Source organism: Hippoglossus stenolepis, chromosome 21 (genome assembly GCF_022539355.2).
Source record: "Hippoglossus stenolepis isolate QCI-W04-F060 chromosome 21, HSTE1.2, whole genome shotgun sequence".
In the NCBI taxonomy this organism is placed as follows: Eukaryota; Metazoa; Chordata; class Actinopteri; order Pleuronectiformes; family Pleuronectidae; genus Hippoglossus; species Hippoglossus stenolepis.
Window position 1 is genome coordinate 18,191,878 of NC_061503.1, and position 202,256 is coordinate 18,394,133.

General features: G+C 45.3%; 9 protein-coding genes across 13 annotated transcripts; 3 read left to right on the top strand and 6 right to left on the bottom strand.

Annotated features, from left to right (window-relative positions):
- Window positions 1–7,987: 7,987 nt before the first annotated feature.
- twnk (twinkle mtDNA helicase) lies at window positions 7,988–12,004 on the bottom strand. Its single transcript, XM_035146459.2, has 7 exons — window positions 11,896–12,004; window positions 11,022–11,670; window positions 9,689–10,391; window positions 9,315–9,555; window positions 9,123–9,230; window positions 8,874–9,015; window positions 7,988–8,679 (listed from the first exon to the last, which is right to left on the bottom strand). Exons 2-7 carry the CDS (start codon window positions 11,643–11,645, stop codon window positions 8,362–8,364), a joined length of 2,136 nt encoding a protein of 711 aa, XP_035002350.1. The 5' UTR covers window positions 11,646–11,670; window positions 11,896–12,004; the 3' UTR covers window positions 7,988–8,361.
- Window positions 12,005–12,166: 162 nt separating this feature from the next.
- mrpl43 (mitochondrial ribosomal protein L43) lies at window positions 12,167–14,095 on the top strand. The gene is made up of 3 exons (XM_035146479.2): window positions 12,167–12,457; window positions 12,553–12,659; window positions 13,534–14,095. Exons 1-3 carry the CDS (start codon window positions 12,327–12,329, stop codon window positions 13,749–13,751), a joined length of 456 nt encoding a protein of 151 aa, XP_035002370.1. The 5' UTR covers window positions 12,167–12,326; the 3' UTR covers window positions 13,752–14,095.
- A 2,758-nt stretch (window positions 14,096–16,853) lies between these two features.
- Window positions 16,854–43,258, bottom strand: sema4gb (sema domain, immunoglobulin domain (Ig), transmembrane domain (TM) and short cytoplasmic domain, (semaphorin) 4Gb). Its single transcript, XM_035146453.2, has 15 exons — window positions 43,135–43,258; window positions 38,399–38,651; window positions 30,746–30,894; window positions 30,434–30,496; window positions 30,026–30,124; window positions 29,839–29,932; window positions 29,527–29,640; window positions 29,033–29,187; window positions 25,871–26,046; window positions 24,157–24,295; window positions 23,848–24,070; window positions 23,641–23,756; window positions 23,111–23,265; window positions 21,225–21,286; window positions 16,854–20,603 (listed from the first exon to the last, which is right to left on the bottom strand). The coding sequence occupies exons 2-15, from the start codon at window positions 38,541–38,543 to the stop codon at window positions 19,636–19,638; spliced, it is 2,658 nt and encodes an 885-aa protein (XP_035002344.2). The 5' UTR covers window positions 38,544–38,651; window positions 43,135–43,258; the 3' UTR covers window positions 16,854–19,635.
- A 2,302-nt stretch (window positions 43,259–45,560) lies between these two features.
- On the bottom strand, window positions 45,561–50,900 carry psmd11b (proteasome 26S subunit, non-ATPase 11b). Its single transcript, XM_035146461.2, has 13 exons — window positions 50,749–50,900; window positions 49,443–49,544; window positions 49,137–49,333; window positions 48,369–48,426; window positions 47,913–48,107; window positions 47,286–47,430; window positions 47,112–47,172; window positions 46,900–46,962; window positions 46,605–46,730; window positions 46,219–46,254; window positions 46,086–46,137; window positions 45,855–45,997; window positions 45,561–45,703 (listed from the first exon to the last, which is right to left on the bottom strand). Exons 1-12 carry the CDS (start codon window positions 50,837–50,839, stop codon window positions 45,855–45,857), a joined length of 1,269 nt encoding a protein of 422 aa, XP_035002352.1. The 5' UTR covers window positions 50,840–50,900; the 3' UTR covers window positions 45,561–45,703.
- Window positions 50,901–51,854: 954 nt separating this feature from the next.
- cdk5r1b (cyclin-dependent kinase 5, regulatory subunit 1b (p35)) lies at window positions 51,855–57,708 on the top strand. 4 transcript variants are annotated; one of them, XM_035146468.2, is made up of 3 exons: window positions 51,855–52,287; window positions 53,504–54,653; window positions 55,236–57,708. In XM_035146468.2, the coding sequence occupies exons 2-3, from the start codon at window positions 53,749–53,751 to the stop codon at window positions 55,255–55,257; spliced, it is 927 nt and encodes a 308-aa protein (XP_035002359.1). In that variant the 5' UTR covers window positions 51,855–52,287; window positions 53,504–53,748; the 3' UTR covers window positions 55,258–57,708. The 4 variants fall into 4 exon arrangements, with proteins under 4 accessions (XP_035002359.1, XP_035002361.1, XP_035002366.1 ...); XM_035146470.2 differs by having other exon boundaries at window positions 53,507–54,653; XM_035146471.2 differs by lacking the exon at window positions 51,855–52,287 and adding an exon at window positions 52,323–52,831.
- A 1,269-nt stretch (window positions 57,709–58,977) lies between these two features.
- Window positions 58,978–126,320, bottom strand: myo1d (myosin 1D). The gene is made up of 22 exons (XM_035146452.2): window positions 125,728–126,320; window positions 109,346–109,554; window positions 108,651–108,744; window positions 107,520–107,685; window positions 107,247–107,300; window positions 106,867–106,962; window positions 106,600–106,716; window positions 105,417–105,620; window positions 104,926–105,071; window positions 104,434–104,548; window positions 104,123–104,293; window positions 95,812–95,882; window positions 94,274–94,348; window positions 93,852–93,984; window positions 93,596–93,762; window positions 92,291–92,498; window positions 85,640–85,863; window positions 84,952–85,090; window positions 84,076–84,180; window positions 83,803–83,916; window positions 77,917–78,071; window positions 58,978–63,603 (listed from the first exon to the last, which is right to left on the bottom strand). The coding sequence occupies exons 1-22, from the start codon at window positions 125,820–125,822 to the stop codon at window positions 63,447–63,449; spliced, it is 3,015 nt and encodes a 1,004-aa protein (XP_035002343.1). The 5' UTR covers window positions 125,823–126,320; the 3' UTR covers window positions 58,978–63,446.
- An 893-nt stretch (window positions 126,321–127,213) lies between these two features.
- LOC118100922 lies at window positions 127,214–132,473 on the bottom strand. Of its 2 annotated transcripts, none has more exons than XM_035146464.2 (10): window positions 131,721–132,473; window positions 131,570–131,633; window positions 130,953–131,027; window positions 130,704–130,748; window positions 130,087–130,140; window positions 129,914–129,956; window positions 129,638–129,817; window positions 129,289–129,558; window positions 128,573–128,662; window positions 127,214–127,855 (listed from the first exon to the last, which is right to left on the bottom strand). In XM_035146464.2, the coding sequence occupies exons 3-10, from the start codon at window positions 131,025–131,027 to the stop codon at window positions 127,449–127,451; spliced, it is 1,164 nt and encodes a 387-aa protein (XP_035002355.1). In that variant the 5' UTR covers window positions 131,570–131,633; window positions 131,721–132,473; the 3' UTR covers window positions 127,214–127,448. The 2 variants fall into 2 exon arrangements, with proteins under 2 accessions (XP_035002355.1, XP_035002354.1); XM_035146463.2 differs by having other exon boundaries at window positions 130,087–130,143.
- Window positions 132,474–132,588: 115 nt separating this feature from the next.
- pdk2a (pyruvate dehydrogenase kinase 2a) lies at window positions 132,589–141,118 on the bottom strand. Its single transcript, XM_035146462.2, has 11 exons — window positions 140,897–141,118; window positions 139,183–139,324; window positions 138,535–138,606; window positions 138,093–138,277; window positions 137,122–137,211; window positions 136,782–136,859; window positions 136,350–136,426; window positions 136,160–136,258; window positions 134,881–134,991; window positions 134,650–134,763; window positions 132,589–134,270 (listed from the first exon to the last, which is right to left on the bottom strand). The coding sequence occupies exons 1-11, from the start codon at window positions 141,012–141,014 to the stop codon at window positions 134,127–134,129; spliced, it is 1,230 nt and encodes a 409-aa protein (XP_035002353.1). The 5' UTR covers window positions 141,015–141,118; the 3' UTR covers window positions 132,589–134,126.
- Window positions 141,119–146,434: 5,316 nt separating this feature from the next.
- On the top strand, window positions 146,435–190,493 carry tbkbp1 (TBK1 binding protein 1). The gene is given in 11 exon segments (XM_035146826.2): window positions 146,435–146,982; window positions 167,351–167,609; window positions 171,165–171,290; window positions 172,593–172,697; window positions 174,380–174,527; window positions 175,793–175,995; window positions 177,179–177,240; window positions 181,624–181,739; window positions 183,710–184,494; window positions 186,268–186,294; window positions 186,296–190,493. Coding segments are annotated over 11 exon segments (2,253 nt in total). The 5' UTR covers window positions 146,435–146,662; the 3' UTR covers window positions 186,398–190,493.
- The last annotated feature ends 11,763 nt before the right edge of the window (window positions 190,494–202,256 follow it).

Sequence of the window (202,256 nt, forward strand, 5' to 3'; positions counted from 1 at the left end):
TTTCTCCAAATTTTGACTCTATAATCATAATTTTGACATTATAAGTAAACATATTGACTTTATATCTCTAATTGTAACTAGTTAGTCAAAAGTTTTACTTTCCATCAATTTAACTATAATCATTTCGGTATTGTGGTTAAATTGTATTAATAAAAGCATGCAAATTGTATTTCATTACACAAACAGATGTTTCTACCATTTGTTCGGACCTTCTGCGCACTGAAGTGACTGTGCAAAATTGCATGCTTTTATTCTGAAATGACAATTTACAGGTTTCCGCTGTTGCACTGAGTGTGAGGTGCTTGACGCTCCTGGACTGCTGTCAATGTGACACACACACGCACACGCACACACACGACACGCACGCACACACGCACGCACGCACACGCACGCACACACACACACACACACACACACACACACACACACACACTTAAGCCAGGACACAACTGGGTCTAAAATAAGCAGATGTTCACTATTAAAAAGGATAAAAACAGTAATGTCAGTATTAGAGCCTGTCAGACACGTTATAGTATTTGAGCAGAGTCTACTAATGACTGGATAAACAGCTTGAACCCGGGTGGTGTCTGCACAGAGGACGACAGATAAAGACAAAGTAGCCTAGATCCACATCCTCCTCCAGCACAACCGGTTCCCTGCTCCGTATTCTAAATATGTAGAACGAGGTCATACCTGACTAACCTCCACCCTCCCAGACAAGCCTCGCTGCTCCAGTGCAGCGACACAAGGCTAAACATAGTCCCACGGTTTGATGTCACCATGTGTGCGTCTTCTCCACAGAGGCCAGAGCGCGAGATTAGAGGACGCACATGATCAAATCTCCATTTCTACAACATGAACTCTGACTCACTCACTGGTTCCATCGGCACATGACCACATGCATGAGCAGTGCAGATACAACAGTCTCTGTTATGGAGAGGCTGTGTGGTTGTTTGGCCACTTTCGTCCAAAACAGACTAACTCAACAAACATGGCTTGGCTTGCATTCAAATCTGGTGCCGACTTTCATGATCTCCTGAGGATACACCCTACTGCTAACCCTAACTTTAGCACCAACAGAAGGTCAAACATTGATTCTTGGACTATTATGTTCAGTGCATAGTCTATAAAGATGGACGACAAGGCAGCTCCCCCAAAAGGTTAAGTCATCTTGATCGCTCCCCCTGGTGGCTGGTAGCAGTGTAGGTCATAAATCTCCCGCCTCCACCATGTTAGTGGATGGGACATGGTCCAAACTACACAGCCGGGGAGAACGCATTGGAAGTCTGGATGTTTTTTTTACAAGAACTAAGACTCCGGCTGCCCCGACTGTGCCTCTGGTTTTTTTTAACCTTCCTTTACGTAATTGTTATCATTAACTTACTTATTCATTTATTCTTCTCATGGTGGAATTACAAACCGATCAATTATGGACTTTAAAATGTTTTAAAGTCCCTGCATGCCCCGCGCTCCTCATAGCACTCACTCAGAGTGCTGCGTTTTAACCCCAGCACTTCCCTTAACTTAAAAATAACCTTAAAATACGTCTTTACCTTAAAATGTAATGATATATATTATGGGGACTTGCTTTTTGTCTCTATAAGGAAGACAAGTCTCTATTGTGTGAGATTTAGGTCCCTACATGAGTAACACACACACACACACACACACAGGTTGGTTCATTTACTTTGTGTGAACGTGGCACACTCGTTAAGTTTTGCTTAATTTTCAAAGAGCTTAGCTCCATTTCTGAGGAAATTGGATTTAGTGAGCAGGCTTTGTGACGCTGGTGCGGCTCCAACAATCAGGGCCCCGGTGGGACTGAAGGAAAATTGTCTTGCACTTATGTGGCAAGTAGAGAATCTGAGAAGAGTTGTTAGAGTAATTGGTAATTGTGTGTGGGTCGAATGCAGCGTGTCTGTTGATAATGACTCCTCACATCCAGCCTCAGAGTCTGCTCTTCGCTCATGCACTCCAGCAGCGGGACACTGTGTTCCCACCGCCCTCTGCTCCGGGCTGGGCCGCGCCGTCCATGCCCAAGATGCCTATCGCTGCCCAAAGCAGCCGGGCCCATACGCAATTATGTTGTGTTGACGGATAATGGCCGCCCCTCTGCATCCACTGAGCACAATTTATTCAGAAACATGCCGGATAGAGATAACTGGAGAAAAGTAATTGGTCAGTGACGCTGCAACTCATTTCACTCAGAAATGGCCCCTGGATCCCTGCGATGTGAGAGGCCATTTCCTGAACGTGAAAGCACGGTCGTTTCCATCATGATACATCAGGCGTGTGCGCGGAGGAAGCCAGGAAAATACATTTTCAGGTTCATGAACTATGAGGGTTTTCATGTACAGACCAGATCTTCCGTTTCACACACTTTGCATTTGATTTACAGTAAATTCAGCTCCTGTCTCCCTGTGTTTGCTGCTTTTCGTGCATCAATCTCACGTTTCTTTCCTTGTGTTATCGAAATACTTTTAAGTGACGTGTCTGCAGGTAGAAAACCCATAAAACTGGTTAAAAAATGACAGCAAGATTATGGGCCAATAAAATACTGCAATACCTGCAAAGATACATGACTGACGAGGGGGACGACCTTCTGACACTCGAACTCTCCGTCGGTTTAACCTGCTGGAAGCTCAGATAACAATCTGCTTCCAAGCCCTGTAAATCAACCTGTAGATCACAAACTGAAGAATAACATTTTTATGATACAGTCTGAAACAACAGCCTGGACTGTATTCCACGATGATTCTGGTTAATTACCTCCGCCGCATGAACGAGGTTATTTTTTCATCTGCTATTTTGCAGGATTTTGTGCAAGGAAGTGGATCAGGAAGGAACTAATTAAATTTAGGTTCCGGATCAGAGGCCAGATCCAGGAATTGTTTCACTTTCTTTAAATACGCCGCGTTTTACACAACAAAAACAAAGCTAGCACGAATCCCCCTGAATTCAATCAAGCTGCACCAAATTGCACAAACTCATCAGTATAAGTTCTGTCAATATGCATGACTGCAATTCCAAACTTATCGATACCAGCCCCGTAAACCATATCTTCATAAAAATCTAACAGGTTCTACACTAACCATCCGTCCACCAAAGACCCCCTTCAGACCAAACTTCTGCTGATGCTGCAGCGGCGGGCGAACCACTGGCTGGACGGTCAGTGTGTGCACGCGGTCTGAGACAATTAGGCGGAGAGGGGCCTCCTCTGAAGGCGCCCATGCAGACGGCTAATTTGACAGTGAATGGGCATTTTCTTTGGCCGGGGCTGTGCAGTATGTCTGGTTGGCTGCGTGGCCAAAGCCGTCTCCATCTCCCATTCTTTGTGTCTCTCCTCGCCGTGCTGGAGCCCAGCCAGGCGCCTCACTTATCCCAGTGCAGGACGCTAATTCTGACCACTTGCTTGAGAGGAATGAGGCCCTCCGCTCATTAAAAGCAGAGATGGCGGCCTCTCAAAGTCCCATTAACCAGCTTCATCGTCTATTCCCTTCCCCTCAGAATCCACTTTCCCTCAGAATCCACTTTCCCGACCACAACCCGACACTCTCGTCTCTTACCGCTGCAATTATGCCGTTATTGTCACACCACCTCCAAGCTCTTTTCACCTTTACAAGTTTTCCGGGATGCAGAAATGCTAGAAATGCTTAACAGGGTGGTGCACCCTCTTCAGTCCTTTTCAAGGCTGTTGAATAGCTGTCGAACCCACGGTGCCAGGGAGGATAATCGCCCGTCAGCGTTCTCTTTGGCCACATCTCGCTGTTACATAAGCCCCGGGCACGGTGGTGTCTCTGAAATTCTTTCCCCATCACGTTGAAAAGGCAGAATGTGGCCAGTTGAGCACACAGACTCGGCAGGTGTTTGCAGTGCAGCTCTGTTATCAGGGCTGGACGGACGACTGACGGTCTGTTGCTGATGCCACATGACAGTTCAGCATTAGAGACACGAGCAGACGCTGTCGTCACGGTGACTGAGGAGAACCACGAGGGCCACGTTAGCCGGCTGCTGCCAAAACACACACAACAGATCAATACCCGAGCAACTAAAAATACTAGTTGACTTTTGAATGTTTGCAGGTGAACCAATTCCCAAAGAGACAGAAAGCCCTGCAGGTCAGGTCGTGAGTCATTCAGTACATGTATCGGCAGATGATGTCATTGGTGCAAGACGGCAGCGATCACACCAGGAATATTTTGTCTGGCGGCTCACTGATGTGTTTTTAATGCATTTTAGAAAAATATGGACCTAAATGATGCAGAAGAATCCTCTGAACACACAGACAACACTTTGTAGTGAGATCAATTCATTTGTTGGCTGAAACAAAAATACTGAACATCCTCAGTCTCCCAGTTTCACCTATTGAGCTAAAACATCAGCCTTCTCCTGGTCTGGGAGCTCAGAGGATGTGCACATGGTTATTAATATACACAGCGGCAGGCATACTGTTGGGTAATGTGGGTCAGACGTGCAAAGTGCATGTGAGTAAGTGAGGCAGAGTAAAAAGCCACCCACCCCCCCAACTCCCTCGGGGAAACACTGAGGGGATGCTGGGGCATCTCGAATCAGCCTCCGCTCTGAAACCGCCTCTGGTCCGTCTGCAGGCGCTGGGAGTCCTCAGCGTGTAGAATAAGGAATGCACTTTGAGTTTCTGTGATGGGAACAGGCCCGGTGTTATTTACGAACATTTCTGACTGATTATTAACTGACTCCTTGTAGCCACTGAACGGTCTCTGTACAAATACTGGGCTTCAGTTTCCCACGTCGAAGGAAGAGAAATGTTTCGGAAACAGTAACAGACTGAGTGTACTGATGAACTTGTTCCACATACTCAGTGTGTCCCTGAGAGAACTCGACGTTTCCCCAGCATGTCGTGTCACACTTTCTATTTTAACGTCCAATAACATTCTCCCTGTGTCTTTAAGACGTTAAAATTCAGGGTTCATTGACCCGGACAAAAAGAAGTGAGCCAGAATATTTACATTAAAATGCTTTGAGAGCTCAGTGATTCAATTCTGAGCACTTTCATGACTTCCACCACGTCCTGTCCATGTCGGCCTGAAAGTTGAACTTGACAGTTTCCTGTTACATCAGCTAAGGAGGCCATGTTGTTTTCATTGGCGTGACACACACCACTGGATGGATTACCACAAAGCTCAAGTCAGGGAAGTTACAAACAAACAAACACAGACGAAAATATAACTGAGGTAATAATAAAGACACGTGATCTGATCTACACAATATCCACGATCAGCAGAAAGTGAATAATACGATCCCGTGTTGAGTGAAGTCACCGAGCAGCGTCAAAGTTCCCGACTGATTAACTCTGATTGAGGGTCTTGAAATTACCTCCAGACCCAAATATTTGGCTAAACGACGGGCAGCTAATGGGGCGGAGAGCTGTGCACGCATGTCATCATCAGCGGCAGCAGCTGGAACCTCGAGCTCAGGTTCCTCGGATCATTATAATGCCCGGATTCTTCTTCTTCCTGTTTGTTAAATCAGTTCGTGGAGTGGATCCATTCGAATACTCTTCATTGTGACATCGGATCGTACATCAGGGTTCGTCTGCGGCTGAAACATCTTTCGATTCCCGTCCTCTCGTGTCCTTTAGCGTTTTAATGAAGGGGAATTTGTTTGGTCTACGCACAATTTGTTTCCTTCGTGATTAAAAGCTGCGTAACTCAAGTCGTTTCATCTCCAGATGGCAACTATTTGAAGAAGCATGCAACGCTCTGATCTGAACGAGCTTTTAAAAACAAAGCAGAACAATCAGCATCCAGCTTTTATCCATTTAACCTAGTAACATTTTTTAGTTTTGCATTCTCACCAACTGTTTACTCCGATAAGAAACAGAGAACTGGAGCTGTTATCGGTAAAGCGCCCTTGGATGAAGCTCAGTAATGCTATTAAAAGTCTGACTAATGGCTCCAGAGTGTAAATATTTGAGAGTTCAAAGTACAACTGCGCGTTCACGTGCATCCTCACACAATTCTGTGTATTTTTACGTCTTCTGAGGAGCTGGCAGGCGACAGTGGAACCATCATCTGAGCGCAGCAATGCCTGCAAACACAAAGAGCCCCATTCAGAGGCCTCTGCCGCCTCACGGTCCAGAGGACACCCAGAGCCATCCAGCACACAGCCTGGAGTCATTACCAACAGCACAGTGTACTCACACGGCAGTAAAACATTCACAGAAAAACACATTTAAAGACAGGAGACAAGATTAAGTTTGGAACAAAACCCTGACATCATCGTTCAGTGATTTATGTTCGTCAACTACACCAGGAATCGTTCCCACGGTTTACAACAATATTAATATGTCCGCTCTCCGAGGAGCTCGGGGCTCCACATACCATGTGTAAAGTGGGTCTGGTGCCAGGAGCTTCCCTGGACCGGTCCGTCAGGGCAGGAGCCAGGAAAGAGCTGGAGAGGCCCCAGTTTTCTCAGTTAAAAGATATAATAGAAGTGTTTCTAAGAGTCAGGTTTGGAGCCTCTTGTTTAGAGCTTGTGTCTTAATGTGCAAATATCATAAATCTTTAGTTAATCAGAGTGACTCTTACTGTGAGGCCCTGATATAAAACACACTATTCCCACAACGAAGCGTTTCCTCTGTATCGTAAATCTGAGCTTTATTCGGCTTCGCGGTGATGAAACATGACACGTCGAGCGCGGACGTATCCCAGCAGCCGCGGTGCAGCACAACGCAGACGTTCAGACGTTCTCACCTCTGAATGTTGCCGGTTCTACGTGTAACCGTGCACCAGCGCAGGCCAGGCAGGTCCATTGATCGCACCCATGAAATATTCATGCGAGAGATGATTTGAAACGCACTTTGCATTTACTAAAAGTCACTCAGTGTAAATAATGGATTGAGTAACGTGACGCTGGAGTAAAGAGCAGGTATCAGGCAGGTGGATGGAACCTCGTCACGTGTGAAACCTGACCCCGCTTCATTATCTGCAGCAGCGATTATACTTCTACCTGAACAGTGTAGGATCAACTTTATCTCATGCAGATTGTGCAGTGGCACGCGTGTTTAGAAATCACACAGACATCTGGAGCTAATAACCTTCAGCAGGGAGGTTGTGTTTTCATCCGCCTGTTTGTTTGTCTGTTTGTTAGCAGCATTACACAGAAAAATACTGCGAGGATTAGCATGAAACTTGGCAGGAGGATGAAGTATGAGTCAGGAATGATTCCATTGCATTTTGGTGCAGATCCAGGATCCTTTCTTTAACATTTCCCGAAAGTTCTTGATGAAAAAAGTCAGGTGTGTTTAGGGGACTGATAGAAACCTGTAACTCTGAGTCTTGATTGTTGGGTCTTGGCGGAAGGTGTGAGCTCTACTTAGTGCTACTCCAGTTTCAACTATAAGGAGCCACGCTGTTATTTAACTAACAAGATCTTGACCTTTGGAAGGGCACTCAGAGAGCACGTACCTCCACCGAGGCAGATTGTTCACCTTATCACCGCACTGTATACACACACACGTGTATTTATACACACACTTAGAGGTATGAGATCTACTGAGTGAATTTCTATTCTCTCCTGACGCCTCGAGACAAACGTGAATCAGATGCACATGTTTGCAGTTAGTAAATAAGCAGCCATGATGTTTATTGTGGTTTAGTCACATCAGCTCCTGTCTGGAGTCGAATGTGTCACACTGCCCTCTGCTGCCTGCAAACTGAAATACAGCTGCAAATTAAACACACTCTTAAACATGTCTGATTTCTTTCATCAAGATCCATGAATTATTCTCTGAGAAATCAATGAAATTGTCGAAAAAACACCTCAATCTCAAAATGTTACAGAAAGTGAAAAACAATATTAGTTCTCCAAAAGATTTCATGGAAATCATTTCTGTAGTTTTTCCTGCTCCCGGACAAACAAACCCAGACGAGAACACAACCTCCTCAGCAGAGAAAGTAAAAACAAGTGCTTGAAGTATAGACTGATTATAAAAGTGGACCTTGCCCTGTTTGATTTCATTTTTTTAATAAAGCAGCTGGTTCAATAAATCATAATTCAGAACAGTGGTTCTCTGTAGGAGCTTATATCATCATGATATACGACAGTGTTTAAACATGAAAACAGTAGCTTTGTGTCACAGTATATTTTGAAACAGAAGAACTTTAACACTTTTAGAAAAGGGTTCAACTCGTCTTATTGTCCAGAACTAAAAACTTTCCAGACTGAACATGTTCAACGCTTTACCAGCGTTACTTCAATCCATGCTTATGACGGACATAAAACTGTCTGACATCTTTTATGTAAAATACATGGCAACTTTTTGGCTTTCATAAAATATGAATGTTTAGAGTTATATATATATATGAATGAGTTCTGGTTGGTTTACTTTCCAGCTGCAGGTCTTGGAGTCTTTGTTGTTTTGTTTGCTTTCTCTGCCTTCTCCTTTTTAACCTGGGTCTTCTTCACCGCCGCCTCGTCCTCCTCCGACTCCTCGTTCTCCGGCTTGGAGGCGACCTTCCTCAGTTTGTGTTTGCCTTTGACGGGAGCCGAGAAGGTGAGCGAGGACTTGAGGAAGTCCAGGGGGAAGATGCCGACATCCCCGTCGAAGCGGTTCTTGGTCACCTGCAGGGACCTGCGGCCAGGACACGTCACCAGCTTCTTCTCCTGCAGAATGAGGACGTTGTCGGCTTCCTGGCTGGCCTGGAGGAGGGGGAGTTACAGATCAAGATGTCTTTGTTATGACTTTCAAATAGTATGGCTAGACCCTCAAAACATCCTCCTCCTGTCTTGTGATAACACTCCCTTGCTCTGGGATATGATTCTAACCCTGGTTGCACTAACCACAGTTACAACCCTCAGTACGGTAGATAAGATTAAACGTTTCTCCGTCTCACCTTAGCAGAACCGAAGATCGACGCCGTCTGCAGTTCCCGATCATCCTCCTCCTTCCTGGGGTGGATGATCAGAGTGACGTGGCAGCTGCTGTTGGTGGCGAACTTCCTAAACGCCCCGACAATGTGGTCCTGAACCGCGAACCTGCATCACACGCACCAACATTTAGAAGAACTGTTCCTGAAGGAGCATGTGGACGATTCACTTTTTTAAAAAATCTTGATATTTGTCCAAAATTAAGTCTCACTCACTTGTCTACTGAGAGGTTTTCCTGTCCCATCATGAACTGCAGGTTGTCAATGACGACGTGGTTTATGTCATAGAGGTAAACGGCATGTTGCATCGTGTCCAGCACCGCCCTGTGGAGAAGGGGAAAGGTTTAGAGACGGGTCAGATCAGGTTTTACGAGCTTTCTGGATTCCCGTGGCGTTGCTGAGTCTCACTTGATGTTCTGCTGCCCGTGAAACGTCATGAAGTAGAGCGGCAGGTCTTCAAACTTGTCCGCCCAGAAGTCGTACTGCTCCAGGTTCTCCTCCAGCCTCTGCATGGAGAACTGTGTGAGCATGATCTTCGCCAGACGCACGTTGTTGATCTCAAAGCTTCCCCATAACGTGTTGACGCCCTGCATGCAGAGGTCCAGAGCCAACTCGCTGATAAAGGTGGTCTTCCCACTGCCAGTAGGACCTGGTGAGTAAAGACACATATCAAGATAAACTACAAGTGATTACAACGTACACTCAAACTTTCCCGTCCCAAATGAATTATTTTCAGAACAGATTACAAATAAACGTTGGCCTGCTGTCTGTGTTTCTTATACCTGTGAAAACAGTCAGCTCCCCCTTGCGATGACCCTTCAGGATCCGGTTGAGCTCCAGAAACCTCGTCCACTTCACTCCGGCCACCTGCTCCGTGTTCAGCAGCTCCCCGTACACGTCCTCTCTGAGCTGCTTGAAGGACACGATGGACTTGTGGGCTGCTGGGATGGAGGCGTTGACGATGTGGTTTAAGTTCTTCCCTTGAGCCAGCGCCTCCACGGGACACGGCCGGTACTCCCCCGGGCGCACCAGAGAGCAGCGCCTCAGACCCAGCTTCCGAGAAAAGATCTTCGACGCCTCCCAGGAGCGGATGTCGCCTCCCAGCCACAGCGTCACCCGCTTGAACTGTTCCAGGTAAGGCAGCAGGATCGGAGGAAGGCAGCTGACTCCGCGTGGAAGAGCAACGCTGGGGAGTCCCGTGGCCTGACTCACAGCCAGGGTGTCCAGCTCGTGACCCGTCAGCACCACCTCAGAGTCCATACGGCTCACCAGGGGGAGGCCAAACAGGTTGTAGTAAGAACTACACTTTGGGACGGTAGCTTCATTGTACGTGACTTTGTCGGTGTCTGTGCTTTGGGCGGAGAGGAGCTTCACTCCCTTCAAGGAGCAGTCGGGTCCGCCGAACCAGGGGAAGACCAGACTCTTGGTGGGTTTGAAGAGCCTCACACCGAACTTCTTCAGGGTTGCATTAGAAACCTTTGTGATCTGAAACAAAACATTAACAATAATCAAAAAATAACCCTGACATGTTATGTAAGTATTTTCTTTTTTCCTTTGCTGATGCATTTTGTGATTCAGCCTTTCACAGCTCAACTAATCTCCAGGACCATCTACATGTGTAACAAACCTGTCGTCATTAACTCTGTTCTGAATTTAATATGAATGATGGAGGATTTATTTTTATGTGTGAATTGTATTCGATAATCTCTAAAAAGAGGAAATATTTCACTACTAGTGTAAAATTAAAATGCTTCATCTTAAAAGAATTTGAAAAACTCTTTATGTTAAGTTAACTTGTGTTTGTTACTCTAAATTTTAACAACATATATTTTCAACAGTTACAAAAGCAAAGTCATAACTAAGATTGTGTTAAAAATTTACACAATAAATCGTGGACAGAATTGAAGATACGTTAACTCAGTGTAGATCAGGGCTAGTTTGCCTTTTCAACCTTTACCTTCATTACTTATTTCTCTCCATTGATAATGTAAAATCTGTTGAGTCATGTTCATCCCACATTTATCTTTATTACTTTCGCCAAACCACGATACCGAATGGAGAGGTGGTGGTACGGGTCATTAACCTCTTCTTTCACTGATTCACACTCGACAGTACCTGGAACATGGTTTTAATCAGCAGAGCCTCGTCCTCTGGGACGTCAGTGAGGGGCACGGCGCTGGACCAGATCCTCTGCACCTCCCTCAGCTCCCTGTCCCTCTCCTCCTGCTCCTCCACGCTGTCTGGATATCCCAGCAGCACGTGGGGGCTGAGGACGTCCTGCTCCTCCTTCTGCATCACCTCCAGACAGTCCTGGAGATCCTCCCAGCTCCCCTCCACCAGCGTGTCCTTGCACAGGAACTGCCCGGTGGTTTTGTCGACGAACAGGGAGAACGTGTCCCTCCTCGCCGACGGCTCCACGAAGATGCTCGGGATGTGGAGGCAGCTGTAGCCGTCGTGGAAGGGGATGTCTTTGGAGCGTATGTACTGTTTGATTTCAGTGACTGTGATGGGGGTCACTGGGAGCTCCACAGCGGACTTGGCATCCTTCTTGTAGGCCCTGGTGCCCCCATGGGCCAGGAAGTAGCCTGCACCCACATATGGAGCCTGAGGGGGCCTGTGGAGGAGCCTGAGGGGGGGGAGCCTCAGACACAGGGATGAGAGAGGTCTGTGGTGCAGGACCTTGGGGTCTGCCGCCTGCAGGAGGCAGGAGGTGCCCTTGAGCAGGAGCCTCCTCCACATCAGTCACCTGGACGGGACAGAGAACCTGCAGCAGACACGACGACATCAACAAACATCAGCCTCCAGGAGAACATGGAAGGTTTGAGTTCACCTGGCTGATCCCAGGAAGGACACAGGCCAGGGAACCGTTATTTTTAAATCAGACGCACACGCACGATGCATGAGGGTGAGCGTGCGTGCGTGCGTGAGAGCTTCAGCTACAAACACAGCAAGATAAATCAAGAGGAAAAACCCATAATACTCCACTTACGAGCTCGTGTCATCAGCCTCCAGTCTCCTCCATGCTCCTCGAACCCGGGCTTTTCGGTGCGTTACCAAAACAAGTCCGTGTGAAACACAGGACGGAAGCTGAGGAGGATCACCCGCGAAGTAAAGTCACGTTAAAAAATGTCAACGCTTTATTAAATAAAAATATTACCGAATGTTTTCCTTGAATTTTAATCGTATTCATTTTTCATCTAGTTTTATTATTTAGTTTTTCTAAAAAGGGGATGTCAGGTACATGTTTCCCCCCGGGCCTTTTTAGGGGACGGACACCTCTGCACACACTGCCCGTGAACTCGTCCTCTGAGACGGAAGCTGCTCCTTCTCCTCCTCCTTCTCCTCCTTCTCCTCCTCCGGGGGACACGCTTCTAACAGTGACTCCTTCTTAATGACCGTCAGTTAGCCGCCTGTGTCCAGATGTCCTCCAGGGGGACGCCCAGCCGCTTCCTGGCCAGCGTCCTGCGGAACGGGCTCGGCCGCTACGTGCCGCAGCTCAAGCGGATCTCCATCATCTTCTCCAAGAACGCACAGAGCTCGTTGGGAGTCAGGTAATAACACATAGAATGAAGGTCACGGGTTCGATTCAGCAACTCAGCACCTCCTCCTCCTCATCACCTCTTTCTTCTTCTCCTTCTCCTCTCAGGGACTTTATCGAGGAGGGGGTGGTGGACTACGCCAAGAACAACCCGGGCACCGTCGTGTACGTGTCCCCTCAGACCTGCAGGATCCCCAAAGTGGTGGCCGAGTATCGTAAGTGCTCGTTCGTCTGTGTTCAACTTCTGTAAAGCATCTAAACAAACCACCGGGGTCGTTTATCTCACAGGTTCTGTAGTTTCCTGTTTGTTTCACAGGAAGCAAGTGAACAAATTACAGAGGAAATCCATTCAAACCAATGTAAACAAGCTGTGTCCTTCATGTGTGTTGATCTGTCAGAGGCCTCAGGACAAATATAATATTTTTACTACATGTTCAGTTTTACCAATTAATCAGCATCATATTAATTTGCTAACTACACAGGAATGTCAGTTCATTTAACTGTAGATTAAAGTGCTAATACCTTTCTTATTCAGTACATTCATTTCCAAGATGATTAAATACTTGTTTTTTTAAACTATTTATAAGCAAATAGTTTTATTTACAATATACTTTGGTCACGTTAAATCATCCAAAAACAAAAACACGGTTTCCAGTAGAAAAGGCTCAGGGCTAAAATCAGTCAGTTCACACACATGTTGAAGTTCTGTGGCTTTTGAATGAAGACATAAGAAAAGCGAATGTGCTTGTTGGCGGCTGTGGCTGAGGGGTAGAGCGGTCGGCAGTTCGATCCCCAGTCTTCTCCATCTGCATGCCCATCATACAGTGCTGCTAATAGATTGTATGTAAGACTAGAAAAGCGCTATATAAATACAAAACCATTTACCATTTGTTACCACTGTGAGATACTGTAGGGGGCAGTATAACACTGGCTGTTCTGAGACCTTCATCGATTCGAGCAGAGGTGAACACACCACCGGAGGTTTCACCGGACTTGGTGAACTCGTCTCCCTCAAAAACCTAAACTTCTTGTGTCAGCGACAAAAGTATGATTCATGGTTTCCTCTTTTTTCATTGTACCTTCCTGCAGTAAACGGCAACGTGAGGGAAGAACTCGTCATCAGCAAATCGTCCCTGCAGATTTCAGAGCTTCTGACCAAACTGGCGAATCAGTCCGGCCTGGAGATCATGCGCATCCGCAAACCCTTCCACACGGACAACCCCAGCATCCAGGGCCAGTGGCACCCGTTCACCAACCGGCCCCCGGCCATCGGCCCCATCAGACCCCAGCAGCAGGACTCTGTCTAAGGACTGAACTCTTTCCATCTGTTATCAGCTCATCCTGAGAGCTGCGGTTCGTCTGCACAGGTCACGTAGTCCTCGTGTTTGCAGCAGTTTCCAGTGAATTACTCGGATGTTCTTGCAGAAGACGTCACTGCCGGCTCGGTGTGTTTTTGCCGTGTCCTTCAGCCGGCGGCAGCAGAGCCACTCGAGCCGTGCAGGAGAACACACTCTGAATGCCACGTTTTGAATAGACTCCACAGGAATCCACCGGACACATATTCAATAGCAGATAACAGTTTTATTTTGAAGAGCAGCACAGGGGGGGAGCAGATGCAACCTTGTATGAAATAAAAAAAGAATTGTGTAAATCTTGGTACTGGTGTTTTTAAATTTAGATTTCCTGTCGGCTTGTGTTTGAACAGCTTGTCAGAATAACATCAACACAGCACAAGTGTCTCCAGTGTTCACTTTTTAAATAGATCATTGAACAGCTTTGTATTTGGGTGACGTCCATGTTTTTACAGTTTTTAGCTGATAAGGGCTCAAGGATTTCTCGCCGCACAACCGTTTAAATGGTCCAGAGGTTAAATGAACACGACAGATGTTTGTGTGGTAACTTGAGGGACGACTCTTAACCTCGAGCACGGAGTCGTCCTCTGCTCAGACTGAAGCAGGAACAGAAGAGCTGACACTCCTCCAGTGGGAGATCAGTTCAGATGTCGGCAAAACTCGCTGCGTTCTTCTCACGTCACGTCCTAAATTTATCATTTTTGACTTTAAACGCTTGCCCCACTTTCCCTCAGATGGCGGTGACACCATTTAGACCTATTACTCAAGTAAAAGTATTAGTACCACATTAAAAGTATTGATGTATTAGCTCCAAAATGTTCTTTTAAGTATCAAAAGTAAAAGTACTAATTGTTGAGTACAGTAGTTAAATGTTGAGGTTCATTTTAACAACTCTATACTGTTATTACTGTTATACCATATATAACTTAAATAAGTACATATGAATAAAAAACACCTATATAAATTATTAAAATGTGTAATACTGTATATATTATATATAACTATATACAGTATTTTAATCTATGAAGTATAATTCATATATCAAATTTGAATCTCATCTGAATGTCAGATAAATGTAGTGGAGTGAAAAGTACAATATCTGCCTCTGAAAGTACCTAAAAATGTACTTAATTACAGTACTGCAATTGAGTAAATGTAATTAGTTACTTCATACCATTGCATAAACCTACAGTATAGACAGCAGTTAGTGTTTAGACAATAAAAGAGGCTTAACTTTAATCATCTGTAAATCCTAAATGAAACTCTGCACTCAGGTGCTAATAAAAGCCTGGAATTCAATTTTTAACGTTCTAATGATGTGAAAATGTGTTTGTGTTTTCATTCTCACCTCTCGTTTAATTTTTTCATTCATCTCCGACACCAGTTAAATTCCTCAGAGGCACCGTGCTCCGTCATCACACCCCCACTCCCCAATGGGAACTCGCACAGCTTGACCCGAGTGGGGACTTTAAAAGGCTCTAAATAAAGAGGCTGTTGCTAAGTTACTAGCTGTGGACGCTGCTCTGAACATTGTCCCCATCCTAAGCTTATGTTATACCTCCGCTCTGTTACACATGTATGTAAGCGGCTGAGATCCCCCGTGGCCTCGCCGCTCGCCACGAGCTGACAACCACCGGGAATCGTCTGGAGAACACGATCCAGTGTGGACATGTTCTGCATCTTCATTTCCTGACTTCCCCTGTTGACAATGGACATATTGCAAAACACCTTTTTTGTTCCAGTCTGCACATGAGCAAGTTTAATGAACACAAATAAATAAGATGTGATGATAAGATCCAACATAAAAAAAAACAACAGCTCAGGTGGTTGAACCAACGGACAAGAAGCAACAAAGTAATTTCACGTGGTCGTTATTCTTCATTGTCAACATCAGAGAATCGTACAGAACCAAGTTGAAGGAAAGTGCCACAGATTACAGGGGAATACTACAAATGATTTTTAGTAACAACTGTGCAAATTGCAAACTCTACACCAGTTTCTTTGGCCACCACTTAAAGAAATAATCTACACCTACATTAAACACAGCGTAGCTTGCATATTGAATCAGCAGGATGTCGTCACCGTCACAGAATCTGATAAAACAAGTGCTTCGCTGAGAGGTTTGTGTCCAGAAACGAGATGAATGTAAAACCGGTGACACGTTAGCGACTTCACCTAAAAGTCCAGAGTACAGTTTACAGTGCAGAGCCACTGGCTGTTGTAAACACATTGTCCTTGAGAGAGAGAGAGAGAGCGAAGCAGCAGAATCAGATGAAGCTTCCCACCTGTTCAGCTGTTATATCAGACAAGGGGCGAGAAGAGCAAGTTGAAACTGCAATAAAATTTAACCCAACAGAAGCATTTCCAGCGAGTCGCACCATTAAATTCACACGGAGCAGTTCCATGTTTAATCTGTGTGACACTTACGGGAAGCACGAGAAGTAAATGTCACTCAACAGTTTTTTCGACATTGCACTGAACTCCAGAGAACCTCCTGACATTGTCCCCGGGGTAGAAGCTCCGGGTAATGTCCGAATGAGCGCCTGTACAACAGGAGATTCTCTGGAGGCTTCACCAGGAGTGACCTGGCGTGTTGATGTTTCCTGTCTGAGCAGAGACTCTCCTGCTGCGTTTCATATGTTCATATGTTTGGACATTCTCTAGAGTTCATGTCTCTCTAGAAACACGAGAACAAGATTAATTGTATGTTGAACTAATGCAGAAAATCTCTCTCTGCCCTTCGCCAACACAAACTCAAGTGCTCTCTGAAAGCTGGCTCGAATTGATTTGGGGGCATCACGGCCATTTGTAAACTCAGCAGGGTCCTTGAGAGAGAGAGAGAGAGAGAGAGAGAGAGAGAGAGAGAGAGAGAGAGAGAGAGTACATGTGAGCAGCAGATGATGCTGTGGTGCAGGGGTGATGAGACGGGGGAGAGAAAGGAGGCAGGGGACAGGGGGAGAGAGGAGGAATGAAGAGGAGGATGAAGAGGAGGACGAGAAGAAAGCTGAAAACATGCGACCATGCATGAATAACCAGGACGCGTAGAGCAGCTGAAAGTGTCGGGCAAGAAAGCAAAGCTAATTTATTTTTTAAAGAATATCTATTTGTACTAAAATCCTCTCTTACATGTTCAAATAATGCACGGACAAAACAAATACTCAGTAAAATGCATATTTGCTTATGGAATTCACTGGATCCAGATTCTTATCAGGATCTCATTCACTCATAAATATCAGTCCCCATAAATTTGTCAGATTTTTTTCATCAATTAACATGAATTATTCATTTAGAAATCTATGAAAAATGTGGAAAAACAAATCCTCAATCAGAACTTTGATCAATTTGTTCAAAGGAGAGACTGATGTTGCTGTAACATCACAGGGAGACGGCAGGACCCAAAAGAACGTGGGTAAAGTTTGAGTTCGCCTCAAAGCAACTGGGCAACGGTGTCGTCTGCACACGTCGAAATGCAAAGAGCTTCCTGTATAAACAGAGGAGCAAACTTTTGAATAATCATAAAGTGTATCTGTGTTAAAGAAAAGCTGAATCTAGGGCTGATGGACACTTTGAGACGTTTCACCTCTCATCCAACCGGCTGCCTCAGTTAATTAAAAACACCAGAACCCAAGGTGAGGACTGTGAAGCCGACTCCAGGTTTCTCAATCCACACCAGCACATTTACCGCCCGAGTGCATCTCCTCCATTATGATTCCGTCCAGGTTCATAACAAAGTGGCTTTCAAGGGAAAAAACGAGAGGATCACAGAAATCTGCCTCGTTTCATCATCATCCCGATTCCCCCACGTCTCCACCGGGACATGAAAGGTCAAGTGTTTCCCGTCCGCCTCTCTACCTGCACGGACGACATTGCTCCATGCAAACAGACAGACGCCCCCTGTCCTCTCCTGGTGGAGGTGAGCCAAACGCTGCCGTTACTGTCACCCTGACAGATGCACGCTGTGAGTCACCGGAGAGGGCCGCCGCCGCTGCTGCAAGAGCTGATTCAAGGCTTTCCTGCAAAGACGGATCTTTATTTGGCCGTGACACGTTTACAAATTACACCCGAGATTCATTTCAGCCACTTCTCTCCACGTTCTACCTGTATTTAATCATAGCGCTGTTTATCTTGCCAGAGGAATACTGTCCGCTCGGCAGTTTGTGTTGTTTTAACATTGCTCTGATGTCAGGTAAACACTGAGGAGGCTTTTGTGAAGGTCCTCGCTTTGCTGGTTTGGGAAACTTGCCACCGGCAGAGGACAAAGAAATCTGTCATTTACCGTTTCTGTATATTTTCCTCGTGACATAATGTTCTGAAATATAACTTTCATCTTTCTGTCTCAGGAGGAAGGCAGAATCTCTACAACACGGTTAAATTCAAGAAGAAGCAGTGGAAGTTGGTGTTGTTCACAATGGTTTATGGGAAGCGTAGTTCCTTCACTCTTTAAATAGTTAAGTTCACAGTCTTGTACCTTTGCCTTTTTTTCCATTTGCTCTAAAATCAAATGTTTTATGGTCACGATTCATCTTGTAGCCGGTCGTCCTGGTTCCAGATGTAAAACTCTTTCTCAGGATTTTCTGAAATGTCAATGGAGAAAATTCTAAAAGTAAAAGTCTACCCTCTATTGGAACTGACACAACACATTTGTAGTTACTGCTGCAACTGTGATGTGAATATTGATATTTACATGAGAATAAAAGACGAGAAAAGAGTGGTTTAAAAAATAAGCTCAAACGTGTGATGTGTCGTGCACGGTAACAGAACCGTCTTCTTAAAGTGATGCTCCATATAAAAGCTGTATTTCACTGTGGGATCGAACCAACTGGGGATTTTGCCGCTTTCACAGAGAAACGAGGATCGTTATCTGACAATTAGTCCACCGATCGCAGAGTACACATCACAAAACACAGTATTAACTTCTGTGTACCTGTTATTGATAAGGATTGATGCTGATTGGACGATTTGCAGTAGGGATTTACCGTTTTGTCGTGTGAGTTTGATTTGTCATATTTTGTGTATGTTAATTTGCTGTTGTCTTTTCCATGTGCACCTCAGACCGCCGTGAGCCTTTCAGTTGTCCAGTAGTCTTGAGAGATTAGTGCATTTCTAAGAAGTCAGCACTGTTGTCGGATGTGGCGAGTTGGGGCTGGTTCTCCTTGTTAGCCGTTAATGTTGTGTTTCTTGTTTTGGACTGTGTAACAGTTCGTACACGTGGCCATTCGTCATTCTTTCGCATTAAAAAAACCCTGGACGTCCGACATCGAGGGGAAAGAATCCAGCTCAATCAAGTTACTACGACCATCGGACGAGAAGGACTCGGAGAATCTGAGTCCAGTCCTGATGAGTCAAACCTTTCTTCCTCCAGACAGAGGAACCACAACGAAGTCATGGACAAAAAACAGGAACGTCCTCATTGTGACACACGGGGCCGGGCACGCTACGAGGAAGTGTTACCTCACGCTCCATACAGGGTTAACGTTACACGGCACTAAGAACTTCCTCAGCACTTCCCCAGGCTCAAAAAGACATAATCGCCTCCTGACCTTCTTTATTTTTTGACCTATGCCCCATTTAGCAGCTTCGCCTTTTGTGTGGTCCGACTGAGGAGCATTTCGTTTCCTCCTCGTGGTTATTTCTTGTGCTGTCGTCTTTGGCCGAATCGAATATCAATCTCTGGTTAATGTTGTCCATTGTTGAAGCGAAATCATGGGCCATGTGTCGCAGGAGGCTGAACATTTCAGATCAGGGGCTCCGACAGCAGCGTTTCAGTTCTCCCCACGACTACGGGTCACAGTTGGGGTAAAAATAAATAACTTGTGGGACAAAGACTGAGAGGGACGTCCTAGATGGAGCTCTCGTCCGGCTGCAGGTCCAGCTGTGTGTGTTTCCTCTGCTCCAGGATCCTGTTGAGCTCCTCTGTGAAGGAGTGGTAGAGCGGCGACGTGCCCTCGTGGTCGGCCTGCCGCAGCAGCATGTAGCTGTTCCCGTTCATCTTCCTCAGCACGCTGGGCAGGGTGGCCGACAGCCCGTTGGCGTAGTCCATGTTGGGAAGGGGAGGCGGCATCGGAAGAGGAGGGGCTGGCGGAGGCGTTTTTGACGGTGACATGTTGCCCTGACCTGGAACGATCTGGAGGAAACCGTCGCCCATGTCCGCGAAGTTTGGCATCGAGATGGAGAGACGCGCCTGGCGGCCGTTGCAGTGGCTGGAGATGGTTGTAAGTTCAAAATGGGAGCTCCTCTTTCTCTCGGAGTCGCCCAGGACCCGCAGCCCTTGCTGGGAGAACTTTCGGTCCCGAGAGGCCCGTCTGGTGCAGAAGCTCACGTAGAGCAGCACCACGCTCAGCACCAGGCAAAGCCCTCCGAGCACGGCCACCAGAGAGATGTACACGGCCTCCATGTGCCTGTAGGTCTGGAACTCGGGCCCTGGAGGCAGCGGGGCGGGAGGCGAGGGCAGAGGCTGCTCGGTGGGGCCGCTGGTGGAGAGAACAGTTGGGCTGGAAACTGTGGTGGGGTTGGTGGTGGCTGGGGACTCCACGGGGTAGAACGGGTCTGTGTGCACCCGGACTGTGTAAAGATAAACCAGCACAGAGACCGAGTTCTCCACGGCAAAGCAGCGGTAGGACCCGCTCTGCTGGGCCCGAGCGCCGATTATGAGGAGGCCGTCTGTGCCGATGCGGTAGCCCGAGGTCAGGTCGTACCCCTGGAGATCTTTGCCATTCAGAGTCCAGCGTGGCGTCGCCAGGTTGGAGCGTAGTTCACACTGTAGCAGCACGTCGTCGCCCGTCATCACAGAACGCCGCCGATGGACGACTGAGCGACAGAAACAAGAGCACAAGAGACAAAAAAACAGAGATGAGATGCGGAGCAGAGACGGCAGGATGACAGAAATGCAGCGGGACAGAGAGATGGATGGGGCGAGGGCGTCAGGTCGCCAAGGTTACGATTTCAAAGTGCAGGTGAGCAACCTGCGCGGCTCAACCCACCACCATCGCTTTCTATTACATTTGATAAGCCTCTTTAAACGTGGCGAGCCCTGCAATGCAGCCAGCACGACCGCCTGACCTCCACCGGCAGAGGAACTGATTAAAATGTGAGCGCTGGGACCTGGGGGATGGGGAGGGAACGCACACCCAGTGGAATCTCTTAATAGCTGCTAAGTGCTGGAGTTTTCCGGCAGAGAAAAGAGGGGTGTGTGTGTGTGTGTGTGTGTGTGTGTGTGTGTGTGTGTGTGTGTGTTGGACTTCTTTCACCCCATAATCTGTGTGGAGTGTGTGTGGGAGAGAGAGAGAGAGACAAAGAGAGAGGGAGGCAGGCAAACTCACCAAGGACACTGAGCGGCAGGTGAGAATAAAGAATTAAAAGCAAATTGGATGTAGAGCAGTGTGTGTGTGTGTGTGTGTGTGTGTGTGTGTGTGTGTGTGTGTAACATACCGTTTCCTAAGTTCTCCTTGCAGCCTCTGATCCCTCTCAGAATATCCTGAGTTAAGTTTGACCTGAAATAAGATGATTTAAAATTCAGTCACTGAGTATTTAAACACGATTCAAGCAGAAGCACCGACGCGACGCACAGGAGATCGTACACAGGGTGAGGAGTGGGAACCAGAGAGGAAACATTCTCCATCAAACTTACTTTAATCAAGCTGCGGATTTAAAGGTTACAAAGTTACATTGTGTGGGTTTCCTGGTGAAAACCACCTTTGCGGCACCTTCACACAACCCCAGAGCTGTCAAACACCACGAGACCGAGTGAAAACAACGACTTAATGAGGCCGACACAGCGAGATTACACAACACTCCAACACATCTACAGTCAGAGGAGGGAAACACAAAGTTTCTGCAGCAGCAATCATTTACTTTTACAGTTTGGGCTCCACTGAGCCTGCAGGAGGTTCCAGGCAGAGCGACAGTATATTGAAAAGTCGTTTTTCTTTTTTTTTAACCCAGCGCAGCTCAGAATAATCCTGTTTTACTCTCGAGCCGTATTTCTCCAAGACTGATAACAGAAATAATGTCATTGCTTCAGAATGAAGTGGCCATTGTATATACGCCGTAAACCAGGATAACGTAAGGTTTCCCATTAACGTCCCCCCGACTGTGCTGCTGCCTCAGACGCTCCAAAACAAATCCACAGGAGAGGCCGATGTGTCCAGAGCAGTAATGGAGATTAAGATGTCTGCTACTCATTCATGCAGAGTGAATGAAGAGGGGCACAAACAGGCCCCAGTGCAAGATGGAGCCAAAGTGTGTGTCTGGGTATGTGTGTGTGAGAGAGAGAGAGAGTATGTTTGGTGGGATGAATGAATCCCAACACTCCCAGTATCCTCAGGTCAAACAGTACACGACTAAAAACACTTTACAAGATGCAAGACTAAGAATTGACGATTTAAGTTTTAATAAAAAATGTCTTCCAGTGGATTTGATTTGACAGGATTCAGGTTCTTTCCAGAGGAGGAACTCAAACATTTTATTCAAGTAAATCTACAAATAAATTGACAATTTTTTCTACTTACAACAAGTAATCGTCAGTAACTCCTCTTATGAACAGATAATGACAGTAAAATGTTGATTGTTGACAAAAACTGTAAATTAGGAAACAGTTTAAAGCCTGAATACTTAATTTTAAGCGTTTCTCTGTTTTAAATGCAGATTTAAGATATGAAAAAGTGTTTTTAAAAAAGGAAATGAGTTTTTCTAATTCCTTTTTGTGGGTTTTTAGAGGGTTACTCATTTGTAATTCAAACCTTCCCACTCCAGATGAAGCTCCCGCTGAGCTGCAACGAGCCGATGAGACAAATTGAGGTCGACCACATTGTCTCAGACCTGCTTTCATAAAGAGTCGGAAGGGAAAGTAAAGCGTATAAATAATTAATAAGACTCCAGGATTTGTTTTGGGCCCCGAAGGGAAGAAGTAAACATCGACTGAAAAGGTCGAGTTATGCAAAAGTGAACACTGTCAAAATGAATCATCTCTGTTTGGAGGTTTATTATTTTGAAAGAGGCTGATTAAAATAATAATAATAATAATAATAATAATAATAATAATAACTGCTAAACATTATCAACAGTTCACCATTTTATCTGGGCTGTAAAACCAGAGCTCTGTGGTCGTACGCCTCCGTCAACCAGAATCACAAGGTCACTGTGACCTTTGACCTCTAACAGCTGTCACTATAGACTCAGGATCTATGACTGAGTTAACGTCCCCGCCTTTCTGTCCAATCTCTGTAACTCCAGTATGATTTCATTTATAACCCAGTGAGCCTGTTTGTGTGTTTGCTTCATTACTGGAGAAATGTGCAGGTTAGAGTCCACCTCACCTCTGTGCACTGGAGGATATTTCTACGCACGCCCCCCCGTCCCAGCCGCAGAACGGGTCTCTGGCGAACACGCAGTCGTAACAGGAAGTGTATCTCCGACAGGCCGACATCGGTACCTGCACGACTCCAGAGTGTGAGCCGGCGTAGATGCTCCGCTGCGAAACAAAGAATGTTGTAATGAATTTCAATATAAGCAGCATATTTGGACCGTTTCGCACCAAATTCGAATCAGTTCATCCTCAAGTCCGACTGAACATTTGTACCAATTTTGCAGAAATTCCCTCAACGTCTTCTTGAGATATGGTGTTCAGAATGGGATGGACCAACAAACCCCAAATATAATGGTGTTGCTGGTGGCCGGAGACATAGAAAATGATCTAATTTACTGATTCGGATTAATAAGTGAAAATCAAATATCAACATCATGTTTATACCGCATTTCTACGCAGCTAATTTATCAGCCACAGCTTGATCGATTATGTCATCGGCCATTTAAACCCCGGTTAATTTGGGCGTGCATGAAAACATACCAGAGCCGAGGATATGACCAGACTCTCTACGGGCTGAGGTTTGTCAAACAGTTGCAGCTCCTCTATGATGTGCATTTCTCCTTCGATGTCCACAGCTCTGTGCAGCCAGCCGTCATCTGCAGGAGGAGACACAACCTCGTCAAACAGGACACTGGGATACACAGACGTAAATAGAGTAGGTCTTTCCACAGGAGTTGCTGGACTCACCAGTTCCCAGAAACAGGACGGTATAAATGTTTCCATCCAGCGCCGGCTCCCTGTGCACGACTATCTTGACATAGTTGACGCTCCTCTTGAACAACAGGGGGCGCACTCCCACTGGGTGCACCTGGCCGGCCATGAGTGGATGCCTTCGGGCGAACGTGAGGACATTGTCTGGGAGGTCACGAGACGAGTTGATGCCCTGGGACCGGTGCCGATCTGTCATACACTGAGAAAGAAGTTTGTTTGAACAGGGGGGGGAAAGAGCCGGATAATAAAATGATCGTATGAAGAGGGGTTTTATTTTAAACTTACAGATCCAGGTCTCGGCTCTGGCACCTTCCCTGTGTACTCCCTCCACTTCGAGTCCTGCACCTCCATGTACGGCCCCTCGAAAACCTTCTGCACGTCTGAGAAGGCGTACTGGCATATCGCAGAGGCCTTGATGTTCTTCCTGAAAGACGATACCCCACCCCGTCCAGAGGACACGCTCAGGATTAATGATTCAACGCTGAACAAACACTGGGAGGTTATTGTCTGAGGAGCGACTGCCACCGGGATCAGATTTCAAACACGGCGCAGATCGTCCGTGACCACGGACACTGACAGGCCTCTGAAAACTCTGCGGGTGTTGACGTTTTGTTTTTCATCACATCTTCCTCCTGGATTTGATCATTTATTTGTCTTGTATGGACACGTGGGAGTGGAGGTGTGTGATTCTCCCTCCTTATCTCCATCATCCTCCAGAAGGACATTTGTTTGGCAGATTATTCTCAGAGAGCTCAAATACCCCCTCCACTCCCTGTGAGTCAGAAATAAAACCCATTTGTGGTTTTCGTGAAGCAACTGTGAAAGAAAAGATTCGCTCGACAACATAACAGCAGCGTGAGTCTCGAGTCGGCAGCCAGGTGACCCTTAATCTCAGGCCTTGAAGGTAAGATTAGTAACGAGGGGGAAATGTGTGCGTCACATTCTTCTGTCCGTTGTGAGCCCACCTCAGCCTTCAAACGCATTCAAGTCAGGAAAGGGAGGTTGATGTGAAACCAGAATCTGTCTTTAAAGCTGGGGAGAGGTGTCGCCCGGGGGTTTACTCATTCATGCACACTTGTGACTAATGCAGGGCGATGACGAGCACTCACACAGGTGTGTGTTTTTAAAAGGAATCCAACATATAGAAAGACAAGATGAGGCAGAGAGAGAGAGAGAGAGAGAGAGAGAGAGAGAGAGAGAGAGAGAGGAATAAAGAAACATGAGCTTGGAGACGACGGCTGCTGCAGTGAACGGGAGCATCGAGCTCGAATGTCAAATAAATAAGAAAAGAAACAAAGAAGAAACAGAGCATTATGGTCCATTTACTGCCGAGTCCTCTACATCAGAATCTAACCCCCGGGACAGTTTTATGCAGCATGACTCTGCACATCAGCATAAACACACACACACTCATCGCAGCCGTCGTCCATCAGCTTCGACAGCAGCTCAATAACAACTCACCTGGAATTTGAAATAACAATTTGAATGATCTTAAATACCACTGACTAAATAAAGATGGACGACGCCTCTCCAACTGTGAATGAAGCCAAAGTATCCTGGACACCGGTGCTGCCATCTTGCACTGCATGGTGATGTCATTACGAGTCTGCACAGTACAGAGCGTTATAGAGCGCAGCATAGAGCGCAGCATAGAGTTCAATATAGAGTTCAATATATAGCGCAAAGTAGAGGGTGATATGGAGAGAGAGCAGCATAGAGTAGAAGGCGGTATGAGGACATATAGAGGGCAGTATAGAGCACACACAGAGGGCAGTATAGAGCACATATAGAGGTAATTATAGAGCATTTATAGAGTGCAATTTAGAGTCTATATTGATATTCAGGCAAAACTATTGAAAGAATTCCATGCTCGGTCATGTTGGAAGAGCGCACCACCTAATTTGTGACACTGCACCTGCCTGGAATCAGAGAAAACGTTGTGCTACTGACGTCTCGACTGCATCGCTCTATAAAAGCAGAATTTAATGTCGTCTCTTACCACTCAAGGCCAAAGATGCCGTAGAAGATGCTGCTCTGAGCGTCCCGACCCTGCAGCACAAACACACTGCGCAGGATGTTGAGGTGCAGCTCGTATTCTGGGACCGAACAAACCATTCTGGCCTTGAGGAAGGAGGTCCACTTCCTCTGCAGGGTCCGCTGGCCCCCCCAGTCGGTCTGCACACAGAGGAGACAGCAGAGGAGCAAGAAAATCAATGGATGCCAAGATCCAGTCACTTGAGATGATGTATTCTGGCATTTACACTTTCCAATCCCACAAATCCACCCACTCATTTATCACGTGTGCGTCGATGGCAACTAATCTGATTGTAATAAAAAGTGACAAACATATGTCCACAAAACGATAGGAATCAAATCCTGATTTACACCTAGTTATACTCATAGAGGAGGCGGGGAGAGAGAGGTAGAGTCTTATGTAAGTGGAGCTGAAACGTTAGACTTCTAACTCCGAGCACAACGACTTTAGCACATTTGCTCTAATTGCATTTCTGTAGCCATGGGAGGTGAGGCTGCAGGAGCTCTCTCTCTAAAAGAGTAATTTAGCACACCTCATTTAAAGTGAGGGACAAAGAGATGGAGTCGACTCAATTTTTTAAAACTTGTCTTTGTTTACGTCTTCTGCAGAGATCTGTCGTTCATCAGCTCGCTCTGCCTGCCTCGGCCTCACACACAAAAAGACAAAGCAGCTTAAAATCCACATGACACCGAAGTATCTAAAAACAAAACTGTCGGCATCAGGAGAACTTCCATCGAAAAAACACCAACTCAATTTGTAGTGTCAGAGAAAAGCAAAGAGAGGGAAGGGGACGGCAGATGAATGCGTCCACTTTCACAGAATCTCAAGAGAGCTGGCCTTGGCAGAGAGGGGAAGATGGATGCTACGGAGAAAACATCATAAAATAGTCCTATGGAGTTGGATGCCAGGTTATTATTGTGGGAAGAGCTGAAGGGATCCGATGAATCACGATCTGCGTCAATCACAGTTGGGTCAGCGGGTCGTCACGACGTAAATCCAAGGGAATCCGAGAGTCAAGAATCCAAGGATGGCATCGTAAAGATATACGCCTGTAGATAAATTATCCCTGGAGATGGTGCTGTTGTGTAACGTGATGCTGGTTTCTGAAGTTATAATATAGAAAAATGACAAATTGTACAGCTCATTTTCTTTGTTTATTGATAAATGGAACTAAATATAAAACGTCTAAAATGGCACAGATCTGCCGGTGTCACTGAAAAACACCGTTCTCTGTGAAACTAGGTTGTGATGGCCGAGGAAGTCGGAGACGAGCAGAGAAGAGGAGGAGGACGACTTGTTAGGCAGCTCAGAAAAATGGCACGATGTCAGCGGTTTCCAGAGGCGACTGCCAGGGGGCGTCACCGCCGGCAGATCTGCCTCCAACCGGCCTCCAACCGGCCCGGTGTCTGGCTGCCACGAGGGCCGAGCCAGGGAGCAGCGCGACATCTGCATGCGACGCTGTGGCCTACTTCAGAGTTATTAGACTCTCCAGTGCCCCGACAACTCCACAGAGCTGACGAGGAGAGGAGGCCAGACCTGATTTCCAGAAATGACTTATTTTAGATACAGGGAGGATTAATGGAACATGAAGCGTTTAAAAGTTGTGAAGACAAATTCCTTAATTATTTCAAGGCCTGCAGTTGTTTGTTTACCTTTTGAGGGGGAAAAGTGCCTTATTGTAAATGAATGTGCGACCCGAAGAAAATGTTTATTTAAAGATGACGGATTTTCATCAATTTCGGTGGGAATGTTACTGCAGATGATTCCTCCTCGAAGCTGATTGGTCGCTCTTACAGAGAAGGGTGTGTCTACCTGCTGTTTGACTATATGCTTGTAGCGAGAGCGTGTATAGTGTAAGTGGTACTGCCTGCCCGCTGAGGCTGGTAAAACGTTTATGGATGTTTTAATTTGCTCAATTTGATGCACAACAAAAACAAACCACTCACGGCTGTGAAAGACAGAAATAAGCCCCTCTCAGTTACGCACCTTGTTACATAAATGCGATGTCATGTTGTCACTTTCACGAGTCAAGGTCGGACCATGTAAAATTTATATTTCAATTTAATCAAGTCTGCACTGACTGGAGTCGGATCGAGGTGAAGGCTGCAGCTGCACAAGGAGAAACAGGAAGAGCCTGAACTCAAAGAATCCAAACACCGAGAATGAACTGATTAGAGTTCTTGTAGGAAAATCACAGTATATTTCAAAGTGGCATTGATGAGTAGATCAATATCCAGCAGAACGCGTCAGTTGCAATAAACATGAATATATAATATCGATAGATGAAGCCAGAAATGTGATGTATTCCAATGTCGTAAAAGGGGCTATAAACTGAAGTGGAGCAGCTCCAGGAGAAGCTGGGACACGAGAAATGAAATCATAAATCTGTGGAATTATCATCTCCAGCTGGTCCTGAAACAGAAAAATGCAGCCAGTCCCTTTGTTACCTGCCAGAATCACTGTGCACTCACTGGTCCTGGCAGTTTAACTCACTCTGATTGGCTGTTAACACCGACAGCCAATCAAATCTCTTCTGCTGCGAGTTCTTTTCACCATCTCCCCCAAAAGGTGTAAAATGTGAAATTCTTGTTTCTGTCATAAAAACAGTCGATTCAGCACAGCAGCAAATCTGTGATGTGACGGTAATTACACCAGCATGTGCAAGATAAAAGAAACGGCAGGGAGGAAGAACGAGAGGAAGAGGGACCTCGAGGAAACGGGCGCTGTCTGGACCGGAGATGCTGATCGCAAGTGAAATGAGGTGAGAGGGAAAAAGAGGAGGAGGAGGAGGAGGGACGAGGAGGAGGGAAGAGGCGAGATGGCAATAAAGGCAAGGGGGGGGGGGCTGCCATTAGAGGTGGAGGTTGGTGGGCTTGTAGTTTGCCTGGCAACAGTGAGAAAGAGAAGAAACCAACAGAGACGACAAACTGCTGCTTCATACAGTGAAATGACCGGAGGAGCAGAACGGCAGCCGAGAGCAGAAAACCTCCATCTACACTTTTCTGCGTTGGAGACGTAAAAAACATTAAACAATCCTCCCATCTTCATTTTTAAACTTCCTGAACCCGGTGAGGCCGTCAGCGTGAGTACGGTTAACGCGGTTTGGGTCGGCTTCCGCCCTCTGACCTTGCAGACTCGGGCGACCCTGGACACCTTGGTCTGGCTCGGGTAGGCAGCCTGCTCCTGGCTCCTCTCCGTGAAGAAGAAGTAAATCTTGTCGTCGTCCCCGATGGAGCTGTTGACGCTCTCCTTCAGCAGCACCGAGCCCACGAAGTCCGCCTCTGCACACACACACACAGACACACACACAGGCACACACACACACACACACCAGACCTATGAGCAGCCTGCAAAGTGTCTCCTTGGAAACTAAAGACAGTGATTTGCTTGAATTGCCACAACTGAACGAGTTAGAGCTGCAATGCGGTGCAAACTTTTTTTTTACATGATATTCATTCAGTTTCTGTTGTAAAAGCTAAACGTCGAAGTAAAAAATGTATAAAATGTCAATGAAGTTTGGTGCATTTAGTGATTTACTGCAAGTGACAGTAGATAAACAAGTGTGTGAAGTTACTTGTTGTTTATTTATCAAAAAATGTGCTTTCCTGAGTTGTACTTACCCAGAAGCCACCGGGTCGGGGCCTCCTCGGTCCGGAGCGTGGGGAAGGGGAAGTTTCTGCGCACGTCTGGCGAGCTGCGAAACTCGTACTGAGAGGCCGTGAACATCTCCCCGTCTGATAGGCAGATTAAAAAAAAGGTTTGTTAGTGGAGCGACATCTGAATCCATCCTGCAGCCCCCCCAGTACAGGTCTCTAGGTAGACCTCCTCCATGTTAGTGGACGGGACGTGGACCAAGCCAAAAGGTCAAATAAAGGTTTCTGTGAGATGGTTTGTGTTTTTTGAGGCGTTTAGAGGTAAATTAGGGAGCGTACCCAGGAGGAGGCCGGTGTATCCCTTTGCTGGGTCGTAGGGACACCGGTCTCGGCCCTCGTCAAAGCCCGAGGAGAAGCCGAACCGCTCCGCGTCCTAGCGAAGAGAGCAGGGACAGCGGGGAAATGCATTATTTCATTTGAAATCCCGCTCGTGAGCGCGCTGAAATCAAATCACAAGAGCTCTTACTATGTAAGCGCAGAGAGGTCTGAAGGCGTTTGTTCCGCAGGTGTAGAGGTGAGTCTCGTTGAATCGCTGCAGGAAGCGGATGTGATTGAAACACTCCGTCTGCAGAGGACGGAGAAAAACAAGTTATTTCTGGCTCAATAAAAAAAACAAAAACCCAGAGAACAGTTACCTGCAAATCCACTTCATGTTGAATTGAATTGAATTAAATGTGCAACGCTCAGGCTCCAGTTTAGTTGCTCAGAGTAGCAGCAGCAGTGGATTAGTAAGGAACTGAAAGGATTACACGTTTTCTGTCTTTCAAAGCAGGAGTGTTTCATTTATGTCGTCTGATAAGAAGAAGTGGCAGCAGAATAATATTGATAATAATAATAGTAATAATAATAGGAGCGTTGAGCTGCAGCCTCGTACCTGATTGTCTCTTCCTTTGTTCAGACACATCTTCTTCTGTTCAGGGGATGCATCCCAATCAATCTGCACACAACAGGGGGTAATGAATGGGGGGAGTCAGGTAGCTCAATAAATAGAAATAAATAGATCTCTGGATAGAATGTGTGCGGAAAAACAGAAACGCCTGCTGCATTTAATCCAATATCCATAAAACTGGAGGTCGCACAACGGGATCTGCTCAATCTGCTCACAGCTATTATTAGTCTGTCCTCTTTTACCACTGGTGTAAATGGGGTTTGCTGGTTTCTTTTTGTGTGGCGTCCGTGCACTCACTGTGAGGTTTCCAGGTGTGCCGATGTCGGAGGTGTTGAGTGCGTACAGAGCTCCTCTGCCGCCCACGTACAGCCGCCCGGCCTCCTCCTCCAGCAGGAGGGTGCTGTAGTTCTGGGAAGAGCCATTGAAGCGAACGCTGCCCAACAGACCTGCAGAAATATGACACGCGTTACGGCAACGGTTTCATCTTTGCATCGACCGAACCTGCGTGAACAACCCTGCATTTACAAAGTCTAATCTTAAACTAAATAAATTAGCAACCCCCTTTAATAAATAAGCCCCCTTTGATGTCTGTGTGTGCACAAGCAGACGTTTCTCTTGATTCTACACATCCAGCGTCTACACACCTCAAAGGCTGAGCGTGACGAGATGGGGGTGTAACTCGACCCCAGATGGGGGTGGTGTGTGTGTGTGTGGGGGTGTGTGTGTGTGTGTGTGTTGGGGTGGGGGGTCTCAGGGTGATTGCTGAGAGGAGTGCTGAGACAGAAAGTGGGGAAGGGGATGGGGGCGGGGAGGCAAAAATTCAGGGCATTCAGCAGGAATTGTGCCCCAGTACTGCCAGAACACATCAGTGGTGCTGCCACATCATCATCATCATCATCATCACTGCTGTGTGTGTGTGAGATGGAGGGTGAAGGGGGTGTCACACAGTAAATGGGCCACATTAAGGTTAAATCCGTGTCTGAATATGTGACAGTGCAGCATATTCATCTACACACATCCCACATCCCTCCTCTCCCTCCTCTCCCTCCTCTTCCTCCTCTCCCTCCTCTCCTCCTCTCCCTCCTCTCTCCTCTCCCTCCATCTCTTACTGATGACAGTATGTTCCAGCTGCCAGTAATAAGACAACCTATATTTGTCGCCTGGCAGATTGATTTGCTGTGGTGTGACGGCCCCGCAGGCCTGTCGCTGGGAATCTGTTCTCCTGTTCATTGTTGTTCTGACGGAGCGAGGAGGCTCCACTGCAGCGAGGGGGCGGGGGGGGGGGGTTTGCTGAGTAATAAATATATAGATGATTGGCCTGCATGTTATTTTCCATTTTATACTCCGTGGTTTATTAATTACAGCAAAATATATAGAAATAAATCTGGGTCAAAGGGAATAAAAGTTCCACCTCCTCGTTAAATGACAACAATAGATGTATTTACAGATTTAAAGTCTTCTCATGACTGGTAAACTGATTCTGTGTGACTGGTTGAGTTCCCCTTTATAATTCAGGAACTACTTCAACAAAGAGCAGAGCCAGACAATGACCTGAATATTAAAAGGTTTTGTTTACTGGGTTTCGCATGACAAGGTTTAGTTGGTACCAAAAAATAAAAACAGGGGAACGTGTCCAGGGTCCCACAGACCGAAGAAACTTTACGTTTTCTTGTGGGAAATTTAATGAACGAGACATAAGGAGACAGAAACAAAAGACATACAAACAATTTGACAGGTCTGGTGATGCTGTCAAAGCAACAACAGTGACCGACAGACTGAAACGCCACTTCCTGTTTATTCAAAACAAAGACACACACGTTCATCGAGGCTTTGATCTCCATCTACTCATTAATCCATTGCTCTGATTCACACACACACACCGTGATGATAATGAGGGTGACAGCGAGTTTCATCGTGACACCAGACGCTGAAAACAGTTTAGAGTCGTCCCCCCCGACATCACATACAGGACGTTGTCTTCCCCACATGGCGAGCTGCCCGTCTGTCACATGGAGGCTCTGGGTGATGACAGCAGGAGCTCCTCGTCTCTCAGAGGACAAGAGACTGAGTCACCTTCCTTCCTCACCGACCACAGGGAAGCTCTCGCCGGGCAATGATTAGGTTATTATCATACAAGACTGACACCGCGCATATATATTTATAACTCCTAGTCGAGGAAACGCTCCAGTAGAGTTTAAAATAAAAACCAACTCTGCACTTTTTAAGTCAATCAGTTGCAGATTTAGAGAACGTTTCAGATTTTCCAACAACATGCAGATTGTGTTCATAGGTTTGAATGGAGACTCTAGATTCCCTGTGTGAATGGTTGTCTCCTGCTTTCAGAGACGTGTGGGCGTGTTGATGAAGTGTCTGACACGCGACTGATGTGACACTGAAGAAGAATTAAAACAACTCAGTGATGAAGAAGCCGTACACGTAGAAGACGAAGACGTGAACTTGGAAAGACGCAGAGATTCCAGATGAAATCAGTTCTATATACTAATTTGAATCAAAGCGACAGATGTGTGGAAACTGTGTGTTTGTTCAGGACAGTCGGCCTCGGTCCGATCTGAGTGAGCAATGAGCTTCTCCTCTGACACACAGAGGCCGTGCTGGGGGTTCATGCCGCAGAGCACCCTCTCCACACATGCACACAAGAACACAGCAGACAGAGCATTTATCAAAACACTGCAATAACCTTCATATCCGTCATAAATACACTGAAATGTTATTTATCTGACTTTTCTACTTCAGTCACTTTACTACAACTGCTTATGCAACCTCGTTCCCTCGGCTTGTGTTTACTTTTATTATATTACTTTATTATACAGTTGCATTTTATTTTATATCTGTACATTTTCCTTATAACAGGCGATTTGAAGACACTTCGTGATTTGCGCTGTGCTCTCACAATGACAATAAAGGCCTTGAATGCACAACAACACAAACAGAGGGTGACAGAACAAAAATGCTAAAACACGCAACACAACACAACCACACGTAAACACACACGTGAAACCCCATCCCTGCGAGAACACTTCATGAAACGAACGAGATGCAAACACAACGCCGGCCCAAGGCCGCGACGAGCCGCGCTGCTCCTGACTCATCCCACAGTGGCCAAAACGCCTCGGTGTCCTATCTTATAAAAATAGTGGTTGCATGATATAACCAGCCCGGCGCTGATGAGAAGGACGAGGGTGACGAACACAATGTCCCCGGCCCCGCGGCGGCAGGGCGACCTCGCTGTCACACCCGGCACAATGTGACGGTGTGTGTTGCTTCGAGCCTCCCTCCATCTTTGGTGACAACACACTCAGACGTGCGAGAGAGAAAAACCAACGATGAGTTAAAGCTGAATAACAGAAGGATGTTCAGATGTGTTCTAAAAGCATGTGGAAAGAGAAAGTACACACGACAGTATTAGAATGACCTTCGCCAGAGCTGAACAATCCTGAACCATCGTCAGGTTCGGGTGGAAATGTAAAATGTAAGAAAAAGGCAAATGTTCTGATGAAGTAAAAGGTTTATTTGTCATAGAACGTAGTTAAAGAAAGCAAAAAACACAACAACACAATAAACAGCTTTCAGGGCGGAGAGAACACATAACCTCCACAAAAGGCCCAAGTCCTGTTTCACCATGTTAAAGAAAGTGAAAACAAAATCCCTGCATCCGCCCATTTATCCAGATCTTCTCCAAAATTGTACAACTTCTGCCTCGGCTCATTTCCCACCCTCCACAAAAATTTCACGGAAATCAGTCATCCTGCAAAAACGCCCCAAAAACGACTACATCTGGATTTTTATCTGGATCTGCACCAAAGTCACTTATAAGTTTAACTCTGGTGACTCTGGTGAAACTAGTGAAGGACGCTCATCAGCAGAGGGAAACCAGGAAGTTAAGTAAGCAAGTTGCAAAATAAAAACAGGAAATGATATAAAAAAAACACGACAAGGTCAAAGTCCACAAACACAACGAGTCCGACAAAAGATCCACAAAGAAAAATCCACATCAACACACAGACGGCAGCAGAGTCACGACACCTGAAGGTGAACGTTTGGTTTAGGGCCAAAAAATGAATTGAGTGGTTTTCAGTCAAATTCATGAACAATGAGTTTTGGCAACATTAGTAAAACTGATTTCCAGAGAAACACACACACACACACAGACTCACACACACACACACACACAGACACACAAACACTGTACCTTGTGCTTTGAAACAAAATCAATGAGGAAAGTCAACAGAGCGCTGAAGTGTGTCAGAGGCTGATTTCTGTTGTCCTCCTGTGTGTGTGTGTGTGTGAGAAACATCTGCCATTTTTTCCAGTGTGCACGCACACACACACACACACACCTTATCTTAACCATAGTTACTACTTACATAACTTTAAACTTAACCTGAATCTTAACATGAACCTTAAACTAATCTGAAAACATAAAATGCGCACACACACACACACACACACACACACACACACTCTTCACACTTCATTTCAGAGTGAAGAACTTTCTATCAGTTACTCAGAAGAGTGTGTATGTGTGTGTGTGTTGTGTGTGTGTGTGTGTGTGTGTGTGTGTGTGTGTGTGTGTGTGTGTGTGTGTGTTGTGTGTTTTCACCACAGTGACTGTGTCTCAACGCTGAGCCGTCACAGGTGGTGCATCCAGAATGTGCCCAAACATATTTGTAATCCTCAATGTGGGGTCCAAGTTAGAGAGTAAATCCACTGTGTGTTTGAGCATGTGACACACACGCACACAGACACACACACAGACACACACGCACACAGACACACACACACACACACACACACAGAGATTTGGGAACAAATGCTGGAAGGAAAGCCTGACTTAACTTCTTTGAACAGTGTAAGAACTGTCAGCTGTTGTCAACTCTGTCCACATTATATAAGCATCTCTTGGTTTCTGTACCAGGCCCGAGAGCCAGTGAAGTGACTCTGTGTTACGTAAGAACGAACGCACAACTGGGTGTCCTGCTGAACCACAACACAAGACAACGTGCGTCTCCTCAGTTAGTCCGTCCTATTAGTCAAACCGCTCAATCCTTCAAGGGTCGCAGGGGGAGCGGGTGTCGATCCGAGCTGATAACGGACACCCTGTCAATCACAGGGTTCGACATATGAGACAAGAACTTTGGAAAATGTCGCGAAAATTGGGTTCTGGCATCGTTTGGGCACCAGAGACGTTTTAAAAAGGTATCGATTTAGCACCAGAGGCACAGAAAAACAAAGTCTCAGACCCCAAAAGGCCGACACCGCTAAGATTCTGTCGGCGCCGCACATCCGCGCTGTCACAGGGGAACGGGATCTAATCGTCATGGACGTCTTTGCCGATTTAAGGGTCCGAAGCGTGAAATGTCGCCACAGAGGAAAAACAAACAACGGCGTCACGCGGCCGAGTCAGAGATTAAACAGCTTCCGTCAAAGCGGCCGAAGCCGAGTTGATAATGTGGGTAAATAATCAATGTTGTCTGTGTTCAACACGCTGGAGACGCAGCTGCTCGGGCGTTCGCCTCAGACAACAATGGACTTGGCCGAACAGTGAGTTGTTGAACCGTCGCTGGCCCCTCGGATTCTGTGATCACCAGACGAGATGAGAAAACACTCCCCGTGCACAGGAAGGCAAAGTATCAACATGGAGCCTCACGAGCGAGACCTCGACGCAGCAGCAAGTTACAGGGCATCAATATTTCACAACTGCATTACTTCAGGTCTGGTGGCGGAAGAAAAAAGCAGGCAAACATCAGAGTTCAGAACTCGGTCAAACATTGACAACACAATCCAGTGAAATCGGCTGAAGCTGCAGATGTACGACTGGACTCTGGGCTGGATTACAACTTTCTCTATTAACTGATAAATGGTCGATGTCTTGTCAACCAATCAACAGTCTCCACACGAGGACGTTTCCAATACGCAGACGGTTTGTGTTTCATATCTGAAGAAGCAGCAGGAGATCGGTCCTCATCACCAAAAGCTCTGGAATGTCCTCGTCTTGTTGACGTCTTCGTCTTCTACGTCTGTGTCTTCTCGTCTTTTATATCATTTCAAAATAACAATTTTTTATCCTGGTCCTCACTAAAACGCCTCAAAACGCAAATCACGTGACGTGGAAGGGAAATGAGACTAAAACAGGAAATGAGGCTGATTTGTCTTCCTGCTACTTTCACTTCAAACTGCATCATCTGATTTTATTATCGAGGCGACATGTTAGCAAACAGCATTGATTCATTCTGTCCTGATAAATATGAAGCCAGGACGAGGATTCACTCCACCGCTTTCCTCTCTCTCATCGACCTGAGCTCCCTCTGATGCAGCGCGTCCTTGCCCCCCCGTCTGTAAAGCATACGGTAAATTAACGAGCCCCCTCACCCCGGCTGAGAGACACGACATCAATCCTCCCACAAAGTCTCCCATAGGTGGCGACACCCACGTACAACATCTACGTTATTTCCATATAGAGCATCGCACACACGCAGGCGGACGTATGAACCCCACTGGGTGACATGTGTTTCTACAGGGAAAGTGACGTCCAAATACACCCCCCCACCACCCTTTTACTCAGACACACATGGAGACAGATGAGATGTATGCTGACACACGTGCACATCCTGCACGCTCACATGCACTGACACGCTTCCCCTGGTGGGTAGAAAGTAGGTCAAGGACAAGTTTGTACGAGGGCAAAGAGAGAAAGCCAAGATGTGCGACGAGGCTGCAGCACAGAAAGTGGAAAGCAGAGGATGTATGATTTATAATCCGAGGCCGGGTCAGAGACGAGTAAATAAATAGCCAGGGACGATTCAGAGCTTTCAGAATAGACAATGGATGCTCTTACAAACTTACTGTGATGCTTCACGACTGAGGATCCTTTTCATTCGGCTGATAAGTAACGGTGGATATCAGCAAAGTGCTGGTCGCCTGTTTATTCAGAGTTTATTACTCCTGAATGCATCAATGGCACCAAATCTATCACTGCACTTCTTAAGAGGAGCCGTTCTTCAGATGAGGTTTGTGGAAAAACATCATTCTGACTGATTCTCCCGTCGTCTCACTCTCTACAGCTCTTGTGAGGCGGCCCTGTTCCTCCACCCGTCCTCTAATAATACTCGTCCTCTGAGGACCGGAGAGGGGGGTGGAGACAGATGGAGTGGAGGTGCAGGAGCTGGGGCCGGAGTTCCCTCCTCGCTGCAGCTGCAGTGGTCGCCTCTGCCGCAGTGATGTGGAGCGGGGGGGAGGAGCGGGGTCGGGCGAAGGTGAGCTGGTGTGGTGAGGCAGGTACAGGGGGAACGCAGAGGTGCTGATTGTATGTTTGTGTGAAAACCCAGTGTCCGAAAAACACGTGTGTTCAGCAGTATTTTGTGCACGGACACTAATCAGGTGCACCGAGCTCAGGTCCTACGAAGGCCTCCTGTCTGTTGTTTCATTAGAAGTGTTTGCTGAGCCGTGTGATCTAGGACAGGGCTTGAGAGAGACGATTAATAACTCGGAGCATAAAGGAGCCGTCTTCGGGGCCAACTTCAAAATCTGTGCCACTTCTTTAGGGGGGGGGGGGGAGGAAGCTGCAGCAGCATCAAATAAGGACAGCGAGGTGAGGGCTTAGGCACGTGTTTGCATGGATGCAACTAAAATTGCTTAAGTTAAGTTTGTTTATTTGTTTACAAACTGGCAAATTGTATTTCCAGATCCTGTTTGCTGAATAAAACCTGAAAACATTCTCAGGCAAATCCTTGACTTATAAAGAACATCATTTATCAACGATGTCTGATAAATAATTACATCCTTGGACCGACAATAGATCTGAAACTAAGCCGCTGCTGCAGGTCCAGATCCTGACGAGGCAAAATGAGACTAAACCACAATAACATACTTCACTTAACACAGTATCCTTGTCTCCTGAGTGAAAGGAAATGTCTCTGTACCCCCCCTCACCTTTGGAGAAGACAGTTGTCCTGGGAGTGACGTCCAGGTCCAGAGACGGGCTAAAGGGGAAGGCCCACAGCTGCGACAGCCTGGCGAGGAGCAGCGGGAGCAGCAGCAGGAGCAGGACGGGTTGGACTGATCTCTGCTCTCCCATGTTTACCGCACACAACCAGGTCCAATCAGCCGCTTGTACACAACGTGTGAGGAAGAGTGTGTTTGTCCTGAGGTCGAGCTGAGAGATGTTCCTCCAGCTGAGACGAGTCTGGGCAGCAAAACAGAAAACAGAGTGTAAATGCAACATGATGAAGGAAACATAAGAGCTGATTTATATATTTAGTTGGAGATAATTTTAACTACACTGTCAGGGGGTCACTATAGAAATCTGAGGGGTCATATGAAGATTAATGAGAGAAGACAGAAGAAAAGACGATGTTCTGCTCAAGAAATCTGCATTCAGACTTTTCTGTAACATTTACCTCTTCAAACCTGCACAGTTATTTAAATGAAACTATCTGATAAGTTAGTTTTCATTTTGTTCCTTTTAATAAATCTGCAAGTTCATTTATTACCTAACATCTAACTCTAAAATAATTACAGCAACTACTGTACAGCCGTCAGATTAACGTGGAGTAGAAAGTACAAAAGAAAATGCAATTCATATTCTGCTCATGTTCAGGTTCCTCAGACTGTCCATTGCTGCAGCTCCTCTTTTCAGCCTCTGACTCAAACACTTGGTTTTAGCTCCTCGCAGGTGTTTCAGGAGCTTCAGTGGTTTGTCCCTTAACCACAGACTTTGGGCTTTTTAACTTTGCAGAACTATCATTTACAAAAACCTTCATAAGACACGAGAGGAAAGAAACAGAGAAAACGTTGTACGTCTCCTTTAATTGATGAAACACCTTTAACAGGTCATCAGCACAAAGCTCTCAGAAATATTACACTTACTCATCTACCCTGATGTCTGATTAACGATGTCTTCATGATATTTCATAAACACGTCCAATGGGAACAAGGAACTTTCCTCAGGTGAACTCTCCTGCCGACTTGAAAACAGGAGCAGAAAACCACTTGCTCATATGCATGATCACTCTCCGACGACAACAAGCAATCAGCCGAGGTGAAGGAGCAAGTTGCCGTTACATAAAAGGCCACTTAAAAAGTTCTGGGAGTTAAAAAGCCCCAGTGATGTGATACTACAACACACGACTTCATCTCTTAATTAACAGTGTGCACGGCGGAGCAGCATGATGGGTAATCTGGAGATTAGGCCCGGTGCCATCCGTACGCTCTCCACCTGGCTGCTCGCTCCCCGGCTCCGTCACTGATCAAAGGGTCAACACTGGGATTCCCGCTGCACGACGCGGTGACACCGGAGAATAACCAGTTTAATCTCCACAGCTGCTGCTGCTAATCACTCATCGGCGTGAGGCACGGCGAGGCTCGTGACCCTCGGTGAGCGGGTCGGCTGCCGAGCGTTCAAACCGGCCTATAGGAGGAGATTCAAGTATCTTACGTTCATTCAGGATTATTTCTAAAAGTTTCCATCGTCTGCCAACACCCACACAACTAGGTTTTCATTCAAGAAACGGTTTTCAAACTAAAACAAACTGGTCCACATGAGGGTTTTGGCTCCGTACCAGTTTGAATCCCAGTCCATGGTGAGGAGGAAATTAATACGAATTCTCAGATCGAACATATTGAAGCAGGAAATACAACAGAGACAATAACTAAAAATAACAAAAGAATATAATCGAGAATCCATCAGAATATATCAGAGTTCTCGACAGCACGATGTGATGCAGAAGTCTGACGAAGACGAGTTCACTCCTTCAGAGATTCATGTTATTCTATCATCAGATGTTCAAACATTGACCTGAAAAGTCCGTCCAGACTAAAACCCACAGTTTTCAAACTCAAACTGGGACCAGCAGCGTTTCCAAACTGGTTCAGTGGCTCTAAGGCTCCGGAGTCGTGTGGACCCCAGACGTCTCCTGGAGGAGTTCATGCGTTTCAAACTGAAATGTAGGAGTAAGGACGTAGCTTCACCTTCAAGCTGGCGAGATCCCGTCAGCTGCTGCCCTCACAGCAAACACACAATCGTCTCAACACATCTGCGTTTGCGTTTGTGTGCGCTGTTGTACGAGAGCTGGCGCTGACGGCTCGGTGTTGCCTCGTTGATGAAAGCATGGAAACTCCAGGAGGGAAAAGTAAACACATCTGCCTTGACACTGGCACGACGACGAGTCACGCATGATGGGAGACGAGAGGAATCGAACAAAGCAGCGGGCGGCCACTGAAACACCTTTCACTTTGCAAAGAGTATTTGTTTATTCCTGTTTATTGATCCGCAGCGTTGGGCCGGAGACAAGTGTACTGGGACATGTTAACCTAGTTCCAGTGATGGTCTCCGCTCGCTGCTGCTCATCAAGCAGAAGGAAATAAGGTCGCTGTTCACCCACAGACGAGGTTATATGAATATGATGAAGCTGTTTTCCATCTGTCAGGGAACGATATACTAAATAAACCAGCCTGACCTTTCTGCAGAAAGACCAATAAATTAGTTTTCGGTGCTCAGAGCCTGAATTTGAACACATTCTAATAAAATGATGTGAAATTAACTTCACGCTTGTACAGAGGTCCTTCACTTAATATCAACTTCTTTACTTTTAAAGCCAAGAGGACTTGTAGGAGACGTTTATGTTGTTTATCTCAAGAATCAGTGTTTCTTCTCTGTGGTGAGGTGTCTGACGTCAGATGGTAGTGATGACGCTACTCGCACGTGTTTTTTCCATGCGAGCGCGTGTCAGGATGATGTGTTAATACTGAGCCTGACATTTCTGCAGAAAGATCAATAAAAACAGGTTGAAATTAGAAATTGTCTCTTTTACACTAATACATAACCTGTTTTTAATATTATGTGTTTAAGCGAATCTGCCTCTTAATAAAAAACACTCACGTTATGGAAGAAGTTCTGAGTCTGGACTTCTTTGGACAAACACTTAATTTCCACGACTCTTCTTCTGCCCAGTTCCTGTGTTATTATTGAAATCATCCAGCGTCTGATCTGTATTATCCGTTTTTTCCTGAAAGTATCATGGGATGGAGGCGTGAGCACGGAACTGTCAACCAGCTGATCTCAGAACAAACAACCGTTCACACCTACAGGGCAATTAACCTGCTTGTCTCTGGACTGTGGGAGGGAGTCCCCGGAGGAAACCCACGCAGGCAAACTCAGCTTCCACAGGCTTGTTGCTGTGAGGCCACAAGGTCGACCGCTGCGCCACTGTGCCGCCCAAGTTATGATGCACAGGGAAATTGGCTTTGTTTTTAAAGTCAGAAGGTTTTTCCTCCATTAAATGAAGGCCTGGAACAAATAGCTATTTTCAGCCAAAACCAAAGGGAAATAAGCGTCGTTGATATTTAATCTAAACTCGTGTGGTTGAATCTGAAACCACAAACAATCCGAGACCCGGTTGTGATGCTTTGTATAATTCTTCAGAACGATTCTCTACATTGTTTGTTTAAAATATCAAAAGATAAAAATTTGACCAGACAAAGTGTCTTGGATCCTCCAGAAGTGGGACGTGCCGAAGGGTCCTAAGGGTCAGAGCTGACCAGGACATTGCCTGATTTACTCAGGATTCTAGGACAATCTGACGAAGTTGGGGGACACAAACTTGAACGTCTGATGTCAGATGGTAGTGATGACGCTACTCGCACATGTTTTTCCAGGTCATTCGTGAGCAAACTGAATCTTTGCCATTTTGAAAAGAACTGCTCACAGAAGTAGTTCGTCCCAAACAGAGACTCAAACTTCAGAGCACGAGAAAATCCTCCAGACGTACGAACAGGTCCCGGAGGTTTGTTGTGTCGACTGTAGCTCCGAGCTCATCGTTGCTTTACAGCTCAATGACTTCACGATCTTGGTTCTCAGCCCGATCAGCTGCTTCCACATTAAACGCAGAAGCAAACATGTTCAGATCCTTCTGTTTACTTTTCACGTCCTGAAACCTCTCGTCAAACGCCCGGAGGAGTTTCACAAATCCAACAAGTGACAGTTTATGAGGACATCTTGTTTGAGGACGACGCACTAATGACAAGGAACAATTCTGAAGAAGCATCAACACGAGACGAGAAGAGAACAGGACATTACAAACAGGCAGGTTGAGAACGTGCACTGACCAAGTCTGAATCGATAAGGAATAAAGAAAAGAGAAGATAAACTAATTGTTTTTATTCTCAAATGAGCTAAATAACAGAGAACCGACATTTAAAGGAAACTTCTTCCGATCAGAAGAAACATGAAACCTTGTTCCCCAACTTCCTCTGACACAAAGGAGACAACAGAAATGATCAGATCACAGATTCTCAGTGAAGAAGTTAATGCATTGGAGAATAATTTGAAACCAATGAGACGTCACAGATGTGGAGCGACCGACCAAGTCCAGATCCGCAGAGACTCCAGGATATGAATGGATGAAGAATGTGTCTTTAAGTCATTAGACACAGTTTGTTAAGAGTCCGCACGCGTGCGCTGTGGATGCGTAAAACCAGCGCACCTGTGCGACCTGGTCCGGACTGCAGCACCGAGAGAGAGAGAGAGAGAGAGGGGGCTCAGCGCTGCACAGTGTGTGTGTCCGTGTGTGTGTCCGTGTGTGTGTGTGTTCACCTTCAGTCAGAACACACACATGTGCGCAGGAGAAAAGTGGCAGAACGTTGCGCGTGAAAAGACGACAAACACTCACCTGCGTGTTTTTCTGGAGTCCGCGAAATAAATCCTCGTCCTCGTGTCCGCGCAACACTGAAGCTGCTGTAACACTGCTGCTGCTGCTGCGGTTACCCAATGCGCGCACACACACACACACATACACATACTCTCTCTCTCTCTCTCTCCACACCACCCCATCCCCTCTCTCCACCACCCCATCCCTCTCCCCTCTCTCTCCACACCCCCACCCTCTCTCTCTCTCTCTCTCTCTCACCACCCCATCCCTCACCCCTCTCTCTCTCTCTCCCCTCTCTCTCTCTCCACCACCCCATCCCTCACCCCCTCTCTCTCCTCCCCCCCCCTCTCTCTCTCTCTCTCTCACTCAACATAATTGTGCCGAATACATACTAATATGTATTTCAATTAGACTTCATGTAGCTTTATTACATAACTTCACGTTTAATTAAGTATATTTCTCTCATGTAGAGTGAATCAAGTGATTTGATTAAATAAATTAAACTTATACATATAAATTAACATTGAATTTATGTAGTAAAGTTACATGGAAAATTCCATATGAAAGTGAAATCCATAAAGTCAGTGTTTATGGAGCAAAGGTGCACGTTCCTGGTTTACTGTTTAAATTTGAAAATACAAAACCAACTTCTCAAATGTGTTGATTTTTTTTCTGCCCTTCTTTTGAAATATTGTAAAACATAAAACATTTTACCCCCAAAAAAATATATCTTGCAAAAACATTCTTGTGAAGGTCTGTCGCAGTTGTAGATATCTAACTTGACTGCCATCTGCTGGTGGCTCGTGGTAACACATGTCTCCCCTCTGGTTTCTCTGATTCTTTAAAATAGACCAAAGGGTTGATTTCTGAAGGAAGATTCATCAGTATTTGATAATTTTGATAAAATGTGATTATAATACTTATACTGGTCAAGCTCCTCAGAATGTTCCTCTACCAGAAAGCCTTTTATCCCGTCGGTCCTTTTATTGATGATTGCCATCTGGGTTATTATGAAGCACTTTCTAACTGTTTTTGAAAACATAATAAATCATATTTTGCTGTATCCAGTATTATAAGCTACACAAGGTTAACATCCGTTTACAATGATTAGAATCGTGAAGCTGTTGGTAAGTGGATGTGAATCTGAAGCACACATCCTGAGTGTCAGTGTTTTAAATGGAGAAATATAATACAAGAACTCATAATCACAATTATAAACAGGAAATAAAGACGGACGACGCATCTCCACTTCGTCCCAATGAGCAGAAATAATGGATACAATTGAGGTGGAGTTCTGAAGCAGTTCTCCGGCTGCTCAAGCCTGAATAAAAAAAAACATCCAAAGCCGTCAGTTAAATCGATTTAATGCCCTTTCACGTGATGTTGCTTTTTCAAAACTAGTCACAAATAACAAGGGGAACTGATATTAAATATTGTTTCATATTGTTTCATTCCCCTTTTTATTTCCCCTCGGAAAACAGCTCCACCCGACTGTTGTGTACATTTCCTGTTGGTTTTTTTTTTGCAAGACACAAGACAAAAAATCCTTAAAATACAAAATATTTATTTTTGAAAATGTCTTTATAAGAGAAAAACAAAACAAAAAACAAAATAAATCAAAACCATACAAATTGTTTGGTTACTAGCATACCACACTAGTGCTAATAACTAACAATGGAGAATTACTCACTCAGGGAAAACTCACAGACACTCAGAGGCAAACTCCACCTCTGCCCTCCCGTCTCACCCTGCACCAAACACTGAGGCAAACAGAAGCGCCAGGGGGGGGGGGGGAAGTGGCACGATTGGTGTAGTGGCATCTCGTCTGTTTTTAAAGAAACGTACACAAGCAGGAGGGGCAGACATGTGGCAACCGTCTGATTCTTTTTTTGTTTTGTTTTTAAAAACCAAAAAAAAAAAAACACAAAACCAAAAAAACAAACAAATAGTGAGTTTAATACATATCTGAAATACATCGGGGCGGGGCGGGGCATAACTGTTGGCATTGATATGATGAGGGGAAGAAAAAAATACACAAGCTGGAGGGCGCTCTCGGACAAGAGCTCCACATCCAGAGGGAGAATCCCCAACCTTCCAAAAACTGAACAGTGCTTCTGAAGGGTCGGGAGGAGAACGCCTCGGGTTCTGCTGACACTGGTCGGCAGCAGAGAGCGAGGCCACAGAGGTCGAGGTTGCAGTGGAGTCAGCTGAGGGGCCGTGATGAGCCCGACCTTATAGCAGATATAAACATATATGTATTCTTAAACCTTTTAAATCTTTTTTTATTGTGGTTGTACAATATTCCCTGATGGCCTTGACGTGGCCGCTGAGTGTTTTACAGAATCCTGAAGAGATATCAAAATCAAAGAGGAGCAGGAGGAAGAGGAGGAAGAGGAGGAGGGGAAAAAGAAAAAACAACAAACGAAGAAGAGAAGTGATTAATTGTCCGTGGGGGAGAGGAGGAGTTTGATGGGGGAAATCCTGTTCGTTGCAGGTTGTGGAACTTTTTGCTGCTCTCCCGTGTCCCCTTCTTAAAACGTCACACACGCTGGTCAAACACACACAGTTCCTCCATCGCACGGGTGATTCTCTGAGGACGCACCAGGAAACAAAAATCACATTTATTACCACAATAAAATCTACATCTACGGGTTGAACATGAACTTAAACGATGCTTAACGAGGACTCAACCATTTGGGACGTCTCTACGTTGACATGTATTTATAAAGAGTCCGATTTACCTATGTCAGCTTCTTGGCTTTGTTGTAAAGTGAATCCACGACTTTGCTCATGTTCTGAATTGTTTCCAAAGCGGCTCCGTACGTCTTGTCCACCGGGGGCTCGTCGAATATGATCAAGACGCCTTCGCCTTGGTCCAGAATTCCTGCATCGGGGTCATAAAGTTCATATTTAACAGGATTCACGTGCTGCCTGTTTAGTGCATCTATCTGATATTTGACTTTTACAATTACCGTGAAACTTTGTGTCCAGAATCATCTGTGATAATTTCCTCTCAACGTCCCCCTGTCAAGAGAAGATTCACGATTAAACTCACATCTAAAAGACACAGGACACTTTTATTCCTCAAGACGCAAAGATACTCACGTTTGACAGTTTGATTAGACCTGATATGTGTCCTATCTGCAAACAGAAGGAGAAGCGAATCAGATAAAGGTTTTAAATCTGGGAGATTTTCTGGTGACATTAAAACAAATGTCTGAATGTTAAGATTTAGGATCCAATGATGCATGAAGCAACACTTCACTCTAACATGTGTTAGTGGAAAAATCCAGTTTAAACTAATTTTACTTTAGTGATGGGTCCTGCAATAGGTCAAGCTGATAGAGAGCGCTCCCTGCTGGATCATGAGGGAAACTACAGGCCGTCTGATTTGAATTCACATTAGACTTTGAATGTGATCTTTTCTCCTAACGACATATTTCATTATTTTTTTTAATAAACAGAGACAACTCTACAGGATGATTGCTCACCTGTACTCTGGAAAAGGGCTCAATGACTCGGATGAGGTTCTGCTCCAGCAGGTTGTCGTACAGTGTGGCCATGTGAGTGTTGATGATTGGGTCGTCGCTCAGTTCTGCTTTATACTCTGTTAGGGCCTGAGAGACACAAAACTTTGACTTTAAATACTGTTACAGTATCAGAATCAGTTATACTTCTGATTGGACAAAACCTTGCTTTCCAATATGCAATAACGATAGTAAAGTGTACGTCAGTAAGCGGTAAAAAGCCTAAAGAGAAAACCAAAAGGACGGAGAAGATTCTTACCGTTTCAAAGTCTGCTAATGATCTGTTCTTACTGGCCTGGGCGACACTTTTCATTGCATCTGTCTGAACAGATAAAGAGGAGAAAGAAAATGTAAGTTTCAATCTACAGGAATAAAAGATGAATGCAACTGTTGAAACCCTCTGAGGGCAACGGTCTGATGTCTCTGAAAACCCCAGAATACACGTTACACAGCGTCCAGTCTGTCACTTGCCTGTCGGCCGGAGTGTCGCAGGCCCAGTTTACCACTGATCAGGGACGGTACCTCCTCTGGTCTGGAAGAAAGAAAGAGAAACGAACAATCAAATATATGTATCACCAGTTAGGATTCAAAGGCCCCATTTGAATATAATTGTGGTTTGAAAATGAAACTTTAAGAGCGACTCACAGGTTCAGAACAATTTTGCACAGCAGCATGTATTTGAGAGCTGTGACGGCTCTGGGGTGGTCGACGGAGTCGTAGCCCTCGAAGGCCTCAAAGAAGTAGGAGTAGGCCGTCTTCCAGTCCTTCTCCTCGGCCGCGTGGATGATTCCTGAGACCGAGAGAACACAGAGCGATCGTTATCATCGACAGCCACAACAAGTCAGACAGAAACTTCAAGTCAACAGAAACTACACAACTGTGTGAGATTCTCATTTATATTAAAACCTTTGTTGACTTTACACTTAACATTTTACAAACTACTGTTAAGAATGAGTTGCTTCGTGGATGTTTTGTTGTCGTTATGAAATCAATATTTAAAAAATTCTTTAGAGTGAAACAAACATTTACTCTAAACCAACGTGACATCGGTTTAAAAACGTTTCTTCACACTTCTTGAAATAAAAGACAGGTAGAAGTGAAAAGCATCTAATGTGTAATAACCGTAAGATGATAGAAACGTAATTCTGCACACTGAGTCCAGGTTCATGTAGCGCCATCCAGTGGACGTATCAAGCAACTGACGACAAGGATTGTTTTTCTACAAAATGTGCTATGTAAACTTTGCAGGTGAGAACAGCAAACACGTCTGACCTGACTGCATGTCCAGCGCTGCCTGGAGCTTTGGAGGACAGTAAATGGCGTTGGCGGTGGTCCTGGCGGAGGTGAGGGCGGCACGGGCCTTCGGGAGGTTACTGAGTGCGTGGTACGTCTTACTTTCCAGCAGCTGAACCTCAACCAGGAGAGCTTTGTCATCCATCTTTTTCAGCTCCCCGAGCAACTGGGTACCTGAGGCAGAGAAAGAAGACACTTTATAAACAGCTGGGGGGGCATAAATGTGCAATTATATTACAATTTTATCTACCAGAGTGAAATGTGTTGAATTTTGGGAACAATAAAAGACACATTTTGAAAGTATTTGTGTTTCTTGACGGACCAGAAAACGCCTGCGTGGCGTCCATGCTTGTTAAATACCGTGCGTCAGAGCCAATAACAACATCTGCCTTCAAATGTTGATGTTTACTACAAGTCCTGTTTCTAAGAACTCACCGAGTGCCAAGGCCTCCTGGTATCGTTTGGTGTCGAAATACAGTGAGATGAGCCGAGTCTAAAAGAAGAGAGGAAGCCGTGAGACAAGCAGAGTCTGACTCTTCACAGAGAAGCGACCAGGACAGTTTGTTTATTGATCCGTGCAGACACATGTTGTGCTCGTTTTTCCTATTTATTTATCTTTTAAACACATTTTACATCTAAATACAGAGATGGAAAAAACAAAAATCCAAATTGACATTAGCGTCTCTTGTGGTCACTTTCCTCAGACAAACATCTAATTGATGTATTTAAGTTTACTCATTTGGCCTCACCCACACCAGCGGTGATTCACATCTATTGACTGTGCAACAATGTGACTGAAACCACAGCGTCTCCCACTCCGTGAGTCAGATGTTGAATCTGATCCTTCACACAGCAGCTATATTTGGAGAGATTGCTTTTGTTTTCACTATCATTACAACATAATTGTTGCTGCATGTCAGCGCTAACTGAGGTGAGGGGAGGAGGAGGCATCCATCAGATGTGGGGGATTCCATCTATGGCAACTGGACAATTTATAGTAAGTGCTTTCCAGCACATGGGCTGTTTCTGGTTGAAGGATGACGGCAGCTAGTGGGAGAATTAGCTCTGGCAGCGAGGCGTGCTGACAGTGCAGCATTTTCAGAAAACACTCAACGGTGCAGTATGTATTCTGAGGATTATATGACATTTAGATGGTTTGTGCATTTAACACCATTGTGAAAGCACAAAGAAACATCTCCTCACCTCCAGACCCTGTCGTAGGAAGGTCCTCTTCTCGGCCTTGGCCCAGTCAATGCATTCAAGACACAGCTCCACCTCCTGCCCCGTCGCTGCCTCCATGTCGAGGAAGAGGTCCAGCAGGGAGCGGACCAGCCGGGCCGCTTTGGCCTTGCTGATAGAAATCAGGAAGGGCCTCACGAATTTCAGCAGACCCCCCAGCTCTGGAGAAATAGAAATTAAACAACACACCACAGAGTTGGAATAAATTCTGTTATATTATCTCTGGACTTGGCACAAACACGTGAGTGAACCGGTGAGTTTGATCTTTACCTGCAGCCTGTCCCGTCTTGGCCAGGAGCGTCCCCAGCTCCAGGATGCTCTGTTCTTTAACCTTGACAGCTTCCTCATCGTTCTCTTGAATATCTCTCCTCACTGTAAGAGAGAGGAAACGACTTCCCATGAGAATCAGCTGGTTCTTTTAAATCCAAACATGATGCAACATATAAACTTTCAAGAGTTAAAGTGGGTTCTCTATCCTCTATACGCCTCTTTTCTTTTAACCTCCGCCAAGGAAGTTATGTTTTCACCGCTGCCTGATTACCAGGAAACCAGGTGGAAGGATGTGGAATAGTTCAGGGAACAACTCCCCCCACTTTCTTTAACATTGTGAAATAATGTGTTTAACAATTTCCCAGATTTCTCAGCGAACAATTCATGGATCATAAACTGAACTGGGAGCTGACATCTACCAGCGTGTGCCACTTGGTGCGGCCTGATGGTATTTCAGGAAACTATTGGCTCTTCTTATTGTTCCCTGTAAACACACAACATGTCAATAAACGTCCTTGAAATGTTCCCAAACACTGAAGTGGTCGCCATTTTTTTTTTATCTAAACGAGTCCGAAACCAAAACACAGGACTTGCAGGTAGAACAGCAGCTTGAAGCCTGAGAGGTCAGAACCTGGAGGAAGTTTGACTTTAAGTTTGTTTAAATGACAACACTGTGGAGAAGTTGTTGAAGTAACGAAGTAACGGACAGTGTGATAAACACACGGTTCCTCCTGTGAGACATCATCCAAACTGTTGACAGCTGACGAGCTAATGTGACAAGGCAGTTTGAGGACCGATGGTTCAGAGTTAACACAACCACACTTTGACTAGTTAACAATCACAGTGATTTACACACAACAACAACACACGACCTGTGTGGTTGTTCCCTAACAATCCTCCCAGTCACTGTGATGATAACACAGGGTTGGGGGGGTTCTGACAACAAGCTAATGACGTTAGCCGCAGCGGGTATCATGCTAGCGTGACGGGTTCTGAATTGAAGCTAACTGGCGTGAGCGTGAAAAGCCCGAGCGACGCGACACAACAACACTTTAACAAACTACAACAACACAACACCACGGGGCGGCCGCTTCACGTCTCACGACCCCGGGCCTGGAGCTAGCACAGCCGGCTAACCAGCTAGCACAGCCGGCTAACCTCCACTAGCGCTCAGCAGTGAGTCAGCACCGGCTCCGGCTACACACCGCCGCCGCTAGCTAGCAGGCTAACACCCGGGGACCTGGAGGAAGACGAGCCGGCGGAGAGGGGCCCGGTGTCCGCCTCCAGCCGGCCGCCGAGCACCCACCTATGGAGTGGAGGATGTCGATGGAGGCGTCGCGGTCCGTGCTAACGAGGGACTGGGCTCTCTGGAACTCGACCACTGCTGCAGCCGCCATCTTCCTTATTCAAATGCTGCCTGAGTGAAAAGCACCGGCGTGCACTACGTTACTTGGCGTCTGTGACGTCAGCGCACCACCGCGTCTCTGAGGGATTGTGGGGGTTGTAGTTTTTAACAGGAAGTGGTTAAAAACACGTATCGTTTTTCTTCTTTGTGGATTTATGTTGTAGATGCTTTTGTGTATTGAGCTGATAAACAACAACAACAACAACAACAACAACAACAACAACAACATCTTCATCAGCAACAAAAACAACAGCAATAATAATAACTCTTATTATAATAACAATACTAATAATAATTATACATTTTATTTGTATAGCACAGGATTACAAAAAATGGATTTACAGTTGAAAAATAAATCAGCCCCAAGCATCAATCAAAAGCTATTAACACGATGTGGAAATGTGTGATTGTGATGTGTATTTTATACAGTGTCGTTAACTGGCCTAAAAAAAATCTCATTTAATATCCAATATATCTTAAATACATATCATTAAACTGAAGCATGTAGCTTACAGGAACAAAAACACATTGTAGAACTCACTTGGAATCATTGTTTGTTTCTAGAGAACAAATCAGTAATTGGCATCTTATTAGGCAACTCAAGGCAAATAGATCAATCCGGAAATTTTGTATGAAATGAATAACAACTATAATATTATTAAATAATATTACACATGTATGTTGTTAAACTGAGGCATATAGCTTATATGAGAAACCCTGGGTCAGGTCCTGAAGAACAAATTATGTGTTTGTAGCTTTGTATTTTTGATCAACAGGAGAATTTCCATACATCATATTTGCATAAAACAAGAATAGCTATTGCACAAATGGTAAAATTATGTTTTAACCACAAGTCATATTTGAGTTTATACTATGTGGATATTATAAAGAGGTTGAGATTATTGTAAAAGCCTAAATGGTGATTTAAATATAGGTCAGTGATGTAATGCAAAGGTGCAATATGGGTCTATAGGGTTGTCTATAGAAATCCATGGCTACCAACTCACTGAGAGAAGACGCAGTGGATTATGTGAGGTTGGTGCCACGAAGGAAATCATGCAGTGGGTTCACTGGGTTCACTTCACATGATCTGCTGCTGGTTAAGTGTCTATAGGCGGAGTAGTTTCCCAGCAGAGAGCGCACAGCGGCGCCCCACCACCGCCTTTGCGTCAGTCTGTGGCTCCATCCACAACATCAGCCTTCGCAGCATCCGCATCTCACGGCCAGGAGGACCAGGAGCACATCCTCATCCCAGCATCCATTCCACAACTGCCTCCATCGTCTGCGCACCGCCTGCACCGGGCGTGCTCCTCCACCTCTGGCTTCTCCTTCTTGATTTCTGCCTCGACTCGGATTACCCCCTTTGTTGCTTTTAATTTCTCCGACATGGTTTTTCTGTTTTAACCATAAGGAGACACCTCGCACCAGGCTGGAGATCTGGTAAGTTTGCTTTAATTCTGGGACACGTTCGTGGATTAATTCGTTCAATTTCGAAAACAGGAGAGGGAATCTGGCTTTAGATCGAAATGACCTGAGGTGTGGGGCTCACACAACGAGCTCCCCTGTTGTATTCTGATGGTTTTACCGGATACCAGGGAGAGGTGAGGGGTTTCTTCATCTCTAAGCCACCGCCTATGACCGTCAACATTTTTCATTTCGACGCATGACGCTCAGGTTCAGCACCACGGAGAGCACCCGATGTTCTCAGCTCCTCTTCCCCGCGAAGAAAAACCCGAACGAGCCCGAAACCCTGAGATGTTCCTCAGGTGAGGTCACGTTCAAACAAACCTCCAGGACGGTCCTCCTCAATCTGAGCAGTAAATCACCAGATTGATAGCGTGCTGATGGAATGAAGGACGGAGCAGATTGGATGCTGCGCAAAGTCGATGCATCCGCTGCGTTTTCACTGCAGCGAGGGAGAAAAACAGGTCGTGCAAAGACGAATAAAAACACGTATCTGGCTGTTTTTCTGGTTTTCACGGAGGTAAATGAAACGACCTTGGCTCTGTGCTTTAAAATGTCCGAGTCTTGAATACACCCAGCGCGACCTTCACCTGATTCGGATGCTGTTTACGTTTCGGTCTTCCATTTTAGTGCGAAGCTGTGGCGCATGGCTCAGTGCGACTCGTCGGCCATTGCCCATGAAATATGAATCTCTCCTTATGAAATGTGCATGGATTCATCATATAGGATCCAGCTGCGATCGAATGTGCAGCAGAAATCCTCCGAATATGATGCACGACGCAGCAGAACACAGATTAGGATGTTTCTCCATGTGCTCTTCACTGCAGAGGAATAAAACCTCCAATCGGACATGTTTTCACAGTGAGGATGATTAGTGCCTTATAACATTTGCTGCAAATAGGGGGGGGGGGATCTTTACTGTTTGGATTAGTAGCCCATGAGCCAGGCAGTAGGCTGATTCATTCCACCACTTACTGAGTCAAATCAATAGTGCTAATAAGCCTGAGGTGCTGTCAGATAAACCACTCAGACCCACGTTCAGGAGAACATTACAGACCTGATACTATCTGATGTAAGCTGAATAATTACAGACCTTCTATCAGATCAGTATTTTTTGGGCAGACGTGGATAATTTAAAGCAAATCGACCCTCAACCAATTATTTTCTGATTATTGATCTTTTCTGTTTCCAGCAGTGTCCATCTGGAGTCGCAGACAAAGAGCTGAGACGCAGCAGAGCCTGTTTCTGTGGAGCTGATCGTTATCCCCTCGGAGAGAAGTTTATAGGACATCTCCCTCAAGACTTTAGATGCCCAGCGGCAGCCTGTAGCCCGGGACCCTCGACTCCCAGAAGCTCTGAGACCCTCAGCATCTCCCCTGGCAGACGCTCATCTGACCCAGAGCGGCTACAGCCCCTGGACGCCCCCCCGCAGTCACCATGGGAACCGTGCTGTCTTTGTCACCCAGCTACCGAAAGGCGGCTCTCTTCGAGGATGGGTCGGCCACCGTGGGTCACTACACGGCGGTCCAGAACAGCAAGAATGCCAAAGACAAGAACATGAAGCGCCACTCGCTCATCAACGTGCTCCCCTGGAAGCGGATTGTAGCAGTGTCGGCCAAGAAGAAAGGCTCCAAGAAGGTGCAGCCCAACGGCCCCTACCAGAACAATGTCACCCAACTGAACAATGAGAACCTGAAGAAGTCGCAGTCCTGTGCAAACCTGTCCACCTTCACCCAGGATCAGACCACTCCGGCAGTCACCAAGAACTCCAACAACATAGTATCGTCCGTGAAGAAGGCCCCTCTGACCAATTCCAATGTGGTCCCCGGGACCCCGAAGAGGGTGATCGTCCAGGCCTCCACCAGCGAGCTGCTGCGCTGCCTTGGGGAGTTTCTGTGCCGGCGTTGTTACCGGCTGAAGCACCTGTCCCCCACCGACCCGGTGCTGTGGCTGCGCAGCGTGGACCGCTCCCTGCTGCTCCAGGGCTGGCAGGACCAGGGATTCATCACCCCTGCCAACGTGGTCTTCGTCTACATGCTGTGCCGCGACGTGGTCTCCTCCGAGGTGGCCACGGAGCACGAGCTGCAGGCCGTGCTGCTCACCTGCCTCTACCTGTCGTACTCCTACATGGGCAACGAGATCTCCTACCCGCTCAAGCCCTTCCTGGTGGAGAGCTCCAAGGAAACCTTCTGGGACCGCTGCCTCTCCATCATCAACCTGATGAGCGCCAAGATGCTCCAGATCAACTCTGACCCGCACTACTTCACTCAGGTGTTCGCTGACCTGAAGAACGAGAGCCAGAAAGAGGAGGAGAGGAGCCGCCTGCTCATCGGCCTGGACCGGTGAGGGGATGCCGGGGGGGTCGGGGGAGGTGGGGCCTATTCCAGTCTGGCATTTTGACGAGTTTAAAAGATTATTTGTGATTCTATTTATTTATTATTGTCAAAAAACTGCAGCAGAACGAAACGAATCTGGAAAATATTTGATATTTGTAACAACTTTGTATCGAATAAGACTTTGACTTGTTTATTTAACACCTTTGTGTTTGAGGGATAAAAGTTGCAATGGTCATTCAAGGTTTAAAAAGTAAAGGGTGCGCCGTTTGTCTGTGATTATCGAGGACAAATTCTATTTTCAAATGAGCTAAGGATGGATTTTCTGTAAACCCCGAGAGTGAAAGCTTTTTTGGCAATGATATATAAAGAAAAGAAAAATGCCAGACTTGAGTAAATCCTTTGCTAATGTACAGATATATATCTATATGAAATACTGAAAACCTTAAAAAACAATTCAGACAAAAAGACAAAAAAACTGAACATTAGAAAGGGAAGCGAACATCTACAGCGTTGAATGTGGACAGGACTGATGCTGCAGCAGCCTGCCAGTGACCTTCTGACTGTTGTGATGTGCACTGCCTACTGCAGGAGGGTGAGGGCCATCGCCTGACTGACGCTCTTCACGCATCACGGATGAACCGGCATCCCCTGGCTGCCAAACCCTGGCTCTTTTTGGAACGCCAACACCCACGTCCCCGACACTCACACGGATACGATGGACACTTTGTGCTGCAACGCATATCAGGCCACCGAGGGAGAGAACAGCAGGGACCGTCGATGCTGGATCCATATTCTTGTTTGTGGCTCTGCAGCAGGATGTTTCACAGGATGGACAATAATCAAGCGTTGCATTGTGGGACTTTTGATAAAAAAAAAGACAACAACCCGAGGACGTATGGACGATGACGTGTGGTCATACTGTGTGTGTTCAGAAGGACTTACTTTATTTTCATCTAGAAAAAAATTAAAACAAGTTACTGGATGTTTTACTCCCCAGAGGCTCGAACCCCTGGAGGCTTATTTATTGCTTTTTCTGGAAGTTTTATTTCATTTTTGGTTTCTTTTTTTACTTAGAATTGTAATGTTTTGCACGTGTGCCATGCAATTTTACAGAGTTTCTGGGAGAGCAGGAGCAAATTGTTACTTTCCTTGTTTTTACTTGATTCATAAACCAACTGCATCTGCATTAGAGAATGCTGTGAACAAAGTGACACTAGTTTATTTAGCTCTGCTTGCTAAAATAGGTAACTCGTTTACCAGGGAAATTCTTTTTGTACTTTTGTCGATAGGTTGTGTTGCAACCACTTTGGAATGATGTTTGATTTTGTGCTTATGATTCAGCATAGAAAATGTTAAAACAGTGCCATATCTTTGATGAGAATCCCGCAGGCCCGAGAGCGCTCTGAGACACTGTGGACATCGAGCAGTTGAATGATGGGATGGATTTTCATGTGCGAGTAACGACTTACTGACACCTAATTTATTGCCATTCACGTATTTATTATTTAGGCACATTAAATGTAAAAGAGAGATCGTGACGAGGGACTTTGGGAAGGACGGGGGAGTCGCTGGTGCAGACAGTGTGCTTATCTTTGGTGGGAATGAAGATTGATCTGGTTTATGCAAATGAATGTCACAGGGGGTTTATCAGTGAATATCTAATTTGTAAAAGCTCTTAGATCAAAACCAATGTCAAATCTGACCATCACCAAAGTGACGTCATCAAGGACACCTTGACGGTACGACACATCGCCGACCTTCTGCTCAACAAATGCCCTGGAAACATGTTTTTTTATGCGGAGCCGACACATATCGGAGGTGTGAGCGCACACAGGGGAATCAGCTCCTCCACTGACAGCTGTTCACTGCAGAGGAGCACAGCTCGTCCTGGGGAGAACATCCGTCTGCAGGCTGCAGGAGACGAGGCGACCGAACATCTGCCAATTTTTAATCAGAGAATCGACGAGACTTAAAAAACAAACGCTGCTGTGGGGGATAGCGACGCCATGGCAACCCAAACAGAGAGCATGCAGAACAACTGAGACACTTTATTGGAATAGGAGCGAAGACGCTGCACCGCTGCTCCTCGCTGTCTCTGCAATCACTGGAGCAGCGACGGTATTTACCCCCAGAAACACGAGAGAAACAACCTCTACAGCTTCCCACATCTTATCTTAACATATATATATATATATATATATATATAGAATTACTCAATTCCTTTGGCAGTGTTTGGAAAATCCAAATCTTAAAATGCAAAAATGATTGGTGGTGCCAACAGAGGGCACATTGTGAAAGTGCTCCTGGAGAATGAAAGGTCCCTGCTGCTGCTGCTGTGCTGTGAATCAGCTGTGATGGTCACTGTGGTCGCCCTGCTGTGGAACCCAGTGGAACCCGGTGGAACCCGGTGGAACCCAGTGGAACCCAGTGGAACCCTGTGGAACCCGGTGGAACCCTGTGGAACCCTGTGGAGTGTTTGCACCGGCACAAGAGAGGGACACGCACTTTGGACGGGGTTTCCCTCTGGCAGAGAAGAAGCAGGGCATCGGGGTGAAGGGTCTCGAACCCGAGACCCTGAATCCTTCCCCCTCTGTCCACACTCTGCCCCCCCCCCGACTCACTGGAAACGTGCCATTCTGTCCCGCATCATCGAGAAGTGGTTTGAGAAAATACTTTCGAAAAAGCTGATAAAACGTGGAAAAAAAGACTCAAGTGATAGTTTAAGATTTCTGTCAAATTCTTTTCTGTATCTTGTTGCGTACTTTGTAGATAAAAAATGAAACCGTGGTTAAAAACTTCAAAACGAGACATTCAAGGACTGCATGTGAGTGAGACTGAGTGAGTGTGTGTGTGTGTGTGTGTGAGAGAGAGAGAGAGGCATCGTTTTATTTGTACAGAGGAATGTGTGACATGTTTTCTTATGGACGAGGAGCATTCACCAGCCACACTGGCACGAGGACTTTGATTTTGCGTGGGTGGGGTTGAGGGGGCGGGGGCGTCGAGGCTCTTCAATAAAAAAATATTTTCTTTTTGAAAAAGACAAAAAAGCCGTTGCTGTAATTGAAACATTTTTTTCAGTTGGTTTCTGCTTATTTTAATTTATTTTTGTACTGTGATGGAAAAATAAAATGCACCGATCGTTCAAGGTCGTCACTCCTCGTCTTTTTGTTTTGTACACAGAAAGTGTGACAGTCTACAGATGTAGGTCACAGACGTACTTCTCCAGTAACTGGGATGAATTCATCACATTGTGAATACAGAACTTCCTGTGACCCGATAGTTCAAAGGACTTCAGAGTCCCTGCTTTGGTTCTGCCTTTGATTGTCGAGTTGTTCTCAAACATTACTTCTGCTGTTTTAAGCTTATTTTAAGGATCCAGGACTTCCTTTTTCATAAATTTTCTGATTCATGGATCTTGATGAAAGAAGTCAAACATATTTAGAAGAGTCAGTGTGATCCACTTTGTGCAGATTGGATCTAAGGCGACTGTTGGTGCAGTTATGATCTCCACTGAGGGACTCTAGTTTATTTCATGTTATAAAAACGGGGTGAAAGGACTTATAGCAGATTTAGCGGGTCACAAGTTCACCACAGTTGAACTTCAGACAAAGCCACACTGCACATCTGCTGTGCCAGTGTTATCTCATCATATTTTATCTTATTGCATCTTATCATATATAATCAAAACTTATTGTATCGTGATTTGCTTCCCCTTATCTCATATTGTGTTATCATTCTTTATCTTATCCCACTTTGTCGTACCTCATCTCATCAGATCTTATCTCCTCTTATCTTCATCCACACCCCCCCGTCCTGAACCCTGTGGCCTCAGAGTTTCCTCCTGGGTGTAGATGTTCCTGCGGTTGGGAACCAGTGCCGTTACTCCCAATAAACCGAGATCCTCCCACGTGGACTCGTTTGGGTCACTTCACTCGCTGCCCATTAATTCCCATTTATTTAACCGCCAGGTCAGTGGGTCCAGTCTTAGTCACTGCGGCAGAGACGACTCATCCGTCAGCCGGTGGATTATCCGGCCCCGCTGACGGAGCTGCTGAGGGCTGACACAGTGGCGCTGGGAAGCGACGTTGTCATGCCGACTGCAGAGGTTTTAAACGTCTGGACGTCACCCGGGGAAACAGCTGTTCAGTGGTTGGATTAACGTTGAGCTTCTACCCAGATATCAGCACATCTCACGTTAGAGTACGACTGTCCTCTGGGGACACTGGAGTCAACACACTTCAGTCCCTGCACGACAAAGTCCAGATGCTTCATGTGGATTTTCTCTCTCACACTCTCACTCTCACACACACACACACACACAAAGACAAGATTTCAACATGTGAGGCAAATAAATTTATTGATAAAGTGATTAATGAAATATTTTTCTTGACGGATCATCGTGGAATGCATGATCTGCATTTATACAAAATAATATTACAACTGTTCCCTTTAGACTTGGTCTGGATATTACAGTATAGTTATGGGACGTAGTAGTGAAATATTACACAAATATTCAAAATATAAACTTAACATAAAATTAGGCACATACTGGATGAACGGTGCACATACATATACAGATTTTTGCCAAAAGCCACAGAATAAATTATAGAAATGAAAATGGGATTTGAGTTTTTCACCCTTTGGCCGACATGGACACTGGAAACTGACAGAATGTGCTCGACACGCTGTCACTGCAGAGATCAGCGAAGGGAAGAGCACAGTGGCACCGAGTTAATACTCACATCTGAAATCCATAAATGCCCTTTTTGATTAGATCCACGTTGATTTTCACACTTAAAGCTGATGATCAATATGAGGAAAACAACAAAAACAAATCACAGCACAGGAAAAAAACCAGTCTGGACATTTTCTATATTTTTCTTACTGTCAACGAAACTCACGAAAAGACCAAACTCACAATAAATTGATCCAAATATTACGTTTTGTCAGACTTGTTCATTCCCTTATGATGAACATGGTAATATAGTTTATTTTAACAACACATACACCATCTGGTTTCGGTGAATACCCCACAAATTGCACCGAATATGTATAAATACGCTGAAGAAAATAGTCCCTTCCTCCTGTTCTAGTTACTGTAATAGTTCCAGGTACTTTAGGAAACAGCTTTGATTTATTAAACTGGAGGCCAGTGCAGTTCCAGGCTGCTGAAACACGCGAGGCCGCCGTGACCTCGACCGTTGATCTGTGACCAACTCAAATCTAATCAGTTAATCCAGAGTCTTTAGTGAACGTTCGTGAACTTGACCTTTGACCGCTGGTTTTCAGGTCGTCCTTTGGTTCATGTGGATGTTTGTGCCGGATGTAATGAAATCCACGTTGGGTGTCACTGATATGTCATCTTCACAAGAACCGTGACCTTCACCCTTTGACCTTCAACCAGTTCATCTTTGACTTTAACTGAGCTTTTGTACCAAACTAGAAGAAATTCCCTTGAGGTGTTCTGGACATATCATGTTCACAGGAGGGGGACGGACTGATTGACGGAACACCTCCGGTCACTGGCTGCATGGAGGAATAAAAAATGATTCAATATTATATATAAATTAAACCTGATTCTACATATTTCAGAGGAGAGCACACAGACTAGAACATTGTAAGTTTTGGTCGTTTCGTGATTTGTTAACAATAAGAAAATGTATTTTAACAGGGTTTAGATCCACATTTCTGCTTAATCCGTCTTAGTCTTATTCTTTCCTCCCTGGTTTTTGTTTCTGCCTGATCCTCCTATTGTTTGACTCGTCTGGTTGCTGGTGCTTTTTCCTTTTCCCATTTGCACGCCTCCTGGGCACAGGACGGCTGAAGTATAAAATAACAACAGCAGAAAAACAAAGAAAACAGGAAAACCTTCACTGCCCTGCAGGACGGTGGAGTCGGCCGAGCCGGGCGAGGAGCCAGGCGATCTGACAGGGGAAGGGAAGTGGAAAAGGAGGGAGGGAGTGGGAGGAAAGAGAAAGCAGAGGGAGTGGAGAAGGAGAGAAGGCCAAGCGAGGCTTTGTTCACCAACCCCCTCGTTTTAAGTACGCGAGAGAAGAGAGAGAGAAGCGCTGGAGTGAGGAGTGACACGGACTCCATCCTAATGATGAGCGGTGAATAGTGGAGCCCTGTGGGAGATTACCATGCAGAGGGATATGGAGAGCGGCAGCGTTATCGTCCACACACACGCCGAGCGCAGGCAGCCACCGCACCAAAGCCGCAGTGAAAACCGTCTATTAACGCTCCCGATGTCACTTCCCTTAATCCGATGCACCAATTACCCCAAACAGCCATGTTCTGCGTCAGCGAGCCTTCATCCAACAACAGCACGAGGTCATCTCGCCACAGAGCCGCGAGGTAGAGCGGAGATTTGCTTCTTCAAAGGGACGCGGCCACTCGCAAACTAATTAAGATAAACGACTCGCTCTGACTCGACTCGGGCGCCATCGGAGCGCTAACAACTTTCCCTCCCATCGAAGTGAAGTGGGCCTCTGAGTCCTGGACGAGGCCGGACGCCGAGTCGTCTCTCGTGGAAAGAGTCGCTGAAGAAAACGATCCGTCAAGTGTCAATAAGGAAGTTCTAAAAAGAGGAAATAACTAAAGTGCCGTTCTGGAGCTTTCGACCATGTTGCATGAGCTTCATTAGTAGATGGAGTTTGCCCAGTTGGTTCGAAACTGTAGTTTCCAGTAGAATCCCGTTTGACCTTTGAGGGAACGTGGAGTCCAGACGGGAGGAAGCTACGGAGGCTGCATGTGGATGAATGTTGCTGAGCCACTTTCAGGTGTAAACATCTTTCTACTAATTCCACAAATCTGTCTGTCGGTGTCTCACACGTCTAGAAATCAAACACATACACACTTCAGCTACACACTTGGCGTGTGTGTGTTGTAAAGGACCCAAAGAAGTGAAGTGTTGAATTTGGCCACTTTGAGTAAAGTTTGAAAGAGCAGGCGACCGGCGCTCTGTAGCAGCAGCGACTGGGACGAATCGACGTTCAGCTTCTGCCAAGTGAGCCGAGCTCCACTGGACTTTGAACAAACCGGTGAACGGCTCCGGTGGCTTCAGGGTTCTGTGTGGACTCGGTCTTTATTTGCCGCGGCTCAATCACTGCAGGTCACTTTCACAGTTTCAGAAAGAAAACTGCAACACGCGTCAGCACAGGTGAAACAAACAGCTCGGTCCAAACAGGCAGATTCAGAGGGGACACTTCTCTTGTGTTCTTCAAAAGCTTGAACAGACGTCAGCTCCACAACAGTAATTTGGTTTGTGATAGAGCAGCAGAAATATGATTACCTCTAGTCTGTGGATATTAATCTCACACAGTTTGAAGTCAGATGTCTTCATCTCGTCAGCATCTGTGCTAGCGTATATATTTCTGCGATGATTGGAAAAAGATCATATTGTTTAAGCGCAGACACGTCAGCAACCAGAGGACAAGAGGACAACGTCTCAGCATTCACACAGAAAGTCCTCCCCGTTGTTAGAGTAAAGTAGGACTGAAGTCTGATTTGCTTCCGTCCTCACTGTTGCGGACGTCGGCCAGAGTCTCAAGTCTCCGAGCTGAAGGAGCTAATTGACCCACATACAGTGAGCGCACTCCCACGGTCACACTCACACTCACTGTTCTCACTGATGAAGGGGAGGTTTATCAAGAGCTTTTCACTGAACACGGAGACAGCAAACCAGACAAAGGGTGCAGCTACTGGACTCTGCAGCAGCACTCAGAGTCCAGTACTGAAGCCCAGTTCACACTACACGACTTCCTGCCTTGTGATCCGGAGTCTTGTTCCCGTTGCGTTGGGTTCACACTGCGACAGGAGGTCAAGAACCAGGAGAAACCCCCCAAACTACTCACGAAAACAACAAGAGACACGAATCTGACTGATCCTGAAACCGTGTCGTGTGAACAAGGCTCTAGAGATCATGAAGCCTCCTGTAGAAAGTAATGCTTTGGTTATAATCTTCATATTGTCCTTCTACAGTATTACTCAGTATTAGTTGTGCACTCTATGCAGTACAGGTGCCGTGCAGGAATATTATAAAAGACATTGCAGGAAAGATTATAAGACGCAGGATTTAAATTAACAGATTTTAGCACTTTGTACGTCGCAGGTTTGCGATGTCGCGGATATGCTCAACACACCCTGCGGAACATCCTGTCACTAACGAACTATTTGATTCTCACTCGTTATCCCCACATGTGATTGTAAACATTTAACAAACTAAGAGTGGATGTTACAGTTCCATTCATTAAGTCTTCAGTTACGTTCATTAACATTATTATTCCTTAGAATAAAATCCACAACTCAATTAAAGCAGGTATTTAAGAATCGTTCATGTATTCGGATTTAATTTTCTGGGGTTTCACTTCTGATCCGGAGCCGCAGGGATTTTTCATTCCTGCTCAACCTTTGATGCAAGTTGCAGCTTAATCTCCTCTCACCTCAACTCACGATAATCAATCCACAATAAACTCTATATTGCACAAAGCAAATCATTTTAAATTTGGATTTTAAAAGAGACAGAGCAACACGTTGTAGTGCATATTATACCTAACATAAGATTTAGCATGTAGCATAATGCTAACGCTTCCTTTTCATCGCGGCATTGCATAGAAATCTAGAAAACGGGTCCAATTTGACACGACTCTGCTGATTGAGGTTCAATTACCTCAAAGCTCCTAAAGAGCTGCTGCCACACAATGTCAGCAAAAAACATGAGGAGTGAATAAGATGTGAATCATCATCATCATCATCATCATCATCTTGGCCTGCTTTGAAATCGGCCGTCACTGTTTGATCTCAGTTGCCGGGAACAGCCAGGATGTAACCTGAGCGGCTCTTGGTGAAGTCCGGCTGTGACTGGTTGATCTTGGGTTCCACGATGATGGTGCACTTCCTGCCGTTCATGCTGCACTGGATGGGACTGGAGACGTTCACCTGCAGCTTCCTCTTCTCGCTGCGAGGGGGGACAGGGAGGACGGAGGACGTGAGACATTTGGCAACGAACATTTAGAGAATAATCGATTACAATTTAACATTATATTTAGTCGGTTTAGTTCAAAAGCTTGAAATACACAATGCGGATCCATTAGTGACATTTGTGTGTGTGTGTGTGTGTGTGTGTGAGGCTGTTTACACCATAAATCATACTTGTTCATCATAATCTCACAAAACCCTCATTCTTTCACAGTAACACACACACACACACACACACACACACACACACACACACACACACACACACACACACACACACACACACACACACACACACACACACACACACACACACACACAGGGTCATAAATCACACTTGTCCAACTCAGTCGCACACATACAATTTCCCCCCTGTGCAGTAGTATTATTATGATAAGGAAAACTATTGTGCATGGAAATTGTCGAGGAGAATAATACGTTGATGAATGACTGTGGAAGGGTATGAATATGTGTCAGAGAGAAATTATACTGTGTAGGATAGAGAATAGTATGATTAGTGTCACTTAAATGGAAAAAATATCTAGAGACGAGGGAATAAAAGGTGTAAATTTACATTAAAATTGTAATATAAGGATAAAAAAGCTTGTGTCAGAGACTGAGTCTGAAGGAAGAACCCCACTGGAGGAAATGGTCTGTTCAGTGGAGGAGGAAATCAGTTGAGGTCTGAAGAGGCCGACAGAGAATCGAAGAGACGATCTGCGTTGAAGCCAGATTAACGTTCATTTTGTAAGAAAGCCTGACGATGAAGATGATGAAGAGCACGTGCAGGATCATGATGCAGCACGAGAAGTGAAAAGAGAGTCAGAAAATTGAGATGAACAACAGACGGACTGAGGCGGACGTGCCGTTGAAGGAATGATCCATATGGCGTCGCCAGGCCGGGGCGCAGCAGCCGATTGGCTTTTAGCGCCTGTCACATCTAGTTAGAGCGTCTGTGGGCGAACGGCTGCTCGGCTTCATTCGCTCTTAAACAGGATCGATGACGGGAATGAGAGGGCGAGAAGAAACAGGCTCAAACTGAGAGAGGGAGAGAGGAAAGTGTAACGTAATCTAAACGAGAGGAGGAGGAGCGAGAGGACGACTGTTGTCTGACTGAGGGGAGGGCAACACACACACAGACACACACACAGACACACACACCTCTTTGTCATTGTGACACACTTTCTCTCTGACACAGTTACTGATCACTGCGTCATTTGTAAACAAATTCATTATCTGCAAATCACTGCTGAATTCACAGAAGCTGCCACTTTGAGTCTCTCTCATCTGAACCTGGGACAAAAGGTCATGAAACACTGTGACACTGACTCCGAGGCCTCAGCGCTCGATTCAGATTTCATTCTAGATCCGATGTCTTCACGTAGCTTGTTCACGTCATCTAAGAACAACAAGACGTGAGTGTCTGGATGTAAACAAGGAGAAGAAGTCAGTGATAAACATGGAGGCCACAGATGTGAGCGTTTACGGTTTCTTTTTTCTCTTGATGCTCTCAAACGGAGACCGGTTGCGAAACAAGACAGACGTTCTAAAACCTCCCTGAAAACCTCCATCGCAGCTGTCTTCCATGTTTGTTTTGGCCATGTTTCCTCCCCCCCGCCGCTTCTCCTGCACAAAATTATGAGGAATGTCGATCTGGAGTGACGTAAAGTCGCATTGAATCACGACACGGGTCACATGGCTGCTCAGACTGAGGTCGCATCTCAAAAAATATATGAAGCATATGTAAGATCAGATTCCATGTGATTTGTTCAGATTCGGTCGATGGTGCTGCCCACACTGCACACCTCTGCAGTGTGTGTGTGTGTGTCTGTGTGTGTGTGTGTGTGTGTGTGTGTCGCGGCTTATGAAGAGCGGAGAAGCTCAGGGTAGCGCTGATGATGGTTTCCATGGCAACCCCTGTGCACTAAACTCCCCCATCTGTCATGGCTGCCGGCCAGCCAATGTTACAGTTTGTGTGTGTGTGTGTGTGTGTGTGTTATGTCTATTCCACCGTCCGTATATTGTCGTGTTACATCTCTCAGTCTCAGGGAAAATAGCAGAGGCTGCACCGCGCACATGCACAGAAATATACTCATATATGTATAAATAATCTCTCTCACACACACACACACACACACACACACACACACACACACACACACACACACACACACACACACACACACACACACACACACACACACACACACACACACACACACACACACACACACGTTTTGTAACAGGTCACAATCATGTAGACATTCGCTCTCCGGGGACGTGGCATTTGTCCCCATTTGGACAAGCTGTCCTCCATTAACTGGTGGTTAGTCTGACATCCTGTCTCACACACACAGACACTTGTCTCTCTGTAGTTGTGAGGACACTAATTGGCATAATTCATTCCCTAACCCGAACCTTAACCATCACAAGTAAATGCATAAACCTAAACCTAATTCTAACCCTAAAACCAAACCCTCATACAGTCCTTTGAATTTGGCCTTCATAACTATCGATAGACACACATATCATAAACGATGCAGAAAAACTCATATCAGGATTCTTTTACTCTCTCAGTTTCACCATCGGCCCCTAAAAAAATCCATATCCGTCAGATTCCTCCCTGATCCATCAAATCCTCCAGCGTTCCACTAAAATCCTGTAGAACCCGTAGAACCCGTCATCTCTGAATAGAAAATCGAGTCTTAATGTGACTGACTGGCGTTTCCCATCAGCAGCCGGCCGGAGCCCCGAGGGCAGACTTAGTCCTTCACTGGTTTGGCCTCTCTCCGACTGGAAAATCAATTCTCTCCTCTTCCCTTCCCCCAGTTCCCTTTGTGAGTCTGTGCCCTTCATGCCATGTGAGTCCAAGGTCACTCGCTCCCCAAAGTACATCCTCGGTCTTTGGAGGAGCGGAGGATAGGAGGAGACGGGAGAGAGGGGGGCGGGGGTGAGGCTAAGTGGGAGTTTAAGTTAAATTTAGAAGTGGAGATAAAAGTTGAGGACAAACTCTCTGGGGCTCGAGAAAGAGTTTAAGAAAGCGGTAGAGGAGTCACACAGAGACGATTCAGGGAGCACAGTGCTTAGAGACATCAGCGTGAAGAAAAGTGTGTCGAAACCAGAATGAGGGGGGGGGGAAGAAGCTGGGGAGGACGGTCCGGGCTATTTTTGGGGCCGGAGGAGCCAGGATTACCTCCAGCACCAGGTCTGAGTCATCCCTCTCTCAGAGAACCTGGCTCTCCCCCCGAGGTCTGTGCTGCTGAAAGATATATGAGCGCTGCAGGTGGCGAGCAGAGGAAGGAACCTCTGCAGAGCTGACCCGGGATCTGAGGACGTGATCAAAGTTTCCTTCGCTCACTTCTAATGATGACGCGGTCACTTTATAATGAAAGAAATAAAACTCCTTCCTGCTGCTCTTAGAATATCAGTGAGTAAAGAAAGCGAAACAGCAACATGTAACGTCAGCGCGAACGGATTCTGCTTCGAGAATAAACAGCTCGTCGGGGGCTCATAATTCGTCATCGCTATTCTTAGCACGCTCCCATTTAATCAAGGAGACAGATGTAGGAGGCAAATATTTGCATCTGTGAGGAGACGGTTACTGAGCAAGAAAAATGGAACCAGTCAAGTTCAGGTTCTGTGGAGACAAAACGCAGCTGAACGTGAGGCGGGCGGATGAAAGAGAAGCCGAACAATGCATGTGCACAAAGAAATATGTCTGAGACCAGCAGGAGATGAACCCATGTGGATCTCCTCCTCTCACGCGGCTCCAACCAAGCGACGCCACTTTATTTTTATTTATTTTAAAACACCTCACATCGATATTTCAGCGTGTGACACCACACTGAGATCCACATGTAGGAGAAAGCACAGGTACGCACATGTATGTGAGCACCTGCCTGTGGGTGTGAAGGTCGGGCTGCAGACTGCAGACAGAACCATGCTGTTCTAATAACTGACTGATATGAGGCTTTTCTCCTCGTGCACGTTACACCAACATCTCCACCTTGTGGGGCTGCTGCGGCTCAGGAGGTGGAGCGGATCGTCCACGTTTGAGCAGCTTCAATCGCCGGCAGGTCATGATTGACCATCTCCAGGAGGTTTTAGCTTGATGTTTGCACAATGGAAGGAAGTGGAGACGCGTCGTCCATCTTTATTTACAGTCTATGCGTTAGGTTTGTGGTTGGAGATGGTTTTAAGTTCAGGTTGGTGTTTTCAGTTCTATTTCCTGGGGTTCTTTAGAGTCCTTGTTCTCATAAAGTGAGTCATTGATTTACTAATTGTTGTGTGTAGCCGTTTCCTTTTAGGCCGAATCAGGTGCAGCACTGAAAACCTTCTGGTGCTTCCGTCTCAGCATCAAACCTGTTTTCTTAAAAGGACCATGACTCAGTAACTCAGCAGCGTCACACACATATGAAATCGTACCATAAAGCAGCTTTTGCCCGACAGTGCAGCTCAGTCCGGGTACGGACATCTACTTTTAAATAATTTCTTTTTTGCTCCGCTCTTATTTCCCTTCTTCTTTCTCAGCCGGTATCTTCTCTCTGAGCTACAGACAAAAGACCCGAGCTCACAACCGGAGAGATAACCAAGTAGGTCATTTAAAAAAAAAAACAGAGAGAGAGAGAGAGAGAGAGAGAGAAAGTTTAAAATGCACCGGCAGCTAAAAAGGTATTGATTCAAAAATGTGTTTCGAGGTGAAAAGACAGAAACAGAAGAAGGGAGGTGAGTAAACACGGAGAAGAAGAGTTCAGAGGTGAAGCTGCAAAGCCGACGCTCACATCTGAGCCTCAGTTCTGCTCCAGGCCTCTGCACGAAGGAGAAGACAGAGCGGATAAGCCGAGGAAAAGTGGCCAACGGATTCAAATCCATCTGAGCCGACGTCCTATACTTATGAGGACGAGTCGCCAAATCTCCCATGATGCTCCGTTTGAAGTCTGATCACATATGAAGAGTAAAAACAAGCTACAATCAAACCACTGTGTGATATAAGCCAGGCTGGTATTTCTCTTTCTCTACGCACAGCAAGCGAGATGAAGGACGCTGCAGAGGGAGAATGGAGGCGCTGACCATATATATATTTTACAATATCAATATTTTATACTGTTATTTTCAAATCCTCTGGTTCTGATTAAAAACTCCTGAACTGAAAACAACTCCTGCTGTAGCTGGACAAAGTTTGGAGTGCTGAATCTTTTTTTAACACGTCATTCTGATGATCTCTTTTTGTATTTGCACTTCCATAAAATTCAGGTTCTTTCCAAGAGACAGATTAAATAAAAAGAGAATAAGAAGAGAATTGGTTCAGCAGAAACCTGATTTCACTAATAACGGAGTATTTATTATTAAACATTACATGACTGATTGAGCTCATTTGGCTAAAATCAGCTCACAGCCCAGCGCTGTGACTAAAGGTTTAGTGACGTCTCACATCCGCTTCCTATTGAGCCCTCGAGGAGAAGCACATATAATTATAAAATATACATTATGGCTTCTTAAAGTGAAACCGAAGTCTATGAGGGGAACAGACGACGGAGTAATGCGGGCGGACCACTGGTGGGTTCGTCCACGCGGCATCTGGACTCTCCCTATTCCCTCAGGGCAGCAGGTGATTGACAGTTATCAATAACCGCTCTCAGGAGTTCAGAGGTCACAGATGCTTTGGTTAAACAAAAGGGGACAAAGTCCTCACCTGCACGTGTCTCTGTTTAAAGATCAGTGGGACATGAAACTGAACCGGGAAACGCACAAAGCACCGGCTCGTGTCTCTGGGGAAAGTGCAGCGGCTCCACAGATGGTCGCACACTGCGGAGCCACAATAGACTCACAGCAGGAGGGCTAAGTGTGTGTCTGTGTGTGTGCAGGAGGTCGACCCTGCGCTGGATAATTGTTCTTCTCTCCGAGCTGAGCCTTACTCACCGATCAGGAGGCCGCGGCACCATCTCAGGCCTGAATGGCTCAAACACACATCGGGTGAATCAATACGCTGGCACACAGTGAGTCACAACACCACACAAAGACACAGCCTCAATTAGCCGCTCGTTACTGGAGGACGAGCGCTCACTCCTCCAGTGTCGACGCCTCCAATTCGGTTCATTAAAGCCGATCAATGCATCAATCAAGGGCTCATCTATTCTCATCTACTGACACGTCGCCATCTTCTGTTCGGGGGTGGGAAGGTTTGAACGTGCAGCTTGAATCCCCATCAGGGGCTTGGACACCGACCTCGTTTGGTCCGCACGTTTCACTTTAGGCTTCATCCAAACTTCTACGTTTTCAAACTAGAACCATGTCGGTCCATATCCATACTGAGATGCAGATCCCGGTTTAAAGGCATGTGCTCGGGTCAGTAAAGTCGATTCACTCGAGGGCCGGACGTTACGTGAACAACAGAAGTGAATGGATGAAATGGATTTGAGCTGCGTGAGGTGGAACAACAAAGAGACCGAGGAAAAAACGAGTGAGTGATGTGTGGGGGAGTAAAGAGGAGAGGCGAGGGGACGGGGAGGCAAAGACGGAAAGCCAGGACGCAGAGACTGAAGCGGGATGGAAAGACGGTAGGTGAAGAGATTAATGGCAGGTGGGAGATGAGGAGAGGAGGCAAGGGCAGGAGCTGCATGAGGGAAAGGGAGGATGGAGGAGGGGGAAGGGGGGGGAGGAGAAGCAGGAGGTGAAGCAGGAGGGAGGGAGAGAGAGAAAGCGGTGCGAGGCCAATCATAATTGGCCTCATGGTGGGAGATGGCGGAGCTGTTGCTGGGTGGAACATGTGTGTTTGGGGGGTGGGGGGTGGGTGGGGGGGTGAGGATTATGGGGCAAATGTGGAGGTCAATGAAGCGGCGGTGAAGTAGCAGAGCTCCGACTGTATCATCTGAACTGTACAGCACTTAACTAATGCTTCTATCTGAAGATGCTGAGTGCATAAGATATATATATATATACACGTACACTACAGTATGAGAGTGAGGCTCCTGTGGGAATACAGAGGCAGCTACTCTGCTGGTGCAGCAGCGGCCAAGTAGCAGATCAAATATAGTTCACACCCACATGTGCGTGCATGTGCCTATATATACACATGTATATATCCTTTCCCAGTTTGACCATTAAATATGAATATATATAGACTCTGTATAGAGGTTGATTTGGAATTAAAGGTGACAGATTCCCACAGCAGCATTTAGGGTGTTTTCAATCTGAGAGAATTAATGATTCATATGTAATAGGAAGTAATTTATTCCATCCACCGAGGAGGTTATGAGTCATTTAGCAGGATTACAGAAACACTGCTGGATGGATTTCTACAGAACTTGGTGGAAGGATGTGGAATCAGGAGTCCGGGAAGAACCAATTCAATGTGCTGCCGATCTGGTTCAGGGGGCAGATCCAGGAGTTTTTAACATTGTACATTTTTTAACATTTGCATTGATTTTCACCCACTGTTAGACGTTGACGGAGGTTTGTTGTACTGAGAGTATTTCTAGTATTATATATTTATTATACGGAAAAGAAAAAAATATATATACACAGGTGTATTATGAGTATTCATGCAGCGGTGTTCAGATTCAAATAGACCAGATCTTGCTCCTCATGCAGCAGCAGCTTCACTTCCTCTGCAGGTTGAGTTGTGTGACATAATGACACGATTAGTCCCTGCCCTCATTAAAAAGTGGAAAAGAGTCTGTCAGCGATTTCCTGCACTAATTGAATAATTGAAAAGTGGAGGGAATCCATCACAGGAGCGAATCCCGAGATCTTTGGTTTAGTGTCGCATCAGATGGAGAAAAGCAAATGTTCACATGTGAGGAGCTGATGTTTGACATGAAGAATCATTTATCAAAATAATGTCAGATTCATTTAGCTTCAGCTTTAATTGTCTTTGTCTGAGAATATTTTTCTAATCACAAATAAGAGGAGACGAAATTACTGCCTCAAATATGCAGCATATATATGTTTAATTATGTATTTATGAAAATCCTCCCAAAATAAATCATTAAAAGTAAAACGAGGGCCAAGTTTATGACACAAAAAGCTAATTTGCAGCGAGACTTTCATTCAATTTGCAATTTGTTTGTAATTAGCGTCTGATTTAATAAGACAGAAACTAATTGTGCAATCAGTGACAGGGCCTGTGTTTAAATGAATGTTGTATTAAAGTGGGAGTTTAATAGGCAAAGTTCAAGGGGGGGGGGACTCGTTCAGAAAATCAAAAAGATGAGAAGTCAAAAGGCTCAATGAAGTAACGGCCCCGCCGAATAATTTACAATTAAACTTGAGAGGAAAAGAATCTTTCATGTTCAAACTCTGTGAACTTTGGATAAAAGCGTCACTTTCTTATCTCGGCCCGTTGGAAGGCTTTTTGAAATGAGGCGGAGAGTCAAAGGGTCAAAGGGTCAAAGCTAATTACAAGAGTTCAATCTTGTTTGCGTCATGAGACTTCATGTGTTACTGCATCGTCGAAACTATGAGAAGTTTCCTGGTGACACACAAGGACTGAAAGGAAAGATTTTTATCCTGCATGATGATATAACTGTGCAAGCAGCTTATTATAGCATAGATACATATATGTTTATATAAATAAAGTATTAGAGAAACGGAACAAATGTTGTGCTTTTACTTTGAAGACAAATGCCTGTTTACATCCCAAACTCGACACTGCACTTCCATGGACCCTGAACAATACACATGCCAAGTATGAAGCTGATCAGATGAACAGTTCATGAGATATTAACATATATAAATAAATATATATTTGAGACATTTGTGGAATTAGTAGGTTGAAGAAAATAGAGAAAAAAGTGATATTTTTTAAATAGTTTGTTTTATCTCTTGAAGAATTTCCAAAACAAAATCAACGATCAAATTAAATAAATTGAAACAATCTACAGTAATTTTGTCGACGATTCTTTTCCAGGACCGAGTCTCGACACAGCTTGTTTTTTTTTTAAATACTTGACCCCGACACTTGTTCCTTGAGAGAATGAAACGCGTCTTGGCAGCATCAGTGAGGTCGACACCTGAGTATCGGCTCGGAGTGTTTGTCCTCACACGAACACGCCGACAGAGGAAGGTTGAAACGCATTAATTCAGGCGCTGCAGCGGAAAAGTAGGTCACACCGACTCACATATTCACACACACATATTCCCTCTCATTCATACACAACCTCTGACACATACTGCACAGTTTCACTTACAGTCAGCAGCACACACACACACACAGACACACACCCACATGCACCGGCCTGCACTCGGCATCCATCCCTCCGCCCCCAGGCTGCAGCCCAGTGCCGACACAGAGACGAGCAGGACTCCACACATAACGATGACTGTGTCCAAGTCTGGATTCTGTGCGTTGGAGAGTTTGTGAGATCGCGTGCAATTTTGAAATTCGAGGTTATATAACCACGATGCAGATAGTTTATCCTTAAAGAGCCTTTTTGGTGGAGGCACAAGTTTTGCACGAAGAAAAAAACAACTCGGAAACTATACTGCAAACACCAAACCGTACTTTAACTGATAAAAGAAGCACAAGTTCTTACATGTGAAATACAGTTTTAGACATTTGAGTCAATAGAAAAGTAATAATTTAAGCTTGGGGGGGTTCTTTGAGCCCTTGATTGACGCACATGGAAATATTTTGGATTGTGCACGTGCCTCCATGATGCAAAGAAAATGAAAAGAAAAGTAATTCTCTGATATGTGACGTTAAAGACACAGCACAGTTTGATCAGCAGCTCCTGTCGACAGAATGAAAATAAAAGCATGTGCTCTTCTCCTCAGACACACACATTTCATCTTTCTCCTCCTTCTGTCCTTCTTTCACATCTTCCACCCCCCACACTCGCCGCTGTGCCTCCACTCCTCTGTGTCTGTGGTCTGGGACGAGATTGTGCCGCTATTATCTCCAGCCAGCAGGGTTATTAACGGACGGCGTTTGTATCAGACAAAAACATGGATCCAGTGGTTGCCATGGGAACTGCATCCGCAGCACCCCAGAAAGGAGGGAGAAGGGGGGAGGGGGTGAGGAATGTGAAGTGAAAAACAAGTGGGGGAGGGGGAGGAGCAGCACCAGCGAGGTGGGTGATGGATGGAGATAGAGGAAATAGAGAAGGAGGGATGAGGGAAAGAGGAGAAGAAAGAAGCCCACTTCTATCTGGCTGAAATATTTGATTCAGCAGAAAGAGTGACCTTGGTGAGGAAGACAAAGGCGCGCGCGCTCTCTCTCTCTCTCTCTCTCTCTCTCTCTCTCTCTCTCTCTCTCTCTCTCTCTCATCACTTCACCCTCCTCTCTTTTTATCTCACTCTAATAAATGATGTTAGCTCCGTCTCCGGATGTGACAGGAAAACCCACGTTGACACGTTTATTGAGCTGAACTGTTTTCATTCAGAAATATTCAGTAGCCTCTACAACCGCAGCACAAAGCAACAGATCCAAGTGGATTGGATTTGTTTTTAATGAACGGACTGTACCACTGTTTTACACCATTTACTCCGGATCGGACCATTTACAAACCCTTCCACTGTACATTTGGTGACATCATTGAAACTGACCAGTATCTTTGTATACATCAGGGCCCAATACATAAAAACGCTCCAGTCATCAGTGCTCAAGTCTCAGTCAAGAGTTTTTTGGTTTGTTTTACTCTTGCTGAGGGTTAAGATGATTGTGATTTGTGAATATAGGCTGTACAAATAGAATATGATTGATTGAAATGCTACAACATTGGACAGAGAGAGAATCCAGGAAGAAATCAGATTTGAGAAATGTCAAAGGATGAGGACATTGTCAGAATAATAATTTGCAACCTATCATGCTTATTCACTTCATCCCTAATTTGTATGACGTCGATTTTAAGTTGCTGGACGAGACGTGTTGACGTGAAAACCACTGGTTTGATCCTTAAAATCATTTCAGTTTTAAGGTTAAACCTCCACCGAGGCTAAAAGAAAAGTCTGGATCTGCTCCAGAATGTGACGCGCTCTTCCCCGGCTCACGTCCCACCCCCGCCACAAAATGACGTGGAAAATTGATGGAGTAGTTTTTGAGTAATCCTGCTGACGGAGAAATGAACGACAATGAAAACACGAGCTCGGCAGCGGACGTAATAAATTCACTGCAGAAGCAAGAAAGACGATAAAGTCTTTCAGAGATTTAAAACTCCTCGTCTCGCTCAATCACCTGCTGACGCCGACATGTCGGCAGCGAGTCGTGACTCCTGAAACAACACCACGAGTAAATCTGCACCTTCTTCTTATGTCTCCCAGTTTTAACACCTCTAACTTTGCACTTCGCTCCCTCTCTCTGCTCTGGATTCCAGATTCACTCTTTAACGTCCTCTCGCTTCCATCTGTTCCAAGCAGAGGGAGACGGGTCGAGGCTGAACATCAGGTCCTCAGAGAGGAGGACAGGAGCAAGGACATAAACAGAGCAGGACAGATCAATGAAGGCCTGTGTACCGCACACTAATGCTGACTCATGGTGAAGGGAGATGGGAGAGGAGGGGGCGGAGGGGAAGAATGAGTGGGAGGAAAGACGGAGAAGGACAAAGGGGGCGGCGGTGGAGGTTAGAGGAGAGTTAGTATGAATGGACGTCACTGAAGACAGATGTGAGGGCAGTGAATCCGTGAACATCTGTCACGGAGGTGGAGCTGATGATCCTCCCGCTCGCTGAAGACCTTCACCTCCGCAATAAACCATCAACGGCTGCTGGGACAAGTGGTTTCTCCATCGATTATCCCAGTGGCGCCCAAACACGGCGTTGGGACCTCTTGAATCTTGAAGAGGAATAAACTGGACGTTTCCTCCAGCGCTGACATGAGGTTGGTATTTGTGGCAAATATTTGGAGTTGTTAACTTAAGGGATTATGTATTTATCAAAATGATGCCTGGGAAGTAAAAGCTGACATCAAATGTCTGGTCAGATTTGTAAAATATAAAAGTAAGGTTATAAAAATACAGTTGTTGTATCTGTACCAGAAGTCGGGTACTGTATTATACTGTCACTCAGAATGAAAGATGCAAACTCAGATTTCAGTCCATCGACGAATCGCTTCATAACCATCAATCTACCCGATGCACCAAAACGCACAGAGGACGGCAGCCGAGGGTTAATAACTTCCTGTCGATGGCTCGTTACACACTCACTCACAAACGCATCCACACACTCACCCACAGACACACACAATCAATCTCGTGCTCAGGGTCTTTTCATCCGTCACCATGGACAGTGGTAACAGTTGGTGGAGACACAACCAGGCTGTTGCCACAGAGACAATCCACAGGGCTTTTCTGAGAAACTGATTCCAGCCGCTGACGCGACGCAGAAACTACAACGACCAGACGACAGCGGAGATTATGTGACGGGAGGATTAACAACTGTCCTATGATATTAACACAATCTGAACATATTATGAAACGATATATACACGATGATAAAACCTTCCACTTGTCTTTCGCAGATGTAACAAGAATGTTTTAGCTTAAGAATGAGGCCGTGCTGCATTTGATGGAGTAAAAAATGTTAACACTGAAGTTTTTCCACCTCTGAGAATCGAGCAGGTGGATGAATAATTCAAGATGAAGCTATTTTTAACGTAGAGATCCCGGTGGGGAAGGTGTGAATCAGAGTGAGTCTGTGTGATGCTGCACATTTAACACAAGCAAAAACTGAATGAGAAGAAATAAAAACAAGGTGGAAAATGCTCAGATTCGAAAGTTTTCAAGACACAGAGGCCGAAAGTCACGTATTCATTCTGCTGTGGAGATCACGTGATCATGTTTACATCTCACGGACGTTACACTTGGGGGCCAGGTGGTGGAGAAAGTCCTGGGGACTTTCTCCACCACCTCTGGAGAAGCTGCAGAGGATCTCCAGAGTTCAGTGCACGTCTGGAAGCAGCTGAACTGAAGTGGATTGCCCGAATCTTCCAGTGATTGTGCAGAGAGTTTGTGTGAGACAGATGCAGAGTGTCTGCAGTCGTATTAACGCACACGCACGCACGCGCACGCACGCACACGCACACACACACACACACACCTAAATATAGGCTATAGGCCTCAGCAGAAGCACAGCCTTAAATATTTCATTGCCTCCTCTCCAGAAATGAATGAGAGCAGAGCCAGGGGAGGAAAATGCAAAAAAAAAAGACAGAGAGAGATGGAGAGAGAGAGAGAGAGAGAGAGAGAGAGAGAGAGAGAGAGAGAGAGAGAGAGAGATCGTTACAAAGGGGATGATGTCAAAAATAAGATGCAGGGAAAAGGAAGACGTGAAACGAGAGAGGGAATCTAATCCGCTCTGACTTTCATGCTAAATAACAATGAAGTATTTCTGAATTTCTGTAGACAAGTGGTGCATCATGGCTGAGAAGAGGGTTATGTTGTTATGAATGTGTTTGTTTTCTGAATCTGTTTAATTTTAGAGGCAACTCGATGTGGTATTGAGAAGTTTCTGCTTGACGCTACTTCACAATTTAAACTATTTCTGTCCAAGGCAAAAGTAAAAAAAATCACCGTAACATGAAAAATAACCAGATTAATACCGAGCAGATTTGGAAAATGTCAAAAACAACTCCCACTTCAAATATCCAGACACGGACGTGACACGACGAGGGTTTTATTCGCAGCGGCAGCGGCGCTCTGCTTTGGCCTCGCCGTCACTTCGAGGAGGATCAAGTGCTGCGTTGTTGCTGCCGTAAGCTGCTCCTCTCCCTTCCTGCCACTGTGCACATTGTGCACCGAGCAGCACGTTGAAGGAGAGATAAAGGTTAAAGCCACATCTACAGGGAGCTGTGGCGGTGGCACACCACACGCCAAAGATCAGACGGTGCAGATACACCGGCACGCTCACAAGCTCTCAGGGATTCCTCCGCATGCAGACACACAAAATACAGGCAAACAAACAGGCCTTTGTCCTGTCGCTGTTTCTACAGTGATGGATGAGTCGGCGTGCGCGGCACACGCAGGGTCGTCACGGGAGGCCGCGCTCTGCCCGACACCTTCGGAGAAACGGGCTCCACAATGAAGCAAGATACCATCAGAGAGTGGCAGTGATGGAGCACCACACACACACACACATATATGTGCATGCCCTCCTTATTAGGACTTTGCATTGACTTCCATTCATAAAACCTGACCACAGTTCACATCTTAACCGTCACCAGGAGCTCAGGAAGAGAGATTTGCTTCATTAGGAGCGAGAGTCGGTCCCCAGGAGGTCTACTGGTCCTGATAAGGTCAGTGTTTGTGTTGAAGAGGGAACAAAAACGAGTATATACACACGCAAGATCTAAAACCGCTCACCTCTTGAAGTGGCTGAGCAAGGTGCCCACCAGCTCCCCGATGCGGCTCTCGCTGGCGGGGACCATTCCCTGCAGGCACACCACCAGGTCCCTGCTGTCCTTAGTGTGGAAGACGACCAGCTGGTCCTTCCCCGGGGACACGCTCATCCCCGTCACCTGGGACACAGCGAGAGAGAGAGAGGGGGAACATAACACACGATAAACATGGATGAAGAACCAACGGAGAAACACAAACATGTGCAAAGGCAGGAGAGCGTGTGTTGAGAAACCTGTCAGGTAAACATCTGTACTGTGGATAAACATGAACACAGCTGCACAAGCACGTCAGGGAGGTTGAGTTGGTGCAGACAGAAGGACGTGAACACAACGACACAACTCTCACATCTGAGGGAAGCAAAACCAAGAGGTTCGCTGTTTATAGGGTTTGATTTCATATTTTTTTTCTCACTCGAGGGTTTAGAGCAGAGGATGTCGCACCTTTTTTTAGCCCTATGAGGCAAATTGAGATGTGTGAATATGGGCAATATAAATAAAATAAGAATGACTGCATTTTTTTTTAATCAAATCATCTAAATGGATGAATAAATGATGTAGAAAGGTACTTTTACACTTTATCACCATATTGCATGTACATGTTCAGATCAGATATATAAACCAAGTAAAGAGAAATGTTCTGTAAAGAAAGTTTAAAATAATTCTTAGCTCCGCCTCCTGATCCGGATCCTCAACAAACAAAAAAACGAACAAACAGACGGGTGAAAACACAAGCTCATGGCGGAGGGGATGAATAAACAGCAGCCAGTATCAGATGTCTACTGGTGCGATGGGTTTCTCAGGAACTGGAGCTCGGAGTTAGATTTATTGATCAGTTTCCCCAAAGGACCAATCAAACTTTTCCGATCAGAGCCCTTTAAAACCACACACCAATGTAAACCCACACGGCCGAGGGGGGGGGGAGATCCCAGTCGTCAATGCAGACCCAACAGGCAGAAACCAGTATCTTCACAGGTGAAGGAAACACAGGCTCATTAACCCCCTTCTTTCTCGTTCACCTGAGCTTTTTCTCCGTCTCCCTTTATTCCTTCATGTTTCCCAGCTGAACTCTGATGTGATGTGGAAACAGCCAAAGGGCATCTGGTGAGTCTGGTGCATTAATATCCACTCACCACACTGTGATACCCAGACTAATTCTCCCCCAGAGGAGGAGGAGGAGGAGGAGGAGGACTGGTCCAACCCAGCGGCTTCGCACCCAGCTCGCTCATGTGGCTCCAACACGACGCCCGTGACTTCACAAACAAACACTTCACGTAATCACCACGAATCAAAGCCCCGAGCGAAGCGTCTCCGTCGAGCAATCCGGACGCAGTTAATTGCACGGAAGCGGTTACATTTACATTTTTATTAAAGGCTTAACTGATTGGAACGAGAGTCTGTGTTCTAATGAGTCGGGTAATGAGACTTTCTGATTTGTTGCCTTGTGTCATTTTTTTGGTCTCAATCCCCCCCGATCAGTTTTAACTTGAGAATGAAATTCATTAGGAGGCATTTATCCTCCCAGACATCTGCTCAGCTGTTCGTCTGTCTCTCACACACACAGAGAGACACATGTGGAGACATTAGGACGATGGTACAGTACGAGGGGTCTTTTAATCACGATCGCAATCTGTGAGTCATCAATTCTGTGGCATTTTGTATTACTGATTAATCACAATTATTTGTTGATCATTCAAGAAAAATAAGCCAAATGTTTTCTTCCTCCAGTTTCCTAATAAAGAAGATTTCCTACTTGTATTTTTCTTATATGACAGTAAACTGTGGACACAGGTTCTGGACAGTTTTTCAGACAGTTTGAATATCTCCCCTCGAACATAAGGAAAGTGTTATCGACATGTTTTTGATATTTATTAGGCGGCTCAGAGAACACGTAGCTCCACCCGGGCCAACGCTCAATGTCTCAATGTTAAAGACAAGTGGAAAAACATTCTTTTACATCCAATCTGCTCCAGGACTCTATGAGTTTTTCCTCCATCCTTCCTCCAAGTTTCGACGGAATCGGTTTAAGTAGTTTTTTGCCAACAGCATAAACATCTCAAATCTTTGAGAGGAAACAGAGTTTTGCTTCTCTCATGTGTTTTTCACACCTCTCGCCTCCAGCGTGATCTCGAAGCTTTTTCTAGAGTCGAGACAGTTGTTGCTGCGTAAACAGGGACGATTGCAGCATGTGAGAGGAAACAACTCTTTGCCTGATGTCTTGTCTGTATTTTTATTTAAAAAAAAGCCGTCTTCCCAGACTGTAAATGTGCTGCAGTGACAGGACGACACAGAGGAAACTCCTGCACGATGTCAACCTGCAGTCACAGTGCTGCAGCTGTCATGAGGACATCAGCAGGTTCTCTTCTCATGGGAGCAACCTATTGGTTATATAACACATCCCTACACTCCTGTAGTGATGGAGTGCGGGACAAAGGCAGCGAGAGGGCCCACTGGAGGCTCTGGGATCAGATGAACGTCCTGTAATCAGCCACTCGTGTGATGAGGAGATGTTAACGGGACAGAAAATGGGAAAATAGTCCCCCCCCCCATCCTGCAAGTTGCTTCTAAAATGATAATTTATGCTTCAACACATTTTCATCCTGATCCCATGTATTAATAGATTTGCATAATTTCAGAAAGCAGCATTTTTTATCCGTCGCTCGGAGTTCTGCACACGTGTTTTTTTTTCCCTGTGAGTGCACATAATAAACTTAAAGATGAGTGAATAAGAATACGGCAGCGAGAAAGTATGTGAGGAGAGCGAGAGCCGGGGGATCACAAATAATCCTCGGCGGGAAGAAAAGAGAGCGATCTGTGCACAGGCCCGAACGACACCAGACATCAGCTGATCTGCCCTGCCGCTCGGTATCCATGACAACACTGTCTCCTGGGAAGTTGGCATGACAACAACGGGAGGAGAGAAGCGGCGGCAGCGTGGGGGTGTGGGGGGTGTGGGGGACAACACTGAGATCGGAGAGAGGGAGAGAGGGGGAGATGGGTGAGACGGGGATGGGTGCACGACAGAAATAGAATGAAGAGATGAAGGTGAGAGAAAAGATGGTGAGAAGCAGCGAGATGAGTCAGTGGAGCACAATCAATATATTTCACCGTCTCCTCAACAGTATTTGTTTTATTTAACGAGAAATACGGTGTAATGATCTTGCTTCTGCAGCGCAGGCATTAACCGGCGTATAAATCCCCTGGCAGACGGTTGTTGGCTCCACACTAAAGCACCGGCCATTTATCAGCCGGGCCCCGGCAGGAGCAGCAGTAAGTATGGTACAGCTTGGGGGTGGGGGGGTCATGTGGTGTTAGCCCCTCGGTGCTAATCAACAACGAGCTAACTGCTCTCCCCTCTGTTTGACCTTCTCCGATCGATAGTTCCGCGTCACGCTGCTCTCGGCCGGCATCGGGCTCCAGGTCATGCCGCCCCCCCCACTCCCTCTGCACTTCCTCTCACCCGCTTTTACATTTACTGCATTAACAGTCCTGATATCATGGATGTGAAAGAGCAGCAGTGATGATTAATGCTTCTCTTCTCAGTAACAACTAGGATGGCTGTTTGTGTCAAGATGTATAAATAATTTCCAGAAAAATTTATGACAATGTTGAAAAACACCCTCAAAGATCCTGGACTTGCCGCCTGATCCACAACTAAAGTTGAACGGTTCCTCACCCGAGCAAAACCTCAACCTTGCACCATGTTTTGTGGCGATCATGATAACAGACGGAGGTAACTAGAAGTACTAAGTTAAGTGATCCCCTCCGCCGAGGCCCAACAGTCTCTTTAAATTCAAATCAAGACGCACCTAATAGGCGTCTCCATTTTGTTTCGCAGCCCACAAAGGTTGCGTCCTCTGTGGGCTGCGTAGACGGCGTCCTGCCCCTGAACTGGAACACAGCTATAATGTGTACTACGCTCCTCCTGTGGTGACGCTGTGTGAAAGCTGCAAACCAACAAACTGTGCCTCCTCCTCCTCCAGCTCCACATACGACTGAGCTCTATCCATCAACTCATGAGTGTGTGTGACTCAATGGCCAATAACTAAGAATCTCCTTAACTCCCGCTGATCTCTCTCTCGCTCTCTCTCTCTGCCGCCATCTGTCTAATCTGCCGTCTCCCAGTTTCCCTTCCAGATGCAGCCATGCAGGCTGCTGGTGTCCGTCTGCGGACTCTGTGACTCCCTCCTGTCACTCTGTCAGATTGAACACTGGGACGTCTTGTCACCGCCGTCAACCGCACGTCAGCCTCACATCTCACTCGCTTAACCAGACGTCGGGGGGGCGTATCTGCCCCGGAGATTAATGTGCGACGCCTTCACTTCCTGTTTCATTGCCGCCTCACCTCCAAGGTCAGTGTCACGGCAGAGCAAAATGGAGGAATCAGAAATAGTCCTTTAAACGCTGCTTTCTGCTCTCGTTTGTTTTCTTAACTTCACCTGCATAGTTTTCAGTTGCTCTTTGTAGTTTCAGTTCTAGACCTTCAGGGGGAAATTGTCTGGTTGTCTCCTCTTCAAAGGGCCGTTTGAAACGTAGGAAGCATTTTGTGAAGGTTAAATTTAGGCTTGAAGCTGCGACGATTAAACAGTTCAACATTTTGGGTGAATATTTAAATTCTCACACAACAGCTACGACATTTATTTTGCTCAATAAACGAGGAAAGCGACCGCTGTCCCGCTGTCCGTCTGTTTGTTCTTCAGCAGGATTACGCAAAAACCACATAAACAGACTTCAAAAAATCATATTTAATGAAGGTGTAAATTGAGTATTTCTGAAATCTGGCAACCTCACAGTTTCAGGTAAGAGTTAGATGCTGGTGAATGTGATATGTCAGTGACGGTGTTTTCTGACCAGGTCACGAAAACATTTAAAAAAACGAAACAACAGCCTCTAGATATGGATCCAATTTCAGCGAGAAGACAAAATAAATAAAAACAGAAAACATGAACCTGCCGAGGAACAGAGTCACCTGAGCCACAACTGCCACTCACGTCTGATGTTTATGGTTTAATTCTCACATCACGAAATCCAGACGTGAGGTAGAAACTATCACAAGCTCATTTTATTGACTCGCTGAATATTCATCTTTCCAATTTACACAAAACTATGAAACTCCAGCTGCACGTTGAATGAATCAGCAGCAAAGACACAAGTCTCCTCTCCGCAGCATATTACCGAGCAGTAATTTGATCTATGGATTTTCATTTTCAGGCTGCTCAAGTGTGTAACCTGCAATCCAATACACATCACAAACAATTCTGCATAAGTCATTCTCCCATGTGACACACACACACACTGGTTTACAGCACATGAAACAGGGTTTTATGGATCTGCATCAAGAAGATCTCTGCTTCTATTAACTCGATATATACAGTCTGTATATTTAGAATTATGCTCTGTGCGTGTTTCTCTGTCTCTGGTGGAAGAAACTGGATGTTATACATCACGCTCCTGGTGCAACCGCCCACACACATCACTGTGAACGATATGAAACGGTCCAATGCGTCTTAGCAGAAAAACCTATATCCTAAAGCTTTACTCGGCATGTTACCACAAGACTTCTCCAGTTTATTGATTCATCGTAAGAGGGAAATGATCCAACTTCCTGAGCAGAGCTGCGTAAATCTGCTTTTCTCAGACTCGAACTCAGGAGGCCGGACATGACGTTTGAATTCTGCTGTGGAAAGATCTCAATGGGACCTTCCTGAATCAATACAGGATAAATACAGTAGATAAATAAAAGTAAATCTGTAGTAAAGTGCAGTTTGACCCTGTGTGTAGTAAGTCCCTGTGTGTTAACCACCCTGTGTGTGTGTGTGATGAAGAAGGCTGTGAGGAAGAGGAAGAGTCCTACGTTGTAGAGGGGGATGCTCTTCATGGGCTTGTACTGCTTCAGGGGATCCATCTTGTACAGGTGGCGGTCAGTGATGAGCACAGTCCTGTCCTCCGACTTGTGGAAACGGTTGATCTGGGAAAACACAAAGCACCTCATTAGTCCCCCCCCACAGGAAACAGGAAGAGCTCACACACACCAACAACTTAACCCCCTGCAGGTTGGGGGTGGAAACCAGGAGCATTTCTTTCCTGTACAGACACACGTGGCTGAGACAGTGGATGAATCCTCTACCTTGCGAACATTGCAGGAGAACAGCACCCTCATGAATTTGTCTTTCCGCTGCAGCTCGCTGGAGACGAGCGTGAACGACGCGGCGCTGTCGGGGCTGTCTCGCTTCTGTCGAACACAAAAGAAACACACACACAGAGAAACTGTCAGAGACACAGACAGAACAAACAGCACCGACACTCGTCGAGTTCAGAGGAGGACGGAGAGGAAGAGCTTCCATCGAATACACACACTGATATATCAAGGCTATAAAACCTTTTTATTAAATTACTGGAATTACGAATAGCTTCTGAGAAAAGATACAATCTGCTTTAAATGACTCTGCAGTGTGTTTTTAATCGGCTACGATTGGCACAGATGTAGATGTGACACCTCGGTGAACACGTTGCTTTGGCAAGACAGCGAGGTGAGGGAGCTTCTCAGTTTTCAGTTTGGGTTTTTCGTTCCAGACGTCGAACACGACTCAATGGGAGAAAAGACAGAAGGTGAACTCCTCTGTTTGTTGTAGGAAATGAGGTAACTGATTTATTTTAGCGTGTGCGACCATCTAGTTCTTCCTGTTGGCGTCACCTTCCTCACAGTTGCATTGTTAGCTACTCTGAGCGGCTGCACTTATCGTAGCTCAGCCGTGCACTTGGCGTTCGTTTCGTCACCTGGCTTGAACATCTGTCTTCTTCATATCTCAGCGATATTATTTGTCTGAGCATTTTGGCCAAGACGCTAAAAAGATATCGAGGTTCCAATCGCAGCATTAATATGGATTTTAGTGACAGTAACAGCAGCTGATAGAACCAGTTTACAGCAGTAACACTTACATGTATTCAAACATATACAAGCCAGACATATTACTGCACCCACACCTCCATCCCTCCTGCTCACCAGATAGTTTCCTTCCCAGGCTCTTTGCAGGCCCAAGTCGCTCCTGTGGCCCTTCAGGGCCTCCAGACAGGCGACCTTGGCCCTCACCTGCAGGGCCTCCTCTGGAGAAAGGCCTTTGATCAGGGTCCATGCCCACCACCTGCAGGTAGACACAAACAAACACACAGAGAAAACTAAGAGTGGAGAACAAACAACTTTGTCCACAGAGGATCCTGCACCGTGCCTTGATGGTTGGGCTGTGGCGGGGGGGGGGAGCCCAGCTGTAGTGTACTTATTGGCTTTTCACTCCCAGTTCCCGACAGCCAACATCATTTTCTGGGAAGGCTATTTTCCAACTGTGCCCGGCTACAATAAAAAAAACACCAAACAGACGTGGGGAGGAAAAAGTGGTGAGTCTTTGATGGAGGAAGAAAAATCAATGCTCAGCGTGAGCCCGAGGCCGAAGGAAATGTGTGTGAGAGGCTTCAAATAGACTCATCTGGATGTAAAACAACCGTGTGCCGTGTCCTGCGGTGACGCTCTGATCCAAGGAGAGAAAACGATTTACTTCAAACCCTTCAAAGACTCATCCTCTGTTTGAAACGACTCAATTGGAAGCAAATGGTAAAGTGTTTAAATGTAATTTCACATTTCACAGCTCTGGAATTAGACCCTTGAACCTTCATGTGCTGCTCTGTCGTCTCCGTACCTGTTGTAGATGCTCCTGAGCGCCTCCTCGAACTTGCGCAGGACTTTCGGCGGCGTCGGCCACTTGACGTGTCGGCCGTAGTCCTTCATGGATCGGACGTTCTTGAAGCGACGGTTGACCTCGCGGATGTAGGACCTGACCTTGTAGCGGCGGTAAGCCTGAAGGATGACGAGGGCCGCTCGCATCCGCCGGTAACGCATCCGGGCTATGGTGCCCCTCCACACCTGGAGACCACACAATGAAATACATATACTGTGATTAGAGAAGCTGGTAATACACGGGGTGTGTTTGCAACCTTCGTTTTCATGTTTTGAAGAATTTAGCTCAAATCTAAATGATACGACAACATGGGTGAAGTCAGGGAGAGTAAAAGTCCTCAACAGAAACATATCACTGTGTGTTTGTGAGGCTTCTTTCTTTTCAGAAAGCCGTGCATCTTCCGCTCCTGTAAATATTTCACAATAGAAACCTCAGATCTGTAGAAGACTCATGCAGACGAGCTCTTTGTATAATGTGTAGAATCTATGGACTGGTCCTTTAAGCACAGGAGGAGCTGCACTAATGCAGAGGGGATTATGGGACATTTAGAACGACTGTATCTAGATCTGATTTATTTAGTAGAGCAGCCATCGCTCCCCGGGCTATTTTAGTCTTTATGCACTGATGGTAAAAAGCATGAAGAGGTTCCACCCCCCCGCATTAAGATCTAAATCACGATGACGACTGTAGCTATAAATAAAGCACAATACTGTCGCTGTAGCTAATGTATAATTCTGTGTTTCGGCCTTCACGATTATAAAAATAAATTGTTTTCTCATTGCTCTTCATTAGAATTCATTAGACATTTATTTGTTACTCATCAGTCCGGGTAGCGATAGGGACTAAAACAAGGACCCCCGTCCCAAGCCTGTAACCAAACACAGGTTGAATGGCTATCAGACCCTCAGAAACATGAATAATAGATGCAAGTGGGACCCCAGGGAACCATAACTCCTGATCCCCCCCCCTCAATAAAATCACCACCATATGCTCCCCTTGTACTGTACCCTCCCTCAGACACTCCCTCACACACCCCCTCTCCATTATTTACACATATATTTGACTACAGTGCAGCTACACAATGCTAAATAATCAGCAGTGGAGTGCGCTCAGTAAAGGCGCTGCGGCGAAGGGCGGCTCCTGGATTCCATCTGACTCTAATGCACAGCAATCATGAATATTTAAGTGTGGGGGAGGCCGGCGGCGAAGAGACGGATTTCCTGCATTTGCATATTAAAACGGTGGAGGAGGTGGTTCTCACCTGAAGGGATTGGTGAGTGATAATTGGCAGAGGAGAGGATAAGTCGAGCTCCACTGGATTATGGACGCACAAGGTTAAATCGCGGCGTTACCTCCACTGAGGAGGTCGTGTTTTCATCCGTGTTGGGTTGTTTGTGAGGAGAAACTACTTTAAGGATTCACAGATCAGCATGAAACTTGGTGGAAGGATGTGGTGTGAGTTTAGGGAGAAGCCATGACATTTTTGGGGTGGATCTGGTTGAGAGGGCGGATCCAGGAATTTTCTTCAGATGGGATGTTTTTCAACTTTTCATTGATTTGTCAGAGAATATATCATGGACATATTTAGGCTTTAAAAATAGCTGTTGCTCGGTGCTGATCTTGTTGTGGATTTTTTCTTCAACAAAGATCTTATCTGCAATAAAATCTCATAACGTGTCAAACACAAAGCAATAAGTGGTGAAGTCAGCTTTTCAGTGCCTGATATCCACAGGGTGCACGAGCCTGTGCCAGATCAACAACTGGGTTTATTCAAAGCTGCAAATCACCAGTTATGTTGTAAAAGAGCGAGGTGGGAGGCGAGCAGCAAACAGGAAAACAGATAAAGCAGAAATAAACCGTCTCCCCTGTCTGTGGAGCCTCATTAAGGTGTGTGACAGGTGGAAAGAGGCAAGAGCCGGAGCAATCCAGCCGCCCTCACGGGCACAAACACGCCATAAACGCATTTTCTGCCTCTCAAACAGCGATGGTCGGTGGCGAGCTGATGAAGATGACTCCCGGGGGAACGGCGGATAAATCAGGCCAATAACAAGGCCCCCGACGGTCTGCCCCCTCACTCTTCTGGCCAATAAAGCCATCTGATCATCCTTTTAGAGACTCTGCCATCATGGAGCCCGCCCTCACCTCGCTCCGGGGCCCCGGGATTTACGAGATCATCAAAGCCAGATTGGGGATCTTTGTCGTCGCAACAAAGCGAGACAGATTGCTGGGGTTTTTGTTCAGCAGGGGGAGTTGGCTGGTTTGAAATGCGCACTGGGTAAGTGCATTCACAAATCACACGTGCCAGGGCAACTGGTGCGAGCAGGTTGAGATGTTGAGCCCACAGGACACATGACCTGCTGCTGGATCCCTTTAATCTAACAGCATTGGGGCTGAAGCTCCAATAAAACGCTATTAGCTGAATATTAACAGCACGACTAAAATCTGACAGGTGAAGACAGATGGGCCCGTCCGCACCGTCGACACACTTCACTGGGATCCACTGCTGAACGCCCGAGTTTCCACGTCCTCTGGGGATATCGAGCTGGTTTTCCAGTGACATGCTCGATATACGCAGTGGGCGGAGGGGGGGGGGGCGGAATCAAGAGCCTGTGACACAATCTGGCAAAGCTGCTCTGACCACCAGGCCGTCACAGGGAGACACCGGGCCGGAGCTCAGCATTATCATAAATCAATAGAGCCACCGGTGACATCACTGCACTGAGGCTGGTTCCTCATTCCTTCGATCACGACTCCTGCTATTATGTGGTTTAGTAATTTTTTAAGCTCTGGATTAATGTTCCTTAATGACGTAAAAAGCAAACGTGTTCAAACTGTTCTTCATCAACTCGGCCTCCTTCAAAGTATTGAAGATCCGATTGAACGGCTCCGGACAGAACATCCATCAATTAGACGAGAGTGGAAGCAAATAGATCGGAGGGACATTGTCGATGGTCGGCAGCTTGAAATAACACACATTAGTCCAACATGCAAGGACACACAATAAAATCTCCTTATTGGAGAAGAGAGTCATTAAAATAATAATGTAAAGTAAAAACAAACGCAGTAGTATTGTTTACAGTGCATGTACTTGTATGTTCTTTAAATATCTGCACTGTGTACTTCAATGTGTGTGTCACCTATTATTTAATTAAAAATCTGAAGAACTACGGGCAGGACAAGCTGGTGACGCAAATCACGGAAATCCTCTGTAGACCACAAATTAATAAAACATGGACCCACTTTTAAAACATTGCTCCATAGCGCCCCTAGTGGTCAGAAACCTCAACAGGGTACCTTTAATCTTTAAATGTAGGTTTTGATATCGATGAATCATAATCATTCATCTCGTACATTTTTTACAAAATAACAAATATTGTAAAAATAAGAAATGTTTTCGTGAGGAATCTAGAGAAGCAAAATGTGAAAACAAAAATCTGTTCCCTTATGGCTGTGAGACAAATGCAAGTTGCCATGGTTACAGCCTTTTTAGAGTTTTTATCATAACCAAAGGATTTATGCTACTGTAAGTTATTTCAAGGCTGCAGCTCTGAAAGAAACCTCGGACAGTCGATGATGAAGCCTTGGAAAAAAAATTGAAAAGCAACTGAATAAAAAAAAAATATGGTATCGTTTTTTTTTTTTATCATATCAAGTTTTATTCAATTCAGATGTATTATTTAGTATTTGATTATCGTCTCAAGGTACTTTACAAGTGGAGAGAGAGAGAAACACTTAAACAGGACGAGACCTTCAGCAGAAGCAGACTCGTATCCACTCAGAGCACTTAAGTGACGCCATATATATATATATATAAAAAAAAAGAGATAATATTAAAAAGATAGAGAGAAAGACCAGAGCCCACATCACAACCTGCTCTCACAGAGGAGGCACTTTTTCCCCCTTCCTTCAAAAATCCAGCAAAAAAAGACAAATCCTCCTCGTTTGATCTGCTACGACGATCGAGTTTCTGCGGAGGTGATGAAAACTAAACGACTCTGCGGGTTCCAGAGCGGATCAGGAGATTAGAGGTGGACTTTCTGCTGAGGTCTGGCAGGAGACGGATCAGCCGTGGACAGTCGAGCCGAGCGGGGGGGCAGAGCTATTCACTGATCCACTCAAGTCAGTTTCTCCCCCCCTCCCCGAAAACAAGATTCAAGTTATTACAGAACAATTCACTGCCTGAGGACACGAGTTACCCCTCAGCTCTTTATTCTTTGTAGACGTTTTCATTTAGCTACTGCCTAGACAACCCCCGCCCCCCCCATCCTGTAAAAAGCTCCCCAACACTCGTCACGTCTTGATAAACCCACTGCTACACAGAGACCATGTACAGCTTTGGAAAGCAATTAAAGCAGCGGCTCAGAATACACAAGGGGAGATGTGTGTGTGTGGGGGTGGGGGTTCTCTTCCCGTCATTGTTGCGACGCTGACGGTTACTGTGATGTGGATGGCTGAGCTTGAATTTATGAAATATTCATTTTTTTTAACCACAGAGCGAAGGGAGGTGTGGGGGGGCCCCAATGTTTAATTTATAACTTCTGTATTTATGTGGGATTTTTCAGGCCCACGTTTATTTAAGAGGCCATTTCTCTCACAGGGCTGGTGACCGAGCTGCTCCGTCCTGTGAAGAGATCCCTGTGTTGTTGTTGTTGTTGTTGTTGTTGTTTGTAGCACAACAGGAAGATGTGGAGCACCCAGGCCTGACTGTAATACGTGTGACGCTGGAGTGGATGTAGCTCCACCACACTGAGGACGAGGGGAGAGGGAGCACAAGAGGAAACTCAAGCTGCAAACAGGAAACAAAACCCAACATCAAAACGCTTGTTTCGACAGAGATCGTCAGAAACATACCAGTACGGTTGAGCCCTGAGTAGAGCTCCTCTAAAAACGCCCTGTCACACAATGTGGGGTTCTTCCCTGGGTCATGTCCGACCCGTCCGCATGGAAATCGCTTGAGTAGTTTTTTAAACAAAACAAAACCTCGGTGGAGGAAATGAGTAAAGGACGGAGGGAAGAGCAGGATTAAATAGAGCTGTGAACAAGCCCCGCCTCCTGCTACCCCCTCCTCAGTGAAAGCGCGGTTATGGTGATTTAAAGAGGTAAAATAAAAACACAGCTACAGAAAAAACAACAACGGTCTCACAGGCTGGTTTGGCAGCGGCACGGTGGCACGGGGACCGATTTGCAGATTGTGGTTTTTTTCAGTTGTTTTATGGGGCAAATTAAGCAGCATCATTATGGATCCATGAGGAGAACGGAGGGATGAGAAGTGTGTCTGAGCCGGTGACGGCCCTGGCACCGTGGGACCGGCTGGCATAAGGCGATGTGGTGTGCCAGGGGCTGATAAGGGGATTGCTCTGCCCGGCAGATCAGACTCGGCCGGGGATGTTTGTCTGAGGAACAGCATGATAGACACCGGAGTCAATTCTGCTGTCACGCCACTATTTGATTTTGTGTGTTGGTGAGTGCATGAGCCAGCATGCATGTGTGATGCACATACACACATGCATGCCTGGCCCCAACATTGACAGAGGGCAAGATTATTAAAAAAAAACGCCTGCTGCTGCGCCTCCTCCGCCGCCAGGCTGTAATGTTTGTTTTGCTGGAGGAGCTGCTCCTCCTCCTCTGGGCTTTGGCTTCCTCATTGAAGTCCGCTTATTGAGGGAGATACAAGATAAGGTTCTCCTGAGGGAGCGGGGGAAGAAACGCCCGTCTGCTGCGTCTGTGGGAAGAGCTCGCAAAGGGTCGCGCAGATCAATACAGAGGTCAAGCAATCAATCGGCTACAGAAGTCAAAACCCTTTCAAGCCCGAGAGCTCGGAGAAACTCCCCGAGACACACCAACGCAACATGGTGTGGAGGAATCTGCCCACAGGAGTCTAATGTAAAAACAGTTAGGGGGAAATGTGTCCATGCTGCAGGAACGAGTCCTTAAAGTGGCCTGATGATGGATGCGGAGTCTTTGTTATACACCAACACAGAGCTGACAGACTCAGACGTGACGTTTTGAAGCATCCAGGCGATTCTCTTAGCGTGTCCTTAATTTGAGAGCCAGCGAGAGCAGCGCTCCACGTTTTACAGTCGCTCCGTCTATCACGGTTACAAAGTCCTGCTCTGCACGCCGGTCAGCGAACGCAACACGAGCACAGCGTGTTGACCCCGGGGACCTGAAGGTGTCGTGCAGCCAGTGACGCGTGACGAGCTTAGCAAACACTGAATACAGACACACACACAGTGATCAATACTCAGAGAAGTTAAAACAGCTGAAGGAGAAAGTAATAAACTGGTCACAGAGTATTCAGGGGATTCGTGGTACGACGTCCAGTTTGAGAAAAAATAAATAATGTTATATCTCGTACAGTAGCTTTAAAATTTGAGTAGAGTCTGGTTTTTATTTCGTCTCTGATTATTCATCTGCAGAACAAGAGCTTGTGAATTCCAGCGTGAACACGACTCAAGGCCCAGATCAGATAATAGTCGTTGATGACTTCATTAACAGAGACAAATGTTTGTGAACTCTAAATACTTGCTAATGCAGCTCATTGGTTTGAAGTCAAGGGACAATCAGGGGAAATAAAGAAATGTACTGAAACCCTGAGTTAGTCCCGCTCACCTTCTGGAGGAAGAGGACGATTCTTTGGAGCATCTCGGCTCGCTGCTCCTCGAGGCTGAAGAGGGTGCGCGGCGTGCGGATGAAGACCTTGGTTTTGCCGTAGGCGACGTCGTGGTCAAACCCGCAGCCCTGCATGAGCCTCTTCACGGCCTCTTTGTCCGATGGCAAGTCGTGGTTCGGCCACGTGAACTCCGAGATCATCTTGTATCTGGAGGACGGACAAAGTGCTCGATGTGAGAAAGTAATGTTATACTAAATAAATGTTAATTTCCAAGCCAAGCCAAAACATGTGAATCGCCCCCTAGAGGCTGGCAGCAGTAAAGGTCGTAAAGCCTGTCTCCTCCATGTTATCAGAAGGACCAAACCAAAAAGTACGAATAAATATTTTATTTTAGGTAGGATAACAATATTTTCAGTATATTTAAAGTATGCCTGCAAGTATTTATTACATAATTGGTAAATCGGTCAATTATTGTCTCAGTCTGTAAAGTTGTTCAGTGAAAAATGCTCAGCATAACATCCTTGATTACAACGTGACACATTAAATGTGCATTAAACTGTTGAAATCCCCCAAAACTTCTATTTATTATAATGTGAAACTATGAAAAACTAAAATCTCAAATTTGAGAACATCAAACTGTTTGACATTCGGCATTTTAGCCTAAAAATATGATCAAAACTTGGATCAATGGAGATTATGACACGATTCTGAGAAAGCAGTGAAACTCCACCATCCAAAGATCCCAGCGTTTGTTCACAGACTGAATCCCGTGTGGTTTCACAGACAAACGACTGACAATGCTGTGATGTAACCACGTCCTGGTGCGTCAGTGAGGGGGACCGGAGTCACCGAGACGACCTGAGAGCACGTTATGTAAAGACTCATGAACTAATCCTGGTTTCCACGAGGGCAGTGGGCGAGTGTGAACAGCTGGGGAGTAAGGACGAGTGCTACAACAAGTGTTTGTGTACGATTAGTGTAACGTAAGTGTGTTTGTGATGTTTTGTGTTAATGTTCTAATTCTAAAAGTCTTTGGCTCAGATCTGAAGTCATCTGGTGACAGAGGGTTGTAAACAAAAGCTGAATTAATTAGAAACCAGATCTCATCTATGACACAGTCAGCAAAGAGCCACATGAGGACGAAGCTCTCAGGGTTTTCTATTTGAGATTCAAGAGACTGGAAGCTGAGGTCATGAATATTATTTTTTGTAATGTCAAGTGTGTTAATTATCAGCCCAACACGTGATATATAGAAACACCAGGAGACGACTGTGCGTAGAGGGGTTGTTGCGTCGGCGTCGTACCTCTGCAGGAAGCGAGGGTACGTCTGTCTGTAGGCGAAGCCGGCGCGCCGCACCCTGACGTTCTCCAGCAGGCCGAGGTACTCCACCTGGTGGCGGCAGCGCTCCTGCTCGAACAGCAGCGGGGACTTAACGTCGTTGGGCTTGATGCAGCGGACGTAGTAGGGCTCCTGCAGAGGGGCACCAGGGGGCGACAGTGAGTCAACTGGACATGTATTTAATCCACATTCCCAGTTAACGCCTGGTGGGAGCTCCTCACCTTGCACGTCAGGTTCTCCACCAGCGCGATCATGGAGTTTTTGAAGAGCGTGGCGGCGGTGAGCGGCCGTTTGGTGACCTCGGTGATGCTCAGTTTGCCCTCGGGCCACATCCCCTTCAGCACCGGGTTAGAACTAAACAAGGGCAACATTGAGTAGAGAGTGTGGTAAAATACAAATCACACAGAAACGACTGAACCTCACATTTATTATCAGCAGAGAGAAAACACCAGAGGACTGAAGAGAGAGGAGGAAGAACCGAGAGGAGATTAAAGGTACTAATCCTGCGCTGCTCCTTCTAGATTCTTCATGTAATCGAAGTGCTGAGGTGAGAGGTGATTGAAGTGGTGTGTGTTCCTCAGTGTGTGTGTGTGTGTGTGTGTGTGTGTGTGTGTGTGTGTGTGTGTGTGTGTGTGTGTGTTACCTGTTGTAGAGCAGTCTCTTGAAATCCTGGAACAGTGTGTCTTTGTTCTTGTCAATGAAACCCACCACAGAGTACCTGTGAACAGAGGGAGGCAGGTAAATACATCTGAGTGTGCACTCACTGTTGTTGTGTTACTCTGGACTCACTGTTGTTGTGTTACTCTGGACTCACTGTTGTTGTGTTACTCTGGACTCACTGTTGTTGTGTTACTCTGGACTCACTGTTGTTGTGTTACTCTGGACTCACTGTTGTTGTGTTACTCTGTGCAAACTGTGCTGCTTTAACCAGGAACGTCATAAACACATTATTCCGAGTGATTCCCTTCAGCCACAGAGCTGCGTTGTGCCCATGCTGTGAGTATGTGAGACACGCTCTACATCTTTGTGTAAATGGCTCCGGGATCAGCCAGTCAGGCCTGACACTCCTCACCCCCCCGAGTCGTCCCTAAGGTGGGACACACTTAGTCCTCACAAATGGGCTCAGCTCGTTTTTTGGGGGCTCAGCACATGTGATTTAGTCATTAAACGACGTCCAAGTACTTCAGGGACTGGGACATGCATGGTGCTGTCACTTTAGGGGGCATTAAAATGTCAATTAATGTTCCAAGTGTGTGTGTGTGTGTGTGTGTGTGTGTGTGTGTGTGTGTGTGTGTGTGTGTGTGTGTGTGTGTGTGTGTGGCTTGAGAGGCCTTAATCCTGCAATTAGCGATTTCTACGGCCACTTAGGGGCAAAGGAAACAAGCTGAGATTTCTGGTCTCCTTCGTTGTCGGAGGAAAACATCAGATTCTTTGGCCACGAAATGTTCCACATGTTCTGGACATTTTCCTGCTGTGTTCTCATATGGACATTTTCCAGAAATGTTACTTGGGAGCCAGCAAAGTTCTGCTACATGTATGGAGCAACTGAGTCTAGACCCTTCTATAAAAAATTACACACTTTAAAAAAGCACTCGGGCTGAGTACAACTTGTGTAATGTCCTTTTGTCCAATTCCTCAGAGATTTTCATCAGAAGGTTATTTAACAACTTGGCTCCTTTGTGCAGGAAATGGATTAATACATTAAATAGTCAGATGGAGCCTTTCAGGCCCGTGAGTCTTTTGTTTAGTTGTTTTTTTCATTTCAATGTGTAAAACTTTAAACATCAGACAAGGTGCAAAGTCTAAAGAACGACACTGAGACGTCATTAAGTTTTCAGAGGGATTGGAGGTTACATGTCGAAGCTGCTGTTTCACGTGTTGCTCAAGTTAACAGTAAAGTTTGTGTCTTACTTTTTCTTAACGTGCACATAAATAACACTTTGGAAAACAAATACACAAAAAACAACAGAGCACAAAGTGAATCCCTGAAGCAATTCTGTTTTCAAAGGGTCAAAAATAAGAAGCATCACTTTCTTTAAGCTCAGACTTGATCGTCCTGCTTCTATCGACGTTTCCCACATTGTGAGACTGAGGTTCGAGTCGGGACCTCTGAGGCATGAATATGTAAAAAAGTACTAATGTGGGAGAAGGAGGATGAATCACCGGTTTTGCGATACTTACATCACGTCTCCTGCGTAGTGTCTGATACGAAAGTCCCGGTCGAACTCCAGACTCTTGTCGGTGGGTGAGAGCTGCAGAGCGACAGAGAGCGACGGGTGATTAAGGTTTCACAGAATCATAAGAGCAAAGAAAAATACTCAAATCAGAATCTGAAAAATGTATTTACAACGTCATTACTACTCTGGTGTTTAAATCTAAAATACTAAAAGGTCGTTGCACATTCAGACTGATGACCACCGACCACCAGAATCTACTTAGATCAACTTCGAGTCAACACAACATTTATAACAAATTTAAAAGGGTTCCCATGAGGCGTTCTTTAGAGAACACGTACAAGAGTCCTGTAAGGGCCACAGTGACCTTTGACCTCCAAAATCTAAGCGGTTCATCCTTGAGGTCAGAGGAATAAAGAGGATATTGGTTGTTTCAACCTCCCTGGACTCGGAGGTGTGTGGTTTTTCAACATCTGGACATCTTCTGTAAACTGTCCATCCTTGTAAATACTAGATTTGGACATTAAAAACTGTCCAGACTCTGTTACAACTCTAAACACATGTCAAACTGTGCATGTTTATGATCCATTTGCAGAAGTTGTCAAAGCTCCTGTGACGACGGATGAAGTGGGGCGGGAAAAAACACTGAACGCTGTCAGGAGACGAGAGGAAGAGATAGAAGAAGAGCGAGAGATCGTGAGAACGTGCAAGACTGAGATGAAGAGCATTCCAGAATGTGGTGCAACAGAGACGAGGATGAGGAATGAACGTGATGTGATGGGAAGAGACAGAGCGAGTGAAAGAAAACGAGTGTGAGAGCGCATGTGGGAGAGCGATGCCTGTATTTAGGCCAGAGAGCAGAGGAGCATGAATGGGAAGAGAATTCTGAAAGAGCTCGATGAGTCTTCTTGCAAAGCAGCGCGTGACAAGTGTGAGATGTAGGAGTGAGGTTGAATGTGTGTGTTCGTGTGTGACATCAGAGATTAAGGGGGAGCAGGAGCAGGAAGCAGAGAGATTAAAGTTACAGCTGCAAATGGGAGAATAAAAGATACAGATGTTTAAAAGAAAACACGTGTTGTTATCTACATTTCATCTTCAGTTTATTATTAGTTTATGAATTATGACTTTTCCTGCATTTAGAAGTACATAAAGTTACAGTTTTAGGCATAATTACTTTTGTGAGAGTTAAAGAATTGTTCCAGCTTCAAAATCCAGTGAAAATGTTCTTAACCTTCTTATATATTTAACATTATATCTCATAACATGGGCACTGGAAACTGTGATGGGTCAGAAAAGTTTATTTTTCACTTTCTTTAACATCGTGGTGATTTCTGATATTTTTCAACATTTTCACCAATTTCTCTGGGAATAATATATAATTAATTAATTTGGTAATTAATTAGTGGACTGATGTCTGCGAGTGTGAGAAATATATGAGCTCTACTGAGTTTTTATGATCTTTCAACCAAACACAAATACACATACACAGAACTATACAAACACACACAACTCAACAATCCCTGATACATGATGCAGGAAACCCATGTCCCTGTTGAAATAAGGAATTGCCGTCTTGTTAGCGTGATTACGAAAACGCTCATCGGTTCAGTAGCTTCTGAGCGACGCTGCAGACAGACTGACAGACGGCAGCGAAAACTCTGCAGAGGCAAACAAATAAAACTTTTACAGCCGCCACAATTTACCGAGCTGCTATTTGTGTGTGCCGAGCCAAAGCTGTTTGTTCCGTTACCGCGAGGATGACTCACCGAAACGCAAACTCTCTGACAATCACAGGCTCAAGTGAGGAAATATTACAAACAGAAGCAGGAATGTTTGCATCAGGGAGCTGAAGGAAAACCAGTTCAGGCCCAGAATCAAACCCACAAAGAGCCTCTCGCTAAATCATCACATCCAAGTGAAAGTCCTCAAGTGAAATCATCAAACTATTTACCTCCCTGGCACTTAGGAATCTACTGAAGCCTTGAAGTGCCTCCAACAATCCTCTCTCAGGCTTTTTATCGCCAACAGCTCCGCGAACAAAGGAAGGAGAACGTTATGAAGACAGATGATTTTGTTTGCAACACTCTCTGGAAGTACCACACTGCATAATTTAACGGTTCCACTGGCGTTTGAATAAGCTCTTAATGCCCCGGATCTTGATTTTTAAACCGTCTGGACCGTCCCTGTGGGCAACAAACCCAAACCCTTCCAACTGTCCGACGTCTCGCAGATAATCTGTGGAAACTCAAAACACACACACACTTGTCAGAGGGAGAGCATGAGTGACGTCTGCAGGAAACACACACACACACACAGAGAGACAGACAGACACACACACCAAGAGCAGACAGACACACACACAGAGCAGACAGACACACACACAGATGCACTGACAGACAGACAGCCTGCATCTACTGGAAGCCACAGTGCCCCTCATCCATCTCAATCAGTCACACTTCATCACACACACACACACATGCACGCTGAGAACACACACTCACTCACACACACACACACACACACTCACACAGACATGCATGCACGCTTGCACATCTTGGCAGCTTCATTATTAGCACCTCCTCCACGTTTGGGATTCAGCCGAGTGTTAAGATCGAGGGTGTGTCACTGGTGGAGGCGGAGGAGGTGTGTGTGGTGTGTGTGTGTGTGTGTGTGTGTGTGTGTGTGTGTGTGTGTGTGTGTGTGTGTGTGTGTGTGTGTGTGTGTGTGTGTGTGTGTGTGTGTGTGTGTGTGTGTGTGTGTCTGTGTGAGAGGGAGGGCAAACCAATAGAGCAACAAGGTCAGAATAACGATGTGAAGACAGGAGCGTAAACCTGAATCAAAAAGGAGAGTTTGTCGTTGCCCTCTGAATTTAATCAGTGTAAATTAAATCTTGATTTTTGAATTTTTCAGTATAATATATCACAACACAAAGAACTGACTCCTGTTAATTGCATTAACATTGCAGAATGATAATTGATAATTATGAGTTATATGGTTTATAATTATTTGTTTACAATTATTATAAGTTTTAGTGTTTAAGTAACTTTTACTTGTGGCTTAAGAAGAGCAGGTTAAAACTAGATCATTCTTTATTTTGATTTGATTTCCTGTACAAATGATTTTTATTGGTTATAGAAGAAATTAAAAAACACATAAAATTGGTTAATAATAAGTTTGACCAGTTCGAGAGCAGCACCAAAAACCGGTGGAGGAAGAAACTCGTGTGAATTCTTTCCCCTTCAGGAAACAGAACCGGAGCAATGCACTTAACCCGCGGTCGCTCCAGTGGAAATGCGAGTGAAGCTAATTCAGGCAGTAAAACACAGTGATTATGTCGAGCAGCTTCAGGCGTTTCGCTCCATGAATGTAAAACAGGGACGGAGCTGAAAAAAATTATAAAAAACGAGCAAAGTCAGCAAACTTCTCCACCAGCTTCAAAATAAAACACCAGTAGCTCCAGTAAAGTGCTGAGGTTGCATCTAATGTGCTTTTTATTTTTTCCAGTTCATCGTTTGGTCTGAGGAGGAACACATGATCTTTATATATATATTCACCGGGATTGACCCAGAGAATATTTCACGTAACTTAGAAGATTAATCATTTATCAGAACAGATTATAATAAAACTAAATACTAAAAGATTTATGGACAAATGGTTTCAGCTCTACTTTTTTAAGGATTCCAGATTTTAAAGTGGTTCCAGAGTGAGTTACTGAAACCAGACAGAGGAGAAGAAGAAAGACATCTATCAGGAAACGTTCCAATTCTAATAACTCAAATAAAGGGCAGGGCAGAGCAGGTGGGGGGTGCAGGCGGAGCAGGAGACAGCAGGAGAGGAAACTGTGAACAGGAAGGGAAGTGAGGTGAGAAGCTGAGAGACGGAACCAGAGGAAATAGCAGGAACATGTTGAACTGTCTGTGTCGGGAACAGCAGCATCTGGGGCTGAAGTGATGATGAGATGCTTCTCACCTTCAGCTCTCATCACCGTGACGCGAGAGAAGAAAGATCACAATCAGCTGTTTTAATCACATCGGGCAAATCGCAGTGTGACTCTCCCTGACTCCGACACCTCTCCCCCTCCCCCTCCAGCACCTCCTGCCAGCACTGCTCTGTTTGCCACCTGTGTCCTCCTGCTCTGCAGCCTCTGGACAGACACCAGACCTCCTGAGGAGCAGCGTCTCCAAACCTGCCAACAAGTCACAGCGGGCACCGAGGCAGCCGATCCAGGCGGCAGATGACGGGGTGGAGCTTTGCGTTTGATGCCCGGCACACTGAGAGGCAGCTGTCAGGGCGTTAACCCGTTGAACAGACACTCACACAACCAAACAGCCCTGATGCCGAACCGCTGGCGACTGTTTCCACTGCTTAAAGCTCTCGGAAAAAAAACACTAATTACAGTCGTCCTCGCTGCTGCTGACCTTGAGCCTCCCTGGAGCTAATGACCAGAGTGTCTCCGATTAGCGTCACCACCACACGGCCCCACCACTTAGCAGCACATGACCCCGACAGGTATTCATACACGTGTCGGCAGGTGGAGAACACACACACGTGTGCGTGCAGACATCACACCCTCTTAGTATGCAGCACCTGTACCCGCACTAGATAAAAGAGAGGTGTTGAGGGAGGGACTGTGGAAGAGGAGAGAGCAGCGACAGACTGGACTCGTGTCAGTGATCGATGAAGCAGCCCAGGGAGAGGAGAAGGAGCAGAGGAGGAAGAGGAGGATGAACGACCACAGGGAGGAGTGAAACATCCTCCAGCGTCATGGCGGCGGTTGTGGGTGTGATTTTGTTTCCTTGCTGTTCCACAACTACCGATTATGGTGTCTCATCTTTTTCCGGCTCAAAGAGCAAAAAGCCACATTTACTGTGGATGTGGTGCAGTGACGTAAAAAAAACGATTCTAAAGCTGAACGCAGGTTGCTGGTCGTAGGTCAACAGGAGTGAATCTAGTTGCGTTTCAGTGCGAGTGTAAAGTTCACCAAACACAACAAGATGGAAAACAACTGGAGACAGATTTTACTGCATGAATGCACAAGCAAAATGGAATAAATCACATTGCGGCTTCATATTCCAGCGTTTAGCTCCGAGACTGTAAACAAGCCTGTGGCCCCGTGCATCCAAAACCCGCTGATTAATTCATAACCGGGCAGAGAAGCCTGGAAGCCAATAAATAGATATTTCTCATCAGCAGACGGCAAAGCAACAGGACACAGTGAGACGTGAAAACCACAAGAGCATCGGCATCTGTTACTCATTTCAACTTTCTCTCTTTTTACTTCCTTCTGCTGCCACGTCCTCTCAGGTCTGTGGCCAACATGTTCGTATTATCACTTTATAGTGTCACTGCATGTGTGTCTCTGTGCGTCAGAGCGCTGCAGACAGGTAGACGGCAGAGAGAAGACGGAGTGCGGCCTCGTTCGGGAGCCGGAGGGACGGTGAGAACATAACTGAAGACGATCGTGTTACAGAACGTCTCCTGGAATAGACAAGACTCTTCCTGAGCATCGCTCTCTTTTCTGTCTCCTCACTTCCGAACAGCATCGATCATTAAAACACTGAAACAGGAGTTAGAGACGTTCGATCCAAACAGTATTAGGTTTGTCGGCAGAGGAGAGGCGGGGGCTCGTTATTAACCTTGGAAGAAGCTGCTGTATTTTTGCTTTCTGAAGTATTGGAGTTGCCTGACGCTTGTCTGAAACAATTTCCTACACAAATCAATTTAGTCGGGGCGAGTAAACGTTTTTCAACATTTTCGTTGCCTCAATTCACGTTTTGAGTGTTTAATTTGGTGCAGATCTTGGTTTTCCATAGTTTTTCCATATTCTTGCAACAAACAGATGAAAACATAAGCTCCTCAGGTTATTATTCTGAAAACTAGGTGACGTTGTTGGATGGATCAATTGATAACTTGTAATATAAATAAAACTGTTAATATGAAAGATACTCCACAACTGTGCCGTCTCTCTCGTCCCCGATTTCATTTTCTTCTGAACTCAACCAGTTCTCTCCTGTGAGCTCGTCTCACTTCCTCTCACATGTATAGTGACTCCCTCTCTCTCCTCTCTCTCTCCCTCTCTCTCCCTTTCTCTCCCTCTCTCTCTCCCTCTCTCCCTCATGTTTCATTCCAACCTTCACAGCTCCGTGCCGACAGACGCACTTGAAGTGACGAGCGCTACGAGGCTGCAGAGACTCTGTGGAGTCTGTACAGACCCGAGCAGGCTTCGTTCCCCTCAGAGCCTCGACATGTTTTCACACCTTTCAAGTGCGGGTTGAGATTTTTTGCTTCTATTTCAGTTGCCACGAACACACACAGGGAGAATATCTCTTCTTTAGAAAGTGTCTCACAAGTGTCAAGGCTCTACTCTGCTCCTACGATTAGAAAATAAAGACTGAAAATAAACGTTTTATTTGAAATACAAGATCAACACCTGACAGGAATCAAATGGATCTAAATTCTACACGAGTACGAGAAATAAGCAAGAATTAAAACGACAATAATTAATATTATCGATGAGTTAATCATCCAATGAACACCAGGTGATAACAGGTAGTCGGTCTCTTGGGTAAAACAGCTTCAACCATTACTCCGACCACCAGGTGGCGCCGAGAACAACTCCTTCAAAGATTCAGAGGCATCATCATCATCATCATCATACACAGAAAGTCATCTATGCAATGAAATAATTTTTTACCTGCGTTTCCACCACGTGCATATCTACATATATAAATATACAAATAGAAGAAAGTTTATTTTCTATTCACTCATCAAACACGTTCCCTTTACACTGAAGAATGTCTCTTTCCTCCTCTTCATCACGTCTCACCATGAGTTCTCTGTTTCCTGTTTTGTTTTGAAATGTCCCTCGTGTGTCTCTCCTGCGTTACTTCCTCTTCCTCGTGCTTCAGCTCTGTTTTTCATTCATGGATTCTCCCGTTTATTTGCCACCACTTGACAGTTCAGTTTCTTCGACACCTTGTGCTTTACGGCCACATCGTGAACTATGATCACAACTAGATCGCTATAAATAAAACTTAAGATATGATAAGATATAAAACTTATAGAGATAAGAAGAATAGAGCGAACTTTGATTCTCCTCCTCATTCACGTTAGATACACTCTTTTCTATATCATTATTATGAATATTGCTGTTTTTCCTCACTCTAGCCAATGGGATTTGTGAATATGGACAAATGAAGTTAAATTTGAATGACTGACATTTGATTTAACCGTGTTTTTACATTTTTTACCCCTTCACTCAAGTTTCTGTTTCTCAGTATTTAATGAACAGGCGGAATAGACACACATTCACCCCGGAGAGATCTGCTGAGCCCCCGACAGTTCACACCACTTCCCCGACAAAAAGTCCAGACATTTCATTAATGTTGCCTGGCAACAGCACGGAAAGAACAGGTCTCTGGCAAATGTTGATTCATGCCAATGCAGCCGGGTCACTGTACGCGTCACCCCCTTCATTTCACCCGTCGTTTAAAGGTCAGAGGGCGGCGGGAGGGCGACAGCAGGGGGCGTATCGACTCCTGGATGATGGGAGGAAGTGAAGCTTCACCGAGATCGATACGCTCTCTTTGCTTTATTCAGTTTCCTGCTCATCGGGCTCAATATTCCTTCCTTGCACCGGCTTCCTGACACAGGTCCTCACTTTGTAGTGGTTTATCTCCACCCTCAGATGTTTCCTCACCGCATGTCATCGTTCATTTTCACTGCATCACCATCATCCCCCCCCCCAGTTCTGCTCATACATTTCTGCACACATCCCCTCCACCTCCCGTCCTAACGCAGCACCGGCTCCCCACGCTCCCATTGGCTGGCAGTGACATCACTCGTGCAAAGTGTTGAGTCAGACTCCTGCTCGCCTCTTTACTTTACAGCTGACGCCCCCGTGTGTCCGCAGGTAAAACTGCATCTAGATGAGTCCATTCATCAGCTTGTAAATACGAGTGGAACACGAGCAGAGAGAAGCTGAAATACTCTGAACCCAGATCAGTGAAGACGAGTGACCTTCGCTCCATCTGAGCCACGGGAGCCGCAGCTCAAAACCTGGACGTTTGGTGAAATTGGATTATTTTTTCACAAACCATCAGAGTGAATGAGGTTGTAAATCTTCCTGATTATTAAACGGGATCAGTCTCTTCCTCTGGAGCTAATGGTGTCATCTGCCCCCTGGTGTTCACCGGTTAACACAACCAGCAACATCAGCACCTCATATATACCAGGGAACGTTGACTGGCTTTTAATTAACAGATAAATAAATAATTTCGACCGTTTGCTGCAGACCTACTGAGTCGTGTGTGTCCTACCTTGCGACTGGTGTAGTGGGCGTGTTTGCCGAGTTTGCCGTTGAGGCCTTGGAGGAAAACCTCGTCGGTGACTTTGCCCACGTTCATACAAGCCTCGTCCAGGACGGAGAAGATGCCTTTGTGCTGCTGCTCCACCAAGTCCACGATGATCTGGTTATTGAAGTAATCGATCTGAGGAAGGACACAGAACAAAAATATACAAGGAGGTTATAAATTTGTACTTCTACAACAGATTAAAAAGCTAAAACACTGGCAGCTGCCGGCACGATCTCACCACCTATAAATAAATACGTTAAATATAAAATCCGTACATGTTTCCAGGGGATTCCTTCTCTTTGATACTCTTCCTGTTCCTGCTTCAGCACCAGCTGGATGAACAGCTGCTGCAGCTTCTCGTTGCAGTAGTTGATGCAGAACTGTTCAAAGCTGCAGAAACAGAAGAGATTCAATGTGAATTCAGGTTAATAATGAGTTATGAATGAAAATCACATTTATAAATATCTGTACAAAAACTACATTCTGAGAATAATGTTGTAATTCAATAACAAGATGCTCCACATTCCTCATGTTACGACTTAATAAATTTACAACTTTATTCTTGTAATATGGCAATTTTATTCACGTAAATCAACTTTTTCATCATTAATATCACGTTATGCTCCTTTTTAATTCAAGATTTGAGATTTAAATTGTTTTGTTTGGTCGAATAATGAAATAGACTTATAATAATAATAATAATTATTCTATTCTATTAATATTCTCCTTCAGTGGCCCCAACACTCCGTCGTTAATCTAATCCCAACCTGTTGTTCTGGAAAATCTCGAAGCCGTAGATGTCCAGGACCCCGATGACCGTGTTCTTCCCGTGGACTCTGGCGTCGTAGTTCTTCACCTCGATCACGTCATTGATTCGTCCGACGATCCAGCAGAACAGACGCTCGTACATGGCCTGAGGGTGACGAGATAATAATCGGTGTAAGACGTGCGTAATGTAGCGTTTGGCTGCCGGCCGGTGAGCCAGAGCGCTTTGCTCAAGGGCACAGAGGAGTCAACCACACACTTACGGATGAACAGTTAGCAGTTAAAACGTCAACACACATGTGAGTCACACTTTGGTTTCCAGCCCACGGAGCTGGTGTTGAAGCTGCCTCTGATCTGGAGTCATAACATCGTGACTCATCCTCGAGTGAAAATAACTCTTAAGGCCAGGCCAACGCCGGTTATTACAGCAGCCGGACCGACCACAGACAACATGGAGTCTTTCTGTCTTTACAACAACAACAACAACAACCACCTTGGCCAGAGCGTCCCGTCCGTAGCCGGCCTCCTGCGCTGTGTGCTGCTTCTCGATGACGTCTCGCCCCGTGGCCACGGTGCGGTACAGCAGGGCCTTCTCCACGTTCTCCTCCTTGGTGGACAGCAGCTCCCTGATCACAGACACCAGCTTCGGGTTCTCGATCAAGGTCACGTCTCCGTCCACCCCGAAGGTCATATTTCCCTGGAGGAGACAGAAAACCTCCTTTAGTTAGATTATGATTGGATTATGTTTTCTTTGCTGTTTGTCTGGATTTAGTAAAAACTACAGAACTGATTTTGTTGACACTTTTGGAGCAGATTCAATTAAAGGGGCAGAGACAGATTATGGGCTAATTGCTAATTGGCTCTCGTTTGGTTAATCCTCCCTATTTGTTGGGAATAAACATATTTCTCAAAATATCAAGGTTCTATCTAGTGAAGGATTTTTTTAAATTAGCAGTACTTCTAATTATTACTACTTTAATACAGAGAAGATGTGATTCAGAGCAAAGCAGTAAATTCTGTTTACAAGCAAACATACAATTCAACAAGAAAAAATTAAGTTTAAAGTACTAAATAAATCATGACTGCATCTTGATTTGTCTTTAAATGGAGCTAATGAAGCTATTTTTAGGGAAATTCCTCAGAAAATAAACACCTAATAACCATTTTAATCGTTTCTCCTATAATTAGCACGAGTTGCATAATTGTTTAAAACTAAACTATTGAGTTGTAAGGAATTTAGGGACCCATGGGATAAAATTAAATGTGAGCTGTACGGGTAAAGAATATAATGATAAAAGAACTCAGACATCCACCAAGGCCAAACAAGCCAAGTTCTCATAGTAGAAACATAAAAGAAAGTGGTCTGATGTGTGTGAAGTGAATTATTGGTCGTAAAACGTAGTTAGATAAAGTGATAAATTCACAGTCTTGGATCTGTAATCTGCATCAAACATTAACGGGTTCTTCTCAGAGCAAAGTGCTTTTCCTTCACTAGGTTTCGTGAAAATTGATTCAGTAGTTTTTGCATAATCCTGCTGACAAATAAACAAACAAACAAACCAATACACAAACAAATAAACACCGGTGAACAGATGCTTTTCTAAATCCTTGGCAAAGTCAACTGGGTCACAGCTGGCGTAGGAAAGGAGCAGGGACTGGTTTTAATGGAGTTTTACCAGATGTAGGATGGTGGCCAGGATCTTGTACACGGTCTGAATCTCGTCCCCTGTGAAACCGATCACTTTCATGGCGTCGGCCACAGCTTTGAGATCAGCGCCGTCGTTGATGCTCGACTGGAGAGAGAAAGAAATGTTGGAGGAGGATGAAAACAAAAGAATATCACATTTTCAACAGCTGATCTGTGACGTCTGGAAATCAAAAATGTTTCCACATGTGAAAACTTTACAGAGATGTTTGCACATGGGCAGATTTTTAAAGTTGACCTTGATCTGGCCTCCGACTTTGATGTAGTTGTAGGCGGTCGGGTCTTTCTGGACGTGAAGAGAGCGCAGCAAGGAGTCTGGAGATCCTCTGAGCAGCTGGTGGACCAACAGAAAACACACTTAAAAACACGTCATGAAGTACTTCTTGTTGTTAATACACAGTGCAAATATATTGATCAAGGCGTAAACTGTGAATTCTATCAAATCTACTCTTAGACCTCGTTCAGACCTGGTATTAAAATCCGTCCTGTGTGGTCGGCGCTAAGTTCCAAACCCAAATGTGTCCGTGTTGTGAGATCCGATCTAACGGTTTGTTGAATACTGTCGCTGGGACTCGGAGTCTTTGTGCAAAAACTAAAACTTCCTGGTTTCCATCTCACCTGATAGAAGGAGTGAAAGCTCCTCTCTCCTTCCTGCTGGAAAATCACCCTGGACTGTTGAGTGGGGAAACAACAAAACACCAAACAGTCACATCAGAGCTGCCTCAACACCTCTGATCAACAGAAAGAGAGGGAGGTTTGTACAACTAAGCTTAAGGACAAAGTACTTTACGAGTTGAAAAGTGGGAAATTCAAATCAGAAACCGATGAACTTCCCACTGTAGGACATGGAAAGTTTGGATCATGACTCCTACATGTAGTGAAGAGTTTTACCTTCTCCAGCAGGTAGTTGTTGATGTGGCCTCCGATGGGATCCCCTTTGAAGTCAAAGTTGATGTCCATGTACTTGCCGAAGCGGCTGGAGTTGTCGTTGCGGCTGGTCTTGGCGTTGCCGAAGGCCTCCAACACGCAGTTGGATTTGAGCAGCATGTTTTTCACCCTGAGGGGGGGGGCAGGACCACGATGAAGGAGACATAATAAAACTACAGCAACAATTTCCATGACACTGGGTGGACAGATGTGGTATTAACTTAAATTCTTAAACTCTTAAATTTAATTTTCGGTGAAGATCCAGGTTTTATTTACTTTTCTTTAACAATTCATGGATCTTGATAAAAAAGAACACACATGGTTCGAGGACTTATATTCACGAGTGTGTGGAATTTGGTGCAGATCCAAATAAAAATCTGGATCTAGTGAATTTAAATCTGGTTTCAAAAGGAGAGACAGGTGGAGATCTGTGCTCCATCTCTGACCTACATCTCCAAATCCTCTTGTTTTCCTCAGGTCGATTTCAACAGAAGGAAATTCCAACCCACGACTATTGTGTCATATGTTGTGAGACCTGCTCTATTTACAGGAACAGCCCTCCCACACACTCCCACACACAACCACACACACACAAACACACACACACACACACATCAGTGTTTAAAGTCGAGCTGAGGTGGAACCGTATCTCAGTTTGATCTCAGAACCTTTCACTGACAGCTTTAATCCTCAGAATGTGACAAAGACTTCGCACTGGAACAGATGTGATAAGATAATAACAATGACCTGGAGCACAAGTCGTTCCCTTGTCTGGTGGAAAATTCAACATCCAGGAAATCAGATATTAACTCTCTGAAGCTGAGTCAGGCACTAAAGAGACAGTTTTTATTACGGGTACAAACTTAATAAAACATTCAGCGTACTTGATTTACAATCTGTGATACGAGGAATTAAAACAGCCTGTGTATCTGCTGTGTATCGCAGCTGTTAGCTGAGGTGCAAATGGGGGTTTTGAGTTAGAAATCCAGAGATAAAATAACTGATCTGATAACATTCACCACTTTATCACCAAACTCCAGCCGTGCACGGCCTCTCGTGTGTTCAGGCTGAACAGTGTCAACAGGAGCAGCTCACCTCTCAACCTCCGCCCTCTGGTTGGGATTAGTGATGGCAGCTATGTACTGCATGATGTACTTGCTGGCTTCCGTCTTTCCGGCTCCACTTTCCCCTGAGATGTTAAAAAACAAGGAAACAACAGAGAGCGTTAAAGACTCTGTAAAAAATAATAATAAATAGTTAAATTAAACCAGCAGACCTCATGTGCTTTAAAAAGTTACAAACCAAAACCTGATTTGTTCTTTGTCTGTTTCATAATAGTTTTAGTTTACTTCAACACACGTGGAAGTAAAAAGGAGCAGGAAGAATAAAGATCTTATATTAACTTCCCCTTTCATATTAATAACATCACACTAATACACTCAGTTATTCATTAATCAATATCCACCATAAAAAAACACCTGTTTTTATTACGTCTTTACTGTGTGAAACTAAATATTTAGTCCAACATCACATCTGTTTTATTGGAATGAGGGTTAAGAGGGGCTCAGCTCCGCCTCTGACCACCGGGTGGCGCTTCATCCTCTGTATGGTTCCTCCATGCTGCCACAACATGAAATACTGAATTCTGAATTTCTCATATTATTGAATAAGTTTACAGAAATATTCAAAACAGGACGAATTCACTGTGATTTATGAGTAAAACTTTTGTTAAAAGTTAAACATCTCTGTGTTTAGCTACTACAGGGGGGGGGCGGGGCTTCTGGTGTTACCTGAGATGACGATGCACGTGTCCTTGTTCCGCCTCTTCATGGCTTTGTACGCCGCGTCGGCGATGGCGAAGAGGTGCGGCGGCCTCTCGTACAGCTCGCGGCCCTTGTACTGCTCCACGGTGTCGCGGCCGTAGATGTTCATGGCACGGTACGGGTTGACGGACACGACCACCTCTCCGATGTACGAGTAGATCCTCCCCTTCTCGAACCTGACCGCACAACGAAAGGAGGATGTGGAAAGTCGGATTAAAGATGGAAGAAAAATGGCTCCAACAAATGATTTTCTACATCATCGTTAAGTTTGAGGAATTCGTTTTCTTATAACGTGTTGGACTGTTCTCATCGGGACAGAATTATCTGCCCCAAGATTCACAGACTATTTGAAACTCTCGTGAAACTCAAGGAATCAGAAGTCGAAAGTTGAAGTGGAAACAATTCCATTATTGTCGAGTTCTGCTCCAGAAATGACGGACAAATAAACATATTGATAACTGAACAAAGAAATCACTGAAAAACAGGAAATAACAATCACAGATCAATATCACACTGTACTGCGAGACACAACTTGTCACAAAAGTTGTCCACCTTTGATAAATAATGATCATTTTTATTATAAAATAATTTAAGTCAATAGAAAAGTTTGTGTATCAGTAATTTATTAACATTTACTTTATTTTACATTATTATACTGTGATAAAACTACCAACTGTGATCATTTTGTTCACTATAATCGTGCTACATCATTTTCATCTCTACAAGACAGCGAGGTGAGAGAGAGCCTCAGTTTACTGTGTGTTATCTAACATGATGCACCAGGGGAAATAAAACAGAAACTCCTCTACTGGCACCGCCTCAGTTTACCCCCCCCCGATACCTGCCTATTGTAACAGGGAGGTGAAACACAGACAGAGAACCAGAGCTTGTGACCCGACACCAGTGTTAGATCTCACTCATGATCTCCTGAAAAGGCCGAATGGGAGAAAATCTCTGCAGCAGGTTCCAAACTCTGCTGGAAAGTCTGGACCCGGCAAAGTGGAGGCTGGTGGTTTCGGTTCAACTCTCACATGAGGGTGTAATGTTCAGGTGAACGCATACTTCTCCTCTCACACTCCCTTCCTGTGCCTCTCTCTCTCTCTCTCTGTCTGTCTCGCTCACACAATCCCTCTGTCTCTCGGCCCGAGGCCGCCTGCCTCACTTCCTTCCTCTCCGAAGACCATCCCAGTTTCTCTGCACAGAAGAATGATCCCTTTCTTCACAGCTGCCAACCCTCTGCCGCTGCCTCGCTCAACAAGGCCACAAGCACATTGCTCCAAAACGTTCCCAATAGCTCGAGGTGAAGTGTTTGTGATTGCGGGTTCGAGGGGAGAGCCAGAAAACCTCAATCAGTCATATTTGTTTAAAGACCGGCCACATATCGAAACTCGCTCATATAAGAACAAATCAAACGTCGCAGAGTCGTCAAATTTTGTTGGAATAAAGAGAAAAACATTAACAGGGGATGACTTGACCTTTTTAATCCGTCTTATCTTCTCTAAACTCTAAAATGGTCTTAGCAAAACATTTGGGCACCGATGATAAAAATAGGATGTTTCCAGTGCAGACAAAAGTAAAGATAAAAGTGCAGAAAGCGCTATTTTTAAAAAGAAGTTTCCATTAGATTGAATCTTCCAGGCACAAAAGTTCACATGCAAAGTTACACGGACACAAATATGTGGTCATTTCTTCATGCATCCATCAGAAGACAGGACAGAGAGGAGTGTGTGTGTGTGTGTGTGTGTGTGTGTGTGTGTGTGTGTGTGTGTGTGAGTGAGCTCATCCTCGTGTGTTCAGATTCACATGCGAGTTTTCTCACTGTGCACAAACCGGCACTGAACGGTGACGCCGTGTTTAGTGTTTGAATCAAGTGGCTGTTTCTATATTTTAAAACCAACTTAGATACTTGTTTGTTAACTTGAGGGAAAACTTTGCAGAAATTTAACAAATGCATGAAAAGCTTCTGCAACTGGAATTGATTATCGTGCAAAAATACCAAACAATCCCTATATTTCTAAAATTAATGGTTAAAAAGTATAGTTTGCAGATATATATCAATAAAAAAAACTAATATTTAACAGAGAAAACAATGCAGAAATATGTGCTTTTAAAAGTTAATAAGAAAAAGGAATTGAATAAATAAATACTTTGTTTATTTAGCTAATATTTGGTTGCATTCAAATGTTGTATTCATAGTTACTTATAATAAAGTTTATGGTTAAACTGTAAGATATGAAGCTCAAATTACATTTCTTTGCCATAAGGTTTTGATAACGACATCTTAGTAATAATAATTATTTATTCTTTTTATACATATATCGACATGTTGATATCAGACCTTTTCAGTCTCCAAACATCCACATCTGTCGGCCTCTAATTATAAGTTGAGTTAAACACACGGAGACATAGTCCCTTATTTTAAATTATTAGATATAAAATAATATTGACCAGTCAGAGTCACACTGTGCACACTCAGCACGCTAATGCTAACTGCAGTGAATAAGCAGATATAGTTTGTACAGTGCAAGCGGCTACGCTAACGCGCTGGTTCTTCCTCCCTTGGTGCCACAGACAAGTCTCATTGTGCCGGGACGCTGCCGTGTGCCCGCTCCATTGTTCACACGTCAATCGGACGTCTTTGTCTGAGACGCCGTCTCCCTCTGCACGGGCCGACACAGCGAGCTGCCCACACAACGCACATACATACAATGGCCTCTGCTGGGGGGGTGTGAACAATGGTTTACATGACGGGAGGGGTCCCAGCTGTGCATGGAGGGAAGGTGACATTGTCTATATCCTGACATCTGGGGGGAACTAAGAGTTCTTACAACGCAGGTGAACTGTGGAATAAGTTCCTGCTGGTTGTTTTGGGAGAAATCCAGTTTTTAAAAACACAACCCAGCAGCCGCAGGGATAAGCTGCGAAGCTGCTGTTAGTCCAAACAAGAGCAGCGATGAGGAGGAGGAGGAGACAGAAGTGGAACAGCAGCAGATTATCTCCTCGTCCTTCATCCTTCTGAGAACGACCCCGAGGTCCAAACACCGAGTAACCACAACACGTGCTGAAGAGCTCAGGACAATATGAGCCACAGATAACGGACCAACAGAGGACACGACGTGCACACACACACAAACACAAACACCTTCTTGTACATATTACTTATTGATTTCTTCATTGCTACGATGTTTGACATGACATTTGCTGCTTTTGTTATTGTTTCGACTAAGAGACCCCTAGTGGCCGAAGTTACATGTTGTACGTTGAAATCAAAACAAACGTATCTGCTCGAGTTGAACGTAACTCGCAGAAGCTGCAGGCCGATGATGGTTTTAATCGTACACGATGAAGTTCAGGACTTTTCATGTCTGAATGACTCAGCCTGTGTCTCTGCAACTATTCATTTTTGCTGTCTGGGTTTTTAAACAGCCGTGAAGCAGAGACAGACTGAGTCGTATTAAAATGCCACAACTACAGCAGCAGTGTGTCCGGCCCCCGGGCAGAGATGTTTTTATTTTTCATTATTTACCTCTCGATTCTTTTTCTCATCTTCTCTTTGTGGGGGGGGGAGGGGGGACTTCTGGTGAGGACAAGTCATAAATCACTCACACTGCTCCCTCAAGTTAACCATAAAAAAGACCCACCCAAACAAGATTGGAGACAGCGGTTGTGCTCGGGTTTGCTCTGTAATTCATATCTGAGGAGTTTGCTGTGTGTGGCTGTGTGTCTGTCTGTGTGTGTGTCTGTGTGTGTGCCTGTGTGTGTGTGAGACATTAGGGTTCCTCAGATGTTTTAGCGCAGACAAAGTTCCTCGGCAGAGTAATTTCCTCTCTGTTTTTGTGTGAAACAAATCTTTGAAGTCACTTTTTTAACATTGTGTGCTGTGTTGTGCTGTAAGTGCCCCTCTGAAGGTCCCAGTTGTGAAGTTGTGAAGTTGTTTTTCCAACTTGTGTGTTCTTCATGAGCTTTAAAGTCGGAACGGGGAAAGACCATATAAACAAAATGTGTCGTATCATGTGTTTAGCAACTTTAACACCTTGACTAATATTTAAGTAATAACGAACAACAAAGAAAAAGGATCAGGTGTAAAAAGCACATGAATAATTGAAATCGTTAATCATAAAAACATCTGTATGAGCTGAGAGGAATAATTTGTTTTAACAGGGTTTTTATTGTTGTTCTAGCCGGACTGGAGGATGCACGGCTTCATACGGCAGAGTCCTGGTGTTGGGTACATAGGACTTTTATATATTATACTTTTATTATTATACGTAACAGCTCCTCAGCAGGGCCACTCAACTCCATGTCCAGGCGTTCTACATAGGTGGGTCATGTTGAGGTCAATGAATAAATAAATAAATAGCGTTTCTTTGTCCTTTGACTTCGCCCTGACTCCACCTCTTCGTTCTCTCTGTCGCTCTCTGATCTCCTGGCAGCGATTGGTTGGGCCGGTCTTTGGACTGAGATCACACGGCTGCAGGTCAGATCACTTTAGACCCACTTCCCCTCACAGCTGGACGGACAGAGATGAAAAGCAGGAAATAGCTGGACGATGCGGAGGGAGAGAGTTTATAGTTTCTATTTAATTCAGCCCTGCAGCTTTTCACAGCGTCGAACTTTAACTCGCTTCAAACTCTCAACGTTTCTAACCTGTGGTGGTCCACGGTCAGAAAATTAGAGAACAGATGTGCGCTGTTGCCAAATTTAAATCAGATTCAGTTTCCATGCACCTATTAATAGCATTTCTGTGAGACTATTATGACCCATAAGGTTCTGTAATCTCTGTCCCGTGTGTCATTTAAATCCTGCTAAATGAGAGTGGAACAGATGGATGAGGCCTGGATCTCAGCTCACACGCTCCAGCTCTCTACTCGCCTCCTATCGTCTCTTCTTCTCTTATCCCTTCATGTCGCATCTGCTCATTCAGCGTCTGCTTTTCACGTCTCATCTGTTTGCGAAATCGTCTCTTCTCTCCTTTGTTATTTCTGCTCTCTGCCAATCACATCTGTGCAGCTTCACAGGGATTTGTGCTGATATTAAATGGTTTGATTGTGGTTTGCTTTATCCAGTTGTGTGATGCATTTCCTGTTGGGCTGGAAAAATGAAAACCACTGTGCTAGACCGACACACCCAATGGTGATATTTGTATAAATAAAGTGATTTTGTCTGAACCTCTTCTGGGACAAGTCGAACTGGAAAGAAAGAAAGAAAGAAGTCTTTGCTTTGCTGACGAGTTTTAATCTTGGACCACGTGCCGGTGTAAACAGGAAGCATCTGGATGTTAATTCCAGAAAGAGATCGGCTACAAACGAGAAGCAGCGATGATGAAAAAGTAAAATCCAGAATTTAACTGAGCAGCTGTGAGCAAAGACAAACAGGGTCAGAAACGATTATTATTAATTAGTTTCCTTCCTGATGGGGTCATGTGATAGCGTCTACGTCATCGTCTCCAGACATCTCAGTTTCTGCTCGTCCAGATAAAAACACAGCCGCGAACTTTTCAAACTGAATCAGAGCCAGCAGCGTTCACACACTTCTCTGTTTTAGCAAAAAACGTAGTCGCGTGGATGTCGTCTGAGATTCACACAATTATTTTTCCTCGCTCTTGTTTTCATTTTGCGGAGCCACCAGAGTCGAGTCAAAGTTCTCCACCTCTTCCCTCCTCCATGTACGGCGTGTGGCCGAGGCCTCCTCCAGTCCGCAGACATCTGGGTTCTGCGTTAGGGGGATTTTTTCCGCTGCTCTTTAATGCTCAGTGCGAACCAGCAGCTCCGTCTGCAGGAGACGCAGCGGCTCATCAACACATCCTCCCTCCCACATTAATCTTCTGAATCAGAGGAGTCAGTCTGCTGCTCCCGGCACAGCGGGTCCTAAACAGAGGCGGATTATGTAAGACTTTCATGAAAGACTTTTTTTTTTTTATGACCTTCACACTCAAGATCCCAAAAAAAGAAATTCCTCAACTATTACAGCAACAGCTTCAGTGCAAAGACGAGTGAGACAATCTCCGTCCAGACACTTTAGCGCCGTGACCTGGGATTCAAACCATCACCCGGGGCTGGATTCAAATACATGAGATGGTTACCATGGTCACAAGAACTCTATAGAGACGCCCTCCCTCCCTTTTTTTCACTTGCTCGACACCACAGACGTTAGATTCAGTTCAGATTCCACAACAGCAGATTAAAAAGCCCCAATTATAAACTTTGTGTTCTGCCAAGTTCAGTTTAAGTGGATTTTGACTTTTTAAATCGACACTCATGGCGACAGGAAGTGATTCAAACAGAAGTCACGTGGCTCCTGCGCGGAGAACAATCCTCTTCAAGTGAGCGCCGGAGTTCGACCGGCACACTCGCCGGACCACGGGCCAAAACGCGCTCGGCAGCATGTGTTCCTCCCATTCACACTACAGGATGTCCTCAAGAGGCCGGCAGCTCTGGGTCCTCACGGGAAATGGGAGCCATGTGTAAACAGGCTGCGGATCAGGTGGCCGACCCTCCTTTCTTTTACTGGGACTGCAGCCATCCACCACACCCCTTCACGCACACACACACACACACAGAGCCGTTACCATGACAGGTATTTCAGAGTAAGAGGAGGATTATATCACCGAAAGTTAACAAAAGAATGTTCTGGTGAAAACAGGAAAATGTAGAGGTTGGGTTCTGTTGTGTTTTTGAAACCTGTTCACGCTTTAAAACACACTGATGGAACAACTGCAGTTGACTCAGAAACAAAAAGTGATGACTGGAGTAAAAGAGAATGAGGGGGTGGTGGTGGGGGGGGAAAGAAAAAGGGAGAAAGGAACCGATCCAAAAGAACCAGACATTACTCAACGTGCTATTTCAGGAAAGTACTCGGATTTCTATTGAGGCCTGAGGGAGGACAGACAGGAGCGCAATAACACACAGATGGACAAAGAACAACGGCACGAACAGATGAAAGGAGGAACAAAGGACAGAAACCTGTCCCTCTAGTGAGTGCTGGAGTACTTACAATGTAAAAATACTCGATTACAATTTGAAAACCTGTGCAATTAAAGTACCCGATAAAGAGTTATTAGCAAAGTTTACTTTAAAACTTAACATAAATACTGATGAAAGTATTTAGCCCCCTGGTGGCTGGCTGCAGTACAGATCATAAACCCGGCCTCGTTTGGAGCCGGGACGTGGCCCAAGATAAAAAGGTCGAAGTGGACGTTGAATAAATGTTTCTCTAAGATGTTTTCTTTCGTTGTAGGTTCTCATCACTCACATTGTTCAAGTGTTAATGTTCCTGATTGTATTTTTAATTACATATTAGATTAATAATCGGTGACACTGAAGCTGAAGCCTCATTTCTGGACATTTGGAGGAAGTGGAGACTCGTTGTCCCTCTTTAAATAAAGTCTCAGGTTGGAATTGGAAGATGTTTTGTATTTTATAAGTTTATCATATGTTTAAATTAAATGTTAAAGTATGAAGCCACATCAAATACTCAAGTACAAGTACTTAGCTGCACTGGGGTGGGGGGATTGTTAGAGAGAAAACCTGAGCATTGTAAATAATCCAGTCCGGTGTGTGTGTCCCTGAGTCACTGTGACGCTGGCTGTGAAAGTGAGGACGAGAGAACAATGCAACGCTACGGGAAGCAAGGGGGTGACATCACCGCTGCCGAGGACACACAAACGTACACAAAAGAAAAAAAGGAAACACACCCCTGTGGTCGCGACAACCGCACACATGTGAGTCACTCGCATCATTAGGAGATTCCCAAACACGCCGTCATGCAACCCGAGTCCTGAAAACTTCAGGTTCACGTACAAGATAAGAGCGCCGCCTGAATGCATCGTGTGTGTGTGTGTGTGTGTGAGTGTGTGTGTGTGTGTGTGTGTGTGTGTGTGTGTGTGTGTGTGTGCTGGGAAGTTGTGTCTGGAGGTAATGTTGCAGAAAAACGACGTGTCTGCTTCTTACACCGTGAGACAGACGACTTTAACGTGACGCCTCCCAACATCAGAATCTCTGGGGAAACTTTACCAGTGACCAAGAGTGAAATGAAGTCGTTCAGTCTCATTTCAAATATCTGGTTTAAAAAAAAACATTTGTACGAGACAACCACAGAAATACAAATAAAGCAGAAATACCAAATATTAGAGATATTCCAATACCAGCATCATAAATGCCGGTTTCGGGCGAGTACGCAAATCATTGTAGTGATCTGATACCGAGTAGATTATCTTGACCCAGATACACAACCGCAATTTTCTTTTCCCGGACATCGTTTCTTCTCTGTTTATAGAGCCGCGAGGGAAAAGAAGGTATTTCCGGTTGTGTGGTGTTCGCAACTTTTCAAGACCCACAAGTAAAACTGCGACGTGGACCATGCAACACAGGGTTAGAAGCAACCGGCCGTTAAAATACTTTATTGGCCTATATATTTAAATTAAATGTACTGGTACTTGGTATCAGGTGATATGCAAAGTCCAGGTATCGGAATCAGTATCAGGAACAGAAAAGTGAGTTCAAACCTCCACCAATGCACAACAGTTCCAATTAGGCTGCACCACATTTCCCACACTTACAGATAACAGTCGTATAAATATGTCTTTTCATCAAGATCTATGAATTTGTCTCTAGGAAATTGGTGAAAATGTCATAAACATCTAGAAATGTTAAAGAAAGTGATGCAAAACCTGACTCATATACAGGACCTGCTTTAAAACACACATATTACATCGTACAGGGGGATGAAGATATAAGGAACAAATGGAGAAAGACAGTGAGTAGATGAAAGGAAAAGAAACTATGACTCGGGGGCACTAAAAAAAGACCCAGAGTAAAAACTAACCCGCTCCCGACCCCGCCTGCCAACTCAGTCCACAAATGAGACGTCTCTGGGAGCTGGCGAACTTATTTTAGAGGAGAATAAAGCTACGAGAGCACAGGCCCTGTTTATGTAAGGATGGTAATGTGTTTCAGATTACAGACGGTTGTATGGAAATTCTTGTGGCGAGACTGGACTGCTGGATTTCAGGGGAGCGGGCCTACGAGGCATTTTTTCTGAGAGCCGCTTCATGGGAGACTCTCCTACTTCTTGATTAGCCACAATCTCCAGGGGACGTCAGTCTGAGGCACAGAAGCAGCGTTTGTGTAATGACTTTTCATGAAGGTTCGACAAATAAAGCAAAGAGAAGCAGATTCTACCATCGTCTGCTTCGGCTCGAGAAGCTTTAATCCTACGAGTGAAGCCGACAGCTCGGTCGCTGCTCGTCGTGGCCACGAGCTACTGGACAAACGAAGAGGAAGATAGATATTTATCTTCCCGTCACTGACCAACAATATGAGGGAATAAACTTTAATAAGCAGGTTGAGATTAAAGAAACATGATCCGGCTTTGTTTTTCTCTACATGAAAACCACTTCGCTTGGACTCAACAGAATAAATCCTCATGTGTGGCTGCAGGGGGCGCTGTTGCTGCGAAAAAACATGACAGTGTTGCTTTAATATTCTTGGAGGCATCTGCTGCACGCTATCACCTGTTTGTATCTGTGCTGCAGGGAACGGACGTGTTAGGACTGTGTGCTCTGCGGGTGGACTTTGGTTTTATTGCGGAGAAACGAACAAAGGTGTGAAAAAAAGCAAATAGATCGAGCTGAGGTAAAGTTCCTGGTTTTAGAAACATTTCCGTGTCTGATGTTCGTACCTTTAGCGTTAAAAAGAGAGGATGTGGCACAGACACATGTGGGGACAAGAATGTTTTCAGCTGTGAAAACAAGAGTTCAGGCTAAATTGCTGGACTCTATGTCACAGAGGACACATTTAACGTGTGACCCTCGACCCTTAGGTTTCAAACTTTCCTCTTGTACTTTGATCCTTTTGTTTATTCTGCAGGAGAAATGAAAAAGATGTCGTCACTTTCTGCACCGCACCACCTCTGCACTTTGAGCACTTGCAACAGGGGAGCCATTGTACTTTAGGAACACGTGAAAATAAAAGTGATTTTATGGTCCTATCCGGGATACACCAGAGATAGAGTGACAGAGTTACCTCACAAAGCTGGAACTGTTAGTCGCCTCAACCCAAAGCGCTTGTGTCTAATGTGCTACCTGAGAATATAAAATCCCATCACCATTACTTTTGAATCTGAAACTTTTATGTCCCGTCTGCTGCACGGAGGATTCCCAGCTCGGTTTGGAAGAGAAGCTGCAGGAAACAATGAAATGTGAGCAGCCCAGGCAGGGGAAATGCCAGCTTTCCTGCCGGCCTCATATTATTGGAGGCTTCCTGTTCAAAGTCCTTTTTAACTCCCCACCGATGGGTTCAAAGGTCAAATCACTTGGAGCCGTGATTCATGCGCTCAGACAAATGGCAGCTTTTTGGATCCTAGCACAATGTGTTCACTGACGGTGACGTGATATTCCGCAGATATGAATTATTATTTCAGGCAGACTTGAAAAACGCAAGGAGGGTATCGTAAGGATTTTGTGGTTTTCCATGTTTTAATACACCCAGAGTTTGTCTTTCACACATGCAAAACACAGCGGGAGGTTTTCTGAACAGACGCGTTTACAACAGCAACAAACAAGGAGAATACAAACATCTCAGGATGAAGAGTTGTTGCCGTATACGTAGAAAACACCGACGAAGATGTCAAGAGAGTTTATACGCTACGTCCTGCCTCGGCAACAACCCTCCCCTGAACGCTCCGGAGATTTCTGTGTTGTTGTGAACGCGTCTGAGTGGAGAATCTCCTGCTGCGTTGTTCATGTGTGAAAGACAAACTCCAGACGCAATTCTGTGGACATTCTCCGGAGTTCATGTACGTCTCTCCCCTGTTCTAAGTGTTTTACAGTGTATTAGCTCTTTTCTCAATGAGAAGGGGCTATGTTTGGGTTCAGCATCTTGCCCAAGGACACTTTGGCATGCGGAGTGAGGAACACTGGGATTGAACCGCCGTCGAGGACGACTGCTCTACCCCCCTCAGCCCCAGCCGTCTGTTTTTCTGACATCTATGAATATAAGGGACAGTTGGGCCTTGATATGCTGGACATTCTGATGCTGCTCATGTTTGTGTTTCCCTGTGTGATACGAGCTCCGGCCGTCGTGCCCCCCTGAGATTAATACAAACAACCAATCCCGTGAAGCTCAAACCCCTGTCATGTTGCTCTTGACCTATTTTTCCTTCACCTGCACAAAAACAGCCCGTTTCTGTGGTGTTGTGCTTTCAGCCGTTGGAACATCGGACGCCCATTTGGGAGAAGAATGTTAAAAATCCTTCCATAATTATTTGGGAAACACGCAGCAGTTTAGCAGGAATGTTTTTGTCCTGGATTCCTGAAGGACAGACAAAACCACCGCTGCCTCGTGAAAACATTTAGCAGCAGCCGAGCTGTGGCCGGCTGGCACACATACTGTAAACGTACAGGACGCTGTGCAGAGGAGCTTTACTCCAAACAGTTTTATCCTCCTCTAGTTATTTTACCTCTATTTGGACAGGTTCAAGTAGACACTACCGGGGGAATTAACTCTCTCGTTCTCTTGTGGGGGGGGGGGAACCAAACTGTACAGTACGCGCGACTTGTTTCATCCACGACAGCTTCAATTAAATGGTAATTTATAGACGGGGAGTTTTATAGAGAAAGTCTAAACACGTATTCTGACGCCGTAACTCTCTCCCCATCTGTAAAACATTTTATTTTCCTGCCATGAGTCATCTTTAATCACATATCAAGACGGTTTCTCCCACATAAACACACGTGAGGCTCAGTGGGCTGAGGCCCTGAAGTCTTATCTGCTGACGGGTCAATTCAGGCAACATTCCCAAGACCCTACAGGAATTTGCCTTCAACTTTTATCCCACCAGACATCTCTGCAGAACGGCCCGGGCATCTGCGGGACTCTATTTAGAGACGGGGAGGCTCTCTGGAACAGGACACACAGTTCAACCTCAAGTCAAACAAAGTAAATGTCAAACTTGGTCGACCACGCTGAGGGAAAGCGAGCAATCTTTTCCAAATTACCCCTCACGGGCAGCCGCCGGGCAACTCGATTACCCGCGCAACATGGCAGGCATTTAACAAAACAAGTAGAAATCCCCCCGCACAGCAGCGAGATTCAGTGGGTTCCTCGCCAAACTCAGGCACTGGGGGAGTTGTTAAGTGAAGGGTTGGCCCCACACCAAAGCCCCCCCCTCCCTACACACTACAAATACAAATATTTGGGGGTTTTCACAAGTTCTGGAGGCGTGAGGAAAGTCTACCTCTCAAAGAGCAAGTCTGACAGAAACACATGTGAAACGCCTTGTTTGCACTTCTGGAGCGCGTAAAAAAACTGTCAAATAAATAAATTTGTTAAACGAGTCGAGATCTGAGGCTTTTTTACTATTGGACACATTTAACTGTGAGGTTCAAGTCCCACACACGGTGAGAAACACACCCAGGAGCGACGGGCGGATTGTTTAACTGAACCAGGACGTTTGGATTCCTCGAGCTGTCTGCATCCCTCCGTCCACCGGGTAACTCCCATTCAAGGAAAACACACTCACACACACACGCATGTATGCACGCACGCACCCTCGAGCAGCCAAAAGGAAGCGGTCCTCGCTGGTCACACCCTTTACAAATAACAATCTGTGCACGCCATCTGCAGAGCGAGATGTCGAGCTGGAGGAAAAGAAAACGAGTTGTGGAGGATGAGGCCTGATGCCTTCTGGTCACTCTCAGGTCGGCTCGACCACTAAAGCTACTGTTCACACATTGAAAAATGTACAAATACAATAACACTGTGACTTGTACACGTGGCACTTTGTCCTTTCCTATTATTCCAGCTCAAGTTTATACACTAGGCTCCAACTAACTCATTATCTGCTGGTTGCTTAACAGACTCTGAAACTTAAAAGCCACACACGTGAACAGTGGTAAAGAAAGTTCAGTTTCATTTCAAGAAAATCATTGACTATAAAATCTCCAGTGCAGAGAAACCAGGTAGGATGAACGCAGAGTTTTCTAACTTCACTCTGCACCATACACTGTTTATAAAGAATCTCTGCACACAAACAATAAAATGGGTCTAATTCTCTCCGTAAATTGATTAATGGTTTGGTCTTTGAAACATGAAAGAAAAAGGGCTCAGCTTAGTTTCATATGAGCCAAAGAAAAGCAGCAAATCCTCACAATTAAGAAGATGGAAACATAAAGTGAGTGAAATCACCATTACGCCGGCTTAACGAGCCCCGGAGTACAAACACTACATCACCAGCCCGAGGGCAGAAACAGGAGGCGCAGCCACGATGAGATCGCTCCGCAGCTCGCTCTACTTCGCCTTAGAAGGGAAACCAGGCAGCAGGAGAAAAAAACGTCCAACCAGCATTTTTAAAATCCTCAAAATATTTATTCTACAAGTCATTATGCTGCCAGACGGCGTAAACCAGTGAGCAGGGACAGGGTTTGGAAATGTAATGCATCAACCACTGCAACAGGAATGACTGCGAAATCATAAAAACATTTTTAAAAGTTCATTTAATCAGCTGATATCAGAAATGTTTTACTACATAATATGAGGTTTGCCCCCAAAAAATCCAGATTGGTCCACATGTCCTTAAATCTGTCCTTTTTTATGACGACAACATAACTGATATGTCATTATGCTGTTAAACGTTTACTATATAACTTCGGCCACTAGGGGTCCCTCAATCAAAACAATAACAATACAACTAGCTTAATGATGTCATAAAGCAGCGCGGGATCATGGGAGTTGTTGTCTTCACAACCGCAGCCGATGAAAATCTACCCGACGTGAAAAACCTGCAAAACATGTTCATGTGAGGTAACGTAGTTTTATTCACGCAACGTTTGAATAAAGCGGATATGACGCAATTAACAGGCGAACCAAAATTAATTGGGGATTTCTCTCTGGGTTTGAAAGTTGCAGGAAACATTTTGGATAATGTGACAACACAAGTCAACAAAACATACGACATAGGTTGTAAGAATTGGTGCCTGTTCTGTCGTTAACGAGCCATTAAGGAAGCTATCAGGTATTTCAATCACGTGAACACTCAATTATCTGCAGTCGTCTCCTGTAGAAACCTGCACCGATGATCTGACACCTGAACTAAACCGTGTACAGCCGCCACGTCCTGCAGGGGCAACTGCTGCAAAACTGCCGTCAGGGATCAGCTTCCACTTTCATCACAGATGGCAGAGGAGGTGGGGGAAGCTGATTCTGGGCCCATGTGAAACGTAATCTCCCCCACGCTGCGCTCTTCATTCACAGAGAATGCTTTGACATCATGCTTTGACACCGAGCCACTGACAACACAGCTGATAGTAACCGGGTCCACGAGGATCGGCTCCGGCAGCGCGGCCCGGGTGGAGTCTCCTCCGCCTCGGGCATAATTCACAGAGAAATACAGGTTTGATCGAGAGAAGGCGGCACCAGGAGGAACCAACTATAGCCCAACCAGCTATTTAAAGGCCACACACACTGTGACTCAGACAACTTTGCATACAAATGGCTCATTGTGTCTGCCGTGTGAAGCCTTGTGTGTTAGACACAAGGTTTCACACATGGGAGACAAAGTCCAAACTCAGGTGAGGTCACAACATCTGGAGAGTGAGAGTCAGACGTAAGAGAAACACCGGAGGAGGAAGATTAGTTTCATTCTGCGTTTAGAGGACAAAGTTGAAATACTACGATATGAATAAAGTCCACTAGGTCAATGAAGATGTCACACAGATGTCAGGGCTGGGCCATAAAACCATATCAATAATTACTGCCATATAGTTATATAACAGAAGTCCAGTTTATCTATGTGATGCTGATAAACTGTGCAAATACAGTGAGGAGATATTGACCCAGCTCAGGTTAATAAAATGATTTAAAGTCTAATAAAAGTCTTTTTCATTCATTCTTCATCAGAAACAAATCTGTCTTTAAACTTAATGAGATTTTATCGTAATAATTACAGATATAAACTGAGATGATCATTTTTAATTTGATACCATTTTTAGCCACAACGCTCATCCTGCATCTTTCCCATATTTGTCCTTTCTTTTCTCTGTGATTTTACAGTTGCTCATTGTGGTTGTTATCGTTTCAAAAACAAATAAAGTGTTAATCATAAAGAATGTTTAAACATTTCCTAAATGTTGGTGGAGATCTTTCTGTAAAAAGGCCGATTCGGTGTCAGGTTTGAATCCTTTGAGAACCTCAAGACCTTTTTTCGAAATGGAAAACAAATGTCCTCCTTTGATTGTTTTATGTCTGAAGAGCTGGGACACTTGGTCAAGATCTGTATCAATTTCAATTTTTTCATATCAGTCGGAATCGATAATTATCACGATAAATGTCTCATTATTTCTTGTTTTTAGACGGTTGAGAGTCTTTGTTTAAAGTCTTGATAAAGAGCAAAACATTTAACAACTCAAGGTTAATCAATATCTCCTCACTGTGTTTGCACAATGTATAAATATCATATCTCTGTGTGTAGGACTCTCGTTGTAATAGTACACTGATGAAAGTGATTACAGATACTGTTTTGTATCTTAGTTTTGGCCTGAACACTCTTCAGTACTTCAGCTCATGGACACTTGAAGAGGCTGCTCTCTGTCTCTCTGGTTCTCTGACTCTCTGACTCTCTGGTTCTCTGACTCTCTGTCTCTCTGGTTCTCTGACTCTCTGACTCTCTGACTCTCTGTCTCTCTGGTTCTCTGACTCTCTGGTTCTCTGGTTCTTTGACTCTCTGGTTCTCTGTCTCTCTGTTCTCTGACTCTCTGTCTCTCTCGTTCTCTGACTCTCTGGTTCTCTGACTCTCTGGTTCTCTGTCTCTCTGACTCTCTGGTTCTCTGGTTCTCTGACTCTCTGGTTCTCTGTCTCTCTGTCTCTCTGGTTCTCTGACTCTCTGTCTCTCTGACTCTCTGGCTCTCTGGTTCTCTGGTTCTCTGACTCTCTGGTTCTCTGGTTCTTTGACTCTCTGGTTCTCTGGTTCTCTGACTCTCTGACTCTCTGGTTCTCTGACTCTCTGGTTCTCTGACTCTCTGGTTCTCTGACTCTCTGGTTCTCTGACTCTCTGGCTCTCTGGTTCTCTGGCTCTCTGGCTCTCTGGCTCTCTGACTCTCTGGTTCTCTGACTCTCTGGTTCTCTGGCTCTCTGTCTCTGGTTCTCTGTCTCTCTGTCTCTCTGGCTCTCTGACTCTCTGGTTCTCTGTCTCTCTGACTCTCTGGTTCTCTGGTTCTCTGGTTCTCTGGTTGTGAGCTCCAGGCACCTGTTGACACCCAGGCCGCTTTTAGAAGCACATTTCCGGCTGACACGCTGCAGTGAGGTCGCTCCCTGTCTCCTCGGAGCTGCTTCACCTCCTTCACCTGCTGGACTCACCTGAGTTTGAGGTTGGCCATGAACTCCTCCATGGACACGTTGTCCAGCAGCACGAAATCCGCTTTCCCGAACTCCAGGCTCTCGTGCTCGGCCATGTTTCCACCTGGACTCTCACTGGCGCTCGAGGGAAGACCGAGGAAAGATCAAAGAGCAGTGATGTAATTCACCGTTTGCTTTGAAGTGCCGACAGAAGAGAGGGACACCGGCGGCTTCACCGAGCAGCGAGCACCGCCGTGCGCGTTTCCATCCGTGCGTAAAAAAGTCAAATGGTCCTTTCACTCATGTTTAATTCAGCGGTTGTGATAAAACAACAACAACATGTGTCTACGAGCTGGTTCCTCTCCCCTCAGAAGTTCAGATGTTGTTCCAGACGCAGCAGAGGATCAGAGGAACTCCTCATGTCCACGCGCAGTTTCCGTCTTCACGCCAGAAACGCGTCCCGCTCCATCGTGCGCCCGCAGCTGCGTTTTCCTGGAGTTTGGTCTCCTGTGGAGTCAGCCAATGGGAGGGCGGCCTCCCCGTGCAGTGCCCGCCCCCCCCGGGCTCCGTGCAGAGGTGCCTCTCCAACAAACCAACAAACCCCGAGTGTCAATCAAACATCTGCATCCGAGCTGAGCCCTGTGATCAGCCTCTGGTTCCCTGTTCACACGTTTTCAATCAGTCACAGGAAACACAGGACAAACAGGAAAACGTCCCTGATGTCATCTGGGACCATAAAAGGAAAAATAAAGAATAAAATTTAAAAATAAAAAAGTCCAGATGTTGCAGATGTTAATAAATCTGACTTTAATCTGTTGCTAGGAGCAGTTCGAGCTGTGTGAAGTGTGGATGTGTTTAAACTCAGAACATCAACAACACACCTGCAGGTTTACTCCAGTGTCAGAGCGCCACCTAGTGGACAACACTTAGAAAGATCCGAATAATGATAAAACAGTTTAACAATTTATTAATAATAATCAACACTGGAGTATTTAATACAGTATTTAAAACAATCTAAAGGAGAGTAGGTAAGAAAAATAGAAATATAGCCAATAATGAATAACTAGATTAAATATATTATCAAATTTAAAAGTGGGTATAGAGTCCAAATTAACATTGATGATCATATAACTATAATTAAATGACCTTATGTTATAAACTGTACACCTCTACACCTACAGCCTTCAATAACACACATTATTCATCTTTAGCTTTTCTGTTATATCTACTTTTCTAATTCATGCAACTTGTGTCCATATTCCCGAGTTATTTTCTTTTTAAATATTCTTTCATAATAATTGCAGATGAAATTTAAATGATTTGCAACATGGTTAGATTTTGTATGTAACCGCCCTGAGATAAAACATTTAGATGAGCTGCATAATGTTTGGACACTTGCAGTTGATATTTTAATCACTTTACTGCAGAGAGAACATCAGAAATATAGTAGAAATTGTTTAGTAAATTCACATTACCTAATATTATTTAATAAATATGAACAACAAACTCTTTTATTCATGTTTTATTTTATTTAAAAATGTATATTCAAGCATTAAATTAGACACACGTTTACTTCAGGATTTAGCTCTGACACAAAGAAAGCTCAAATTAAATTGCATGTAAGAGAAATAGAAACTGAGAGAGTGTAAACTTCTACACTTTCTGTATATTTACTGAAACACAAATCCCCTTTCCTCTTCACACACAAGGAAACATCAGAAGACTACACACTTGTCAACACATCATTTTTTCTGTAGAAGCATCGAGCCTCCGAACGTGATGGTCATGGAGGCAGCGTTGGCCCACGACTTCCCGCAGTTGTGTGTGACGTACACACTGGCCCCCTGGCGGAGGAAGGTCATGTACGTGGCCAAGCTGCCCACGGACGAGGGCCGGGTGACCAGCGTGTGGGACACGGCCACCCAGTAGCCGTTGACCACGAGCCACAGGTCCGTCTTCTGGCCGGCGTTGGCGGTTTGAGTGGAGAAGAAGAACTGGTAGACCCCACTGACCGGAGCCCTGAACACCCCGGTGCGGCTGCTGAAGGCCCGGCCCTCGTTCACCAGCACCTTGCTGTACTTGATCCGGTTCACTTTGCCGCTGAGTTGACCCGGGAAGGACGCGAAGAAGTGGACCTGTCTTCTGATCACTGAAACATGGAGAGATTTCATTATCTCCTGTTTCCACCTGAGCACTTTGTGTGTTTCTTGGTTTTATGTGTGTTTGTTTGTCAGCAGGATTTTACAAAAACACAAAAACTGGGAGTTTCCCCACGAAAAGAATCTGTTTTTTGTGTTTTTGTTCACTTTCTATAACATTTTCTCTCAGAGAATAATTCATGAAACTTAATGAAACAGATCAGACATGTTAAAGGGACCGATGTCTGTGAGTGTGTGGAGTTTGGTGCAGCTTCAATGGATTTAAGGGACTTAACCAAAACCTGCTACTGGGTGACATTCTAGTTTGGGATGCTTCTATTTCTACTGGAAACCAAAAAACATAAAATTAAATATAATAATAACTTTGGTAAATGTGTCTTTTTGTTGTTGTTGCTGAGAGCAGATCTGTTAGTACTGAAGCCACAGACACATTCATTTATAGCTTCATTATTATGATAATGATTATGATAGTTATTATAGCACAAACATACACAAAGTTACAAATAGTTTATAAAGTTTGCATAAACTTGAATGTAAAACCCCATCTCTGACTCGCGCTAAATATTGAACTGAATAGAAAACAATATCTCCTCTAACTCTCTGCAAGCAGGGAAATACTCCCACACTTCTTTAAAAATGTTAAAGTATTCCTTTGAAATCAGATCATTGTTTGGATGTTGTGGTTTTAAAAACAGACAGTAACTCACCTTTCTTTGTCTTACACTTCCAGTTGATCTTATCTCGGCTCACACAGGACTGGTTTCTTCTGCAGCGCGAACACACCAGTGTGTTGACATCTGAGAACAGACGCACAACATCGTTCACACGTCAGAAACCCACTGTGGAAAAAAGCCCCTGCAAAACGACAAGCTGTGACAGAAGCTTTAAGATCCAAGGGTTCAGATTTGTTCAGTCGAATCTCTTAATATTAATATTTTTATGTAATTCAGGGACATAAGATTATCAGGGAGATTGTCTGTAAACAAACAGGAAGAAGTTTGGGTTTAATCCAGAGGCTGGAGAAGAGTGACGGTGCAAGAGATGGTCAGTTCACCTTGATAAACGTGTGGATGAATTGAATTGTCAGACATTCACACGCAGGAGACAAGAGGTGAACACACATCTAACATCTGGATACCTTCTTCAATGTTTAATGTAAATAATGAACCTTGTTTTAATAGTGTTTTAATAGTGTCTTTGCAGAATGAGCATATTTATATATATCTGAATAGAAAATGTGGATAACTGTCATTTATCGTCAAAGTTTCTTCATGTATCAGAACATTTGCACGAGGTTAAAGTGTTTTTATTGTTGTTGTCTTTACTTCCTTCCTTTAGTTTAGCTTCCTTCCCTTGAGGACCCCTGTGGTCAGGACGACTCAATAACCAGATTTCCTTCCACTAACGCGCTGGTGTCACGTACCCGCACAGTAAGCCAGATCACAGGACACCGGCTTGGTGAACTTGTACACGTAGTAGTTGCCGAGACACTTCTTGACCTGGATGGGGGAGGATTTGAAAGCGCAGCAGTTCTTCTTCCAGTGGCCGCAGACCTGGCGGGTGACGATGCCGGCCCTCCTCTTCGGGTGAGGCCCTGTCAGCCACAGCGGGGCGTGGGTGCTGCATTTGTTCACAGGGACGCAACGCTCGGGCATCTGGATACTCTTACCCTTGTAGAAGAGGCGGTACCAGCCTGTGACGAAAAACAAAAGTGATCAGAATCTGTGTCTTTATGGCTCAAGAAAATGTATTTGTACAGGAGATAGAGTGACCTTTCCATTTGACGTTGCGGTCGCACATCCTCAACTTGGATGTGGAGTTGGTGGCGCGCCAGGCATCGTCCAGGACGGTGTAGTGGAAGCAGGGGTCGCTCTTTCTCCTGGAGTCTTCCTCAGAGACACGCAGGTCGTATTCCTCCTCATCACTTGTGCCATAAGTAAGAAGGGTTGTTCCTGCAGATGACATTTTAATTGAGAGAGATTAAAAAGAGAAGGAGGAATAAATATTGTATATTTTAGGTCAAGAATGTTGTTTTTTTATTGACTGACCGAAGTCGCTCTGAGTCTTTTTCTTCAGGCTCTTCATGTTCACCTGTGGATGAAATTAAAGACATTCAGGAGCTGATGCACAGAACAGATACATGTGGAGGGAAAAGATTATAGATTAGATTATAGATTATAGATTATAGATTATAGATTAGATTACAGATTAGATTGATCACCTGCGTCAGAGCGTCCTGCTGAAGTGTGGTTTGTTCACACTGTGGATTCTTCATCTGCTGCAGTGAACAGCACAGGAAACAGTTGTTTAACCACAGATTCACACGTCAAAAACATCAAATTAATAATAAATGAGGTTGATTAGAAGTGATTCAGATGTTTCCACTCATGTTCAAAACAGAGGCAACGCTGCAAAAGATGGATTTTAATGGTTAGTTCTGTTACATTTTAGTATAAATATCTTAAAATTGAGACCCAGTCAGTGCAGAGAAGAGTTTGAAACCATAAATTAGTGAGATAACATTATTATTTAAAATGTATATTTCATTTATTAGTTTTATTTCTTTTAATTTTTTTATTTCTCTTAGTTTATTTGAGCAGCGTCTCTGATCTTCACATATTGTGAGATGTGTGATAACGTTGTTCCTGTTTCCCTTCACAGTCTCTTCATTGTATGAATACCGGTTTTACCGTTATTGTTTTGTACATTTCCAGCAAATTAAAAAACAAAACTGTCAGAAAACAATGGATAAAGTCCGTCACACGTCCAGGACGCTGCCGTCAGATGTCTTTGCTTTGCCTCAACAAACAATAAAAAACAAAAAAATCATCATTTCACCTTGAAAACAGCAGCAGGTTGAATCTTCAAGCTCTGAAGCTCAGACTGGAAAATAATAAAAAGTGTCACGGAAAAGTTGAGTTGATCGGTGTTAACACGGTGAAATGTTCTATTCTCTTTCTGAAGCTAAAGCTCGGCTCAGTTGTGTGTCTGCACCAAACCAGGAGGTTTTGTTGCATAATGGATGAATTGTTATGTTGCATCTGCCTTTTAGCTTCTGCAGCGTCAGGGAACAAAGCTCACACTCACAGGATTCATGTTCCCCGAGCAGCCGAGTGCACAAGACGACAAGGTTACAAACACAGCCACAGCCAACACAACCATCTGGGGACGACAACAGTTACACAATGTGAGACGACAATTACACGCTTTCTCTTTCAAATGACACGTCTGTGTTTAATTGTCTTTATTATTTTATCAACAACAATTGTTTGACATGAGGTTTGAATTATTTCAGCAAAAAGTTTGTGTTTTTGTTGGTATAAGAAAACACATACATAATATCTACATGTATTATCTATGAACTAGTAAAATGAGAATATAAAGGAATCATGAATAATGAATGGATTTAATTCATCTGGATCGTTAACTCAGTTATGTTTGTTCTGGGAATTCAGTGAATTTATATTAAAACAACAGTAATGAACTTAAAAGTTGTGTAAGTTCTTTAAAATATTATTTCTAGGATACAACGAAATTACATTTTTCAAAAATCTTGCTTAGTGTAGACAATTGTATGACGTTTCTTATTTAAAACGACTTAATATATTTTGACAGTTATGATGTATTTTTTAAATTGTTTGCTACATTTAACAAACACCAGTAATTCATGTGGCACTGAGATGATGTAACAGAAGTAAATGTACCTTTATTTCTATGTAATCACCAGCTCGTGTGTGATAAGAAGTTCAGAACAAGGACACGTGTGAACTGAAAGAAAAACAAATCTTTACATTTCAAATATCTTTTTCCGAACATATCAGCAGATACAAATAAATGCACACGTTTAACTCTTACCTCTTCATGTCGGCGCGATAAGAAACTGTGCCGCAGTCTGACCGTGACCTTATGTAGGCGACGCAGTGATGCACCAACAAAGGGGAAACTACAAACGTCAGTTTGACGCCGGCGTTCCCGCTCGGGCCGAGTGTGACTTTTCTCAAGACGACTCGCTGACGCAGACGTTAAATTAAACGGCTGTTGGCAGTTTTGTTTGGTCAGCGGTGAAACTTTTAATTTGTGCAGCTACTTCACAACGTCCTTTAGACGAAGTGTGAAAAGAAACATTAATGTGAGGACGTAAACATTGAAGTTATACAAGTGCAGAGGAAATCACATGTATATAATTAATAGTAGTTATGAAGCACGTCCTGTTCTACAGTCTGACAGCGTTGATGATGGATGTAACATTTACTCTCGATTAAACTGGAGGAACACAACAAATCCATCTTTAACATATCTCGACTAACTATAGACTGTGTCCACTTCCTGCCTCTGTCCAGAAGTGAAGCCGAAGTATCCCAGGTACGAACGCTGCCATCTTAAAACCGATGATGTCATTCTGCGCCAAAGCGAGCAGAGGATGTAGTCGCGATTTTTCTGGGTCACAAGCTCGGCCAACTGTTTTTATATCATCAAATAACAAGACATTTATGAGCTACACTGCAGCCAACCACCAGGGGGCGAACAATGTGCGTTGGCTTCACTTTTGAGGAGCAGTCACGTCGTCCATCTTTATTCACAGTCTGTGTTTTAATCATTCAGATACTAAAAGAAAAGATGGAAGTTCAGAGTGATGTGGGTTTGTGTCATGTCAAGTTGGATATAGCGCCCCCCTCAGGTCCCTTTTATCCCTTCTCCTGTAGTGACACACTGCAAGAAGAAATTTTGTTGTGAAGTTTTTTTTATTATTTGTATTTACAGTATTTACAATTGTTTCAGTCACAAAAGTGTAGCTATAAAAAATAACCTTTCACATACTGTATGATTAAGATAAATATAATACAAAAGAAAACACGTGTGGACCCACAGCACTTTGTCCTCGTACGGCCCAGTGTCACAAACTGGCCTTTCTTTATCAGAGCTCCAACCTCCTGTGGTTCAACAGCCTGCAGTGAAATCAGCTCAAAAGCACAGAGAACCTGGGCCCTTCGCTGCTGCAGCTCCTATTATATCATAATTAATGCTAATTAATGCACGGAAGACTAATTACATTCATCCTGGTCCGGGAAAAAAACAAAACAAGAACTGATACTAAGATAACTCTGTATCTTTTCACTCAGTGGGAACACTGGTTACCATGGTTTTAAAGAAATGAAAAATCACAAGGGGCGAACACACGTCCACACAAGAATCTCTGGGTTTCTTCTGTCCTCTGTTTATTCTGGAGCGCGGTCGTTCAGTTCGGGAGCAGGACTTTTTGATTTCATGTTCAGATTCTGTAACGCTCACGCTCTAATAGCCCCTGCTTGCGCTCCAGCTCCAGCTGTTCTCACGCTCAGTGCAAACGTCTTTCTTTTTTGTGTGTGTGCAACAAATTCCCCAACCAATAGAACGCCAGGACAGGTGAAATCCGAGAGCAGACGTTTCACCGAGGCAGCGAGGAGTGAAGCTGAAGCTGGTGCACAGGACATCTAACCTCAAGCAGAGGGAGAACTGAGTGTGAGCGCGAGTGAGAGCGGTAGAGAATCTAAACGTGAAATCAATAAGTCCTGCTCTCAAACTGAAAGAACGCGCTCTGGACTCAAGAGGGAAGAAAACCATAGAAATCACAAAAGCTAATTTTGTTCAGATCTACACTTCCCAGTATCACAGTACTGGAAACCTTTCCAAGTAGTTCCAATGAAGGAGCCTTTGGGTGAATTTGCTACTTTAAGGCCTCGGTGACGTGAAGACGACAGGAAGTGGTTCTCGTTCAAATGTTCAACATCTGGTTTCAGTGTTTCCCTCAAACATTTACACGTCATGTAAAATGTCTTCAGATGGGAAAACGTAAACCAGCATCCGCTACTCTTCATCAGTCCACTCATATTCACACCTTTGTTTACTCCCATTGCATGCTGGGTGCTGCCGCTCACACACACACACACACACACACACACACACACACACACACACACACACACACACACACACACACACACACACACACACACACACACACACACACACACACACACACACACAGCTGATGCAGAAAAAGTGTACACCTCCAAAGTCTCAGTGGTGACGAGTGTTAGTATCCGTTTCCTATTCGTCTATTTTCTCATGAAGAAGCAGCAGAACGACAGAGACTGAAAACAACGAGAACGAGCTACAGGCTAAAAACCAGAGCGCCCCCTTCTGCCTCAGCGGAGCGATGACGTGAGGCTGTGGAGACTCCGGAGGCTTCGAGGTCCGAAGCCTTGCAGCACCAGGACACTTTCACTTGGCCACCTTGTAGTTGCTCAGGTCCAGGGGCTCCGTGCTGGGGATGCACCAGTCGTCCGCCTCCTGGCTCACCTTGTAGTTCTTCAGAGCGGTTTTGTTGTACACAGGCAGCCTCTCGATGGAGTCTGTGGACAGCGCCTGGAGCGAGAAGAACAACTCTGATTGGATTTAAGTTGTACGCTTTCTAATTAGTGTCATTCTAGTGTTTTAATTGGTTTGTGTTTTGTTTGCACGGTTACTAAAAAACTACTGAATCAATTTCCATAAAATCTTGTGGAAGCTGGGACATGACGCAACAAATCTTGAAGCAGATCTGGTTAAATGTGCAGATCCTGGATCTACGAGGCAAATTTGTATTTTATGAGATTATTTTGACGATATATAGGATATATACATGAACTGGCTCCACGTGTCTGCAGAGTCTGGTCATTATTTAACATTTCAGGCCCGTTTCCTCTCCCTGCTATGTGCTGCAGACTTTCAAACTCCTGGTGCACCATCCCCATGTCTGGCTCACCTTCAGGTAGATGACAGCGTCTGTGCCGTGGCCCTCCATGGAGTAGAGCTGCAGGTCCCCCTGGAAGTACTTGGCGTAGAGTCGGGAGATGGGCAGGCCGTAGCCGAAGCCAGCCTGCAACAGAGCGGGCGGATCGTGGGTTTAAGAGGGTGTACATCTGTTTCAGTGAATCCAAGAGTACGAACGAGTTAATGAATTCAATCCCGGCCGGTTTCTTGTGTCTGTACTCACCAGTGGAGGCCGCGTGTGCTCTCCTATCTGTGGAGCGGGAGCGGTGGAGTACATGTAGCTGAAAAGGTTCTCGATCCTACGAAATGGGACACCGCCCCCCTTGTCGCTCACCTACAGACAGGGACACAAGTAGAGACAGAGACAGGGAGACAGGTGAGGATGAGAACGTGTCGGTGATGTCAGCGGACGAGTGTCACAAACATCTGGAGTTCTGTTTGTTTACTTCGCACATCGTCACAGTGAAGGTGCGAGAGGAGCGGAGAGGAACGTTTTATCTTAAGGACGTTTACAACCTGCAGCAGACACAGAGCGACATATCGTCAGGATTATGAGATTTTAGTTTTGGACACTTCCTGGTTCTGGGCCTGTGTGCGTTTCCTCTCCCTGTGTAGTCTGTGCTGCCGTCTGGGCGTGACCAGCTGAGCTCCGGTTATAAGGACCGGTTGGAAGACTACATTCTTGCCAAAATGTCACGTTACCTCTTGTTCTTGTTACCAGTCCTGACTTTTGCCTCCTCCGCTGCCACAACGTTCCCCTACACTAGAGCTCTTCGCGGGTCAAAATGTGTCCCTGAACCCGGAAAGACCCAGAGATGTTCAAACCTGACCCAGAAAAACCTGGAGAGATTCAGGGACTTTCTGGTGATGAGTCACTTCCTTTACTCTGGACATTTTGTTGTAATAACACACGAGCATTATGACTGAGGCTCTGTGAATATGACGGCACACGCCTCATGCAGCTAATCTTATCAGAGCTCAGTAGATTTGCTCGCCTGGCGGCACGGTGCCTAATTGAGGGTGAAGTCGTTGCATAACAGGTTTAGGGAACGATTTGGGAGCCAGGGGAGAAAAAGGGCGGTGACTCACAAACAAAGACTCAACTAATCTGACACTGTAAAATATTAACCCGGGTGAAAGCGTGTTGTCGTTACAGTCGTCGCTGGACTCGTTAAACAGATCATAAAAAAAAAAAACACACCCCCACACCTTCCACATTCACTCCTACAGACGAGTTTAAATCTGCTTTTAGTGTGTGAACATTATGGGAGGAAACAAACACAGACAGCAGCTGTAGAGACTCAGACAGAGAACAGGCCCCTGCTGTTTGTTCGCTTGTTAAATCGAGGCTCTAAACTTCGAGGGTCTCGCTGCTGCTCGGTTCCTTCGAGGGGTATTTGTGATGTTTATTTTTGAGGCTCACTGAAAAATCCTTATCCACCAAAAATAGCCGCAACGTTACTCATCCACCTCCAGCAGCTGTGTTGTAACTCACAACCCACCTTGATTGACATGTCCTCGCCTCCCAGAGACACCATGACTTGAATGGGCGGGAGGTTGTTGCTGCTCTCGTGGGTCTCGATGGTGGCTCTCATAGCGTTCTGCAGGAAAACGGACGCATCACGTGATTAGTCCCATTTTAAAGTAGCGTTAGAAATGATTTCATGATGAATTTGAGTTGTATTTCTGTACCTTGAAGAGCTCAAACAGCATGTGATAGAGGTGAGAGGGCACGTACACGATGTTTATCGAGTGGTTCTTCTTCTTATCTGCAGAAACACGGGGACAAAAACAAAGCAGCGTTCCTTCATTTCATCCACTTCATTAAAAAATTCATTATCCCTTTTTCCATCGGTGGCAATTATTCTGCTTTGTGAGGACGGAGAGGAGAGGGCCCGTGTGTCAATATTGCCTGATGCAGTCAGCCGGGCCCACTAAGCCATTACTTCAGCTTCAGTGCTATAATTAGAGGCCCATCAGGTCCATCTGGCTGATTTACATACAATCGCTCTGCATGTGCACACAGAGGGCGTCGCTCCTTTATCTGACAAATCTCACCAGTGGACTTTTGCACCACGGAATATTTGCATTTACAGTTTAAACGGAGTTAGTGTTTACTCTTACTGTTCATCTCCTGCAGTATCAGATCGGGGGAGCAGAGATAGTACTGGTCACACACCATCTTGGCGCTGTGGAAGGCGTCTGATGAAAAGCAGATCAGAGATCAGAAATCAGGATTAGAACATAAAAAGAACATGAGTTATTTTTGTTAACACACAATTTCCGTGAGCAGGCTAAATATCGTGTTAAATCAATATAAAACAAAGGAACTAATTCTTGTTTAATCTTAAATCTAGAGGATAAAATGGCGTCGGGATGTGTTTGTTTTTCAAAAGGGTTTCAAAGCAATTATCACCTCATAAATCATCCAAACGCTTCGGCTGCAAACATAATTCATATTTACCCTGGACGACGTCTTCGACCCGACAGAGAGGGTCGATGCTGCCGATGGTGTTGGGGTGGACGGGGTTGGTGGTGCCGTCAAAGATAAGAGCTGCAGAGAGAAAAGGCATCACGTTAAAAACAGGATGCAGTGAGTCATCTGTAATTAATGGAACATCTAAAGAGCAAGTTTAACATACTATGCAGGATTTAGTATCGAAATTAAGTCTATAATTTGTAAGATGTTCATTAATGTATAATAAACATTCAATGACAACTTGTGGTACTTTTCAATATTCGATAGTGATAGTGGGCACGTTTCTGCTCACATAGGAAGTACTGAATATAATATATATACTACAGTTATAACAGATACTGCTGTACATTGGGAATAAAACATATTTTCGAACATATTTTACTCAGCCTGGGAGGAAATGACAGGTTTGAGATGTGTGAGGAAAAACCCTGGTTGTATAGTTAATGAAACATCGATGTTTCCCTTCATGCAACAGTAGCTGTGAAGCGCGACACCATCAGAACAATGACGACACGTCTACGAGCTCACGACTCACTACCATCAGACAGACGTTCATCTGTTCAGCCACCGGATCAAAGAATGTCACAGATAAACGGGAAATCGATGACAAAACAACCCAATGACATCACGTTGATTGTGATGGTTCGATGGTTTCAGTTGTTTTGCTCAAGGACACGTTGACAGAGAGAGGATTGAACCACTGACCTCCAACGCTCTACTATCTTATCACTATGACAACCCGCAGGTGACACATAAACTAACTGACAGATGGAAGGAGGAAGAAGAACGTTTACGTCCCTCTACTAATTCTGTAGTGAAGGTTTGTACAGATATTTCGTACTTTTGCACAAGTATTTCCTCACTGGCTTAATTATTTAAATATACATTTTACAGTTTAAAGCCTAACTGGTGTCTAACATCAAAATTATTATGAAATAAGACAGTGAACGACTCACTGTGCTGGTTGATGAGCATGCGGATGGAGATGCGGCTCATGTAGAAGCGGTCCAGGAAGTACTGGATGTTCTGATTGGTCACTGGGTCCTGGGAGAAGGCCTCTTTGTACTCGATGATGCCCTGGGCCATGGTGGGCACGACGTCGTTGTGCCGGTTCCTGATGGTCACCAAGGCGTCGACAAACCTGGGGAGGACGAACGTGAAGACATTCAGGTGTCGGGGGGAAACTCACTTCTGTCCCAATCCAAGGGAGAGGGTGGAAAAACTTAACCTACTTGGCAGAGGTAAGAAAACTCAGTTACATCTTCCGTTTCCAAAAACCTGATATGAGCTCAGAGCTAAAAATACATCCGCTCGAGTGCCGGCGGGTTGTTGTTTCTCTTTAAGACATGAAAACTAATCACAATCAGCAGGTCGGAACAAGAAACATGAGAAACTTACTCTCCCAGGACTTTGTGGTCGTCAGGATTCTTGTCAAGGAATTCAAGGATCTCCATTAAGCTCTGGATGTACCTGACAAATCATAACAAACACACACACACACACACACACACACACACACACACACACACACACACACACACACACACACACACACACACACACACACACACACACACACACACACACACACACACACACACACACACACACACACACAAACACGTGTTGTAAATGTGAACAGACAGAACTGGAATGTTCTTAGAATTAAAAAACAGTGGATTTTGTTTTTTGGTCAGGGTGAATTTCTCACAGTGAAAAAGAGACAGACCACAGTTGAAAACAACGTCACGTGACGTGTGACAAGAAACTGGGGTAAAGTTCACAGCTAAGGCCCCCACTCACACTGACACACAAAGACACACACAGGAGTCGTCCAACTCGGTCAGAGGCTGCCGTTGTAATTCAGAGCACGATGTTGACACAGTGGGGAAATAAAACGGCCTCAGTCCACGGTGATAAACAAGTCGGCAGCTGTTGACTCCGCAGCCAACAGGGGATCTGGGTCTGGATCTGGATCTGGATCTGGGCCCTGATACGGTTTTGTTTTCTTATTCATAAGTCAGATAAATCAAACCCGCGACTCACCAGCTCTGCACCATCTGCACAGACGAGGTTGTGAGAAGTTTGTCGGGCAAGAGGTTGATTTCCTTCATGATGTTGGAGAGTCGCACAGGAAGCTCCTGTCTCAGGAAGACGAAGGACGTCTTCTCACAGGCGTTGATTGAACCTGAGACAACACACAGACACACACAGACACACACACAGCAGATCAGTATTTATTGATAAGCTGATTGGCAGAGAAGAATCCAGCTATTTGAGTTGTGGAAAACTGTGAAGAGATCCTTTTATTGTATATATGTTAATTTAGATCTAATCAGAGTAAAGTACTCAATGATAACAATGATGAATAGCTGCAGCTCTATTACTCTGTAGGACCCTGAGCCTCCGTCCACCCTGACACGCTTTCATCTGAAATGATGTTTGAAACCGACAACGGTCTTCGTCAGACGAGCGTTTCAGCTCCTCCGTGGCCAGCCGTTCACTTCCGATCAACCAGGGGTCTAATAAACCATTCACTTCCTGTGGGCAAGCTGGTTCCCAGCGTGGCTCCGCGTCGAGTCCAACTTGGGTGAACTTTGACCCAGTTCCCATCGACCTGATGTGTGACTGGGCCCTGAGGCCCAATCAGGAAGTGAGCATCGTTTCCAAAGAGTCTAAACTGCAGCCGTGGAGTTTTCAAACTAAAACGAGGCCCGAGGACGTTTCCCAAACTCTCCTGCTGTGTCTCCAATGGGATTTTACCAGTTCGCACATTCACCTGAGGTACAGTCAGTGGCGTGGTGCGTGACCTCCGACCGGGAAGTGATGTCACGAATCAAAACACAGGTCGTTCTGCACGCACCGATTGTCTCTCGCCTTAAAACCTGCTGCCTGCTAGGCTTGTACACAAATATGTGTTTTGTCCCCTATTTGACGAGGCGTGGAAAGGAAACCGCCGTCAGCCGCTGGCGACGGGTCCCAGGATTCTCACAAGTTTGAAAATACGTCCCTGCTTCCGCTGTGTAGCCAAGATGGGGACAAATGAGGGTGGGAGACATTTCAGGTACTTTCAGTGGAGCACGTTTCTGCACTGCACAGTGTGAGGACACTAACTGAAAATAGCACAAGTCCGTATGGAAACTGAGACACAGCACTCGTATTAGTGACACATTCTTGTGTCAGCATTGATGTAGTTTAACTTTTCTACTTTAAAACGGACTTAACAAGCAGTTTGAAGTGGTCAGCTGGGAAAGTGACGGACGGTTTCACCATTTTTAGACATTTTGACCAAACTTTAAATTGAACTTTAGTTAGATTTTTACAAAAAACACATAAAAAATGGCTGCAGCCCAAATAATAATCACTATATTATTTTTAAATGGATATTTGCAGGATGTTTAAAGCATTTTAATCTGTAAATAGTCACAATATCTGTGTTTCTGCTCGTGAACCTTCACTTGAGACGAATCCCTCTGCAGGATACGTGTCCTCACTGACCTGAGAGCTGCAGCCTCACTGTTGTGATGCATGTTTTCAGCAGCAGTGCAGCTCTCAGGGCCCAGACGCTGCAGAGCTGAGCTGACGCAACTCTGTGCTGCTGTGTGAACACTAGTCTGCTGCTGCTGCTGCTGCTGCTGCTGCACACTCTGCTCATGCGTTCACATCTCCTGCACACATGCATTGGGATTCGAGCTTGCAGCCACATGATCACATCACCAGGGACACATGATGATCGACACCGGAGCAGGTCGGTACTCACCGAAGTCGAGGAACTGCTTCATGGAGAGCGGGGAGGGGGAGAACTTGGAGAAGTGCTCGATGTGTTTGGGGACACTGGCCAGAGCCGCGTTCTTCATGATGAACCGCACCAGCTTCATCGTGGCTGACGAAGAGGAGGATGAGGACAGAGATGTGACTCGTTCGCGCTCGTCCCGGTTCCACCGACTGACTGCTCCAGCTGACCGGAGACGTGCACGCGCCTTCGAGGGACCGGCGGGGACGCAGCGCGCTCCAGCCAATCAGAGGCCCGGGAGGGTTTATTTACGTTCGCAGCTGGCCAGTAGGAATCGCCGGGGGGCGGGGTTAGATATGTCTCTGTGCAGCCACATCCAATCAGGAAGCTGCTGTGTTTGTCTGTGATTGTGTAATAGTGTGATGTATTGATCACGTATCAAACAACCACCACGAATGTTATATATAATAATAATATAATAATATAATACAACTTTATTCATACAGCTCTTTACTTCACAAAGTTACAAAGTGCTACATTTACATCTCGGTTTATAAAATACAATTTTTATACAAACAAATTTTGTTCACCATACCTACAGATATACTTATTATAGTGCATTTTATAGTAGAGTGTGTATTTCAATATCTCATACACGTATACAAATACAAAAACATCCTTGTGTGATCAACATGTACATTTCTACACAAATATCATTTATATCTGTAGTGAAAGCAATATATTATGTTTTGTACCTATTGTCTGTATTATTAATTATTGTTATTTTCTGTTTCATCTTGATCTTGTCAACAGATTCTAATTCAGGAAATTAAGAGGAGGGCAATATAAAAAAGACATATTTTCTAAGACATCCGGCAAATAATGAACAATATAGAGTTCATATTGATCAGAAATTGATCTTATTTAGATCAACTGATCATTAGGCCTCATATGGAATAAATTACATCATTATGAAATAATATTATTACGATATAAGAAGTTAGCATTACCTGGCTGGGGTGTTTTAAAGCGTGTGCACAGCATCGCACCTCAGATGCTGTTTATTCATATTAGTAAATTATTAAAGGTACGATATGTAATTTCAGCCACTAGGGGTCTCTCGATCAAAACAATCACGAAACAACTAGTGTGACGATGTTGTGAAGCAGCGGGGGATCATGGGAGTCGTTGTCTTCATCACTATTACCAATGAAAATCTACTTGATGCGATTAGATCATGTGTTAAAGTTTTAGGAATAATAGAGATCGTTACAAGTGACAGATACAAACAGTGGAAGTAAGAAACGAGTGGTTAACTGAGTGTTTGTCCTTCGTCATACGTCTTTACGAAGTTATAGCAGAGACGGACAAAGACGCAGGTAAAGATGTGACGTCTCCTCACTTTGACTTCGGGTTTTGAACATTGTCGAAAGTACACAAGTCAACAAAATACAGAACAAACAACAGGTCGAGTTGGTTTCAGACGTTTTAAAGAAGAATTGTTTCATATTATATCTCTCACTTATAAAAAGTGCACACGCAGGAGCAGAACTTTAAAGCTGCTTATGAAACTTATATCCATGCAGCGATAACAGTGGGAGTTGTTTACTTCCTCTCCTCCCGAGGGACAGAAGTTCACCCCGTGTGAACGATTCCACAGGAAGTTTGCCATCGATGGTTTTCAATAGAAATGCCTCGGTCAGGGAACAGAGCGTCCTGGTCAAATCTCCTCTTACATAAGCTGCGTCAGTACAGTAGGGAATGCCTTTGTGCAGCCGGCCCGTCGCGCCTCACCATCAAAACAAGCAGGTGTTTTTTTATACATTCTGTCGCTGCCGAACCCCGACGGTGATATCACAGTGAAATGTCAGAAATAAAACATCAGAATAAACTAAATATCACGACTCGTTTTAGATAATCAGATGATTCCCTGCCAGACAGTCACAAAACACGGATTAGTCATAGTTGCTTCCAGACGACAGTTGTTTGTTGTGCCGGGTCTTTTATGCTCTAACAGGATTTCCTCTCAAGTCGCTCGGGGCCAATTCGAACAGAACATTTGGGATATGAGCCGTCCACCTGACATTTACACAAACCAGGTGTTTTCTGCATTTTGCTGTGTTTTTCTGTAACAGACACTTGTCACGCGAACACGTTTTGGATCTGCCAGTCGCAGGCGGAATCTGTCGTCCTGCAGGCAGATGTGTCCTTTGAGGGAGAGAAGAGGATCTGACGGATCTCCAGCTCCAGAGGAGAGAAGGTTGGACACTCACTCACCTCTACTCACCACGTCCACCTCCTTCCTATTCTCCTTCTTTGTTTCTGTGCGATAAACTCACTGGTTGTTCAGTTTTGTGTTTTATTTGAATCATTATCTCTTTGCTCTCCAGCCTCGTTGCTGTGAACCTCAGCTTCTCGGGCTCGTCGGCCTCCTGCCCTGCCTCCTCCCAGGCTACAGTGAACTCCATGATGTAAAGAGTCCATCCCTCTTCCAGCAGAGTGATGCACAGAGTTTAATGTGGGATGCAGAGGGCGCAGGTATCGGATCCACCCACAGCATCAGCAGATAACCTGAGTTTTGGTTGTTGCAGAGAGAAAACGTCTGATCAGCTCATCCCTGAATATAAACCTCACTGTCTAACACTAGAGAACTTTTACTTTCAGTGCGTTCTGTCAAAGCCACTCAGTCATGGATGTAATGGTGGTTTATCAATTGCTCATTAAAAAGAGCAGCAGGTTGCAACACAATCCATTATTTATGAATCATTGTCGGATAATAACTTCCTGTTGCATAAACCGACCCCGGAGACACGTCCAGTGGAGAGTGCTTTACTGGTCGGGGGTGGGGTGCAGGGGGTGTTGGGTTTTTGGCTCCCCCCCCAGTACTTTTCCGCTCTCCATCCCGGGGCCTACATTCCTGCCAGCAGCCAGCTCCTATTCCCGACTGTCAACAGCACGGCCAAACAGGCATAAACGCTGGGCCGCTGTGTCAGAGCCGTATCTGTTGGAGAGCGAGCCAGCAGACAACAACAGCTCCAGTGGAAATTTACCCTCGCTGCGGGGCCGGGGGGGGCGGCTGACGACCCATTAGCCTGAACCGGGGTCACTTCAGTGAGAAGCTGAACGCCAACGACTCCTCTCACAGGATGAAACACGGCCTTGAATGAAAATCAAACTTCCTCTCGAACTCCGTTCCTCCTCGTTGCATGTTCCTGCTCGGCGTCTGTTTTAAAAAGGACCAAAAGGTTAAATAATTAATCAAGCCCTTTGTGTTCTTACAATTCATCTGACCAGTGCAATCATCACGACATTCACGGAGAGGGACGCTTCTCTTCACGAGGCGACGCACGAGAGGTTCCACTAATCAAGCGCCTGAATACAGCTCTAAATGGTCATTATGATGAAGTGCTGACACTGAACAGTGAAATTAAGTAACAAGCGAAGGACAAATGAAAACTTGAGAATAAACTTCATAAACTTCTGTCGCCAAAAACTTCTTCAGTGATTTGTTTTAAATTCGGCCTTTTGAGCTACGACACTGTCCCTGATATTTACAGCCTGATTCCATGCAGCTTCAAGCAGACACACTATATATATTAAATAATATTATATATATCTGTATCTGGCAGATGCACATACACAAATACACATAGATGAATATTCGACCTTGAAGAAAAGAACGTCTCATAACCGATGAAGGAGTTTTGAGTCTGGTTTGGAATGAGAAGGACAGTACACGTGGAGTTCTTCTTCTTTTTCCTGATGTTAATAATAGTTGGTCGTTTATAGGCTGCCGCTCTCACAGACGTCATCTGTTGCCTGAAGGCTCGGTGACACGAAGCTGTTTCTGTTTCATCTGCCCACTGTTTGCTGGACTGGTTTCAGAACAAGAACGGATAAACAGCCGAGGAGAACATGAATGAATCAGTGACTTCGATTCAAGACTAACTAGAAAAAGGCCTGTTTATATGTAGGATGTGTTACATAAGGACCACCCACAGGTCTGTTAGTTGTTTGATGAAGAACGCACCCGGGGAGAGGGGGGGTGATGGTTGTGCGCTCTGCCACTGAATGAGATTTATTATATGATCCCTGTCGTCAGAAAACAGCTTTCGTTCAAAGTCGACCTAGAATTTGAGTTTTTCGGTTTCTGTTTGAGACTCAAATCTGTGTAGAAGCCACACTCTTAGACGTATGAAGTAAATCCAGGGCTTGATGCTCTGCCAGGACACATCTCATCAAATATATCATGAAAGTCTATTTTTATAAATCTGTTTTAGGAGTTTTATCTGACCCTCAGTGAGATGAATATGAGATGATAATTGTGTTTTGAAGAAAACAGTCCAATACTGCAGCTCTGTGTATAAATGCATTGGTATGAATAACAAGTACAATAATACACAATATCATAGAGTATACTACAAAGTTATGTATAATATATGTTCAGTAGTTTACACACCACAGTTTGCAGTAATAATAACATATGAGGTAGATATAATGGAAAGTGAAGAGAATAATATCATGTATTATATTATATATATTATATAGTATTGTGCAGTAATGTGTCACAGATATTTTACGACTTTTATTTCTAAAATATATTCATAACTGCACTTTAGTCTCATTCATCTCCTTCTCCCTCTCATCTCCTCCTTCTTCCTCCTCTCCTCTCCTCTTCCTCTCCTTCTCCCTCTCCTCTCCTCTCCTCTCCTCTCCTCTTCCTCTCCTTCTCCCTCTCCTCTCCTCTTCCTCTCCCTCTCCTCCTCTCCTCTTCCTCTCCTCTCCTCTCCTCTCCTTCTCCCTCTCATCTCCTCCTTCCTCCTCCTCTCCTCTCCTGGAACCCTGAGAATTGTGTCATCAAACTCTCGGATGACGCAGGTATCTTGGGCGTATTGCACGAGAACAGCAGCCTATTAGTTTATGGGCAGAGTTGTGAAACGGTGCGATAAGAACCATTTCACAGTTAATGTGAAAGAGATGAAGGAGACCCGGAGGCTCCTGATCCATCACGACTCCATCACTTACATCTGCTACACAGGAAACTTTACCTCGTCCTGGAGGGAGGCTGGTATATGAAGTTTCTGTTCCTGGTGTCAGTAAAGTCTGTGTTTCCTACCAGCAGGGCTACTTTATAATACTCAGAATACTTATTTTGGACTTGTAAAGCTGCCATATAAATAGAAACTGTTGTAGAAAAACACACAAATTCACACTAAAGAGATTTATATAGAGCCCAGTTAATTACATAAATCTCCTAAATGCCCATTTACACAGTTTGGAGATTGATTCCACTTAAGGATGTAGATATGTGCATTCCTCAACTTTAGTGTTATTCTCTCACAACAATGATTTGTGCACATCTACGACAATTCTGCCCAAAGCTTTTATTTGGTATTTAATAATGATGAATCTATTAAAAACAAAGATTATCATGTGGAGTTGTGAAGTGGAGCAGAGGGCAGGGACATGTTGACCTGCAGGGTTCATGTTGTGTTTGTGGTCCCTGACTCTTTCTTCTCAGTTTGTCACTTCTGTGCCACATGCTCACATTTCTCCTCAGTCTGGGAAACACAAGGTGTGAAGAGTTCGCACCTAGAGGAGGAATCCTTGTGGCTTTAAATGTCCCCGTATTGTTCGGATGCCTGAGCTGTAAAACAAATGCTCCTCAGTCCCTGGTGGTCTGGAGCTGCGAGGGACGCACTGTGCCAAACATCCTGGAATAAGAACATCACAGCTCCACTCTCCAAGTTGAGCCTCCGAGAAGCAGCGTGACTCAGGGCAGAGGAGACATGGATGTTCTCGTTAAGAGGAGAGCCTGACGCTCCTATTCCCGCGACATCATCATCCCACACTGCTGGAGCTCCACGGTGCGCGCTGCGAGCCTCAGTCCTGCACAGGAGCAGCTACAGGCGGCGCTGCCACAGGAGCCCGGGAGCCAGGCAGCAGCAGGAGGAGCAGCAGGAGGAGCAGCACCGGCAGCAGCAGCAGCTTCTCCCCGGGACGCACCGAGGGACAGAGGGGCGCTTTCTGTTTTTCGGAGGGGGTGCTCTGCCCCCGCCTCCCACCACCCTCCTCCCAGGCCATGGCACCCACGGATCGATCGACGGGAGCGCGTGAGTTTATCTCCTTTTATACAAGCCGCCGATGTGCACGATGCTGGAGGTGCGCACGGAGCAAAGTGGACGCGTATAGCGGCGCAGCGGCATCACAGCCATGTTTTTAATCACCGCAGCCTCCGTCCGGACCGAGACAGAACACCGGGGAGGCGAGATTCTAAAGCTCCAAAAAAAAACATCATCGTCCGCTGTGTTTATTCATCACATTTTCTGAGCAGGGACACAGCTGATGCATGTAGAGGCTCCATCTCCTTAAAGGAGACGCGTGCGTGTGCTCAGCATCAGCACCACGCAGGGATGCTGTGGCCGCAGGCAGCCTCCAACTTCAGCCCTCTGCTGACGGAGGGGTCGCCTGCATCTGTCGGGCAGCTGCTCTGGGGCCTGTTTTCACATCTCTGCACCTTAGTGTCCGAGTTGAGTTCCAGGAGGAGAAAAAACCTCCGCTCAGCGTTTCACCAGGACGACTGAGCTGAACTGGCACTGTCGCCTATTGAATGTGAGGTTATGTAGCAGCCACCAGCAGCGATAACATCCACATACAGACACACTTTTCTGCGCAGCAACATACCTCCTAAGAATATTTATGAATTTTACGTTGTTCCTTCTCAAAAACTAAACTGGATTTTTGTGCAAAAATGATATTTATGCAGGGGAAAGGCGTGCATGTGCAGAAAGAGTGTCGCTGTGACAGAGGGAAGACGCTGCTGCCCTTTTCACTCACAATAGAAAAACATGCACGTGGATGTGGCAGCGCTGAATACCTGCTGGATGCTGTGAGATGTAGGGACGAGCGATGTGATTCCACTGTGCACGTTCTCCAGGACCATGTTTCCCTGGTTTGAAAAACATCCACAGTCTGATTCAGGGAGCTCATCTGCTGTCGGAACATTTTGTGGAACATTTCTGGCTCGTAAATACAAACTGTGCACATCAGGCAGTGAAAAATGTAAAGACGCCGCCTGCTCTTGTCTCTCACGTCTGAAAAACATGTCTGACAAAGCGTTGAATGTTTAGAGATGTAGGGATGAGCAGTGTCACAGTGTTTTCAGAGAGTACATCCCCCTGCTCCTGTTAAACTTAAAGAGTCTGAGGGAGGAGGCTCACCGGCTGTCGGAGCATTTTGTGCAACATTTCAGGCTTGTACATAAAAGTGAAAACTGGAAGACGCTGCTCGCCCTTTTCACTCACAATAGAAAAACGTGCACGTGGAGCTGGATGTTTTGAGATGAGCAATGTCACCGCTTCCCACATTTGTGAAGTTATTTCAGTTTGTACACCCTCCAGGACCATGTGACCTCGGCTAATGACACAAACAGTCTAATGTAAGGTGCTAATCGGCTGCGGGAACATCTCGTGGAGGCTTGTAAATACAAACTCTGCACATCAGGCCGCGCACAATGCAAGACGCCGCCTGCCCTTTTTACTCACAATAGAAAGACGTGCACGTGGACGTAGCAGCGCTGAATGTCTGCTGGATGTTTTGAGGTGTGGGGACATAAAGAGTCTGATTCAGGGTGATAATGAGGCTGTTCCCACTTCATATGAGCACAAAGGGGAACACGAAGGAAGCTGCTCGTCTCTGAGGGAACTCGATGTGGATGTAGCTGCACTGAAGACACACAGGTGTCAGATTGTAGTTCCTGTACGAAGCGAGGATCTGAGGGAGCCTGGTTCTGTGGATGAGGAGAGGCGACCGTGACTCGCTGCTGGAGTCCTCACTGGAATCAGAGTCAAGTGTGAAGCGCTGATAACTTTGAGTCTAAAAAGCAGCTCAAACCTGAAAAGTGACTCACGCTGTTCACATCTCTGATCCACGTCGTTATTTCCCACACTCAGAAAAGCCTGATAATTAGCTCCGTGCCACAACTCTGCCAGTCAGAGCCTCCGCCTACATGTGGAATCAGCAGGTTACATAAAAAAAACTCCCTGTACTTGGCGTCCTCGCGCGTTGACCCCCACCTCTTCATTAGAAGTGCTCAGCCCACCCTTCTCGTGCGTTCCCTGTGGGTGCTGTCCGCCGGTGCTAATTTAGGGAAGTGAATCATGGCTGGAGTCTACCTGATAATCACCAGCCGTACAGTCACCGCTGCTCTGCCGGCTCTCGTGGGGTCTGGGCTTGTTTTGCTGTTTTTCTGCCCCTGTTAATCATGTTTGTTTTGGTTTTTTCATAATGGGATGGCAGCGAGCTCCTCTGTGCTGGAAGCTGTTGTGTAATGTGCTTTGTTATGTGCTGATGAACGCTGCTGAAGCTGTTTGTCTCAAAACACGATGCACCGGGAAGAGCCGAGGGTTCACTCTCACCAGGAAATGAAATGATTTTGCTTTGAAATTAGATTTCTACCGAGAACATGTTACATCTATGGTTTTGTCTTAAGATAGAGATTTTCATTATCAGCCATAATGTTTTAACCATCCGAGGTAGAAGCCACAATTCCGTATGATATCAACTGTGTTTTTCAGAAACATGTGTTTTGTTTGCGATGGCCAGGAGAAGTAGAACCCTACCCACAATCCTCAGGGGTAAGAGTGACAGCTGAGCTCACTGTTACCATGGAAATGTTCACCACAACCTTACATTTTTAAGATTGGGATTTATGGGCCTTAATTGAAAGGACTGAAATCTATGAGATTGGTGCAGCTTGATTGAATTCAAGGGGACTGCTGGGCCTCGCTGGATGTTTGTGGTCGACTGAGTGCACTTTGAGTTTTGTCGTGTCTCATCGCACGAGGACACTTTACAGGACAACGTGAGACACGGCCTTCAAGGGTTCATTTTATTTCTGGAGTGTTTTTTGCATCTGCATTGTGCCAGCTGACCTTGAGGAGTGTTTGCTTCTGCGTTTCTCCCTCAGTGTGTTGACGGAGGGTGTGTATGTGTCTGTTTATGTGTGTGCGTCCGTGGGTGTGTTACTGACGCAATCAGACGAGGGAACATCGGCGACTGAACAGAGGAAGTGTTTTTTCTCTCCGCTGAACGAATTCACCTGCAGCAGCTGAAACCGTCGCCGTTCGCACGACTTGTTCGGTGTTCTGGAAAATGTGACTTAACCTGGAGACTCACAAACACGTCACCGAGAAGAGAATCACACTGCAGCTGCTCAGGGTCTCATTTTAGATCAAATTATTATATCATTCAAAAGGACAAGAAAATATTTCAACTCGTGAAAAAGGAAGCTTTTGAGAATCGTTGCCTCAGTGTTGCAAAGTTTTTTGAAGGATGTAAATATGTGCTGATGATGAAAGCTCAATTCACATTCAATGCAAATCTCAGTTTTTCCCTTTTAACCTTCTTATATGTGATTAAATGAGTAAAGGCAGATTTTCCTTGGACTTTTCCAACTTTTACTTTTTATCTAACAGCTGGCGGAATAACGTCGTAGGAGATGTGAGGACACAAGTCAAAATCTGGCTCTTTAACGTGTGAGTGGGAATATGAATGGAATATTCTATTAGCAGCTCGTGGTGTCTATGTAAACATCGTTATTCAATGCAAACACAGGTTGTTTGTGGCGTTTTGTGGCAAACGGACCTGAACGACCTGGACGTGCTCTCTGAGTCGTCCCTGAACCCCCCGTCAAACACCCTGATGGTAACAGCACCAAGCAGAACTCACTGTTCCCCCTTATAAATACATGTAATCGTCTCCCTCTTCGTTAGTGAACTAGTTCTTCTCACAGAGTAAAACAGCGAATACATTTTAAAACCCTCGGATGATTTAAGTCAGTCGACAAAAGAGCGAGTGGAACCGAATTCCGGCCTCTCAGCTTCGTCACTCGCTTTGAGAAAACGGTGAAAAAGATGACGCAAGGATCTTTTTGTTTTGAAACGATGGCCTTGGCTTTCTCAGCTCTTATAAAACTGCATTTGAACAAAAAAAAATCCACCGTGAGCTTTGCTTCCTTTTATAAAACACGCTGAGGACTGGACTTTGATCAGATGTTCGGGGAATGACGGTGTTAATGGTTCTCACCTGTCGCACAAGGGTTTAGCTTTAATGAATAACCTCTGATCAATCTGTATTGAATTAAGTAGTTGGTCAAAGTCATTAATTGATCTAAATGTGAGAGTTCAGAGGCCTGATGGAGAGAGAATGAAGAAACTCAACCTTCTCTGTCGTGTCAGTTCAATCAAATCAAAGATATAATTGCTGTGGACTTTGTAGAATTTCCCCCTTTCACATCACATTTTTATCCCTTATTGATTTGATTGATTTGTGCAACTCTAAGTAGCTTTAAAGTTATTAAAACATCCAATTCTGCAGATGTTAAGATTAATTAAGACACTAAAGTAAGATGAGAAACATGTCGAACTCCTTCAGCGCTTTTGACGCAATCTGAAGCGAATCAGAAACATGAGAACAAACTAATATCGGTGTGATGAGAACTACCTAAAATTGCAGTTATTGTATTTGACATGTACTTTTTAGTTTGGTCCATGTCACATCTGCTAACAGCCACCAGGGGGAGCTTGAAACACTCTGGCTTCACTTTTGGGGAGCTGTCATGTCGTCCATCTTCATTTCCAGTCTATGATTCAAACACAGTGAGTTTCTAACGACTCGGAGCAGATGAAGTTTGACGTCCACGACGCTAATGCCTTCCCCGGTGCATTAACGACCTGCAGCCTGATGATGGCGCAGTTTCCCGTCGAGCATGAGGTCATTCATCTCACTCTGCAGTATCATCCCCGGTGGGCAGCGCACGTGGCACCAGACACACACCGAGGACGTGTCCTGCCTGGAAACAGCGCCGGCATCATTCACACACATCTAATCTATGCAAGAGCTTTTTTCCATTTCCCTCCAATGTCTTTGCCACATTTCCGTCCTCATTTCCTATGTTTCCCGCCTCCGGCTCGGCTGTGAATCTGCACACTTACGATTATGTTCACATACATTTGGACGTTTTACGTAAGCTACTTACAGACTGAATCACTAAATGAACAGGGAGAGTGGCGGCTCTGCGGGCTGATGGAATATTCATAGGCGGCTTTTAAGGGTCGCATGGGGTGAGAGGGGAATGATGCGGTGCCATGCTCCCGTCCCTCAGATGTATTGTGCATCACATCTCTCCATTTAGAACCCGGCTCTTGAATAAGTGAAACCTCGGCAACACTCGACTGTGTCAGGTGTTTTTGTTTCATTAAGTCCACGCAGCCGGTTTCTGTTTCTGCAGAATTAGACTTTTGCAAAGGTAAGGGAAGTTTTTACTTTATCGTCCCATAGGGGAAACTTGTCCCGGGCTCCAGGCCACTGCATCATACAACACGCACCGCAATACACACACACACACACACACACACAAATACACAACAATCATGGTTCTGTGTGAAAACAGGAGATAACGACCGTTTCCGTAAGATGCTAACGAGTCACGACTGGTGACTAAGACCGGTGATAATTATTTTGAATACAGCGAACACCGAAATCCACTTAACCGTGATATGTCCTCCGGCTTCACAGAGGCAGAGAAGAGAGGCTCGTTCTGAAGTGTGTCGATAAAACGTGGAAGGTTCCAGAGCGTCAAGCTGCTTTTATTATAATTAGAGTAAAAGAGGAAAAGTGTCCAGTGTGTGACAGACAGACAGACAGACAGACAGACAGACAGACAGACAGACAGACGGACAGACAGACAGACAGCTGCCCTGAGCCTGGACTTAATGTCCAGCCGGCATGAACCAGATTTTACTAATCAGGTTAATGGCACGCTGCAAAATGTTGCATGACTGGTTACACCTGCAGGACGATTCTGTGCCAAATCAAAGCTCCGATAATTTCAGGAGACAAAGCTTCGTCCATTAGCTCCAGGAAATAACCAGGTGGACGAGCCTGGAGGCAGGAGCTGACACACACACACACACACGCACACACACACACACACACACACACACACACACACACACTCCTAATGATGCTGCCATCACAGTGAATCCAGAGCTCGGGTTTAAATGTTTTTTTATGTTTTTAAAGGAAAAGGGAAGTTAAAGGGGAATCTCAATCTAAACTGGGAGTTTATATTATTTTTCCCAGTGTTTGATGGTTTGTGTGTCAGCAGGATTAATCAGAAACGACAGAACGGAAACAAAACTTGGTGGAAGTTTGGGACATGAGCCAAGAAAGAACCCATTCAATGTTGGCATGGATCTGAAAAAAGGACGGATTCAGAAATTTCATATTATTGGGAGATTTTATTTGTAAATATTTGAACCAATGTCCCAGGGATTAATTAATGGATCTTCATTTTGCGGACTGATATATGAGTGTGAGTATTTTGGTGAAGCTGGATTCAAGGAGACTGGAAGATAACATCGTGCCACTAAAGTTAATTTGTGAGGAACGTTGTGTGTAATCGTCCCTGATCCACAACACATCCTTCCACCAAGTTTCATGGAAATCTGTTCAGGGTTTTTTTGTCTGATCCTGCTCACAAAAAACCAAACAAGCAAATTTACAAACCATCAGGGCTGAAAACACAGGAAGAAGAAAATGTGGACAAACGCTGATAAACAGCTGCATTTTGTTTTCCGACCCTCATTCTCTTCACCAATCACCCTCTTCCTCTTCCTCAACCTTCTCTCTATTAGATTTTGATTTTGTATATAACTGCAGTGTCATATCTCTGAGCCGAGGCCCTGACCACAGGTTCTCTCTGCTTCTGGCCCGGCCGCACCGAGCCTCTCCTCCCTGTCGGAGTTCTGTCTCTGGATGATTCACTTGTTCACCGATGTTCTTTCCGGGTAGAAATCCTCACCTCTCTCCGAACTCCCTCTCCTCTCTGCTGCTCTCCAGAAGAACCTCGCACCTCCCTCCCACTTGTCCCGGCTGTTTTCATTGTTCTTAGAAGCAACCGCTCCGACTGCACCGCTCGCCGCCGCGTCTCCTCAGCACGCAGCCATCATTCTATAATGATGTGAAGTGCGGCCGTTGTGTGATGTGGAACCTCGAACGCCGCGTGTCAAGTGGAGCGGCGACATTAAAGGGTCGCAGTTGTGTTGCTTTTGTTGTGAGAGGGAGCCTGGTTGCTTAGGAGACTGAAGCCATGTGACGTAACCGCGGTGAAATGTGACCACGCACTCTCGCTGCCCAGTCAAGACACCGCACCGACCGCTGAGGCCGACCATGCAACGTCTACCTGTGTGTGTGTGTGTGTGTGTGTGTGTGTGAGCAGCATCAAGTGCTGTGTGACAGAAAGAGACAGTTATCGTACAAACCAGAAAAGACCTCGTGAGTCTCCGTGCTCACTTGGGATTCTCGTTGTTCTCTTTGAGAAAACCAGGTTACCCACTTGCTCGCCACCCGTTGCTGGACGGCCTCAGCTCCCTGTGGTGCACCTAAAAATAACCGCTCACACTCCGAGAACGCCCCACGTGCTTCGGGAGAGAGAATCTTACTGTTGACGTCGCAGAAACCGTTACTGCTACAGTGACATTTATTCCTTAAAGCTCGTAGCACATGAAACACACGCGGGGGGAAAAAGGAGGAGAGCGGACGCCGTCACATCCGAGGCCTGCTTCTGTCGGGAGGCACACGTAAATCAACAAACTGCCGTCAGTTCGAGTCCGAGTACACAAAGAATCCTTTCATCTGTGAGATAATCTTTGTGTTGCCGGCGGCGCTCAGACACAGCGCATAGATTTCCAATAAGTACGAAGCTGAAGCATTAGGGAGAGTGACGTGCAGCAACACTGACGGAAACACACCAGGTGTCCATTTGCAAAGAGGAAGAAGGTGGATTTCACACTTGGTCTGTGGAGACTCTGCTGCTCTGTCTTTACAACCTCTTGGTTTTTTGATAAGCTGCTTTTCAGACCTGCACTGACGTCCGGACATTTTCCTTCAATTTTCTGGATGTGAGAACGTCCGAGTCAGTTGCTCCTCACATTTCTTTGGGAACTTTTCTTTTTCATCCCCCTAAATAAAATGTCAGAGTGAGAATAGATGTTTATGTTACGTAAAAGATGCACGGAAGCACGTGGGTGGCGACGGTTACATCGTCCGAAACTGACGAATCTCTTTTTGTACGTAGAAAACTTGACTAATAATACAATTCAAATATTTTGGCTGAATAAAGCGCTAAGCTAAGTTGCTGACTCAGCTTTCAGTTCAGCCGATACTGTGGAGTAAAGGTTTTATTTGAACCTTTTAAATCACACATGCACAACGTAGCCTGCTTATACGTTAAAAGGGTCTTTATTATTTCATCATGCTAACTTATAAATGGACGTAGCTGATGTTGTCCTGGCTTTCGGGGCGACAACAACACAGGAGGTAAATACTTGATATTGTGGGAATCGCGAGTGATGTTTTTACGTGTCGTCCTCGTTGTCGTTATGTTAATGGCTCATTTAAAATCTAGCAGTTAAAGAATTAGCCTCTGAGCTAACAGTGGCACATTCACAGTGATGGTTATGAATTTTCATCAGCCCTGTAAACAATGAATAAAGTAGAATGAAATATTTTTGCTTGTACAGGGTGTATTTGAAAGGAATTGATCAGGTAGAAGGTTAAACGTCGATCTAACAGCAACGATAATGTCGTGAAAATGTCTTTGAATCAGTCGCAGAGGAAATTCAGGTCTGTTCAACCCAGTTTTCTTGGATTCAGGTTCCTGTGCACGCTGCGTTCCTGCAGGAGAGCCTCCTCAGTGCAGTTGCCTGCTTGCGTGGGCAGCTGCCCGTGTTACTGAGACACAATCTGCAGATCTGCTGAACACAAAGCAACCAGATTCATGGTTCCTGATGCAAATCAATACGAGCGTATCGATAATTCAACACAATACACACACACACACACACACACACCATGTTCTCCTTTGGGACTAAATCAAACCGAGTTCACAGTTCACGTTTAAAAATAGAACCAGTTCCTGCTCTTCACTTTCGTTTCATCGTGTGGTTAATGCTGCCGTCAAAGATCCTTTCTCGACACTTTATCTTTAATGTGCAGCCAGACGTTAAAAGACGGAGAGGCGTTGTGTGTGTGTGTGTGTGTGTGTGTGTGTGTGTGTGTGCAGAAGCTTTTACTTTGTTCAGACAAAAGCAGAAGCTGGAGGCTGGTGAGAGTGTGTGGATGGATGTTGTTTCTCCAGATAATGATCTCTAGTACGCGTGAAGTGTGCACAGACACGTGAACCGGAACGCAGGAGGTTCAATGCCCTGACGAGTGTGTTGTTAAGGCCGTGTGTAGTAATTTGTGATTTTTGAAAGCGGCCCCGTGCACCTGTTCCTTCAGCCTCCTCATCCTCCTTTCAGCCTGGCTTCTCCTCCTCTTCCTTATTCTTCTCGTCTCTCCCTGTTCTGTCTCCCTTCGTCCCGTCGGCTGAGCTCTGATCTCCTGGAGTCGTCTGCTTCATGGTGTTGCACATCCCCCAACTCCCCCAGGTCACTTGGTTACGGAACATTTCCCCCTTCTGTCATCCTTCTCTTTCCTCTTATGATTTCCCTCCCTGTCTGTCACTCTCCGGCTGCGTGTGCCTGTTTTGAGCAAAACAAAAGTGTGTGTGTGTGTGTGTGTGTGTGTCTGTTGGTGCATGAATACCTGCTTCATCAAGCACCGAGACAGACACACACACACACACACACCTCCTCTGTATTGTGTTGTTAATGACAACCGAACGAGGTCTTTCCATTGTGCATCGATGATGTCACACACGTGCACACACCAGGAGAACTCCGCTCCCATCATGCACTGCTCATGTTTATCATATATTCCTTCAGATCCAAGCCAGTGCTCTCTTTTCTCCCCCCCCCCACACTTCATCTTGTCTCTGGACTCGTCCAACGAGCAGCAGCAGCAGCATCATGCACTAATAATTCATCAGCAGCCGCAGATTGTCATATCAGCACTGGGAGCCAATTAAACACTCGGTTACATTTTCTGTCTTTAGCAGGTTCTCATAGATCTTTGTTCCTCAAAATAATGGAGGTCAGACTTGGAATTAAACTCAGCGGCTTCATCCGTTTGGGGGAATTTCTATTAGACATGATTGGATTTGAATTATTTACAATTTCTAGATGTGGAATAAAGAGTTTCTTATATAAAATGATCCCAGCTCTTCATCTGCAGAAAGACATTTCATCCTTTGCATTTCATGATGCATGTGTGTGTGGGCATGTCGCTTACGTGAGCTTCTGTCGTGCGTCGGATTTAAAGAGCGGTTAATTTGACTTGAATTAGGCTGAAATTGAAATCTAAAAATACGTAAACACACATTTAAATGTGTTTCAGTTTGATGTCTGAGTGTAACTCTGCTGTTTCTAGTAGGTGCACGATCACATTTCATTTTTAACATATCCGTACGCGAGCGTGTGCCGACCCCTGTGTGTCTGACTCTGCGTCGGTCCTCTCGTCAGTAACTGACAGCAGAACAGACACACGGGAGGAAGAGGTGATGTTCGGTGAGGCACACGAGCCTTTAGACGCCGGGGGAACAAGACAAAAGTGAGAGCCAAGTACGAGTCAGGGCCACTGGCACTGGAATGATTTGAGCTGCTCCAGCTGTCAAGGTCTCTGGCGTTAATGTATGAATTTACCGTGAGGTGTGTCTGTGTCTGTGTGTGTCTGTGTGTGTGTCTGTGTGTGTGCGTCTCACTGATACTGCTCCACTTCAAGGCTGTGAAGTCGTATTCATGTCGATTTGCATCACAACGTCTTCCTCGCCACCGGATCCTCGACAACTGCAGCATCAACAAAAGCACCACACTAGAAGCCGACTGAGCTGCGTAGAATAATTACAGATCGTTGATGAATGAACCTGTTCTGAAACAAAACAAAAATGCTGCAGCTCCTCTTTTCAGCCTCTGTCTCAAACACCCGTTCTGTCTCTTTAAGTCCAGTCCACTCTGATTGGCCGGCTCGCCGTGCATTATGCAAACGTGGAACCTTGAATAAACACGACATAACCTTCGTAACACACCGGAGCAAAAAGCCTCGTGTCTCCTTTAGGTGACAAATCTTTGCAGCACAATCTCGTCTTTGTTTTTTAAAAAGATTTGAGAAACAGATTAAAATGTGTAGCGCCAACATTCTGTGCAGCCTGGAATTTAAAGCGTGCTCAAGGTGAAACGATAAATCTTTTCATTTTGAAGTGAAAATGCGAAGCTGCATGAACAGCCCTCCGCAGCCACCCGGGGTCAGCAGAACAGGAGTGGAGTGATTACTCTCTGTGAGCGACATGTTTCCCATCTCAGCCGCTGTTATTACCAAAGTATTGATCCGTGCCGTCTTGAATATCTGAGGCTAACTGCGCCGCTCTCTCTCTCCCCGGCACAGTGTGCGTCACACGGCCCCTGAGCCGCCGGGTTCCACTCCACCCTGCTGCCTTGCCAACTGTGCATTGAGAGAAAGCATCGCACTCTTATTGTGCTTTGAAACAGCTGCGACCAAATTACAAGCTTTATTTCACCGGGAAACACACGAGAGCTCATGACTCATCCAGCTCACCACGTCAGCGCGTGTTGCATGTAGGCGCCATGTGTGTGGCGGTGGATGATTATTATTAAGGCTGAGAGAAGATGGGGAAAGCAGGGTGGGCTTTAATTGCAACCAGAGCCCAAAAAAAAGTCATTCTTATCTCGTCCTCTTTATCTTTATTCCTCTCCGGTATTTGAGCCGCAGCTGAGCGAGGGAATCCAAGTGTTCGATTGGTTGGAGCAATAATGAGGAGATTAATGTCTTTTGTGGGGAAAGTTCTCATTCAAAGTCCTGACAGACGTCTCTGCAGTCAGAGCGGCGCTGATGAACTTTTGCAGCCGAGTACCAAGATGGATGGATGACAGGGAAAGAGCAAGAGAGGAAGTGAAGAGGGGGAGAAAGGAGAAAGAAAAAGGCGGAGGAAGGAATTGACAGTTTGCTTCGGCTCCGGAGGAAAGAAAGATGAGGGAAAGGAGGAGACAGCAAACTGAAAGTGGAGGAAGAAAAATACAGCAGCACAGCTCATTGTCTCAATACTGCCCCTGCCATCAATCTCCCGAATGGCAGCTGCCTCACACACACAGACACACACACACACACACACACACACTCTGCCCGACTGCCTACACAGCTGATTCCCCGAGTGATGAATCACGGCGCGGCATGGCGTGGCACAGCAAGGCATTTGTTAGAGGTGGTGTTTTTCTCCATGTATAAGTTCTTTGTGTCGTAAATGTGTGTGTCTGTGTGTGTGTGTGTTGGTGTGTGGGTGTGTGTATTGTGGCGTGGGCCTGGTGCTGCGTTGTGTGTGTGTATTCAGTACACATATGTTTCTAGAAGCCGACACGGCAACAAACATCTTTATTACACGGAGCTGATCAGACTTTAGGTGATAAAAGAAAATAACACTGTTGCCTATTGAGTGCGTTTTATCATTTTACTACATTATCCTGTAATTAAAACTAAAGTGTGATTTAATGCGATGTGATCTGATTCATTCTATTTGAATTTTAATAGTTTAACCATTATAGTTTATAATGGTTTATTATTCGCTGCTGTGAAATAATTTATTCAGTGAACGAGAGCCGGTCAGTGCTGGAAGTGGAATTTAAAAAGGTTCCAGAAACGTGAAGGACATTGGAACACTGACCTACTATTGTGTATTTCTGTGCTACACAACTAGTTGTCGAGACATTGGCGCACAAATGTTATTTTTTGTGCAATTTTTTTAATATCGCGGTTTACGATTCGTTGTTTTTATTATTCAGTGAATACCAGGTTGACCTTTGAGATGAGGTCAGAGCACAGCGTTGATACGGAGTGCATCAATACTTACTACCTGCCTGTAGACACACACACACACACACACACACACACACACACACACACACACACACACACACACACACACACACACACACACACACACACACACACACACACACACACACACACACAGCAGTTCCCCTGCTTGTGTGGCTGCTGCTGCTTTGTCCTTGTACTGACACACAAACATAATACGCACAATATTTTCACTCTGACTCGTTACCACATTCAGCCACGGTGATGTGCACGTGCTCACAAGTCCACATCCACACACACTTGGAGCACAAGCACAGACACACTCAATCACAGACACACACACACAATCGAGCCCCACCTCTCGGCGTTTGAACGTTTTAATGGCTTCTCGTTGTGTGTGTGTGCCGCTGCAGCTCTGGCCTCGTTCACAGTGAGAGGAGACGCGAGCAGGGGAAACAGGTGCAGTGGAGTGGAGCAGTGCATTATGGGAGCATTCGGCGGACGAGTGCAGGGCACAGACGTCACCTCTCTGAACCGTTCACTCACAGACGTACTGTCGGAGTCAGAGGTGCCAAACGTCCAGCCTGTGGGGGGGTCAGAGGGCGACGCTGAGGAGAGAGAGAGGTGGGAAGACATAAAGATGGAGGGAAACAATAAACCCCTTTATACACAGAGTCTGCTCCTCCAGACAGATTTTACATATCAGGCGTTGCAGACTCGAGAGGTGTGACGCACGCACCAGCGCCGTCTGTCCCCCCCCCCCTCTCCTTCTACACAGATGTCGACTCTGTGGCTACATCCACCTCCTCTACAGTTTCATTTGAAAACGACGTCTTGAAAGTTAAACGATCCCGATCCACCACAGCATCAGATTGAATCCCTGTAACGAGCCTGAAAACGAGTGGACACAGATTGCTCGAATAACAGCTCGTCTCCTCCAGGTTAACAGTTTTATCAATAAATCTCTTTCTGCCCGTTCCGGAGTAAAATGCAACCGACAGCATTTACAAACGTCTTCACATTAACGGCTCCAGTAGTAGTATGGATTTAGCCTCAGATTACCTCCGCTGCCGGTATAACGGCGGAACAACAATAACCCCACCAAAGGTTTCCATGTCCATCCCTTCTACACACGGAGGAGGAATGAAGGAGCAGCATTTCAAACGGGCTGAGAAGTGGCTGTAGGACGTGAGGAGGATAGAAGGTGTCACTGAGGTACAGAGAGGGCGGCTGAGGAACAAGAGCAGGAGGGAGAAAGCAAAGTGGTTGCATCTCCCGACAAGATCCAGCTTTAAAATGCCGCTCTGCTGGGACTCAATCCCCCGGTTCCCTCTTTCATCCTGGTTCTCTTATCACCACAAAACCCTGCCTTGACCCAGCTGCTATCATTTCTGCTGCTCTCATGTATTTATGCCCTGGGACACAACAGAGGCTCAGAGATACACATACCCTGTATATAAATACATAAATGCACACACAGGCCGTATAGAGAAGAAAATAAGCTTATGTTTACACAGAAGAGTCTCATTTTCTTTACAGGAAACCACGAGACAAGATGGAGAACACGATTTATCAGTACGAGGAGATTTGCATGATTACGAGTGCGATCCACGATTAGTTCTCCGACAGACACAGATTTCCCACCGAGAACAATCAGCTGTTGCTTCAGTCCTCAAAGGATCCAGCAAATAAGAAACGCAGTATTTACACAGAGCACCAGCGCTGGGATGGGATTGAGTTACAGATGTTGGTAAATGGATGAGGCGGTTTTCTTTTGAAGGCATACAACAGCTGGAATACTCCACTTACAGCTTCCTCTTTAAAATCTCTCTGCATATCAGTAAGATTGCACAACCTCAGTTTTAATATAGTGCTAAAAATGTGAGGATATAAACACTCAAATTCATCTGAGTCACAATAATTAATATTCTGTCATCAAAGGTTTGTTTGTTCAGTTAATAATTAAAATATAGAAAGTGCACAGTTCAAGACAATAACAATAAATAGAAAAATAAAATATTGGTAAGAGAATAAAATAGAAGGTTTGTAAAACAATACAAATATTACATTACGGTCTATTGATTCAGAGTCTCTACTTTATAAAACAGGGGGAAACAACACTGTGATTAAAAGAGACTCGACAAGAAAACACAAGCGATGTTTGCGAATAAATAAATTCAAGGACCACATCTATGAATTATCCTTCTGTACTTGTGTCGTTGCCGACTTCACTCGTCTTTTAAAGGACACACTCCTTTATTTAAATGTGTTTATTTAAATGCAACAGTAAGAACATGATGAGAATATGAAGACAGGACGTCCTCCTGCGCTGCATCAGTGACGCGTTCTAAAACTTGTTTTGCAGTGAAACGGTTGTAACCACGGTTTAATTTATGATCAGCATGAGGGACACTCGCTCCCTCTCATCGTCTCATAAACGTTCTCATTAATGTCATCAGCTGAGAGATAGAAGAGGGAATCTGCTGCTCGAGCTCCGAGAGGCTGCACCTGAGCTCCATGCTAATGTCTGTAATGGTCCAGATGACGGCTCGTACATACTGATGCTGAGCGGGTGTCATGTATCCTCGTGTGGCTTCTCTACCCACGGAGCTCAGCTGCTAACGTGGCTCAAAATGTCAAAATATTAAAGTTATGACTCAGATCAAATTCTTATTTCCTCACTCGCTGAATTTAAAACCTTTTTTCTACATCATATTCATTAATATTTGTTTTAATGTCAGCTGAAAATGTAGGTAAACGAATGCTTACACATTTTCGATAGACATCATCCTAAATAAAAGAACATTTCAAATACTATATATGTCATTAGTATGACTGTGAAAGCTTTGATCTTCTAAACTGAGCACGAGAACATACGTGTCAGAACCTGAGCGTCTCACAGTCTCTGCTCCTTCTCAGTGGAAAACCTGTGAAATGGTAAATGCTCTGTATTTATTAGCACTTTTCTACTCTCAGGGACCATCAAAGCACTTACTTCTGCCCTTTGAACCGTTCACACGTTCACACAGTTCAGCTACGTGCTGCACTTTCTCCCACATCAGCCCCACACAGTGTCAGGTTACCGTATAACCGTGGGCAGCTGTTTGTCCTGCTTTGTTACCGTCCACGCAGACAGGACACTGGCAATCTGCCGAGGTGTAAGCACACTTGACTTTTAAAGGGATTGGGGGATGGCTCTAATATGATATACCTGAAATACTAATACGAAGCACAATCCTTCTCCATCTCCATCAGGCGCTACATCCTTGTTGTTAAACAGCGTCTGATTCAGACCTGATCAGGCAGGTCCGACCTCGTCAGATCACTGCTGCGACTTTTCCTGGAGCTAATTTAAACACGAGACCTCCATGTAAAACTGCCGTCACACGTAGGTACTGAACACAAGTCGCCCAGTTCATGGCTCCAGATCTGCCAGATGACGGCAGCAGTGCGTGGCCCCTCTTCAGTGACGAAGAGGAAGAGGAGCGGTGCTTTAATCTCTGGGGAGGTGGAAGGGAGAGGGGAGGGAGGGAGAGAATGGGAGAGGTAATCTCAGCGGAACAGTGAATGCCATGTGGGCCCGCAGGTAATGTACGACTTCCTGTGGTAATCGGCGTAATGACGCTGGGAGCAGGTCGGGATCGAGGCGTCTGCCGTCACCTCTGCAGCCCGTCGGGGCCCGGAGAGCCGCCGCAAATGAGCCCAGAGGTCCAGGAGATAGAGTGGACTGTGTGGGAATGGGAAGGAGGGGAGGGGTGGGGGGGGGCAGGATGAGGCAGAGGAAGGGAAGCTGTGTGAGAGTGTGTGCGTGTGATAAATGCTTCATTCCTCTGCTTCCAATGAGAGAGCGTAGACAAAATGGATGTTGGTGTGTCCCTGTGCTGTTTTCTGAATCTGCAGCATCTCCACTGGAGCACGTGAGCTGGTCCATACTGGAGCTGGAGGTATTCTCCATACATTAAACCCACATGGACAGTGAGTGTATATTTCTGGATCCATACGGTGTTCGAGCGTGATATTGACTATTGAATCATAACATCCACTTATTTTATCAGGTTCTAGCTCTGTGTCCTAAAGCCTGAATGTGGGCGGGTGGTTTCTATAGGGTTTCATGTAAATGAGGCGACTACATACAGAACAACACGGGTTTCGTGCTCACACCTTAATAACATCTTCTGTTACAGTGAGCGTCCAAACAGAGACACAAACCCACTGCTGCAACTCCAGCTCCTCTTCAGTTCTCTGTTCGGAGGTCAGTTTAAGACCAATTGTGATAAGTGGAGCATAATTAACTGCACTCTTTCAGTAGACACACACACAGACACACACACACACACAGACACACACACACACACAGACACACACACACAGGCCTTAACTGAGCGCAGGGTTTTTAAATCATCATCCCAAGTCCTGTTACACAGATAATACAAACGGTTCGACTGTGGCCTCCAACGCGACAAATATAACCATTTTCAAACACGGGAAATAAAACATGGCCATTGCTAATATAAGACAGTAAAAGATCTACTTTAATGATCCGGAGGGAAATAAAGGCATCGAGCAGCTGATATGTCGAGAGGACAACGAGAGATTTGATTAAATAATAATGCAGAGATATGAAATATTGTAGAAATACGTCAACATTCAATTCAGGGTCACAATTGTTTTGTGCTTGTGAAATAATGTTGGAGTTGCACATCACCTTTCATGTGCGTGTACAAGTTTTGTAGCTTTATAAAATATGTTGTACACGTGTAAACAGTTGTGCTTTCATGTGTGCGTTAAATATTTTATACAGCTACAAAAACTTTGGGTGATGTACAACTTTACTCAGCGTTATTTCACCAGCACATCTCACCATGTTAAAGCAGCGTTTTCTATTAATTATCTAGACTGTGGCACATTATTACTCCCACCACACTTCTCATAATTACATAAGAGAATTGTGGAGTTGTGTTCAGTGCTACTTACAGCGTCCATAAAGTTTTTACCATCCACACAGTCAGTCAGGCCTCATGGTTTCAGATGCAGATGTGCTCGTACCTGCAAGTGGCATCAGTGCAGTTCTCTCTCTCTCTCTCACACCAGAACTTGTCTTTCACTCTTTTGTCTGTTTCACTTGACTACATGCATGTGCACCCCCCCACTACCGCCATAGATTGACTGAATGCTGCAGGAAACGCTGAGGGGAAAGTAAAACGTAACTTCTGGATCTGCACCAACATTTTTAAGGGTTCTCTCCTGATCCTTTCACTGGGTCTCGAGTTAATCTGTCGAGTAGTTTTTTGCGTAATCCTGCAAAACAACAAACAGACAAACTGAACGAAAACATCCTTGGTGGAGGTAAAAGAAGCAAATTGTTCAGCAGCAGAAGGAAACTGCTGCTGGGAGCCGGTTAACAGCCTCACGGCCTGTGGGATAAGAGGCCGCCTCGGATTATCTTTTGGTTTCTTGCGTCAGTGGCACAAGCTGCAAACACACACACACACTCTGACATATTATCTCATTATAAAGTCGTTAAAGTGTTCGTGTTGCCTACTTAAATATTCAGCAGACGTAGAACAACATTAGCATCCACTGAGGAATAAGAGATCATTAACTCCGGCGCTGATTGGTTCAGTGGTTAACGTGTGTTGGGTGCAGGTTGTGCAGAGATGGTTTATTTAATGAAAGGTAATAACAGCCGTCGGGTGACTGGCACAGCTCTGCTCGACCACACATGCATTTTCTCTCCCTGTGCGACTCTTCCTCTGTGGTGTTTTTGGCTGCGCGTGCACACACGGGTGGTAACGTGCACGCCTGAGCTCGTGGGAGTGCTTTTGGATCATCCTCTTAGAGTCAGCGAGGAAAGAAAAAAGCGCCGTAGATTGGCTCAGGCTTTATTCCCCCTCTCTCTTGAAACACAAGGAAAATAGCAGCGTGGAGGAAGGGAGCGGATGAAAATAGCTCAGTAGGCAATCGCTGACTCACAAGGCAACGCTGGGAGTCAGGAAGGCATCCATTCCCGCATTCATCACATCAACTCTGGCTGTTGTGTAACTCTCTCCGCACCCGTAAATCAAACTCTCCTCGGCGAGCTTGACTTTAGTGCGAACGTCTCGTCCGCGGCGGCGTGAAAAAGAGGGCCGTGACATCACAGGTGCCATTTATCACGTCTGACAGCGCTGCCGGGAGTGTTTGGGGGCAGGGGAGGGAGGCCGAGGCCAGTTGGCTGTTCCGCCGGGCCGGTCAGCTACACCCGGGCCCATTCATCACGCCAGTCGAGGAGCGTGGGCTGTCAACGCTCATGTTTTTTTAAGTATTGTGAAATGAGACACGGCCGTGAACCAGGCTCAGATGTAAATTTCTGTCCGGTTAATGAATCAGTGCATGTTACTCATGCGCTCAAAGAGGAACTCAGACAAACACAAAAGGAGTCAGATGCTTCACACGTAGGCTGTGGGAATATCTGCCAGAGAGAAATTAAAGCTTTATATGTCTGCAAAATAAAGGTGGAGGACATGTCTCCACTTCCTCTCGTTGTCCAAAAGCAAAATAATATCCTGGATCCGAGCGCCACCATCTTACGTCTTTGATGTTATTTGAGTCTACACAGTTGAGATTTTCCTTCATAAGTATTTAGAAATAAACAAGCACATTATTTATCTCTACCTGTTCTTTCTTGTCTGTTTGCAGTAGGTTTGTGTCTTTTGTCGTCTCTTTGTCGTCATTTTCCATGTCTTTCTAATTGTTTTCCATTTGTAGTTGTTTTTGCTCCTTTATAACTACTTTGTGGTAATTTTGTGTCTTTGTTGTGGGTTTTGCGTCACATCTGTAGTCGTCATTTTGTGTTTCTGAGGATGTTTTCTGTGCATTCGTTGCTACTTTGTATCAACGTCTCTGTTGTTTGATTAAATTTCCCACGATAAAAGTTAACAGCCCCTCAGAAAGAGTCGTGAAAGTAAAGTCTGATGCAGACGTTAAGCGGGATTGTTCCTCTCGTCTGCCATTACTGATGATTCGCTGTGTTTGTGTGTCGTGTGCTAACAACTGACACCAAACTTTGTGTGCATGTGTGTGTGTTTGTGGTGAATGGCAGTACAGTGTGTGTGTGACTGATCTCAAATCTAACCCAGTGTTTCCTACAGAGCCTCCTCAGCTCAGCAGTGTCATTAGCGCCAAAAATTCATTTAAATAAAACAAAGTAAAAAGAGCTAAATATCAGAAAAAAAAGGCAAATTCAGTTCTATAAAAGTGAGAGCGTAGTGACGACTGTAAACTGTGGGGTCGTGTACGTTATTGCACATTTTCCAGAGGTGAGTGAGAGAAACTAAAGTGTGACTAAGTGGAAGATTGTGTCTGAGACGTGAGGAGCTGCTGGGTCATGTTGAATCTTCACAGTGAGTAACAGCGTCCTGCTCCGAGTCTCTGTTCCCACTTTGCCTCTGAATATTTCACGTTGTGTGTTCCAACACTCCGACTGCTCTGTGTCCAAAACGGCTTTGTTCTCTGCAGCCGGTGGCGAGGAGCTGCGTGCTCGGTGTTTTTTAGGACGGCTGCAGGAAGACTCTGTCTGAAACGGCTATTTTTGGCGGGTACATGTAATTGAATGGAAACAATCTGGCGATTAATAATAAATAAGCAAATCTGTGTCTGCGTCTGTGTCCTCAGGTTGAGGCTCGGAGTGATGCAGTCTCTGTTTGGCGGCGGGGAGCTGGAGCTGCTGGGGGGAGGCGGCGACGCCGGGGGCCTGAAGGAGGATGGCTGCGGCAGCGTGGTGTGGCGCTCCTCACCCCTGCACCCCGAAGACGTCTACTCGGCCTCCCACTTCGCCCTCATCACGGCCTATCAGGACATCAAGACGAGGCTGGCCTGCCTGGAGCGGGAGAACACCAGCATCAAGAGGAAGCTCAAGATCTATGAGATCAAGGTGAGGGCTTTTCACTCTGTCTCTGAGATTCTTTACACTGTAGCAGTGGAAACCGAGTGTTGGGGAAACGATGACGTCAGCTAACTTTGCACGAGGTGCTTTGTGAAATGAAGGTTCGAGGTTTCACCAAACACAACAACAATGGCAGCTAGATACCGGTTTCTCTACAGCCGATATCAGACATGAACTCTGGAGAATGTCCACAGCAACTAACATCGGTGTTCTCACGTACAGCCGCTCCGGAAAAGTTCAAGAGATGATCTGGAGTTCAGTGCAGGTCAGAAAGAGCACCGCTGGGTCTAATTAAAGATTTATAAAGTTTCATTTATTTAGCATTACTGCACATCACTACCGACATTCATACCTGGACCGGAGTGCTTTTCTCTTGCCTTTGATGGATTGTTGATAGAAACTTTATCGCCACCTACTGGCCCAGCACTTGTTTGAGCGTTTGTCGTAGTTTTCGTGTTCTTGACGAAGATATATTTCAAAACAAATGTAGTGTGTATCGTATTTTCTTTGTTCTTTTTTTAATGGAGGGGAAAATATCTGTTCACAAAATGCGTCCACGAGGCCTTAAAGTCGAGTATCACAGTGTTTCTGTCCTTGTTGTTAAAACACAGAAGATCCTGCTTCCCATCGACCACGAGGCCATTTTGTTCTTTGATTGATCTGAAGAGAATCAAAGGACGAGCGCGCCGTCCACTCAGCCTCTGCACTTTCCGTTTTTTATTGATGCAGAATTTGTACACAGAGATAAAAAGCAGGAAAAGCGTCGGTGAGCTTTGATCCTCGAGCAGCGGGGGAGTAAAGTTGACTCCAAAGGAAACGCTGCTGAAGTTTCAATTCACGTTTAAATATAAATACATGATATTGATCCTCATTTCTAAAAAACCAACAGGGGGACTGGGAGCCTGAGTTGGACCAGTTTGACACCTGGTATCAACCTGTGACCTGTTCAGTACAGATACAGAGTCTGGATGATGAGGAGAGGTCACCGGCCTTTCTATGAGGATCAGGAAGAGTTTTATCTGAGACCACAGGGAAACGCAGTGAGGTTTAAATATTAAGACGACGATTATTCTCAGTAGAAATGAATCTACTGATTATTTTATTCATTAAACAATTGTTTCAAATGATTTACTCTTAACAAACATGGAATATGGGATATGCATTTCAAAAAAATACTTGAAAATACAGCTTTGTTATATCTTCACTGACGAGTAAACATTAATGTTATATCTAAAAAGAATTGCGACGCTCGCTCTGACTCGTCTGACGTGAAACATCAGAATATCCCCCGAGCTTCTTGGCGTAAGAGTCAGTGACACCTCGAACATTCCTGCACAGCCGGGCCTGTGGGCCTGGTGGTAGAAGTCACACCAGTTTCCAGTTGGTTGAGGGAGCAGGTGAAGCAGAAAGCCACCACGTAGCAGAAGCTGGACCCACAGACGGATATATGGGGGCAGTGGGTGTGGGTGGGGTGTGGGTGGGGTGGGGGGTGAGCACAAAGCAAGCAGCGTGGGAGGACAGAGCAGAACAAGAAGTGGAAGAGAAACGAGGGAAAGTGCTGAAATCAAGTACAAAGGAGGATTAAATTAAAGAAATCTCCTCCCGGACTTTCTCCTTATCATCATTAGTCGGTGGTGTTCTACTTATTCTAGGAATTATACGGCTCTGGAGCTGTAATGTACCCGTCCTCGTGCTTTTAACTTGAGGTGCACATGAACGTAGAGCGAGAGCTGAGACGCTGAGGAAGAGGAAGAGCATTCCAGAGACTGCTGTTCTACAAGGGATCGTATTGGCAGGGAAGCTGAGGCTGAATCTCCTGTGATGTTAGATGTTTAAACTGGAGCTCCACACAGCTTTGATTCTCAGGGACTGACATCAAAAAATCAAATACTCGACGCTGATGTTTTTCAATGTATTTCGATTTTCCCGGGAAAGAGAGAAACCTGCAAACTGATGGAAATGCGACTTGACTGCGTCTCTCGTCTCCTGACAAACGTGTCGAGCAGACGTCCTGCGTCGCTTTGGTGAGCAGCTGCTACCGGCGGCTGCGGGCTGCCACGGTGCGTTCAGGGCCCGTTCCCGGGGAGACAGGTGTTGATTTTGGGAGAACCGGTGCAGATGCTGGCTGTTTGGAGTAGGAGTTGTCACACCTGGGCCTTTGTCAACACAGCAGGGGCCTGTTTTTAGATCCCGATAATCAATGTGGACAATACGCACGTCACAATATTGACTCCTGACATGTTCGTGTGCGAGAGGAAAATATCCCTTTGCTTTTTCTGCAGACAAACTCTAAATATAAGCTGCAGATGGAAGTGCTTGACGCGAGGTCGTTCTCTGAAGCTCGGCGGTGTGAGAGTTCTTCGGCCCCCCCCCCCTGGGGGCCTGCAGTTGCCCGTTTTGAGAACGTTCACTGTTCAAAGTCCACAGAGATGTTCTGCTAAATGGAAAAGGGTTGTTTGCCTCCTCACACAGACGTTGCATCAGCTGCGATGGCTTCCGACAGAAAGTGAAAAGCTCTTCTCCGCGCTCGTGTTCGGCACTCTAAATGTAAATGTGGCTTTTTAGGTTGAAGCGCCTGCAGTAGCTCGTCACGTGCGTCGCTTTCACAGGATTCAGTTTAGTGCTGTGACCAGACACATTCCCTCATAATTAAAACAAAAGTAAACGTGGTACGGCCCTTTAACGCAGATTAAAGCAGCATAATCCCATCTGCACATGGTGCAATTATTTCTATATATTTTAAATGTTTATGTTTAATATAGTTGCACGCCACGATCACTACGATAAGATGGCAGCACCCGGATCCAAGATATCTCAGCCTAATATTTGTACCCTGGTAGGAAGAGGAGACACGTCCTTCATCTTTATATTTATTATACAAATGGTTAATTACTTTCATGATTTTAATAATACAATAAGGAGGCGGTGCTTCCATGATAATGTGATGTGCAGATGACATTTTCCAAAATTGTTTGTGGGGATAAAACTTTAAGTAAATTTTTCATTTGAAATTCAAAGTTTAGTTTTTGAAAATGAAATCCTGGTGAAATAAGATGCATCACTTGAATAAGCTTTGTTGAGAATCTGACATGAACTGTCTGAGACACTGTCATTTTGTATTAAAACGTTAAAATGAACATGAGCAAACAAAGGAACTGGTTGTTTGACAAACACGACCATGAGTCACGGTCCTTCCCCAGATTTCACTGTGTGGGATGAAATCAAAACGTGTGATTAAAACAACTCACTGTGTAAATTCTGTGACTAGTTTGAGAAGAACTGAGAAAGTAAAATGTTGCTCAAGAGAGAAAAATACTAGTTCAAACAACCTGATTGTCTGAGTGAGATCTGGGCCGAAGACAAGTTGATGCACGATGAATCTTTAATGATCCCAGTGTGAAATCATCAGAAAATGCAGAATCCAGCAGGAAAAAAAAGGGAGAATGAGCAAAGAAAGAAGATTATAAATCAACAGAAGGATTCACTCGCCGATTACGTGTTTTCTCGACCTCACGAGTCCGTCTTCTGCTGTTGTGTCCGCAGTTCCCCATGATCAACGAGTTCGGGGAGGACACCAACTCGTACTGCTCGTTCGAGAGCAAGGAGACGGCGCTGCTGCACTCGGAGAACGGCAGCCTGCAGCAGAGAGTCAACGTCCTGACCCACGAGGTAAGAGGACGGCTGAGGACAACGGGAAGAGACAGAGAGGAGGAGAGGGAGGAGATTTCAGAGAATCCCCTCCCTCCTTGAGAATTAATTGAATTAAAAGGGAATTGAGGCCACGGTGAACATGTGCCGGAAGACACCCCGAGCTAATTAAGCACTAAAGCTGCCGTGCAAGCAAAAAATCACAGAGATTGGATGTTTTTGAGGAACCGTCCACGGAGCGATGGATGAGACACCGGTGTCCTCTTTTTGAGACGCGGTTTAATTGGGACTAAACCTGTCCAGGAATCTGCTGATTGTGTGCACCTCATGAAAGGAAAACATAAATAAAGATGCATCGTTTTATTTAACACATATACAGCATGATTAAAAAGATAAAAACAAGATGCGTGCATGTGACACAGGTTCAGACGGACTACAAAGAGTTATACTCCTGTACTTAGAGAGCGAGGAGGACGGCGGCGCCCATAATGTGCCCGGACGACTAATTCCCCCTCGGTTGTAACTCCACTACTCCCACAACAAGAGTGTGAGGAAGTAGAAATAAGAAACGCAGGAAGGAGTCGGTGAGATTGGTAGCGGCAGCGGTAGAGAGAGAGCTAGAGAGCGAGGAGGAGGAAAGAGATGCATTGTGGGAGCAGCAGAAACGATTAGTGTGGGACACACAAGGTCACACGGCTCCGACGTCGGCCCGTTCACAGTGAGGAAATGTGCCACGGCTCAGTGAGCGTGCTCTACTGGGACACTGGGACACTGGGACACTGGGACACACACACACACACACACACACTCTTCCTATTGGTTATGTGACTTACACTTACTAAGAATCATGAGACCAAAGAATCAGGACATATTTCCCTTAATTCAGACTGTTGCTCTCGTCCTGACTGAATAAAACATTTGCCGCTCATCGTCAGACCCTGTTGCAGAAGTTGCAAGAGTCCAACATGCTACAGACGAGTTCCATCTATGGTGTCTTCACCGCCGACCTGTGTCCTCCTCTCCTGGTGTGCGTCAGTGCCCTGATGTGTCAGGTAGTCTGTGATTAAGGCTTCCAGAGATATTCACCCCCCTTATTATACCACAGAGTCGGTGAGGAGCTCAGCAGGACAGCAGGAGAGTCGTTTATTAAAATAGTGTTGAGCATCATCATTTGTCGAGATGAGGGAGGCGTTGCTGAGGTGTCGGGATTCTCTACATTTGCTTCGTGACACAACATGTTTTCCCCTTTGATCATTTTGAGAAAGTTTTTAAATGACAAGGAGCCTTTTCCTCACTTTCTGCTTCTCTGTGTCTCGTCTTCAGCTCCAGAAGAGGAAGGAGAGGGAGGAGCAGCTGGAGGACGTGATCCAGGCCTACGAGAAGATCCACATGGAGAAGAGCAACCTCCAGAGGGACCTGGACAAGATGGTCTGAGGCGTTAATCAGTTCACTGCGCCGAGCGGCCGTTATTTCAGAGCAGGAGCCACACGGCTTCATGAGTTCATTCTTACAGGAGATGAGGAAGGAATATAAAATGTAAAACATGGTTTCAAAATCATGAATAGTTAATGAACATATTGAATATTTAGAGTCAAATTAGCAGGTTTGGCCAAAAGTATCCGGACACCACTGGAGGTGATTTGAACCATTTGCTTCATACTTTATATAAAAGTGAACGTAGACTAAAACTGTGTAAGATTCATACTAAAAGTTAGTGTGCGTACAAAAGGAAATGCTGGACACCAAGAAATGGTTTACAAGATGGCGCTGGATCAAATATCAAACTGGAGGCTTCACAAACCAGAGGGTGACGTCACGATGGGTTCAGACCCTGAGCTCCACTTAAATACATAAAATGTGAATTCCCTCATATGTAATAATTCAGTCAGTGTGACAGTGACACCGCTGCAGGGGCAGATTATAATTGAACTATGTAACATGAATGCTAACGAGGAGTTCACTCATCTATTTGACTGTAAATTGGGTTTAAAGTGATATTTGTCTCGTCTCTCCGGACGTTTACTTCACAACCTGATAGTGAGAGCAGGAGAAACTTCACAGAACTCCGTCGTGCACTTTAGACGACACTGCTCATCTCAAAGTCTTTGTCTTCGGAGGAAACCTTTTTCATTATGTTTCAGTCAGAGTGAAACGTCCTTCAGGGACAAGAGTCGCTGTCGAGTCTTTTTTATTTTACCCGTGAGAGCAAACTGCAAATCTTGCCCCAAAAATCACATCTTAAATAGATTTAATTTCACAAAACATTGAGTTACTTTCCCCCCCCGACATGTTACTAAAATTACATTTTCCTTTGATAAATCAAAGCCAATCCAGACCAGGTAGCAGCTTCCAAGTGAACAGATTGTCTGGCTGCTCTGTGATAACAAACCATCTCATAAGAGACTGAAGTCCGCGGAGCAGCATCAGCACTTTTGTGTGGTCACAGTGATTTAGAGACAACGTGCGCCAACTGTGACGGAGCTGCCAACAACTGACCCCAGAGCTGTGGCAGTTAATACCTCTCCCTCCACCTATTGGGCCTCATTGACCTTTAACCTCTCCGCAGTGCACCCACTCACTCCTCTGCACAGTATGTCTATAAACACAGTACAGGATAAAACCAATTCTATTTCTGGCCTTTTAAATATAAGCATTAACTGATATTTATGACAAATAACGTTATGATTCTATAATTATACTGTTAATGATTAATATGAAAATGTACAGCGGTGAAGTGTGAGGCCCTCAACCTGCTGAGTTACACAGTTTTGTGTTGTTCAGCTCTGAGTTCTGTTGTCTGACCACGAGATGTTTTTATGCTCAAAGATTCTCACGTGACGGTTGTTTAATATCTCTCATTAATATGCTCTGTAAAATGAATTACACTCCTGATGCTGTTATTGTAGATGAAGGTCATGATAATTTCGGTTTAAGTGTTTTCTGATAAACGTATGAAATATCAGCGCTATGATATCAGGACATTAAAAGAGATGATTGTAGATGTTTAGATGGTGAAGTCTGTAAATGTTAAAGAACGTATATTAACCTCCATCAGGAACTGAACACTTGCAATGCATCCTGGGTTTCATAGTGAAAACGTGTGATTGCAGACGAGCCTGGTGGAGAAGCACGTGGAGCGAATCCTCAACCTGGAGTCGGTTCTGAGGCAGAGAGAGAACTCGCTGCAGAAGATCAACATGCAGCTGCACAGCAAAGACATGCAGTACCTGCAGCTGCACGCCGGCCCAGACGCACACTGTGAGTAATGACACACACACACACATCAGAACCGGCCCCATACAAACACTGGTGCGCTGGATGTTAGAAGAATATTTCTCCAGTTAGGGTCAAACTAAATTTACTGTTTTCTTTTGGAGCCAAAGAACAAGAGTCAGTAAAAAGTTGAACTGCTTTAAATTACTTTAAGTGTCTGTAATTCAGCATATCAGCGGTTTTATTTTGACAATCGCTGCAAAGTAAGATAAGTACAGCAAGTTAAGATGTTTGTGTGTCGGCTGTTAATCATCTCTTCTCTGTTACTCATGGCCTAATGAATCAAATCCAACAATCTGGCCGCAAAGTGTTTAAACTGAGTTCAGGTCAGACCTCGGCCTGTTGCACAGTGCCGTCCAACTCCAAGAAGAAGAAGAGACCTGTGATCTGAGCGGCTGATTGAAATTCACTCGTCCTGGCTTCAAATCATCTGTGGCGCCGTCGATTGGAAGGATTTGACTGAACTGTGTTCTTCATCCTGTTGCTTCCATCTGCAGCTCTCTCTTACCAACTGAGGGGAAAACCTGCCAGACGATTTGACTTATTAGCATGCAAATTAATTCCAGTGTCAGAAATGGATGAAGTTGCTTCAAACGTCCTCTGTAGTCGTGATTGAAATGAAATCCTTAAAACAATCACTGGGGATTTTGCATGATGAAGCCAAACAGTGACATGTACTCAGCAGGTTCCCTCGTCTCCAGCCCTGGATTCATGATTAAATACGGAGATTCTCTCACACTTCAGCGGTTCCAGAGTCACTAGCAGCTAAACTTTGCTCCTTCCGGTGATGTGGGAGGCTGATGAGAAGAAGTGTGTCTCGGTGACGGTGTACCTCCACGGTGGGACATATCTTGTCGTGCAGTCTGTGCACAGCATGTGACTGAGTGAGCTGGTGAGGAGGCAGGAGGAGCAGGGAGAGAAACCATGATACTGCTGCTCAGTTACATTGTCTTCTGGCTCAAGGACTGAGTCTGTGTGAGCGGAGCTGAATCACTCGCACGCCCACGCAGATCACATCACCCAGGTACACACTGAAAGAAGCCGCCCTTGGAAGAAGTCAGCTCTTCACGCTCTTTCACACTCATCTATTGAGCGTGTTGTACAACAAGCGAGGACGGAGGAGCACTGCGGGGAAAGCTATGTGAAAAATAAAAAACATGGCGTTGACTTCACATGTTTTTCCCTCTCTCTCTCTCTCTCTCTCTCTCTCTCTCTCTCTCTCTCTCTCTCTCTTCTTCTCCCCCGCCCAGTGCTGGACTGTCCCGCCCTGACCCTCCAGAGCTCCCGCAGCCTGGACGCCCTGTCCGACCTGAAGCTGCAGCGGCTGGAGGCCGAGCTGGAGGGGGCGCGGCACGAGGCCCAGGGGGCTTGTCAGCGGGAAGATGAGCTGAAGGCCGAGTGCGAGCGGCTGAAGGAGGAGATGAGACAGCTGCAGAACAGCCAGAGGGAGAGGGTCAGTGTTTGCTCTTGTGTGTTTGGGGGGGGGTTTACTGCGTCAGGACAATTTGAGTGGCGTCAAAGACAAAGAAACAAACATTACCCCGAAACTTTCCCCTGAATTATGATAAATTGACAACAGACAATTCAAAGAGAGGATTTTTGAAAACTGGATTTCAACGATAAAAGAAATCCTGACAAAGATTTTACAAAATGTCGATGGTTTGAATTTGTGACCAGGCATGAATTCCAACATACGGTATAAATTGCACACGGCTTCCTCCACTGGCACTAGACATAAATCGCCGGTGCATCATCGTCCACAATGTCTTCTTAGGGATCCTGGGCTGATGTACGCCGCCTCACTGCGGCCGCCACCGTGTCAGAAAACACACACATGTCGGAGCAAGGTTTCTCTCTTGTGAGAAACAAAATATTGACGTTGCAGCTGCAGGCGATGAGCCGCACGGGAACAAAAACACAAACACAGCATTGTCAGAGTGTGAATGTACCCACGACGTCAAACTGTCCAAACTCAGGTTTAATCTGCAGCTACACAAAACTTTTCCTTGAATTATTCACGCAGCTGAATTGCTGCCGCTCTGTGCCACATGGCAACATCGTATTAGTCAGGAAACAAGCAAATCTGGAGCAAACCAAAAATACTGCACTGCGGTTGTATGCATCCGCCAACCAGTGCAGGTCCATCTACTGTACATACTTTATATTTTCATCACTTTGACATTTGACCACCAAAATCTAATCAGGTCGTCCTTGTGTCCAAAAGAACATTTATACCTCATGTGAATTGATTCCCTCGAGGCATTCTCGAGATATCGTATTCACAAGGCAAAACATGTGCTTTGTGAGGTCACAGCGACCTTGACCTTTGACCTTTGATCACCAAATTCTGATCAGTTCATCCGTAAGTAGAACTGAATATTTTCACTGAATCTGAAGAAATTCCCTTAAGGCGTTCTTGAGATATCACGTGTTCAACACACTGTCTCCGGCCTGGAGCTGCCTTAACGACGTTACACTCAAGTACAATCGTAATTACCTCCGATCAAACGATGCATCACCTCTCGCAGCTGTTTCTGACGACGTTACCTTCAAACCTGTTTTCCTCGCCGTCAGATTTAGCCCAATATCCCGCCTGCACCTGCACGCTAATCTAATTTCTCGCTCTACTTCGACAGGAAAGGACTTCGCCCTGCAAGCAGTGTGATGTGGAGTGGATAAAGAAGGTGGGAGACGAGCAGTAAGTGACCACAGCCGATATCTGCAGTGGGAGGGAGGGAGGGATGGAGGGAAGAGCAAGGAGAGGAAGGAGGGAAGAGCAAGGAGAGGAGCATCATCTACAGAACAAAATGGAAGATGTTCTACCAGAGGCCGCCGCTCCGTTACATATGTAGATGTGCTCATGCCGACCTCCGGGGGCCTCGTTAGAAAGGAGCGGAGGAGAACGGGGTTCAAACGCAGCTTTAACAAAAGGAGTGAGGTAGATCTGACACAACGCTGCATTGACTGCATGTTCTGCTGCTCGTTCTTCAACTGCAGCACCAGAGCTTCTGCATCTTCACGACCTTTACGGGGGAAACTCCGGAGAACTGGCTGCGGAGTTTACCCAGAGATGGTTTTTGCAACACACAGCAGGAGAAGGTCCTGTAGGAACTGCAGAGCCTCTCACTCGGACGTTCCTGCGGAGGAGCAGCGGAGTGGAGTTGAGTCTGAAAGCAGCTTATGCAACACTTGCTCCAGGAGCTTTTGGCAGGAGATAGGTGTGAGCAGCAGGGGGCAGTGTAAGCGCAGAGTAGGACGGCTTCCTGTCCACTTCCTCATGTCTCGGTATGTGTTGGACGTCTCTTTGAGGCCGAGCTCATCTCCCTGTGTGCGTCTTTTCATCCCACCGAAACCAGAAACCTCCTTAATGAGATAATTCAAACGTGTTCAACGTCCCAGCTCATTTCCAGAGCCCTGGTGAAATTGGGCTCGGGCGACGCACACAGTGTGCGATCGCAGGCACAAGAGAGAGGAAGAAGTAGAAACCACAGCGAGTTGGGCAGATGACTCACGCACACAATGAAACCCCACAAGTGTTTCAATGGGGAGCAAACTGAAAGTAAGCTTCCAGTGAGTGTGTGTGTGAGGGGGGGGAGGTTTTTTCCAGACCTTGGTCACCTTTTGGTTTTACTCAACAATATCACTCACACCCACAGAAAACATGCGAAGTTTGTTTCCTGCTGGCTTTTCTTGTAATTGGGCTCATTTAGAGTAAACTGCACAGATTGATACGTCTGATAAACTCTTATCTTCTGCAGCATCAGCAGCACTTTACTATAATCTGGAGGAGATTGTTTTACTTTGTGGGTTTGAAGCTTCTCCGTTGTGTTGAGCTTTTTTTTTGTCACAAAAATCTAATAGACTGGTGAACATCTGTAAATGCAAGGAGTCAGAAATCATCAAATTTCCACAACAAATTTCATCTTATCCTCCATTTGCTTCTGTCGTGGTCGACTTTGTTATTGATTCTCTCTTCTGCACTTCCCAGAACTTTTGCAAGAAAAAACAATTCAGACGTAACTCGAGTTTCCCCCACCCCCACCCAGCATCACGCACCAAGCCACAGCTCTGCAGACGCTGGCAGACGCTGGCAGCCACCGGGCGACCGACTCCTCAGCTTTCAGAAAGCGAGAGGCCGTTTACAATAAATCAAAATCACAACATTGTGATTTATTTAAAAATGAAGTGGAATTCCCATTTCTTCTTCTGAAATTCAAAAGTACTCTTGCATGTTTTGAAACTGTTTCACACGTCTGTGTTCAAAGTGCTGGATGCACAGAGCAGAAAGTGAGACAGAGGATGATGCAGTGCAGAGTGTGAAAAGCCCCCCCCCCCCATTGCGTGTGATGGCTGTGTAACACACGTCCCTGTGTCAGGCTGCAGGTCAGCGTGAACACCAGAATTCAGTTTCTTTAATATCAGGTCCCAGTAAACCACGCTGAGGCACGTTCATGAGGATAAATCGCTGACCACTGTGCGTTCGAGTGTCTCCCCGGAGGCCGGCGTCCTTAATGTGTGTGACTGAGCTCTCAAGGTTTGAAGAAGAACGTTTATTATAGCTGCGAGTGTTCGGCAACAAAGAGGAGCTCAGATCTCACGGGCGGCTGCAGTGACGGCTCAGATCAGAGGTCAGATCTCAGCCCACACTCCGTCTCCCACACACACACACACACACACACACACACACACACACACACACACACACACACACACACACACACACACACACACACACACACACACACACATATATATACCGCATCTTGATCAATTCACTCACAAGAGTCTTTCATCAGTGCTGCATCGGCATCATCACACTCCTCCTACGCGCTGTAATATACATTGTACAGTATGTGCACGTGAGAAGAGAAGGAAACAAACTAAAAACAGAACATGCGCACGTTGGGAGTTTTATAAACACACAGAGACAAAAACAAACAAGGGACCTCGTGTCACAGATTGAAAAAGTGTGTTCAAAGTTCGTCCTGGCGTGCGGGTTGTTCACACGTCAGGTTTGCGACACGGGACCCAGAGCGGGAGGTGTCCCCGGCTCTGACAAAACACGGCGTAGTAAAATTTGAAAAGTGCGATGGTGTGAAAAGGAAGAGGAGCACTGAAGAGATTCAGCTCAGATATCAGAGAGGAAGACGAGGTGCGGACCGGCGAGGGATGGAAGCGGATGGATTATTTTTACGGGCCCTTCTGTGATGACAATATTACGCGGCACTCTCCACCCACCATGCCAGTAAGTTTCCCTCATGACTGCTATTTTCCTTTAGCATGAAACCAGGAGGCTTCTATCCAAAGCCACATGCAGGGACTGTGTGTGCATCCTCTGCACAGACGACCCCGAGTCGTTTCCATGGCAGTACCAGGTTCCACCGACTCAAACCACAACAGGGGGAGGTTGTCAGTTATACGCTTGGGGGGGGGGACAGGGGTTCGATACCCCCACTCGGTCTGACTCATCACAGGGTGGAAAACAAGGTGGGACAGTCACAAAGGACCAGTAACCAGTGGAAGTTATGACTTATTATGAAGAGTTTATATGAAATTGTGGGCTTCCCAGAAACGGGGTCCCTGACATCCATTTAAAAATATTTGGGGGATAAAACTGTTTTTTTTTAACTGTTGTGTTAGAATAATAAGTTTGGTTTTTTAGGGGGATTTCTCAGCAGATGTGAAGTTTAATGTAAAAATAGAAGGTGGAGAGAGTTGAGATGTGGAAACAAAAATATATTTGTGCAAAAATGTGCAGTGGCCCAGAGCAGCAGCTCTATACACACACACACACACACATACACACACACACACATGCACACACGCACACATGCACACGCGCACACACGCGCACACGCACACACGCACATGCACACGCACACACGCACACACAGGAAAACTCATTTAAATGAGTGTGTGGGTGAGCAGGGGAACATATTTTTAAATTTTACACAGTTTTATTTGCTCTGTAGGCAGGATACTCATTTCTTTTGTTATTTTTATTATTTCAGTGCCAGTGTTTCAGTCCACGTTTACATGTATTTCCTACTTGTGCAGAAATGTTTTTTAATCTACCACGATCAGAGCTGCTTTATCAGGGTCTGGCAACCGTCTGGTTCTCGACTTCCTCTTTACGTCTGAATCTTTCTCTTTATCATCAACTGTCTGTTCATCCGCACTCAGACGAATTTTCATCGTGTCTTTTTTTTATAAAAACACTCGTCTTGCACATTCGTTTTTTGCTGCATGCAACTAATCAATTGGTTACAGTAATAATACAATAAATTACTCAGAAACAACTGATCATCTCGACAGATTTCCAACAACATCAGGGTTTCACATCTCTCATCTCGCAGAGCAGCATCCTGGTCTACCACCGGCGGTGCTGGCGTGAGTCAATTTCAGGTCAAGACTGAGGAGTTTACAAAAAAGTGGTTAGATGTTTGAGATAATTCGTCCATTTTCAGATATGAGGTCACAGTTGTTTCTCTCTGTCTCTGAGCAACAGCTGCTCTTACCCACATACGGCAGAACACCACGCTGTATCCCATCATGCATCTGTGCGTACCTCCTCTTGTGCTGTGCTCCACTCACATTCATGCTGTGGGATTCAGATCGGTTTCAAGCTGGAAACTAAATCAGCCCGTCGCCATGGTGAGGCGACACAGAAGCGCCCTTGTTTACGCTTCTTGAAATAGAGTTGCTCCGTCGGATCGGCCCCTGAGAGAGTCATGACACATCTCACATGAAGTGGTGTGATTTTATGCACTTCAATTATGCGCCGTGACTTGCAACTCTAAAAATACGAGCCTTTAAGCCTCTTAATGAGCCCGTCGGATTCGTGAGGCTGCGTTAGCGCCGCACCGCTCATTCAAAGTGGAGATGAGGATCAGTGGAGATCTTCTGACGCTGTTTATGAAAAGGAAATATTAAAAAACCCTTTGATCAACTCACTATATAACATGATATAGGTGTCAATGATTCAACAGAGGTTACGCTGTTTGCATAATCAGCTGTAATATATGAATACGCACTCTCCTTAATGACTGTGATTATGATAATTGCATCTGTCCTCCTCCAGGGTGAATCTGGCTCTGGCCTACACAGAGCTAACGGAGGAGCTGGGACGCCTCCAGGCTCTGAGCTGCAAGCAGACGGAGATCCTGAGGAAGGCTTCGCAGGAGCAGGCGAGTCCAGGTGAGCGTCCACACGGACCACTGCTGCTCATCTCATCTGTGGGGGAATACTGCATTACAGTAAGTAAAAGTCGTGCATCCATAATGCTACTCACTTGAAAGTATATTTATATACATATGAAGTAGGATATAAAGTAGTTTGAAGTATATAAAGAAGATATATGTACTTGTAATTGTAATGCATAGTAAATATGAAAAGTTTAAGTTCTCAAAGCAAGAGGAAAGTCCCTTGAATTGACCTGTTTTATATATTTTTGAAACATAAGATATAATATAATATATAAAAATATTCCTTGTAAAAAGTAATACCAAAAAAATAACATTTATTTCACAAATGAACTAGTTACAGTCACTTTAAATTAAGATGTATTAATATGTAAGTAAATAAAAGTGGAGCCTGACGGATGTTTGGAGGCCGATACCAAAATAAAAAAATGGAACTGAGTTTTTATATTTTACAGTTTAACCATAAACTTTATTGTAAATAACTATAAACAAAAAGAAAAACAACTTGAATTAATTAAATAGGATTTTTACGTAAAATTCTAAATATTTATTATTATTTTATTCTGTAAAATAAAAGCTTTCATATCAAAAAACATAAATGCTGATACTGTCTCGGATCACATCCTCCAACTTTTTTAATTTAAAAATAAAACACTTATCTCCTTAGACTTGTACAATCTACTTTGAAACAATTTTTTTATATTTTAAATCCTATTTTTATTCTATTTATTTAACGTCCCTAATTACATTTTATCACTAAAATTCTTGTTGGTAGTAACTTTACGGGAATTTAACGAAAATAATCTTTTGTTTACGCTTTGTAAAATCAAATGTAGTATAAATCAAATGAATCCATTATTACATTACTGCATCGTGACACTAAAAGGAGTAACAGTCGTGATTTGTTATAGTTTTCTCACTTCAGGCTGAAAGTAGAAGCAGCCGACACAAACGTGTTGGAGAGTAAAACTCACAAACTGTACAGTAGCAACACCTTTTCTCTTCCTGCACACACACAAGCTTATGTCTCACGACCGTGCAGCTACTGCCCGCAACAAATCAAAAGGAGCACCACAGGGAAACTGCATTTTAAAAACTGAATAACTGCATATTTCTACTCGGCAAAACACGCAGAGATCCCAGAACTCCACTCGACTTCCCTCCGAGGTCGTGTTGTTTTTCACGTTAATCTACAAAAATGTGACTTAAGTGGCACTTGTGCTTTCGGCAGCTCCAGGATCGTGTCAGTGATGTGATTGTCTCCCGGCGATATTTAACCACAAAAACAAATACTCCTTGTGAATCGTTGAATAATCAGAGTTTAACTGAATGGTCCTGTGTGAGTTTCCTCGTCGTGCGGAGGTGCAGGAGACTTCACACACACCCCCTCCCTCTTAACACCTCAACCCACTGGCCATGTATGATGTTTCCTCTTCGACATGCGAAGCTGAGGCGGCGACTGACTCATCACCGCATCTCGTAATTATGGGAAACTCTACGATTGTTCTTCAGAGGAACGTGGCGTGCATTTTGGGTTTGTCTAATATCTGTGGGAAGGTCTGTTTGTAATAAGTGACGCACCAGAGGGAGCGGCAGCGATCCATCACGAGAACGTCGTATTAGAACCCAACGTTATAAAGCTGGGACATTTCCTCCTGCTCTTCCTGTAAATGACGACAGGCAGATTTATGAAACTGTTTATGAAAAATGTCTCGCATGTTTTTTTTTTATTGTTCCACATGGAAAAACAATTTCTGTTTCAGGGACGTTCACACGCACGCAAGTGTTTCTCCTGTTATCTGGAATATCATGAAGAATTCCCTTAACGAGAACTAACGAGTTTAAAGCTGGGGTTGGTAATCGTGGAAACGTTCGGGTTAGTCACGATGAAGGGACTCAGACCAAAAGTTCATAAAAGTCCTTTATTTCTCACGTTTGCCTTTCTTCTCTGTGTTGCCATTGCAGTTCAGCGCCACTCTCCCATCCACCACCAGCGCCACTCGCCAGTTTCCCAGCGCCACTCGCCCATCTCACAGCGCCATTCTCCGGTCCCGCCTCCGCCGCACCACTCCCCGATCCAACAGAGACGCTCCCCGGTGCTGCAGCGCCTCTCACCGGACATGCACCGCCGCTCACCCCTGCTGGACGTCAACAACGGGCCGGCCTCTTACTCCTGCCGGCCCCCCAGCCACCACCTGAGGGCCAGCTTCCAGGGCCGGAGAAGTTACTCCGAGGTCGCCGACCCCTCGGCCTACCAGTGCCCGCCCCGCTTCACTCTGGACCCCGTCTCCACCCTGCCCAAGCCCCGGCCTTACGGCGATTACCCAAAACAAAAGCCCCAGCATGTGGGCTCTCCTCACGGAGGACTGCAGCACAGGGGCTCCCCGTCCCCCCATCAAGGGGGTCCCGGAGGAGACGGGGGCCACGGGGAGAGCTCCATGCGCCACTCCAGAGAGATGCCATTCCCTCTGTCTGAGGTGGGCCACCTTCATTTTGAGCCCCCTCCTCCTTCCACGCCGGCCCCTCAGCCCACGCAGTCCTCTGAGGACGAGGAGGAGTGGACCTGCCCACATCCCATCAGCCCACCACGGACACTGGGGGTGCTCTCTGCGGCGGTGCCCAGCGGCGCCATGAGAGGCCCGGCGTCCTGCTCGGGCTTCCCCATCCCTCAGAGGCCGAACACCCTCAGCTGCCACCCTCAGTCGGGGTACATGTCGGCCGAGCACGCTCAGTCCTGGCCTTCCATCAACGTGAGTTAAAGCACAAGGTTCCTAACACATTGCACGAGCAGCGACGCGAAGTGAAGCCGTGAAGCTGCAGCAGTGAAACTTCTCACGTGTGTCTGGTGCCACTTTTTCACAACTGCAGAGCTGCTTTACAGAGAGAAACGTTTCCACTAAGTTCATCTTTTTCAAACTGCTTGTCACTATCATCTGAAAACATCTGTCTTCACCATGACTCCTCCTAGTTCCAAGTTCCTTTACAAGAATCATTCAGCATTTTGTGAAATACACCTATTTGCTTGATATCCGCGGGCGAGATGAGAAGTTTGATACGGATGTTATGACTGTGCATTCGGCAGGACTGAAGAAGTGAGTTTAATCTATCTAAGCATAAAAGGGAAGCAGTTATTCTAGTTCCTGTCCAGAGTTTAAAGAAATATGCTCGGTAAAAACTCTAAAACCTTCATTTCACAACAGCATGGTCACAGTGAGGTTGCCAGGTTTGGTATTATGGTGCCTTTTGAGCACAGGAGCAAAGGAACTGCGTGTAGAAAAAAAAAAACTGCTCCTTTAACTACAAGTTATGATTTTAATATTTCTGTTCATTTAAAAATACTTCATGTTAAAAACAGCCGCTTCAGGGGTGTTGGTGGGCGTATTTCTGGACAGAGCCGGGCCACCTGCGTTCCTCCGTCTGAGCACGACAATCCTCAGGAAAGACAAATGATAGTATGAGTCATATCAGCAAATGCTCAATAACAACATATGTTTACGTTCGATGCCTCGTGACGTCGGAGGAATTCTAACGGCTGCGTTGAGTCATTCCAGAGTCAGCGAGGTCACACGCATTAAACTCCACTCACACGAGTCCTGGGAGATCCGCAGCTCCGTCCTCCTCGAGCAAGGAAATGAATAACTGTCAGTTTGCGTGGAAACAGAAACGGTCGTCGTGAATAACTGGGCCGACTCCCTCCGACCGACCCGCAAGATACATTCACACCACCTCCCTGAACACGGGTCGCAGAGAAGAGAAGCTTCTCCACAGAATCTTCAGTTTAAAGTTGTTTTATTATCATATTTGTTATTTTTTTCAGCCACTTCTCCTTGATAATATGAATCATATATATTTACGGTAATAAACGATGCCATCTTAGTGATGGGCAGGAAATGGTCATGTTGGTGGTGAGTTGAAAACCAGGCAGATTCTGAGGCGTCTCTGTAACTCGATGCTGATAAACAGCCGAGTCGTTGTCATCGTTATACCACATTATTATTTGTTCCTTTTTGTGCATTTCATAAACCACAGAGGTTATGAAATGAGTGCGATATGAGGCATTGCTACCACATGAGCTATATACGCAGCGGCCTAGGTTCGATTCCAGCCCATTCTCTCTGCACCCCCCCTTTCACCACTACACTCCCTGTCCTATTAAATAAGGGCCATACTCCTGCTGGACGGGGGCGAGCACATAACCTCCTTGTTGGAGGCAACGATTTCTCCGAGCGCCTCTAAATTTAACCGGATCAAACCCGTGAATCAGGACACGGGTGAGAGTTTCCACCGGGGTGTACTACCAGTCGTTGTGTTTCATGTTGTGTAAGTCTGAAGTGATCCCTCAACAAGTTGTGATGTAATTTTTATTGCCTCCCACAGAGTGACTAATACAATCCAGTGAAATGTCTCCTGAGGTTTATCCTGCCGCCTAATCGTGTGTGTGTGTGTGTGTGTGTGTGTGTGTGTGTGTGTGTGTGTGTGTGTGTGTGTGTGTGTGTGTGTGTGTGTGTGTGTGTGGGGTGCAGCTCTGGATGGAGACCGAGGAGAGGCGACATGCGGAGCTGCCCTCTCTGCCAGCTGATATTCCCTGTCGGTTACCCTGACGATGCCCTCATCAAGCACATCGACTCCCACCTGGAGAACAGCAAGATCTGATTGCCATGGCAACCAGCTAGCGCGCACACACACACACACACACAGACACACACACACACACACACACACACACATCTGCGCTCTCCTCTTATAGATTATGTAAGAGATCAGCAGACGTGGACAAATGGAAACTCCTCCTCAGGCGATCCATTTAGAATCAGCTGTGTGCGGTCTTCTGTGGGTGGGGATGCAAAATGGCACAGGGGTCCATTTTTTTTTTTTTTATTTTAACCACGGGTCTGTCTTGGATTTGCCAACAAGCAGAGCCCTCTACCGATCGCCCTTGACAACGCTCTGCCTGTAAAATCCCCGGCTCCGGCTGCTGCTGTTCTGTTTTGAGTCTCGTCCTGTGGTTTTTCAGACAGTTTCAGGTATCGTGTCGTTTTTTCCGCATCACAGATCAGGAGCTCTGCATGTCAAAGAGTCAGCTTCAGTGTTCCAGAGAAAAATGATCAGGGCGACCTTTTTAAATTTTGACTATTGTTACCTTCAGCTTTAAATACTGTTCACCGGCATTTTTCTATCTCACTCACGTGCTCAAGGATATTTTGCAGAGGATTTCGGGGCCAAGCGGCGTACTCTGGTCGCCGCTGGTTTATTTCACGGATATTCAGGTACTTACGGGGCGTTGACGGGGGCAGAGAGGTTCAGCTTTAAGTTATGAGGGAATGACACTGACCGATTGTCCGATTCAGAAGTATAAAACATTCCAGTTTCCCCACTTCATCCCCCTGACAAGCCGGAGAACATGAATGTGAGCGTACGGTCGGATCAGCCTGACGGTGGTCGCACCCTCGCTGAGGTTGGACGATGCCCTGCAGGGCGGGGCACCGACGTCGACGCGTCTCCTCAACGAGCCGAGGGGGAAACGTTAGTCAGAATTTACCTTTATGCTTGCAGCCTGGTCAAAACTCTACGTATCTTAGCACTTTAAGTTAGCATAGCCTATAAAATGTACACGTTTTCCAGTCCCCCATACATGTATATTTTCCATGTTTAATTTACTCTTTATATATTGTTTATCTGTAAGGCAAAAAAAAAAATATGAAGATATATTTTTGCAAATGTCGCTGCACCACATGTCCCATGTGCTCGCACACTGGTGTACAGGAACTCGAGGGTTGGTAGGTAAAATCCCAGCGCACGGGATATGTCCCTGTACAAAGACTTTGAAACACCAACTGGGATTCTCCTCGGTCTTCCTAGAGATCGGAACTTCAAAGACTGTTTGATGTCACGGCCGCCCAGACCACCCACCAAAAAAAAAAATGAAATCAACGACTTCTGAATTTCTGATCTTTGTAGTGAACTGTATTTCTATCTGATAACAGGCCGTCACCTCCAATCAGCAGCGGTTGATCTCTGCAGGGTTCAAGCAAAGGCGATGCTCTTCTTTTTGATACGTGGGTTTGAGTTTTATCACGAGTGGAATCTTGTCTTGAGATCTGCTTGTGGAACTTGAACTTCTTTTTTGACAGAAAAAAACCAACACACACACACACACACGAAGTTACACTGATGTCAGCTTATCTGAGGTTTTCGGTTACATGTGCAGTTTCTAATGTAGGGGATGTCCCCACACACCCACCCATGCATTTACGCTGGTTTGATGCTGAAGAGGTGAGATGTGGTTAGTTCAGAACAAAACAGGATGATGCAGGACATAGGTTTCAAGTCTTTGCATCAGTCAACTTCAGAAAACACTGAATCCCAACCAGGTCTGGAGGGTTTGTTTCAGGCTTCAACTTTCATAAGAAGGTTTTAAAAAAAAGGTTTTCCTGTGAAGATCAAAGGATAATTCCAGTTTGTTATCAACCTGTTTCAGTGGGTTTGGACACTGATTCGCTCATTGACACATTATTGTGCAATCTGGCAACGCAGCAACATCTCAAACAGGTGATTTGCTCTGACTGGCAAGCTAACCGCTAACACAACACAACAGATTCCCTCCGTTTTCTTCACACTGCTCAGTTTATTCCTCCCTGGCCTTTCATTCATTCTATAAATAGTTATAAACTTAAGCTAGCTCATTAGCTTAGGGACAACACATCTGCAACCGCTCCTATTTTGTATAGATTTGTATTTGGACTTTTGAGTTTGGTCTGTTGTTTGCATCTGAAGACTCGAGGCGGCACTCAGCACCTCTGCAAATCAATTTCCTGGAGGAAACTCTCTACAGAAATTCTTGAGAAAAATGGTGAGGTTCAGGAAGTCTCCCCTCTGTAGTCGATTTGCTTTCCTCTCACATTTCCTTCCCCGTCAATCATCCTCACGATTCTTCACGATGATTTTGAGCTGGTTGAACTTTTTTGCCGTTTCTTTCCCCCGTCAGAAAAAGAGATAAACTGGAATTATCCTTTTTAAAAAACTACAGACTGAGGTGTACAATAAAAACTTTAAGGAGACACTTGACCATTAAATCCAAGAGGGCTTTAATGACTCCCAGTTGTTCTATTCTGTATGTATGTTCCTATATCACTCTGTAAAAAATATTTAAAGCTGTGTACAGACAGATATTTTGAAAGTGTGTAAGACTAATGTACTCTTTTATCCAACAACTTCAAATTGGAGTGTCTGTAAATCAATATATATATAATCCTGTCCACCAACAAACTAAATATAAGTTATACTAAATATATTACTACCCTGAACCTTTGCTCTCTTACTCACAGTGTAGTGTTATGTCCTTTAGTCCACTAATATCCAACTGTAGTCACTTTCGAGCTGAGGGACGACAGCGCGGCCACAAACACGCTGGATTCAAGAGAAAATGACGGATGATTGAAGGAGTCAGTCATTACGAAGACAAATTAAAGGAGACACACGATGTTGTCTTCGGGGTTTCTTCCCCCTAATCGAGTTTTTCTTTTTTGTGAATGTAACAGTTAAAAAGCCAAAACTCTGCGGTAAATCACTGAAGCTCCTGAAACTCCTCGTCAGTCATACAGCTCAGACTTCTGGGGAATGATGATGTCATAACAACTCCAGAACTACAGCTAGTTGTGCATTTTGCAAAAAGTACAACCCCCAAATAAACAAAGCCACGTAAAGCAAGTGTTTGAGACAGAGGCTGAAAAGAGGAGCTGCAGTAGAGGACAGTCTGAGGAAAGTGATGTTTTCTGAACATTCAAGCATGAAAACCTTTTCAAGTGATAACACTAATATAAATATGATGAACCTGTATATGAGCAGAATGTCTGAAATATCATACGGCAGCAAGAGAAAGAAAGAAGCACAATGATCCAGATGTGAGGGAAGTAGTTGTCTCTTCACCGACGATGTAAAGTTGCATCAGAAAACTTTAATGAATTTGGAAACTTTAATTTACAGGTAATATAGTTGAACTTCAAGTTAAACAGCAGCTGAATTACTTTTTTGTCCATAGAGGAAATGTGCAGCAGCAGTACCCCCAATCTGAGGACCTGAACTGGCTCATGGCCAAAGACAACAAGTTATTTCCTGTATTTTGAACAGCAGAGAACGTGGCTGGTGGGTTTGTTGCTCGTGTCGCGTGTGGAGAGATGCGTTGTGGTTAACGTTGGCCGGCAGCAGCGATGCAGAGTGATCACGCCTCAGGCCGAGCTCATAAACACACATGTTTACACAAACTGCGCTGAGGTCCATCACATCAAGCTTACAACCAATTTGCAAGAAGTAGAAAGGCAACAAAAAATAAAAAATCTGCGCTCATTTCGTCTGTTTTTCTTCTTGTGTCCTAACAGAGAACTCACTCAGTTTACTGAACACAAAGACTTTACATTTAAATTTAATATTTCTTCATCGTGAAATTTCACTCAAATTTTCTCTCAGATTTACTCAGGAGACAAACGCATAGGTACAAGAAAAAGATGTGTAAGAAAAGATCTAATTCTCTTCATTGTGGTTCAGCTGCTCTCTCCTGTGAGGGAGGTTTTCATCTTCTCGACACGAAGCCTAAACGAACCTCGGCACTAGTGAACTCTCCACCACACGATTCTGCAACACCGGTGGCGTTCTGTGTGATAAAAGAAAAACAAACAACGGAGATGTATAAAGAGTCACTTTTACTTTCTTTCTCTGTAAATATTCTGTCAAATAAAACTGCAACTTGCACAGAGACTCGTGTTGATCTGGTTTCTTCATGTTCGAATGATGTCACCTGCTCTCGACACTTATTTTAGAGTTTGTGACTCACATGAAACTTGCAGTTGTTGTCGTATGAACAAATATTTCCATTTTTTACTTTATGACAATACACTACAAATTTATATAATTACAGTAGACTTACTATAGAAGTTACTGATAAAAACTTTAACAATAAAAATTCAAATTAATTAAGTGTTTGACCTTTTATGAATCAATTATTTCATAAATAACCGAGGACTTAATAAAATGACTACTATTTATATATCTGTAAATATATTGACTTATTGTCCTTATTTGAAATTTGATGGTTTTGACAAATGCAATTTTAACGAGCAAAGAATTTAAATATCTAAAATGTTTTTTGTTCACTTTTCAAATCACAAAGTTTTTCTGTAAAACATAAAATCGATTTTGATTTTGTCTTTTGATGAAAGGTTAGAACTTTCTTTTTTTTTTGACTGTTACCAACCAGCAACAGTTTTTTTCTAGATTTATAACATGTCAGAACAAATTTCTTTTAAAACAAACCAATTTACTGAAAGCACTTCTGTCAAAAATACACATAACGTTTGAACATTTGATATATCAAGCTCTGTTGCACTCTACTGAAGGAGCAGGCAGAAAAGGCCAAGTTATTTCAAGTTTGTTTCTTTCGTCTTTAGCTCGAAGCCGCTAACTTCAATACGTAGCCTTCCTCAGGAAAAAGAGAAACGCACCCACCCATCCGGGCCACAAAACCACAGACGCTGGTCGACACGTGTGAGAAGCTACAGACGACACGAGGGTGCAGGGAGAAGCAGCAGAACAACCACATGAACTCAGTCAATAAGTGATGAAAAGCAGCTCACTAATGAAAAACAACAATTCACTCGCATGTACACACACTGCTCAGGCCCTGCCCTGCACACACACACACAGACGCACTCACACACACACACACACACACACACACACACACGCACGCACACAGCAGCAGCTTGCAACATTTAATGCAAACTCACAATCAATTCCAGGAAGAAAAAGTGTTGTTGTCATTTCTGTATTTCCACTAATGCTCACCACATCAGCTAATGCTTCTTGTTTTGGGCAAAATATTATGATCTTTAAAGAATTCAGATTAATTTCAAACAGTTTTGGTCTTAAAGTTCAAGAAAATGTGCAGGTTCTGTTTAATTCATTTTAACTCACTGAATGTTTTTGCCCATAAGAATGTTACAGAAACCTGGTTTTAAATAAAAAGTCACTTTCCCATTTGTTTCCATCTCTTCTTCAGTTTCCATGTGGGAAGTGTTTAACCAGCCCACTAGATGGCCACAGAAACCACAGAAACCACAGAGCTGCTTCACTCCACACCACAGCAGACTCAAATTACACCTGCATGGTTTTTTCTAAATTAATTTCTAAAACAAAAAGGAAGGACAATGACTTACAGGAGACTTGCACTCGATGCCCATGTACGGGAGAGAGAGCAGAAGAAAGCTACTGATGTGAGATGATAACATGCGGGTTGTGTTCCTACTCACATCTGAAGTCATTTGATTTTTAGATACTTCAACTTGCATTTCAAGTAATTTTATTACATTGCATTGATTGTCACAAAAAAAAAATCTTTCAAAATGCCCCAAAAGGTCCTGACCCCTAAAGAGGTCCAGAATGTATTCTTTTGAAAAGTGTCCAGACTTCAAACATGTAGTGTCGTCTCCTTCCAGAAGATAGTCCAACTTTCCAAGAACGTCCTCCCCGTCCAAAGGTGTCTTTATTTGCCAAGTGTCAATACTTTCTAAATGAAGTATTGGCTTTTAAAAACTGTCCCTGTCCAAAAAATGTGTCCGTACTTTTGCACACGCTCAATATTAATACACATTTGGCAGCAGGTTGTCTTTTCTCGCTGCAGCTCGGTTACTGCAGGTCACTCTTAAAGTTTAAAGCTGCAACGAGCGTCAACACAGACCAAAACAAACCCCTTCCACACAGGCCGGCTCAGATCGGACGCTGCTCGAGGGTTTGATCTTCATGAAAGTTCAGTAACTGACAACATTTTGAAGTTAACTGACCCTGTGGATCACCTGCTGCTCTAGGAGTCAGTGCTGGTGTCCCACATGTTGCACCGACCACATGTTCATTATGTCGACTGGCAGAAGGCCACAGATCGAAGCCCTCGGTGCTGTGGCTGAGTGAGTAAACACGCGAGGCAGAAAGATGCATTCAGCACCATGACGCACATTCACACACACACACACACACACACACAGTGGATTCATGCAAAAAGATAACACACACACACTGTAACACTCCAACACAGGGGTAGGGGCACAGCTAGTGTCGGCGTGAAGCGGTGAACTGCGTTTGAACCGCTGACCTCTGTAACTCACCCATATTGATGGCAGGCAGCGCCCTCGCTCACAACACAGCGCTTCAGCGAGCGTAGCGTGGCCCCGGGGACTGTAGGCGTCAATAGGGGGATGGTGGTGGTGGTGAGGGGACGAGGGAGGGAGGAGGGGAGGAAGGGAGGGATGACAAAGGAGTGAAGAATATTTCCAGTCAAGTTCATTTTGTCAAGGTGTTGTGGTGGAACGACAGAGAGACGGACGGAGGAGAGACAGACGTGAACCTGCAGAACGAGACGCCCATTAGGAAGGTTCGAGTCCCGATACACTCAGTGGCCAAAAGTATGTGGACAGACGATTATTACCCCAACATGTGTTTGTGAGCATCAGCCTCGACTCTTCTGCTTTCAGTCTTATTATCAGGTGTTGGATGAGGCCTGGTCCACGTGTAGACCACATGTAGGTCACCTGGTTCTGACCAGAGCTCACTGGTCGTCCCTCAGCTACAAACAAACAGGGGACCTTTGCTCGGGAGTCGACGCTCTGACGCAGTGGAGTCCTCCTCGTTCAGCGGCCACTATTGACTCATTTAAAGCTGAAGACGTGTTTTTGAAAACTGGCCTCTGCAGAGAACGGTCCAGAGAAGATGCCTTGAGACCGTTTCCCCGTCCCAGACATGCAGGGTTATCGCTCAACATGATGGAAGGGATAAGAATGAGAACTGGGAACTTGGTCAGAACTATAAACAACAACCACTGGTCTGAAGCATCACTGCAGAATCAAACTGTCTCATCTGGGGAATAAGGCACCAAACCCAAACTATTACAAAACCAGATCAACACCCCTCCCCCCAAATATGTTTCCATGTGCAAGCTAAAAGTATATAGTGTTTGAGTTCCTGTTGTAACTGGGCCGCGCAATATATTAACTATGTTCCTCTTTGTGTCACGTGACTTCCTGTGGCCCACAGAGAAGACGAGCACCGAGGGTGACACAGAGGTGAGCTGCCACCGCCGCCGCTGCCCTGAATCATTCATTTTCATGTATAATTGCCTAATTTTTGCATTAGCATAGAACCTGGGCCCCCCCCCCCCTCCACAATGTGTGTATGAAACATTTAGCTTCATGCATGTGACTGCATTCAGTTCACATGTTCATGTTAGCATGCTCTTATCCGTAACACACGATCCATTATGGATGTTAGAAGGTGAACGCAGCCTGTAGCAGGACGGGGTTGTTCTAAGAGCTGCTGGTTTTCTACCATCAGCCTTCTGCTTTAATATTTGATGAAAGAAGAGGCAGCGTCTGACAGGGGTCTTCTGCAGGGTACCCACCCAGAAGAGATGGCTTCAGGACGCAGTTCCACTGAGTTCGTCTCTGTCCCACTGACATGGAAGATATTGACCTTTGTAAAGTGCAGCCTGGGTCAGTATCTTACCTGCAGAGATCACTAAGGCTATGAGGATATGTCCAGTGCCGAGTGTTGACGACAGATACGAGAAGAAACTAAGGTTTTATTACGATTTATACCAAAAAGTGTATTGTTGAATATGTCATTAAAAAATGGGCGTTAATCTCCCGAAATGAAGATTTGTATAAATGCCATCTGGAAATGGATTCCTAACAATTCCACAATCAGGACTTGTTAAGCAGCGAAGTGCAAGTGAGTGCGATGAAGGTGGGAGATGTTAATTGGAATGAAAATAACGTCTGACAGTAGTGGAGCCTGATGAGGCCTCTGACTCTCGTCCACATACTTTTGGCCAGAGAGTTAATTAAAAGCTCCCAAATGAGCTTTACGAGATTTTTTAATTAAAGTCACGACTCTAGAGTTCGACTGTACTATTTAATCTTAATTGTCATTAATGATTATCAATTAAAGAAACTGGACTCAGATCAGCGGCTCCTCTCGTCAAACGTCATCGATATAAACCGTTTCCAGATACTCTTTGAGGCAAACAAACGGAGGCAGGTGCTTGAGAATCTACCAAATCAACCATATGGCCCCTGAGGTGGAAGCAACGGGAGCGAGTGCACAGACGCTGTGATTTCCTCCGCACGGGGAAACGTTCAGCTCGGCAGACTCCATCCGAGCTGCGGGTTCCCGGGAACAGATGTGACAAAGGTGTTGTAGCCCCGAGCGGCCCGTTTGACCTCGGCCAGGCTTCGGCTGAGAAACGTGGACGACGACGTCTTCTTCGGGGGAAAAAAAGTGTTGATCCCGTTTTAACACTTGTGGCTTTATTGTCAGTTGCAATATGGAGTTGAGCATCGCTGTGGTGAAGAGTGCGGCTGCACGGGTCTGTCTGCACACACATCAGCGCGGTGATCGCTGGGCATATTGCTCGACTCGGGGAGTTTTCATCATTAGCCGGCGCTGCATGGCAAACGGGTGGTGTGGCCCCTTTTTTTCCCTTACAGGCGGCAGTATCACAGCTCTGATCTGTCACCCTTCGCTTGCCTTAATGTGTGAAAGCAAGACGTGTTGCGCCTATTAGCACTTCTTGGCAAGGCTGGCATGCTGATCCCTCATCCCCGGGGAGCCCGGCAATATGGTGCCGCGCGGTGACCGCCCGCCAGCCCCGGCTCCCGCTGTCACAACACATCACACATCCCCAACAACCACCGCCTCCACCTCCTCTTCCACCACACCTCCATCACTGCGGCGGGATGAGTGACAGGAGAGCCAAACAGCCGGAGCCAGGGGTCCTCCGGGGGGGAATAACAAGAAAAAGTTTTTGGGAAGGGAGGAGCTCGAGTCAAACTATGTCTTTAATCACTGAGGGTCAGTGGGGGGGGGATCTGATGGTTCATGCAGGAGCAACATCATCATCATCTTCATCTTCGTCATCTCTTACAGGGTTAGCGAAGAGTTCGTCCTGCGTGTCTCAGTATCACCAGAAGGTTCTTATGTTTAGTTGAGACGAGGAAGATTATGAGGGAGGAACAAACTTAAAACTATTCTGAAAAGTAAAATTTCACTTGTAGACAAATTCATGGATCTGAACCAAAGTCGAGTGGGTTCTTCCCTGGTTCATACTGCACCCCCCCACCAAGTGTCATGGTAATCTGTCTGGTAGTTTTATTGAAATCCTGCTAATTAACAAAGGCTGATTAAAACAAAACAGCTTTGATGGAGGCAATTAACTCAAAGCTGAATTTGATATAAAGAGATTAATACATTTTTGTATTTGTGTGAAAAAGGATCATACGCTGATATTAAAATGTCCGTGACAGACGATATCAGCTGATGTTTGTATTCGGTGTGAATTTATTGTGACACGTCTTGTTGTTACTTCCTGTGATTAAAGACAATATTCTCTTATCACCAGTAATACAAGCAATGAGGACCCTGACTCCACGTTGGTGGGGACGGTCATGATGTACAGACGAGCAGGAGACATGAGGAGAGTGACGAGGACATTGTGACATTCAGCAAAGGTCGGAGGCCTCGTCTGAACTGAGGTCGGTGCACTTGTTGACTTGTTCCTGTTCGTGCACCTGTCCAGTCTCTGTGCAGCCGCTCTGCACACCGGCCTCGCTGCTGCATCTCAATATACGCTAGTGGCACCAGTGATGTCGGTTTGAAGCCAGAATATTTCAAACTGACCCGTGTCAACAGTTTGCATCGGAGACCTGGTTTAAAATGAGGTTTGAAGTTTACAGATTAGAATCGGATTCAGCTTCAGGTTAGATGTAAATCGGAATAACAACAGTTTTATACGGTTTTACTGTTGCAAACATCTGCTGCAGGTGCTTAGATAATCTTCTCTTTTCAAGTCTCTGTAGGAGAAGCTGTGGCAGCAGTTTCGTGGAAGTTTAGATTCTGATCTGTAAAGGGTGTGTGTGTGTGTGTGTGTGTGTGTAGCGTGACTGGCAGTAATGTGGTTGATGTGGCTCGTACGCCCTCTAAAGCAGCATGATTCATGCATTTACTGGGTATTTTTACATTTTATTCTGATCAACACCGCGGCACCACATCTCCATCACGACGACACAGACTCCGGTTCCAAGCGACACAATCTGTGGAAGATGGCAGCGCTCGTATCTGAGATAGTTTGGCTTGATTTCTGATTGTGGAATTGGAGACGCGTCATCCATCATTATTTACAGTCAATGGAACCAGTACAAACACTGTGCCCAAAAAAAATCTGAGGTCTGATTCTGCTTTCGAACATTTCAGCATCACAACACAAACACACGACACACCACACCCGCGGACTGCACAGACACACACTGCATCTACACGTGCTGCTGCAAGAGTTTCCCGCTGCTGCAGAGGTGCAGTGACACGATGACTTTCAGCCACGAGTGTGACGCCTGTGAGGTGCCTGTTGTACACAGCTATCACCGCTCTCCCCCTCCGCCGCCCTGACAGCGCCCACTGGGCACACTGTGGCGGTGTGATGCAGTATAGCCCCAGCACCGGGGACGGACGGGTTCTGACCTGAAAATTAAATTAAAAATCCCCATGTGCGCCGGGGGTGATGCCCGGACAGTAAAGGATATTTAATCTCTGCGCTGGAAGCAGGGAGGTGAGAGGGGGACAGGGGGGACGACACTATAGGAGGAGATAGGGTGAGGGGAGGTGGGAGAGGGTGGGGCAGCAGGGGCTGGTCGGCTGATCTGTCACAGCTCCACGCCTGGATGCCCATGCTCACATTAACACTGACAAGACAAAGAGGTGACACATCGCGGCCTCCAGGGGCCTCGCTATACGGGCACATGCACATGCACATGCACATGCAGGCATTTACTCACATTCACACTGTACACACGGGAAAAAAAACCTTTTAGATATTGAATTATTTGTTTGTTTTTGTTCCACACACACAAGTCTTGAGCTTCCTCCTCATCCCTCATCTTCATTTGCTCTTCATCGCCATGAGTCACTGGTGTAATCTTTAAAAACACCAGTTCAAAGTCTTTGGAAAGGATCCTCTCACACGTGGCCTCGTACAGATCACACATGAAGTACAGAGGAAACACATTATGGTTCACAAACGTTTTGGCTGACGGATGAAGGGTGGCAGAAAGCGATGCCAAAACAGATTGCACTCTGGGACGTCTCTGCTTTGGACAGCTTCAACAAGCGCAGGGGGCCGCACGGCGGTCACCGGGGGGCAAGGCTCCGGTCAATGGGGGCTGGCACAACATCCTGAGGAGGGTGTCGGGCCCAGGCGGGGGAGGAGGAGGAGGGGGTGTAGGGGAGGCGAGGTGAGGATGGTGGGGGGCTGGGCCGCGCGAGGCGTTGTGGTGTCACCGTAATGTCAGCCCGTGTCAAGTGCAATCATCGTTGGCTGTAATTTTCTGAGCAATTAGAGAGCTTATATTGAGAACGCTCGCCAGCTGACAAACACGGGGACCGGCTGAAGGAATTCCTCACAGCAACACACACACACACACACACACACACACACACACACACACACACACACACACACACACACACACACACACACACACACACACACACACACACACACACACACACACACACACACACACACACACACACACACACACACACACACACACAACGATCCTTTCATGGTGAATCCGGTTAAATTACTCATCTCCCCTTTAATTCTGAATTTCAATATTCGACTTTGCCCAGATTGGACGAGAACATTAAACTGTGACTGTGATTAAAGTCACAAAGATTAAACTGTGATTAAAATGTGAGTCATTTCTGCAGACGGCAGAATTTAAAGTGTGTGATGTCCTTGTTAGAATATATCTGGAATAAAATGTCTTAGTGCAACTCTGCTGCTGTGTGACGGGAGATGATTTGGAGAGGCCACCTCGATCTGACACAGTTAAAAGAGGGGCATGTGGTCCCAGTCCTCCCACTGACAAACTGGGTGATGACTGACTGGCGAGCCCCATCGTCACATCAGCCCCCTCTCTCACACACACACACAGACACACACACACACAGTCTATGATATATATTACCCTGTCTGATCAGATAATAACTTCACTTTTTCTTTTATTCTACTTTAGAATGAGAATAACGCGACGTCCCACCTTCAGCAGCATTTTTAAATCAGTCTGTGTGACTGTCCCTTTGTCCCCTGACGAGGGATTTGACAGGTTTCAGATGCAAAAGAAAATGACATAAACACAAACAATGAGAACAGGAAGGAACAATAATGTGAACAAGTGAACAGCGATGCAGAGATGTTTGTACTTTATGACCCTCATATATGAACGTACAAGTATGTGCATCCCCCAGTGATCTGCCAGAGAGACTCAGTGTCTCACTCACACACCTCAGTCTCACTCTCTGACACACACACACACTTTCAGGAAGCTTTAACATCTCCCATGTCACCCACTGCTTTACTGACACACATCTCTCCGGGACGACTCGCTGCCCACATCCTGTCTGCTCACGTCCGCTGGTCCCCCCCCGTCACCAGCAGCCGCACAAGCACCAGCATCTGTCTCCACCGACCTCGGATACCGAGCTGATCTGGAGATGACACCGGCCTGATACCCGGCCGCCGTGGAGTCAAACTGCTGTGATACACTTGTGGGTTTTTTACACAGAGATGCACAGCAGCTCGATCAACAGGTCGCAACTACAGACAATGGGTGTGAAACATCAGTGAGTGGGGCTGAGGTGGAGCTCTGATACATGTAGATTCAGTAAAAACATTTAGGTTCATCTTCACTTTCTGTAGATGCCAACAGAAAAGTGTCTCCTTAGATCAATAATGTTTATTTAATCTAATCTGACAGATACCAACATTAGGGAGCACAAACTTTCTGATACAAAAGAATATAAATGGCAATGATTCCTAACATGTCTTATCAAACCCTGATGACACAGAAATGTAACTGAGGATATTTTACAGTTCAACAACAGACTTTACTATAAATATCTGTAAATAAAAATAAAACACAGAACCAAATATACAGAACTTGAGTTGTGCATTCTTCTGCATTAATTACTGTGTAAAGTAAAAGTGTTTGTATCAGATAATATAAACGCAGTCAGTTACTGATACATCTTCGAAAGGCTCATTCATATCAGCCAGTTATCAAATTAAAATATATATATATATATATTTGACACTAAACAAAGTCATAAAAGTTATATTTACAGGTGGTCTGAACTTCCTGTTTTACTTTTGTGATATAACCGGCGAAAAGCTGCTAAAACTGACAGATGTCGCAACACAGAAATATTTATTTACAGTTTGTTCGTATCTTAAACCGACGAAGTGGCTCTGCTGCAGCGAGTGGGTTGAATTGAGGAAAGTGTGTCTCTGCTTATGAAACACACTTCTCATTTACAAGAGGAAGAAGGTGTCGTTTCCCCTTTCAAGTTACAAGAGAGCTGCTTGAAAAGAAAACTCGAATCTACTTTTAAACTTGTCATTTATTACGCCTCTCCCCATCTGAACGCTGTGACTTTATCCTGCATGTTTAACGTTATGTATAAACACGTGGAGGGTTTGTGAGACTCGTCTGATGTTTCTCGTTTAGTTGCCGGCGAGCTGGAGACGGAATGAGACAAACAGAGAGACACACTGGACAAAGGACGGAGGAAGATGAAGGAGAAGAGGAAGAGGATGAGAAACAAACAGAAAGATTCTGTCCTCCTCCTCTTCCTCCTCTTCCTCCATCATGTTTAGGTGCTGGGTGTATAAATACCCCATTTTCCCCCAGGGCCGCCTCAGCCCAGCAGGACCCCCTCTGCCCCCCCCTGCTCAGACCTCCCCTCACCCTTCCACAATCTTTACTCCTCCTTGTCCAGCTCCCTCCTCCCCACCCGCCTCCCTCTTTCATTGTCTAATTAGGATCTTGGGCCTCGTTAGGGCCGGCAGCCCCGGGGGCCCGCTGATACAAAAGCTGATTCCATCTGACGTAACAAGTCAATGCCAAGGGGACAGATGCTAATTTTAATTAATTAAATGGAAGGGTCAGCTCGTGACAAACGAGGGCCAGAGGGAGGGTCGGTCGGACCAGCCGGACCCCGGCTCCTCTGGAGGGGAGGATCCGCCCGCTTGTTGTCATCGCTGCTGCTGCTGTGTTCCCAGATGAGAACTTGGCAGGCAAGTCATGGCTGGTAGGCGGCAGGTGATCGGAGGGGAAGAGACAGAAGTTGGCGTTCCACCTTGTTAGCACCTATGACAACATGCTCAGCCCTGGTTCGGGGTTAAATTGTTCAGAAAACGATGCTGCGCCTCATTTTAAACTCCCCTGATAGTTTCCATTAAAATGACGATAATGGGCAATTAAATTTGTCCTGTTTATCACGCATGAAGAGAAACTGGAGGAAATCTCTGCTGCCGCGACAAAACTTTCATTTGGCTGAATCATTATTTTCATTAACGATTAATGATTAACTGATCAGGACATTAAATCCATAAGAAATAGCCATTACACTTTTAAATTGAGAATATAAATATTTATATGCAATAGATGAGTATATGTTATTTAATACAGAGAGAAGCAGAACATCTTCACTAGATATAACTTGATAAATGATGAATGGATCATCAATAAAACTCAATAAAACTGTTAAATTGACTCATTGCTTCAGGCCTCGTTTATGTCACTAGCTGAGGATAATATTTGACTTTGGTTTTATTTAATATTTTATTTTCCAGGTGATAGAGTTGTCGAACTTCTGTGTCTTAATACTTCTAATTTGCAACGGCACATTCTGAAATTCAAATTTCACGTCATACAGATGTTTTACTCAAAAATCAGCTCAATGTTAATATCTGATCAAGTAAAATGCAACAAGACAGAAACCAGACAATTGATTGAACACATTTCAATCGGTTTAAAGAAGTATTGAGGTTTGATATTTTCAGCTCCTTATAATTTGCTCTGATTTGACACATCCTGCAAAACGATTAACCAAAAAGTAAATGTCCTTCTGTTGTCAGCATCAGTGTCTCTGCACGTCTCCGCAGCAACAACCACAGGTGTCTTCACCAGTTCAGACCAAACCACACGTCGGTGGCCGGGGCCTCGCCTCTGATAAAAGCTTCAGCCTCGTCTAGATGATCTGATGATAATGGTCTGCAAACATTTCCTGGATGAAGGTGTCGAGATTAAAATAAACCGCAGCAGGGTTTTTTTTGTGTAAATATTAAGGAGCTCCCCCTCCTCGTCTCCCTCTCCGTCTCTCTTCCCCCTGACCTAGTTTTGGCATTTGATCCTGCCTGGAAGATCAACCCCCTAGAGGATGCACGGTGTCAGCCCTGCACCGCGTCAATTCCGACACAAAGGGCACGCTTTGTCACTTCATATTTTCAAGGCTCCAAAAACCCGGCTTTTTTTCCATTGTTGTTTCTGTGGCAGGGGTCACTTCCTGGTGGTGGCCCGGCCGCCCTGTCGTTCCTCCCTATGGTGCACCTGCTGCCATTGTTGACCGTCACACG

Coding starts and splice junctions, on each gene's coding strand:
- twnk (XM_035146459.2), bottom strand. CDS start 11,645: ATGTGGAGGAGGCTCCTGCTCAAGGGCACCTCCTGCCTCCTGCAGGCG. Junction 10,392..11,021: donor TGATTAAAACCATGTTCCAG/GTACTGTCGAGT, acceptor GTTTTGTTTCAG/ATCACAAAGGTTTCTAATGC. Junction 8,680..8,873: donor CGATCTTCGGTTCTGCTAAG/GTGAGACGGAGA, acceptor CCCCTCCTCCAG/GCCAGCCAGGAAGCCGACAA.
- mrpl43 (XM_035146479.2), top strand. CDS start 12,327: ATGTCCTCCAGGGGGACGCCCAGCCGCTTCCTGGCCAGCGTCCTGCGG. Junction 12,458..12,552: donor CAGAGCTCGTTGGGAGTCAG/GTAATAACACAT, acceptor TTCTCCTCTCAG/GGACTTTATCGAGGAGGGGG. Junction 12,660..13,533: donor CAAAGTGGTGGCCGAGTATC/GTAAGTGCTCGT, acceptor ACCTTCCTGCAG/TAAACGGCAACGTGAGGGAA.
- sema4gb (XM_035146453.2), bottom strand. CDS start 38,543: ATGGGAGAGCAGAGATCAGTCCAACCCGTCCTGCTCCTGCTGCTGCTC. Junction 30,497..30,745: donor GCACACCTGGAAACCTCACA/GTGAGTGCACGG, acceptor TGTTGTGTGCAG/ATTGATTGGGATGCATCCCC. Junction 29,641..29,838: donor ATACACCGGCCTCCTCCTGG/GTACGCTCCCTA, acceptor TCTGCCTATCAG/ACGGGGAGATGTTCACGGCC.
- psmd11b (XM_035146461.2), bottom strand. CDS start 50,839: ATGGCGGCTGCAGCAGTGGTCGAGTTCCAGAGAGCCCAGTCCCTCGTT. Junction 46,963..47,111: donor TGCGACACTCCGGCCGACAG/GCAAGTGACAGA, acceptor TTATCTGTTCAG/ACAGATGCAATGAAAAGTGT. Junction 46,255..46,604: donor AGCCCTTTTCCAGAGTACAG/GTGAGCAATCAT, acceptor TTCTGTTTGCAG/ATAGGACACATATCAGGTCT.
- cdk5r1b (XM_035146468.2), top strand. CDS start 53,749: ATGGGAACCGTGCTGTCTTTGTCACCCAGCTACCGAAAGGCGGCTCTC. Junction 54,654..55,235: donor CTGCTCATCGGCCTGGACCG/GTGAGGGGATGC, acceptor TGCCTACTGCAG/GAGGGTGAGGGCCATCGCCT.
- myo1d (XM_035146452.2), bottom strand. CDS start 125,822: ATGGCCGAGCACGAGAGCCTGGAGTTCGGGAAAGCGGATTTCGTGCTG. Junction 109,555..125,727: donor ATGGCCAACCTCAAACTCAG/GTGAGTCCAGCA, acceptor TTGTGCGGTCAG/GTTCGAGAAGGGGAGGATCT. Junction 105,072..105,416: donor GACGGGACGCTCTGGCCAAG/GTGGTTGTTGTT, acceptor CGTCACCCTCAG/GCCATGTACGAGCGTCTGTT.
- LOC118100922 (XM_035146463.2), bottom strand. CDS start 131,027: ATGGTTGTGTTGGCTGTGGCTGTGTTTGTAACCTTGTCGTCTTGTGCA. Junction 129,957..130,086: donor AGCAGGACGCTCTGACGCAG/GTGATCAATCTA, acceptor TTTCATCCACAG/GTGAACATGAAGAGCCTGAA. Junction 127,856..128,572: donor GAAGTGTAAGACAAAGAAAG/GTGAGTTACTGT, acceptor TCCATGTTTCAG/TGATCAGAAGACAGGTCCAC.
- pdk2a (XM_035146462.2), bottom strand. CDS start 141,014: ATGAAGCTGGTGCGGTTCATCATGAAGAACGCGGCTCTGGCCAGTGTC. Junction 138,278..138,534: donor GACCACAAAGTCCTGGGAGA/GTAAGTTTCTCA, acceptor CGTCCTCCCCAG/GTTTGTCGACGCCTTGGTGA. Junction 136,860..137,121: donor GGTCGAAGACGTCGTCCAGG/GTAAATATGAAT, acceptor GCTTTTCATCAG/ACGCCTTCCACAGCGCCAAG.